Source organism: Thunnus maccoyii, chromosome 6 (genome assembly GCF_910596095.1).
Source record: "Thunnus maccoyii chromosome 6, fThuMac1.1, whole genome shotgun sequence".
In the NCBI taxonomy this organism is placed as follows: Eukaryota; Metazoa; Chordata; class Actinopteri; order Scombriformes; family Scombridae; genus Thunnus; species Thunnus maccoyii.
Genome location: NC_056538.1, coordinates 11,611,245 through 11,832,165, shown reverse-complemented (window position 1 = coordinate 11,832,165; position 220,921 = coordinate 11,611,245). Strand labels below are relative to the sequence as shown.

The 220,921-nt window shown below is 40.1% G+C and overlaps 6 protein-coding genes and 2 long non-coding RNA genes across 18 annotated transcripts; 4 read left to right on the top strand and 4 right to left on the bottom strand.

Annotated features, from left to right (window-relative positions):
* Positions 1-330: 330 nt before the first annotated feature.
* LOC121899121 (vacuole membrane protein 1-like) lies at positions 331-15,998 on the bottom strand. Of its 4 annotated transcripts, none has more exons than XM_042414742.1 (12): positions 15,712-15,998; positions 15,168-15,340; positions 14,671-14,803; positions 14,196-14,286; positions 13,641-13,751; positions 7,828-7,995; positions 7,392-7,523; positions 5,520-5,600; positions 5,300-5,416; positions 3,894-3,955; positions 2,086-2,185; positions 331-1,385 (listed from the first exon to the last, which is right to left on the bottom strand). In XM_042414742.1, exons 2-12 carry the CDS (start codon positions 15,232-15,234, stop codon positions 1,242-1,244), a joined length of 1,206 nt encoding a protein of 401 aa, XP_042270676.1. In that variant the 5' UTR covers positions 15,235-15,340; positions 15,712-15,998; the 3' UTR covers positions 331-1,241. The 4 variants fall into 4 exon arrangements, with proteins under 4 accessions (XP_042270676.1, XP_042270673.1, XP_042270674.1 ...); XM_042414739.1 differs by having other exon boundaries at positions 15,156-15,340; positions 15,712-15,995; XM_042414740.1 differs by having other exon boundaries at positions 15,156-15,337; positions 15,712-15,995.
* Positions 15,999-16,716: 718 nt separating this feature from the next.
* npat (nuclear protein, ataxia-telangiectasia locus) lies at positions 16,717-27,954 on the bottom strand. Of its 3 annotated transcripts, XM_042413378.1 has the most exons (18): positions 27,736-27,954; positions 26,842-26,960; positions 26,672-26,732; positions 26,493-26,565; positions 26,303-26,343; positions 25,499-25,741; positions 24,997-25,072; positions 24,000-24,111; positions 23,615-23,706; positions 23,393-23,474; positions 23,147-23,243; positions 22,903-23,016; positions 21,281-22,705; positions 20,268-20,368; positions 19,814-19,907; positions 18,274-19,652; positions 17,320-17,402; positions 16,717-17,250 (listed from the first exon to the last, which is right to left on the bottom strand). In XM_042413378.1, the coding sequence occupies exons 1-17, from the start codon at positions 27,770-27,772 to the stop codon at positions 17,322-17,324; spliced, it is 4,227 nt and encodes a 1,408-aa protein (XP_042269312.1). In that variant the 5' UTR covers positions 27,773-27,954; the 3' UTR covers positions 16,717-17,250; positions 17,320-17,321. The 3 variants fall into 3 exon arrangements, with proteins under 3 accessions (XP_042269312.1, XP_042269311.1, XP_042269313.1); XM_042413377.1 differs by having other exon boundaries at positions 16,717-17,402; XM_042413379.1 differs by having other exon boundaries at positions 16,717-17,402; positions 24,021-24,111.
* Positions 27,955-28,221: 267 nt separating this feature from the next.
* On the top strand, positions 28,222-54,268 carry atm (ATM serine/threonine kinase). Of its 2 annotated transcripts, none has more exons than XM_042413376.1 (63): positions 28,222-28,387; positions 28,683-28,811; positions 29,122-29,240; positions 29,720-29,865; positions 30,251-30,415; positions 30,597-30,762; positions 30,889-31,127; positions 31,839-32,008; positions 32,155-32,321; positions 32,514-32,885; positions 32,999-33,202; positions 33,448-33,549; positions 33,694-33,925; positions 34,018-34,149; positions 34,310-34,435; positions 34,614-34,694; positions 34,831-35,017; positions 35,362-35,555; positions 35,642-35,721; positions 35,928-36,083; positions 36,261-36,336; positions 36,509-36,651; positions 36,824-36,941; positions 37,077-37,247; positions 37,390-37,565; positions 37,749-37,992; positions 38,078-38,193; positions 38,393-38,519; positions 38,633-38,832; positions 38,986-39,160; positions 39,904-40,062; positions 40,146-40,278; positions 40,369-40,464; positions 40,590-40,761; positions 40,865-41,006; positions 41,184-41,360; positions 41,680-41,857; positions 41,997-42,102; positions 42,281-42,439; positions 42,811-42,919; positions 43,265-43,353; positions 43,461-43,563; positions 43,693-43,841; positions 43,983-44,087; positions 44,193-44,312; positions 44,413-44,647; positions 44,751-44,921; positions 45,114-45,233; positions 45,975-46,192; positions 46,316-46,523; positions 46,647-46,772; positions 46,979-47,119; positions 48,222-48,360; positions 48,647-48,729; positions 49,103-49,243; positions 50,067-50,183; positions 50,385-50,534; positions 50,786-50,951; positions 51,312-51,398; positions 51,557-51,671; positions 52,654-52,717; positions 52,881-53,023; positions 53,127-54,268. In XM_042413376.1, the coding sequence occupies exons 2-63, from the start codon at positions 28,740-28,742 to the stop codon at positions 53,305-53,307; spliced, it is 9,258 nt and encodes a 3,085-aa protein (XP_042269310.1). In that variant the 5' UTR covers positions 28,222-28,387; positions 28,683-28,739; the 3' UTR covers positions 53,308-54,268. The 2 variants fall into 2 exon arrangements, with proteins under 2 accessions (XP_042269310.1, XP_042269309.1); XM_042413375.1 differs by having other exon boundaries at positions 41,680-41,872.
* A 2,308-nt stretch (positions 54,269-56,576) lies between these two features.
* Positions 56,577-57,109, top strand: LOC121899306. The gene is made up of 3 exons (XR_006096676.1): positions 56,577-56,660; positions 56,760-56,803; positions 57,060-57,109. It is a non-coding gene; the product is annotated as an uncharacterized LOC121899306 (long non-coding RNA).
* A 966-nt stretch (positions 57,110-58,075) lies between these two features.
* Positions 58,076-62,045, top strand: LOC121898935 (transmembrane protease serine 2-like). The gene is made up of 8 exons (XM_042414467.1): positions 58,076-58,200; positions 58,300-58,343; positions 58,599-58,761; positions 58,851-59,023; positions 59,315-59,416; positions 59,758-59,900; positions 60,473-60,625; positions 61,356-62,045. The coding sequence occupies exons 1-8, from the start codon at positions 58,076-58,078 to the stop codon at positions 61,371-61,373; spliced, it is 921 nt and encodes a 306-aa protein (XP_042270401.1). The 3' UTR covers positions 61,374-62,045.
* A 774-nt stretch (positions 62,046-62,819) lies between these two features.
* Positions 62,820-75,613, bottom strand: bace2 (beta-secretase 2). Its single transcript, XM_042415028.1, has 9 exons — positions 75,022-75,613; positions 70,286-70,374; positions 69,591-69,807; positions 67,266-67,397; positions 66,478-66,612; positions 66,060-66,161; positions 65,493-65,642; positions 65,211-65,379; positions 62,820-63,737 (listed from the first exon to the last, which is right to left on the bottom strand). Exons 1-9 carry the CDS (start codon positions 75,307-75,309, stop codon positions 63,496-63,498), a joined length of 1,524 nt encoding a protein of 507 aa, XP_042270962.1. The 5' UTR covers positions 75,310-75,613; the 3' UTR covers positions 62,820-63,495.
* Positions 75,614-115,190: 39,577 nt separating this feature from the next.
* dscamb (Down syndrome cell adhesion molecule b) lies at positions 115,191-220,396 on the top strand. Of its 5 annotated transcripts, none has more exons than XM_042414626.1 (32): positions 115,193-115,317; positions 175,336-175,482; positions 176,246-176,524; positions 176,902-177,177; positions 178,618-178,914; positions 180,019-180,291; positions 181,878-182,156; positions 182,426-182,545; positions 185,434-185,613; positions 195,697-195,893; positions 196,417-196,513; positions 196,851-196,979; positions 197,071-197,238; positions 197,994-198,064; positions 199,364-199,607; positions 200,846-200,992; positions 202,012-202,167; positions 202,780-202,913; positions 203,154-203,307; positions 203,562-203,679; positions 203,801-203,967; positions 204,661-204,759; positions 205,539-205,727; positions 206,177-206,467; positions 208,195-208,371; positions 208,818-208,848; positions 209,088-209,203; positions 209,319-209,468; positions 211,635-211,835; positions 212,244-212,546; positions 218,685-218,762; positions 218,916-220,396. In XM_042414626.1, exons 1-32 carry the CDS (start codon positions 115,215-115,217, stop codon positions 219,236-219,238), a joined length of 5,694 nt encoding a protein of 1,897 aa, XP_042270560.1. In that variant the 5' UTR covers positions 115,193-115,214; the 3' UTR covers positions 219,239-220,396. The 5 variants fall into 5 exon arrangements, with proteins under 5 accessions (XP_042270558.1, XP_042270560.1, XP_042270561.1 ...); XM_042414627.1 differs by having other exon boundaries at positions 218,913-220,396; XM_042414624.1 differs by having other exon boundaries at positions 115,191-115,317; positions 202,780-202,919; positions 209,319-209,483; positions 218,685-220,396.
* LOC121899052 lies at positions 177,086-178,704 on the bottom strand. The gene is made up of 3 exons (XR_006096592.1): positions 178,565-178,704; positions 177,441-177,483; positions 177,086-177,170 (listed from the first exon to the last, which is right to left on the bottom strand). It is a non-coding gene; the product is annotated as an uncharacterized LOC121899052 (long non-coding RNA).
* Positions 220,397-220,921: the final 525 nt, after the last annotated feature.

Below are 220,921 nucleotides of genomic sequence, written 5' to 3'. Positions count from 1 at the left end.
TGGGGTGGGAAAGCAGTGTCCAGGTGTGACATGACATTTCAGGCAGGACTAATCCCCAAAAAAACAGGGAGGATCTTGGAGTCAGTTAATTTTTTTAGCTTTTAGCAAACTGAAACTTTACCTTGAGAGCCAAACTGTTCACTTACCTTAAAGATGATCATTTCTAAGAGGAAGTTATACATTAGCTTTGTCATGATGGTTAAACATTTCGTACAACAGTTTTTAAACATCACATGATCACAACAAGGTTTAGCAGAATCAACACATAGAAGTTGGTCTCGTCCTATAAGAGAATACAAAAAAATGACAGACTCAGACTTGGAAAAGTGCCACGATTGACATGTTTTATATATGATCCGATTCCAAGGTCCAACCTAAATGTACAGAATAGAAATGGGGACTATTTAGCTGAGAGTACAATGTCACTTTACAAATGATATCACTTTTTCTTTTTTTTGTTTTGGTTCAAGTTGACTCATGTCCACACAGACCATTAGAATAGAAATACATCTGAGCATACTGTCAAAAAGATATTAAGATATTTACACAATGTGCAAACCATCAATACCACATGTTTTAAGTTGATATTGCTTTTTTTTCTCTCCATCTTTTAAGTTCACAATTCCAGAAACAAAAAAAAGACTAATTGGTCTTATTGTCTAACAGGACGAAAACATGAGGGAAAAAAAAATCAAACCCTGAAAAGAAAGACCATCCGTAGCAGTTATCTTGGCAGCACGCTGTACAAACAAACCCAAATCCATTCATACATTAATGTTACAAAATTAAATAAAAATCAAGTCTATTAGTCAAGAACTATATTCAAGGGAAGTCAGGCCTTCCCATCTTGCATAAGGCATAGCATCTGATGGGCCCTGCCCGCACATAGCAGTCACCACCAAACCGCAGCTTTACTTCTGAGGTCAATGAATGGGTTAATTTAACAAAGTAAAGATCAGCAGTCGCACTACACACACCTAAGAGAGTGAGATGAGAGGAAGAACTACAAAACCTGAAGGAGGGACAAACAGTAAACAGCACATACATCCTCAAAAAGCACACACACCAACAAGTAGTGCCTGCTTTTTTTCTTTTTTTTTTTTTTTTGAGCGTTCAGCCTCGTTGAGAATGGATGAGGGTGAGGTTTGTTGTTAAGTTGTGAGTGGCTGGTGCTGAGTGGAGGGCTCTCAGCGGCAGCGGAGACTCAGTCACTTGGATGTTTGTACCGCTTTGTCTAGTCATCACTTGGTCTTCTCCTCCGAGTGCCTCTGCTGCTGCAGCCGCTTGACGTAGCTCTGAGCCATGGAGTTGACGATGGAAATGACAAAGTAGCACACCATGACCAGCACCACCTTCTCAAACACCCATGACAGCCAGTTCTCATCCTGGAAACCCACAGTGAAGGTGGATATGCTATTAATTACTGTCATACATTACAGTTCATGAGCACACAAATCCTGGTTTGACAGTAAAATGTTATGAATATTACATGCATCCTGCACTCATGACAGTAGTAAATGGTTGGGAGAAAATGGGATTCAAATATAAAGAGAAAATGTCCCAATTTGGGGAATTTAAGTGATGTGTTTTTCAGCAGACAAAGACTGATGTAAACTCAAACTTAGACTGATAAATCTGCATATTTGTCAGCTGATAAATAAATAAGAAACTGCAGTACAGAAATGCTAAACATGTTTGAGGTAATCTAGAAACAGTCGCTATTACACAGTTTGTCCACCAGAGGGCGCTGAAGTTCATCTTTCTAATGTAAAATGTAAAATGCTCAGTACATATAAATTGTTAATAAATGAGCTAAAGTGATGAAAATGTTTATTCTGTGTGCTTATGTAAAAATTAAAAGCCAGCCAATATTCTTTTTTTTAAATTCTGAAATATCGACATATGTACCAAAAAACTTCCCAACTCTGATGCTGCTGAGTGCTGCATTAACTTGTAGCGAATTGGGAACATTTCCAGTGCGTGATTTAAAGCACACATACATAACATATAGTTGTTAATCTTAACAGATAAATACATTAATAAAGCTACTACTTTGGAAATGGTAAAATAATGGATTGTTCTTACCGCTGGTGCACTGCTCCCAGCATGGTGCAGCTTGTTCCTCTGTGCTTCCAGGTACTGACTGAAGGGCTTCTGGAGTGATGGTCCTACTTTGGGCACAGACCTGACGTCGATCCCCACAGAGCAGCAAAGAAAAGAAGACATGAGAGAAAAAGAGGATGAACATTTTTTTCCACTTACCCTTTAAGCACCTTTCCTTAGACCGCAGCTTCAGACTCTAAATACTTTTTTCCCTATAAAGAAGCTCAGAGAGCAGTTCAGGAAGTCTTTTCTTTCCCTGAACACTACACAAAGGCTCCCACTTATCCACCAGTTAACCAGCATCCTTGTAAGAGCTGCTGAAGGCCCCATCCTACATGTGGATCCTATCTCAGAGTTTCTATCTCCTCCACTTGGTAAAGTGATCAGGAGCAGGCAGCAGAGAGGAATGAAGCAGCAACTCTTCAGCCCTCCTTTTATACTCCTTAGCTCTCTATAGGCACTTGTGTCAGCCCCTTCAATCAGGAAGTGAGTCGACATGATGTCACCACCTTTACCACCACTGCCTTCTGGGTGGAAGGACATCTAATCAGGGCGTGCTCATGTCCTTATTAGGCAGGGAGGATCAGCTCACAAGGGGGCCAATCATAATAGATACCATTTTATCAATTCACGTCATATAGAGGACGCGTTGGTACTGTAATTTTAGCAGCGGTACAGTTTAAACACTATCTCTAAAAAAGGTGCCAAACTTATCATTACTGTGACTGAAAAAAAATATACTGCAGGCTGTAGACATTCACACACCGTCTTCCAGCTGCATGGATTCAATTCTGTCCCTGGTCAGGACATAAACATGCTGTCTAGACTTAACTAGACTAAGCAAAATAAGAGATACAATTTACTAAACACACACCAAAAGGGAACTGGGTAATTGCTGATTTCAAATAAAATCTAACTAGTTCTGTCTGACTCATTCTTGTTATCTCGTGTGAACACATGAATAAAAAGACACACAGCATTTACAAAAAAAACATCCTGTGTTAGCATTGATGTACCATTTACACACATCATAGCGAGTCACCAAGAGCTGTCACAACATCGTGGGAAAGAACCTTCAGCTTTAGTTTAATAAGAAAGAGACAAGTATGACGATAGTCTGAGGTCCTGATCTTATCAATTATATACATGGAAGTAAGTTAAAACAGCAAATAGATCAATGAAAACTGAGCGACTAATCCCAAATCATGAAATAAGCATGAAGTCTGACTAAAATCTCTGGTTTTCTTGGCTCTTTGATTCATTAAATTTCATAACTTGACTCACAATAAATATTAGTGAGTGTTTTTAATAATTTCAATAGTTAATTTTAGCATCTAATATCTTTAGTTAATTAAAAGCAACATTTGAAATTTGAGCTCAAATGAGCCAAATCTGACATTAGTTAAAACGTTAGTCACAGTAACTTTTCTTTCTGCTTTGTCTGTGATCGTGTTTCCCGCCTCAATGGGGCAACTGTGTCTCAGTCAAAGCTGAACTTGGTGAGTCAGATCAACATGTTGTGGATGGGACCTCACACGCCTGACCACCGGTGCTGCTGCAGAGATGGATTGTATGCATGTGCGTGTGTGTGGGTGGGTGAGGGGACTATTTTTTTGTGGAAAATTGCAAAAAGCATGCACATACACCCCCACAGGGAAAGCATTTATTCAGACACGATCCCCGCATCGGTGGTCAAAATGGATCTGAAAATGTTTACAAATGTGCTGCTAACCACAAAAACCAGGGGAAAGACGATCACTGTTCACACACATCGAGACAAACACACTTACCCAATGAGTAACACCATTTGTTCCACTATGTGCTTGCTGAAGGTAATGATAACAAATAGTTTCTGTTGGAAGCGAGAGAGAGTGAAACATATTAGCGATTTTAAAATACAGAACATACAATCACGCTTATATCAACATAATTTATAGACAACTTTAGGAACTTTTAGAAAAGTGTTCTACAGGACAAACATTTAAACAAAAACAGTGATACAAAATAAGGAACAAAAGAGTTTAAAAAAACTTAAGAATAACGTCAAAGATGGATAGATATGATAGTTATTATGATTCTTATTTTTAGGGGTACAGCTGTGATAAATTGAGGCCACATCTGCCAGTATCCACAAACACACTCATTATAAAACCTAAACATGGCAATATGCTAGATTCTGGGCAGCAAGGGGCTTTGTGTGGTTTGCAAAGCGCCAAAGCGGGGGGCAAAACCACAATATTCTTCTCCGGTCCTGAAACTGATCAGCTTTAAAACAGCATGACACATGGCCCCCTGGACAAATTCAGACAGGATATGACACGTGAGGTCCAAGGGGTTTAAGGTACAAAAACAACAAAAAAAAGATAAAAAGACCACCCCCCCCCCCCCCAGGCGTTTACCGTCTGCCTTATTTCCTTCTCTTGTGTCTACCTTCTCATGTCCGATCTCCATCCTCCCTACATAACCGCCACTGCCCGACGGGCCCCTTTGTCTGAAAGGTCTCAGAGTGAGATCACTGGCTGGTACCACCAAGAGATGGAGAGGTTCACCTCAAGGTTTGTCAGGACACGCAGCGACTCACGCACAGACAGCCTCTCACTGTCTAGGCTTATATTAGTCAGTGGTTTGGCAGACTCAACAATAAACTCCTTAATTAACTATTAAGTTTTTTGATCTAGTGCATTTTTAAAAATCCTAACTCTTGTTAAAGACTTCTTTAAAAAAGTCTCCTTCCTTTCATCTGCAGCCCGTGTATATGGTTTGGATGCATCCCAAAGCTTCAATCAGAATAAGGAATGCAGAGCACAGTCAGAAAGAGTTAATCAGAAGTGCACAATTAAGAGTTTCTCACAGTCACCAACTCACGATCTAGGCACTAGGTTTGATCTTATCTCTCCCACACATCTTGAGGTTGTGAGAATTGTTTGAAATGAATCAGTCAGCAAGGTATATAATTTTTTCTTTACTGTGGATTTTTTTCACATACATTATCACACTGCTGGCAGCAGGTAGGGCAGCAATGTGATGATATAAAACAAAAGATGAGTCATATTCGAAGCCTAAATGCTGCCTGTATGTGGTATGTGCTTGTATGGTTTGTGTTAAAAAATGGAAAAAACCTGGTGTAATTTGCGGTGAAGTGACTCTTTGCTAGTTTCTATCCACTTCTGACAAACCTTTTAGTTGAGTTACTGACCTGTATATGCATCTTAATGATGGCTTTCCCAATTAAAGTTGCTCCAAAGAAGGTCCAGAAGGGAACCAGGAAATGTCCGCAGGTTATTCCAGCCAGGTCAAAAAGAGGATTAGGGATCTGAAGCACACGCATTAAACAACGTTCATAGTCTGATAAATTTCCACAGTTACAAAGTTTGATTATGCATGTGGTGCATAAGGTGATGCAAATTTCAACTTACTGAGGCACAAGCCAAGATCCCAAAGAATCCCACTTTCTGCACCATACGCTGGACTCCCAGTTTTGCTCTTGTGACAAAATCCTACAAAAAAAGATGACAGGAAACAATTTGAAAACACACATTGCAGTTGCAGCGCAACTTTTAAACATACATTGATGTCTCTGAACACATAATCACCCTTTACTTCTTTTCTTAAAATAACTATGCAATACTTCTAAACCATTCTAAACCAGACATCAGTGCTGTCTGCGATGTTATTACAAGAAATGAGTGGTGGTGAGAGAAGTGTGGTAAAAAAAACCTGCTATTTCTGTGCACTGTGAGATTTTTTCTTTTGGTTTTGGTGGAATGGCAATCAAAAACCGTTTGGTAAAGAAGTGCCAAGTAACATTTGATCCTATCTGCACCCCTGTGGGCGTGGAATGTGTGTGGTTACATGGTGAGGATAACGGCCGATGCAGGAGGGAGATTAGAGGCATCTCACCAATGTCAAACTTGGCAGCAATTTACATTGACATGTCTTGCTTATTGTTTTGTTGGAATTGTTTTCCTCATGTACGTACATATCACAAACCATCCTAATACAAAGATGCAGCATTGAGGTTTAACAATGACAAGTGTTTTCATGTTTCTACGCATCTTGTCTCTTGCCAGTGATGCCAAGGTATTTTAGTCAATATGTAGTCTATGCTACTAAAAATGACTTTAACAATTCATCCATGGTTATTCTTAAAATGCAATCAAATCAATCTCAGCACATTTTTTTTGGCTTTCAGTGAGGACTTAGTTAGTAAGCGCTCTCTCCTTTTATGTGTGCTTTAAATCCTGTTGGTCTACATCACTTTCTTGCTTTCGTGATTTGAGACTGCTGACTAGGCTTTTTGTGGTTGATAAAACAATGCAGGTTTTTAAGCTTTGGATTCCTCTTTTAACATACTTTGTGTGGTAATAATTTCAATGAATCATGTGTTCTGCATGTTGTCATGAAACAAAATAATGGTCACTAAGTGCTTCTGACTGGTTCCGTGAGATTGTTGCTTCAGATGATCTATGACAAATGCATATGTGGATACATCCTGAATACTTTGTCGTGATGAAAGACATGTGATGTGAGGCCTCCTCGGCCTATTCGGCTGAAAGTGAGAATAGGTGATGGAGAGTGAGACAATGTACACAGGTTTGTCTGATTTCTGTTCTGTTGACTCAGCATCTGATCTCAGCAGTCTCCAGTCATGTGAACCTGGTTCCTCACAGAAGTGTCTGTCATTCAAATTAGAGGCCGGTGAAAAGAGAGAAGGAGGGAGGCAGAGAAAGCGAAGCCTGAAGGATGATTTAAGGGAGAGCTGTGCTCAGGGTGACTCACCCAAGAACAGACAGATTTACTGGAAGTGGAAGGAGGAGCTTCACTGAAGTCACATGGCACTTTGGGACCAATCACTGTTCAGTGGCTCCATGGTCAGTTGTGAATTATGAAGATGAGGCCGAATCAGATAAATTAATATCAAATTGAGTGGGTGGATTAAGTGTAAACAACTATGCTAAAAGTGAAACAAATAGAGGGATATATATACTTTCATTTTCAGTGTATTTATGTGATTTTTTATTCATTTTAATTCTTGTTGTTTTTATTTCAGTGACCATGTGTTTTCAGTGGAAGGGGGGTCATTGAGTTTACTCGGGTTCTTTTGAAATTCATCACGAGATGATACACCGTTCATAGAATCACATCAAATTAAAAGCTCATCTTCTTTAATCTTTATACAAAATGTTATTTGAATTTATGTAATATGATATACTAAAAGAGGAGTAAATATTGAAAATGACCAAGCCAATGGCTCTCATAACAGATGTGTATATGCTTGCAACTCTGACCTGAGCGCTCTCAGCCTGCTCCAGCATCTCCTCAAACTCCTCATAGTCTTCATCATCCGGGTCAGCGCCTGACTGACGAGCTGCTCTGGCCATGAAATATGGAGGTAGCTCTCCAATGGCAGTGCCTGCACCCTAAAAACACACACAAACAAATGTTCCACATCAGGATTTGCTTATTCATGTCACACATGAGAGACTATGCATTGGCATCAAGAACTATTTCAATTTTGATACATGCAACTGTTTTCTGAAGAACCTTACATACCTTTGGATGTTTGCCAAAGCGTGTTGAAATTGTTTAATATGATGAAACCTTAATCCTTGCACATGTTGCCAGCTATTACACTGTGACCTGCTGCTAGCACTGCTTGCTCTTTTTTCCCCCGCTTTTCATTGTAGAACACAGGCTTTGCTCTTCATGAACACTACTACTCACCCACATGCAGGCCTCCAGGCGGACCTTGGACATGATTGAAAAGAGGGAGATGCTTCCCTCCAACCCCTCAACTTCAGGACACACAATTTGGTCTGGGTACGGAGGCTCTGGAAAATCTGTGGAGCCGCACTCGTATGCTGCCAGGGTCACTGATGCTATGTGAGGACCCTGAGAGAAAGAGGGGTGACAAATGAAGACAACAAACTGCTTTAATAGACGGGAAACTACTGGGGCACAAACAAAGGCTCAACGTCTAGATTTTGCTGCATGATCATCAATCTCATATCTTCAGCGCACATTTTAAATGGTGAAAGGTTTTAGAGATGCTAGTAATGTAAGTCCATATTTACTCATTGTATTTACCAACTGCGTAAAGTTAAACAGAGATGTATGATTGTACTGCACATCCTTACAAGTGTATTAACGTTGAATGAAACACATGATTGAATAGTTAGACACTAATAGAGTCATCCACCCACAGCTACAGACACACCAACAGTAGCTGAGTCACACAGTCCTTGACAGGTTGGTATGTCTTCATTTATCATTGTAAAGACGTATGGTTAGGCCGAGCCACCTGGCCTCAAAAACATAAGAGGCCCACCTGTAACTACAACACAGCAACTCCATTATGCCTCCTTACTGTCTGATACAAGCAACACTGACAGCTGATGGACAGCACACAATTACTCTGCGCTGACTGATCCTCGACGGCAACTCTCCACCCCACTCAGAGTATGAGCACTATAGGGGCTTCTTTAGTTTACACAACACTGTTTCTTTTAACCCAAACAGGACTTCTCGCAACGACATTTCGTCATGTCGTGACAAGTGCTTACAAGACAAAACTAAGCAGTGATTCAAACTTTTGAAACCAAACTCTGATACAGTCATCAGGCAGGCGATGCAGCGGCCCTGCAGTGAGTTTCTTTGTTCGCACAAGTCGGCAGAGCAAAACTCTTCACATAGCGGGCAGATGAAACACTTCTTTGCTCTGTAACTGTTCAGCGATGGGTTTCATCATGAACCCATAAAATGTACCTTTATACTAATCATGCTGATTTAAGAACAAGACTACTTGGCAAAAGCACTACTAGTGGACCCTTGAAGCTGTAAAGTTCATTATAACCCAAAATACCAAATGGTTGGATGCAACAAACAATATACTGACACATTTTCACTTCTTAGAAACTTACAAGTAGTAGTTAAGTGTGTTATGGATGCATGAATGAGCTCAGCCAAATTCATGGCTGTGACACGTTGACCTGTAGCTGGTGAAAACAGGAAATTCTTGGGTGTGGTTCTTGTATGTGTCAAAAAAAAAAACCCCAATCCTCTGTCGATCATGACAAAACAGTCAATTTCAAGGAAATCCAAACATTAGTTTTTGAGATACCTTGAGTTGGATAAAAGAGTTGGTAGAGATTAAATTATGACTGGATTGTGATGACAAAAGGTGAGGGAGTCGCCAAAAGTAGGAATCATCCTCTAGATGTCTGCACCAAATGTTATGAGAATCTGGCCAGTTGTATCTCGTTCTCGACCAAAGCAACAGATCAACATCACAATCTTCAGGCTCCATCATTAAATGAGGAAGAACTGAAACAAGCTTTAACTGCTGGTTAATGATCTGATCGATTGGCTGGTGGAGTAGACAAATCTACAGGTTCATGCAACCATCTACCCACACACCTCTGTTCTTAGTTGAACCACAATACTATAACTAGAGTTCAGCACTAGAGTTCAACTCAAAAACATGATGATTAATGGTAAGATCATGCTGGCCAGTGAATCCCCTTTCCCATGAGCATAATGATCTAATCGTCTCTGTGGGGCTATCTATTAATGCTTCGGGCTTGAGGTGAATTCAGTGTTACTAAGCTGATGGGACGTGTTTTTCCCCTTCAAAATGAACGTCAGGAGTTTCCTGGCCATGGCTAATATCAACATTGAGTAGGCAGTAGTGATAGGAGCTGTTGCGCTGTGAACATGAGCTAAGTTTTAGTGAACAGAGAAACAGGAAATAGTCTTCTTATGAGCAGACAGCTTACATCATGTGGGCCCCGATGTAAGGAAATGTTTTTTCTTTTCTATGAAAATTTTGAGGATGGTGGTCAAAGGACTTTTAGGGGTGTTCTGGATGCAAACTGATTGGGATATAGAGTGAGTCAAAAAAGTGAGGACACCGATAGCTCAACATAATGTGCCACTCCATATATCAACTTTTGTGTGGGTGACGTTCTCACCAAACAGGTATGTTGATTCCCAACTAACACACCTTAGATTAACAGCAACCACAAGGCTCTTCTGAATAAGAAACGTGCTTTTATGACATGGAGGGGTTTAAAAGGGAATAGGGGGATCTAAAATGGAAGCTAAGAGAAACTGGAGACTCCAACAACAGACAAATGAAATGTAAATATCAAGAGGAATAAGATAAAGGACACCTGTATTTGTGTGAGAGAGTCAAGTCAAGTCAAGTCAAGTCAATTTTATTTATATAGCCCAAAATCACAAATCTGCCTCAGAGGGCTTTACAGTCTGCACGGCAAAACAATACATCCTCTGTCCTTAGACCCTCAATTCAAATAAGGAAAAAAACCCTAAAAAAAACCCTTTAACGGGGAAAAAAAGAAAGAGGGAAGAATCCTCAGGAAGAGCAACAGAGGAGGGATCCCTCTCTCAGAACAGACAGATGTGCAATAGATGTTGTGTGTACAGAGAGAGCACTGGCTTGGTGCAGAAGACAGGTGATACTGAGAAAAAGGGTGAATGAACTTTTAAGTTCCCCCTCCCGCCCCCCCAGACAGGTTTGACTCGGGGTCCTCAACCTCTTCACAGGCCTTCCGCATACACAGTATCGTTAGTTTTTGTGTACACTGTAATAATGTGCTTTGTATATTGTTTTAAGTGTATACATGGAATTTCAGATCATGTTTGTATCCTACGTAATTCACTGTTTTGTGTCTTAAATCAAAATGAGAGTAGTCCCTTGAATGGCCGCTACTTCAACCGTAGAAAAATTAACACAGTTGTTGTGAGGTGTGAATGAATATATACACCAACAACAAGAAAGAAACTAACAATGAATTATACACAGATGATATCTAAGGGGCTAAGTGGTCTAACAGTAAATAAATGTTCTTTTCTCATTTCAAGTGAAATAAGGGCTGCATTTAAAAATATAATAATGTGCATCCTCAAAAAAAGTAGATTTATCATATTGGGCTCTTAGGTTGCTCCTATTTTCTGTGCCTTCAGTTCAGATTTGAGTGGGTATGTTTGCTCCAAAGACTTGTGCTCTGTAGTGGTGCTTCGCGATTGCCACAGTCTCAGAACATATGAGACAAACTCCTTTTGAACTGTCCATGAAAGTATCTGCTCCGTTTTATGCACGTAACAACAGTCACTGTGTATTAGGCTCTGAGCGTTTCCAAAACGCGGGTGATCTACGCTCAACAATGTACCTGAACACTTCCTGTGTAGACACAACTGTTCACTCACTGCTGCTGCTGATCTGATAAACGTGCTGTGCTACGCTTTCTGTCCAGACACGGGATAAGAGTGTCCATTCTTGGTTAAAAGCTCTGTTTTCGCTGTCTACTTCTCTCTCTTTCGAGCACTTTTCTCTGGTCTCTCTCTGACATGCTGGAGTCAGTTGGCAGAGCCCTGAAGCTCCATCCAGACACTGCACAGAGCGGAGCAGCTCATTGATCTCTGGTTTATTCAAAGTTTGTTAATATTAAACGTATCACTTGTCCAAATTGCACCAATTTCGACACTGCACTCCCTTGGGTCCCCAGCCGTACACCTGCCAAGTGTGGAGTTAATCTAGTGAACAGTTCAAGAGATACGCAAAGGACATACATACAGACAGAGATTCCTTCCTTTAGTAGATAGATTTGTATGCATGAAAATACAGGCTGGTCAAGATAATAAAAATCATTATGCATCACTTAATAGTGTAAAAAATCTTTCAAAGTAGATCTTTACCCCCCACAATCTAGCTGCCCTGAGCCTTTCCACCACCACCACTGACAAAATGTGACATTGCCAAAACAGTATAATCTTGCTAAACTGGGATGAAAACAGCACAATGGATTAGAACTGTGGGAAAACTGGTTTCCCATTCTGTGCCTACATCGATTGATTTAACTGAGACTTTAATAACTGTCCATGATTTTCAGGTCTATTGTTAAATGTGGGATTGAATGAGTGACATAATGTACTGTATGCACATTAATATCCTACGTCATCAAATATTATGCACTGCAAAGGGAAACTGTTATCAAGAAGTGGCTTTTAAAATATCTCTCTGACAGGTCCTGAATTGTGCTAGTAATGGAAATTATGATTATATTTAAAGATATATAAATTAAAATGAATGAGAAAAACTGTTTTGATAGGAGGCCAGGTTGTTCCATACAGGGGAGATGATGATGCCTACTCTTTGAAACAGTAGGCATCATTCCCTCTCCCTCCTCACACAGAGAGGGGGAAGGGAATTAGGTCACCTACTCAAGATGATTCACGGAGACACAAACAATATAAGAACCATGCTACTATTGCTTTGCAGCTAGACACAGTATATGAAGGAACAGAGCACTACTAGACAGTAGAGGAACAGAAGAACAGATGGTGAGTTACGGAGTATTACTGTGAGACATCGGCTTTAAAAAAAAACAGGAAGGTCACAGTCACATCATTCCCCATTATTTCATTATAATGGAAATAACTGACTCAGTTGGCCCACATCTGCACAAGTTCTACAGAACAGAAGCCACATCATCATCATCCTCTCTTTCACTTTGATAGATTCTCCTTTTGACCACAACCAAGACAAATGACACACATTTTGTTGACTCAGTCGTACAGTCATTCTGTGACTGCCTGTCAGTTGACACTTAACTCTTGGCTGGCCTTAGACAGATAGATGACAGTTTAGACTACAGTTTGATGTGGTAGAAGACGATGAATATGGGGTGTGACACCATCCACTGGCAACTGCTGGAATAGACACACGTGGACTTTGCAGAAATGTGATAACCTAAGGTAAGAGTTTTATGTCTTTTTGTGTGTGAGTATATTTCAAGAAGGACATAGCTCGTGGCGGACTCGATCTTCACCATGAGCTAAACTACTGAAAAACAGCCTGAATACTGTAGATACACATAGAACATCCCGAACCATGCTCAGCACAGCCGACCAGATAATGCTGGTTACCAGTTGCTCTTTACCGCCATCATCGCTACGCAGTGTTTTGACTGTTGAGATAGCGGCCAGATGTGGGCCAACTGAGCCAGCTTTTCCAGGAAATATGTAAAATAGTACTAGGTATCATCATGACTGTCCAACGAAAACATATAGATCATTAGATCTGAAAGTGGTTTGAGTAGAAATTTAAATATATTTATTGTGTCTGTTACATAGCTCCACTATCTTATGTGCTCCTACAGAGAATGAGAATTTATACTTTATTTTCACATGTGAAAATATCTGTTGTCTATGCGTTTAAAAGGACCCCCCTCCCCTGATGTAGCTATATAAGGCTCATTCTAAGGTAATAAAAACACAATGATTCTTATTTTCAGGTGATTATACACTAATTAAAACATTCTTATGAATAATATATTCCCTTTCTAACAAGTCCATTCCGTTAGATGCCACTAAATTCAACACGCTTCACCTTTAAAACTTGTTTATTCCGACACGTATATACTGTTGGTGAGCATGTCTGTCTTTCTGTCTTCAGTACAAACCCATGTCAAGAAATGATGTGTGTACACATTTCCATACCATTATTGTTCTCTTACCAGATAGAGAAGAAATGTGTGCAGGCCAGTCCCAAGGCCTACTGAGGACAGGATCCCAAGGCCTACCCAGTAGGCACACCATAAGAACTTCTTCTCCAGGTACCGGACATACTACAGTGAAAGAAAGTGAAGAAAGAAAACCAAACAAATAATTTGGGGGGGAGGGCGAATGGTATGATTATGATCAAATTCATAATTTATAAAATGTTTTAGAGGCAAACGTCTTTTCATCTTTTTTGTGCCATTTTTTTAGTTTAAATTTGCTAATTACCTGTAGGTTATATATTAGTTCATCATTATAAGCGAGTTATCTAAGACGATTCTATATTAAAACTTGGTGGCCCTTTAAGTGTGACAGACCACCGCAGAGAGGAATTTGTAAACAGAATATTCAACCCACTACCTGTATGATCAAGGGTTACTTGACAACAGTACATACCTCATTAACATGAGCTTTTTCAAGAGTGACTTATCATTAACCTTTAAACAGGCTGGTGACAGAGCAATGGTGTTGATTATTAACATCTCTGAGAAAACAAATCAGCAAAGCCTTACTTCTTGGTGTGCCCCCTCAGTGTAGTAGGCAATGGAGAAGAGTGAAAATAACACCAAAACTAAGAACACTGTGCCTCGTCGCTGCCAAAGCCTGAACAAAAATGTGAAACAAAAAAGGTAAATAAGTTCAAAACATATCAAGTGAAACAATTCTGAAATGTATTTTTTTTCTTATCTCAGTTTAAAGGTTGCCTGACATCACAGAAGCCCTATGTCCGGCTACTGACCGCTACTTTTCACCCCATAAATGTTAATGTTTTTGATCCATCTACTGTCCAAAACACAGTTTTTCAGGGAGTCAGAGAAATACATTTTTATGTTTTTAGGGATGTAGGTATGCTATAGCAATTAGTGAGAAGTAGAGAGTCACAAGAATAACAAATAGGACAAAAGGTCAGAAGCATCTGTGTGCATAGACATCTGGGCCAAAGTAATTCAAAACAACTGCTCTAGAAGAACCTGTTTAACTTCTTACTTAAACGTCAGTTCCTTTAGCTTGATGAGGGTCTCTTGGAGGAAGTAATGTAGTGTGGTAACAGGTCTCCTCCATAACACCAGAGATAAGCGCTCCTCCTTATCTTTCTGTCGCCTTTCTCTTATTAACGCGTCTGGAAAACAAACAGAATTGCAATCACCCTGATGTACTATAATACTTGCATCTACTGGAATTACTGCATCCTGCTGAATTGGCACTTCTAAATGCATGCTACATGTAGATAGCTACAAGACTGTCTGGTTCTGCTTTTGCTCTGTCGTGTTAACCTTTGAAAACTGAAAGTAATCTCAAATGAAATCAGCCTCAAGGTTTTTGTTTATGACTTGTACAACCCATGACGTGACAGTTATCATTCTATGCCATCAGAGATTGCACAACCTGAACTTTCCAACGCATCCACTTTGGAGAGGATGCGTTGCCCTTTCTACTGTACGTTTTAAATCATGAAGATCAGCAAAACTAACCTGAAGACTTGCCGTTTTGTTTTTCTTTAGCTCCTGCACGTTTCTGAGGCTGTTCGCAGCTTGCTCCATTGGCTGCCATGTCAATCAACGTTTAGCAGCTCAGGTAGTCTGGGGACGAAAGAGGGGGGAAACGACAAGTTGGTGTTTCGTTCAACAGAGTCCTCCCACTGTTGTTTCTTTGCCTGCTGAGAAAGATAACATGACATACTCTGTTATAGTCAGACCAGTGCAATAAAATATCGATCTCAATATCAATCTGCCAATGCGAACATTTCGCCAACACGCCGGCTGACATTCAAATAACATCGTGATTATAAGGAGAGACTGACAGACAAAGCAATGAGGCGAGGTGACGTGTTACCGACAGTACCGTGTACAGTTAACGGAAATAACCGCTGTTCTGTAGGTCAGTGTGAAGTTAAAATGTGATGCTAATTACAAGTAAATCATCATCCACACGCTAACCGGTTAGCCGACATGCTAATGGCTCAGCTAGGGACGTTGGCAGTAGCTACATCAAAATAAAGATTTTAAAATCGATTACAAATCGTCTTACTTGTGGGGAGATATGGAAAAACCGTTCCTCGCTCCCGAGATTTTACAATTATACAAAAACATACGCTGTTTAACAGGAAAATAGAGCGGTGTTTGTTAAAAGTTGAATGACAGCCGTTCCTCTTTCCTGTCCTTTTGACCCGGAAACAAACGTCTGACGCTTCAAAATTAAAACTGCGCTGCTGTTCAGCCGTCAACAATTACCCTAACGAGTTTGCAGTTAATTTGATGTGGTGAATTAAAGAAGTGTATAAATGTACAAGTGAATTACACAAATGACATTTTCCCCTCGCCTTCAAACTGAACCCATAACCTTCAGCTCATTAAGGAGACACTTTTATTGTGGAAGTGATGTGAAGACGTAGTTCCGTGAGCTGTGGTCCAATCAGAGGTTGCCAAATTTTCCAACAAAGTATGACAGTTGAAACAAAAACCACATACTTAAAATACAAATGTAATTTATCAGATAGTAATGAAATAATACATTTCAGATTCCACTTTCCATTAAAATACTGAAGGAGGAGAAAACAGGATGTTTAAAGGTAAAAAGGCAATGAGCTTAAGTAATGTATAGCCTAAAACTAGATATGAATGTTAAATCTTACATGTAAATTCCCAAAATTTGCTAAACAAAGGATTGTTGCTCAGTCTATCTGTCTCCATTTGTGCTCTAGACTGTGTAAAAGGCAAGTGCTTGATGGATTTCTCACACGTCTGCATTGTGGCAGACTGTATATAGGCCATATACTATATTCAGACAGTGAGCAATGGACACTAATTTAATTGAGCTACATATGAAATAAAAGCCTTTCATTTTCCTGGCCTCAGAAATCACTCTACCTCCAAGTGTTGTCTCACTCCATATACAACATATTGGGCTCAAACATCCTCCACCATTCACACATTTTTGGAGAGCGCATGTGATGCTAAATAAAGCCTCTGTAGGTTCAGATTTTTACACTGGAACTGGGCCAATGTGTGTAAACTGAGGAAAAAAACACTCAAGACTGTTTCTTTGTTTTATTACAACATTGAATGAAGCCTGTGTAGGCAAATTTGAACAGTTACAGCCATTTTCACGCTGAGTATGTCTGATTCTACCAAAACAAAACAACAAGAAGTGAAACTATACACGTTTCTGCCTAAAATACAATATTGAGAGCTCTTAATTCAGTTACTAAAATTACAGTTAGCTGGATTCATCAAAGTGGAGTCAAATATTGACCAAGGAAATGCTTTGAGTCACCCATTTTATCAACATCCACCCGTTATGTCAAAGTGCTCAAATACAAATCTGTACTAAATTTGTTGTAGTACAAAACAATGATTAAAACAGAAGTGAGCATGAGGATGAAAAAGGAAGAAATTGCCATGGTTGTCCTACTGCTGCTGCATCCAACAGGATTTTATCCGTATCACCCACACTGTAAACTAGTCAGACGAATCAAAGTCCCTCATTGGCTGAAGGAGATATTAGAGCTTATAAGGGCTCAGACTAGGTTACTAATAGGAATCATAGGCACCGGTTTAGCAGATGGCTTGTTTTTATTCCTGGATAGTAACTTAAGCAGGTAGTGATATGGTAATCCTTTCCTGTTGGTGTGTCCGGTTTTACTCATCGTAGTGAAGTGAAGAGAGGAACTTATCCACGTCCAAGTCATGGGGAAAGCAATCTATAAGTTTCTTCTTTTCCTGCAGAATTTAAACAAAGAATCAGAATTACATGCAGAAAAAAAGCAAAAAGACATCAAATTTTCCTTTTCATTTAATTGAATTGTTCATTAGACATGCATAACAACTTCATTAACAAGTTGAATGAATTGGACTGATAGCAAAAGGCTGATCAAATTCCCACATACATGACAAACTATACAGCTATTCTAGCGCCCCCATCTGGTTATAATGCTAATTGTTCAACAGAACACAAAACTGAATGGATGTAAATTAGAGGTCACCGCCACTATTCCGAGTTCCTTACTATAATTAGACAAGTGTGAGGTTTGGCCTGAGGGTGGCGCCAAAAGAAAAGCAATGTGACCTAAATCATTCATTCTCTAAACTGCTGATTCTCTATTGAGGGGGGGACTGGGCTGTTAGGTTGTCTATTGGCTAACACAGGCACACAGACACACCTACAGGCAATTTAGTCTTTCCAATCACTGACTCAGCTCAATGTTCCGTCTGAGCTGCATTTGTCAGGTTACAACATAGATGAAATTCAGTTAAACTTAGCCAGGTTCAGCTGTCCTTTGTAGGCTTTAGCTGCTATATCAGCTAAGCAATGGCTGTGCTTTAGCCTTAGAACATTACCATGTTCACATGCCATGATATCAAACTAAAGTACTAAAGACATCAAGAGTTAGAGCATGTTGGTAGTCTTTGTAGAGTTGTGGGAGTTAGTAATGTTTGCTGATGATGTCAGCTAGACCGGCAAGTAATCTTAGAGACGAAGTGCATCTGAAAAAAGCCTGCAGTTGAAGCAGTGCCATTCAAAACAGGGACCTTTTAAGAAACCTTTAAAGCATTTTAAACACATCTAATGAATAGCAAATACCTGACTCACCCGGTCTTTCTTCTTGCCAGGGGACTGTTTTGAGTCCTTCTTTGAAGGAGGGCTGGCTGTGGGAGAAGACTGCTTGCGCTTCTTAGAGTTCTTTAAGCTTGTGGGAGACTTTTCACCTACTCCCTCCTGACGCAAACTGTCCTTTAGTGGAGTGCCTGTCCTGGCAATGGCAGCACGTGAGAGGATCATTAGTGTGTGAGCAGCCATATTAATGCAGTTTTCACTGCCAGCCTCACTGGCAGGGCTGCAGCTGGGGACATCTGGGGTGTTGGGAGGCATGGTATTCTTGGGTGTTCCCTCTCCATCTTTACCCATTTTCTGTCGGGAAGGAGTCCTGGAACAGTCAATGGACTCCTCCTGGTTCCGGCCTGTCGCCGGGGTCCGAGGAAGAGTAAGGTCTGTACCACTGACTCCTGGTCTCTTAACTGGGGTTGAAGGAGAGTTGAGCCCCTGAATGCCCTGCAGCATCTCGGCTGCCTGTTTGGCCAGAGAGCTGGTCTTTGAGGGAGCTTTTGCAGCCTTAGACTGGGGATTGGATGCAGTCTGGGTGACAGCTGAAGGGCTAAAGTCTCTTGGTGCTGAGGAGGAAGGTGTTGACTGTTGTTGCTCTTGTAAGCTACCCTTCATTTCATTTTCCTTGTTAGCCATCACATTTGGCATCTCCTGAGAGGGAGTCCTCTTCTCTGTACGCCCCTCACGTGATTTAGCAGGACCTTTTTCTGCAGGTTCTTTCCTGCTGCTCTCATCTTTGTCTTTACTACTTCCTGATTTCAGTGCAGAATCAGAGGACGATGACCTAGAGCTATGAGAATCCTTAGATTTTGCTTCATCATTATTCTTATCATGATTGTGTTTCCTGTCGATAGATTTTGATCTCCTTCCTGATTCTGACTTTTTCAAAGACTCAGGCTTTGAGGCATCAACCCTGCTGGTTGTTGCAGTATCAGGTTCTTGGTTATGGATGTTATGATCTTGTTTGCAAGAGTTCTTTTTCGTAGGATCTTTGTGTTGCTGTTGTGGAAGCATGGACTTTTCTGTCTCTTTTACCAACCCTACTCCAGTCTGAGGATCTGCTGAGCATCGGACAGTCTGGACCCTCCTTTTGGGCTTGTTACCACCCAGGATAGTAGGCTTTGTTCTAGGGCCCGTCTCTGAAGTATCTTTTTCAGTCTGTGTGACAGATTGTGATGTGGATGTATTTACAGCTGGGGGTGTGGTGTTCCTTGTTGTTTTAGCAGCCTGTAGTTGAACTTCTGCAGAAGACTCAAAACATAAAATTCTCCTATGACTAGGACTGGCGCCCCTTAGCAAAGTCTGCTGGCCTGTGTTTTCTGCCGACAAGGGTTGAATCACCTTACCAACAAGATTTTGCTCAGCACCTGGAATTAAGAGAAATTAAGTCAGAGAAATAACTATTAAATAGAGTAACACTTAGAAACCATTTGGTAACATAAGTCAAGGATACGTTTGAGGAGGTTTCAGCCATTTTAAGCATCAAATACCTCTAGCAGGCAGGGAGCATTGCTCAAAGTTAACTTACCACCAGCTGTAGACTGTTTGACCGCCACTGTGGAAGGTTTGGGCTTGACAGTTTCAGGCTGCTGTACCGACACTGGTTTTGGTATTGCAACAAGCTGTAAATACAACAATATTTATTAGTGCTTTGGGAACCAAAATTCATAAAGGTGACAATTTGAACTGAGGGTGGCCATAGAAGCAAGCTCACAAAGTAGTCCAAAAACAGAAATTGGGTTATCCTTAAGAGAGCATGAACGTGAGTAAAATTAATTGAAAGCAGCCTGTTAGACTCCAAGATACAAAAATACAAAAAAAAAAAAATGTTGGTCAAAGAGATATTTCCTCCAAGGGGCAGAATGGTGGATAAAAGGTTGGAGGGTCACCAGAATGATTAGGGATGATTGTTCTATTCTCCTGCTGACAATGGCGATACCTTTTGACTCCCAATTTACGAACTGCAGATTAAGTTATGTTACCTGATTGGACACCATTTGGACCTTCGACAGAGTGTTCTGCCCCATAACAGACACAGGAAGCATCATGGGCTTAATGGGTGATGGTAAGATGAGTGGTGACCCTGCAAGTAAAGAACACCACATTTGTTTTTGTAATAATACCAATATTATTAAAGATAGAAGTAATAGGCTTGACAGATTGTAGGCAACGGACAAGAAAGACAGGGACAACACACGATAGGGGAAGTACGCAGCTCCAAAGTGCATCACGTATAAACCTGGTGGGCATCTGTTGCCCAAAGGTAATGTTTTTTGCTAATGTTAAAATGTGTTTGAATGTTATTGCCTTCAACATTTTACATTTATTTATTTAGAATTGATAAAGTAGCACTGTCTGTAAGTAAAGGGAAATACATGCACTACTTCCACTCTTGAAAATGTCATTGTTCAGTCTTGCAAATACAAAATAAATAGATTTAGTGTTTCTGTAATTTGTCAACAGAAATGCAACAATGGAGATGCAATAAAAATGTCCTTGAAATGTTAGTTTGGGGAGGTCGAATGAAATTTTCATTTACCTCAATACATTGTATTGTACCAGTTGCAAGAGATAAACCATAAAGAATTATTCATTTTGTCTATCGATATAACCTGACCTGACTGGTCAATGTCAGGCAATAATGACTAAAAGGTTTCAATATTTAGATTTTTTTCCCCACTGCAAACCGCAAAACTACATGTTCATGTCAACACACATGGTGGACAACTTCAAGGTAGAGTACTTCGGATTATCACCTGTTTACAATTGGGGCAAAAGCAGCACTTTGTATTTTATCAAGCCTATATTGCATGAAGGGGAAAAACGGCCCCTCGACAGTGAGTTTAGAGCAAAGTGAGCTTAAGAACACCACAAACCCATACAAAAATAACAAAATTTACATCAACAGTCACAGTTACAATAGCACAGCCAGTGATACTAGAGTGAGATCAATGTCTATTACAATGACCCACTGTTGTCGCCTGTTGTCTCTTACCAGTGGGGTAGCCTTTAGAGCGATTCGGTGTGGTCACACCATACTGGCTGCTTGTGTGAAAAGGCTGTCCCTTTGAGACACCAGCAGGCACTAGCACCTGTCTGGCTTGAGCATCATTAGTCGGGGGTTCAGTCACAAGGAAATAGCTGGCAGTGGCTCCTTGGAGGGTAGGGTTAGTGGCGTCCAGGGGTAGTTGAATTATGTAGCTTTGCTGGGCTTGTGAAGTCCCTGTCAATGGAGACGCAACTACTGCCCCAGCCTTACTGCTGCTGAGAGGATTAGCCTGTGCCTCAGAGCTTTGTAAGCCACTAACTGCCTGTGCAGTCTCGTCCAAGTTGGCTTTTGGTGTGCCAGGGCATCTGGGGGATTTAGCTGGAGAGGAAAGGTAGATCGTAGGTATCTTGTCCCCAGAAATACTAGAAACTGCCTGATTCAAGGCTGTGTCAGTGGCAGAATTTTCATCCTGGTTATCACTAATGATGATCTTTAAAGAAACTATATTACTGGAATCACCTGCAGCCTTGCTTGGAGCACTATGGTTGGTGATCACTGGATCAGATGCTGCAGTGACTGGGGCACAGGAGGAGGAGGATGGAGGTGAAGTATGTGTGGATGAGGCAGGTGTTGCTGTAAGAGTTGTAGAGGTACAAGCAGATGTGGGTATACCAAGTGTTGCTGCAAAAGGTGCAGCAGTGGAAGCTGATGAGGGCAAGTTAAATGCAGCTGTAACTGTGGCACCTGTAAATGTGGAGGAGGCAAATTCAGGTGTTAAAGAGAGAATAGATACTGGTTGAGTTTCTCCTCCACTGCTTGAAACAGACATATGAGGCAGGTCAGCAGTCATTGTTGGAGTGTTGTTTGGTTCAACTTGTACAGAAGACACAAAAGTAGGCTGACTACTCAGAACTGAAGACAGGGCTGTAGCAGGTCCCTCTTTCGATCCTTGTGCTTGTTTACTGTCCTGTCTTTTGTTTCCATTAGAGGTTGATGCTGTATCTGTTGCAGCAGTAGCTCTCGATGAGGGATCTGTGGTTGATACACTGAGTGCTGTTGAGGTGGGGAAACTGTCTTTTGTGGCAGGCTCGAGTACCTCCTGAGGGGCCATGCTGTCTGACGGAGGGGGCGGCGTATTCAACGGTTCATCGATATCCATTGGTGTTACTCCAACACTGCTATCGAAGAGTGAGCCTTTTTCTTTTCTGTTCAAGCCCGCTGCACCAGATAAGACACCTCGGTGCTCTGCATGACTCACTAATAATTTGGCCGAACTTTTCTCGATTCTGGATGCTCTACCGCTGGGGCCAAGAACTGTTTTCTTTAACAAGATGGGCGCGGTTGATTTTCTGGTCTTGCGCTCTTGTACACCTCTCGTCTTCGCTGTGATGGGTGTCGTATCTGAAGCATTAGCATCTCTGTGTGTAGTACCTGCAAAATAACATTAAAGATTCGATGATTTCTCTGTCTCTACTTGTGTATTTCAGAAAGCTCTGTCTTCAGTGAGGGTGTAACAATTTTGACTTTGTCACAAATCCACACAATGAACAATCTAAATCTAACTCTAAGTGTACCCAAACTATTGTCAATGTATTTAAAGGAGAGCCCACTTTAAATTGAATAAATACCTGGATCACTCTGAAGGGGTATGACTGTAGATGACGGTCCAGCAGTATCACTCTCCTCTGGGCTACTGCTAATATCTCCATCTCCTGGTTCTCCATCAGTGAATTTGGTTTTATCTGCAAACACACATAAAAAAACTGTTCAACTATGCCATCACACATGGTAGACCGAAAAGAACTGTGATAGATTAAGAAGAATTCTGCACAACAGTGACTGCTTTTTAAAAACACTGTAAGTAATAGTTACTGTAATCGAAGAGGTCAAAGAGGGCCTGGAAAGCTGGGTCAGACTCTGTTTGCTCCAAAATGTCATGGATGGCATCGTCACTCATATGTATTTCCCCCTGTGTAAGAGGACATGGGTCAGGAAAACATATAACACACAGGAAAATAGGTTAAGTGTGAAAAAGTGCTTATGACAAATGTTAATGACAAATATTTTTAAAGAAAGACTATAAATTTATAGATATTCAGTAGTTAAGTATATCAGCACCTGTAATCCTAGGATTTCATCTATAGACTGGTCTGCTTCCACTGTGCTTGACGGGGCCTTTGATGTTTGGGGGGTTGGCTCACTGAGATTAAAGATGAAACAGGGAAGAAGTCCAGCTATGTTATAATGCTGCAACTTTTAATACCACTGACAAAATCAGAAGTCACCAATCTCAACAAACCTAACATAAAAGCAATGAGGGAGTTTCAATGCAACACTTACTTGGCAAGGATTTTGTTTATGTTTTCAGCAAGCTTCTCTTGTAATGATCTGTCTCCCAAAATCTTGTCACGTGCATTTTGTATAACAAGTTGCTGTGAAGACACACATTTAATGTGAAAAAAATATACAACTCATGAATCTAAAAAAGATGAATACTAATTTCTTTTACCCCTCCAAAATCAGAGCTGAAAACAAGTTTAAATACTTTTAAAGTCCTGTCTAACAGCTTTATTGCTCTTTGTGTGTAGCATTATAACATTCTGAACTCAAACTAAAACATCTACTTAAGATGCCCAACAAATGTTACAAAAGTTACCAATGTTAAGGAGAACCAAACAAAGAGACATTAATGATTACTTAATCACTTAATTTGAGATTTATTTACAGGGAAGTTCTCATCAATGACCTCTTCAGGCTGCGGTTCTGCGCCGAGGTTACTGACAGTCACGGAGGATCTGCCAGGTCCACTGGACCCACTCGGAGCACCAGTCCTCTTCCTGGTAGTGTCCCCAAAGGCAGCAGAAAAGATTATTAAGTTGGACACAGCAATAAAAACACCTCTCATAACGTGAAACAAAACAAAACATTAAGATTCACAAGTTTATTTTTTATTAATTTACAAACTGTAAGGTGATAATAACATAAGTCTTTTTCACAGAAGATATTTTGACATGTCACAGTATGAAAAGAATAAACTTAATGGCTGAATTCTGTTGCTGCTTTTTGTGCATGCAGTCACACTGTCACAACTTACTGGGACACGTAAATAAAACTGAGCCATCTTTACTTTAAGATTATTAGTAACACCTGTGCTTGTAACAAGTCAAAATGTCTGCTTTTATCTGGATTTTTTAAACCAGGCCAGGTTAAACAGTGATTGCAGTAAAATCACAGGTGCAACTAAATACAACAATTATGACTCCTTTTCATTTAGGTGTGCCATTTCCACAAATCTCTTATTATGCATGCTGACTAACTGTCATGGCATTGGCACACCTGAATTAAACAGTCATCATTAATATTATTTATGTGCTTTTCCTGCAATTACACATCAAAATGTCTGTCCTGAAAAAGGACTACACTTAAATGACATCCAGAAATTGTAATTGTTTTTGGTTACACCTGTGTTTCAAAATGTGCATCATGGTCGAAAGCTGAATAGCAACAACATCTCTAATCATGTGAATTTACCATTTTTTTGTGTATTATTTTTGTGTTTTATGATATTCCAACATACAACACTACCCATAGCTTTGCACTTCTTAGCTAGTGACCCAAAAAAGTTATTTTTCCAATGTTGTGGGTTACTAGGACATTCTTCAGTGCTGTCTGAATAATGTGCAGGTATCAATGACTGTAACTGTAACAACAGTCATCCTTACCATTTCCGTCGTCCAGGAGACATCGGGCCTGGATTTATCCGATGTTCTGAAACTATTATCTGCATGGGTGAATCCCCTGTAAAGGACACATTATTTCACACATTATACAAAAGCTTTTGTTTTGGTTCATGACCTCTTGTGATGCAAAAATACAATAAACTGATACAAGGAAAATCTCTCAAGTCATCAACCTATAAATGATTAGCTGCTTGGATTGTTAATCTGTGTTCATAAAACAGACCTTTAGTCAAAGAAAATATCAATATTTCTACTGTGTTAAATCAGCAATGTTACATCATCACAGTAGGGAAATGACTACTGCTAAGAACATCAAACAAAAGTGAATATTTATTTAGAGAAATAATTTAACCCTTTATAGAAGAGCAACTAAAAACTAAGGACAATCACCACAACCTACAAAACTGCCACCTCAACTACATTATAAATGTGTGTGTGTGTGTGTGTATATATATATATCTACAGTATGTTTTATGATACTGACTGGGCGAATTTAGTATTCGGCTGCCATCATGGATCTGCGGGTGTGTGCCACTGCCAAGAAGTACTCTGGTGTGCGGACCAGTGAAGCTCACAGGAGTAGAGTGGCCAAGCATGCTGTGTGAGGTGTGCACAGGGCTGATGATGGAGCCTGTTTCAGAGACTGTGGAGCAGACGACACTGCCAGATGAAGGCAGGGTCAAGATCCGTTGTCTAGCCATGTTTGCCACTCCAATGCGTGAACGAGCTGTAAAGGACATAAGTTGGTAAATTAAAGACAGCCTAAATATATAAACCCTCAGCAAACACAGAAATCAGACAATCCAAGTGATATTTCAAACTTATATTTCTGGTTATATCTACAATCATTTTTTGACTACTGTGTCAAGAATGGATGAAGCTAAATGTATTAACCACATATTGAGAATTTACTTGTGTTGGTTGGAGTTTATATGCTGATGCTAAATGCCACAATATTCAATGCTTTATTCAACAGCCCCATAATCACTATAAGCTTCTGAAGAGGGAAGCCATTTTTCAGCTAGTCTGATTTTTTTCCAATATGTACAGCTGAACATCAATACATCATCCTAACAGACTCTACAAGTACTTGATACTTTCAGCTGCATTGCCATACAAACAGTTGTAAGAAAAAAAATATTATTCAAAAGTACAAAATATTCATGGGTGGGGGCAAATCTTTCAGCATTTGGCAGTTAAAAGACAAAGGATTTGAGTGCATGGAAGCAATAAAATATTTATACTTGAAAACCCCTTTTCTAACTGAATAAACTTGTAACAGACTTACTACTTTGACATGCTGATATAGCTGGCGAATTCTGCAATGACCTGATGAGAGATACAAAACATAAAAAGTAATGTAACAGTGATCTGTGATGAAGAGTTGACTGAAAGCTAGCTTTGCATAAAAAAGCAGTCACTGTCAGGTTTAATTTAAACCAGTTTGAGTAATTTTAATTAAATATGAAGCTAATTACTTGATTTGGTTGAGTGTAAAATCCAGCTTTTTCCACAGCGAGGTCATCATGGCGGGTACTTCATGACAAGACTCTGTTGAAAATAATGAGAAAATATCAACAACGCAAACATGACACATGAACATGTGTATATTATAAATGGTAAATTTAGTGATGAGGACGATGTCAGGTTATCTCACCTTTTGTTTTGGCAGCCACATACTCATTTAAGATAGTTGTTAGGCCCTTCCCAAAGACAGACTGCAACAGTGTGGGGAGAAAAAAACAATAAATCATACATGCAATGTGTACCTTTAAGCACATAACATTCACTGAACAGTGTTTAATAGGGCTTCTCACAGGAACTTACAAAAACACAAGCAGGAATCGTCCCATCTCCTGTGGTGTGCTCAGCATACTCTTTCAGGTTTGGGCTCTCATGAATGAATGCTTGGCTTGTGTCAGACAGTCCCTCTTCTTGGAGATACCCTGGTGAAGGACATTAAATGATAGTCTGTTGTCTTAAAGCAACAATCAAGTATCCACTGAATGAGGTTTTCTTTGATGTAATCATTCCTCCTGCTCATACTGGCTGTTAAAAGATCCCCTTCAAATGTGCTTTCAATATAAATGATGGGGGACAAAATCAACAGTGTGTCCACGCAGTCATTTTGTGCAAAAATGCATTTAAAAGTTGATCTGAAGCTTATATGAGGCTTCAGCAGTCTGAGTAAGTCATATCAAGTTCTGCCACGTTTACAGCCTTTGTATCATCAAAATCCCACTTTGTGTTTCCCTGCTGAGCTGTGGTGGAAAAATAGTGACAAAAAGAGGAACTTTGGCGCTAAAAAGACTGTAAAATTGAACGATTATCTACTTGATTTGACTCATTTGGGCTCAAGCTTCATATTAGCCTCAGGTAAACTTGTATACATCTTTGCACATAAGCAAGCTGTGGATTTTGTCCCCCATCACTTGCATTATAAGTGCATTAAGAAGGGATCCTCTTATGGTCAGTATGAACAGCAGGAATGATTACAGCAAAAAAAGAAAATCTCTTTCAGTTTTCATTTGGGCTCCTGACTGTTGTATTAAGACAGACTTGAAAAATTGTGAATCTATACTGTTAGCTGGAAAAGGTTTATCGCAGACTGATGTCTATCTAACAGTTAAGGACTGTAAGCTTTAAGCCGCCGTGTTTACAGTTTATTGTTGGCTAATGCTACAGCTAACTCACAGCTTTGCCACGACCGACCTGACTTACCCAAAACAAGCCGAGCGACGTCGGACGGCAGCAACATGACGGCCTGTCGGTTAATTTGAAGGGTATATTAGTGAGTAGTTAGCTACATGTTCAGATAAAGTCTCTCAGAAAACCGTTATACAGCGTCAAATTAACAAACGTCAGTGATATTGTTGTTAAGGCGACGTCCCGAGGACACTGCTGCATACTCAAAAGGCGGGGAACTCAAGCACGTATAACACGGAAGTTACAAACAACTGTGCCGTTTGGAGTTCTGGTAGTTGTAGTCCTGTCCGAAATGTCTAACTACAATATAGCTTAAAAGCTACTATATACGAATATAACAGGTATAATTTATCGAATACGGATCTACAGGGAATCTCAAACTTTCATAACATCGCATCAAATAAAAGATTAAATTTATTTTCGTGTTGTCACTAAAGTTAACGGACACACTCGGCTCCAGCGACGACCCGGAAGTGATGTGCCTTATGGCGACGCTGCCGGGGCGGGAATTTCCTGCGTGGTCTGCGTGAGTGGGAGTGCGTGCGTGTGTCTCTGTTCACAACACGTCAAAATTGCAAAGTTGTCATGAGGAGTACAGCAGGCTCTCTCAGCACTGTAACACCTGCATGTGTGTCACCTCTAACTACAGTCAACACAGTCATCAGAGGTCGGTGAACAAGCAGTGGTCGTTTGTATTAATGAATGGAAGTCCGTGCATCAAGTTCAAGCAATGTTATGTTGCTAAAGTAGCTCGTCGTTAAGGCTAAGCTAAATATAAAGTGGTGTGCAGTAGTTATTTGACTGGTAGCTAATTAAGCTGTCATTTTATGTAATAGCAATAATAATAGTTTGACAGTAACGTTAGTGCTTTGGAGGAAAGAGGTGATACTGACTAGCTGCAGTGTAGGCAATATTTGGAACAATACACAACAACCTCTTTTGTCAACATCCTGTCCTGGCAGGTAGAATAATCTGCTCTACTTGGATGAAAGCTGGGTCTGTATCCACTGTGTGGCACCATGAGTCTGGCTCTTCATGATCTGCTGATGTGCTGCAAGGGGCTGGAGAGTGACAAATCCACAGAGAGGAAGGTAATCACACCTGCATATAAACAATTAAATGAGATACATATATATATACCGCATATGGCACCAAGCTTTTGTCAACATTACTGCAGCCAAGTTTAATAAGTGATTATTGTAAAAATGCAGATTATATATATGTTAAGTTTTTTGTTTTGACTCTTAAAAAAGCAATTTCCACATCTGATCCATTATAGCTGTGCTGCAATCGCCACATCTTTCATTTTTTTCAGCAAGTGAAATACTGAATATGAAGTTAAATTAAAGGCTGTCATGTGTCTTCAGCTTTAATACTTGTGTCCTCTCTTCATGCCTTCAGAAAGAATCTGAGCACTTCAGACGGCTCCTTCGAACTCCAGAGATCGTGCAGGAGTTGGATCGCACCTCAGGACCTAAAGCTAAAGGCTCCAAGCAACTCACGTGGGATGCTGTTTTCAGGTAATCTGCCTCTGGATATTTGCATTTTTATACATGTGCAATAAAATGGATATAAAGTCATTATACAGGTCATTTTTTGTAATTCATGCACACTTCTTCCAAAGCTTTACGTGAGTTTGCAACATTGGTGTTCATTACTTTAAACTTGCATGCTCAGACAATGTGCCTTGTTTGTTTTCAACATATCAATTTAGTTTCATTTTCGTTTCCTCATTTCTTCATACTGGCTGATTGCGAAGATCTTACTGTGGCCTATAAGGAAATGGAAATTTGGCATACTGTATAATACAGTAAATCTGCTGGCTTTTTTTTTTTTTGGCTTTTTATCTCTAGAATTGCTGTTTTATTTTCAAGTTGGTTTACAAGAAGCTGTAAACCAAATCTTTTAGTTGTATTAACTTCAATTATCTGCCAGATGAAATATCCTTGATAAGTAAATATGTTCTGCACTGTTTTGCCTAGTGTCTTTTTTTTTTCAGGTTTCTGCAGCGTTATGTCCAGAAGGAGACAGAAAACATTAAATCAAGTAAATCCAACGTCACAGCATCGACGATGGCCATGCGCCAGAAGAAGATGGCTGATATGTGCAGTTTGATCAAATATTTCGTCCGCCACGCAAACAAACGTGAGGACACTGTCTTTGTACAAAGTAGAAGTAGAAAAAAGGCCTAAAAACCTTTTGATTCAGGAAGATTTAACTCTTATTATTTTCTTTATATTGTGTGTTGTATGTTTTTAATGCTGTAGCACTTTGAGATTCACTACGAATGAAAAGTGCGGTACAAATTAAATGTGTTATTATTATTATTATTATTATTATTATTATTATTAGTTGGTTACAATTTAGTGCACACATGCACAAGACAAATTTAGACACCATTATTTATATCAAATGGCAGTGACATTGAATATTGTAATCGTCTTTCATTACTGCACCTTACTCATTCATCTGAGTAGCAATCTGTTTAAATGTATCGTAATGACTGCAGTTATAATGTGTCTCTTTGCAGGCGGGCCACGTCTAAAGTGCAGTGAGCTGCTGAAACATGTGATGGAGGGGCTGCAGAATTCATTTAGCTGTTCAGCCTACGGAGAACATTACAGCAGCCTCCTAGTAAAGGACATCCTCTCTGTCCGCAAGTACTGGTGTGACATCACTCCACAGCAGTGGCACAGTCAGTGGGCTACTTCTCTAAATAATGAAAACATCATGTATTTGATCATTGTACATGTTAACACACTGATAAAGATCATGCTGTATTTGTACTTACCAGTGTATTACGTAGTGTTGCTTTTCCCAGTTAGTTACATGTTGTTAATCACTAAATCCTCCCTGTCTATTTTTATGATCCACAGGTCTTTTGAACTTGTACTGTGACCTGTATAACTCTTCATCCAAGTCCATCAACCGTGTCTTGGTGAGCAGAATCATCCACACGGCGGTGCAGGGCTGCTGTATGCAGAGCGATGGATTCGACAACACTCTGTTCAGCTTCTTCTCCAAAGCATTGCTTAACGCCAGGTGAAGACTTTTAAAAATTCATCCTGATCTGCTGTTACTTATTGAGACAAGAACATTAGTTACACGTATTAATGTAAACGTGATGAACTTATTGGTTTCTTTTATGGGCTGTTATGATCCTGTCAGGCAGGAGAAACACTTGACTGTTTTGGAGCACCTTGTCTCGGCTCTCAACATCTTCTTGAGATCCGCGGCTATGAACTGTCGGATGAGGGTGTGTCAGCTGGGAGAGGAGCTTCTGCCTTCTTTACTGTATGTCTGGGCGGATATGAGGCCCAGTGCTGTTCTCAAAGAGGAGACTGTGAAGTTCTGCAACCTGCAGATTTGTGTCCATCACCCTAAAGGAGCCAAGACTCAGGACACAGGTAGATTCTGTCTTGTTGTTATTTTGAAAAATGTTAATGGTGTTTTATTATTTCTATCTGGAAAAGGTTTGGACTGATTACACATATAAAACTTTTTTTTTCCAAGAGTGCACGTAAACATTCAGCTTATAAAGAGATATTATAAAGGATTTATTCCCAGAGACCTGTGATGTTTTAAGAATAAATAAATAAATTAATTAATTAATTAAGATGATTAATTAATAAGGAAAAATGTACAAAAAAACAAGGAAAGGCCTTTTGTGACAGATTGTCTATCTTAGCAAGTCTTGTACTGTATTAAAATTAGTAAATGGTTGCTGGTTGATGATTTAGGGCTGCAACGGTTATTTTAATCATTGATTACTCTGTTGAATATTTTCTCAATTAATCGATCAATTGTTTGGTAAATATAATGTCCAAAAATTCAGTCACTGTTTCCCAAAACCTAAGGAATCAGAGAATTTGGAATTTTCCTCTTAAAAAATGACCCAAAATGATTGATCGATTATCAAATTAGTCGGTGATTAATTTTCTGTCGATCAACTAATCGATTAAGGGACTATTCGTTGCAGCTCTAAAATTATTCTAGCTTGCTTTGGGAAATGGTTGGCAACAATGGTTTAAAAATAATAGATTAAAACATGCAAAAGCATTGATATAGTCCCATAATAAACCGACAGAAAGCCCGCTGTCCCTCATCTCATATTTTAGGTGCTCATGCTGAAGACTGGACGAAGTGGCGCAGTCTGCTGTACAACCTGTACGATGCTTTAGTCAGAGAAATCAGTCATATAGGCAGCAGAGGGAAGTACGTCACAGGCACAAGACACATAGCCGTCAAAGACAATCTCATCGAGCTCACAGCTGACATCTGTCACCAGGTAAGAGACAACATCTCACTTAACTTTCATATCTATCACAGGAACGCTCAGAGAAAATCACAATTTAGCTTGAATTAAAAGTTACTGCAGTTATATAAATCATATGAATTAAGGGTCCTTAATCTTGTGTTTGCTGCATGTTGTAGCTGTTCAGTGACGACAGTGACATCCAGATCTTGGAGGTGACGCAGGCCTCCATCAGAGCCACCCAGATGGGCAGTCCCACCAGCAAGCGACGGCGCATCGAACTGGGCTGGGAGGTCCTCCGGGACCATCTGCAGTCTCAGCAGAGCGACTTTGATATCATACCATGGTACGAAAATCACAACACAATGAATAAGAAAACATTTTGATGATAAAAAATAATGCTGTGTACAATTTTATCTTATTTTGTGGTAGATGTGTATATATGAAGTATAATATAACCTGAGATCCTGTTGTTTCTCTGACTGTAACCACTTGATTGATCATGTAAAGATATTTAAGTTTTATTTTTGCCTCTCAGGCTGCAGATCACTGCAGTGCTCACCTCTAAGTACCCGTCTATGGTGCCCGGCCGGGAGCTGGTCCCACTACTGTCAGTGTTGTACCAGCTCCTGGCAGAGCAGCAGAGAGGAGAGAGGGGGCCATACGTGCTGCGCTGTGTGAGGGAGGTGGCCCGATGCCAGGCCCGCTACCCGGAGAGGGCCCAGGTCTACAAGGCAGAGCTGGGCAGGCTGTGGGGTCGAGTGTGGGCCCTGGCGCTGCGAGGCGTCAGTTCACCCCAGACAGAGGCCCTCAGCCTGGACCTGCTGGCCTCCATTGTCCACGGTGGACTGATCAATATGGACAGAGAGTTCTGGAAGCTCTTCTCTGGATCAGCGTGTAAACCGTCCCAGTGAGTCTCTGCCTTTTCTCATTGTGCAACATTAAATATGTCATTATATTAAATGTGTCTCTGCATGTGTGTTCATGTGTTTCTTGACTTTCTCTTTTTCTCCATATGCACAGGAGTGCTGCGCTCTGTCTAGCCCAGGCCCTGCTGAAGTGTCCGGTCCCTAAGAGTCTCATCTTGAGCTCAGGCTGGGACTTTGCAGGGGTCACAGAGGGATCTGGGTCACTCAACCTGAAGGAGACCCTCATAGGCTGGCTTCTGATGACAGATCAGAGCGATGAGATGGAGGATAGCTCCAGACCTCACCCCATCGTCTGCAGGTTGGTACTGTGTTTTTCTTCCACCACATATTGCTGACTGTGGAATTGTCTGTCAAGTTTTATTCTGGTTTCATGCTAATTTGTAATATCTTAAGATGATCTGCTTTCATTTTTAAAGAAGGGTAAGCTTCAGTGAGCTCAAGATGAATTACTTTCTTGTTTTCTTTCATTTCTCTGTTAAAGTAACACTGTTACACAATACTGCCTTTGTCTAAACTGTTGATTTGTTGTGGTCGTCTGTGCAGAGATTTTCCTCACAATCTAATCGCGAACATCCTGGTCTCCCTGACTTTGAAAGACACCAGAGCTGGCCTGAAGTTTCTGCTGGGTGCTGACGGAGTAGAGAGGTGAGGGAACAGATCAGTGAGTGAGCAGGATACTGGAAACACTTGTATGATATTAACTTTCACAATCCATGTCTCAGTAGTTTCCTGGCATCATCATGTTGTTTGGAATAAAAATAAATCAGTTTTACTTCATTTTTTTTAAAGTGCCTTTTTTCAAGAGCAATCGCATGATACCAGAGACAACCTGGAGGAGATTGAGAGGCTGCACCTGCAGTTCAGCTTCAACACACTGCCCTCAGATATCCGAGGGGGCGACGAGACGGTGAAAAGGACATCGACTGACGGCCAGTTCACTGCTCTCCCTGGCCTCAAAAACAAGTTGGAGCAGTCTGTGCTTTGTGTGGCTGACAACCTGCTCAACTGCTACTCGCCTGATGTGAGTGGAGGTTAATATGTCTGTATTCATGTGTCCTATGTGTCTGTCGTCACAGTAACAAAGTGGATTTTTTTCTGCTTCACCCTCCGCAGTCTCAGTCCACCCCTCCAGAGTGTCTGGTGCGCTGTTTTAGTCTGCTGACTGGTGTTCTAGCAGGTTACGTCTCCACTGGGTTTCTGACTGAGGAGGAAGCTTGCCGCTCACAGCTCTTCACTAAAGCTAAGGTACACATTCAGACTCGACTGCAGTAGATGTGTCACTCTATCTGATAAATGCATATAATAATATCAGCTAGATGTTTTGAATATTTCCCCTAGTCCATGGTAATGGGCAGTTTTATGTCATAAATTGTAAATTATAAAGGTTGTGTGTTGTTGTTAACAGGCCCTGGCTCAGGACTTCAGCGGCTTTATTTCGAGTGTGAAAGTGAAGATGACAGAAGAAGGGACCATGACCACGCTTAGGTCTGTCATGAAGCTCTGCACACTGTCAGCCACAAGAAGAAACAAGGTGAAACAGGCCTTCATGTTTTTGTCATCAACATGAAAAATACAACATACAACATTTTTATATTGATATCATCAATATAAGTAGAATCCAGCCATTAAGTGTGAGCTCCTCCACTCTTGCTGCAGGCATGTCTGTTTAGATTTTAAGAGTGTTTTATCTTTTATTTTCTCTTCTGCAGGACGATATCTCCTCCTGTCTGTTCATAATGATTCTGCCGTCCAGTCTCCTCAGTGACATGGCAGAGATCTGCAAACTCTTGGTAAGTGGCAGATGTAGTGCTGTATGAAGCAGATTCAAGATGTTTTTTTTGTTGTTGTTGTTTAAAAAGTGAAAATCTTAATTTCAAGAGCAGCAAGCCTGTTCACTAAATTAGCCTTACATCCTTGTCTCCTCAGGTTAGCAGTGTTTCTAAGAGAGTTAGTGTTGTGGATGAAGACGATCATACGGATGATGACTGGGACATGACCAGAACTCAACAAGGGGACGACATTGACCTGTTTGATGATGATGAAGAGTCTCACAGCAGCACCAACGGGAACCACAGACAGAAGGGAGATAACACTGATACTTCCTGCGGGCCAGGTAAAGAGGGATTAATAGTGCTTTGCTTTAGATTAGAAATACAGAAAAAATACTATACAGTTTTTAGTAAAAAAATATTTAACCATTTCATCAATTAGAGGATGTTCAAGATTAAATTGTATCATGTATCGCTGGATTTGGGGAAACCGGATGCCAAACAACAGACTAATGAAGCCTCATGCTATCTTCAGCTGAACTTGAGAATATATTTTGCAATGTTAGAGGACTGTGTGTATATACTGTATATGGCATGTGGCTGTTGTTTTAAGATAGGATACATACACATTTTTTCAAGTCTAACAGCTGATTTCAGGTAGATGAATCACGGTTCTGTCCTTCTACAGGTGCAAAAAGCCTGTTAGCAGACGATCTTCTGGCCCACCAGGACCTGGCTCTCCTTGCAATCCTGGAGTTCCTGTGTGAGTGCGGCTCTGTCCAGCCCGTCCACGGCCAACTTTTCAAACCACAGGAGGTGCGGCGCCGGCTGCTGCTGCTGGTGGAGCAGATCGACTTCAGCAAAGCCCTGCATCTCAACATGGTGGGTAGCAGCTGGTGTGAAGAGACGTGGTAGCAGAGGCAATGATGAGCTAAGCTGCTGAACACAAATGTCTGGTTCTCTTGCAGTATCTCGTCCTGTTGAAGAAGCTTCCTGCTGAGGACACGCTCTCTCCAGAGGAGTTTGACTCGCTGCTCCGTCCTCTGGCGTAAGGAAATCTTTCTGCTACACAAATTCATTTTGTTGCTGATATAGCAGTTGTTGATAATATCTGTGTTGTGTTCAGAGCAACATAAAATACACTGATGACAACATTAAAACTTTAATGTTTTCTTTTACAATGCAGCAATTTTTGTCTTAAAATCTAATAATGTTTTCATGTATTTAACCTAATTTGTTGTGCTGTGTCTACAGGGACCTGTGTTCTCTTTACCGTCAGGACCAAGAGATCTGTGCTGCTGTGCTTCTGGGTTTGTTGCCCTCCATCAGGAGCCTTGGGAGGACCCAACACACACCAGAGGAGATGAGACATGTGCAGGGATCCCTGCTACAAGTGGTGTCTGGGTTCTGGTTAGTAGTATACTCTATTTTTACACCTTTAACACTTATTGTAGGAGCCTTCAATCCTCAATAAATGAAGAAGATCTTAATTATTTCAAATCACAATTTTAACAGACAGAAAACATTAGGTTTATATGTTTGTGATTCAGTTTCTGACACTATCTCAACCACTGTGCTGTGATTTAGTATCCTGAGCCAAACAGGAAAATGCATGGCTACTGTACGAGCTGCTTTAGTGCAATGTCTGGTCACCCTGCTGGAGGTAAGCTCTTAAGTTTTCTTGACAGTTTATGACAATTTATCAAACTTTGAGGAATGAAATTATGTTAAATATTGACAAATGTCTCTTGGGCACCGCTTATTGCTAACATATTAAAAGAAAGTCTCACCCTCTTGTCAACTTTTCTGCATATTCTCTTTCTCCTCTGTGTCAGTCTGACCCTTGTTGTAAGTGGGCAGTCCTGAGTCTCAGAGGGCCTGACAGAGACGAGGACCGTCCAGTGTCCGTCATCCTTCCGTCTCACCTCGCAGATGCCCATCACCAAGTCCGTATGCTTGTAGCCATGTCAGCAGAGAGGTATGTTTTATCTGGGAACTGACTTATAACTAATGATAACTAACTGATAGTGTATCAGAATACATTTCCTTTACAGATGTGCATTACATATTAAATCTAAACATGATTAAAATGTGATTGGAACACTACATTTAATAATTTTAGTGTTTTCATTATTCTGCTTTGTGTCCAGGTTGTTTCTAGAGATGAAACATGAACATCCAGATAGGAGGAAGATGCTGCCATTAAAACACCAGCAGGCAGCTTTTGAGAACGTTTACCTGAAAGCTCAGGAGGGAATGAAGCTCCCGGTAAGATCACTGAGTCTTGACACACCCATCAGTTAATTGTGTGTTTGTGTGCGTTTCCACATCTCTTTGACTTTTTGCATGTTTTAGGTTGTTTTTTTTTTCATGTGTTATTTGTGTCTTAATGATCGTATGCAGAAAAGCAGCTCCTCTGACGACCAGCAGGATGAGATGTTCAACCGCCAGGCCACCCTTTTGAAGAGTTTGTCTGTTGTGCTGTGTTGTAGTCCAGTCTGTGAAAAACAGTCCCTGTTTGCCCTCTTCCAGTCCTATAAGGAAAACAGTATAGAGGAACAGCTCATTAAAAAGGTAAAGCATCTCATATAGCATCTTGTATATTTCAGTTTGAGCTTAAATGTTCATTCATGTATCAAAAGGTTTCTCTTTAAAGCAATAAACTATAGAAAGAACAGAGTGAGATGATGTGTTTTTGTCCTTCTTTTCTTTACAGATGTTGTGCAGTGTATCCAGAACGCTGGGCTACAGGAGTGTGAAAACATTTGTCAGCTCTCACCTGTACTACTTGGTAGCTGAGTGGCTCTCACAGAGACAGTCTGACGACCGCTACACTCTTGGATCTTTCCCCTACACACTCCTAGACCACGACACAGTCAAAGATTTCTATAAGTAAGGAAATAAATTTGTCCTTCCCTTTTGTTTCCTCTCCTTTCAGTGTTATACAGTGATCCTACACTGAGTGAAGAGTTTGGAAAGTACACAAAATGTCTCAAAGTAGTTTCTGACAATATAGACATTGTTTAATGATGAATGAGCACTTGGTTATAATATCCTTGTTGTGCCCTCTTATAGCTCCTCTTATCAGGTGCTGATCCCCCACTTGGTCTTCCTGGATGACTTTGAGCAGGTGAAGTCTATCGGCAGGTATCTTGAGAAGGACTGGAAAGAGCTGTTGGCCGACTGCTTCCCCAAGATCATGGTCAACATCCTGCCATACTTCGCCTTGTCTGGCCAAGATGCACAGGTCGCGGAGCAGAGAGAGAAGGCCCACAAGGTGTACGACCTGCTCAAAGATGCCAACTGTCTGGGCAAACAGGTAAAAACTGCTGTGTAACTTTGAGCCTACATTTAGATCTGGCAGATCTACTTGACTGTACTACATGTTTGGCATGTTTCTGCAGCAAATCGACAGCCTGATCCACAGCAACCTGGCGGACATAGTAGTAGAACTGCTGATGACTCTGTATGAAGGAAGTGGAGCTGAAGGAGACAGAGAGGACCTGAAACGCTTTACAGGGTAATGATAATTTGATATTTAATATTTTTAATTAATTTTATTTGTTTGTTAGTTTATTCATTAAATAATTTGTTTGATTCTTTTTACAACAACGACGCCGTTTCATTCTGGGCATTAATATTTAGTTTTTCTGTCCGTCTTGTGAAAATTAAAAAGAAAAAGAAAATGTATGTTCTAAACAAGTGTTTAACCTCTTCAGGGAACTGGACCCTGTACCAAACCCGCCATACTTCAGCTCCTATGTCATCAAAGCTACACTGGACTACCTCAGCAAGTGTCACAGTGCCAACCACAAGTCACTGGTGGCCATTCTGTCAAAAACCCCAGTAAGATGTTTGAGTTATGTGGTTTTTTTCGGTCTTTTAACTGTTACAACCAGCCCAACTGTTTCTGTTCTTTATGATTTTCTCACAGTTGTCCTCCCTTTTTCTTATCATAGATATCTATTCAGAAGATTCTGCTGGCAGTGTGTGAAAGGGCAGATGAGACGACCAATAGCTACGAACGCCACCGCATCCTCCTGATGTATCACCTTTTTGTCAACCTGCTGCTCCGAGAGGTGAAGGATGGTCTAGGAGGAGCCTGGGCCTTTGTCCTCAGGGACATCATCTACACACTCATCCACCATATCAACAGCAGGTTGGTGCATGCGAATACTCACAGGTGAATTAATACATGCACACTGTACATACAGTAGAGTATCACACAGACTGTACGTATGTACTGTACTGTACTCATCCGTCTCATCTTCCTCGACAAAGTCAAGCCAGTTTGTGTTTCTCTCACACACAGACCAGCTCAGTGTGATGAGGTCTCTAACCGAAGCCTGTCTCTGTGCTGCGACCTGCTGACCTCTGTGTGTCAGGCAGCGCTGCAGTTCTGCGATGACGCTCTAGACTGCCACCTACAGGTCATTGTTGGGACTCTCACAGCTCAGGTGACGAGCCGGCCCGCGATCTCACAACAGGTAAGTGACGGGTAGAAAATTAATGATTTTTCTGTTTGGCATTCAGGTTTTATATATTATGATATGGTATAAGTACACATTCTATGTAGTCTGTATAAAATGCAGAAGAACGCTACAAAACTATGCATGCATGTGAGCATCTGTTTCCCAAATTTGCCACTAGAGTCCACTAAAATTGTTGCTGGACAGAAGCACCAACTTTTGACCAAACTGACTGATGAAAAAATGTCTGTTAGCGTTTATTATTTTTTGTGAACACAGAGGGGGGAAAAAAATTGGCACAAACACAGTACATCCATAATAATAACAACAGTAACCACAGTTAAATTAAATTAATAATTTAATTAATAAATGAATTAAATTAAATACAAAGCAGTTTTTTGTCAGCACTATCTAAGGTTGTCAAATCTGAGAAGCACGTGATTCAGCTGCGCATTGCACGGAGAACCCCTTTTTACAAACATTTTTCTTAATTTGTGGTCATTTAAGAGACTTTGCATCTATAGAATTTGAGGCCTTTGTACACAAACAAGAATGGACTAGTTGCTACTTACCTGATAAAGCTGTGCACCAATTTCAGTATAATATCCGTCATTTCTTTTAAAATAAAGGATCCAAATTAACCAACTCATACACAGATTTGTCCTTTAATAAGTGCCTTTAAAGAAATTTTTGTGAATTGTTTTTTTTCTCCCTCTTTTCAGCAACATATTTTCATTATTTACTTCTGTCTGGCCCTCTAGGTGCTCAGTCTGTTGCAGTTTCTCGTGATAGAGAATCAGCAGAAGTTGAAGGGAGCCATCTGCAGGTTGGAGGCTTTTCCTGACCTCCCTGAATTCAAAGAGCTGCGGTCTGTACAGCACATGCTCAAATATAACAACGGGACTTTTACACTCAGACAGGTAACAGCAACAAAAACAAACAGTTTTAGAAACAAATCTATATTTTACTACTAAACCTTACCCTCCTTGTTCCACTTCTACAGGAGATATCCCACTTCCTGTCAGTGACATCCTGTGACTCCTTACCTCTGACCAGACTGGAGGGGCTAAAGGAGCTGACCAGACAGCTGCACGACAACAAGGGACAGATCAGAGAGCTGCTCAAAGAGTGCCATGGTTTGCTGATAGATGGAGATGATTGTATATGTATAAAAACGTATGTTAAATGTGTAATGTCTTCTAAATCCTGTCCTCTGTCCTCCTCAGCCGACCCTACTGAAAGTGTGCTTGTGAAACTGGTTCTCAGTCTGCTGCAGCTCTGTAAGCTGGCAGCCAACCACCCGGGGGGAGCTGATATTCTCGGTATACTTTCAATAGTTAAAAGTACTTTCTACGGCTACAGTACGCTGTGTTCTCAGCCACATCAGGATAGTTTTTATCATTTTTTGAAAAATTCTACAAGCACAAACACACATCTTTTCTTCCAGAGGCAGCAGGGAGCTGTCTGGGAGAACTAGGTCCAGTAGATTTATCCACCATCGCCCTGCTCCACGGCAGAGACCCCCTCTATGAGAAGGCTGTGTCTCTCTTCACCTCCACTGAGTCACAGTGTGTTTACATCATCCTCAACTGCATGAACGACGCGCTTACTCATCAACGGTACGGTGAATCTTAAACCTCAGTAATCAAAATCAGTGACTGTGGAAGGAGCAAGCTCTTTGCATCAATTATCGCTGTACTCTGTGTTTTCGTTGTGTGACAGTATTGAGGTGAGGAAGGCAGCAGCTCAGTGTGTGAAGAACATCCTCGCCACCCAGTCTGGAGTCGACTTCTGGGAGCAACACAAAGACAACAGAGACCCCATGCTTGCTTACCTAAACCCCTTTAGAAAGGCCAAGAAGAAGGTGGGTCAGGGGTGTGTTTGTGCCCACTATATGTGTGTACCATTAACAAAACATACCAAAAGTGAACAGTTTATCATGACTAAAAACCTTTCAAACACAGCTGTATTTCATTTTGAGTGTGTACACAATGAAATATCTGTGTCTGTCCGATTATTACTGACTCTTGCCTCTGATCAGGTGGCAGCTGTGAGTGCCGAGGAGAGTTTGGACGCCAAGGAGAAGCTGGAGAGCCAGGAGTTTTGGATTCCTCAGGCGGGTGGCCACAAGGTCTGGCTGAAGGCTCTGTGCACCGCCCTGCTGGACAGCGGAGGAGTCAGGACCGAGGCTCTGCTACTGTCACGACCACTGTGTCTGGTGAGCACAGAAAGAACATTATCAGACTGCTTACATCAGCCGCATCATGTATTTCTGTGTCTGTACCTATAAGAGCTCTGTGGATGAAATAGAATATTGCAGAAAAAAACTATCAACATTTCCAGTAACAATAAGGGGAGTTAAATCTGCATTCATGGTCTTAAAATATCTATATCTTGGGTTGTGTTTGCATTACATATATCTAGTTAGCTCTGGTTCAAGGCAAAAAGCAGCTATAGTAGAATTGAGTCTTCGTGTCAGTCTCTAATCCAGAGCTCCAGATCTAACCAAACCTGTCTTCCCCCCCGCCTACCTCCAGGTGAGAGTGGACTGCTGTCAGAGGTTGCTGCCCCTCATCATCCACTCCATCCTGCTGAACGATTCAGATGGCTCATGGAGAGAGTTGCTCTCCTCTCACATCCAGGACTTCTTCAGTTTTTGTTCCAGAAGTGCTCAGGCCTCCAGCCGCTCTGCCACACCCTTCAACTCCGACTCTGGTAAACAAAGTTCAGGTAGAAAAGATATTTAATAATCATCATTTATTGTTCTCTTCACCTTCTTAGTTCAGCATTCATTTGATTCAGTCTTTATGTTTTTTGTGCACTATTTGTGATCAGTGTCTATTATTCCTTACAGAGTCGGACAGTGCCAGCCAGGGCTTGTATGACAAGGCCTCTCTGCGTACCATGCTGGCAGTTATCGACTATCTGAGACACCAGCAGAGACCACTGGAGTCTGATAGGTTTGTATTTTTTATTGTAATCAAATATGTTTTCATATAAAAGTAAATGTGTGTGACTCTTGATGTCTTTTCTTCATGTGATTTGCATGAAATGTGTTTCAATATAAGACTAATGTGTCTGCACTACTGTGAGACATGCAATGTGTGGAGGAAATAAACTCCTGCATCTATCTTCCAGCACCTCCTGCGGCACAGTGTGTGACTCAAACTTCTGGCTGGAGCTGAACTACCTGGAGGTGGCCAAAGCTGCTCAGTCCTGCTCGGCTCACTTCACCGCTCTGCTCTACACTGAGATCTATGTCGACAAAATCAAAGCTAACACGGAGGAAAGTCGCAGGTATGCACGCATGCATGAGTTTAGTTATCGTTTAATTGTCTGTCTTGTTTTTTTCTATGAACCCTGCTGAGGTCAGTGGATTAAACCACAGACAGGTGATTGTGTGAATTTTAACCAAACTTTTTGTTTTCATAACACATTAAATGTTAAAACTGCACTTCATAAATGCATTTTTCAATGAATTGCAAAATTATTTTAAATTATTTTGTAGTTATAATGTGTCTTTTCTTTTTTTTTAGAAAGGTAAACAAAATAGGGAGTATGTCTTAAGCTGCTACGTTAAACATCTTTAAAAAAAAAGTTGTTTCCTATGATTTTCTTTAATCTTTCTTTATCTTTTTCTGGTCAATGTATTTCTGTCTAATCTATAGAACCAAGTCCAGAGCAACACGCAAGATCAATTTTGAGGAGAACAGCCAGAACTTCACCATCTCCAGCCTGATTGAGAAGAGCATGGAAGACACTAATATCAGTCTGCAGGTCAGACCTTCATGTCAGATATGTGTTGTTTATCATCTCTCCTTTCCATCATAATATTTTATATCATAAGTTGTCTCACAAAATAAATAATTTCTAAGATATTTGATAATGCCAGCAGAAAAAAACAGTTCCAGTTGGATTTCTTACTACCCAGTGTGATGATAATTAACAGGACATTGTGATTTTTACATACCTAAACATGTATTCTGACTTCTGATTATCATGCAATCCAATACAAAGTCATTATATTCGTCTTTCAGTCATTTGTATTATATAATTTTTTAATTCTAATTTTTTTCCCCACTCATTTGTTCCTGTTTTTCTCACTCTCTTACATGTTTGTAGGAGCTGTTGATTGAAGTCTATCGGAGCATCGGAGAGCCTGATAGTCTTTATGGCTGTGGAGGAGAGACGATGACAAGTCCACTGACAAGGTAATCAATAATCTAGTGATTAGACCTGCAGACATTATCACTTATTTTCTCCAGTGCTGAATAATCATCAGAATCACAGACTTTATTTATTTATACTTTATTTATAGGATTCGAACTTATGAGCATGAGGCCATGTGGGGGAAAGCTCTGACCTCATACGACCTTCACTCTACTCTGCCGGAGGTCACTCGCCAAGTGGGGATCGTGGAGGTAAGTTAGTGAAAGATGCACTGGGCAAGATGTGCAAACAAACAACAGATGAAATGGCTCCAATATAAAATAGTCTAATACAATCTCTTTAATATTAATTTCCTCTCTTTCTCACTATTGTGCCAACAGGGCCTCCAGAACTTTGGTCTGAGCAGCATCCTCACTACCTATCTGAGGGGTCTGGAGAGTGAAGGGATGGAGTGGGGAGCTGAGCTGAGAGAGCTACGCTTCCAGGCCGCCTGGAGGAACACCCAGTGGGACTGCGACCTGTCAGAGAGGTGAGGGGAGGAGAGTGGAGGGAGGCATAAACAAAAACTGCACAAAAAGCAAGTATAAGCTATCATAGGATTAGAAGAAATCTCACTTGATGGCTTTTTCATGTCTTTTTTATTCTCTCCAAATCAAATTTGATACATCAGGAGTGAAAAATCCAAACCTGGCTTCCATGAATCAGTGTTTTGTGGCCTGCAAGCGTTAAGGGACAAAGAATTCTCCGTACTTGAAGAAACTCTGAAACAGGCCAGGTATGGCAGACATTTAGACACTCAGTTTTACCTCCAATATAAGGTAATTAGGTCTCTGTTGTGGCAAAATTATTTGACCATCTATGAGCTCGTGTGTTTCCACAGGGGTGCAGAAGTGGAGGAGCTGTGCAGAGGCAGTCTAGAGGCCGTGTCTTCTCTGTACCCGGCCCTCAGGAACCTGCAGAGCATCAGGGAGCTGGAGAGCGTCAAACAGCTCTTCTCTAGGTGATGCCAGAAGTCAAACATCAGCAACAATATACAACAGAGAATATGTGGATTTATGAATCCTAACTAATGTTTATGTTTTATTCACTTTATGTATCAGGCGCTTCTCAGATGTTGCTCTGAGGGACGTTTGCAGCCAGTGGCGGCAGCATTCCCAGCTGCTCACCGACAGTGACTTTGCATTGGTGGAGCCCATTCTGGCCGTTCGCTCTGTCGCCCAGAACACGCTGATGTCCAAGGTGGGAGACGCCGATGGCACCCATTACCTCACCTCTGTGCTCACTGAACACCTGATGGAGCTCTGCCGGCTGGCTCGTAATGCTGGGAACACGCAGGTAGCATCCGAACATGTGTGTGGTCGGATGTAAGGAAACGTTTACTTTTATTTCAACTACCAGACACTCACTCTGTTGTAATCTGTGTATCCACTGTGTCCAGCTGGCAGAGCGGGCAGTGTTCGAGATGAAGCAGCATGGCGGTAGAGGGTCCTGGGCGTCATCACCTGTATTGTCATGGCAACTGGAGGAGGCCCAGGTGTTCTGGGCAAAGGGAGAGGAAGGTCTAGCTCTGGGCCTGCTGAGACAGATGATAAACAACCTCGAGGAAAAGGTCAGACACAAACACACAGACTCAAATCAAACCATTTTATTGTAATAAAAAACATACTTTAATTATAGAACATCCCAATGTTATAATGATATCCACTAATACACAAATACATCAGATTAATTCAAATACGCATTAGCCAAAATGTCAAGATTCTTCCTTTAATTATTCTTTGTTTTCTTACATGTTGACCAGGTGGATTTAAACCCTGCTCTGGCCCCGGTCTACACTGAGTGCCTCAGGCTGTGTGGTAACTGGCTGGCTGAGACCTGCCTGGAAAGTCCTGGAATCATACTTGAGAAGTACCTGGAGAGGGTAAGAAGAAGCTAATAGTATCCTGATAACCTGGTTCAAGCCTTGTTGTTGTTGACAGTATTTCGATGAATATTTGCTCAGGAAACAGCAAATCTAATCTTTTTCTTACAAACTGAGGTGTCCACAGTTCCTGGAAATAATTGTCACAAATGAATTGGACCACATGTCTTGCACAGATTTAAGAAAAAAGGGAACTGTTTTCTGGAAGGAGCAGTTCTTTTATGTGCATATGAGTGGAAAAATATCTAGAAGGCAAACAGGCTTCTTAAAGGTCTCAAAATTTCTTACATACGTTACTTGATGAAACTCTCTAACACCCTGAAGTACACACACATTTGTTAACACACATGTAGCATGCCTTCCTCAGAGAAATGAATGAGTTATTTCCCAGCAGCTAGGCAGTGTCCCGCAGCTACCCGCACTCACTGTGACCACACAGCAGAAACACTGTGAGAGCAACACACACAGCCCAACATATATGAATAATTTATTTATGTCCAAACCTCTGCAAACTCATAGTTTATGTCCTTGGGCTATGGCAGATTTCTATGGACAAAATTAAATAATTCATATGTTTTTGTGTGCGTGTATGCCTCTATACATCGCCATCCAATTCCAGGATTTTTTTTGTAGCCACTGCTGCTGCTGAACTATCAGGACGATTTTGACTGTAACTTCCTTTTGTGAGAGAAGCTGGTAGCTTTCCAGATTAGTAAAAGTCTGTCTGTGATGTTCTCTCAGGCGGTGGAGGTGATTGAGGGTGAGTCAGGAGTGCAGGACTCCAGGCTGCAGAGTCAGCGGACTGAGGCCTTCCTGTCGCTGGCCCGCTTCTCGGACGCCCAGTACCAGAGTATCGACAAATACATGAACTCCTCTGAGTTTGAGAACAAGCAGGCCCTGCTGGAGAAGGCCAAAGAGGAAGTGGACTTGATGAAGGAACGTAAAGTAACGTCCAACAGGTCTGCGCTCTAAGAAAAAAAAGTCTGTTTTACACATTTAAATTTCCTGCTTGACTAGCCCTGATTGCAGCTCGAAGAAACCATGAAGCGTTTAATCTACTGGCTCTTCGTCTGAATTCACAGGTACACAATAAAGGTGCAAAGAGAGCTGGAGCTGGATGAGAAGGCCCTGTCCAACCTGCAGGCAGACAGACAGCGCTTCCTGTGTAAGGCGGTGGAGAATTACATCCAGTGTCTGGAGCAAGGCGAGGAGCACGACACCTGGGTGTTCCGCCTGGCGTCGCTCTGGCTGGAAAATGCCGACGTTAAGGCCGTCAACGACATGATGAAGGTTAGCCAGAGACACCTGAATTGATTATTTTTGTTAACTGGTATTTTTCTGGGGCAAAATTGAAGACACAAGCTGTTCAGATTAAAGATCAAAGGCTTTAATCTTCATTATTTTGTGTTTCAGAAAGGAGTGAAGAAGATCCCCTCCTATAAGTTTCTGCCTCTCATGTATCAGCTGGCTGCTCGCATGGGAACCAAGATGGCAACTGGCATCACAGAGGATGTGGGCTTCCATGATGTCCTCAGTGACGTAATGCATCATTTTGTTTATACACAATAGCACATTACCTTTTTAATGACTTTCATCGTCCAAAACCTGTATAGCTCTATTCCTCAAATATCCAAATTCATAGAAAATACAAGAATTTTATTGATGTATAACAGTCTACAGTTCAGGATTGGGAAAATACAGGATTTTGCTTCTACTTCTGCTTCAGTTGTTTTCTCTCCTCACAGCTGATCTGCCGTTCATCTCTCGAACACCCCCATCACACGCTCTTCATCATCTTCGCCTTGGTGAACGCCAACAAAGACGAGAACTTTTGCAAAACCCGGCTGTCAAAGAGCGCTCCGCGGCAGCCATCACCATTTGACCTGGTGGGACTTTTGTCAAATGATGCTCACTGACTTTTTACTGACATTTATGTACTAATCAGATTCTCATTAGAACATGATTCTGTCTTTCACACATGGCTTGAACATGACAAATATTCATGATGTAGAAATACAGTACAGTATGGCCTCATGATTTAGACAAAATCAAATATCCCAATGTTTTATCAATAAAACAGTTGCTAAGGCAACTCTCTCTATATATAGAGAGAGCTAAATATATATATATATATACATACATTTTTTTAGGATGAGAACTAGCTGTGATGTGGATAGTAGCAGCAGTCATTGCTCATTCTTTCAACAATGAAAACAGGTTGGCCGTCAGCTCTCACTACTTATTTAAGTTCAAATATCCACAACTGTTAATTATAGACAACCGTCATTGAATTCTTGGTTGAAATTATTAATCTTGTACATTTATTCTTAGGTCAGGTATCTCCTGACAACATTGAACACCACTGCAAAAAAAGGGTTTGGTAGGGAAAGGTTTCTACTTACCCTTGCTATTATGTGAAATAGCAAAGTAAAGAGATGTGATGAGCAAAAAAAATGTTAATGTCAAGTTTCCTTTCCTTTTATTGATGTGAGTAAATTTTCCAACTCTGCACAAAATACACTGAAATCACTTGTGTGCTTGTGCCTGAAGTTTAAAGCACTTTGATAAATGAGAACTTGAGTTTGCTTTTTAGTTTGCAGCCGTCTGAATGTGCAGATGTGTCCTATACTGAGGACAGTGAGGAGAGGTTTCTGATTGCCAAAGATCTTATTTGCCACTTTCATAATAGTCTTTAATCAAGTATTGATTAGTTGCATCATTTTACAAATGAAACAAAGACAACATAGTTCTGTTATTAGTCAATACATCTTTTGACATTTTATACAAATGGTAATGATTTTGTTTTTTATAGCCATTAGTTTTATTCTACAGCAGTTCTATTTTAATACCAGTGTTGTACACTTTGAAGTAGAAAACGCATCATCATCATCAGACAAACCACTTCAGTCACCTTTTTAAATTAATTCTCTGCACAGCTCTTTAAAAACCCTTAGCTCTGTTTTACAAGTGAAGTTTTTCCTCACACAGGAGCGTTCAGATGTGGCCCGCAAGATCATTAGTGCGATCAGGAAAAAGAGAGGCCAGATGATCCGGGGGATCGAGTGTCTCTGTGATGCCTACATCACTCTGGCTTATATGGACGCCAGCAAGCACAAGACTGAGAAGAGTGAGTAATCAGAACAGTGCTGCACGCACTGCTTTTTTTGTGGATGACATTTATCCAGATGTAATGCTCCTCAGCACTTGTAATGTTCCTTTTTTGGTATAAAAATCCTCTGATCGTTACACCTGTTCATTGTCCTACATGGACAGTGAACAGATTTTGTAGATGGTAACTACAGTATTTATTTTTGTTTGATTAGGGAAAGTTGTGTCTCTCTTTTCCTTTTTCTAAATGTGTGTATCATCTGTCCAGCTATTTGTCATCCTTCGTATCCTTGTTTTAAATATAGGGGCTATTCCGATCCCTGCTGATCAGCCCATCATGCAAATCAAGGACCTGGACGAGGTTGCTATCCCCACAATGGAGATCAAGGTGAAAAAAAATGATGGAGCTTCTCAACTTGCAGTATAACCAGAGAGTGACGAGTTGTAGTTCGACTTTTGTGTATGATGGAAGATCAGCAGGAGATTTACTTGGTTTGATTGACCCATTTAATTTCAATTGGCTGCTTGTTGAATGTCATATGAAAATAATATAGATTTCAACTCAAAAACAGATTTCATGATGATTTATTTGATTTCTGTGACAATTGTTGCCATTAAATAGCACAAAGTTCAGAAAGAACCCTATTTTTTGTGACGTATAATCATGATTTTTCATATTTCTGTTACTGTCACGCTTGTTAAACAACAGTGCAACACAAACAGTTGTAATGATAACAAGAATTATTCAATTGTGTGAATAGGTTGATCCATCTGGTCGCTATGACAACTTGGTGACTGTCAGATCCTTCTTGCCCCACTATCATCTGGCCGGAGGAGTCAACCTGCCCAAAATCATCGACTGTGTCGGCTCTGACGGCAAGAGCAGGAGACAGCTGGTCAAGGTAAATGTGTGTGTGTGTGTGTGTGTGTGTGTGTGTGTGTGTGTGTGTGTGTGTGTGTGTGTGTGTGTGTGTGTTTGTGTGTGTGTGTGTCTCTCATCTCTCAGTTTGCATCTTATGTATGTCTGAAAGTGTTCTAAGTCTGCCTTTGATGCACTGTGTAAGTTAAGTAGGTTAAGTGTGTGTTACAAACATGTACAAAGACATCTTTTTTTCCTCTTGTATGTGTGTTAGTTCTTCAAATCTCTGCTCTTTGAAGCTAAAGCTGCTGTCAGGTCTGATTAAAGTCTGACCAGCTGCACAGCTTTTAACTGTGACCTCAGTTCTTTTCCATTTCAGCTCAGCTCTTGGTAATTATTAATCCTGTTTTTTGTGCTGGAACAAATAAAAAAGTTTGTTGGATTACAAACATGCTTTCACACCTCTGTAATGAGGACATTCTTTAGGGGACAGCGGGTGTGTGTGAGCACATGTTTGTGTTTACAGAAACACTCGTTATCCACTTAAAGGCTAATAATTTACTATTGGGAGAGTCATGGTGAAATGACAGTTTTTCTAATCTTTAACCTCTTTGAATTGTATTTATACATCAACATGCTGTTAATGTGACTTGTTAATGTATTGTTTATGTGGCATAGTGGGAAAAAATGTGAATTTGAATAAAATGCCTAAATATTACAATTATAGGAATCACATGTAAGACTTTCCAGGCCTGGAAAATGCACGGAACAGCTCTTTGCTTCATTAAAATGAGGTTTAAAATGAGCCTCTCAATGGTCCCTGGCTGCTATATGTTCTCTGACCTTTGCCCTCTCTGTGTTAACAGGGCCAGGACGACCTGCGGCAGGATGCAGTGATGCAGCAGGTCTTCAGCATGTGCTCCATGCTGCTGCAGCGCAACACGGACACTCGCAAGAGGAAGCTCAACATCAGACGATACAAGGTTATACACTTTATTAACTCGCCTGTCTTTTTCACTTAAAGAGAATAATAAATCAAGGCTCTGTTGCTCTGTTGCATATTTTCTTTGATCTTTATGTTTTGAACTTGTAATTCTCCTTGTTTTCTTAAAATAAAGCAGCACAGCTGTTGAAAATGCGGTTAACTGCTGTGATATGAGAGACTCTCTTGTACTTCATCCCAGGTGGTGCCTTTCTCGCAGCGTAGCGGCGTGTTAGAGTGGTGCTCCGGCACGGTGCCCATCGGAGAGTTCCTGGTGGATCCCAGTAAAGGAGCCCACAAACGCTTCCGACCTCAAGACTGGACTAACATGGCCTGCCGCAAGAAGATGATGGTACTGCTCAGGCTTACTCTGTTCAGCACTGTGATGTTAAATGAAAGAGAAACAGTAAACTCAAACATTTGTTTCTAACAGACAACTTGCTCATTGTGTTTATCATGGTTTCATTTGTTTCTGAGTCTTGTTCTTTTTAGATAAACTGAAAATGTATGTCAGATTTGTTTCATTGTCTGTAGAACTGCATTCACACACACAAAAAAAGACAAAAAAATCTGCCCTGTTAATCTGTTGTGCTGTCATCGTAGGAGGCACAGAGGTTCGCATTTGATGAGAAGCTTCAGGTCTACAGCGAGGTGTGCAGGAACTTCAGGCCAGTCTTCAGGTATTTCTGCATGGAGCGATTCCTGGACCCCGCGGTGTGGATGGAGAAACGGCTGGCTTACACCCGCAGCGTGGCCACCTCCTCTATAGGTAAACACTCACGGAAAAACAGTATTGTATATTGATACACACACACAACAGCACAACATCGAGTCTCAGTCGTGTTTTGATACATGTGGGTTGAAATTAAATCTTTGGGCTGATGTTGTTTATTCAAGCAGGTTGTTTGTCTGACCAAAACAAATATGGAGGCAGGTCTGCACCAGGCTGCTGCTTAGGCCACAATTTCAAATTATGGAGAATTTGCTAATTATTAGTTCACATTATTAGAGACATTTTTCTTTATGTCAGTAACAAATCTTTGTGTTGACTTGTTGACTACATTTGTGGAAAATCTGCTTTTGACGCAGACGCTGGATGCCTTACCAACACTCTGTTTTGTACCCGCAGTTGGCTACATCGTCGGCCTCGGCGACCGACACATCCAGAACATCCTGATTGATGAGCAGACTGCTGAACTGGTGCACATCGATTTAGGTAAAATCATTTGATTCATTTATATAAACAGAAAAGTTCAGAGGCACAGTGGTTGTTATCAAGCAACATGAAAGCAACCTTGTGTAAGAGCACTGATGGTATAGCAGCATCATTACCAGTCACTCTTTCTGTTTCCTTTTGATGCTTTTGGTCTTCAGGTGTGGCCTTTGAGCAGGGGAAGATCCTCCCCACCCCCGAGACCGTCCCCTTCAGGCTGTCCAGAGACATCGTGGACGGGATGGGCATCACTGGAGTGGAGGGAGTTTTCAGGAGGTGAAGAGGAAATTATGACTGTGCTCTGATATTGTTGTCCCATAACATTTCCAATGGCACTGTATGTTGTAGTTGTTTGTTCTCATGTTGATTTATGTATCTGAACTTGTAGAAACCCGACTGCTTTGTTGTTTCACAGGGTGTTTCTTTACATGAGTTATTTTGTGTGTTTCATCCCATTAACGTCAAAAACACTGCTGACGATTTTTCCAAAGCATACTTAAGTTTTAATGAATGATTTCATTATTTCACTGCAGTATAAAAATTCATTTGCAGAGACATGAAACTTGCTGAGATGGCTATTCACAACATTCAGTTAATTATATCTTTTCACAGTCTCTATCTATAAGTATTAGGGCTGGGTACCGTTTAAATAATTACAACACCAGAACCAATACCAGTACCCTTAAAGTGATACCGATACCAATAGAGTACCTCATACCTATATATACCTATACCTTCTATACCTTTTCTTTTCTACTTAATTTGATACTCATCATGTGAATGGAAGCATTAGGCTGCATAAAATGCTACCACTCCTCCCCATCCAAATGATTTTACACAAGTACATTTTGAAAGTGTTCAAATTATTGAAATATTTATTAAATCACTACAAAACTGTACAATGAAGTATGACCACAGACTGTATGGGTTGTAGCTGCTGTGGTAGTGGGCCAATCACACGTCGCATTAAATCACTTGCAGTGATTGGCTGCAGGCAAAACCATACAAATAGTCTTTTTTTTCTGATCCAGGTATTATATAGTTTTGATACTACTTGGTACTGGGTTATTTCGGTAGATACCTTAAAGGTATCAAGTACTGATACCCAGCCCTAATAACTATATAGGTTCCCTGCAGGGCAGGTTTTTAAAACATTTTTTGGTGCATTTTAAAGACACTTTGATTAATAAAGAGAATACTATTTTTTTAAAGAAAGAAAAACTACTTATCTCAAATTCCACCTGTTTTCTTTGGTCAGGTGTTGTGAGAAGACCATGGAGGTGATGAGGAGCTCTCAAGAAGCTCTGCTGACTATTGTAGAGGTATGTAGAGTACATACCGAACCTCATCCACACAAACACACACACTCACTGCCACTTCTTGGGTCCGTAATCAGCCTTTTTCATGTTGTTTTTTTTGACTTCATGTTAAGCAACACTTTCGTGTGTATCAATGTGTTTGTGTGCCGGTTTGCGTGCTATACAGGTGCTGCTTTACGACCCCTTGTTTGACTGGACCATGAACCCCCTGAAGGCCTTTTACCTGCAGCATGACGAGCAGCAGGAGCTCAACGCAACGCTCAGCTCCGTGATAGGAGGAGACGACTTAGACAACCACCGTAAATCCAGGTGCTACAGTAGAGGAGGCTGACAGGGTTGTACATGCAGTTTATGAAAAATGTGTTTTATAATGTCCTGTCTTCGTCATCGTCTTATGCTCTTCCTCCTGCAGTGACAGTCAGAGCTTCAACAAGGTGGCAGAGCGGGTGTTGCTGCGGCTGCAGGAGAAGCTGAAGGGGGTGGAGGAGGGCACGGTGCTCAGCGAGGGGGGACAGGTCAACCTGCTCATCCAACAGGCCATGGACCCCAAAAACCTCAGCAGACTCTTCCCGGGCTGGCAGGCCTGGGTGTAGAGGAGGAAAACTGAGGAAGAGTACACTTGGTCTGGTGAAGTTCCTCCTTCAAGCAACAAGTGTATAAGTGATGTTTTCATTTCCTCCTTTATATTATAGATAGAGACAGCTTGTCAGTCTTTGCTTGTACCAGTCAAGTCATTTTCAAAATTGCCACAGATGTCACCGCCCCAAAAATAATGCTGCTTTTCTGAATCATTGAAGGCATGATACTGTATCACCACATAGAGAGAAAAAAGTGGAGAGACACTATGCAAATGAGCTTCAGTGGGTCAAACTTAAAACATGTTCCCGAATTAGTTATTTATTCCTCTTTTAATTCTGTGAATAAATGAAAGTTATGTAGCTTTTAATAGATTAAGGCCACAGTTTTTATAAACTTGTATGTTAATAGCAAAAAAACATCAGATAAACACCATATTGTCATTTTGATCATTTTCTGACACCCTTTGCACTCAAACAGAATATGAAGTCCATTTTAGAAATTACATGCAGTCAACTGTTGTTTTGTAGCAGTAAGCTGAAAATTGCAAAATCCTGAAGTGTATTTAAAGAGAGCAATGAACTGTGTGTGGCTGTGATGAGTTCGGTTTAGGCAACGACATGTTTGCTGTAACAGTTGTGAACATTTTCATACCAATTATCATCTCATGATCAGTTATCATTAATGAATACCCAAGAAGACTTTTACATAGATACACAATACAATACAATCCTTATGAATGAGCAACACACATTTGAAATAAATAAACTGTACTTGAAATGTCATTGACTAACTCCTTATCAGCAGCTGCTTATTAAAACTTCTATGCTTTTTATATTATATACAAAGTTTTTACCTGTTCAGCTTTATACTTCTTTGTATTGCTTCCTTGTTCTGTAAAAAGAAAACATGCTGCTCTTGAACATGATTCCTGTGTCATTAAATAAATAAATAAAATAAACACCAGTAAAGAATGAAGTCAATTTGTTGAAAATTGTTTTGTGGTTTTCCTCAGAGTTGTACTTTGGCTGAATTAGTAGTGTTTAGTATGTGTTGTGTGCATTTTCTGTTGCTCATTGACTCAAGTTTTGAAGCTTTATGTGTTTGCCTGTCTATACAGCGTTAGTGTGTAGTACCTTTCCATTGTGTACTCAGTGTAGCAGTACTCAATCACCACACTGACAGTTCAGCAGATAACACTTGTCAGTCTCTATTGTGCTTGTTGTGAGCTCAGGAGTGAAACTTCAAACCGATGAAGAGGAGGGACCACACGATCACACAAACTCCACCTGGTCACTGTGATGTGAGGATTCAGTGAAAGCAGAACAAGGCAGATGTGAGAGGAGACGCCAGAGGGGCTGAATTTTATCTTTTGAGAGAGTAGAGCGGTAAAAACATTAAAAGGCATTTTTTCCCACTGCATCCATTAATAATGACCACCAATCCGGTAAGTTTTGCTTTTAAAATGATCTTTGTGTTTTCTTAGAGAACTTCTTAAAGTAATAATATACATATAATTAGAGTAATTCCTATCAATATTGTACCAATAATAGAGTTTAGAAATGTAAGTGAATAAAATGTGTAATATTTTGTATTTGAAATGCAGGACAATCTCATTTCAATCATCAATCATTAAGTTTTATTCTGACTTTATACACTTTACCTTCAGTATCTGGATTCAGGTGTTTCTTTCATTCATGAGGACGGTGAGAGGAGGAAACTTCCTCCACTCAGCAGACCAGATGTCAAGCCTCAGTATGTTCACCATCAGGCCCCGAAGCCTCCACCTGAGATCACACACTCCATACCCAAACACAAAGGTACCCCAGTCTCCTTTTTATTATCATAGCAAAATACTAACAAACCAAGAGGTTTAATTAATTACAGTTATAGTAAGATTATACAGTATATTTTTATGTTTATATAGATGTACCAGATGAAAATTGACCATTTTGTTTGGGTTAAAAAAAACAACAAACTCATAACTAAATGTCGGTAGGTATAGAACTTTTTAGATAAATTAACAACAGATAATCCAAATATAATCAAATATACAGTAAAAATGTGGATAAACTTTCCATATTAAGGACGGCCATTGTTCTATATACTGTATGATTATATATCCATAGTATTGTATGTATTTTAATGTAATTGTTAGTGTAATACTGCAGTATACAATAAAAGCCAAAAATACAGATGTTTTTATATAATTAGAATAAGATTTAAACGGTGCAATTTAAACACATTTTAAAAGTGTGTAAGCTGAGTCTAATCAGGTCTACAGTCACAGTGTGTGTGTGTGTGTTGTCCTCTCAGGTGTAAAACAGAGGTGTGTGAAGTTCACTGTGGCCGCTGTGATCTGCCTGCTGCTCCTCTTGCTGCTGGCTGGAATCCTCCTCGGTTATTACTGTGAGCGCAGGATTTATTCCTACTGAACCTCGAACACAAACATATAGACTTAACTATATATATATATTTACACCCAGGTCCTCTCTTATCTCTCAGTTTCCTCGTCCTGTATACACGGGCTGCAGTGTGGCGATGGGGGCTGTGTGTGGGAGTCCCAGTGGTGTGACGGGGTGACGGATTGTCCAGCAGGCCAGGATGAAGCTAACTGTGGTAAACAGCCTCATTCAGGGCCAAAGTACATGACAAAACACATCTGAAAATCCTGAAGTCTCATCATCCACTTTCATGAAGCACAGTCTTTTACAGCTAAATGTAACACATTGATATAATATGACTTTACTCTCAGAAATCTAAAATTGAAGGATATTACATAAACATTGTTCTGTTCAATCATTACACACACAGCTGTTCATGGCTACCTTGTAGTTCCACATAATGTAAATGTGAAGTGTTAGTTTCATGTTTGTTATAAAAAATGGTTGGAGTTTGTGAAAAAAGATGTGTTGTCAGTTATTTGTGTTACTTGACATGTCTTTGCACCAGTTGCCCACCGACTTCACCTACTTTCCACATGTAGCAAAATGTCAAGTGATCGTCTGCGTTTGCTTTGTCAGTGAGGCTTCATGGTTCCAGTTTCCTGCTCCAGATTTACACGTCTCAGACTAAAACCTGGAGGAATGTTTGTTCTCACAGCTGGACGGACCAGAAGGGGAAAGCAAGCTGCCAGCACATTGGATACAGCAGGTAAGATGTTCAGCTGTTTCACTGGATCAAACACAGACTGTGTGTCCTCTGCTTGTGTGAATGATTTATGTGTTTAAATTGTGTTTTCAATCATGTGGTTTGACAGGAGCACATATTTTAAATCAGGCCAGCAGGAGGCTGATTCTAGTGATGGATTCTTGATGGTGAAGTCTGATTTCAACCCTGAGGCTCCCATATTGCAACAAGTGATCCTCAGGTTAGTGAACTGGTAATACTGAGCCAGCAGAAATGACTCTAATATTAAATGAATATGAACCTAATCCCATCTCAAATGTCTTCTTTTCGCTGTCTGCAGTAAAACCTGCCCCAACAACAGAGTGGTGACATTGCGATGTACTGGTATGTCATTATGTAATCTGAAAATAATACGTTTATGTTTTATTTTATGTATTTTAGCTGTTCCCCCCCCCCCCAAACAAATCAGATATTAGTATAAATGGACACATTGTGTTATTCACAATGTATCATTTTGTTGTCTGTCAAGAACAAAAAGGTCACATTAGTGTACAGATGCCATTTCAACACGGCAACACTTTGACATCTGCTTGTGAAAACTCACTAGCTGTGAAATCTCTAACAGCAATCTTCTTCACAGATTGTGGAAGTGGGGTGAACTCCAGCAGGGCCTCCAGGGGCCAGCTGGCCTACAGTCACAGTGTGTGTGTGTGTGTTGTCCTCTCAGGTGTAAAACAGAGGTGTGTGAAGTTCACTGTGGCCGCTGTGATCTGCCTGCTGCTCCTCTTGCTGCTGGCTGGAATCCTCCTCGGTTATTACTGTGAGCGCAGGATTTATTCCTACTGAACCTCGAACACAAACATATAGACTTAACTATATATATATATTTACACCCAGGTCCTCTCTTATCTCTCAGTTTCCTCGTCCTGTATACACGGGCTGCAGTGTGGCGATGGGGGCTGTGTGTGGGAGTCCCAGTGGTGTGACGGGGTGACGGATTGTCCAGCAGGCCAGGATGAAGCTAACTGTGGTAAACAGCCTCATTCAGGGCCAAAGTACATGACAAAACACATCTGAAAATCCTGAAGTCTCATCATCCACTTTCATGAAGCACAGTCTTTTACAGCTAAATGTAACACATTGATATAATATGACTTTACTCTCAGAAATCTAAAATTGAAGGATATTACATAAACATTGTTCTGTTCAATCATTACACACACAGCTGTTCATGGCTACCTTGTAGTTCCACATAATGTAAATGTGAAGTGTTAGTTTCATGTTTGTTATAAAAAATGGTTGGAGTTTGTGAAAAAAGATGTGTTGTCAGTTATTTGTGTTACTTGACATGTCTTTGCACCAGTTGCCCACCGACTTCACCTACTTTCCACATGTAGCAAAATGTCAAGTGATCGTCTGCGTTTGCTTTGTCAGTGAGGCTTCATGGTTCCAGTTTCCTGCTCCAGATTTACACGTCTCAGACTAAAACCTGGAGGAATGTTTGTTCTCACAGCTGGACGGACCAGAAGGGGAAAGCAAGCTGCCAGCACATTGGATACAGCAGGTAAGATGTTCAGCTGTTTCACTGGATCAAACACAGACTGTGTGTCCTCTGCTTGTGTGAATGATTTATGTGTTTAAATTGTGTTTTCAATCATGTGGTTTGACAGGAGCACATATTTTAAATCAGGCCAGCAGGAGGCTGATTCTAGTGATGGATTCTTGATGGTGAAGTCTGATTTCAACCCTGAGGCTCCCATATTGCAACAAGTGATCCTCAGGTTAGTGAACTGGTAATACTGAGCCAGCAGAAATGACTCTAATATTAAATGAATATGAACCTAATCCCATCTCAAATGTCTTCTTTTCGCTGTCTGCAGTAAAACCTGCCCCAACAACAGAGTGGTGACATTGCGATGTACTGGTATGTCATTATGTAATCTGAAAATAATACGTTTATGTTTTATTTTATGTATTTTAGCTGTTCCCCCCCCCCCAAACAAATCAGATATTAGTATAAATGGACACATTGTGTTATTCACAATGTATCATTTTGTTGTCTGTCAAGAACAAAAAGGTCACATTAGTGTACAGATGCCATTTCAACACGGCAACACTTTGACATCTGCTTGTGAAAACTCACTAGCTGTGAAATCTCTAACAGCAATCTTCTTCACAGATTGTGGAAGTGGGGTGAACTCCAGCAGGGCCTCCAGGGGCCAGCTGGCCTCCCCCGGGGCCTGGCCGTGGCAGGTCAGCCTGCAGGTTGCGGGCTCCCACCACTGTGGAGGAGCAATCATTTCCCCCCACTGGATAGTCACTGCAGCGCACTGTGTGGCCAAGTCAGTGTTTGTTTACTGCACTTCTCAAAGCAGTGGTTACAGTCTGAGCTCTGCCTGAATCTACTCTCTGCTGTGTCTCTTCTCTGCAGGGCCTCCAGCCCCGGAGACTGGGCAGTGTATGCTGGGATTGTGGATCCATTGGACACTCTGTTTAACCCTGCTTACTCTGTGAGCCACATTATAGCCCACGAAGGATACAATGGCCTCACTCGAAGGAATGACATTGCTCTGATGAGGCTCTCCAAACCTGTGGACAAGACAGGTGCACATAAAAAGATTTCCCAGAAGAAGAGCAGCATGTCAACACATCCACACTCAGCAATACAGCACTCAAATCAAGTCTCTTAGTGACAAAGAATCTAGATAAACACGGTTGTCCTTAGTATTTTTGTGTAATACAAAACACAACACTTTTCCTCATTAATCTCTTACTCTGTGGAAACCAGCTGATAAATGTCTGCTTCAGTGTCCACAGAGCACAGTGAAACATTTTAGTTGATCAAATGTTCCTTTTGTAGATTTATAACAACAGTCATTTTCTTTTCTTTACCAGCCTCCAGTAATAGTGGACCAGTGTGCCTCCCAAATGTTGGTCTAAACATCACCGCTCCTCAAAAGTGCTGGATATCACGATTTGGTCGCACGGTGAATGGAGGTGAGACACTTATGGTTACAAGTGGTTATGTGGTGTGAACACAACTTTAACATTCTGCTTCATCAGTGGAAAACGCACAAAACACAAGTGAATAACAGAAACTGAACTGGAATAGGTGTTTAAAAGACGAAGTGTCTTTTGTAAAAGTAACACTGGGGGGCGCCATGGTTGAGGCTTTAAATCCTGCTTTATAGTTTGCCTGATATAATTTGAAATGCATGTGAACAAATACTTGCATTAAAGAGATGTTTAATTGTAAAAGAGCATGTGGGAATTTACATGACTTTTTGAAAATGTCTTGAAGTAGTGACATTCCCATCTGCTGCGCCTCTCTCTGACAGATTCTGGCTCTCCACACCTGATGGAGGCTCAGGTCTCACTCATAGATACTTCAGACTGCAACAGCTCCATCGCCTACAATGGCAGGATATCACAGGACATGCTCTGCACCAGAGAGATGGGGGCAGGATCAGACACATGCCACGTACGACTGGTGACACGATAAAAAACTCTTTTTAACTGATATCATAAAACACAAAGTGCAGTTTATTTTATCATGTAGTGAGCACCAGTGTGACTGCCTTCAGGGTTAATGTGTTGCTGTATTTGCTTTAAATACAGACTCAACTGATCACAATGTACACAAAGACTTGTTGGTCTTTACATAAGTAGTAACAAATGGTCTTTATAATAACAGATATTTTCTGGTGACAGAAATAGTTTCTGTTCTTGAAAGAATTCAAAGCATGTCCAAGCTCTTATGCAACTTACTTTGATGTTTATTCAAACAAGACCTGCACTATGTTTCATTTGATGACTTATAACAAACCATTTATACAGTCAATGAATGTAAAGTAATGGCGCTGAGGAGGCAGCTGACTAAGTATACAAGGGTTTTTATGGACCTTTAAAGACCTTAAATGTCTCTTAAACTGAATAAATATTGTTAGTTTTTCAATTTCACCTCAAAATTACTGTAAAGCTCTTAATCACGAGTATGTATCATGTACAATGTGTAGCTCACCAACATTCAATCTGTGCTGAACTGTTTTTCAGACTGACAGTGGCAGCCCTCTGGTGTCCCTGAAGGATGGAGTATGGTGGCTTGTTGGGGACAGTATTTGGGGAGAACACTGTGCTGAGCAGAACAAACCAGGTGTTTATGGCAACGTCACCCATTTCTTGGACTGGATCCACCGTCAGATGAAGGTAAAAACTCAGAACAGCAAAATCAACAGCTAACATACGGTAATGTTGGACTTGTAAAGGCAGTTAAACTAAATCAGACTCCAATCTACACTAAGAATTTCTATGTATTGTATGAGCAAATAATTTGTAGCATTTGATTTAATCTGCTTGGAGGAGCAGATGCAATAAGAAGTTAATACTTCTTGACTTGATGTGATAATACTTACTGTATGGTTTACAGTCTTGATACAAGTTGATATTTTAATATTGTAGTTTGTGCTTGCTATTTATTTACTTGTGTGACAACTCAAAGGTAATCAAAGTATTGACATTATGATGAGGTGGTCTTTGTCATGTCCAGTGGACTTTACAAGGCATTGCTCGGTTTCATTCTGAAGTAAAATAATACTGTAATCCTGTACAGAAATGATTAATCAATTAGCTAATCTGCAGGAAGTTGATTATCATTTTTAACATTTTAAGAAATTGAAAAATAATCATCAGCAACTACAGCTGTAATATAACTATTAATAAAAAGTATTCTGATTTTGTTCAAGTTTAGCTTTTAATTATAAAACATGGCAGTTTGCATGACAATTTATCAAAGTTTAGCCTTGATTATGATATTTATATTTATGATATTTGATTATGATGTTTCCAAAAGCACAAATTGTGTAGAATAATGTTCAGACACAAAATGTGATGCAGGCGTTCACAGGAAACAATGAAAAAAATGTTTGTGTGTTTGCAGAAACATCAAGATGAGTGATGACGGGACCAAAGATGAAATGTCTGAGATGTTGGTGTTTACAATTTTTTGTAGCATGCAGATACTTTTTTTATATCACTGTCTCAATATTATACTGTATGTATCACTAACATAACTTATTTCATAAATACTTTTCTATGTATTACAGTTTTATTTTTGTGTATTTGAGATACAGAAGGTCTTTAATTAGCCTGAATAATTTTGACTGAAAATGTCCATTTAATTAAAAGTTATAAAATGAACCATTAAATGGAGTTGTGCCATGTCTCAACACAAGATGTCACTCACAAACCACATCAAGCTTGAAGCACAACAATTTCACAGGATGTTTCGGTCCTGAGTAACCATTATATCTTTGATTTGGTCACAAGTTATTTTATTTACAACACAAGTACAATTTTGGAACAGAAAAATACACTTTTAAATAAGTGAACATTCAAAGATTCAAGTGTACCTTCAATTTGACGACTTAAAATTTTGGCAGGTTGAGATATTAGTGCAGTTTGAGTTGTATCACAAGAACAGAATCAAACAGCACACATTTCTCCTTCAGACTGTGCAGCACAGCCTCAGCAGAGGACCATGCTTCACGCACTGTATCATTGACTTTTACATATAAAGCTGTCGCTCGTCTCAAGAGACAGTAAAATGGCATTTAGCACATTTTTATTGCTGACAGGTCAATCAGCTTTGCTAAAAAGCTAACTAGTCCACATGTACCCAGATGATGCATGTTTCAATATGTCCTTTGGCTTCTACTTCAGTGTTTGATTTGTATAAAATGTGCAGTATAAATATTTACCCTCGCAAATCTAGTGTCATAACTGCATCTAAAAAGCAAATACTTGGAATAATAATACAATCACATTCATTCAAAAGTTGGACATAAACAGAATTAGTAAAATTACATTAATTACAACAAATTGCATAACTGTTATTTACTCCAACAGATTGAGAAATATTGATCTTTAGCTTTATATTACACTTTTGATCAATTTTAGAAACAAAGTGCAATTCAGCAGAGTAAGTCTCACACTGCTGATACTGTATATCAATATGTGTTTGCAGTGAACTGAGACTTAAAGGCACTAGAGGCACTGTAAACATGTGTGTAACCTCGAATATTCTTCCTATTAACTGTAATTGTTTCAGCAGCTTTTCCCCTTAACTTCAATATACACAGGCACACATTGTACTACAAATGCAGACTGGAGGTCAACTTTAAAGTATAAGAAGGCACTTGAGACATTCCTTCACTGATCACAGAGTTGGCTTTCATATCTTTAAAGAAGCTAAAAGATCTGCTGGTGGCAGATGATCAACTGTAAAGGCACTTTTTAAGAGATTGTGAGCCCTTGAGAAATTAATAATACACAATTTGCCTGGAAGTCAAATCTCCAACTATTAAATTATTAAAGAATAGCTGTGCATGTACTGCTTATGTCTTCCTCACCTGCTGTTGTGTGATTGTCTGTAAGGAAGTAACTCCACCCTTTGATATCACTGCTGTGTGATGGTTAGTGTGCGTCACAAGATGTTTTATAAAGTGTTTCATAGTTTGGTTCACCCTTTTGTTTGTGTTAGCGATGTCCTACATTTCCAAGAATACCTTTTGACAGTCCTAAACAGCTTGAACTTGATTTTAGTGCTCTCCTTTTTTTGGGTGTAAAACAATGCTTGTAAGTTATCAAGCAATGCTGGATAACTTACGAGGCTTTCCAGTTAAAGAGAAGTAAGTCATAACCATTACAAAAAACTGTTCTTTTAAGCTGGATGTGTTTTTTGTCACAGTGTCTACATATGTTGACCAATTATCAGTGAAAATAAGACAACCAAACAAAGAAATTGGAACCATAAATGCATTATGCATCACCAACAGATGTTTTTAAATGTATAGAAGTGTTTTTTAGGGTGGATTTTCCCTTTAAGAGGCAGGTGATCTGTCTGTGTCTACCTCCACGGGCCAAGCTGATGAGTGCAGTCTAGAGTCTGTCAGACATTCAGAGCTGAGTATTGTTGGTCGGTGTAGGCCGAGCCTCACCCCTTTCTCCACCACTTCGGATGGGCTCTGTGCGCTGGTCCCCTGCCCGTTCACCCTGTTCGCCCGTCCGTTTCCTCTCAGTCACTTGATGCGGTGGCGGACCAGCGAGGACTCATCGGTTATCTCCCCTGAGCGGTCTCTGCGTCTGCATGGCAGGACCAGCAAGAGCAGCAGGATGATGAGGACCACGGCGCAGACCGCCATCAACGCGTAGGAGATCACCCACAGAAGAGGCTCCTTCAGAGCCCCGCTGGAGCAGTCGGCCGCCACGTCCGCCGCGGAGAAGGGTCCCGCGATCTCTGACAGAGCCACTCCGCCATTCACTGCAGAGAAATATAAGACAGATAGTTGCAAAACTCTGTTCTGATCAGCTGAATCACACCTGAAGTAAAAACGTCAAGTGTCTGAAAATCAACAGGGCAAAATAAAACACTCATAAACCTTGAAAAAGTAGAATATCTCAAATACTTTTGCATACTAAAAATGTTTGATCACTGCTGGATAAAAACAGCAAGCCTAATGTTTCAGACATGTGAAGATTAGATTGAGACAAACACTTGATGATGAACAATTGCTTGTTACAGATATAAAATGACAACTACATTACTATCAAGCTGTCTATTCACTTGTTGTCTTTGACTGACAGCTACTAAGCAGCATCATCAGAGCAATTAGAGATTTTTTGCTTCACTAGTTGAGAGCTTTCTGTGTCCAGATTTTACCATCCAACTCTGGATATCAGCTCTGGCTACCCCACTGTCACAAGCCTGCATCCTTAACCTTCAGCCTACATCTGCTCCAAGTCTGTTGCTTATTACAGAACAAAAGTCATCATTGTACTTTAAGATAAGAGCAGGGAGGCCCTGCCCAGGTTCATATTTACACGAAACTTCAGGGAAGTGCTGCTTTTTAAGGTTTAACCTTTGCCATTAAGGTGATGATGAATGGGATTGTCTGGTGGTCTTGGTCAGTGAACCTATGAAATGAAATATACACAAGTAGTATAGTAGCACACTAGTATATTTCATAGTTTGCTTTGTTGTAAGTTATCGATTTATCTAAATTAAATGCCCAGACTGTATTTTCTCTTTTTCTGTTTAAAATCTTGCAGTGTTGAAGCAATACGTTTGCTAAAGATAAATGTCATTTCTTGACATTTTGTTGATCTCTATTATCAGTTGAAACCATATGATAGAAATTAAACCTATTGGCCATTAATGAAAGCACTTATATTAGCTGCTCTTGAGGAGTTCCCTCTTTCCTTTGGTTGTTTTATTTCTTTACACACGCACCATAACAGTCAATAAATAAATACAAGTTTGGAAGAAACAGTTGAAGTAGTATTTATTGCTACTTCATACTTCCTGTATGTATTCCTTCCTGTGTTTGAGTCATTACAATATTAAGTGTACTGAGTGTGAGTAAGCTTTCTTGTGCAAACATCAGTTTTTCTGATGTGAATTACTTCAGCACGACTTCAGCACTTCGTACTAACACACACAATAAATATAGTACATTGAGATAAATATAGTACATTGAGATTGGGAAATAAAATTACCAAAAAAAAAAAAGCAACACGCATTTCAAGCCGTGTACAAAAATGCAGCTGATGATACAAACCAGTGTTTTAAGATACACAGTGAACTGCTTTGTTTGGAGGTTGTATCTGTACATGTTGAGTTGTACATACATTTCTGTCTTTGTAATGGTCACAGGCATAAAGACAAACTCCTACCATTGTTAGTGAGTTAGCAGTACTCCACAAACACCTTGATTGGCCAGGTATGTTCCCTCACCTGCACAGTTGCTGAGCGCGAAGCCCAGTCTCCGCTGAGCACGATCGAACACCACGTAGAAACCTTCCATAACGGTAGCGCCGATCACCAGGCCGTTAGCAGAGGAAGACACTCCGAAACGGAAGCAGTCCAGCGTGCCGTCCACATCTGTGATTGGCTGGATGTACAGCTGCAGCACAAGAGAGAATGAACAGAGGAGAACGATGACTGCTAAGAGTTTATGTCTCTCAGCTGGATGGAGGAGCTCTTCAGGGATGTTTTTGTGTTTATGTGTTTATGTACCTGAGGCAGGATGGTGATGCGGAAGGACTGGCTGGTGTTTGTGGCCCTTAGATAGATGGACAGCTTGGGGAAAAACCTCCAGGGGGTCTCTCCCTTCATCCAACATGCAAGCTTGGTGCCATCCCAGAACCCTGAGGAAAAGTCCTGGATCTGAACCAAGGAGACAAATACATGGAGGAGGAGACGAAGGGAAACAGAAGGTCAGTGCAGCAAAAACAGGCTTTGCTGTTCTCTTTCATTTTCCTTTACTGAGTTGAAACCTCACCCGCTTGGGATTAATCTGCAAGGATGTTGGTACATTAATTGAAAATGTTGCTTCCAGGTTCAAATTAACCTTGAATTCTGTTTGTGTACAGTTGTAAAAAGGTGGAAAACGTGTAACATAGAGTAGAAAAAAAAAACCCAAACAAAACCACAGGCACACACATATTTTTATAGAAGAAAAATTCCTGATGCTTCTTCTCAAAGCTACTATGTCCTTGAACAGTGTGTGTGTCCTATCCTCCCCTGCATCTCTTTACTCTGACAACACGTTTCATCATTGTCTGTGGAGAGACGGCAGCGTACCAGAGAGCTGCGTGTGATGGCTTCTACCACCGCGTTGAAGACATTGACAGGAAGTCGCAGCAGTGTCGTCCCACTGTCGACTATAGCTTTATCCATGTTGTACTGAAAAGAAAGAGAGAAAGAGTGAAGTGCAGTAAGGTTTCTCTCAGTTCAACGGGGCTCCTACTGAAGACCTTGAGCAAACAAAAGAATAGAAAATGAGGAAATTCTTTCATGAGCAGACAAACTGGATTCATTTCCGTGTTGTAACCTTCAAATAAGCAGCTCATCATGCAAGAATATCAACCAGAAAATGTCTGTTATCTGACCAGCACTGCTCTCTGCTTATGATTTACTCCCATTTAATGAACCTCATTGCATGGTGTTGGGTAGTGTTTAGCAGTTTCAGATATCATAGAAGATATGATGATAAGTTTACCTCTCTGCAGTCCAGGTCCAGATTCTGGTTTCCGACCTCCAGCTTCAAAACCTCCACTTGGTAGTACCACTCCTCTATTATAGGGGTGTACCACATTGACCCCCGATACAGAGTTGGTTCAGCCCCTCCCATGATCTGAGGAAGAAACAAAAAAAAAAACCCCAAAACACTCATTATATCATCATTCATCACTGGGTCATCTGTGAACACAACAACACAGTAAAAATCCAACAAGGGTACGCTGTAATAAAAGCTTTATCCCTCCCAATTTTGGCAAAGTACATAAACACACACACACACACACAAGCACCCTGCCATCTTCTCCATCTGTCTATATCAGTGGGTCACATGATGGAGATGCAGCGAGCGAGGCATCGAGGCCGTTCGTATAACAGCGACAGACCTGCTCTCAGCAGGATACTATCTTAGCTTAATTAGCTACACTCTAACTAGACTGGGCCTGCGATGGGGAAACCGCAGTGACGAGGAGGATGCCAGCTATTATGTCTCCAAAATGCTCCTCTGTCTGACCCACTAGTGAGGGATTTGATTTAGTGTGAGAAGAAGAGAGTGCTCAACCACATCCCAGGACTGTCCTAGTGAAGTACGTAATGGATACTACAAATGTTACACACATACTGCATCACAAAAGTTAGATGCAGAACATATAAGAAGTGTCCAAAGATGAAAAAAACCCTCTTTGCCTTTAAGCAAACTCTACAACCAAACATTTTTCATATGTTCATTTTATCAAAGTCCTCCCTGAGCAGCCCCTCCTGACTACTCACAAGACTGCCTCCCGCAGGGTCCGCTGTGCTGCTGGCTGACAGTCCAGCACCGCACATCTGGAGGGAGAAGATATCAGGAATTCCCAGCTGATCCACCACAGAGTTGAAGAAGGGCTCCACAGACGAGTCCGGCTGATTGAGAGACAGAAAGTGTGTCATCATTCATTCGTGTTAATTGATTTGAGCTTTTGCATTTGAAGTTTTTATTTTGTATGAATATGCAAGTTTATTTCATTTTCAGCTTATGCAAAAAACCAAAATAATCCAATATAAGTTCAGGAAAAATATTTAAGGAATGAAAGATCTCATTCCAAAAATGCTTTGTGTAAATTCTGGAAAAAAATCAACTGACTAAAAAAAAAAAAACCTCATTGTGTGATGGATCCTGTATCTCAACACTGACTACATGGGATAACTTGGGTCTCTAAGAAAAATTTATTTTATTCTGGGAGTTTATAAGACTTGGGGAGTAAGAAGGAGAACAAAAGATACACCAGTCAATTGTAGAACTAAGATTTGTTCGAGGATATGACTTAAATTGCAAAAAGCAGAAAAATTGTTTCTGGGGAAGCAGCTCTCCTGTACACATTAAAATGCTTACACTTAAACACGAGATATATGCAAAGTTAACTGCTGGCGGGCTGATGGACTTACTCCTGATACTGTTAGTTTATGTTTAATTATTTAAATGTTACAATAGACAACTGATTTTCTTTACTGACTTCAAAACAGATAAAAAAGTGTTTTGAAAGATTGAAACAATGTTCAGTACGGTACGAGACCGTGGTATGACCTTTGAAAGGATGTTCTCTCTCCTCTCTTTCTCAGACAGGTGTTATCATGATGTCACGAATGACAAAACGTCCCTCAGGCGAGTTGAATCTGAACGCTCAGGAGACACCAGCAGCACAAAGTGGTCAGTGTGAGCCTATCTGCCCTTCAATCACTGCCATTAGATCCCAAAGGTTGCTGTAGTCAGCACAGAATGAAGGAATGTATTGTGCCTTTTTAAGCTGACGTCATTCTTTAACATGATAATTCACCAAATTATCATGTTAAAGTCATGTTAAAGACAGCTGACATTGGGCGACTGTCACACTCCGCACTTAAGAATGTTCTTCTGGCTCCTGAAAATGAATTAAAATCGACTAACTGTGCTTCTTCTACACTGAAAGATTTTAGATTTATTTAATCAGGAGAACAGATAATCATATTCAGTTGTATCCAATTAAAAGGGCTGCTCCAGCTCCATTAATAAACATGACGATAAAAGTAATTTACTGAAATAGTACACTATGTTGGGTAATACTTTTGTCATTCTTGCCTGATATTCAGTGTGGAAAAAAAAGAAAAGAAATGAGATGAGCATTACACAGGAGCTTCCCACCCTTGGCTTCCGAAAATAAAATCATAGACACGAAACTTTTCTGTTGTCATGTGAAATGTCCGTGACTACACACAGATAAGATCTCAGTTTCAAATGTTTTTCAGTGCTGTAAAAAAAAAAAAAAAAAAAAAAAAAGATGTGGGGCAGTAGGAAGTTATGCAGTGCTGCTTGATTAACTTGTTTAAACCTGATATCATCGAATGTCTTATTTTTCCTCTCTGTGCAGCCTGCGCTTTCTACAGAAGTTTTGCTTCCTTAAGTCTCATTTGCCGGTTACATGTATCGAAAAGCTTGGGGCTTTGTGGAAAGGTTATATAATAAATGTAATTTAAATGTACCGCTCCTTGAATTACCTAATTACTTTTTGACATATTCCACAGTGATCAATAAACAAACTCAGGACTGAAAAACGTACACATGTTTGTAAAAATACTGTTTCATTTATTTTAGGTCTTTTTCTCTAAACATGTACGACCAACTTCAGGTGCAGGTGTAAAATATATGAGCCCTAAAACATCAGAGCTAGAGAGAGATAAAAGTATTTTTTTAATTGCTTAATAAACAAAGGAGGCTGTGGAATTAAAATAGTCCCATTGATTTCTTCAATGTTGGATTTTTTTAATTACTAAGAAACAATAAACAAAAAAAATCTATAATCATCCATGAGCAGTAATCAGATATCACTACTGTCATAAATATACCCCAAAATAAAGAAGAAAAGTGCTGTTTCACAATTGATTACCCCTTTTTCTGATTTCTACATTTCACTTCTACACTATTATCGATGATACCTGAATATTCCTGGCCATGGAAATATTTTGTTTCATTATATTTCAGGTGTAGATCTGCTGCTTTGATACTTAACATTACACTCATTTACCAGTAAAATCTGTGAGACAGTAATTTCAGATTTTTAAGAGCATGTTTGTGTGTCTCACCCGTGCCAGCATGGGATAGGCCAGTCCCAGGATGCCCTGCCAGTTCACCCCAGGAAGGAAGAAGCCGTCAGACGACAGGATGGCAGCTATGTTGATGGTGATGGTCCCGTTGGGGCCTTTAGGGATGGAGACATGGTCGATACCCAGTTCACCTTCCCAGTTGCCCTGAGTGTACCTGACACTCACAGTGCGGCCAGTTGACTTGTAGGTACTGGAGCTAAAACACAGAGGAAGAAGCTTGATTAAGACATGACTGAGGTACACACTGAGAACGCTTATAAAGCCTTGTGGCACTGTGGTGAGATAAAAAGCTAAATCAGTGCTAATTAGATTTAGGGCTAAAATAAAGGGGCTACGGCAAAAAAATAAGCATAAGGCAAGAAACAATTATGACAGGACAAATTCACCACTTTAGTTAAACCTTTTATGACACACATGTAAATGAATAAAATAGCAAAGATTAAGTGATCCATGATATTTTACAAAATATACTAAATATAGAAACATTATCTGTTAAAAACCTTTGATTTCTGATAGTATGTCATCAATAAATCCTACGTCAGCTATAAGAGACTGTGGATGATGGAGATCAGGTAATAGTAAAAATTAGAACTAAAAGTTGTAACACAATAGTAACAAGATATTTGCAGTCCGAGCGTGTGCGTCGGATTACATCAAGTGTTTGGGCCACTCACAGTGCAGTGTTGAAGTAGTGAGTAATAAATGGGTGTGGAGCCGCAGCCACGGCAAAGTTACTGCTGCCTGTATCCACCAGGATGTTCAGCTGAAAAACACAAGGAAGCATTTGCTTTAACAACGGCACACCAACCCCACCCTGACTCACAGAGCTCCAGAGTTACACAGTGAAAAAATAAGAGACAGGTGCAGCACAGCGTTAATACATTAAGAAGTAGACTTTTAGCTTTTAAAATTGAATCAACACATTAAAATGTGTGTTTGTAGTAATAATAATAATAATTAGGAGATGAAAAGCTGTTGCAGATGAGGGAGAAGAGCAGGAAAAACTACATTCCTTACAAATCATAAAAACAAACAAAAAAAAAGCAAACAAATTAAACTGGAAACACTGACGAGGGAACAAAAGATGGTACACACACACACACACACACACACACACACACACACACACACAAAACAGACAAAACAGAAGGATATCTTTCTTTCTTAGGGACTCTCTGATCCATATTCAGCCTGATGGAGGAATATTTAATTAACTGGAATGCCTGTTGTCAAATATGTGACATAAATGGAAATTATCCACGACTTAGCAATGTTGCATGTGTGCAAGTTAACAAGCGGCTATTAAATATCTGCCGTGTGAAGTTATTTAACTGGAAAATGACAGTGACAGCCACTCTCTGCTCTGTGCTTTGTTTTGAGCCAATAACAGTCACTTTTTGGTCAGTGTTTTGTAATTATTTTTTTCTTAATGCGGAGCTTTCCACTGTCACACAGAACTATTACAGATGATCTCTGGGTGTAAAGAGCTTTACCATTGGGCAAACACTGCTATGCATCTCTGATATAATTACTCTCTAAAGTGTGATCTGTGAGTTGAACATGATAGCCTCTAGCTACTGACATGACCCACTCCAGCTGTCCTGGTATGTGTCATGTGCACAGTGGGGACCAGCTAACAGCGGCTGAGATAATGTTGCCTTCAAGGCATCAATTATATCCTGAAGAATATCTCAGCAGCTTTTTTTTTTTTTTTTTAAATATGGATATTATATTTATATATTTAGCTAGTTTGAACTCTTTTCTATTTTTAATTACTGTTTCTATTATATTCTATCAAGTCAACAAGCAGGGACTAATTAGCCACAAGATTTCTGTCACCTCCACTACTGAGCAGTGGCCACATTAGCACTTTCAAGCAAGCGTTCCTCACCACGACGGGGGGCATAAACCTAATACCCCACATTCACCTGATGACTTAAAGAGGTCTATACGGTGGATCGTCACCGATGTCGCACTGTCTATACTAAGTATTTCTTCAGCATACTCATGAACGCTGACTGGAACAATCAATCCATCATCACTCCTCTGCAGCTGCCACTGTTTAAGAAAGACCAGACCAGCAGGAAGTTGTTTATTTACAATGCAAATGAATTGGACAGCCAAACAAGTCATTCCATGCATAACAAGAAGACATTTACTTCCTCAAGCCCTTCAGCCAAAAGCTAAACGGTAACTAGAGTCTGTTTATCATTATACATACTGTATTTGCTGAGAAACCAGAAGTATCATAAATTATTCCTCAAAGCCAACATCCCACTGTCACGCTCAGGTGGGCATGAAGTCATTATGAAACAATTCTGTAATTATCAACCATGTGTTACAGACTGGTTCAGGCACGGGAAGCCCCTGTTGGCCTGTCCACAGGAGACAGGCTTATCAGTTCCTCCTCATTGGACTGGCCCTGGTCCCATCACTGTGACTGTGCCATCTAAAACCCCACTGCTGCCTGGCAGATGGCATCAGTCCACTCACACAAGGCCGGAACCTGCCAAACAGGCCAGATTGGAAAATACTGGAACCTCGAGGTGGAGGAGGGGGAGCAGGGGCATTTCCTTATCCCCACGCCACCTATCATTTCTAGTCACACTCCTCTCTGAGCTCGGCTGTTGAGCCTCGGGCAAATCTCTTCCCCCCGCTGCTGAGGCAGCCTGCAGTCGCCCGCAGTTGAGCGCTCGCTGTCTAATTGGCGGTGGCTCCGTGGCAACAACATGCATCTGCTACCTGTTTGTACCAATTAGCAGATGTGAGGCTCTCCAGCCGACACCTCAGCCTGGCTGTGCCACATGCTAACAGATGCGGCAATTAGTGGCTCATTTGAATAGTGCCTCATTTAACACCACGGCCCTGTAATCACATCATCATTTAGTTAGAAAAATATTGAGAGTATTACTCAACAGTATCGGGTTACAGGACATTTTGGCACTGCATAACCAATCTGAACCAAAGTGGATTGAGCTCTGCTGATGTGAGAAACTGATATGAAGCTTTCAATGTATGCACAGACTACAAGACTGTAAAGGCTGTAATGTTAGAGGAATGTTAAGAGGTGTAACGGTCTTCTCTATCTATACATTACACTCTCCCTCCTCTATTATAATTCAGCTCATTCCTGAGCCATTAAAAAAGTTGTAATATACATACAATTCTGATGACACCCTGTCTTTCTGTACATCTCACATCTACAGCGTTTACATGCTAGAAATTAAGTAAATTACCTTTTGAGACAATCATTGCAAACATAGACTGCAACATATTTCCCATTGACTATGAGTGCAACATTCAAAGTAATCTGAGATTAATAGTCTTATCATAATGTCATTCCTCTTGAGCTTCCTTAGGCTGTATGGAGAGCCAGTGCCACACTTGCCTTCAGTACATAAACACCAAATTATGTCATTTTACATGGCAGATATTTAGACATGTCATTGCAGCAAACAAACACAGGTATGACCAGTAACATTAATACCTACTGCCTTACCTTGACTATGCAGCTTTGAAAGAGGAAATAACATATTCTTCCTGTTACAAGTAAAAAAATCGAACTTTTAAGCAACAAAATGCACCATTGCTCAACTCAGTACACTCAAAGGTTTTGCTGCTAAAGCCTTATTTGGTCTTTTAAGACCAGTAGCTAATGGTGGCTATCATGTTGTATAACATATCTCTACAAATGAATGGCTGGCCTGTTGACAATTCTTATACTATGTTGTGAAAGCTACTAATCCCACACAGGCTACTGTTCAACAAAAGTTATAGTCTTGATTGTGGGCGAACTGGTCTCAGGGCTCTGATATTGTGCTTTCTGGCTCACTGGACTGACTGGGACACATCACTACGTTACACCTGTGCTTTCCCTGCTATGGCAAGTCAAAATGGCAAAACTGGTGAGGCTCCCTTGGCAATCTTATTGTTCGTTTTATAAAAAGGTAATCAGAGAGGTTGTACAAACACAAAATAATAATACCTATAAATCAATAAAAGTTCCAACAGTAGGAAAACTTAGCTATAGATAGACACAAAGTGTTTATATATGACTCTTTATCAAACAGCTGAAGCATCGTTAAGACTAATTGGGAGCCACACCTGTTGTCTGTTGCGTAGGTAAGCATAGTTACTATTTACTCTTTATGCAGCATGAGGAAGGTTGAATAGGAATGAAATGTTGCAGTGAATACATGGTTATCTAACCAAATATTAAGTTTGGGAAATGGCCTCATTTGGGCAACACCTTTATCTTTGGTATGTCCTTAAAACTACAGATGTTAAGCCCATTTTTCATGAGAACAACTTTGATCTGGTTGTAAAGTTGTGTGGGAAGTGTACACTGGCATTATCCATCTTTATTATCCTCTCATAGGTTGACACAGGGCAGTGACATGGCAGGCAGTGCTGATAAGCCTCTGTGAGCCTGAGAAACTGAGCTGTGCCACCCAAGAGTCTTAAAAGCTCTGATCTGTTTAACTTGAGAGGCCAAAGAACACCAAGTCAATTTACTAATGAGATAATTCACCTTTAGTTTAAGCCCTATTTCAAACGCATCTACTTACAACACAATGGCGAAGCGTAGCCTTAAACCTCCAACACCCTTAAAGCATCATGTATTTTTAATAGTGACGGGGAAGAATCCTTCTTCCAACCCTTCCGGGACCATTTAGTCCTACTTAATCATTAATATGATCTCGTTAAGCACTTTACATAACCAGCAGTATGAAAGGATAACAATAAATTACACACACATCTTTCCGTGCAACCAGAGGAAAATAAGCAGCAAATATGCCTGAGCCAGGGCTATTGGCTGTTTTGTACAACTCTGGGGCTGCTCTTTGCTCCTTGGGAGCCTCATAATCCCTGTCAGCTGCCTGCTAAGAAACAGTGGTCCTCACAGGCAGCATCATGTGAGGGCATGTGAGCGGGGGTTTAGTCTACCTACAGACCCCAAGGCTGCAAGAGACTTGAGCCAGCTGCTGCACCCCACAGCCATGATACTATCCTGCCATGACGGTCCCAGGCAAGCAGGCAGGCTTTGGGAGAATAAACAGCTGATTTTATTGTATAAAGGACAGTGATATTATAATATGCTGCTGGGGTCATATCAAACAGTCGTGACATATATTTAAATATCAAATAGATAGTTCTGGTGTCTCAGACAGAGCCTTGGGGATGCGACAAACACAATCTTCAGTGGATCACATGGTGGACAGACCCGGCCCCTCTTCACACAACAGACCTGCCATCAGTGACTGAATGTAAACACATGATCCGGTGACTCAGAAGGAAAGTAGAGAAACGAAAGAAGGGAAAGGAAAGGCACCTTTAATATTTATCCTGTTCATAATGAAACCAACACAACAGACATGAACACACAGCAACGAGGTTTATGATACATTACCTTTTGGCCAGGAGTACCAACTGACATTTCTATGTAGTAGCCTCTTCCAGAGTCCCCTTGCAAGTTGTTTACCATGTCCAGAAAGTTGACTTTACCGGTTGGGTCAGAGGCCAGAGAGAGGCTGTTTCCATCAGACGTTAAAGCTCCCAGACGAAGAGGAGTCAGATCCACGTCGGAGGATAAGTTGTATTTCCCTGTGTATATTTTAAGCGGAATAGAAAAGTAACAGTTGGTCACGCCGAAGCATAAACTGAAAGCAAATGCCCAGACGGAGACAGAGTGCGCCATGGTGCTGCTGGTTCACGTTAGACAGGGAAAGTCTGGGAGAAGACTCCTCGTTACAAACTTTGCTCCTCAAGTTTTCAGTTTAGCCATGATGGACCGCGACGACCGCCATCGTCATCTTCATCATCTTCATCATCACAGAACAGTTGCCTCTTCAACCGTCAAAAAGAAACTTGACATACTGACGAGTTGACCCTTTAACTGACGCTGAAAACTGTTAGTTTGACTGCCGTCGGGACACTTCCACAGGATGTCTCTCGTCCAATCAACGCCAACGGCTTCAAGCTGGCCGAAGTAGGAAATGCTACTTCCGGTTGTTTCCTTCAAATTAAAGGTAACGGGTAGCCAGAGTATGGAAGCCGAGTGCGGCCATGCTTGCAATTATTTTTTAAAAAAATGATATTACCTCGAGATCTCGAGTAAAATATCAATAATCACTGCATGTAATACCTCTATTCATTGTCCATTATGTTGAACCAATGCTACATCTCTAACAGTGCATTCATAATAGCAGTGGTGGAAAGTAATTAAACATTTACTCAAGTACTGTACTTAAGTACAATTTTTGATGTACTTGTACTTTACTTGAGTATTTCCATTTCATGCTACTTCGTACTTTTTACTCCACTACATTTATTCGACACTTATAGTTACTTTTCAGATTAAGATTTTATATAAAATAATATATTTTAATATTCTAATTGTTGTTTAAATTGTATGCGCTTATCTTTTTTAAATGTGTTTGTGCTAAATAAATAACATGTATTATTATTATTATTATTATTATTATTATTATTATTTTATTTTATTTTTTTAAACATATGATACACATATAATATGATGCAGAACCATTACTATTAATCTACCTAAAGTATCTAAAATTGGCTCCACACTGATAAACTACAACAGTAAAATAAATACTTTTACATGTATTTTTTTAGTGACAATATAATATACTATAATATTATAATACTTGAAAGAAGCCACTTTTACTTTTGATACTTTTGATGAGTTGCTGATAATACTTCTGTACTTTTGCTTTGTAATGGAGCATTTTTAGACTACAATATTTCTACTTTTACTTAAGTAAAGGATGTGAATATTTCTTCCTCCATTGCACAATAGTTATTACACAATTGCAGTCACAAAAGAACACTCCTGGAAGATGTTTGAAAAGATATGCACTCAGCAGTGGCACATCTCACTAACTACATTGTCCTATAGCCAGAGGTCAGACTACACAGCAGAATCTCTGATACTAACAAAATACACTAATGTGTGTCTCCATGACTAACTAATATGCATTCTTATATTTTGATCAAGTTTATTATTATTATTGATATGATAAAAGTATCTAAATTGTTAGTGGTGTAAACTGAACCATCATGATACGAGCCGGATAGGGTGCTGCCGCTCAGCTTTGCAGCCAATTTTTCCCAGAGGCCACTCACAGTATTGCAGCGAAAAATCACCCTGCAGCCCAAAAGGCATTTTCCTCATAGACCACCAGTGTAAAAGAGATGCCTGTAAAACTGTTGACAGGACACCTTGAACTACAAACAAGGTCAATCATGACCCTTTGATCCATGGGGTATTATATTTGTAAAACCTTCCTCGATCCGAGAAAAGTGATTTAAAAATCCGTGACGTCACCACAATGTAAAGTCTATCCATTGCCAAGCGGGAACTCATCAGAGGGGCCAGCAGGAGAAACACTTCTGCGCATATTCAGTGGGCCGCATATCCCCGGAAGTAAACCCAAAAGCTAGAAACTTTTTTGGCATAAGCACCACATGGATGTATTATAAGAGCTGGATACCGGACTAAAAATGGCGCCCATTCAGTCCTATAGGAATTGCTTGGCTGGTGCATATACCAAAAAAAGTTTCTAGCTTCTGGGTTTGCTTCTGCGTTGTGTTGCCCACTGAATATGCGCAGTAGTGTTTCCCCCACTGGCTCCGTCTGCGAGTTCCCGCTCGGCCCATAGACTTAACATTGTGGTAAAGTCACAGATTTTTAAATCGCTTTTCTCAGCTGGAGGAAAGTTTTACAAATATAAAACCTCCATGGTTCAAAAGTTCATAACAGAAAGAGTCATAATTGACGTTGTTTGAATTCCAAGGTGTCCTGTCAACAGTTTTACAGACGTCTCTTTTACAGTGGTGGTCTATGGGGAAAATGCTTTTTGGGCCACGGGGGGATTTTTCGTTGCAATACCGTGAGTGACCACTGGGAAAAATTGGCTGCAAGGCTGAGTGGCAGCGCCCTATCCAGCTCTTGTTATACATCCATGATGCACCATGGATGTATTGAGCTGGATACCGGACCCAAAATGGTGTCCATTCAGTCCAATAAGAATTGCTCATCTGGCACATGTGCCCAAAAAAAGTGACTAGCTTCCTGGTTTGCTTCCATGTTGTACAGCCCACTGAACATGCGCAGTAGTGTTTCTCCTGCTTGCCCCACCCACGAGTTCTCACTTGGCCCATAGACTTAGGGAAAATGCTTTTTGGGCCGCAGGGGGATTTTTCGCTGTTATAGGCCTACCACTGGGAAAAATTGGCTGCATGGCTGAGTGGCGGAGTCCTGTTCAGCTCTTATAATACAGCCATGATTACATATTACGTTTTAATATGAGCCACATACAGCACAGAAAAATACAGCAAGCACAGCCACAGACAATATAAAATGGGCCAAAGAGGATAAGTTGGCTTATAAGCCTCCAACAATGGAATCCCTCATCAGTGCTAACTACATAGCCCACTACAGGCTATAAGTTCTGTTACATTAATATTTTAATATTTTAATTTTACTGAGTTGAGTGATATCAACTGAACGTAATTTTTAGTTTCTGTTTATGATTCAACCACCCCCTAATTGTCTTTTATTTTGAAGGTATACTTGACGCTGCTGATTTCACCACTTCCTGTGTGCATGGTGACAGGTTTTTAACAAAGTATGCAATTGAACGACCTCCCACCACAATTTAGACTGATGTGAACATGCCGGACAGACAAGACAAGGGGCGTGTGTGTGTGTGTGTGTGTGTGTGTGTGTTCTTTGAAGAGTGTAACAAAAAGTCCACATTGTTTCACAGTTCTTTCTTCCCTTAATGTTTCCGCATTTACAGTTCAAATCCAATTCTCTATACTTTGTGCATAGCCTTTGGTTGTCTTGTTATGGTAGTCTAGTATTTTAAATTTGTTCAGTCACAGCAAAAAAAGAAAAAAAAGAAAAAAGAAAATCCCCCATGCTTACATATATCAGCACATATGTTAGTCTCCTAAAGTTATAAAACATATTCAACTAAAAGGTTAGGTGGGATATTAATTTCTTTGTATAGATTCTTTATACTTAATTTAATTTGTGTTTAATGAGATATATCTGAAAAAATGACACTTTTATCTTTAAAAATCACGGTGGCATCAAAAGTGTGTCACTCCTACATTTTTGATGCCACCAAGACCATTGATTTATCAAATTGTGCGTAATTCTTTGTAGACGGGTGATATGAATTTTCTTACTGAGAACTGGTTTATTTTTTGAGTTAATAAGTTTGAAAGGCAATCCTCATAGACACTGTATTTAATATCTGAGCCACAACCTACATATATTCATTATGATTATTTGTACAGTTTATGAGTTATTTTATGTAAATATAATGCAATACAATCCATAGAGGCACATTATAGCACACCACCTGTATACAAACTCCTTTAAAGTCTCAAAATGCTCAGTGTTGCACACTGATTGACAGTGCGTAAGCTCATTATGGTGACATGCACACTGCTATGTGTTAAAGCCCAATGCTGAAGTCTTTTAAAGCCCCATTCACTCCCATAGGATCAACAACTCAGCTAATACCATAAAGTCAGTGACTTTTCATATGATTACATCATCCAAATACCATGCCAATTACCGTCAATATGGACAGGATTCACACTTTATCTTCACAAAATGTCATTCTGTACCCAAGCACCGACTGCTGGTCAGTATAATTGGTCTCCAGTGCAATATGTAAAGATTGTGGTATATAGAAAAGACACATTTAAACTTCCAAGTTAGAAACTCAGACGTTTTTGTTCTGTGCATGTTCCAGCCAAGACTGTTTCATTTGCTGCACTGCATAGTGCAAGGAAGGAGGAAGAAGATCCAGTGGTAAGGCGAGATCAATGTCACAGGCCTTCTCCACGCTCCCTGTTTCACACAGAGACAACCACTGTCTCGCTCTGAATTCCTCATGAGTCCACAGTTACACTGTCACATGTTCACCCCGTCTCCGTCTCCCCCCCCTCTCTCTCCCTCTCTCTCTGTCTCACTCTCTCACTGAAGTTAATCACTATAGTTACAATAACCCTAATAATGTGGGGACAGGCTGTGACCACAAAAATTCATCTTTCCGGTATTGCTTGTCATGCACTGGGTCTTGTGAATGACCCATTTAAGCATAGTTCCTGCTTCTTCTTCTTCCCTGTGACTTTGAGATACTTCCTTGGCCCCAGAGTATAAAAACTGGGGGAAGCCGGAATGCATCGTTTACTTGTCTGTTACTACCCATGACACATTGTGAATCCGGTGGTTGATCATGTGTGTCATACCTCTTTGGGTTAGAGGGTTTCCCAACTTTTTATGGCTCATGACCTAATTTTTAGGGACCAATGAAATTCTTATTAATCCAATCCAGCAATTAGAGGCTTGTGAAGTTGTCATAAAAAAGCTGATTATGACACACACAATTGTTTTTTTTTTCTAGAGTTGCACATTTATTACAAACAGTAATAGATGTCCAACCAATTTAATTCAAATTATGAGATAAATCAAACACTGTTAGAACGGTCTGTTAGAAGTTAACTCATTTACAGCATTTAATTTGTAATGATCGATTGAAAAATGTCTCAGATGCTCCTGTGTGACTTTCATTTACTCTCAGTTTTGTTTTGATTATGTTCCTGTGTTTTATCCGTCGATTAAGTTTTTCTCATGGGGCCATGCAGCTTCCTCCTGCAGTCCCACATCTGGCCACAGCAAGGCACTCTACACCATTCTTGTGCCAGGTTTAAATCCAATCTGAAGGCGCTGCAGCATCATCTGTGGATGAGCAAATTAGGCAGATTAGGAGAGCCACTGGTCCTACATTTGTCAGTGCAAAGCTCCTTTACTGGGACATTGGTACTTAATCCTCACAGCTCTGATCATTATAGCTGATCAGAGGAGGACATTATCTCATATGCACTCACTCCCCGTAAACAACACAGCCACATCTTCACCTAATCACAGATGTAAACCATCTATAGGCTTTTTTTTGCTTTAAGGTCAGTCATTATTACAATTATGGATCAAAATTGGTTTGTGTAATTCAGCATCAGCAGTATGAGCTGATTTTGAAGCTGCTAAATGAGTTTCTAGTATCTGTGTGTTTTTACACACAGCTATATAAAGTCATGTCAACTAGTTAACACAATATGTCACCCTGATGTATTTAATTGTTAAAGTGAGACATGTGTCAGTTGTTATTTTGCCCAAAAGAGAACAGGAAAAAAGATGGCACTCCAGCGGTAATGAAAAAGTCACCTCATACTCTATCTTGATTATTTTTTGAGAATTCTGTTTACAACTAAGTGTAAAAATGACAAGTTTTGGTTTGTCAACGCTGGACAGAGCCAGGCTAGCTGTTTTCTTGTCTTTTTGCTAAGCTAACTGGTTGCTGGCAGTACCTGAGTGCAAATTACTTCCCAAAGTATCAACCTATTCTTTTGAAGTGAGAACCAAAAGAAAAAAAAAATCATTTGAATCACCAGATATGTTTATATTCATTGCCATCATATCTTCAGTTTTTTTTATTTTACATTACAATGTCCCTCATTACATGAAAGAGTTTTTCCATTTCAAACAAAAGTTTCAACATATAAATTGTGTTATGAAGTCCTTAATTGGCAGTATTGCCTGTTCAGTGACCCCAGCCTTCTGCCTTTTTTAGCCTCATGCAGGTCTGTGATAAGCAGCTCCCCAGACAACCCAAAGTCTATAACGCTTATCTGAGATTTGCTGAATCTGTTAGCATTTCCCCGTGATATCAGATGCAGTGTAATTACAGCACAGGGATGACAGAGCTGGATGAGCGGCAAATGGGGATTTACAGTGTGGCAGGTTATAATGATCAGGCCTCCTCCTTTCTGAGGCAAATCTCATTTTGATAGTAACTGGGGTCAATTAGCTTTTAGCTCAGTACATTCAAATATTAAAAATGGGTCTTTCTTTATTAAAGATAAGTTATATGAAAATTTTAAAGATGTTTTTGTATCTTAAAGACAATCTCTTGTTTATTCTCTGTCTGTTTTTGTGTTTCCTCTCTCTGCAAAGCAGGGATTGACATATAGTTAGCCTGTTCTTCATAACAAGCTACTCTTCTGCCTCTCCCTCTGCCAGAACTGTCAGCCTCCTAACAAGGTGTACATATTCACAGCTGCCACTGCAGGAGAGCAGCCCAAATGAGGAGAGCCTGGATGAGATGAGAGGGACGAGCCAGACAACAGGTGCATGGGTACCTCACTGCTCATCTACTGGCACCACACTGCATGTTTCCAGCTATATAAAAGACAGCTGGTTTTGATTTATTTTTGTTTTTTTAGATCAATTACTTGTAACTGTATGGCAACTCTGTGCTCAGACAGGCGGGAGTATGACTAAGGATGGCTCATGCTAGTCTCACAGGCTATTCACACTTACACTTCCCCCTGTGGTGGTAGCGTTGCCTTTCTGCAGTGTATCTGTATCTGTCCATTCATAGGGAAAGCATTAGTGACACGTAGATGAGTCACAGAGGCTAGCGTCTAAACAGGCCACAGTGGGAGTCAGGAACCCTGCCACCCTTCTGCTCCTCGCCTCAAGGCACTACTCATACCCTCACCAGTGTCCCTAGTTACTCTAACGCTTACACACACACACATATGCCGCCTGTGTTTGTTCAGATACCACAGATCCCACCTGATGCGTTGGGTGCCTCAGAGCAGATGTTGCTGTAATCGTGGGCAGGGGAGCCATGGCGTGGCGGGTTGTGGCTGTCCTCATTATTGAGTTGCTGCTTGTCAACAAAGTTAGGGCACTGTGCTGTAGTAGGACTTGTTTACTGCAGTGGTTGTTATAATTATTCACTCCAAGACCCACATGAAAACTGCCAAAATCTATCTGAATCTATTGTGGAGCTCTTGCAGGTGAGACATTCCACTTGTGGACTGTTTCTCCAGTTTTTCATCATAAAAAATAGACAGATTTTCACTTGGGCGGCAAGATGAGATTTAGATTTTTCTGAAACCTAGAGAGGGAAGATCAGGATACAGTTTTTTTTTTTTTTTTTTTTTTTACATCAAAGTCACCTATTGGTTTGACATATAAATAGCTTTGTGGCTCTATTTCTGAGTTGAATAAATGTGAAGGAGTCAAATTGCAGATCTTTGTGTTGACTTTGCTGTGAGAATCCGGACATCATCATTATGGCCTGACAGTGTTTATTGTAGAGCAGACAGATGGAGCAGGGGTGTGTGTGTATGTGTCATAGTCCCTCTGTGAATCCCAGAGGTTATATCAGGTGCAACACCTGGAGTTTGTTATCTCATTAGGGTGGGGGTCTCCAAGGTGAAGGCCAATTAGAAAAGCTGAACCTGGCTCTTAGGACTCATGAGTGGATAGAGATCAGATGCATCTCATCTCTCACAAGCAAATTGCTTTCACAAATACAGCACATTTGTGAAGCTCATCGCAAAGGGAAGCCTACTGTATTTCTGTTGTTTTCTCATACAAACAAGCACATTCTCTCACACTCTGCCATGTTTCCTTTCTCCCACAGTGGGCAGAACAGAAATTCCACTCTCAAGTAATATTCTCATGAAGGCTGGTGCACCGACTCACCTTGCGGTTTTGGTATTGAGTCTCCTTTGCGCTTGACTGTGTCCCTCTGTTCTTACAGCTATCTATCGGTTTCATAGCATGCAATCTGCATCCTTCCTGCCTCCCACTACCCGCCCACCAGTGCTGTATCTGTTGGGTTCTGCATGCATGTAGTGTGCACATACAGCGCATACAGGCGCATTGTGTTTTTGCAAAAGGCTCAAGTGTGTACATGTTTCCCGACCCCCCCTCTGTAATAAAGAGAGGGGAGCTCCTAGGCAGATAACACCTACCGCAGAGCTGCCCTGGCAGGGGTAGGAGAGCATGGAGGGTGCTTGCCCCCTGGCTAGATGCTACTCAGAGAGGGGGAGATAAGGGCTGTGAGGGTGGTAGTATGGTTATAGGAAGGACTAAACAGAGGCAGGCAGGGAGGAGGTTGGAAGGCAAGGAGATGGGGGGGGCTTCTTCATACATTTTTATGACCACATAGATAAGGTCAGTAGTGTGCCATCGTTACTAGGCAACACTGCGACCCTGAGTTGGATTGAGTTGTGAAGCTGAGAAGTCAGATATTCTTATTACAACAGCCCTGCTTTAGTTCTGCTGTGTGCATTTGTTAACAAGCAGCCTGTCTCCATGTGCCATTCTGAGAGTCAAGGCTGAAAGACTGCTTTAACTGGACGATTAACTGAGGCACTGAAATAATTAGAAGGCCATTGATTGGATTATTACATTGTTACAGCCATGTTGGTGATATACTGATATCAGCGCGCGTTCAGAAACGAGATCATGGTAATAGTGATGAAAAATGACGGTGGGGTGTTTGATTATATATTTTTAATGATCCAGTGCATGTGGGGATACACTAGACTGTGGGTGTATTGATTTTTCCAGTTTTCAAGCAGAGAATGGAGGAGATGGAGACCAGGTGCATATGCAGCCAGAGTACAAATCACCAAAACCCACCCTGTTCTCTCTCTCCTTTTACTTATACTCGCCACCTTCACTCCCTTCCCTCTCCACTGCTTCCCTCTGTATCCCCTCTTTTCCATCACCCTCTCAGCTCTCCATCCTCACTTCCTTATTTCTGCCACTCCTCCAGCAGCCTTTCATTACGTTTTTTTCCTTCTCTCTCTCCTCCTTTCGCTCACTCCCCTGCCTCTCCTCCTCTCTCCTCCCATTTCTGTCCCCTTCAGCGTCCTAGTTTAGCACGTCAAGGTTGGCTACAGATATGCTCCTCTGTGCCTTGGGGCTAACCAATGGGAAACTGGCTGGGGTTGCTGTAGCAGGCTGGGGTGTTGGTATCATGAATTGAGAGGGAGATGGGAAAAGGTTACTGTAGTGCATGTTCTGTGGTCCATTCTGCAAAGTGTGCGGTTTATAGGTTAATCTACAGGAAATCTGGAGTTCTGTGACAGAAATGTCTCACCTCTTAGATCCTGTCATATCTGTTGAGCAGCTGTGGTCAATTTAGTAAAGTTTAAATTACAATTAGCAATTTAAAGCATGAATCTAACAGATAAACTTAGAAATTTACAAAAAAAAAAAAAAACAGTATATAATCTTGGATGGTTCTGCTGCCATGAATTAAGATTTTAAAGCTGCTAATGTAATTAATATTGTTAGATTAACAAAGCATCACATAATCCATTATTACTCTTATGTATTTGGGGTCCCTTGTAGTCATGATCCTACTTGGAATACTGTTTACCTCAGCTCTACAAAGATTTAAAGCATCTTTCAGCTCTCTGTTTTGGTTTTCCTGCTGGCAACCTTAAGCTAATATTATGGTTCACTTGCACTGGTCTCATCAGCATCATTTTTGGCTGCAAAACGCAGCTGTTTTCCCTGCACATTACCTGCCCAGCACCAAATGACAGACAGACAAAGTCAGCAACTAGCTGGTGAACATAGTAAAGCATTTAACTGCTAAATAGCCAAATAATTTCTCAGAGGTTGGTAGAGATCAAAATAGAGCTAAAAGGAAAGTGAATATTTGACTTTCATCCACTGCATGGCCAGAAACTCGACTTCAAATGAATGCTAATACTCCTCCATGTCTGCTGGATGTGTAAATAAGCAACTGTACGCTAACAAGTTTACCATATGAGTGAATAAGGCAAAAATATGTCAGTGTTATGTCTGCTGCTGGTTTCCGCTGTCCGCAAGTGGCCAGAAAAACAATTAGTGCATGTTTAATGGTTTGGTCCGTTCAAGTTGGAGGTCAAAAATTTCCATGATGAAAATTCCACAAAATGATGCTAAATGCAAACAATCAACATAGCTGACCGCGACAAAATCTATATCTAGCTAGCTAGCAATAGCTCTCCATATAGCTAGTTAACTAGCTTGCAACATTTATAATTAATTTTGACACTTCATCACTCTACATAGAGAGTTTGTCTTATTTTATTTACAGCCTGTCTCTTTTCAGACAGGAGAAATGACTATATGGCCTTAAGTTGACCTCTATATTTGCGGTCAGAGCATCTGCTTCTTGGTGAAATCAGGGTGCATGAAAGTGTTCTGAGTTTCACAGTTAGAGCTTAAAGAGCTGTTCCATCATACTTTTTCGAGAAGGAATTCGGAAATTTTTGAGTTCTGAGTTGTCTGGAACGCAGCATAAAATCAAATTATCAAGTAAAGATCATGAAACATCTAAAATAGTGCATGCCTTTATCCAAGCCATCAAGCAGTGCCACTGTGGGTGGCGCTCCAAAGAAAGTAGTGAAACCTCTAACCCTCACACCCTTGCTCTTTCCATTGACCTCTGCAGCACATCTCCTCTTCAGTATTTTCAATATTTATCATTACCCATTCTGATGTGTTAACTTCTTAAACCTTGATGTCTTTGTCACAGTTGGCACATTCTCAAGTTAGTGCCCACCCCTCACGTATAGCAGTCTTAATTTAAAGAGTGTGCATGTGTCTTGATGCTGATTGACCTGCAGGTGTCTTTTCATCCCACTGGGACCAGCAGAGGGTAAGAGTACACCACCCTGAACTCTGTTTAGGAGCCACATCACTCCTGCCCTGGCTACATGTAACCTTATACACACTTCTATCAGGAGCCACGAGTGCAGCTTGTCTCTTATCAATGTCATTGTCTTAGCAAACAAAGGGGATCATTATACTGGTGCTGAGAATGTTTCTATTCTGAGTTAATGGGTCGCATAGTGTAAAGGCAACCTGATCCTCCTTTGGGTGACTAAGGAGTGAGCCGGGGGCTGACATTTTGCTGATGATAGGCCAGTCTATGTTTTGTTGTAAGAGACACTGGGCTTCACAGGAGTTGTCAAAACAAGAGGCCCCATCCTGAGGGATTACCTAGCCTGTCTGCACACACGCCAGGGACAGGGTCGGCCAGAGGGATAGGGAGGGGCTGGGGGGACTCTGAGTGTGTGTATGAACATGTGTGGCGTGTGAGTGCCCTGCAGAGATGAAGGTGTGGCATAGCTAAAGGAAAATGTGCTCTATCTGTCTTGCTATCATTGTTAATATCTTGCAGTGACAATGGTTATTAATGAGTTTACATGCAGGCTTGACCACAGCAGTATTGTAGTATGTTTCAATAAATCACAAGAAACACTTGATTTGATTTAGCTTATGATGTAATTAGTATGACCACTGAAGCGCACTCTGCATTGTTACCTATCTGGTCTCAATTCATTAGCTAGGCATGATAGTGTGTATATTGTGTGTAGTAGAGTTAATTTGGTAGCAGTGTTTTAAGAATTTTCTCTGATGTAAAATCTACATGAATACCCAATGAACACTTAAAGTGCACTTCCAGTCTTTGTCACCCTGAGACTTATTCTCATATTTTTGTTACTTACCAACTTAGCTGTAGAGATTTGGTAGCAAGAGTATTGTCGAAGGAGGCAAGGAGGTCAAGGCTTCTGCAGCTTTTTGAAAATCTTGCAGGAATTATCTACAACATTTGTTTTCCAGTCCGACCCAATGTAAACACTGAAAGTAGTCCCCTGGAAATCCCTGTAGCTGTTTGAAGCAGAGATAGTAAGTAAATGGTTATGACCAGTTGTCTTTATATACATAAATATGAGAATAGGAGCCAGGCTGACAAAAATACTGGCATTTTCCTTTAATATTAACCTTTAACCCTATTTATGTCTGATTATGTCTCTTTTTTGTGCTATTGTTTGATCATTTTTTGTAGTGAATAAATGCTTTAGCTAAACTAAATGAGGTAAGGTACAATAATAGAGCGGAGCAAATACAATCATATCCATAAATTGTACATCTGATAGAATACTGATACACATAATACACGTTAAATTGCTCCAAAAGTCTTTAATCTAAATCAGTGATAGATGCAGTCTTTTTCCTTGGATTCATAAATATATTTTAAGAGAAGTCTCCCTAATATTTTTGTATATTGAGTTTACTCTCTTACAGACATCAGCAGTCTTTACTTTAGAGTGATTTAACAATTCAGACAACACAGTTCTCACATCCATGTGTAGGATCGATTAAAATAATGCAACTTCTACTACTGCTGCTATGGCTGCTACTACAACTCTGATTAATATCTTTTTAATCTTATTTGATCATCCATGATGAAGTTGGCAGTAAAACAAAGGGCACCAAGCACAGATCCCATGCCGTTATGAGTTTTACAGTATGAGGAGTCACGACCCTGGGTGTTCAATGTTCATGAATTGTCTCATATGTGCTCCACTTCCTTCCTTGTATCCATGCTCAGACATGGTAACACATACAAACTCACACACACACACATGCATGGCCACACAGCAGGGCTAAGAACGTCTGCAGCAGCCTACGGCCCTCATTGTCACATTCACTTACCACGGTTTAGGCATCATACTGGGGGGCTAAAATGAACTACACCCTCCTCCTCCCTCTACCCACACAGTAAACTCTAAACCACCAAAAATCAAGCTCATATTCAAAACATTTCTGCAAAGAGAAACTGAATTACGTTACTTCATGTTTCTTCATGCTCATATCATGTTAGCGTGTATCTTCTTAACTGTGCAGGAATAAGATCAGTGCATGTAAAACAGAAAGATTTTATGTGGAAGCTGAAATCTGTTATTATAACTGATGAAGATGGTCAACATTTAGTATTGTAGTAGAAAAGTATGGAGAATGTCAATGTACAGATTCACCACACTCCACCAAACAGATGGATGTAATAATGAAATATGAATAAAAAAGCATTATGGGTTTCAGATTTACATTCTGTATGTAATTGAAAATAATGTACATTATAAAGCCTCACCAAGGACATACGTATTGCTTTTGCAGTTAGAAAACATGTGTGCCTCTTCTGCATGCCTGAATATAATCTAATAGGAGTCACCACTGAATACCTCAACCCCGCTGGTCACAAGGTCAACGCTCTTGTCTTCAGAGTGAAAATTCAAGGTATTGTCTTTCACATCGCAAGTAGTCTGTTCAGTTGTACAGCTGTCCTCCTGGTGTAAATGACAAACACCAGCACCTGTTTTCTATGAGTATGGGAGAACCAGTGTGCCGCTATGGGAAACATTTGATATGTATCACTACGGTCAGTTAAATTTGATCTTTGTATCGCCAAAAATGACAACTGAGCTTTCTCTTTCTCTACATTTGTGTGTTGGAGATTATATTATAGCACAGTGCGTGTGGTATTACTGGAAAAGCTTCTCTCAGAGTTGTATATTTCTGAATACAGAAAAAGAGGAATTTATTTTCTAATTATGGTTTTTAAGGTGAAATGGCAATTAAACCCCCCTAATCAAATGTTAGACACTGGGATCAAATGGCCCATATTCTTGATATTTCTCAACCTATGATGTCACAACATTGCCCTGATGAGTGCGAGAGAAACTGTCACACACACCTGCTGTCATTTGGTCGTTATAAGGTCATTTCGTCATTAACAGTGTTGATGTTACTCTGTGTTTGTTTGCTGTCAAACACACATTGTGAAACGGTGCTTATACCGGGCAACTCCCACATATGGAGTGTGTGTACAGTGGTGTGAGTGTGTATATACTGTACACACCCTACAGCAGGGGTTCTCAAACTTTTTGGGGCCAGGGACCCCTTACAGGGGAGAAATTTTTCCAAGGACCCCCTCATAATTGTAACACTTCACATTGTAGCATATGCTTACTACCATTTTTACTCTTACATGCGATTGGAACTATTTGTATTCTAAAATCTTTCAACCTAAATGCTTCAGACCTGTTTCAATTTGAATCATGTTAATACCACTTATATACTTTTAAACAGAGGGTCACTTTATTCAAATTTCATTTGGACTTGACAGCATTCATACTCACCTGTTGTCCTCCCAGGCACCTCCTTGCAGAACAGAAAGTCCTCCAAAATGTTCCCTTCCCATGGATGGTGAAAGAAAACAATCAACTGAACCACCCTGGCAACGTCTGTTGATTTGTCCAACTGAATAGAAAATTGCTCACAGGAACACAATCTATCCAGTAGCTGTGACTGAATTTCAACTGAGAGTTCTTCAGTTCTCCTCCTCACGGTGTCATTTTAGAGCAGAACAGCTTTCAGTATATTAGCTGCCTCTGTCCCAAGCATAACTAGACTAAGCATAACACATTTCAAACGGTGCTGGAAGTATGGGTTCTAGTGCAATTGTGTGTGGCTTCTTACTTTTAGCAATCCATTGAGCCATCAAACAAGAAGACTTCTGTGCTTTCTCTGAAGTTGTGGCCAGGTTCACCATCCGTGTTTTCTGGCGGGTGTATTCCTTGCTCTTTTGATGGAAAAATTCTTTTTTTTTGCCCCCATGTTCCGGGTGCTTTGAAATCAGATGTCACTTGGGCTTGGCTGGCTCCATGGCTTTGTTCGCTAGCACCAGCGTTGCCAGATGGGAAATGTTAAAGTATTGTACCAGAGGCTTAAAATGATCGTATTTTGAGGAAAGTCATCGTACGTGAGTCATAACCAAGAGAACAAATAGGCATAAATGTGTAATTTCATAAAACACATTTGCTGAGACGAACGACTTTTTGACACCACCTACAAATCTAGCCACATTGTTTGCAAATAATTTGAAAATTTGTTGACGTAGTAATATGATGCATGGAAGGTGTTAGTCTTTCAGAACTCATCAAATAAAAATGTCCCAACATCGAAAACAAAAGCATAGCTCTTCAATAAATTAAGGGCTATAATAGTAAACTATAACAACATGAGTTGTAGCCTCTTCAGCATCTACATAGAAATTAAATAAATAACATACCCACCATATCAGCTCAACTTCCACATAGCCCACCGTTCCGCAATCTTCACATAGGTTACTCTATGTGTCCAGACTGGCAGGAAAGACGTCACGTGGGAAGAGATGCGTAAACACAGATGTAGGACCCATATTTTACTATCCTGATCATGTTGGGAAATGAATTGAAATGAGATATCCTAGACTGACTACAACTAATACTAAGTGTCACAAAATGATCAAATGATCGTACATTACAGGATTTTTGGCATTATTGATTGTACATTGGGCAAAATTATCGTACAAATATGATAATTATCTGGCAACACTGGCTAGCACTTGAAGACACATGACGCATGACCCATCGCTGTTCTCAATAAAACCAAACTTGATATAACTGTCGTCATATTTTTTCAATTCAGCTAGTTTGGGCTTAGTGTCACTTGATGTCGTGGACTGACTCAAATATTTCTCCATGTTGCCAGCTAGCTAGTTGGCTAATAAACCAAGCTAAGCAGCAGCAGGAAACGGTTCGTTGCACCCTGAGTGAAGTGAGTGATTGATGACAGATTGACGTGATGTGTCACAGTCACATCTGAGTTTCTATTGGCCCAATGCTAAAGTGGATGGGAGTAATGGACACAGTGTTGGTTACGTACCATAATCCCAGTTTCTATGAGTATAGGTGTACTTGTTTTATTGCACAGCTTGGTGTAAGTAACTTATAGCAAATTATTTACCTCCTGGCTATGGGGTCTGCAGGCCCCACTGTGAGAACCACTGCTCTGCAGTACGTAGCCCCCCCCCTGCACGTTACCCTGTGCGCTGGGGTGAAAAGAGCAGTCGAAACCAAGCTTGATTGTTCCATCTGTGTGTTAGTGTTGGTTTTCACATCCCACACAAACAAGTATAACCTTTTGATTTGCATTTCTTTATTTATTACATTTCCTTTTTTTACATTTTTTTAATTTCAGCTTCTCATGAAATCCTGTTTACTGAGCTAGATTATAGTAATGCCTCATTTCCTCTAAAATGTCAGATGGCACCCTCTAATTCCACGGATCCCCTCTCCCGATCCCTTGAACCCACAGCCAAATCTTTCTTCTTCTGTCTTTGAGTTTTATTTGTCTTTCCAGGCTATTAATGTCACCTTCAGTGTCAAAAAAAAAATCTTCTACCATTTAACACTGCTGAGGGCTGAAGAAAGGAAAAGTACATGTATTACTGGTCTGGTTGGTTACCTGCAGGGCATGAGTATGCTTTGTGGCATCATACACCCTTTTTTGAACAAGACACTTAACTTTCTCTTTACCCTTGTGAAATTGCTTAGTGGTGAGTCTTGTGAGGAAAAAACTCCCATAAATGTTTAGTCACGTGGTATTGCATCCTTGGTCTTCAGTGATCATATCCCTACAGCCTGTCACTCCTAATGAACTTACTTGCTCGTCCATGCCAAAAATCCAGTGCTGAAACACTAGGACAGTGCTCCTAATCCACTTTAAATGACAGGCAGGATCTCTGACCCACTGCCCTGATTCGCCTGTGCTTTCTTCTCAGCGCTACAGGGACTTCAACTTGTTTGGGTTTATCTTACAGCTTAGGACATAGAGTAAACACTAGGTAAGTAAACATGTAAAACGAGCCCTTAATTTTTGGTGTGACAGTGGTTCAAAATTAGGAAATCTGTGATGAAAAAACAATTTAATTTGGGCCGCTGCTGAATAGATCAAACAGAAGTCCAAAAAAGAGGGAACCGTACCGTTTTTAAGGCAAGCTAGAACAGTGTGCTCTGGTACAGACTTCAGTACGTGCAGAACAGTGCACTGGAATGAGCACTGTAAGAGAGGCCGTTAGACAAGTGGACACAGACTGCAGACTAACATATATTATACTGCACTTAGAACCAGGAAAAGGTCAAATCCTGCTACAAAATTGTGCCTCCATCATTCTCAAATGAACACACAGAGATTAGACTAATTAGCTCTTTTAGACAAACACACTCACCATAAATAAAATGACAGACAGTGCTGTGTATCTGTTCACAGGAGTATTTATTATTTTCCTTTGTACACATTCAGAATTGTAAAGACTCTCTCGTCAGCCCTGATATAAGGACAGAAAAATGAGTATCCTGCGGTAAATAAACAGGATTTCACTTTCAGTATATTCTGTCATGTGGAATAGAGAATGAGATGCAGACTGCCCTGCTGGTTATATCACATTCAGTGTAGCCCTGCTCTGTGGACAGGCCCACAGGCTTCCACAGCCTACTATAGCTACACCCTTGACTTCAAGGCAGGCATTAAAATGGAGGGGTGGTGGTGTTGCTGGATTATGGGGTTTGAGGGAGGCGGTGTGTGTGTGTGTGTGTGTGCCTTTGGGGTGGGGGATGCTTTAGTTTAACCCTGTATTTTCTGCAACCACTGCCACTTTTCTTTCTATTTTCTTGTTGCAGAATTCTTAAACCACTTTAATCAATTTAAAAGTGTTATTCAATTAAGCACTTTTATTATTTTTCCTCCTTAATGCACAAAATATGCGTCATTGGATATCCTTGTATAATTTCATTCCTAAAGGGAACTCCTCTCTGTCCTTATCCATATGAGAAACACCCTTATTGAGTAAATTAAGGACAAATCTGACATGTAACTCCGTATGCTGAGTGCACCTGCACGCCCGCAGACAGCGCTTTCTGTTTGTGCCGGTACATCGCCGTGCGTAAAAACGTTATGCTCGGTGGCTCAGTGCGTCAGGTGCAGCTCATTTCCTTAATGCAAATGCCCCACACACGCACTGCGCGCTCTCACACTCACCTCCAGTAGTACCTTGCCCTCAGGATCGACCGGTATCCGCCTCTGCTCCTTTAAGGCAATGAGGAATTAAAGCGTCTGCAGGGGCAGGGGAGAGGGTTATTCTGTGTAATGCTCAGAGAGTCAGTGTGGTGCGATTAGAGAGCGGCAGCGGGGAAGATGCGCTTGCTCGCCTCTTGCTGGACGCACAGAGGCGATGAAGATGATCTGACTTTGGAGTCTCTGATAAAAACCTGTTTTCATTCTTATTCTACCACCCTCTCCCCCTTGTTTGCTTCTTTGCTATTTTACTTGTTTTAATTTTCTAACATTTTTATTTTTTCCCCCCAAGGATGATCCGTCAGTCAGTTTATTTAGGATATCGGAGCTTCTGACATTTTTGTTTTTTTTATTTAAAGATTTAGTTTAGCCAGTTTTGGCATTCATTTTTGTTTCAGGATTCGCTCGTACCCGGCTCTGACTCAGCATCACACACACCTGGGGTTCACCCCTTCAGCATCCTTTTGAATAACAGGGAGAAGCAGCAAGACGCGGAGCAGAGGAGGAGAGTCTGAGCACAGCTCTCCCCAAGACAATCACTGAGGCTCATTTATGTTCCAAGCGCAAAGAGAGGGCTCAGAAAAAACACATCAGAGTGAAACGGAAAAAGTAGGAAGGAGATATTAAAAGTAGAGACTTGGACCGGCTTGCTTGAAGACAGTGGCAAATGTTTAACCTTACCCCAAGCGCACAGGAGAGAAACCCAGGGAGGCACCGGTCGGAGGAAGAAGAGAAAGCATAGCTTGGGGGGGATTGAACGGAGCAGGGCATGTGGATATTGGCTTTTATCTTTTTCCAGAGCATCTTGAATGGTAAGTTTCGGCTCGTCTTTTTTTTTAATTTTTTTTTTTTTTTTTTTTATATATATATATTAGTGCTCATTCCCTGATGCAGAAGGCAAATCACTGGTAGACAGCTAAGTGACTGGAGAGGGAGGATGGAGGTCACCTGTGACCCACATGAAATGGATTTTATATGGTTGTCAAAAGGCTGACACCCTTGATAGAGGGAGAGAGACAGGGCGAGGCATGAATTACCTTTTAAATCCTTCAAGCTCTCCTACAAACCAGCAGACACATCTCTGGCCTCCAGATATATATCCTGAGCTAAATGAAATAAAACATACAATTTATGTTTGTTTCTCCCTCTATTTAATTGATTAATTGGATATGTTTGGTTAGATGTAATTTTATAAGTTTTAATTGTGCTCATTCGCATCCAGTGAATGTGATTTGTTTGTTTTTATTTGATGCCTGATGATACTTATTCTGTCACAACCTTGTTCCACTGTGGCCCTTAGTAATAAGTGACGTATTTGATATAATGGACATTTGGTTTAACCCTTTCCCCCTCCCCCCCAGTGAGCATATTTTTCAAGTTCAAAGTGGCCTAAATTAATGTAATACATGACAAGGGTCAAATCATACACATATATATGAGACAGTAATTCCAATTTTCATTTTAAACACATTTGAAATAAAATATTCAAATATATTTATGGCTCTATCAGAATGTATTTTTGAACACAGCTTTATATTATTTACCTTGAAATGCAGTTTGTAGGAAGAAATTAGCACCATATTGTTTATGTTAATAATTAAAAAACAACAAAGTGCAACGTTGTGGATGAGACACATTCCACCGAGGTCACATTTTTCAGGAAATGCAAAGATAGTTCAAAATACACACACACACACACACACAAAATGTGAAATACATTTTCCATTCAAATAGTTGAAAGCCTCATTCTACATTCAAATACTGTATTCAAAACCCGGATTTGGATGTGTGTCTTGTCTGTGTTTTCTTGCACACATGTGTGTTTGCGTGAGTGCATGTGCACCAGTGCACACATGCATGCGGCTGAGGTTGTGCACGCATATTCGTGTGCTCATATAGTGTATCTATAATCAATAGCAGAAAATTGATACAGTTTATTGCATTCACTTATTGGCCAGAGCCCCTTCTACAGGGAGGGATTATGGCTGACTGGGTGTGTACGAAAACAGGGGGAAGAAAAAGGGAGAGTCGTTGAAGGAGAGGGAGGAGGAAAGAAAATGGAAACATGTCTGTGAGAAAATATATCGGGGTGAGAAGATGGGGATTGTTCACATATTTAAACAACATCAAACCCGCAGTTGGCTGCGTTTGTATCACAGGGTCAAGAAAAGCTGAATTCACAAAGCAAAAATTTGGGGAAGTGGGGATTTACAGGTATGAATACATTTCAACCACATCGAGGGGCAGCGATGTGATACGGTGTGTCCCCGAAATGGATTTTCCCTTCTGGCCGGGATGATAAAATAAGGCTTCGAAATGGATTTTTGTTTCTGTGTCATGTCTTTTTCAGTGCTGAGGCAACCCTCAGTCGGTAGCGTTTATTGACATTGACTCCATGTAAAATGGTATCTCCCTCAGTCCAGCTTGTGCAGAAACTCATAAAGGAACAATAAGGAATCCTCATTAATCATAATCATCTGACTCTGACATTAGATCAACTGCTATGCAAGACTGTGTCCGTTTATTGCATAAGGGATTATTGAGGAGGCCTGTGGCAAACAATTGATAGGGATTAAGCAGTAGACGGCGTTGAGTGCAGACATTACACTTTTTGTGTCAGTCATTTGCAGTGCAATCGTTTTTTTTCTTTTTTCTTTTTTTAAAGAACGGGTTTTTGCTGTTTGCGTTGTCATTTTATTTGATTTCTCCGTCGCTGTACAGGAGCCTTGCTATATGACTTTGTCCTCTGTGGATGGATGTTTTGTTGATTATCATGAAAATGAGGTGTTCATCGGCTGAGCAGGCGTTGTCAGAATGAATGAATGACCTTGTAGATAGAAGCCAGCACAGCGATTGGATTCCAGACAGTTCTTGCTGTTTCAGAGTTAGGCCTATCACATGCTCACTGGCCTGTCTCTATGGTAACCTCCTTAATGGGTGTCAGGGGCTGAGTCCGAAAACGTTCACTCATTCACTATACGGGGTATTCTATGTAGAAAACTATATAGTGTGTTGTTGTCTGGTGGCAAAAAAAGATATCAGACATTCAAGTCTTGAGCATGAGGGTTGTTGGTTAGTGTCTTATGCTTGTTTACTACTTTCTGCATTGCATTGTGGGATCATTTTTGTCCATTGTATAGGGTGAAATAATTCATCCAAGACGACTCCGCAGCACTACAAAATGGCAGACCCTCTCACTATATAGTGGACTGTATGAGGTGACCTGGAAGTACTTGTTGAGGAGCTAATAACATCCTGTCATATCAGCGCATCCATAAGTGATAAGTGGCATACAGGTGGCTGCCTAGTTTTTCTTTTTCCTCACTGCATTGTGTTAATTTCACTGCACTTATATCAGCTCAGTGAACATAGCAACCGATTAAAAAAACACCCATGTTTGCTAAAAATGTCAAATTTGAATCACGTTCAAGTCCTGTCAAAAGGAAGCAAAATCACAGTCTGATAGATCATTCTTCTGTCATGTTCCAGACATTCAAAACATATTCAAAAATGTTTAATCTGTTCAACAGGCACATGTATTTCTTGTATTCTATCTAAGATCTTAGGCTTTTGCTGTTTTCTGTCTATCAAAGTACAATCTATAAATTCAGTCATCAGTACAGGATAGGAAACATATTAAATATCTCTCCCTGAAAGCTGCCTCTAGGCAAAACCACAGCAAGCTAAACTGGCCTATTCAAATTTTCATTGCAAAGATATAACGAGAGAAGGCTCCTCGCACAGTCCCCGTGAAGACTGCGATGATTTGTAGACATGCACACATGACTTAACCTGATACTCACGACTTAAAAGGACTTAATCTTGTATGTGTTCAATAAATGAGCATTTACACAAAGGTCAGGGGATCACGCAATCAAATTTTGATCTCAATTAGCTCTGACCTTTCTTGGAGTAAAAGCAGATTCACTTCGGAATAAGGAGGCTCCTCCAGAGCATCTAACCCAGTGTAGCTTACAGTACAGAAAATAGCTGCCAACATCAGTTAGCCTACCAATTTTACATGACCTCACATTATTAGCAACCTGAAACAGTGGATGAAAATGCTATGGGGACTGGAGTGGATAGATAGATTGAACTTGGCTGCGAGTGGAAAAGGGGGAACCGGAGTTTGCATGGTAATAAATCTACATGAAGGCAGTGAAGGCAGTGCACTGATGAGAGCCACATTTGTTGGAAGGGTGAGGTGCTCCTCAAGTGTGTGTAAAGTCGTGTGTAGCGTCCAAAGATCAGTGGCCTCCCAATTGGCCAAAGTGGCCCTGCACAGACTTCATAAAGGAAAGAAGTGAAATCTGACTGGCTTTATATCTGCGCTCACAGCCATCAGTCTGTTTACTAATTACCAATTAGGGTTTGGTTGCAGAAGCGGTATCACAGCTCATGAAATTAAATTACACCTTGAAAACATGTAGCATACGGTCAAGTGATAGATCATCTTGTGCAGTATTACTCTGATATAAATATCTAATGGGCTAAATTAAGTTTACAAACCCACTTAACTCTTGCTCACTTGTGTGAGTTATAAGAGGGTTTGTTGGGTTACATTCTGAACTCTGTGTGTGATTGCAGTTGAAAGGGCTGCTAATGTTGGGTAATGGATACCCTGATGTGTGATCATAATAGATATCCCCTAGTTCATACATCCTAGCTGTATAATGAGGGCTACTCTACTGTACCGTACCTCCTCGAGCATGTTTAGCTCTCTAATTAGGAGCCAGCTTTGGCGACTAGTGTGTGTGTGTGTGTGTGTGTGTGTGTGTATGTGCGCTGCATTTCACGCAATGTAAAATCTAATTACCGATCACACTGTGTCTGTCTGGATTCCACTGAATCAGAGGTGTAATTGCGCAAGCCCACGTGTAAATGTCTCTTGCATTAAAATGTTAACGATATCATTTAGCATCTGCAGGGAAGAGCAGAAAAGCCCTCAGCACCCAGATGTAGGTGTTTGATCATGCGTGCAAAGTGAGGTTGTAGTACATCTGGCGGGGGTTTCCCTCTCAGACGGGTTCTCAGTAGAGAGGATGTTTTTAATTCACTCAGCACCTGTCAAAGTGACATGTCATATTACTGTGCTGCACTGCACAGGTACTGTAGTGGAGGAGTTGGTGTAAAAGCTTTATCTGACAGTTTAAAACAGGCTAAGTCAAGAAAGAGCCACATTTGCTCTCATGTGCAAAAGTGCTTCTATCTCGATTTAGTTTCAAAGAAAAGAATTCAAGAAGAAGGGTGTAGAAATTTAGAAAAAAGAGCCATCCTAAGACGTGAGCGATCTTTCTGCAAAACCCTCCATCAACTTAGTCTTGTAATGCCAAGATTTCCAGCCTGGTGCTGATACACTGCAGAAAAATAACAGACTAACCTGGCATGCAAAACTTTCTTGATTTACTTTCAAAAACTAATTTGTGCTTTATACTTCTTGGTTTTTCAACTTGCTATGAACCAAAGACTGTTTTTACTGAAAAATGTCATTTCTTTATCATTGGTGGATTGAACAGCACATTGCTTGTCTCCCATGGAAACCAACTCAAACACTTGAGTTATCTTTATCATAATCCAAAACACTGCAACACAAAGGTTGGTCTTGCTAGGTGGAAGGTGAATGCAGGCCAAATCATCTGCACCTAAACTGCAGGAGCAGCAGTAAACTAACCATCAGAGATATGACCAACATACACAGAATGTAAGAGGCTGTTAAATGTAGCTAATGGACAAGTAAACTAATATGATGGTCTTTTGTGGTAACATTTGAAGTGTTGATAAATTCACTTCAAAGTTAATGTCATTCACTTTATTTTGTCTACATTCTAAACAATAAATGAATATTTTAGGTTGTAATGCTGCATGAGCTTAAGTGCTGACAACATATAAAGTGGTCTACAGTTTATACAAGTCACAATAACATTTAATACAATAATATAATAACATTTTGATATTTCCTTTCTGTCCTGTTTACCTCATATTAACCCTGTCTCGTAGAAATTATGTTTTTATATCCAGAAGGGCTGCATAATATATCATGACATACATTTATATACCACTATAGAAATGCAATGGAACTTAGATTACCTTTTTTATTAACCAAGTCAAATATTTTTTATACTGAACGTATCTGTAAACTGAGATATTTCATTTTTTCCCGCAACAATATCCACTTATAGTAACTAAATCATGATTTATAGTTATTTTTAGGTGTTCATATCACCTGGTTAGTAGAGAAAGATAGCGGTCTTAGTTAGATATTGGAGACAGGGCTCCTGCTCAGTATGTCAGTTGTACATCTGTCCACTAATATCCAGACAAATCTGTATAAATATATATTTACCCCGCAATTACTATAATATTGTCTGAAATTTCAATTTCTGGATAGACTTTTCTAACAGTACACAAGTGTCTGCAGTAAAAGCAGTGAACCCTCTGCTGAGTGAGTGTGCTGCACACTGTGCACTAGGCCCATAGTCTTTGTAGTGAGTGCCCCAACAGAGCTTTTGTTCATTGTAGAAGACAGGTGGCGGAGGTGTGATGAGTTTGCTATCCATCACCCACCAAGACAAACATTCATGCTGGACCTCATAAATACTGCCTCTTAATCCAGTCCTCCACATAGCAGAGCCAGGCTTTGAACTCAACACACTCTGAGGCCCAAGGCTGAATTGATCCCCGCGACTGGCCTGGGCATGATGCATGTGCCTGATGTATTGTGGCTCACTAACATGTCTACCATTCTGTCTCTTTCTCTCCCTTGCTGCCTTTGAGCTTGGCTTTCTCCTCTCATATTTCATGGACTTCTCCTGTAGATGCTAACCCTTTTTATAAAAAATAGTCGCGCCCCATGTCTCTTTGACCTCTTTGCAGTCTTCCACCCGTCGTATCTTTGCTGTAGATTTCTGTGTCTCAGTCTGATTTTATTCAAGACTGCATATCCAGGGGATATTTCACCCGTGTGTCTGATGCTCCACAGTCCGAATATTAAAGTAGGCTAAGGGATAACGGAGGAGGCAAAGCTGGATAGACAGAGTGACAGAAAGACAAATGGGTCCAGCTTGGTTTCTCGACACTGCTCTTTATTTTTAAACCTGGCACACATACTAAGATTTAAGACCAAGTTAGTGGCGGTTATTTTTAGCCGGCCATTTTTAAAGCGATGTCATCTTGTTGGAGTTGAGGTAAGGTGTGAGAGTGTGTGTGCATGTGTGTGTTAGAGATGTCTATAGTGGGTGCTTTATTGTGTGTGTTGCTGATGTTGATGTGCATGTGCAAGTACCTATATGTGCTTCTTGTGTGCATCGTGTGTACTTGCCCGTATGTGTGTGTGTTTAACTGGGGAGCTGGGTGGGTGGGTTAGGGCGTGACATGAAGTGCAGCCACAGGAGTCTGATTTATGTCCTTCCAGCCACTCATCGATCCCCCGGCCTGGTGTGAGACTGAGTGCATTGTCAATAATCTTAGCACTTTGTGGTATTCCTAGAATTCCCAGACCTCCTCTGCTCAGACCAAGGTGTGATGCTGCAGTAAGCCATCTTGTCCAAGATCAAATAAGAGGGCACAGGGCCTGGCAGCAGTGCATTTGATTGTAGGGTAGTCTAGCAGTGAATAGATCATTTTGCAGTGGAAGCACTGTTGTTGGATATGGAGAATTGGATGTATTGTTTGCACAAAGGGACGTAATTTGGACAGAGCCCTGCATGGGTCCCTAGAAGCATGTAGCTGTTTACAGGTTGCTAAGTGTCCCCATAGACTGTTGCCAGGATGAGGTCTATTATGTGTTGCTCTGTGTCTCTCTATCTAGACCATCCATCCCCACAAGTGATTATGCTAATTAGTGTTTGATCAGATGATTAAATTAAAACTCGATTCATCCAAAGTACTAAATGCTCAGAATACATTTGTGTCTGCTTGGCTGCCTGGCTTCACACGGCACGAGTCCCCCGGTGCTGCTGCCACTGGAGGAAAGGATGACTGGAGAGGAGAGGAGAGAAGAGGAGAGGATAAGAGGGGAAGAATAGTGCAAAACAATCTCTCCTTTTTTTTAAGGCAGTGGCACATAGAGAAAGAGAGTTGTAATAAAACAAGCTGGAGGGGGAGGCTGAGGGAGAGAGGAGGAGCAGAGATGGAGAGAAACGAGGCAAAGGAGAAAATAAGGATGTGTGTGTGTGTGTGTACGGTGGGGGCGGGGTAGAGGGGGAGTACTGAAAGGAGCCGTGCTGTGGTCCCCTAAGTGTTGAATAAACATGCTTGGTTTAGGGAAATGGCTGCGATAAATGTTTAATATGATAAGTCCATAAAGACGGTCAAATGAGTCTGGAGTATTAAAATGAGCATGGCACGCAGCAGCAGTAGCAGCAGCTTTAAAGGAGGAGGAGAAGGAGGGGGGAGGTGGGGGGGGGGGGTGGTTGATAATGGCAGGCAGAGCTAACAGGATGAGGGCAGCCAGCTGCTGTGACATCAACATTAACACACTCCACCAGCTGCTGGTCACAGACGTTTCTTGGGCTAAACAGGGACAGTGGAACATCTTCAAAGGCCCACCATGGCCTGATAATGACATTATTACCTGTATGATATTAGTAACAAGCGCAGCATATTTATGTAGCACTTTTCAAAATCAACTTCAAAAGTGCTGCAAAAAAGGTAGAAAAAAACAACAACAATCAGCTGGAGTGAAGGGAAGACTTGCAGTAGTGGCGCAATTCAAGCCAATAGCTCGTTAAATAGAAAATACAAAAGGAAAAATTGAATGCAAGAAAAAGAAAATAGGGATTTACAGCACATACAACAAGCAGCATTATACATATTAACAAAATTACTGGGAAAAGATCATAAAGATTCAAGTAGAAAAGCGAACACGAGTTTAGAATTAAATCTAATAGCAACCCGGTCTCCTACAAACACATTTACAGTTTGTAACAGCAAATACATTTTGTGAGAAATGTGACGCCTTCTGAAATATGCTTTTAATCAGCATAATGAATTTATAATAACCTTTTTGATGGACAAATTCACAAAATGTTGATATTGAATGTATGTGCAAATTGTTCAATGACAACGTATTTCATTTATTTTTCATACTCGCTCCTACAGTACAATATCCGCTCATAGCAACTAAGGCATAATATATAAAAAAACAACTTCATGCTTATGTTTTGGCACTCGCTGCACAAGGTTAAGATTAGGGAGATATTGTTTATGGTCTTGGTTCAATACAGAAAAAGTCCACTTGACGCACGCAGCAGGATGTATTTACTTCATTAATAATTAGAGTGAGAGAGATTAATCTAGTTGATTAATGGATTAGTCAATCAACAGAAAAATAATCGCCAACTATTTTGATAATGCATTAATTATTTTCAGTCTTTTTATAAGAAAAAAAAAAGACAAAATTCTTGGGTTGCAGCTTCTTAAATCTTCAGTCCTCTATGATAGTAAACTGAATATCTTTGGGTAGTGGATTATTGGTCAGAACAAAACAAGACATCTTACATTGCATCATGGGCTTTAGGAAACAGTGACTGACAGTTTTCTTCATTTTCTGACATTTTATGGTCCAAACAACTGATCAATTCATTGAGAAAATTAAAGTCATTCATTTAAATTGAGGGATGAAATTCAGCATGTGGTCACTAATTGAGCTGAATCACCACCTCATAATTTAGAATATAAAAGCAGGACAGACAGTTAAGAAAGTTAGTTTTGTCACCATTTCAGAAAAGTCCATAACAGTTTCAGGTGAAACAAGTGAAATAAGATCCTTGAGGGTCAAAGGCCATCAGTGTCAGGTCATTCTTTTCATGTCGCAGCTCGTGTACAATGAAGCTTCTCTGGACAGTAAAACCTCCACTGACATTGTGTGTTACCTTAGCTGGCATGCAGGTGGACAGCGGTCATGTTAACCCACCATCAACAGCAACTCCTTTGAGGGCCCTTAACCTTAATGTTTGGTGACATAATAAGGTTGGTTGTCCACTATGTGCCATATCTGCTTGACTAACTGAGGTAAGGCTTCTGCCAACAGCAATCTGCACAATGAGAACGCTGCTGCTTAATCGTGTTATCAAGAGAGACGGTGTATGCTGACCATTAGATTAGTTTCGAAGCGATTCGATTACATCCACTCAAGTCTCAATCAGACATGTTTGAGTATCATAGTAAATTACAAAGAGGATCTCAAAGGATAGAAGTTTCTGAGGCTCACCGTTCATAGTGATGATGCACCAACTGAACTTTTACTCATCATCAAAAATATGACCAAAGCTAAAGTTGAATCGTAGCCTAAATGCAGCAGTGGTTTATTTGGTGCATAAACATGTTTTGACATATGTGTAGTTGTCAAGAGAGATGTTAAATCATTAACAGGCAGTAGATATATTTGTTGAAAAGGGTTTTTTCTGCATGTGTGAGAGAGAGCCAATTGTAAATATTTAACAAATCTCTATTCATGATTATCAGATTATATTTCTGTTCACCTCTGCTCATGTTCAACAATATCACACATGAATGTATTGGTTTCAGTAATACTGGATATTTTCTTTTAGTAAAATCATATTGAAATGTATGACAGTTGTATTTCCTTACAGTTTTCTATTTGAAAACTCAAACCAAAACGATATGAACGTTATGAAATATAATTTTAAACTTTAATTAGGCAACAAACTTAATATCACATATGCAGTTTGGTACACTTCCATTTAATTATTAAATGTGATTTTTAAGAATATAGTCCTACACTACCGCACTCAAGTGTCAGTGTGATACCTCCTGGCAAACCACCATGCTGCAACTCAGTAGACTGAATAAACCATAAAATATATTTATAAATATATTCACACAAGCCTAATCCACTGTCACATGGATTAGCATTAGCTTTCTATAAATACAGTTTTTATTCTTGTTAATTAGGTTGAGAAGCGGCAGCAACACAGTACTGCTCTCCCCAGTTTCTTGGTAAAATTAGAAAATGATTTTAATTAACGGGTAAGATTGCAGGTGTTGAAATTCAAAATAATCTGAATCAAGTTTAATTGGAAAGGCTGCGATACAGTAGATCAGAACAGTTTTCTAGATTCACATGGTGACAGCCAACTCAGACAGACAGTCAACCTGTGCATCACTTTTTATGTAGTCTTTGTTTTATTTACTTTATTACAGACATGGATTTCCCTCCACTTGTTACATCACAGAGCAATATTAAATTTATACTAGCAGTAGTTTTTATTCATCATCAGCAGCAGCAGAGGGAGCTGCTATAGTTTGCTACAGTATAATCCCTCATCAGATCCTCTCTCATGCACTCATCATCATCAGCAGCAGCAGCATAATTTAGATATCAATGTCTTTATCGTTCAGATTTGCTAACTGAGAAACAGTCCAGGGTCTCTGGCTTCCCTTGATGAGACAGGCAGCCACTCTGGCCCATTTAAGACATGAAAATAGACCGGGGAGGAGGAGGCTCATCTGCTGTGGGGGCCTCGTTTTAGCGTTGCCCGCCCCTCCTAGACATCAGAGGACAGATCTGTCGGTGTGGATCAGCAGCTTGCATACAGCCAACCCTTTCTACTGTCACAGCACTGCTTAATATTCATGAGAGCAAATTGGAAGACAGTCATTTAACTTCCGTGCATGGTGTATTGCCTCTGGGCAGATCAGATCAGTGGGAATGCTTATTCACACTGGACTGTCTGGCCCCGACTGGTTGTTATCTGCCTGTCTCAGGACTTCTAGCTACTTTACGTTATTTTCAGGTTCAAGATCTTGTATATATGGTTAAATTTACTTTGGTGAAGCATGATTTCCAACATTTTTAATCAGATTAAACAAAAAAGACCTGTACTGATTTTTAAAAAAAAATTGGGTCAAAGCTGCTGTGTAAATTCAGCCAGTGAATACAGCTTGATCACATGCTTTAGTACAGCATGCATCATACCAGTGCTGCTATCCATAAATCCACAGAGTGGAAACAGGAATTTGTTAAGGTGGAAAATTGCTCTTTGGCTACTGTGAGTCTTGAATGTCAGCGAGCCAGGTATGATCTCCACGTCCCAGGCAGACTTGCCCTGAGGGCACAGAGCAGAGAGCTGCTTTAATTACCCAGGGTTCCTGCTGTCACATTGTCACTGTGAAGCACCCGGTGCCACGCTGCCGTGCCGTGCTGAGTCCCCCTGCCGTAGCGGCGATGACAACTCAGACAATGGCTCTACTCGCTCAACAGATGCAACACGAGTGCCCTCTGAAATATGGGAAGCTGAATCAATCCCACTGTCTCTCTGATTCTCTCTTTGCCTCTCCTTGTTTGCTCTCTGCTGTTCTCTCTTCTTCCATGTCAGAGACTGTTCATGAAAAGAGCCAGCAGCTGCATGAAAGGAGAGAATATGTATCCACACAACTATGAAATAAGATTTAATAGGTTGTCACCAGCTTCCCATGTGGCACTGGGACCATTCACATAACACTGCAGGTACATGAGAGGATGAAAATCACTGCACCTCTATGTGACTTTTACATGCTTTGATCAAGTGTCCGATCAGCCGTTTCCCTAAAAATAGATGAGCTGTGAATTCAAGATTAGAAATGTGGCAACTTCTCCCTTTTAGTGATTCAGCAAAGAGCCAGTTAGTGAATTCAGTTACCTGCTGTTTGCTCCCAGCGTCATTGATTGCACGTTTACTTAAATGAAGCGCCCCAGCGGCTCTGAAAGCACATGTCATGGTTGGTTACACCCTGTCAACTGATCAGCTCTATTGTGTGAAGGATCACAGTCCTGTGATGATACCAAACCATAGCTGTTGTTTGTTATATTGTACAGTCACTCTGTGGGAACATTACGGCTGCTGCTTCCCCAATTCACATTTTAAATATTAAATCATCAGAGAGTAAATACAGTGAAGAACAGTTCAATACAGTAAACATAAATCATGAATACCTAGCAGTTACAGTATTACAGTACTGTACAGTTATGTAACGCAGCAGGCAGTTCAGATTATGTAAAACTTGAGGTTGCATTGCTGATGAGCCTGATTGTTGTCTGAGAAAAAGAGTGCTAGCATCAACTAAAGTCAGATATATTTATGGCTTTCACATGCTAAAATATCAAGTTTGAAATGACACATTTAATCTAAGACCCCGTAGCTTCAAGCCATGTCATGTTCATTAGTGAAATTCCGCCTTCAAGATGTAAACACACACTGTACAGATACAGTTCATGTAACATGTATAGTTTTTGTCTGTGAATGCAAGCAGTGGCAGCCTAAAAACTGCAGATGCAGCTTTGTGAATAGATGGTTGCTGGTTTGAACAGAATAAAAGTGTAAATTTTAAGATACAGCAAGGCTCCATCTTCTTCAGTATCTGCTTGAACTGGTCAACACTGAGCTGTCCTACAGTATAAATATGTAGCATACATGCACATCAAAAATTCAATCAATTAATGCTCAAAGGTAGTGCCAAACTGATATGTTCCATGTAGACTGACATGGATTTTACATTACTTTTAAAACGAAATAATTAACTTTGCCCTAATTGATATTTTTATATTAACAGTGGATCAAATGACTATGTGTAATGTGAGGTTGCTTGCAGTGATGAACTCATAATTTAGAAACTAGCTGGTGAAGACAGTGAAGAATTTAGCAGCTAAAGATATTTCCCTCTGGAGTTGGTGGAGACCAAAACAGAGCCGAAAGGAGAGTGAATATTGGATTTATCAGGTGGCAAGAAACAAGACTCAAAATGAAAATGAATGCTAATGTTGTTTTATGTGTGTTCAATGTTTAAATTTTGCTATTTGCTATTTGTTAACCATATCAACTTAGGATATGTCAGTGTTGTGTTTACAGGTTGCTGCACTGTCCCCAAGCAGTGAAAAAGGCTATTCATACTAGGAAATTGCTGCCATGATATAAATAAATTAATAATTTTGAATCTCAACAATGATGGTACAGTACATGCTACTCTACACCATTTGCACTCACCAAAGCTATGACAACAAGAACCAGCTTTCAAACAACAGTATATATCTTAAAAAGAATAAATGGAAAAAGTAATATATTAAACTACTTGTTCCAACATGTCTCAGAATAATGCGTTCTCCCTGCTACTGTTTGGTATTATTGTTTGGTTTATTATCTCTTCCGCTGTATCCAGAACAGAAAGGTTTAAATGAAACAGCTTTTTTTCTCTCTCCCCTCTTCTCCCTGAAGATATCCCGTCAGAAAAAAAAAATCATAGTCAATTATAGATGCATATAATCCATTATTGAACAGTGTCATTTATTTCACCTTTACGGTTGGACTCATGAAAAATTATGCCAATTACTGATTTCCTCTCGGGCAATGTAGTAAGTGGTCGGGCCCTGAGGCCGTTTGTTGGGGCATGACATGGTGCTCTTTGTGAGGTCTGAGGAGGCGATGTACCTGCGTCACCGGACCATTTGTGGTCTGGCTCCTGAGCTTAGTCAATTAGGAAAACGAGTAGCGCAGTGATATGCACCCTTCCACCGGAGTCCATTTCTTTTTTTAATTAAATCAATCTCGCTATCACTCAGCCAGTCGAAATTGAGTTGCTCTCACATACTTTTCATATGTGAAATAGACGAATATCGAAACAGCCACAGCATAAATCCTAATCCAATTTCTCCGATGCTTGCACAGAATTGAAGCTTTCCTAGCAACCGCACACTTCTTTGATCTGCTTCTCTCCAGCCATTTGCTATTATAGCGCTGTAACATTCAAAGTATCAATTAACTAAGTACCCAAATTGTATTTGCTTAAAGTTTGATGGGTGCCAGTTGTATCAGTTGCTGGATTTTTTAAATGAAGAAAATACTGTTTTGCTTTTTATTTGTGCATATTATTTTTGAAATACAGTCTCGTTTTCTTCACTTACTTCACAAAATCCCCTCTGTACGATATCATCAAAGCAGGATCTCAGAGTGTTTTGCTGACATATTACAACACTAATACGAAAGCCAAATTTACAAAAGTCTTGTATATTCACCTACACATTTTGTATTTCACACACATGTAAATTTCCTGCTGATCAACAAAGACTGTTTGTTTTTAAAGTATAGACACAAGTGATCTCAAAGTGTCCTCTCCTTCTCATTAACCTTGAGCACCGTCCATGAACAGGTGGGTTTTGATCCCCAACCCCCTCATGGCTCCAGTCTGTATTATCAACAGAGCGCTGAAAAGATTGATACTCCCTGTGCCAGTGGAAAAAAAGAGAATGAATCAGAATTTAATATGACTTTGATGTATTATTTTCATCTTGGCCGGTGCCACAGACCCACTGAGAACCCAGCACACTATCCCGCCGCATTTTAAAAGATTCAAATTGACTAAAAATGTTTGATGTAAGAGACTCTACAGGAGTGTTTACAAAAGTTTCTCTGTTTGGAGCATATAGTCACCCCTAAAATGACACACAGTCACAGCACAAATTTTATTCTAATGAAAAATGACTTGAATATGGACAGAGCATATAAATATTTCTCATTAATTTAGGATTAATGTAAACCAATTCAGGAGTAAAAACATTTGTTTATATAAAAGTTAAACTAAAATATTAGTGAAAGAATGCTATATTATCTAAATACAAGACAGATTAGGATAACACCAGAATTATTTGCAAATGCTTTTTGGCACAATTTTTTTTTTTAGTAAAATGTTTATCAGTGATTCATTCATATAAGAAAATGTCTTGTTTTCCTTTTCTTTGTATTGTATTGCAACTGAAACTTATAAATCTGTAATAAACAGACCGATAGTGAAAAGTAAAGGCGTCTGTGCAGCCATGCTTCGTGGTTTTCATTCATAGATACATTAAATAATAATATACTGAATTTGACTCGTCAGTGTGCATTGCTGCCTATTCCATTTTCCCTGGTAAGGATGGGAAGACATGTATAGAAATGCACCCAGATTTGCTAATAAGCATAGCGAGTTGTTCACAGTATCATATCTAGAGACCTAGAGACTGAACCTCCAACATATGCACAGAAATATGTGCAGAGCCAGAGGTAGATTGTTAGTCATCACCCTGTACAGTTCACAGATGGAAGTAACAAATAGTGCATCATTAGCATTTACAGATGGAAACATACAGAGACAGACAGGAGGCAGAGTGACTCATGGGCAGATAAATTAAGAGATGGATTCAGTCATCAGATTGTCCTGCTACATTTGCTACTTGCAAGCGACCTTATAGTCACAACTCGCATGTTGAAGAAGATGGTTATAGTCACTACCAAAGTCTGTAAAAACAATTCTGTGATTGCTTTGTAATTATTCAACTTAAATAAAGCAATGGGCTTACAAAAGGTGCATAATTGTCAGCAAACATCCTCCTGTCACTCCTTGGGAACTAATGCCACATACCAGTGTTTATAGCCTAAGATAGTTTGCATAAAACTCAACAATAAAAGACATAATATGCGAACTATGCACAGTCCAATAATACATACACTATACATACTGCACCTTAAAGCACAAAATACAAAACCTTGATGCAAGTTGCACTGCAGTTGCTGTCCATGGTGTCTACAGGTTGTAATCCACAAACAGGTGAATGTAAAATCACTGGCTGTAAATTTTAACATTTGTATCACAATCAAAATGTGATCTTGTTACAGGGAGACTTGATGGGCAACTAAAATCACTGACATGAGTAAATACATTACAGTGCACAATGTTCCAAAATTGTTGAATGGAATCAGTCATTTAAGTGTTCAGTTTTATGTTAAATTTAATAACTACTTCATCATTGTATTTTGAAAAGCTGACAAAGTGCAGACAGTAAACAGTCAGTTTAACAGTCAGTTAAACGTCATTCCTTTAAGAGACCTACAGGTCAGCTGCTCCTTCACACTAATGTGATATAAATCAGACACACATGTGATGCTACCGTCACTAAAATGTATACTCTATTCCTGTCTTTGACCTATAGCTTATCTGCCCAGTGTTAACGTTAATGTTAGCTAGTTAGATAGTTATTGTAGGATTAAAATGTGTGCTAAAAAGGTAAGATACTACTAGGTTAAACCTACTAGGTTAAACTAACATTAGCCAAAAGGGCGACAATTTATATTTCCAACATCTAAAAACCACATTGCTTGAAAATACGGAAGCCGAGAACGGCCATGCTTGCAATTATTTTTTTTATTACCGTTATCTCGAGATCACAAGTTAATTATGTTGTTATCTCAGGAAAACGAGCTTTGTTATGTTGAGAAAAAGAGATAATTGACCAGTTATCATGAGAAAACAAAAGGTCTGACCTTTCTACTGTTTGGACTACCAGGCTGAGAGGTCATATTTTCTTGGATGTCTAACACTATGTATTTTATATTTTCAAGCCATATCCATACATGGATATGTTATGTCTACTTAACAACAGAAGTGAGAATGAATGAATGAGTCATCCATTTCATGTGAGCAATAATTCAAAACCTCAGGATATTAAATAAATAAACATAACCCTAACCATTTACTGCATAATGTACTCCATTGGCTATAATGATGGCTCAGTTTACACCACTAACAATTTAGATGCTTTTATCATATCAATAATGATAAACCTAATGAAAATATAACAATGCATATTATTTAGTCATGGAGACACACATTAGTCTAAGTGTTTTGATAGTATCAGAGATTCTGCTGTTTAGTCTGACTTCTGGCTATAGGACAGTGTAGTTAGTTAGATGTACCACTGCTGAGTGCATATCTCTTCAAACATCTTCCATGAGTGTGACTATTACGAGTGCACTATTGTAGATATAGCACTGGGTCAACATAATGGACAATGCATGGAGGAATGACATGCATTGATTATCTTGTTATCTCAAGATAACAAAGCTCGTTTTCTTGAGATAACGAAATAATTAACTCATGATCTCTAGATAACAGTATTAAAAAAAAAATGCAAGCACGGCTGTTCTCGGCTTCCGTAGGAAAAACAACAAAAGTGAGTTACCTTCTCTACATGTGAATTAATGGGACATTGTCCTCGCCTTCTCTTTGCCACATCACATGTTAACCGACACCTGTTGGCTCTAATGTTAGGCATTGTTAACAGGAAAAATAGTGAAAAATGACCACAAATTGCCAAGCATGAACTATGAACCGCCTCAATACTGAAACTGTGTAAACATCATATCATTGACAGCACAATAATGCTATATCAGACATTCAGAACTCATAATCTTAGATGCCTGCAACATAGACGTGCAAAATATCACTCATATTTATGTGAAATTATTTTTGGTATTATTACTCAGTAATATAAAAAAAATCCAAATCCTTAACTGTATCAACTTAAATCTTTTAGCCCTAATGTTAAACACCACTGTACATCCATGCAGGTGTTTTTACTTATTGTGGCTGATTAGTGACTGTTAGTTTTGTTGCATTTTTCAAGGCAGGATAACTTGTGTCTTGAACGTTTCTATTAAGACTTGGAGTTTGGGGACCTCAGGAAATTCACACTGAAGAGTTGAACATAGAGACACCACTGATAATCATAAGAATGTGAATACATTTTGTTTGTTTTTATAGCTGTCAGCGAAGTCTTCACAATAAATCCACAATATAATAATGCATGTGGCCTGACATCAATTATTGGACATGGCCCTGTCTTCTTTCCACTTTTGAAACTCCCCACAGTCAGTCCACTTTATCTAAATAGGTTTACCAATGCATATGCCAGTTTCTGTAAGAATATAGAGTTGGTTTGATTCACTGAAATAGTGCAAATGTCCATATCTCCAATATGTCAGCTAATAGTTGTAGGACAAAAATGCTGCAGTAGACTATTGATTGTTTGTGCGCTAATAATCTTGAAAGGGTATTCCTAATTTGTAGCAACAAATGAGTGTTGTGTGGATGTGCGTGTGTACATGAGCAAGTCATTGGAGTGTCTCATTGCTGGTTTAGAGCTACTGGAGCAGAGAAAAGGATGAAAACGTCTGCAATTTGAAACCTTGTTAGGAATTTATGAAGTGCTAAAATGTTTTCTCCCCAGGGAGAATCCAAGCCAGCTGCCACTGCCACTGTAAGCCATTTAGTGCAGAGCCTCTGGGCTCGTCACCAGCCTGAGCTGGCAAGCTAGATACACATATACAAATATTTCTGCATGAAAAACAAAAATACAGATTCTCTCTCAAACATAGCACCTCAGACTGTAAACAGACATCTGCTGAATTTATCTCCCAGAAATTAAACAGCTACTAAGGAGCTAACTGGACCAATGTTGACATTTATTACCCTCTTCTCCTCTGGATAAAGCCCCTGCACAAACTGCTCTTAACGTTGTTCTCTTCACTGTGATGTTGGCTTAAATTAAAGCATGAACATGATCAAGGCGGCTGACCTTATTTTATAATTGATAGTATGTTAATTTAATGTTACAGAGGTCCTAAGAATAGAAATACATTGATGAATCTAAAACTACGGATCATGCTCCATAAATAGAAACACTTACAGAACAAAACTACAGTAAATGCCTTTAAAGGAATACTAATTTGTAACTGTAATCTGTAATTTGTAATAACTAACTTTATTTGATTTTTGACGTTTTAAATGGACATTTTCATATTCAAATATAAGAATGCAACTATTATTTTCATTATTGATTACCTGTAGATAATTTTCTTGATTAACTGATTTTTTTTTTTGTCTATAAAATGTTCGAAAAAGGGGAAAAATGCCTGGTCCACGGTGATGTCATCAAATTTGTCGATTTGTAGAATCAGCAGCCCAAAATCCAAATATATTCAGTTTTCTATCATGTATGATATCTGAGAAGCTGCAACCAGCAAAAGTTTGGCATTTTTCCTTAAAAAAAAGACTAAAATGATTGTTCAATTATCAAAATAGTTGCTTATTAATTTTCTATCAATTAACTAATCAATTAATCGACTCATTGTTTTAACTCAACGCAAATACCAAACAATCTAAATACAAAAAAGAACACTTTTTTTGCAAAATTAAATATTTATCATTCCAGGATCTCTGGTCCAAACTTCATTTGAGAATTTATTTCAGCCTTTGCAAACTTTATTTACAGTAAAACACAGTTGAGACATGATCCATATACAGTGAAATCCAATAAACAAATGCGGAACAACAGAGGGTTGAAAACTACCACCTAATCAAAATGGTAACAACAAACATCCTGTGTTTCCTCTCTTGCAGTTTTCAGTGAGGACTTACATTCCAGCCTATACTTTGTCAATGCATCTCTGCAAGAGGTAGTATTTGCCAGCACCACAGGGACCTCGGTGCCCTGTCCTGCTGGGGGTGCGCCGCCTGCCTCGCTGCGCTGGTATCTGGCTACCGGCGAGGAGATCTACGATGTCCCTGGCATCCGCCATGTCCACCCCAATGGAACCCTCCAGATCTTCAACTTCCTGCCATCCAGCTTCAGCAAGCTGATCCACGACAACACGTACTACTGCACTGCCGAGAACCCCTCTGGCAAGATCAGGAGTCAGGATGTCCACATCAAAGCAGGTGAGTCCACAGAGGAACAATCAGGGTAGCAGGAGTACTTTTAATAGTAGTATGTAGTAGTAGTTAGTGGTAGAAGCAGGGATGAAAGACATCATCCTAGTAGCTGTAGAAGTAGTTGTTAGCTGTTAGCAGTAGCAACAGCTCTAGTAGTGGAGCTATTTGTAGAAGTCAAACTAGCAGTGAAACACTTGGGAGACCAACTAATATGAGTGTATAAAACTTAATTCAAGTGAGGTTTTCCATAATAATAACCTTTTCTTCTACCTTTGGAAAAAAACGCTCAAAGCGTTTTGAACATGATCTAAATTACTGACGCAATGGTGAAAGAAGTACTGAGATCTTTTATTCAGTAAAAATAGAAAAACCACAATGAAATAATTACTCCATTTCAAGTACAAGTTTTGGTTTTAAAATCTTTCTTAGGTAAAAATACATAAGTATTAGCAGCAATACTGACTCACTGATGAGTACATGTAAGCAGCATTTTATTGCTGTGAAGGCAGAGCTAATTTTAGAAACTTATACTGTTGTGTAGTCTAATGCTGTTTTATACTTATTTTACAAAGTCATCATACTGTATGTTTTACATATAAAATATTGATCTGAAAAGTAGCTAGTAACTATAGATGTGAAATAAATAAAGTGGAGTAAAAAGTACAAGTACAAGTAAAATTCACTGTGAAATGTAGCTGACTATAATTGTAACGTAGCTCAAGTATTCAAGTAAAGTACAAGTACTTCAAAATTGTACTGAAGTATAGCACTTGAGTTAATGTACTTAGTTACATTCAACCACTGCTGAACCAAGTCTGATTGATGGATGTCTTGAACCAGAAACTGTAAGTGACTGTAAAGTGACTGTAAACATCATCTGAGCTTTGTGAGAGCATGTGCATTAAAAATATCAAAAGGCAAATGCAGGCAATTTTTTTTTACTTTTAAAAATATGTCAGAGATGATATAATATTGTTATATACTGTAGATCCGTCATCTGTTTGTCTATTACCTTGTTAATGTTTTTGAAAGCTTATCAAATATAATTTCATAAACCAGCATGTAAGAATTATACAGATTATTTTTGCTTATTTTCTTTAAAAAAAATATTGAAACACAAATATCCAATAGTAGTAATACTGGAGTCAACTACCTGTGGCCCCCTGACACTGGTAGGTTCAATTTGCTCAAGGACACTTCATCAGGTTTGAAGTTTTGCTAGATGAGGGCTTTATCCTGATCCCTCTGGTTCAAGGATGTGGTAGTGCTGTAGTCTGCAAAAGCAATGTGGCCACCCACTATCTCCCCTAAAACAGAAAAGCACACAATAAAGTTAGTGGTCTCTTATATATGAAACCTGTCATGTATTTAGTGACTGTTTTTCCTCCTACTTAGTTTCACGGGAACCCTACACAGTCAGAGTGGCTGACCAGAAGGCTATGAGAGGCAGTGTAGCCGTCTTCAAGTGCATTATCCCTGCTTCTGTTGAGGCCTACGTCACTGTTGTATCCTGGGAGAAAGACACTGTTTCACTCAGCTCAGGTAAGACAATGATAATCATATTTGGTATGTATGCAACTGAGTGTTTCAGTATGGAGCTTTAGAGCTTCAATTCAGGGGAACAACCTGTTAAAATCAGGCCTCATGTCTGTGATATGTGAAGATAAAAGGCCCGTGTTCATGTTAAAACGACTGACCACATTTGTGACTTTATATAAAAAAAACACAAAGTGAAGCTTTTTTGTGCCCACTTTGATTACAACAAAAACAACGAGATTAAATGTTTGTTGGTGAGAGAGGCGTTTTGCCTTTTTTCGGCTGTTTTTCTCAGTCCCCTCCCTGCTCTGCTACGCTCCGTGCTCTTTGGACACTCTGTTCTGTTTCACTGTGAGTCATCTCCTTACCTGTTTACTGTTGTAGTCTGCCATTACTGGGGCTTTGCAGCTCCATACAGCCCTGTCCTCTCACTAGCCAGAGGATGTTGATAACTGTCACATTGAATCACCGAGCTTCTTCCTCCTATGCACACTCCACCTCAGCCACCTCCATTTTGAGTCCAGCAAGGGGTAAAGTGGAACAGTTTACATAGCATCATTGATCTAGTTACCCTCCTTGTTTAAATCCAGTGGCACAGCGTGATAACGCGAGATGCCAGAACGTTCTGCGGGGTTGGATTTTTTACTCAAGTTAAATGGGATGCTTATCTCTTTGATTGCTCCATGTACTGCCCGCTGGCTGATTTCGCTTCATACTGGGGCATTCAGGGACCTGTAAGTGAGCACTTGATGTCATTTGACTGAGGGCAGAATCTGGGACGGTGTTTTGGTGGCATTTTAAATGTGTCTGCTCAAGCATGAAGATGTATCTTCTGATCCATGCCAGCGACTTATTTACTCGAGGTTACTAGAGTTACTCGCTGCAAGCTGTTGGTTTGAAGACACTGCCTAATGTCATGGAGAGCAGGCAAATATGCAGCATGCAGATGTGATTACACTCTTGTAAATGAAATGAATCATGTAGACAAGACTCAGAGGTGATGTTTTTCTCAGCTGTGGTTAAAAAAATGTCCGTGATCAGGATAAAATGCTGTAACATATCACCTCTACCTCACAAAAACATAGAAAAAGGTGACATGTGTGTGCAAAAACCATCTCTTCATGTATGAACTGTGAATGTACTACAGGTGTGTTCTTTATATTAAAAAAAACAATCATTGCTAATCATTTTTAAATCAGCTCTTATTGTACTGTCTACAATGCCATCTTTCCATTTTTAAAGCAGGTCTGACAGCCCATAGAATATGCAGTGAAGTTTTGATGGATTATATTGTATGCCTGGTGTTCTTTTGAGTTCTTTCGCAAGCGTTCAAAAGAACAACGATATTGGATCCGTGTTTACTCCAATAAGTATTGCAGCAGGCGAGTGCTGTCAAAAGCATGAGCACACGGTCAAAATCACTGCTGCTCCGTGATAAATATTTGATGGTAGATTCTGATGCATGAGCGGATTCACCTCGCACTGTTATGGAGAGGGTATGTTTACTCTAGGAGCGAGGGTTTGAGGGATGTGTGCGCGAATGTGTTTGTGCGCGAGCGGAAAGCGCGCGCAAGAGAGAGCGGGACCATGCCGACAGGGCTTGACAATGGCAACCGAGTGCAGTTTGACCCAGCCTAGTTTTCCGACTCCTTCTCCAGCCCCTCTTTTCTTCTCTTTTTTTCAATTTTTCATGAAAGAAGATTTGGTCTCAGTGGACACAAAATAACAGCCGCACTGAATTATTAATCTCAGGTTTTTGTTGGGAACGGTAACATCAAGTGCACTTCCCTTCTCTTGCATTGTGCATCAGAACGTGAGCAAGAACAGTCAATACTTGAGATATTTCTCTTACTACAGACATAAAATAACATAATAGCAGAGTGAGCTCTGCTGTGAAACACAGTGAGAAATTTAGGCTGGAGATGTCACTTGATTATTAAGCTAATGTTGATGAACATCCACAGTTTAAATACACTTTGATGACTGCTTGTTTAATAGTCAGGTGCTTTTTAAGATCACTAACTTGCATGTACAGAGGAAACTGGCTTAAATCACGGCTGCTGAAATCTTTGAATATCCAGTGATTCATATTAGGGTCAAAAATAGATGCATAATTACAGACTAGGGCCTGTCTTAATTAATCAGCTGTGATTGAAAAGTTAATTACAATATGAATTACCTCTCAGAATGAGGACTGCTTAGTAGTCATTTGAAGCGGCCTGTTTTCAATGTGAATGAGCATGACGCAAGCTCACTGGGTCCTAATGTTGCCACTAACATACCATTAACCCGTCATGAATTTTAAAATGGATCTCGCAGCACGAGCTTTCAATTGCCCGGCTCCAATCGCCTCCTCGCTGCTTTTGATAAACAATTGACAGAGCTAATAGAGAGATGAAAGAGGCAAAAAAAAAGAAGAGAAAGTAAACCGGGGAGGGGACGAGTTGAGCTGTTCTACTTTGCTGCTGCCAGGATTTTATATAGTGGACCTTTATTTTAATGCATGCGTGTGTTGGTGTTGCCACATGCACCTTTGTGTATTAGTGTGTACACATTTGATGTGTGTGTGTGTGTGTGTTTTTTTTTTTCACGTGCTGCTGTGTGTTTGTGTGTCAAGTGGCCATGCTTTTGAAAAAGGGATGGTGTGTGTTTTTGTGTTTTTCCATCTACCTACCTTTTGTCTCTCATCATTCATAATATTAGCCAGCGTAATGAGCTGGGTGGCCTTGGTTGAAGAGAAACGCTTCAACAAAACCAATGCTTGGATATTTAATGAGCTTCAAACAACATGTCGTCACTGAGACCTTGCACTCTTCTTCAAGATTCGTGCAATTAGAATTTAACTATTTGCATTCACATTTCGGCTGTTTTAACGTGTTAGTCGTGACCCATCAGCTCACAGCTTTTACTCTGTATCTCGCATGTATGATCGTGTGTGTACGTCTCCTACACAGTGACTTCCTATTGACTTTTCTTGCGGATGTAGAAGCAACATTAGCGTAGAGTCAGTATAATCTCTGTAGCAAATGATACACACAGTGCCTCATTCAGAGCTTTTCATGCATGTATCATTTGCATCCATTTAAACCTTGCGCTGTACTGTAAATGTAAGCATCTTGCAAATTTGGACAACAATACCAATCCAGTCAAAATGGATTATGTTGGGAATACCATAAATTAGATTTTGTGACAATAGCAAAATCTGAATGTTAAACTGTTCGTCATAAAACATGTTCAGTGTTAGGATTAGGTTAGTAAGCTCACTCTGGTTTACTGTAGGTTCTGTTAATAAAGGGTGAAGTGTTGGTCATACTAAACACTTTTTCTTAAATTTGAACATAATTCTCATTAAAACCTCTGATTTATATTTTATTTTTGATGTCAAATTACTGTTTCTAGTCATGTGATCCATTCATGGTTGGAAAACATGTTTGTCATTTGTGGATTAATATGTCAGTTGAATTGAACTATTTTGATGATCAATTAAGTCATTTATTTCAGCAAAATTGCAAAAACTGGCAAAACAAGACATTTTAAGATGACATCAGTGGCTCCAGGAACATGTGAGAATTGGTTAATAACTTGTTAATGGAAATTGGTTGCAGCCCTACACTTTTCATCCAAATGGAAACTGAGTTCCTTCATCTAGTCACTCATCCAGATGGAAGCCTGACTCAACCATGGATAGATAGACAGGCAGCCTGTATAATGCCCCTGGAGAGGACAAGAAAAAAGGGAAAAGGTGAGGAGAGGTGAGGTAAGAAGAGAGTGAATGAAGGCAGACAGTTCTTCTCTGGTGTGGAGAGATATGTAGGGTTTCCTCTTTGGAACAAACATGCAGACCTTTCATCTTTTCAGGCTGGAGATTAGGATAGAGATGGAGGACAGGAAAGCTTTATTCTGTATTAAGACGTAGGCTTAGTGCGAGGCCGGTGAAGAGGGATGACTCCATAAGCCATTCCTACCTCCCAGATGTGTGTCTGTCTTCTCTCCTCTTAATTGTACTAGAGCTACAATGATTAGTCAATCGATTAGTTGATTGACAGAAAATGAATTGTCAACTATTTTGATAACTGATAAATCGTGTTGGTCATTTAAGCAAAAATGGCCAAATATTTGCTAGTTTCAACTCCTCAAATGTGATGATTTAATGCTTTTCTTAGTCGTACGTGACAGTAAAGTGAATATAATTGTGTTTTTGACTGTGTTGTTGGACAAAATAAGACATTTAAAGACATAACCTTTGATTTTGGGAAATAATTAATGGCTTTTTTCACAATTTTCTGATATTTTATGGACAAAATGAATAATCATGATAATAATCTGTAGATTAATCGATGATGAGAACAATATACACCAACCATACTAACCATTTATTCCTTGTTTCTCTTTTAAGACTATTTATATCGCGGTAGCTACAGCGTCATGTTAATGTCTGTTTGTTTAAGGCCATTTTGTATTTTGTCTGGTATTTTATTTGCTTGATAAGCCAAAAACAGACTCTTTCTCCCTTGTTTTACAGAAAATTAAAATTACATATAGCCTATCGTGATAGAGGACTTTTTCCATATTGCTCACACCTAGTTGGACTTCAGTGACACTAATTGTAGAGAAAGGGGCTTTACAGTGTTCTATGTACACAGAATATTTGTTTTTTAATATTGAATATGCCACTTACTAACAATATCAGATACTGACATTATTTATGTTGCATTCATATTGGGAAAACATACAGAGTGACAGTCAGGCAGATCAGTAAATTCTCTCTTTCCCTTCTGTCCTTTTGCTTTGTTCTCTTCTTTTGTTTCCTTTAATTTTTCCTTCCTTTCTCTTCTCCATCCTCCACTCCTCTCCATCCTCCTCCGCTGGCCTTCGCTGTCGGCCTTCTCCCCTCTGCTTCTCATCTCATTGCATAACCTGCTTGGCACAGCGCCCCAGTCAATTTCCTCCTGTGTGGAAAATGTTGTTTTTTTATTTGCTTTATGCAAATAAGTCCATTCAATACTCAGGGCATCAGAAAAAAATAAATCTCCAGTTACATTTTTCAGTCACATTCACGCCGGCCGCTTCCCAACTGTGCGTTTAGCATTTAAGCGATGGAAGTGCCTGCGCACTCTCGCATTCTGCTCACTCTTCTCTCATGGGTTCTTGTGAGTGCTTATAGAGGCTAATTAAACAGTTTGCTTGCTAATAGAATCACAGTCTTAACCAGCCACCAGCTCAGTCGCAAGAATGTTAAGGATGTCTTCAAAGAGGCTACTGTAGGTGTTTGGTTTACAGGATCACTGCTCAGCAGGAATTTATCATGCCAGTGATGTGCCACCGCCTCCATTTTTCACTGAGATTGACAGTGAGGGCACTGAGAGGCAGGCGGAGATGGGGCTGTAAATTCAACACGCCCAAAGTCAGGCCAACCTTGAAAGGAGGGCACAGCGATAGAAATGAGCTCGTGAGAAATGAAGATGCAAGGAAATGTAGAGGAAGAGAGGGCAGATTAGAAGAAAGGAAGTGAGAGGAGAGTTGAGGAAACAAGAGAATAAGAAGGAGGAGATCTGAGAGGTAGAGAGGAGGAGAGTGGGCGAGGCTTTTTTTTCCCTGGTAAACAAGGGACTGCGTCACGTTAGCCACAAGATCTTCTTCCTCTTTTCCTCTCCCTTCTCACTTTCCTTCCTCACTCACTGTTCTCTCTCTCCACCCCCCCCCCCCCCCCCCCCCCCCTCATTCTTATTCTCCATCTCTCTCCAGATTTCTGTCTCTCCTCCTCGCACAAACATGGTTTGTTGATCTTGTTGTTAGGGGGGCTGGAAAATGGGTCATGGCTCAAGCAGGAGTGCGTGATCCTTGCATGTAACCACATAGCAATCGAGAGGAAGACATAGATATTACTGTGTACGTCTGCATGTACATGCATGCAAATATACCGTACATGTATGTGTTTCCTGAGTGTGTGTGTACGTGGATGTGTTTTGTGCGTGCTACTCCACCCATCCTGCAGCGAAACCCTCTGAAAACAACACAGCCTATCATTTTTGCTCCCCCCCCCCCACACACACATCAGCAGTTAGTGAAATGCTGACCCTTGTCTTTCACTGCACCCCTTTTCCCAGTCCACTCACACACAGCTGCCTGAAAGCTGAGGGAGATGGGGGTGCTTATTGTTTGTACAGTGAGAGTGTGTGTGTTTGTAAAGGTGCTGTAATTGTGTGTGCATTTTCATTTAAATGTATGTTCATTGTCTGTACATGTGAGTGACAGTGTGTGATGTGTGACACTGTCAAATAGGAAATGTTTGGGGCGGGGGGCGGGGGGCACTCTCCTGAAAGAAATAAAAAGAAAAAAAGCAAAGAAAAAAAATCAATAGTTGTGTGCATTAATCACGCTGCTGCCACAGAGAATTATGGGCACATGAGCTGAAGGATGCATTTTGTGCATTTGCAACATATGAGTGCTATGTGAAGGGGAGTTTGGGGAATTGGAAGAGGACAAGACAAGACCCTTTTAGTAAGAAGCGAGGTTAGACCAGAGATAGTTTAAGGGTGTTTTCTTTACACATTGTGTGTCTCACTGTTGCCTTTTGTAGAAGATTAAACCCACTGTCTTTTGTAAAGCTCGCTTTAGGACAGCGTACACAACATGTTGTTTTGAAAGCTTTGATGCTACAGCTTTTAAAATAGCTGAGATTACATTTTTATTTTCAAGCTTTTTATAATATGTAATGGTTTTGGGGATGTTGTGGCACACATTTTTAGTCTTTTCACATTCTCACATCTTCCCTTTGCTATGAGGTTTGCCATTTGGAAAGAAAAGAAACCTAGCACTCCTTTGACTTTCTGTTTGAGCTGTTGCCGTTTGAAGTCTCCATCTTAGCTGTGGTGAAGGCTTGAGGATGTGATACATATTTGATAAGGATCGATAGAAGGGTTACTGAGACAGAGATGGAGGGAAATCGATCTTGGACTGGGCTTCCCAAAAGCATCTTAAACCTAAGGTCATCTTTGGAACGTCCTTCTGGCTCAGCGGCTGAGGCACAGACTTGTAATTTGTGCCAAAACACAATGAACATTTTTATTCCTTCCTTGCTATCACATTCTCTTCTATAATACATCAGCAGAATAATTCAGAAAAATACCAGGAGAAGGGCTGCTCTCAGCTCTCAAGTTTGCTTTATGTTGTATCTAAGGTTTATGCTTTATATTAAGCCATCTACTGACATCCTAATCACTATGCACATAAAACAATAAAGCAATCTGTTTAGTGACGGGAGACTGAACAGCAGACAACATTCTGGCACGGTGGCTGCGATTCCCAGCTGATACTCCATACGGATAGACAAAATCAACAACTGTTGAAGCGGGCACTCTTCCATCAGTGTTTACTAATAAACAGTAGCAATATGGCAGCCATTAGGCTGTTTAGGCAGGGAATGATTAGGGTGGTGATGGCTGGGCGCGTTGGGAGACTGAACATGCTCTCATCTTTAATAGGCAATTTGGCTTTCTGTGATGGGGATGCCCCTTTGTTTTTCGACTTGGATTGAAGACAGAAGCTTAAATAAGCACTGTGTGCAGGAATCTAGTTTACTGTAATGGCCTGAATTTATTTTATTTACTGTCTTGGGGTGTCTGTGCATGACACATGCCTATGAAACCAATTCAAACAAAGTGCAGAATATCAATACGATTTTCATTTTAACTATCTGTAAATCTGAAGTGGAACAGTTTGTTATGGAGACGGCACTTTACCAGAGTGAAAGTAGGATTATATAGACAACACTGTGCAATTTTAGCTCTCATTCAATATTAATAAGAACTTAATAAAATGACTCATTCATAGAAAAGTTAGAAATATGGGTTTATAGTTGAGTGCAGCTCAGTTAGTGGAACGGGTCCATCCTGCCAGAGCTTATGGATTACTGTAGAGCAACACTGCTGAAAATGGACTGGAGCCGGGCCAGAACTAGCCTGGCGTCAGGCCAAGACACAGATTAGTAATAAGCATGGTGGGAGCTAATTACAGCCGAAACAAGCAAGTAATTTCTGTTTATAAACTCTCCTGGATGTGGGCTGTTGGATGACTGTGGCTGTGTAGGTCAAATTTCCCTGCGTTTGCTGCTGGTTCGTGTGTGCGTGCGTCTGCGTGTGTCAGTGACAGGTGGCGTGTTTCATGCTGGAACCTTCCCATATGCTCCCAGCTGAAGCGCTGGGGGAAATGGAGACAAACTGGTGCACTCAATCACATCCCATAATGCAACAGTGTCTGATCCCATCTTAAAAGTGACTGATTAGAGTAAAAAAAGGCACTTAATAACTCAAATCACTCTGCCGACCTAATAGGGATTTTTCACTCCACTTTTTTTCTCTCTTTCTCGTCTTCCATCCAATCAAGGATTAATACATGGTCTTATTCTGCTCACAGGGTGGTAAATCTGGAAAAATACAGTAAATCACGTTGAGCCTCTTTAAACTTTCACACAAAGCCTTGGTGGTTGTGGCCCCACGCTGGGCATCTGTAACACTGATTAGACATGATCATGGTTTTAGAGCACCTGCTGGACACCAATCAGAAGGAGAGATCTTATTGGAGTGTTTTTGTAATCACAGGACCGAAAATCTGTCTCAGAACAGTTCATCTGAAATGTACTAGTTCAAGATTTAGAATAAAACTTATAATACCTAAATATTTTGGAAGCAAAAGATACAGGAACTTCAATAATACTTCAGAGTGAACCTGAAGATCAAATTTTTAAAGCTTCACAAATCAATATTTTTATTGCAAAACAATTGATTAATTTAATATGTGTAATGTTAAAGATGTGACTCTTAATGACAAATTTATTTTCACTATCAATTAATCTATCAATAATTTTCTCGGTCAATTGTTTAGTCTATGAAATGTTAAAAAATAGTGAAAAAAGTCCAAAGATATTAAATTCACTGTCGTATATGACAGAGAAAAACAGCAACGCATCACATATAAGAAGCTGGAACCAGGAAATGTTTGGCATTTTTGCTTGAAAAATAACTGAAAACGATTATTCGATTATCAAAATAGTTTCTGATTAATTTTCTGAAATTAACCGATTAATCATTGCAGCTCCACACCCAACTGTGCAGTTGCCCTCAGCTCTGCGAAGTGAGTATTTTGCAGCTTATTGTTTTGATTTTACAGCCAATGTTACTGTTGTTATTGTTGGTTCATTCTCACCGCTCTTATCAGCAACTTATCCAGGGCAACATTAAACAGCAGATGGGCAAAGTCAGTGACTAGTTGGTGAACATAATACATTTAGCAGCTAAAGAGCGATATTTCCATCAGGAGTTGGGTGTGGAGACCAAAATAGAGCTAAAAACAGAGTAAATAATAGATTTAAAATCATCAGGTGGCCAGAACATCACTCGTGATGATGGCTAATGTTGCTCCGGGTCTGCTGGATGTGTAAATAGGCAACAGTTTGCTAACACGTTTGCCACATAAGGTGATAATATATTAATTTTGTGCTTACAAGTTGGTCCTTGAACAGTAAAAAACAAACAAACAATTGTTACTCCTGTAAAATGAATCATTTAAGCAAAAACATTTAAACTTTTTTGTCGAGCAGAAGAAAAAGAAAAACCTACAAATTTTTGAAACCAAATATTTTGAGCCCATTAATAATAATAAGTGGTGGCTGTAATATCTGCAACATGAATGAATGCATAGAATTAGTTGAACAAACAAGAGACGTCATATATTGTAAGTTACGTTTGCAGATGTTTGTTAGACTTTTTAATGCCACCGTTATTGTACATGACAGTAGAATATACTTGACTACATTATACATATATAGGCTTTCAAGTTTGATTTCTATGGTTCTATATTTATGCTCAAATTCCTTGCAAAGCACAGGGCTGGGCAAGATGATAGAAATCAATATCACAATATTAATAAGAATGTTTTTCAGATACTGATATATATCATGATAAATGTATACATAATCACATATAAAATAATAAAAAAAATATTAAATTACTGCACAGTCCTACTGCATGATATCAGTTTCCGTTGACTTCACCTGTGATTTCGACAAATCGTTCTCCAGATTGACTCCCTCGGTAGCAAATGACCAGCTGACTTCACTGCAAGGTGACCCTCTATCTTTTTCTTGATGTATGAGGCATCAAGCATCATTATTTTTCTTCAAGGCTCGTTTTCTCTCCTCTTGCCTCTTTTCTGGCATGCGCCTTGAGAACTCACTCTGACACACACACACACACACACACACACACACTGAGTATACTTGCAGCCTGTCTTTGACCTCACCTTGCCATTGTACAGCCAACGACTAAGATCCAAACAACACCCAAACTCCCTGCAGGCTGCTGCTAAGTGGCTGTGGTGAAAACAAGGGGACTGGATGGGCCACAGGCAGTCAGTTTCTGTCATAACCTTAGATGATCAGAGCTGTGTATATGTGTGTGTGTGGGTGTTTAAAGGCAGCTCAAGCTATGAATGTGTTTGATGCATTCACAATTATCTTATCATGATGTTATTACAGTGAACACATAATTTAAATATATGTCCCTCACCTTGTTTTAAATGTAAGAGGATGCGTCACACAGAAACATTAAAAGTGGAATGATGTAAATCTCATTCTTTGTGCTGCGAGTACGGCCAGTCAAACTGTCATTTGCGGCAGTGACGTCACGAGGTGACAACCACAAGCAGAGTGGCCTTTTGACAGACGCAGCCTGCAATCTTCACATCAGCGTAGGAGTTGAGCCAGCCAATCAGAGCCGAGCGCCCATCGCTGCACACGCTTATCACCTGCATACAGCTGCTGCTGCCCCTCCGAGGGAGCGAGTGAAGAGGATGGAGAGAAAGGAAAGAAAGAGCAAGAACGAATGGTGCGCCCGAGACAGAGGGTGATTTGTGTTGTGTGTCGTAGCACATTCATGCCCGCATCTTTCTTTCATTTCAGAGGTTTTGCGTATTTTTCTGGCTACTGTAATCCACATTTGTCATTTTAGGGGAATGAATAGGAAAACAGTTGTGTTTGTTGTGATTAGTGCTGCATCAGCCCAGCAATAGTTAAAATGTGATTCAGAGTGGAAACGTACTTTGTAGCCCTTGTGAAATGAGACGGGAGCAAGAGAGAGAGGGAGAGATAAGCTCAATCTGAATTGATTTTCCTGTTACTTTCTGCTGTACTTGAGTTTCCATAGCAACGTGGCCAGGTTCCCTCGGCCTCCTAGGGCAAGTGTAATTGTTGTCTGTTTCTCCCAGCCAAACTCTCCATTTCTCTCTCTTTCTCTCCTTTTCTTCCTCTGTCTGTTTTCTCTCCACAATGGAAAATGGTGTAGATGAGATTCTTTTTGGACTTTTTTTTAGTCCAGTTTCACCAACCAGCCACATCTAAAGGTATAAAAAGTCCTTTATATTTAATGAATATGAGCTTTGCATATATAACATAAAGTTTATGTTTATTCAGCCAAAATGGCTGAAAAATGTGGCTTGATTAAAATTTTTATTCAATAAATTTAGGGCAGCAACTAACAATTGTTTTCATTACCAATTAATCTGCCTAATATTTCATGATTAATCAATAATTGTACTGATAAAAAGAATGTCAGAAAGTAGTGTAAATTATTATAAAATGCCCATTAATGTCCCAGAGCCCAAAGTGACCCAAAACCCAAAGATATTTACTTTACTATATATTATTACTAACAGCAAATCCCCACATGTAACTACAAAATGTTTGGTATTTTTGCTTTACTAAATGATTAATCAAAAAATCAAAATAGCTGAGAAATCATTTTCTATCCACAAATATAATCTGCAAATCAGTTCAGCTCTAAATAGGTTAAATCAGAAGGTAAATGTATTTGATTTCACAGTTTAATTTGTCTGGGTTTCAATTGTTTTATGAGTCTGGTGATTTATCACTGTGTCTACAGTGATAGTTATTGCATTACAGTGTTGGCCATATGCTAAAAAAGTATTTGCATTTATAAAATAAAATGCTGCCGCTGTCCCTGGCTGATTATCACAGCACAAGATTTGCTGAATCACATGAAACTGTCACGCTCTCACACACTGTAGTGCCATGCACATACTGGCTCAGCAGAAACCAAACCTAAATAAGGAAATGTGCAGAATAATGAGGAACAATATTCAGTTCAGGATTTGTGAAATGTTCTTGTGACTTTATACCCGACTCCCCCACATGATCATTTCAGAAGTCAAATATCAGATCAAGGATAATGATACAGCAGAAATCTGATTTACTTTAAATAAAACTGTATTGGAGAAGTTTGGAGATAATCAATGAAAACTGCTGTGCCACAGCTTTTGCAGGAATGTGATCATAAGCACAAAATTTTGTGTGGAAGAACAGATTTTGAATGCGGCTGAAAAAGCGACAGAGACAAGAAGGAGGCTAAAATAATCCTAAATTGAGTTTGACGCACATACAAAGATGTCTGGTGGACCCCTTTTTATCTGAATTAGATATTACCAGCTCTCTCTCTGACTCCACTGGTACACTGCTGTGTGCATAACAAGGCATTCACAGCTGTTTGGAGCCTAATGGCTCAAAGAGGCCTTGCCTGCTCAGCAAGAAGAGATGGAATGCATCTTGGGTCTGCGATTAGGACTGCTGATCTAGAAACATTTACATTATGGCTTTCAGGTCATTACAGAAGAAAAATGGTCAAAAAGGTCCAGGTGAGAGAGCCTAGATCAGCACTATGACCCTGAGTAATCTACAGTGTATAAGAAACAAAGAACTCAGCAAAACAGACACAAGTTTCACGCCTACTCTTCAAAACATACTTGTTGATATCAAATTAAAACTGGAACATATGAGAAGTGGACAGAATTCCTCATTTGTAAAGCAAATACGGCAACAAATCGTTCTGCTGTTGCACACATGGTACTCTGCTGTGTTTCCGGCTGTCAGTTAGCTGCCTAAAATGTAAAATGTAAATGTATTCTGTGCTGTATTTCAAGTAAGCTCCTGTATCTGTGATAGCCTTGGACCTGTCCCAATCTGCTCTGTGTTTTCTTGCTCCAGATCAATGCTAATTAATACACATCTCCCTCAGGGACAGCAGGGAGGCCATGCAGAGAATCAGAAATCGCCGTCATAGCCGAAGCTTGATCTGGACGCTACATGGGAGGGAAACCTTCAGAAATATTTGCACGCAGGAAGTAGCTTAAGGCTCACCTTGCGTGTTTCCCCGCAGCACTGCCGCTGTGAGGCAGCAGTGATAAACTAAAGCACACTCACGGACGCTCCGTGGACGATGAGCGCTCGTTCAGTGGCATTCTTACATGATAATTAGTTTGTTAGGTGTCTAACCATGTGCTTTGATGCAAATCAAGTTCAATTTCTTCGTTTAGTAGCATTGTCATGTGTTTTCTCAACACCTGAATGCAGAGCTAAGGAAAGATGCAAAGTTGTCCTCGCCTCTGCATTCAGTTGGACGATACAGATGGGTGAGCCTTTACATAGACCACAGTATTAGTGTGAGACCTGCTGGTTTTGTGCTTGTTTGGTTTACTCTCCCGTTCTATTTCTCTTTCTGCTCTTTCCTCTCCATCTCCCTTCTGAAACGCGCTGTTAAAACAAGTAAGAAAAAATGAAATTGGGCGACATGTTTTTGTGCATGCCTGGCGGACAGATAGGCGCTGCATAACTAGCAGTTTCCTCTGAAGTAGGGAGAAATCTATTTGCTTGTAGAAGCTGCTTGCATAATCCTTTAGTTACACTTGCCAGCTGTGAGCAAAGATACGGCGCTGTGGGATTTGGCATGAATATCATTGGGAGGACAAAGAAATGAAACTGATAAGTGTTTGTGCACAGGGTCCTTTGCATAATCCAGGATAACCCATAATCTGAGTTCTTTAAAATCATGCCCAAATAGATGCGGTGAGAAACCATTAATAAGAGAGCATACTGTTTGGAAATTTTGTTTGTCCAAAAATAACTGGAGCATTTGAGCTCCTTTGAAATCAGATTTTTTTGATTTTTTTGATGTTTTTTTTTTTACTTAGATTTTGTATCAGAGAGTTTCTGCTGAGTGACTGATGGTGAATTTAATTTTAGAGAAAAGTCTTATTACTGTCAAATGTACTGTAGGTATTCTCATGGCCATGCTTGGCACATCACATTTCCATACATACAGTACAGTCTGGCCTTGTTTTGGCTTACACCCATATGAAAGGATTTTATTCTTACAGAAACACACCTCACCTCTCTCTCTCTCTCTCTCTCTCTCTCTCTCTCTCTCTCTCTCTCTCTCTCTCTTACATATCCCTCTTCCCCTCTCTCTCAGTCAACAGTGTGCACAGCAATAAAGAAAAAACACATCACTCAACAGCTTTCAATACATCTGTCCTTTCCCTCCCCACCTCTCAGTGTGTTTGTTTGCTCAGCCTCCTCTACCCTGGCGCCTGCATTTTATTCCTCTCTCAATGTGTTATCGGACGGTAATAGACAGCTGCTGAAAGCTAGCATGAAATACCAGCATGCTACATGCTACGTGTGTGGACCTCTTGTTGAATAATACAGAGGGCTCTCTCTTCCACAGTCACAAAGTATGCATCTAAACAATCTCAGCAAGTATGAGATGTTCATTAAAACACATTATTAAATTTTTTGCATTTTTTCTCCTTGCTGCATGGTTTGTTCAAATAATTTGATGAGTACATAATTCAGATCCATCATGGCTTTTTATAGGTCAGTATAATAATAAATAAGGAATGTATCAGGAGGTAAATAAAGAACATTTTTATCTGTGAAAAGCTCATTTGTAATTGCTATTTATCTAACTAAATTTCAAGACTTTTTAAGTACAATACAAAGTACCTTCACTTTGTATAGATGTTTAAAAATGTATTAAAAGTAAAGCAGATTTAAAGGATATCCTTATTTTTTTTCTTATTTTTAAAAAAATCCCACGAAAAGTCCAAAACCAGTTAGAGTGTCGCTCAGTACCTTCTGACTTCCATGCCTGTGGCTCTGAGCCCAAACTCATTTGTTCCCGCTGAGGATGTAAAATTAAAAAAAAAAAAAAAAAAAAAAACAGGTCACAAATATACTGTGTAATTTGTTAAAATGCCTATTAATATCCTAAAACAGCTGGGCACTGGAGTTTGTTGTAAAATACAGTGTGTGGGACTCAAAATAAATTACCATGCCCATGTTCATTGTGAAGCAGATGTATTTTTACTAGTGTTATGAAACAATGGAGGTCTATGGCACAGAGGAATAAGCTATATCAGGCTTTGGCTACACAGACAATACTGGTTAATAAAACCAGTTCACTGTTGGTTTTGGTCTTTTCATGGACTTTGTTGACAATAAGAAAAATATCCTTAAATTCAAACAGTGTTTGAAAACTGCTCAGCCCAGTAACTTGTTACTGTAACTCTAATTGTTCCCACTCTGTGTGACTATTAAGAAAGTGTCCACTTGAATGAAGTGTGTCCAGATCAAAGTGACTCTCAAGCGGTGATGTTTTTGCTCTAAGAGGATCTACCCATGCAGATGGCCTCAGTTTCCTTGATTTTTGCAACATGGCCGGCATGGTTGTCTTTGACCTGTGTTTACAGCATGTCTCTCATTCCCACATAACATTAACATTTCATTATGCAGTGGAAACAATAGAAATGTACAAAAAAAGAGGGGGAAGTCTCTGCATCAGGAGGCCTAAAATATTGATGCGATTGTGAGGTAAATGGCTCCAAAATCTGAGCGAGAGGGTGAAAATGGGAGCTATGAGGAGAGTGAGCATGGCGAAGAGGGGAAGACATCACTTGTAAAGCTGGGCTCTGAGGGGCTTGGGTGCATAATCAATGAAGTGAAGTGTGTGTTGTATCTGTGGCGTCGAGTCAGCTTCACAGAAGCCAATCCTATTTTTACAGGGAAGACAGGTCTGTTGCTATGCTCTTTGAGAAGGTCTCCTGCAGCTCGAAAAAGTCAAGAAGCATCCACTCAGGGGTCGTATCACACCTCCAGAGTGGACAGAAGAAAAAAGAGCAGTTGAAATGAGGGGAGCTGCATCTGCTAGGTGACAGATTCAATTGATTATTGATGATTTGATCCATTACACACTCAAAGGAACATGTTGACACCAGCAGAAATAGACTCTGTACTTATTCATGTCTTTTTAGGCAGAGGTGTGAATGCAGTGAGACACAAGCTGTCTGGCAAAAGAAGAGGTGCATATGAGGAGTGGGTTTTAAGTATTTATTATGTATTTCATTATTTACAGTTTAATTGTTGATTTCCCAAATTCAAAATCTCAAACTAAAACTAAAAAGTTATTTAATCAAAAACCTAAATATTGGACCATCACTGCGATGGGTGCTTGTCAGCTTTGTCTCAAAGGAAAATAACATGTTTCTAGTTATTTAGCGATAAACACAGATAAATTCATGCTTATGTGAACAAAGTTACTGTACGGACAAGATAATCATTCCCAAACAAGTCAATCAGATTGTCCGCGGGCTGTGTTTTTTTATGTTGTCTCGTCCAGATGTCGTCTATTAGACATCAGATTAGGAAGAGTGGTGTTGGATTAGCCAATCCAGAGCCAGAATCATCTTAGATTAGATTATAGTATATGGACATCTGGGTCGCTGCGATGGCTCTGCTCAAGCAAAATAACATTAAGTCAGTGTTACACAGCTAGACAGTACACAGACTGTAATCAGCAGCCAGGCAGAAGGAGGATGACAGCATTAGGACGTAGATGGATGAGAAATCCTTCGGTTTTTACAACTTCCCAATTACAGTATGGCAACAGACTGTACAACAAAAGCAGTGGTGCTCCTAACTGTCCGTATAAAGTCAAAATTACAAGGCAAAATAGGAGTTGTGTGTGTCATGTCACTGTACAAAGCGTATGTGTGTGTGTGTGTGTGTGTGTGTGTGTTTGTGTGTAAAGAAGGTGATCAGGCCTCCAGTGCAGACAGCTCTGTCTGCTAATAATAATGGTTATTTTCTCCTCCTCTCCCTCTCTCTCTCTCTCTTTGCTCAGCGTTTGTGCCCAGGCCTCCTGGCAGATAGATGTGCAGAGATTACACCTTCTAATTGGTGCCAGCGGCTGTGGGCCGGTGGAGTTCAATGTAGTTTAGTGCTGTGTAGACTGGTTTTTATGTGATGTGGATTTGTAATCACAATGATAATGACTTTAGAATAGTACGTCTGTAGTACAGTTAAATGTGGTAAAGCATGTGAACTATGAGTACATGTGGTCGGGTGAACTAAGCAGAAAAAACACATTGTACTCATTGATATGTTCCCATGAAATCTGACTACTGATGCACCAAAACTACACTTTGAAATGTTTGTTAGTCATGATGACTTCTGCCTAATTGGTCATATCTTTTGCCAGAGGACGCACACCAGGACAACCTATTTAACTTATCAACATATATATTATGAGTGCAGATAGGAAGAAGCAACAAAGAAGAAGGTACACTATTGTCCAGCAAACCAGTTTTTAGTGGGTTTAGTCAGTTAAGGCCCTGAAAACCTTTTTTTTCCAATCAATCAATTTCCAATCTCAGTATTAGCAGTTGGGGTCCAACATGAAGATTATTGTTTCTGTATTTTTTCACATGATATTTTTGTATTTGTGATTTGGTCTCTGCTTTTCCCTACTGGTTTGAAGTTGGTGGGGCTCAGTTGGAGAAAGGTGATGTGACACATAATCACAATTTAGAAATATTTGAATCAAAATATACCCTTTTTTCAATATCCAACTCTGAGAAACATCAACATATTATACAAAACACCCCCCCCCCCCCCCCCCCCCAAATTAACAAAAGAAACCAAACTTCATAAATGTTTAATGTTCCCTAAACTCAAGCAGCTAGACAACAGCTTTGACTAAATGATGTACTGTCTAAAATTGGCAACATTTTGCTTGAAATCAGAAACTCTTTTATCAAAGAACAAGTAAACAAGATTATCAGTCTTACCAAACATTCAATACCAACTTTCAGTACTTGACAGTTTTCTTTACTCAGTGCTAAAGACATACTTCTGTTGGTACCAAAATGTATTGAGGTTTGATACATAGCCCAAAATAACACACACACACTGGATATAAACACATTTTTTTAGAGCTTCAGTAGTTGTATACTTTGCATATGAATGAATCAAGCCGAACAAATACCTGACACAACCCATATGATGAATGATGTTGTTAATGTGTGACATTATTGGAGGTGACAGTGTGATGTGGTCTCTGGATGATGATGCAGTGGGGCCAGCTAAAGGAAAGCATCTCTATCTCAGCCGTTTGCATCAGTGCCTTTTCTGTCTCTCCGACAGTCTGTAGAGAGCGAAAGAAAATGATCTGAAAATGAAATATGACGTGTCATTTTTTTGTATTTGCTGCACATTTTGCAAAGGGTCCCGTGATGCCCGTCTGCAGGAAAATGACGCCTTCACACACACACACATCTGCACACAGTGTGTCTGCTGTATGTCATTTGTGCATACAGTATGTGTGTGACAGTCGGCTTCCCCCTGTGAAAGTATATCTATGCGAGTGTGTGATTCTAGTTGCATTTGTCACCCTTTTTCCTGGGGTGTGTGTGTGTGTCATGTCTGATTAAAGTTAACCCCTGTGCGGCGGCTGGTGCACCCCTCCTCTGTATCCCCCATCCCCCCCCGCTCTATTTCTCCTTCCCCTCTCCCTCCACTCCTCCACCCTTCTATCACTCCATCCCTGTTCTCCTTCCTCCTGGCACTCTGACAGCACAGGAGAATATGCTCCCTCAAGGTCTCACCCTCCCTTTCTGGCTCCCGCGGGTGGCGTTTCCTTGGAAACAGTGTCAGAGTTGACTGGGTGGGTGCAGATAGATGGCTGCCCTTTATCAGACTACACCACTGGTCCATTAAAAGCAACCATACTGGACCTGTGTGCACACTCACACCCCTCTGTTCTCACCCCAAATGGACCGTTCCACCTGACACGCGTGAATATTAGCTCGACCCAGGCTGTGGATGTGTGGATGTGTGTGTGTGTGTGTGTGTGTGTGCTCTTTTTTCTGTGTGTACTTTGAATGTCTATGTTTATTACTGCTTATGCACAGTGGGTGCAAATGTATGTGTGACTGATCAGCAATATCTCTCATTGAATTGGACATATTTGGGGAGAAATACTGTGCAAGTGTCTTCCTTCCTCTGTGTCCTTGGGAGAGAAACAAAATGGAGACTGGTCTTTTCTCTGCTTTGTCTCCCTCCTCTCAAAATGATGGAGCAAAGATCCCTCTACAGCAAGCTCTAGTGAAAGTGAATTTGATCTATCATTTTAAACAACTGTATTACACTCCTAGATATATGACTACAGTGATTGGCTGTTAAATAATTTAAATGCAAACAGTTGCATTTGGTGTTGAGGCCACACATCAGCAGGGAGCAACATGAACAAACCAAACCTGATGCACAGTTTCCTAATTTAAAGAGGGGCTGTTGCAAACACCTTATTGCTGGATGTGGCTGTAATTGCCTGCAATATTAAAGCAATCTACCATACAGTAGATATTGAAGAATACATATTGCATGAGCTCATTTGAGTGTGAACACAGTGTTGTTACATGATTTAACACAATCTGAAGACTAAACACATTCAGAGACGGTACATACTGTATGTTTAGGTGGGGAAACACTTGTGGGGTGTGACTACTAAGAATTTTAACTTTTAATTTTCGTCCGTGATGTGTGAAACTGTGTTTTAGATGTGATGACAATAGTTGTATAACTACTGGAAAACATAGTTTGATGTCGACTTCACAGGCTTTTCTAGTTGTGAAGCTTTAATGAGTCTCTTATCTGCCAAAATGTGTATGAAAGCTTGTCAGTAAAAACTGGAAAAAGAAAGAACAAAAAGAACAAAACATTCATGTTTCCCATCTGGTGCTTGTTCTTCCATTAGCGTTAATGCTTTGTCAGAAATTACCCAAATTAATCACTGACCCGCAGTGGGAACAAGGTCAATGATGGTGTCAAACAGTGAATTTTTACTACCTGATGGTATTTATTATAGCACTTTTTGCATATTTCCTACTATCATTATATCGTTGTGTTTTATGTGGGTGGCTCTCTCTAAATTGAAAGTTAATGTTCTCAGGTTGCAGATTCTCTCAGATAGGACATGTAGAGAACTGTTTTTTTTTGTTTTTTTTTTTACTATTTTGTTCTTGCTTATGTATAGAATTTATACACAGGTTTCAGGTCCATAGCCTGGCCTAAATTTGTACCTACTTATGGACAGTTTGATGTTCTCTACTTGAAAATTCTAGCATTTTTAAAGCAATCTTTTTTCTGCATTTGTTTTAATGACATTTCTATGCATCTGATACTGTGTAAAGTCTGAGTCAGTCTTTACTGTGTATTTTCCTTCATCATGCGTGGAACTCCTCTGCAGTCAAGTGTCTTTAACTTGAAATGGTGTTGCAAGCCCACATAATTGGAAACTTTATGGTAAAGTATGGAGCTACCTTCCAAAAGAGGTCACATTTGTGAGTCACATCTTTTTGATAACTGTGACAAAAATGATTTAAAAATTATTGTGCTTAAGCATATAATTACCAAATTCATAAGTTCCTACGGTCAAAACATGGCTTATGTATAGTAGTCATGAGTAAACATCTGTTTACTCATGACAGCTTTACTATTCACTAAAAAAGTCTATATTTGAAAATGTTTTTTTTGCCATTTGATACTATCATATATCAGAAAGTGGTGACAGGATATGCGTTATTTTTCAGGGTAAACAAACCTAACCAGCAAGATTTTATTTCTTTATCATCTACACAGTAATGTTGGCCTCTGCTCGCAAAGTAGTGCACAGCAGGACTGCAACTGTCGAGACAACCTCTTGCTTAAATATCAATACAGTGGGCCACAGTCTGTCAGCAGTGCACATGCGCATGCACACACACACGCACACACACAGTATTATGTATTTAAAGTAATTACCTCAGGCCTGATCCATACTGAGTTTAGTAGCATGTGATAATCCATGTAGGCAGCATATGGGAGGAGGGGAATTAGAAGTCCAGAAGAAAATTAAGAAATTAAAGTGTCCTGGTGGCTGTCTGCAGATCTGCAGGAGGGAACATTAAACTTCTCTATGACACCCAAAAAGGGGGTGGGGGTGTTAGGAGTGTGTGTGTGTGTGTGTGTGTGTGCGTTTGAAGGTTTTCTGCATGCATGCATGTGGTCAGCCGTAAGGATTGAGGAGGTGGTAAAGAATGATTTTGTATGCCAAATGGATGATTATCAGACAGATGGTGTAATTAATGACATCACTGGATACAGAGTGTATTGCCTTATGCTGTATAAAGGGTCATCGTAATATCATCAGAGGAAAACTCAGCTGCTGGATAACGAGAGGGGAAAAAAAACAGCTCCATATTGTCAGAATCACATACTAATTTGGATAACCTCCCCCACAGAGACTTTGTAAATTGATTGAACTGCCGCAGAGCCTGTACTTTCAACAAATTCTCATCCAATTTCACCTCCTGTTTTTTTTGGCACCAGGGTATCTTTTCCTGGTTGATTTGCATCAATAAACCTCAGTAAGCAAGGCATTGTAATGCCTAATTGGGCGGTAATGAGCTGTCGCATTATGCAGAGTGCTGAGGTTCAAGCTTATTAGTTGCTTGGTTGCCCATAACATTTTCCTGTCTTCCCTCTGCTACTGTACTTCAGCGTTGCACGATTGTCAGTGCAATCTCCCTCTCGCTCTCTCACCTCATGTTCTCCCTCTCTGCTTCATCCCTATTCTTCTCAGCCATTTCTCTCAATCTCTCTCCCCCTTTCCCCTCTCTATCTGTCTCTCTCTGCTGTTCTAAAAATAGTCTCCTATTATCCAGGAGGCCGGGGCCATGTACAGTGAGGCAGCAATCAGCATGGCGGCCGTGCACATCAAGATTCACAATAGCTGTCATTCTGCTAACGCTGGCTAATATAATTCTCTCTACATTACTCAGAGCCCTCCTGGACTGAATAGAGGGTTATATTCCAGGCTAATCTAAATTAAAGGTCCCATATTATACTCTTTTTTTCTTAACAAGTTCATACAATTCCCCGGAGTCTAAAAAAAGTCTGTTAAGTGTTTAGCAGAAAATACCTTGCAAATCCTGCATTTGTGGTTTCTGTCTAGTCCTTTTGTCTATCCCTCAGAGATGGCTGTTTTCAGTGCCTGTTGCTTTAAATGCAGATGTGACAAAGCTCACCACGCCTTCCCTCGAGGGGAGTATAGAGAGGCAATGGACACTGTGCTCTCCCTGATTTACTTTGAATACACCCATAATATATAGCTGCTAATGCAAAATACTTAACATCTTACTGTGGCACTTATATGCTAAGGATCAGCAAGTTAGCACCATTTGCTGATCCTTATGACCTACAGGCCTCCTAGTAATATTATACACAGGTCAGCAGGTGACATTGTCTCCTCAGGGTCTGAGCAAAGTGGTGACCTGATAGTAACCAGATGTTGCAGTCTCCTAGGAACAGCGTTACCTGGTGCTCAAATCAAAAACAGCATAATGCAAGGGGCTTTGTCAGTGAGGGCTTGTTGCAAGTAAGCTACCCGGAATTTGATTGGCCAAGGCAATGCATTGCCCGACTGGGTTTGCGCTAAAAGTTGAGCGACGTTCAATTTCTTGCTGGATTACCCTTCATATTTTGGTAGAGCTCTATGTGTTGGCAAACAGATAGGGTAGTGCCAACTCTCCCATCTGTGGCCTTATTGAAATGAATGAGAGGGCTGCATTTTTTCATGCACTGCAGACATGCAGCCTTAGAGGTGAAATAATTGCTCATAGTAAAACCATATACCTACCGCAGGAAGCTCTTGGTGAACATGGAACTACTGTCATGTTAGCTGCAATCAAGCTTGTCCTTGGAAAAGTGCTAGGGGCTCGAAATCCAAACCGCTTGTTGAATCACTTGTTACAGAAAACAAATCAAAGATTTTCCTTTTTTCATTTTCAGGGTTGGTAGGTATTGGTGACCCACATTTATGTGCACAGGGAGAAACAATTCCACAATATAGTACCTTTACAGAACATAAGGTAAATTAACAGTTTCTCATAATTTTTGTGGATGGCATGGCAATCATAAATGTTACTTGATTTCATGGGAACAAACATATTTCAAATACATTTTAGCCACAAGTCATTTTTGCTGACAGTCAATTATTTCCATTTCTAGTATGAACAGTGAATGCTGCACTCTAAGCTCCAGCTCTGTACTGTGCTGCAAACCAAACTAGACCTTTTAATTTACTATATATTTAACTATATACAGTATATATTTTTTCTGCAGCTCTTTTCCAGAGGAAAGGTTAAATACAACTCAGGACTAATGCTCCTCAACCCGATGATGTTGGCAGAAAAATAGTCGAATTAGCTGGAGCTCGATGCTCGTTAGTCAATCATTTCTTCACCCAGAAGACACCAGCCAATAGATCAGACAGGTCTCCCAGGGCCCCATCCTGCTGCTTGGTGGGGCCTGCAATTAGCACTGAAGGGAGGAGGAGGGTGTTGGTGTTTTAGGGTGGCAGTGGAAGGTGGAGGGGGGTAAGAGGTGGTGGGACTGTGTGAAACATTTTCATCTTCCAATCTGAACACAGTAAGGAAGGAAAACATGCCCTGAGGCAACTGTTGACATTGCGTTCAGAGCTACTCTGCACTCAGCTCCTGTGCAGTATTGTTATAATGTATTTATATAACGCTGCTAAATGGCGAGACCTGTTCCACATTCATCTACATAAAGCAGGGCCGTATTGCCTAGGGGTGGAAATAGACATTTACACACACACACATACACACGTGAACATACACACATACTCAGATGAGATCGTTAAGCAAAGCCCTCCCATTGCTACCCCCAACCCCTTAACACACCCTGTGTTCACTGTTGATTCCCTGCTCACTTGTCACTTGTGATTGCCAAAAAGCAAGGCACCATATGTCATTCTGTTTGTAAGTGAGACCACCCCCTGTGTTGTCTTAAATACACACACACATGCACAGGAACGCTCAGACACTGACACATACACCTAAACTTGTGAGCACCCATATGCACACACACACACACACTACACACACACACACACACACACTATAGACACAATTTTCCTGTCACAGTCAAAGACAACGACAAAGTGCAATTCCCCTCAGCAAACGACTCTCAGATGATGAAAGTGAACGTTTTCTGCCTGTGATTTTTGATGTGCAGCATGGATGTGATCAGAGGCCTCACATTGCCACTCTTCTCTCTCTCTCTCTCTCTTTCTCAGCATTATGCAGTCTGTTTCTATCCCCCCCTGCTGTAAAGGGAAACACTCACAGTAGACATGAACAAACAGTTTCCAGCTGCTTGCTAATTCTCTTTTTGTTAGTCTGGCTAGCAGGTGTTTTCCAAGCAAATGACGACTTTTACCTCTAGTGTCAATAGAGGGTCAAGCCTAGATTTGTCCCCCATCCTTTCAATGTAAATCTCATGTGCTGTATAGGTGAAATATAAAAGATTATCGAAGAAATATCGTAAGCCTTTCCAGCTTTATTCCCAGTTGACGGTTTCGGTGGGATGAATCTTTTCACATGTTGTCACATTCTAAAACAAGCTATAAAGAAACATCTGGCTGTGCAAGACTGACTGTCATTATCCCTCATGAACTGGTGGTTCATCATTATCGCACTGACTGGCTGACTGACAGCAGTCACTGAGTAACATATTGACTCTAATTGACTGTCTGGCTGGCCATCTAAATGACTGACTTAAGTGGAGACTTACCGACTGGCTGGCTGACCGGCTTACTAACACAGCCACATGGCCCGTTCACTGACTTACTAATTAACTGACTGACCCACTAAATTCTCAACTCTCTGCTGACTGACTGATTGACTTGCTGTCTACGGACTGACCAGCTGACAGTCGCACTGACTCATCTGTCACTGGATGTGTTTTCATCACGGTGGAAAGGGAACCCTCGCTCCTGATATCAGCAGTACGGCTGTCTGAATGATAGGCACATTTCCATTTTTTCCCATTAACTCTGATATGGCAAGAAATGGGAAGAAATGATGAGATATGAAAAGAGCCTGGGAAGAAAGAGACTGGTGGCCATGTGTGTTTGTGTGTGTGTGTGTTTATTCAAATGGAAGAGACCAACCATCCAGCTTGTTTCATCCTTATTGACTAAGTTCTATCTATCTTGTTGCATTTGTCTATAATGTGCAATCAGTGTAGAAAGGATTTGGAACAAGTTGCTGATATCGAGCTGCTGCCTGATTTGCACATTCAATTTCTTACTCGCATCCGGGCTCCAAATTCTTTTTTTCTCAGCTTCGTCTCTCCTTCATCAATGTCTATCCTTCGTGACTGAAATGCACGTAATCTGTGAAATCAATAAGTGATCAGAGATTTCACCTGACATTCATTAGGTCAGACAGTTTAATACAAAGAGCAGCTGTTCCTAACATTTTATCATGATCTGTGCATCCCTGTTACATAGATCCATGCGTTTTTTAACCACCTGTCCTCTTCAGGGTTGTGGGAGGCAGAAGCCCTTCCCAGCATGCACCTTTGAGGATGTGGTCTCATACCAGTCCCAAACAAACTCTGGAGCGGTTCATTTGTGGTGGGAATGTGATCTCACATTTACCCAACAAGTGAAATTGCTAGCAACTAGCCACTGAATTAATTGAGGTCCAATCTGGACTAGCACAACAAAGAGTGCTGCATTTAGCCAGGGGTCCTTCTTCAGGACCTTTCTCCTGTTTTTTTTTTATGTTCTTGCTCCCACCCCAGACACATCTGACCAATAAGTGGTATGAACATTCTCCCGTGGCTTGTAGTGATGCAGCTTGGTTTGTTTGGATTTTTGTCTGTGTGAAAAGAAACCGAATCAAGTGGAAAACACACTAACTCGTCCACTGATTCAGACAAACTATAGGTTTGAAAACGCTCTTACTCCCACTGGTGACATTTGCTTCCAGCACATTAAGTAATGTGTGGAGGTTGAGGAGGAGATGAAAGTGTTCACCCTCAACACCTGTGGCCAGGGTTTATCTTAAACAAGTCAATATGAACATTTTTTATATTCATTTAGCAATATTTATATTTATTCACGACTTTAATCCATCTCTGTCTTTGGGGTTTTAGCTGCCTAAACATACCTTAGTCATGCTGTAGTTGTGGATATTGTTGTTTATGTTTACATTCACAGTGACCTGTCTGCAAAAAAAAAAAAATGCTTGCGGTTTCAATTCATTTACTCATTTTCGTATATGTGAATGTGTAAGTGTGTTTGTATTGTATTGTATTGGATGTGTGCCTGTGCCTGTGTGCCTGTATTTGTGTGTGAACGTAACCATGTGTGTGTTTGTGTGTGTGGTGACTCATAAACCACAGCAATGAAGGCCGCCTGTGACAGCTGCTATATAATCAGATTACTACTGCTTCAATTTGGGCATGTTGTGTGTGTGTGTGTGTGTGTGTTAATGTTTGGTCATTTGGACTGGGCCCAGCTTTGTTAGTATTGGTGGCCCTATCAGCATATGTGGCCAGAACACATTCATTCACTCTGATCCTTTTACCACCTCTGTGCTGTAGATGGTCCAAACACAGGGTCAGTGTGTGTGTGTCTGGGAATATTGAACTGTACACATATGTGTACAGTACATGTTTGTGGCTGCAGGTTGGTTCACAGAAGGTATCTGAACCAGAGCAGGAGAGCTTAAAAGGAAACAAAGCATGTCAGTGTGTCACACAAGCTGTGCTTTTACATATTCTGCTCCATTTAATGCAGGCACACCAGGCTTCTCATCTGTTCCTTTCATCTTTTCATTTTCCACATTCTTCCTCTCACTCTCCAACTCTTGTTGAATTCTCGGAAGCTAATTAATGTTGAAAAGGACATTTTTTTTTTTAGCAAAGTCCTGCAAATGCTTTTTGGCTTTCCCTTGGGGCCATCTTATCACATCCTTCGTTCTAATTTTTTACGCATTAATTTAGATCTTTTTTAAAGTTCTGTCCTTTCAGTAACATAATTTCTTTTTTACTGTTCAGAGAGTTCGCAGAGTTCAGTATGTATGTATCCAGACTTACTTTACATACATGGGGGTAAGATTCAATTCCTGTCAAGGTAAAAATCTGTTACTGTTACAGCAGAAAATTACATTTTTACACAGAGCCATCATATTGATGATTGATCGATGTAACAACTTTCTCTGAGTTTCTTTTAAAAATTGAGAACACAAGGTCATCAGCATTGCCTAAAGAGGATTAGTGGCTCAGTACCTTTCTTCAAAGCACCTCGGCATTGCTGCAGGGCACCGCAGATCTAATGCCAGCTTCCTTCCAGCTGCCATGTATGACCTGGAATAGACCCTGCTGTCGGAAACGGAAATTGAACCAGTGACCTCAGTCAAAGTATATTTCTAGGCCAGCTGGTTGCCCCTGTGTGTGTTTTACCCCTGTGTATGTCTCCAGTGTGGGTATTGTGTCCACCACAAGGGCATTTTGTCACCTCCCAGCTGGTCTTATCAGAGTCTTGCAGAGCTACGTGGCGCTGGAAAGGTCATCCACACCACAGGAGGCAGCATCCACACTGCAGGCTCCCTACAGCGCTATTTGCTCTGTCTCTTCGACTCCTCATAAAGGCCTCTAAAGATGTTGTGGACCCTATTTCTTTGGTTTTTCTTTTTTTTGGAGTGAGCGTCACAAGTGAAGACTCAATCGAGGTCAGAGGTCAATGTCACAGACACAGCGTTGCAAAGACAGTTCTTCCTCCTCATTTCAATCACCAAGCAAGAAGCAGAGAGAGAGAGAAAGACAGAGAGAGAGAGAGAGAGAGAGAAAGTGAGACAGACAAAGAGGAAGGATTGCACAGAATGTCCTCAACTTCCTCATTATCTCCTTGGCTGCTTATGCCCTCATGTAGAGCTGGCTCACTGCGCTTCATTACTGTAAGGAGACTATCTTAAGGGAGGAATGGCAGGCTTCCAGTTGGCTCTATCAACCTGTCAATCACTCTGGTCTAATCTTAGCTCTGCCCCTCAGTGCTGCCCATCATTTCCTGGCACTGTGGAGCAGTGAGCAGATTCTGTGTGCCTAATTCCCCTAAAATAGATAAGGCCTTTAATGGATGGCCTACTCAATTATGCAATGATGTTTTGTTGTCTCGTATCTTGTTGTTTGCTGTGGTGTTCCATACTGCGCCACTCTGGTCTGTCCTGTTATGTTTGTTCTGTTTTTTTTTTTATTATTTCCTGGCATTTTTTTCTTCTTCTCTTCTCTTCTCTTCTCTTCTCTTCTCTTCTCTTCTCTTCTCTTCTCTTCTCTTCTCTTCTCTTCTCTTCTCTTCTGCAAACATACATCAGCTTGAATGCTTCGGTGTATTTTTCTAGTCAAAATAAGTGGTATTCACCACTGAGCTACAGTCGACTTCCAAGACTTTATTGTTCACTGAAAAGCTGCATAAAATAGCCACCTTCAGGGACACATACAATACACATATAATGACTGCTGTAGAATATCGTCTTGTACTCGCACACATACACATCTGCACACACACACACACACACACTGCTCTCTGCCACTCTGCCCGTCATTCTCTGCTGTTGTCACAGTAACCATCTCACCTTCCCTTCACAGTCCCGCCCTAATGAGACCACTGGAGGACAGAGAGAGAGTGCGAGGGAGAGTAGCAAGGGGGTGGAAGAGAGATGCAGACACAGAGAAAAGGAGAGATATATCACAGGGAAGATAGGCAGAATGGAGGCAGAATTGCCATTGTCTTGTATCTCCTCTTTGCACACAAGAAACCTCCCTCTCCCCTGTCAACTGGCCAGGATCCTTCTAGAAACAAAAGCCACTGCCCTGCCAGCAACATCCGCTGATTACATTGTCTCCTCATGACCACACCACAAGTTCAGTTTGCTGCCCTGGCATTTCCATATAAATCCAATAACATTATCGTTAATAGATAATTACCCCGCACTGCATGATTTGTAACCGCAAACACAGATTAAAATTCAATTAAAGGTAAAAGTGTGCGCGGGTGCTGCCTGTTCTGCTTTGCTGAGTGGCTCCATTTAAACCCAATAAATCACGTTCAGTGATTATATCTAATGTGCGTGCATGTAATAAGACAGAAAATGTGCATTCAGTTGATGGAGGCCAAATTAGAATAAAACTGAGTTTTAATATTCTGATAATATTATATAACAATGTGAACCTAGCCTCACATCATAAACAAATTGATACAGCATGTAGATATAATGAAAGAAACGCAGAGATTTGAAATGAGGCAGAGCAGAGCAGCAGTGTGATGTTAACATCTGTTCCTTTATGTACTTTTAAAGTCTCTCCGTCTGCTGCGCCACCATCAATGGCCTAAACGAAGTGAACGAGGCCTCTGGGCTCGGCACAGATTGGCTATTATACACCTCAACATTTGAGGAGACCTTTAGTGGTCCAGCCCTGGGTATTTCATCTGCACACACATCTGCCAAATGTTAATAGGCGGGCCTCTTGGACTGGATTTTGAGTGTTGCAACAGGTGTTAAGAGGCTCTTGGTTGAATGCATACATATGTGCACTTGGCAGGTGACAAATGGATACATACAGTATGTGAATAATCTTGTTGAGTAGAAGTGTGTAATAAATGTGTGTGTTTGATGTTGCAGGGCTCACTTGGCACCACCTGTACATTTGTATTGGTGTTTTATAGGTTGTTATTGGCGATTAGCCCAGGTTTAATTGAGACCCTTTTACATGGAACACTAATTGTTTGTGTCATTAGCTAGCATCTCAGTGGGACGGTCATTAATAGAGTTTCTAAAATAGTTAGATGGTCTCACATTTAACAGTGTTTCTGGGCTCCAGTCCCACACACACTATTTTTTGCCTTCTCAGGACTGTGTGTATGTGTACAAACTGAGCTTGATTGACATTTATCTCACTTGTTTGTTACACCTGTTAGGGTGAGACAACTTACATGGTATACCCAACATCAGCCTGAGCAGAGGTCTAATCAGTCGCAATAACTGAATAACTGAAAACACCTGTGCCTCTAAAAGGGTTGGGGTTAATTTTGGGGTCACTTGTTTAATGTTTTTCAAAGCTGGTTCCACTTTCTAAAGGCCTGGTCACACCACAAAATGTGGCACAGCAGAGTTCCTCCGTATGTCCTCATAGATGGTGTCAGAAACTTGATTTCATAATGATTACTCACAGGACAAGATGGCAAATTGCTGTAGCTGGTGAGCTAACTGCTAACACGCTAGGTAGTTGGGAGCATGCTAGCGCTAGCCAGTCCCAGTCGCTCCCCTGGCAACTGCCAGTTAGAAGGGTAGTTAGCTTTGTCGCCTGGTCACTAACAGAATAAATAGTTTATGCAGGAGATGGTAATTAAATTCAATTAATCAATAATTACATTGCAGTCTCAGTTTTCACACCCACACATACAGTACAGTATAAAAACATGTGATCTTACACTCTCATGTTACACATGGTTGTGCTTGTCTTAATTAAATCATTTGTCTCTTCACATTCATGGTGACAGAGTGATTTGCACCTGCACACCATAGTACACAAACACATACAGCAGACCTACGACACAACACACACCAATACATGCACTCACATCATCTGCATGATGAATGATGAATACCCTGACATTGCTCCAGACCTAACAGTCCTCACCCTGTGATACCATTCACTCCCAGTCAACTTCCCCTGTCAATATTTACTATCGTCTGCCTTTGCCGTTCCATCAGCCGCCTCTGCCGTGCTCGCGTCTCTCACCATCAACCTAATTAGTCACATCTCTCGGTTTAATTACATCAAGTGGAAGGAAGTTGCAATCTCAAGTAGATCAAATTAAGCCCTATGCAAATCCTGGAGTGTCTCGTTCTCGGTCTCTGTGGCAATAATGTCTCTATCTCCCTTATTTCTGTGGGGAGGAGTCACATGAGGCTTGTCATCAGTTGCTAAATGAAATCTTACACTGGAAATCACCCCTCTTAGGCTGGTTAAGTGGTTGACTGTCTGTTTAAGTTCCCAGTGAGAAGTGACTAATCTCAGTGTGTCTGTGTGTGTGTGTGTGTGTGTGTGTGTGTGTGTGTGTGTGTGTGTGTGTGAGAGAGAGAGAGAGAGAGAGAGAGAGAGAGAGAGAGAGAGACTAAGAATGAATCAGCTTGAATTTGTGGGGCACTTAATTTGGATAAATCTAACGTTGAACCTGCAGTATATGGTGATGATTAACTTTATCATCATGATGCACTGGCAAGTACCCTGATTTACAGGCTACTCTCATAATAAATTTGGTTGGTATTTGAGACTTGAAGCAGGTAGAGGTTTAGAGTTAGGCTAATTAAAATAAGCAAGTGATTATTCACTTTTTACTCATGTGCTTGAGCTTTTACGCTGACAAACTCAAACTACTACAACAATAATTGATGTTTTTTGTCACTTGGGGGCAGCACAACAAGCTATAAACACAATAATAGCAAATGTGTTAACAAACTGCCTATTTATACACTCAGCAGGCATGTAGCAATATTAGCATTGATTTGAAGTCATGTTTTTGGCCACCCAGTGAATGTAAGTCCAATATTCACTCTCTTTTTAGCTCTGTTTTGGTCTCCACCAACTCCTGAAAAAAATATCTATTAGTTTCTCAATGCTTTGCCATGTTCACCAGCTAGCCACTAACTTTGTCTTTATGCTGTTTGGCACTCAGGAGGCAGTGAGCCAGGTTATCACGGCTTTTTCATGGCAAACAGCTGCCTGCTGTGTCTTGAGACTGAAACAAAAGAGTAAAGTTATAGGCTGTAAAAGCAAAACAGTGACAACAGTGCAGAGACTAGTGATAATACCCTGTGGGCTTATCACTATGAGCGACCCCTTTCATATTACACCGGCACTATCACACAAATTCAGGTCAGTCATAACACACCTGTAAACTTATGACTTAAACTCAGGACAGTATTAACATAATATTTTTCTATAAATCGCCATTCTTCATACGTGATGTTCTCTGAGAAAATTTATTTTACATTACATGTACTTGAAAAGTGTTCTATAAATAAAATATATTATTATTATTAACAGGTAGAATTTACCTACAAATGTTTCATGATCCCCATTTTGTATTCAGAATATATATCATCAGGCCACTCTTCATTGTTAGCAATCAGCTGATGGATTGGTCAAAATCTGTACTTGTTTAATGACATATTGATATAGATAAAAGCGAATGTCCAATACAACTAGACATCCTGTAATACTGTTATTTGCTTTTTTCACCAGTTTTTTTTCCGATTGTGCACTCAAACTCCAACAACTCAACAAACTCCTGAATTTGTCACATAACTTTTCATCCCAAAGTGTGAAATTGTGACAGGAGCGAGACGTGACCTTTGATTCTTGTACACCATCCCAGAAAGCAGTGTTAATTAATATGCCTTGCTGAATGAAAACTCTGACCTTGTGGCATGTGAATTTCTCACACCAGTTTCTTCTTCTTTCACTCCATCATTAAAATTCCAGCCTGGGTCTTCTATCTACCTCATGAGCCCCTGCCCTTTTCCCTCCATCTCTCTTCCCGTCCCGTTCTTCTGTCATCTCTCCACACACACACACCAGATGCATAAACCATGTGATATCGGGAGAGAGCACACAAAGGCTCGCCTGACAGTTATGAGAGGATAAAAGTGAATTTGGAAAGGGCAGTTGCTGTGAGGATCATTCCTAGCCATCATCCACACCTTACTGTGCTGCATCTTACATGTTTGATGAAATGACAATGATAGGGTGAAGATGGTATTTTGAACTGTTCTTTTAAATCACACAATATCTAACCCTTATTTGTTTCTGTTTTGCAAAACATTCATTGCACACTTACAGATGAGCATCCATATAAGGCAAATTAACTTCTTAACTTCTTATGTTCCTCTGGCTGTTTGCACAAATAAAGACAAGCGCAACATTTACAGGTAAAACCCCAAATATAAAGAATTTAAATCCAAACAAATCCAAAGAGACACCAAGTAGCTTCTGTGCAGCAATTATACTGGATTACATTTAATTTACTTTGCGCACATAGGACTACAGTGTGCCATATAAGGGATTTGTAAACTTATACATCATGTATGGGGCTTTAATCTACTACACATGCTTTGCATTAACAGGGAGATTTTCATCTATTCCTTATTCATTTTTTGAGGCTGTTGTTTTGTCTGTCGGTGGACATGTGGTCCTCCCTTTAATCCAATCCCACAAAACAACTGGCCATTGTTCAGTAGTAACCCAGATGATCCCCAAACATTAAATAATACATTATCAGGCCAGCTGAACAAAACACCTCAGGGGGGGCCATAGTGTTTCTGTGTACCACACAGCAGCTAGAGATGCAGCGGCTAAACTCACTTTACCTTTTAATATATAAATTGGGTCAATCAAAATAACAGTGATCGAAATAATAATCGTAATGAGAATCCAAATGAGCACAATCATAGTCATCATTTACATGGAATTTTCTTAAACAGGGTTCACAATAGATATTATTATATAATGGCTAAATATAACAAAACAAAGCATTTTGATTAAACAAGATATAGTCTAAATATGTAAGATCAAACAGAGACAATACACTCACAGTGACCAGTGAAATGGAAGCTTTTGTAAAATATGATGTAATTTATTTAAATACTACTGTCTTATATTTAATGTTTTGTTCCAGGATTTATGTAAATTAGGTAAAATATATACCTTTCTGTACATCTATATAGTAGTGCACCAAAAAAATGAATGTAAGGATGAGTTGACAGCCAGTGTTGCAAAAAAACTGAGATCATGAGTCCTGCATGCTGTTTTTGGTCAGAAAAATGAATAATAAGCAGGCTTTTTTTCTATTAAATTGTTTCCACACATATTTTTTAAGAATTCGTTACATTTGTTACAGAGCTATTGTAGTGGATTGCATCACATTGTGCACAGGTCTCTGACTGTTTAGCACTCTACATATATTTTTAGATTGTTATAATTTGCACATCAATTTACATTAAACATGTTAGTAATGCAGGTGAAAATTGGATCATATCCAGCTGTTTCCCTCAGGTTCCTTTTATGCCTTTATGTCAGTAGTAGAAATTCATTAATGAAAACTACGATCACTATGAGCTTGTACATAAAATCTTTGGTCTTTCTATGGGATTACAGTGTAGACAGAAGTAAAGTCCTATTCTTCTTATGTAGTAGTGAGGCTGTGGTTGACACTAAATGGCTTCCATTAACGATCAAAAAGAGGTAATTTGTGTCACAATCTGACATCAGTGACGGGCTGCATCTGGCTGCACCCAATCTGTGTGTTTAGATGAGCCAGGAGAAACAGAGGGAGGGTAGTGAAGGAAGGAGGAAGGGAGGCAGACAGAGGAAGAGGACAGAGAGAGAGAAGAGAGAGAGAGAGAGAGAGAGTGCAGCTTTTTTTCAGACAGCTGGTGATGTGCAGCTGTCTAGGAGGTTGGATTACTCCCTAAAGTCTGGCCTCTGAGAGAGAGGCGAGAGGGAGAAGAAAAGAGAAATAAATAGAAATGGAGACTGAAATGGGGACAGAGAAGGAAAGGGATGAAGACTGTGAAACAAAGGGGATTTGGGCAGGCAAAGACGAGGAAAGCAGTGCAGAACAAAAAAGGAACAGATGTAAGTTATTGAGATGGAGGAGGAGATTGAGAGAGACATGAGAGAGGGAGAATGATCATCTGAGATAAACAGCATACAGAGGAGAGATCAGAACTCATCAAACCAACCCTGCAAATGATGATACTTTCAGCCTTTTTCATTTAATTGGTTTGAAGTTTTATTTCATTGAGGTTATGCTGTGTTACATGGATTTTATGTGCACTTAAATCAGTGTTCTTCTTGTTATTGATATTACAAAGTTATTACTTCTGTAATACCATGCTGTTACGAGATATTAGCCCTTATTACCTTGTTATTACTGAGTTGTAATGTAAAGAACTATCTCTGTTACTTTAATTCCAGTTTTGAAGATATTTGAAATATCACACACCATTTCTCTGGCATATGCTAACCTTTACAGGTACTAGTATGATACAATACAGTAGGTGCATTTGAGATTCTTGACCTTGGAAACAACAGTTGTTAAAAACAACCTCACCACAAGGTCCACTCAGTAGATGCTCTGGAGTGTTCGATCATATTGCAAGGTCTTCTTCAGCAGTTGTCCTGTAAATGTAGACGTTGAAATTTCCATTTTTCTGTGCACTTTAGGCACTTAACATTTAAAGTTGAGATTGAAAGCTCATCCTTGACCTTGGAAATAGCAGCTGACAAAAATAAGGTCCACTCAGTAGCTGTTCTGGAGCTTTTTGTTCGTATCACACCGTCTTCCTCAGCATATTGATATAGCAAAGTTAAACAGTACAAAACAGTATCCATTTTGCACACTTAATGCTAAAATATATATGTATTTTAAAAGCCTACCTAGGGACAGGCATTGTGAACTGGCTTAGGTTATAAATGCTGTGGTATGTGGCAAGTTCATGCTATATACTTTTCCCTATACAAATAAACATTAATAGATAAATTTTAAAGCACTGTTTTTCAATCTCCCTTTCTGACATTATTTTTAGATTCACATTGTGTTTTCAGATATATGACTCATGGTCCTAGGTCCATAGTTCCACGATGTAAATATGTCGGTTTATGCTTATAGTATTTAGTATTTAGTAGTCTCTCTGTTCTGTATGAAAGGTTGTGTGTTCTTTGAACCTTGCATGTCAGTAACTCAGGGAAAATCTCCTCCCCAGAAACACCAATTGAAACATTGCTCTACATGAAGTCTGATTCTGAATATTACTTTGAACCATGTCACCGGGAAAATTTCCTGTGCCTTTGTTGTCGGTTAAAGTGATCTTGATTCTGATCAAAGTGAACATGATATCCTCTCTAGCTCAGAATATAATAGAGGAGCATGCAAGGCCAGAACCGGCTGGAGATCAGTAGCAGATGCTGCCAAAGAAACAGGAACTGTAGCTGGCTGGCTAGCAGGCTCGTATAATAATAAGAGACTGTCTCCTGCCCATGTGTTCCCCTCAGACTGAACTAATATAGTTTTTGCTAGGTAAAGATACCGAGACGCAAGCTCACATTCTCCCGTAATTGATCCTGCCGGCTACTGCCACACACTAACGAGCTAAACGAGGAGGAAAACCCTCCTAGCAACTAGAGGGTGAGAGAGGTAGAGAAACACATAGGGAGGAGGAGAGAGAGGACGGATGGTTTAGCCAAGCAAATAAATGTATGTCAAGTCAAGTCAATTTTATTTATATAGCGCCAAATCATAACAGAGGTTATCTCAGAGCACTTTTCATATAGAGCAGGTCTAGACCGTACTCTTTACAATATTATTTACAGAGACCCAACAACCCCATGAGCAAGCACTTGGCGACAGTGGCAAGGAAAAACTCCCCTTTAATGGGAAGGAACCTTGAACAGAGCTGGGCTCTGGGTGGGCGGCCATCTGCCTTGACCGGTTGGGTTGAGAGAGTGAGAGGGGGAGGGAGGAGAGAGCAAGTGAGGGGGGGGGCATAGCACAATGCAAGTTCCACGCAGAGATGTATAGCAATAGTAATAATAATAATATTAACAATAATAATAATAATAATAATTGTAGCAGTGGGTGTTGAGCAGGATCACAGGGGCAATGGGTGTTGCAATCACAGATCCAGATTCTACAGCAGAAATACCTGCAGAAAGCAACAGGAGGAAAGATATGAGAAAGCACAAAATTACTGGAGAGAGATGTCAAGTTAGTAACATGCATTAATGGGACATGAATGTGTACAGATGGAGAAGGAGAGGAGGAGAGAGGAGCTCAGTGCATCATGGGAAGTCCCCCAGCAGGCCTGAAGCAGCCTATCTAGGGGCTAGTCCAAGGCAAGCCTGGGTCGGCCCTAACTATAAGCTTTATCAAAAAAGAAAATTTTAAGCTTGCCCTTAAATGTAGAGAGGATGTCTGCCTCCTGGACCAAGACTGGAAGATGGTTCCATAGGAGAGGAGCCTGATAGCTGAAGGCTCTGCCTTCTCTTTTCCTAGTTTTTGTCCGTACATGTGCAGCTGCATTCTAGACCAGCAGGAGAGTCTTTAGAGACTTGTTGGGGCAGTCTGATAATAAGGAATTGCAATAATCCAGCATGGAATTAACAAATGTGTAGATTAGATTTTCTGCATCTTTTTGAGATAGGATGTGCCTGATTTTTGCAATTAAAAGGCAGTTCTTGAAATTAATTTGGTTTCATTGATAAATATAATTGGGTATCATCTGCATAACAATGAAAGTTTATGGAGTGTTTCCTAATAATATTACCTAAAGGAAGCATATATAAGGTGAATAGTGTTGGTCCAAGCACAGAACCTTGTGGAACTCTGTGTCTAACTTTTGCGTGCATGGAGGATTCATTGTTAACGCGTACAAACTGAAATCAATCTGATAAATAGGACTTAAACCAGCTTAATGCAGTCCCTTTAATGCCAATTAAATGTTCCAGTCTCTGTAATAGGATGTGATGGTCAATGGTGTCAAACGCAGCATTAAGATCTGACAAGACAAGCACAGAAAGAAGTCCTTTGTCTGATGCAATTAGGAGGTCATTTGTAACTTTCACCAGTGCTGTCTCTGTGCTATGATGCGCTTTAAATCCTGACTGAAAATCCTCAAATAAACTATTGTTATGTAGAAAATCACACAACTGATTGGCGACTGCTATCTATAGTTATCTAAAATGCCTCAATTACAGCTACTTTAAAGAACTGTTGTACATAGCCTGTTACTAAAGACAGATTGATCATATTAAGTAAATAAGTGCTAACTAAGGGTAAGACTTCCTTAAGCAGCCTAGTTGGGATGGGGTCTAAGAGACAGGCTGATGGTTGAAGTTAGTTCAGGAAGGTACTGATAAATATATATCAGATTTTACAGCTGTTTCTAAGGTTCTTGTGTTTGGGGATAAATTGTTGCCTGTTGAGGGCAGGAAGGGATGAATAATAGTTAGAATTTTATCATTTAAGAAGCTCATGAAGTCGTCACCACTGAGAGCTATAGGAATACATGGATCAATAGAATTATGACTCTTTGTCAGCCTGGCCAAACTGCTGAAAAGGAACCTAGGGCTGTTTTTATTCTCCTCTATCAATGATGAGTAATAGGCAGCTCTGGTATTACAGAGGGCCTTTCTATATGTTTTAAGACTATCTTGCCAGACTAAGCGAGATTCTTCCAGTTTGGTGGAACGCCAAATCCTTTGTGTGTTTGCAATGTTTGCTTTAATTTGTGGGTTTGGGAGTTATACCATGGAGCTAACCTTTTATGTTTTATTATCTTCTTTTTTAAAGGGGCGGTGGAGTTGAGTGTCATTTGCAATGAGCCTGTGGCACTATCAACAAGATTATCAATTTGGGAGGGACTAAAGTTAGCAGAAGAGTCATCTGTTGTATTGAGACATGGCACTGAATTCAATAATGATGGAATCACTTCCTTAAATTTAGCCACAGCACTTTCAGATAGACATCTCGTGAAGACATTTTTGTCTAATGGTGTGTAGTCTAGTAATAGGAATATAAAAGTTATTAAATACTGGTCTGATGAAAGAGGATTCTGTGGAAAGACTTTTAAATGTTCAATTTCAATGTCATATATCAAAACAAGGTCAAGGGTGTGGTTAAGACAGTGAGTGGGTTTATTTACACTCTGAGAGAAGCCAATTGAGTCTAATAATGAGATAAACGCAGTGCTAAAGCTATCATTATCAACATCCACATGAATATTAAAATCACCTTCTATAATTACTTTATCTGAACTAAGGACTAAACTTAAATAAAAATTCGGTGTATGGGCCAAGAGGACGGTATACTATAACAAATAAGAAACTGGCCATAAAGTTTTCCAGGTTGGGTGTGAAAGACTAAGAACAAGGATTTCAACTGAGTTATGATTGAGTTTAGGTCTAGGGTTGATTATTAGGCCTGAGTTCAAAATGGCATCAGCCAGGTTTTGGTAAGACAAAATAAATCAAAATGATAATGCGAGATTAGATCACTTATTAATACAGCTTTAGATGACAGAGATCTAATGTTTAAGAGTCCACATTTAATTCTCCTATTTTGTTGTACTATTGCAGTGGTGGTGTTGTTTTGTATTGGGTTATCAGTGTTTCCCCTATAATTGTACAGGCCTGGCAGAGTCCCCATCAGGCCAAAAAAATCTTTTTTTTAATGCCAAAAATAATGCCAAATATCCATTTATTCAGAAACCAATAGTGTTTGGAGGCCTCGCTGTGCAGCGCTGTTCCGAAACTTGAGTCAACCTCTGTGTTGTTGCCTGGGAAACTCTTGGAATAGGGTAATGCGTACTGTGTGTGCCTAGTGAGTGTGTGGTTGAGCCAGTGTGAGAGAGTGAGCGGCAGAAAAGTGACAATGAATGCGAGCGGAACAGAAGAAAAGGTTAGCAGTAAGTTGTCAATCTGGCAGTAAATGTACAGTATAGAATATAATGTTTCAGTTAATAAATGCTGCAGCTTCTTGAGACCAAGAAAAGTCTCGCCTGTCTCCCCAACTGCTGGAAAAGTGAAGGGGGCTAGCCCCGAAGTTAGCAACAATGGGTTAGCCTAACCTGACGATGCTAAACAGCTCAGCACTCTTTTTTTACCATATTTATGCTTATCCTTAGCCAGCAGTTTGAAATAGGATTCTACGTCGCCTGCTCTGGCCCCAGGAATATATTTGACTATGGTTGCTGGTGTCACTAACTTCGCGTTTCTCATGATAGAGATGCCAATAATCAGAGTTGGTTTCTCCGCGTGTGTGTCACTAGAGCCTGTTAGAAACATGATGCTTGTGAGTCAAACTACGGTAAAAGAAGGAGAAAAGCTAATACAGAGACACTGAGATTGAGATCTGTTACTATGACGGCGGCATGCTGTAAGGAGATCAAAGCAGGTAGTGTAAAATGGTTGAAGAGTGCAGGAGCTGCTTGAGTATTCACTTTCTTTTTTCTCTCTATTCCAGAGAGAATGAGCAGAGAGAGAAAGAGAGAGCAGTGCGGACAGAGCACCAGTGCACACTACCTCTTTCATCTTTGACAACATTCACGGGGGATTGGGCTATTGTGAATTTGGAGTGAAATATTTCAAAGGGGTGTTGGAGTAGGGCTGGGGCTGGGCTTCTTGGTTGGGTTCAGGCTGTGTTTCAGAGAGATGAAACACACCTGGTTCCCAGCCTCTCCTCTGATTAAACAAGGTTTTGTAGCCGATGCCACAGGCACTCACTGATTAATAAGGTCTTGATTTAATGACTGACTGATAGTAACAGATAATATTCTTCAAGCACCTTTGTATCTGGCAAAGCCATCAAAGGCAGACCTTTTGTTTTTAAATGAACTTGTCTTTGTTAACCTTTTTGATTTCATATTTATTCATATTTATTGTTTTCAGATGCACTGATGAATAATTTGTTCTCAGTCAAATTGATCTCAGTCAAAGGTTGCATTCTTTGGATCTAACTTAATTGGTGTTGATAGGTTTTCAGCACATGATAACAATGTTTTTCAGCTGAAAATTACAAGATCGATATACCTTTATATACAATATGCATATACTGTACATCATTACACACTAAACATGGCTGTGTTGTATTCTGATAGTCAAGCACAAATCTAAACCTTTCTCCTTTTTTCTGTTTCATGCTTTCCCCATTTCTCTCTTGGATACAGGTAAGTCCTATTGATATTCTAAAGTGAAAAATGTTGATTTGGTGTCCACAGAATGGGCTAATATCTGCACATTGTGAGAACCGCACTGGTGGTTCTTCCTTGGCTTTTAATCAATACCTCTCAGATATACACTGCTCATACTGTAGCAAATGAGGGGAAAGAGACAAACGAGCTAAACTCAGCAAAGCGTAAACAATGCCCGTTTTGAAAGAGTGGGTGCAAAAGAAAGGCACTGACTGTGTGTATGTGTGTGTGTGTGTGTTTATGTATTTGTGTGTTTTTCTCTCCCTGCATCTGCGTGTGTGCAAGCAATTGCGTGCACGCGCCTACTGTTGTCTGCCGAAACGGAGATGGGGGCTGCTGAATATTCATGGTGTCTGTGCTCGGTTGGGGCCGAGAGATAAGACGTTTATGTTCTGGCAGCCGGAGAAGGAGAGAGTGTGTGTTTGTGTGTGTGTGTGTGTGTGTGTGTGTGTGTGTGTGTGTGTGTGAGTGTGTGTGTGTGTGTATGGGGGTAAGGGGGGAGGCCAATGGGCGTGGCGGAGATGTGTCGACATCAGTGGTTTAATGGTTTGAATCTAACTTGGGCCAATTAAAAGGCATGCCGCGTGCACCAGGGTGGGCTCCCATTCATTTCGGGGGAAATTGAGGTTGAAATGAGCCATTGTCGGGCCACGTGGCCACTGTGCATACTAAGCGGCGGGCCTTCAGTAGCTCTCCAAAACGGCAGATAGAAGACAGAGGAGAGTCTTTGTCCAAAGGGGGAGGCTGTGGACAAGGATAGGCAGTGTTCGCTTTGAGAAGCAGAGGAAGGAGAGAGGAAGGGATGCGCACGGAGAGACAGGAGAGAGGGATGGAGACAGATGCAGAGAGATAGAGGGAGAGAGGAAGAAGTAGGGAGAGAATGACAAGAGGCCAGAGAGCACAGAAAGAATGACAAGTATGTAAGAAAATGAGAGAAACAAACAAAGAAAGTAGAGGTTGAAGCAGGAAGAAGCAGAAGTGATGAAACAGGAGGGAGGGATAAGAGATGAAAAGAACAAAATGAGCTGATATCAAAAGAAGAGAGAGCAGAAAGAGAGGGCCATATGGATGCATAGATCCAGAGCTTTCACTGGGCTGTGGATGGGGGTTGCCTGGCTGCCTGGTACAGTAGCTCCTGCCCTCCTGACGTCAGCTGGACAAGCTGTGGAAGTGCTGACTGAGCCCTAGACACACACACACACACACACACACACACACACACACACACACACAGAAAATGCCTGCCAAGTCGATGCCTGAAAATTGTACATCACAGCATATCAGGCAAATGGGTGTGCGCATGTGTTTGTGTGTGTCATAGACGAGGAGCTCCAAAATAACAGATGCCCTATCAGATCCCATACCCAGATAGCACAATTCCTGTCCATGCCGTCACTTTCTATCTTCAGCGGTTTACAACATCATTCCCTCATCACGTTCCTAGGTGAGCGCATGTTTCTGACTGCTAACAAGCCCGCTTGTCAAACAAAACAACCTAACATTTCTCATCATCATGAGTCCTCAGCGTCCAAATCCAGATTTGAGCAGCCAGAGGCGATTATGTCACAACACTGTCCAATCGAGAAACAGATCCACAGTGCTCAGAGTGTATCACTTCCTGTTTGGCTCCCCCCACCATCCGTCTGCATGATTGGATGGTAGCACGTATCCCTCTGAGGCTCGGAGCCATGGCGGCTGTGGAAGGAGTCTACATGCGACCTTTGGTTAATGTCAGACGTCACAGGCTTTTATGTCACCCTCGGATGACAACGTGACATGACAGGAATCTTTAGTGACTTTTTTTTCCCGGAGTGAGGTCTCCTTCACAGAGGAATGCAGGCCCTCATCAAGGATATTTCAGAGCACCAATGCAACATTAATTATCCTTGTGAGTGGTTGTGATGGAAGAAGGGCAGTTGTACACAGGCAGCATTGGCTATGTGTGTGTGTGTGTGTGTGTGTGTGTGAGAGACCCTGAGGTCTACCCTAGAAAGTCCTGACAGAGGACAGAGGTGGTATCTGGGGTGATTTCATCTCTACTGCCAGACAAACATCAGAGCAACTTTCTGCATCTCAGAGGACTTAGTTTCCTTTTTTTGATATGCATCTCTTTGATGCAAGCCTGAGTCTACCAAATACAAAGCACTTTACTCAAAACACAAAGAGCAGCCCTCCATTATTGCAATAGCACAGCTTCCATGAACAAAATGGGCACAGTGACGTCTACTGAAGTTCACAAAAGACAGCATCAATATTTCAAACCTGAAAACTTTGGGAGGAGAGCCTGGGAGCAGGAGGAGGAGATGTGACACAAGGGCGAGTGAAAAAAGGTGGATATGATATTAAAACTGAACATAACTCAGGAATTCCTTTATGTTATTATAACAGTTGTCAAGGAGAAAGATGGATGACCAAGCTAACTGATCCACTATTATCTTTGTATAATAGAACATTTTCTCTTTCAAACAACTTTAGATCTTTAATGAAAACTTTTGCAGTCTCACTACCAATTTCTGCTCTTGCATTTCTGCATTTAGCTTGCTGTCAGTGAAGTAAAAAACATTTCCAATTTTAAGTGTAACTATTTATTATTGACTTGTCCCTTACTGTGATGGTGGCATCTGTAGGTTTGTCGACTATCTAATCAGGCAGCACAGACATTATTCTGTCTGAATCTCCTGCCATGAGAAAAGGCAAGTCCAGCCCCCATGAACAAAAAAACATTTAATATATGAATATATTGCACAGTATGTATGTATCTGCTTTACTATCATTCTGTGGTGGACTATTGTCAATTTTGTACTGCGAAGATTTATTACCATTCTCTCTTAACTAGAAGGAAAAAAGTAAAAGAAAGGCTAACTTCTGCTTAATAACATGTTAGCGTCTTGTACAAGTAACTCTTCTTATAGTGTGTCTGTTTTTGTTTCCTTCATACTTGCTTTAACAGCAAAGACATTATATAGATGTATAGTTTAGAGACATCCAATAAGATTTGAATCCAAGTTTTCTGGCCCCAATCCGAATCCTTTAATATCTATTGTCTGCCAAGACTGATTCTGATCCAGTATTTATATTTAACTAAATGGCCCAGCTGCCTAATGCACACTGAACCTACAACTTGAAAATGAGACAAGATAGAACTTAATTCAGCTCAGTATACATAGTAAAAAGACATATATCAGCAGAAGATATTCAATGCTGATTAAATATGTATCCTGCACATAATAGCTGTAGCCTACATAATTTAGTGCACCTTATTTATCACATGTCCTGGAACAAATATATGAAGTTAAACAGCTTAAATTATTAACATGAAACTCCAAAAACACTCTTTATTGTACAATGTGGTTACAGTGTGGAGCTTCTACCCTCACAAATGATGTTTAGCCCAGTTAACACCAGCTTTTCAGAGAGCACTTAAACCAGGATGACTTTTTTGACATTTGTTCTTTTAACCAAGGAAAGTGTCAGCGCTGGCTAAAAATGAGAAGCTGCTAGCTGAATGTTGTGCACACTGCTGCTTTTTGTTAATAAGACTGATTTGTTTTGTGCCAGAGCTTAATGAATCCATGTGTTTTGCTAGTCCAGGTGCAAATAATGTTTCACATTCACACCTCTCTAATTTTTCACATGTGGGGCCAAATGCTGCACTGTAGAGTCTGGCTGTCGAGAGCTGTTTTGCAAAACTAGCAGGCTACTGTAAAGAAAGGATCAGCGTTTGATTGGGTTAACTTTAGCCAATACTGACTCATTAAAAGTGCCTCAATACAATCCCTAGGATCAGCTTGGGAGATCTCTAGTTTTCACTTATTTTGCCTGGTAACACCTTGACTGAGGAGCCTGCGAGAGAGCCAGCATCCACGCTACCAGGACTGTGTCCAAAACCACTCCCATGTTAACTCATTCACTACTCCCTTTCCAGTAGACACTCAGTTTACTCAATAGTGAGCTGTCAATTGAGATTTTGGACACATTCAGATAAAATGATGGAGGATGATGTATAAAACGTTTGTTTGAATTGTTTACATGGAAATGTGTTTGCTCACTTTCCTGCTAAGCTCCGCCTTCCATGTGTACTGTATATCTGCGAAAGGAGGCTGAATCTTACTACAACAACATGCCTCAAGCTACAGGTTGTGTTGCTAGAGTAAAAACATGCACGTTGTGTGTCAATCTGTTTCCTGGAGCTTTGATACTCTCGCTCCTCTCTTCTATTCCCTGTCCTCCTTTCTGACTTGCTCTCTCCCTTTTTCTTTGTTGTCTTCCCCTTTCTGCAAACACTGACTTTTATGAACACCTGCATTGACAGAAACAACACACACACACACACACACACACACACACACACAGTCTTAAACAGTCGTTCCCGCCATGTCTCCCTCTCCCCATCATCCCTGTGACCTGCTCTCTCAGGTAAATTGGGGCCTGAGGCGAGTGTGTAATGCAGAGTAAGTTTCTGACCCTTTTACACGCTTCATTGAGTCATTTCCCATAGAGAACAACAGGGCTGCATTGTGAAATGGATTTTATTGTTGCCCTCGTTGCTTAATATAAAGCACAGACATGATAATTTTGCTAGAAGCCATATCTGTCAGAAGTGTGATATGCAGTTATGTGGGTTATTTTAAGTTGCTATGTACTGTAGGCCAGGCTAAGCCTAGATTCATATTTCTTGTTTCACTCTATTATTGTTCTGTTATTGCTCAGTTGAGTCTGGAGAGAAAAAAAAGTATTGAAGCAAGCAGTTTTGTGTAGTTTTATTGTTTTGAGCAGTAATGTGAAGTAAAGTTTGTACATCTTCTGTTCAGAAAATCTAAATCTTGTGTTTTTTTTAGCCAAATGGCTAAAGATTAAATTATATTTTTCCAGTTTTTTGTTGCGGGTATAGTATGTTGTGGTCTTAACAGGATTGTATATATGCTGACCTTTTTCAAAAGCCATGCCGTCAATACTTTTGATAGCATATTTTCTCAGTAAAACAATCAATATAGATTTAGTATATCCTGTTCTTCATGGCACTTAGGCAAAGATGTAACATAACAAGTAAATGTTATAAAGAAACTATATATAAGCACATACAGTCATTGATGTGTGATTATGTTTTGGTTTGCTGCTTGTTTGTCTTGTGGTCACCAGTGATTGGTTTTCATATTTTATCCACCCATGAACTGCAGATCTCAAACAGGGACAGCATCCCACTCACTAAGGAGTCGAGCCATTTGTCATTAATGTCTTTTGTTGACATGGATTTGAAAATAATGGAAGATTGTTGCAGATTGTGTTGTGTATGGCAAGCGACTGACCCACAGCTTGGTACCGGATATATTTGAGTGTGGATGGATCGATGTTGTAGCTTTGGGCAGAATTGCTGGATCTGACAGTGCATAGATCTGACAGTGCATGTGAATGCCTCCACACCAAGATTTCTGCATGCAGTATCCTTCCTGTGTTTACAGACAGGTGGGCTTAATGGATGTATTCTTGTGAAGTCTGAGGCTGAGTCTGAGACTTCCAGGAATTCTGCATTACCAGACAACGTACATATGGGGTTACCCTCAGAAAATTCATAGCAATAAGATGTGAGAGTATAAAAGACATGGAACTGGTAGTAATGGTATTAATAATAATCTAAGAATGGATCTTCCAGTATGTGTTAAATACACTAAATGTATGGCGATATATTAGTTTTCATTGCTACTTGCGTCACTTGCGGAGTTAACCTTTCTTGCATAGGATTCAAGTTGTGCACCACACACTTGGGATTCTCAGAGACCACTGTGTGCACATACTAATGTGAAAAACAGTATTCAATTTGGAGTTCAGTGGACATTGGACTTTATTAAAGTGTGACACGATGAACTTTTCAAATCACTGTTTGGCAGCATTGTAAACACATGAGTTGCTCTTCTTCTGTTACTAAACGTGGCTAGAGGCACATTTGCTGCAGTTTTAAGAAAGGATCAAAATCAGTGCAGCAGAAGCAGGGACATCTTCTTTTTTATTCCACTCATTCTTCTTCCTTGTCAAAACCTGGCGCCTACATTACCCAAAATGAAATTCAATTACCGATAGTTCGGTAGGAGATTAAGGTGTGTTATGCAAAGTGGCTATTCTAACCACACACTGCTAGCTTCAAGCAGAGATCTGGTAACCTCACTTCGTCCGAATCCCAAGTGACATCACTTGAGGCAATTTATCAGACTTTGCCTGCTCTGGAGCCACAAAAGGCTTTAAACAACTTTTACTTACGTATGCAGTAGTACTCCCCAAGACCTGTAAACAGAAAAGTTTTTGTAGTTAGATGATGTTGCACATGTACAGTACCAGTCAAAAGTTTGGATACACTTTCTCATTCAAGTGAATGGGAAGGTGTGTCCAAACTTTTGACTGGAACTGTAAATAATACGCCTAAAACTGCAAGATCTGAGAAACAATTGTTTTCATCCAGTTAAGAGAAACTTCTGACCACTATGGTGTGAAGGACAAGTGAGATGCACACAGCTTAGGGTTGCACAGTGTTACAAACATTAATACACTAAAAATACAGTTGTGATCAGAAGCCAAGATCTCCCTTAAGCAGTTTAGCCTACTCTGCACAGCTACACCTTGTGTAAAATGCTAATGTGGATTCCTTTCAGAAAAATGCTCAATGAGATGGATTAGAGGGTCAAGATCTTGGCATTGGTTGTCTCCCCAGCAACACATGAGGCCTGTAGTCCTGTCTCATTAATGCATTTTTTACCCTTGCTACTCTGCACCTTTTCAGACTTGATGTACTGACGATGAGATATTCAGTTGTGTCACTGTAGACTGAGATTTGTGAGAGTCCGATAGTCCACATCTCAGTGTTGGAGCTGAAGGCAGCTGGCAGCAGATCTCAGTCCTAACATTAATGGTGTATCTGCTGGACAGAACACACATTTCTCTCTGTGCTTGTTGCTGAGTTTGTGAGTGTGTGCGTATTTCTGTATGTATCTGTGTGGTGTGTTTATGTGTGTCAGTCTCAAATGCTGCAGCACATCCAGGTGCAGTATATCTTTATTATACTGTATCTGTATATCATTATGTCACAGTATGTAGTGTGCTTTTGCCTGTGCAGAGCAACCCAAGGAATCGATTATTGAGGGGGCCTGACAGCTCTGCTCGCCGGATGCAGCAGAATACATACTGTAGCAAGGGAGCGCCATCAGTTGCCCTGACAACACCAGCGCCTGTCAACACCTCCGTCTTAATAGTGACAAATTGTACTTATTACATCAGCGTTAATTCCCCCCGATCTCCCTCAGATGAAGATACTTAGCTCCGCGCTGATCAAATTGTGTCAGCATAATTACTGGGAACAGAACCCTATTAAAAACCAGGGCCTCAGACGCACTGTCCAGACTCATCCACAGGCCTATCACTCAACATGCATCTCTGCGTAGGAAGTAAGGGAGGGAGGGTAGAGGGTAGAGGAAGGCAGGGAGATGGGGAAATGAGGGGGGATGAGGATGGAGGAAGGGAGAATGTTATTCTGAGGCAGTTGTATGCACATAGATGTAACTGCTGGAGTCGTCCACCGCTAACATTTTTTGACTGGTGCTGAATTCTCACGAGCAGCTGCTACAAAAATCCTGCAGTAGTGATGCGGGGTGATTGAGGAATCTTGTAAAAACTTTTAAAAACTTTTTAAAAACCAAAATAGAGGTGAAGATTGGATATGGCCTTACATCAGCAAAAAAGTATCATACTTAATTGCAAAGTGGCAAACGTTGTAATTGGACATTTGTAAGTTAGTTGTTAATTAATTATAAATAATCATGGTCATTATAGATATACCATCAGATTATCTAGCTCTAGAAGGCTATACACTTAGGCGTATGAATATTACCAAAAAGGGATTCTCCTTTTCCCCTGGAGTGAGAGGAAATCATTGTTCGATAGAGCAATTTCATTTTTCTTAGGGAGCTGTTGGGGAGAGGCGTTTTATGGGGAAGTCAGATGAGGAAACATGGGGTCCCTGGGGGAGCAGTCAGTAAATGTGGACTATACAAAAAACAAATGATTAAAATTTGAAATTTCATTAAAGCTTCAGCCTAGTTTTACAATAACTGCAATTACCATAAGCAATTTTCACAGCTCTATAGATATGGATTTAGCATTGCCAGTTGCCAGTAGCTCAACAGTGAATTAAGTCTCTCTCTCTCTCTCTCTCTCTCTCTCTCTCTCTCTCTCTCTCTCTCTTTCTGTCTCTCTCTCTCCGTGTTGGTCCTGAATGGTGCTGGAATGGAATTCACAAATTAGTGTCGTCTGATGGAAATGTGCTAATTGCTGTTGTTAAGCTGCTGCAATAATTAGGTTATGATGGCAGACTGCTACACATGTTGCACACACACACGCACGCACACACACACACACACACACACACAACTCAGCAGCCCAAAGCCAACATCCTCTCTCCAGTATGGTGGAAATAGAAGGCTAGATTTAATTACTCATTTTACTATCCATCTGTGAGTATAATTTTCCAGACACAGAGTCAAACACAGAGTGCAACAGTTGACTACAGTTTCTCCTGCTGTGGGTTAGAGAGATGTTTTTTTAATTACAGTAGTACACTGTAATGTAGTAACGCTAAGTAAATGATTAGATTAGTTAGCCGGCCATTTGGCTGTGGAAATGTGCATAGCAAGATGACAGAGACAAAGCACAGAGGCAGGTCGGTGTAGCATTAGCTGGGATCTCCTTCTGGGCTTAAGACTTTTCCTCTCAACAGATAAATACTTCAATAGTAGGTGATGTTTTGCAGCAACGTAGTCATAGTGATGGTACTGGGCATCCCATTTGAGTGGCATGGCATCCTGCTCCAGTATCACCTCGCTCCAAACACTTTGTTGTATTTAAGTATAGCTCCAACAGTTTCCTCTTTCTATACATACTGCTGTCTCATCAGGCCGACACTCTTCTTCCTCAATGTACTGCTTAAAGCTGACAACATGCTAAACAAGCAACAGTGAGCTATTAAAACAGGGAAAATATGCAAATATGCAAAGTCCTAAACACAGTCCATACATAAAGCATTGTAGAGACAATGAACTCATATTGCTCATCATTCATCATCTAAAAATTGTTGTTATAGTATGCGATTTCAACATGTTATAGCAGTGGACACAAAAAAATAAGTAGCCATGTTAAATGGGAGAGAAATAGTATTGAGGCTGCCACTGTGTTGACTGCTTAACACTTAACATGAACATCTTTGAGGAAAAAAACATGTGGAAGCAGGTCAGAGTACATAACATTTTGGGGGGGCAGTGAACTGAATATGTCTGGTTTGGACTAGTGGTTGTTGTTTTTGTGACCTGATAACATCACATCTATCCAAGTTGCCTTACTAAAAAAAAAATCGCTCTGTACTGTGTGTAGTTGTTGTTTCGATGCTGCTGTCCTGACGTTCTTCAATGCACAGACCTGCTTAGCAACATGCTATTTAATGGCTCTGGGCTTCAGCAGAGATTACTGGATTGCTAACCTCATCAAAGACATCAGCTACCCCCAGACTCTTTAACCTTGGAGACCTGACACTCCTTTTCTGCAGTTTTTGTGATATATGTGTGTGTGTGTGTGTGTGTGTGTGTGCCTGCAGCCAGACTCAGCAAGCTACTATACATTTATGTAAAATGAATCTTCTCGCCTTGCGCTCTTGTATAAGGGTGCTCTCCCATCACGACATAAACCTTCTCCACACACAGGTGCAGTGCTTCTCTTCCTTCAACTCCATCATTGTAACATATTGTTGTTTCACATCCCTGAAAAACAAAAGAAAACCTCTATGTTGCCCGTTGCTGTGTACTCCATGTCGACGTAGTGTTGTTATTGGCAACATGCATTGCAGGGCTGTCTTCTGAGTCATCCCTCAGTTTACTTTCCTTTCACAAATTTTAATGTTCAGTCGTGTGGGAAAATATTTACAAAAACTATTCAGAATGCTTCAAATTATGTTACAATTCCTGCAGTAATATCCAATTTCTGTTACATCACAGTGCATTTATTTAAAACTAATCCATTCAGCAGTGTCCCAAAATATGTTTATTCAACTTCTAATAGACATAAAACGTAACAGTAATGTACCAAATCAATATTTTTAATGTTTTAGCTGTCATCACACATGACTAAATGTATTTACATTTCCCAAATCTGCTGTCAGTCCTGTTACTCTAATGTAGCAAATCTGACCAGTACCAGGAGCAAGCAAATACCGTGAAATAGGGGGGTCCCATGATTTATTAAGAAGACATCCTTCACTTGTTCAGTTGTTTATTAAATATGAATTGTTCATCTCATGGCAGTTGGACATTTTTTGCATGGATTACAACGCACAAATTATTTATGATAAATGAAAACCCATTTTTAATTTAAAACTGTGGTGATATAACACGACCAGTCACTGCATTTCACTCTGTCTGCCTTTCTCATAGCGGATTACTGTTCAGAAATGCAGTTGAAAAAAAAAATTAAAGAAAAATATTTAATTGCCTAACTGGCATTTGAATGTTATTTTAACAGATTAAGTGATGGATCCAAAGATTTAACGCCTTAGGTGATGTTTTCTTGTAGCTGTAAAACCAGAAAATGTTGTGAAGCAACGACAACACATCATCACACTTTAATTCACATTCATTGTTGACTCTCCAGTGACTCTTAGTCATCAGATGAGTGAATGGTTAGTTTATGGAAGTCAAACACACTTAAAACACACAAGCATGATTTAAGGGAAATATAAAACACAATGAAAACAGTCTTTTATTCTCTCTTATCGATCTAAAGAGCCTTCAATATTTGCATTTCCCTGTCCCTAGAATCCAAAGCGTATCTTTACATACAGAAGATGCAAGTTATTGGTATTGGTTTTATTCACCCATCCCTTTTATCTTTGTCTTTTTTGACATGTGTAATTCCTTTGCTCATTGAAGCCTTATTTTTTATTGCTATGAGATTATTTTAAATGATTTTTGTCTGTTTTCCCCCTAAATTGAATTCATTATGCGGTATGACATCTAGTAATTTCAATATTCAAAAGGCTTTTATGGTATTCAACCAAGTGTTTATCAAAGGTGAAATACAGCTTTGGGATGAACTTGTAGGTAAAGGAAGGTGTTTACTGGATGTGGGCGTTTGACACTGCAGGATTTCATTGCAGTGTTCTGACAGAGCCAACCACTGTTTAAGCATTCAGGACACAGAGAGAGACGGAGAGAGAGAGAGAGAAAGCGAGCAGGAGAGAGAGATGAAGCAGGAGAGGAAGTAGAATGAGCCAAACAGGAACACAGAGGTTTTTGAGGGTGAATAAGAGACAGAGAGTCTCTTAGCATTCCAGCTCTGATGCCAAAACTTTCACTGAACCAAAGATGCCTTCTTCACTGGGGCTTCAATGGCAGCTCTGTCATTTACTTGTATTCCTAAAATCTATTCATACAGCAGGTGCATTGAGAGAAAGAGATTTTTATAGGTGACTTTTACAGGTGCTGAAAGCTTTTTGAATTGACTCGGTTTTAATAGCATTAGCTTGGAGTTTTTGCAAGCAAATCTGCGATATTTATGTTCCAATCTTAGTCTTCACTGCGCTGTTTTGGTTGGGATTTTTCCTTTTCTGTCTCAAAACAATCTGGAGCTCAAAAACACAACCAGAATTTGATAGTTTTGGGTCATCACTCTTAAAAATAAAACCTTGAAGGCTAGTTAATGGCACTAAAAAACAACTTTATTTTAATTCCTTACTCATAAGCTATATGATGTAGAAGTATTATTTTTTTCTTCTGATTCCTGCCTCAAGACACTGCACACATGGTTTTTCATGATTATTTTATATCATTATTTTATATTTTATATATATTGTTTTATAAATTGTTTGGCTGTGATGCAAACAAAGCTGGCGAAGGCATGCAAATAAATGACCCATACCTACATGTGTGGGATTAAATGCATCAATTTTGGAAGCCCTGAAGTGGTGCACTCCTATACAGTTTTATATTTTACACTGCAAATTCATGAAGAAATTCAAGAAGAACAAAGAACAGCACTGAGGACATACTATTTCATTTTACAAGAAGATTCAATCATGAACGGATTTCTTGATCCTGTTGACGTTGGTCTAATACTACTTACATTTAACACTTTTCTAAGGGTGCACTACTACACACTGCATCTCCAGAGTCCTAATTCATTTCTTCTACTGCAGTGGGCAACTCAGCAGCCCACTCCTGATCTACCACATTATGCTGCTGTAGTGAACTAGCTAACCAATGCTGTAATTTACCTACTTGATAGTCAAAAAGCTCATTTGGCATCCCATCTTCTCATGGTCAATGTCTCAGATGTGTTATGCAGTAGTCAGAATAGGAGAGCAGTCAAAAAATAATGTGATGCATTCAGAAAGTTGTTTTTGAACTTTCAAATATGTGGCACAAACATGAAGTATGACACAGAGAGGAGCCAGCAGCAAACCTACAGTACATGTTAGTGTTGCAGATTACTGTAACAACACAAGATTACATTCAAGATTGACTTAAATACATGTATTTCCATATAAAGAGTGTTGCAGTAGTTTGAGAATTAGCATGTATTTTATAGATTTCAGAGTCATCATTTTAATTAAATACATCCAGGAGAGAGACAGTGTCTGCATTCACCCCATGGTCTACAGCAAGACACTTACAGTTCACTGTCAGGCTTAAGCTTCAGTTATGTGTAATATATTTTAACAGTGCATGAATGCAGTTATGATTATATATGGTAATGTAGATAGAAAGTTACAGTAGATCAGCAATAGATATTTCTTGGTTTGGTCCGCAGAATAGTCATAGTACTCATTTCAATTTCTCTGCATGTAGCCATGCAGCACTGAGGAGCCCTGCGGTGGAGAGTTCAGTCCTGCGATCTGACCTCAATCAGCTCAGATTAGAGCTGTGATCCAACGTGAGGCCCCCCGTGCCCTGTTTCACGATGCAACGTACCCCCGACTCTGAGCATGCAGAAATTAGTCTGAGAACACACTGTTCACTCCTCTGACATTACCACCACAGGAGTCAAGGCAGTGCTTCCTCTTAAAAAATTTTTTTGCAGCAGCATAGGATTGTATTGCAATCTCTGCAATGTTAAAAACAGTAAATGCTGAATTCATCCAGGTTAACAGCACACCTACAGTATCATTTTAATCGTTTTTTAGCTGAAAAACATTTGGATAGGTGGTTCATTTTCTCAACAGATGCAGTGTACAGAAGACCTATGATAGCAGCTATCTGTTTTTAATTTCAATATAATAACTGAACTGACTCAGGAGAGTTGAAGTGGGCCAGAGAAGTTACCACACAGACCTAGAACATTCATAAGCCCATTTATCATCTCTCTGTCTCCGCTGACCTGACTAGAACTGGGTCCCTCTTCACTGTCTGACTCACAGTGCACTGTAGATGCAGTCCCACCAACCTCTTTAAGCAATAACAACACTGACTCACCGACTCACCCTTTATAGAAGAGACTACAGTCTATACATAACATTTTTACCCTATTACATTCAAAGTGTACTGACATATAGTGTTGCATACTGTTTTTAGTGCAAGCTGCAACCTCCAAGGCTGAAAAATGAAGCCAACATGGAAGTAACAAAAACTGCAGTTCCTCAAATGGCCACTTGAGGCTGGCTCTAAAGGTGATTCAATCATCATAGACCCCCATGTTAAAATGCCCAACGTATAGCAGAAATAAACATGTTTACAGCCTGGTACAAAATGGTTTTGGTCTCGATAGCTAATTTCCCCTTTCATGACAACTGTGTGGGAGATGAATTTTTTTTTTTTATATATATAACTCACCTGTTTAAATTTTTATTAAGGCTTAAAACATACATAATTAAGGGCATGGCTGCTTTGAGTGACAGGTGCTAACACAGCAACAACGTTGGTTAGGGAACGTAACCATGACGTAACCCCAGATTCACAGAGTATAGGTGTAGCCATAACTTTTGCTTATTTAGTGTGTATGGTCACCTAAAAAAGTCTTGTTCAGTGTTTGGTTGCACTAAAAGACTCTCTAAGGATTCGAATGTTCAATTTTTCCAGTAAGTACATTTTGTTTTAATGGTTTTAAGCCCGTTTTTCGCTAGCGAAAATTAGCATTAGCATTATCACAGCTAACCATGGACTGTAAATGCACCATGTTAACCAAGCTAGCAGCTGGCGTTAGGAGCAGCTCCACCCTCTTGTCCAAATATGGTCACTTCTGGCTCCAAAAATCCAAGATGGCAACAGTCAAAATGCAAACTTGAGGCTTCAAAATGGGAGTCCACAAACCAAAGGGTGACGTCATGATGGCTACGTCCAATATTTTTTACAGTCTATGGTTTATTGTGTAATATTGAGGTTGCTTCCCGTGATAAATGGATAAACTGACCACTTAAACAGAGTGAGAACCCATCACAAACAGAAACTAAGCATTAACAGAATACACTTTTCCTTGTTCCACTTTCACATTTTCAATATTGTAAATTAATAAAGACAGGACCTACTTCATTAGTAAATATCCCAGATAAATTATTCTTTGTACAATGACTAAATGTACATTACCACTCAGTTTGGACACACCTTCCCATTCTCTTGAATGAGAAAGTGTGTCAAAACCTTTCACTGATAATGTATATGTGATATTAGCATGTTGACTACAAATTTTGTTTTAATTTTAAGAAAATCAAGAGCTTAACAGGTTTGGTACATCACTAGTTCTAAGCATATTTTAATTTCTATAATATACACGTTTTTAAAGAATTTTCTGAACCATTTTCAGATTCATTATGTTGAAAAAGCTGAATGCCACAAAGTCATCTTTTTCAGGTAGCTTATGATGCTAAAAAATAAGTTTAGTTGTTTAGTTGTGTTAGTTAAGTTTAATCTATGACATTTGTTTGTCAGGGGCCATGTACAGAAAAAAACCTTGATCTCACATACAGAGAAGAGTACCAGATTTAGCCACTAGCTAATTTCCATCTCCAAATGAAGTATAAATAATAATAACATAAGTATTATATTTGTGAGAAATGTGAAGCACTTGCAGCCGCGCTGTACTGCAGATGTTGATTTTACATGGCAGATTGGAATGAAGATGTTGGCATTTTATCACTAATTCATTCTAGTCACTGAGTTGCAAATTGTCAGCTAAGATGTGACCAACTGGGCTCCCATTTAAATCACAGTGACTTCAGTGCATCTGTTGGCAGTGAGGATGCTGTGACACTAGCTCATCTGTACGTCGAGGCTTATTTAGCCTGCTGAGAGTGAGAGCCCGCTGTTCGTATTAGATTCTGTCTCTGGCAAAGTGGGGATGATTAGATAAAGTGTGTCTGGTGGAGTGGAGCACTTTTTCACTTTACAGTAGCAGCGCCTGTGAATGAACAGAGAGAAGGGCTCCACTTTCTGACAATAACACAGAAATCTCTGTCCAGAGGATTTCAATACATCTGGCAACTGAGGCCTCAATTACTGCTGTAATTAATCCATAGCAGTTTATATACTGGACTGGACTACACTACACGTTTACAGTCCTTTCACATTTAGTGTATTTAAAGGGGCGTAATTTTTCACTTCACATACTGGCTTTGTGAACGGGAATTACTCCTAAATGCTGATGCAGTGAGCGAGTTAAAGACAAAGCAGTGGAATTAAAGGGAGCGGATCGCGAAAGAAGAAATACAATACAATACAGTACAATAGCTCTCATTTTGAATCCCCTTGCTACTGTAGCGTCCCCTCTGCCTGCACTTCATTCTGTCATAACACAATAACTGAGCTCTGACGTCTTAAAAGGCATTGCAGGAGCATAGAGGTGCTTGAAGAGAAAATTGCAGCAGCTCACAGCGGCTGGAGTGAAATACCATTTTGTCTCACTCAAGATGGATTCCACAGTGAGATTTCAGAGGACCAGTACAGAATCAAAATGGAGAAGCCAGAAGGGAGGAGAGAAAAAAGGGAAAGCGGCAGTGTGTGGAGTGGACAGCTACAGAATAGATATCTGAATTTTTTGATTGCTGCTACTGTACATGTTAATATATAGTTTTCAGAGTTTTCACTTTTTTTGCTGTTTATTGGCTAAATGTTTCTTGATTCCCCCCCCCCCCCCTTCTTTTTTGTAACTGATCACGGCCATATGGTACAGTGTTAACAATGTGAGAGGCATTTATAGAATTACTTAAATACAAAAAAATAAAATGAAATGTTGAAATTACTTCTGCCTCTGCTGTGTACAGAATGAAAATGTAGCTAAAAAGCAAAGGCAATGATAGCAAACATCAGTAATGCAATTTTTTTTTTTTTTGCATCTGGCCTCCTCAACCTCTTGAGAAGATTTCCTCCCACCAATCGTCTCACACACTGACATGCATGCATGGCTGCCGGCATCTCCACACACACACACACACACACACACACACACACACACACACACACACACACACACACACACACGCACACACACTCCCTCCCTCTCTTTATAGATTCCACTTGCTGGTTGCCCATCTAACAGCCCTGTATGTAAACCAGCGAAACCCCTTCAGGACATCAAATCCATGGAATCTGTTGTCGGTTCTATCTAGGTCAATGCTTACAATAGCTGTGCAAAATTTTTTTTTTTTTTTTTTTTTTTTTTTGCTTCTCCCGCCCCGCTCTGTATTCCCCCTGCTTGCTTAACCCCACAAGGTCTATTTTCTTTTGCATGTATAAACCTCAAAAATGCATATAAAATGTAAGCATATTAAGCGTGCTTTGCTTCTTTCATACATATTAGTCTCAAGTGGAATATTAAAACATGTAGTGGTTTGATGTTAACATTAGTCTAGAATTGAATGTTTGACAAAAAAAATACATTTAGGGTATTTCTCGTTAGCATTTTTTCAGCTAATTGGTTTGAACTGTGCCATTATTCATACAACTCTGTCTGGTAGCACTGAACCTTCACACAGCACTGGAGCATACTGTAGCACTGCAACATGAAATGTAGAGGCTACACTACAATTATAGTGTGACATACAGTTTCTGCTCTGATCTGTAGGGGATGGTGTTACGTGACCTAAGGGAGGTGGCTTTTAATTTGTTAACCCATATAGAAAGGAGAAACCTCTGCACCTGCTTGCCCATGAATTTTTCATACAATCTTGAATTGTCTGTTTGGAAGGCCAGTTTGATTTTCACAACAATAAATATTAAAACAGCACCAGTTGAATATAAATATCCTAACTCTGTAGTACTTTTGCAAATTTTGGCTGAAAAAAAAGAGCAGGCAGTCTTTTTACAGATTAGCTATTTGTTATCATGAACATAAAATCACATCATACATGTTTACGGTTCAATTCAATGGGCTTTATCGGCATGAAGGCTTCAAGAACAACGTTGCCAAAGCATCAAAATACAATTTGTCCAAATATTTGGACAGTACACAAAAAAAATATGAACATTAACACAACAGTAAGATTAATATATATTAATTATATATATACTGTATGTCTTATGCATGTATTTGTGTGTGTGTGTGTGTGTGTGTGTGTGTGTGTGTGTGTGTGTGTGTGTGTGAATGCATATGTGTGCTGTTGTGGCCTGTACATAATGGGCAGCAAGATATGCCCTGTCTCTTTCTCCTATGAGTGCTTTTAATTTTGAGAGGTCAATAAGCTCTTTGAAATCTGAAGTTATAGAGTTGAGCTTGTTAAAGTAAATGTTCTTTATCTCATTGAATGTTTTACATTGTAGGAGGAAGTGCATCTCTGTCTCAACCTCACCTGTCGAACAGAGACCACATATTCTGTTTTCTTTTGGTTGTTTCTCTTTTGTTTTAATAAAAAAAAGGAAAAATCTGAAGAAAACCCTCTGCTCCCCTTGTTCAACTTAAATGAATTACCCACTGCTAATCTGCTTTAGGGGCTCCCACACAGCCTCAGTTCGTTCTGTTGGATAAATCGCTGATATCACTGCCTTCAGACACGGAGTGCAATCAAAATCAAATATGCAGAGAAAATTTCTGCTAATCTTAGCAGTCAAAAATAGCAGGGAATTAAACTTTTGTCAGTATTGTTTTTTGTGCTACTTATCCAGGTCTCTCTTCTACTAAATATTCTTCTATTAGGTGTCTGCATATACTCTGAGTAGTTGCATGTACAGTTTTATTTTTAGACGTCCATTTGTTGCTCATTTTTGTACAGTATGAAAAACAACTTTCCACGGACATGAATAACCTGAACCTGATAAGCCATAACAATAAACACAAATCCTTAATTTGTTTTTGTCTAAGTTGTTTTTGGCCTTTTTTTTAGTAGCTTGCTAGTTGCTCCTCTTTACATTTTTGTATTTATGCACCATATAAGTAAGGGAGACATGTTTAGTAGATGTGGACTTGTAACCTTGTCACACTGGTGTATGATATTTTTCCATCAACATCACCTATACCTGTGGCTGTTACCAGGCTGTCCCTCCTCCTGTCTTAGCATGTCCACCACTGCACAAAGAAGACAATCATCAAATTGCTTTTTCAATCAGCTTTGACATCAATCTGCTACCATGGGAATGTAGACATCCATGGGATGGGAAGGTTTCTTTCCTCATGGATGTTGACAACCCCACTCAGCCTGGTTTGATCTGCAGAATTAACATAATATACATACTAAACTGGCTGTGACAGCCAAAGAGGGATTGGCTTTCTATAGGAGACACTGGCGCCACTGAGGACAAGACAATAAGATCTGTTAGAGATCAAAGATTTGATACGCAGCTCTGAATTTAGAAATACAATTTGTGTATGTTTGACATTATGAATATATTTTGTGATCTGTTACATGGGTGATACAGATATTTACCTCAGTAAAGTTCAAATATTTGTGAGTTTAGTCTCACTACACACCAAATCTCTTGTAGTTATTGTTTATTTATATGAGATAAGTGAAATTATTTTTCACTTCGCTCCAATATGCTTTCTTATCTCATGTAAAAATAGAGAAAAACTTTGAACTTCTACAGATTTGCCCCACACCAGCACCCTATGGAGAAAGAAATCCTTCAGTTGTACTGGAGTGAATAAATTGTTTATGCTGTGAAAGTTGTTTTGATGCTATGTAACAAATGTTGGCTTCTATGTGTTTCCACTCTCTCTTCTTATCTGCTCCAGGACAAAGATATCTCATCACATCCACGGGAGCCTTGTATATTCTGGACGTCCTGCCTGAGGATGGGCTGAATAACTATCGCTGCACTACACGCCACCGCTACACCGGTGAGACTCGCCAGAGCAACAGTGCGCGTCTCATCGTGTCAGGTCAGTACTGCATTCAAACTGGAGTCAATTTAATTGCCAATACCAAAAAAAAATGTTTTTGGCACCATTTACAGTTAATACTATCACCGATGGAACAAATAGTACAGTAAATAATAAATAATTGTATTGGAAATAATGCTGTAGATCATCCTTACATATTCTTACACTTTTCAGTTGGTAAAACTGAATAAGACAGAAGAATGTGCTCTCTACATTATGAATTACACCAGCTAAAATTATATCAACCATAAAAATGTTGTCCCTTATGAATTATGGGTGAATTATAGAACTTTGATTGATTTGCAAGGTTGCATAAGTAAGACCAGAGAATGGCATGTTGAGGGTTAGGATCAAGTTTACAGTCTATCCAATCCTGTCATGCAGAACGATCCGCTCTACGGTCAACTACATGTACTGTATGAATTATGCAGTCCTTCTTTGTGCCAGTCAGGAACAAGTAAACAAACACTGCTATGTAGGCTGTTCTATATTGTGAGTAGTGTGATAAATGATCATCATTTATCATATAATGGGCAGGTGGATATAAAAGACCAATCCATGGCGCCTTCTCTGATTTGGTTGTGAGGGACATTAAAAAATGAAATGATAGAAAGACAGTCTGTTTCTCTCTTCTCTCCCTCACATAGCAAAATATACTGTATATAGGACTGAATCTTGACCCTAAGAATCAATATTGGATTATACTGTCAAGTGCCTGGCAACGCTCACCACTAATTAACACTAAATTCTCTGCTCCTTCCAGACCCCACCAATGCTGAGCCAAGCATCTTGGATGGCTTTGACCACCGAGAGGTGATGATTAATCATCGGGTGGAGCTGCCCTGTAAGGCTTCAGGCTACCCAATGCCCAAATACCGCTGGCTCAAGGACAACAGCCCTTTGGAGCCCGACAGTCGCTTCCGCCAGACCATCACAGGGTTGCTGATAGAGAACATGCAGCCTAGTGACTCTGGGACTTACGTTTGTGAAGTGTGGAACAGTTATGGCAATGATGAGGTCATGGGGCGCCTGTATGTCAAACGTAAGTCTTTTATCAAAAGGAGGGGATCCTCTGTATTATCTGTCTGGTCATTCACACCTCATGCTGTGGTAAATTGTAACTACTATATGTAAACCATGGTGCTGTTTTTTTTTGGCATTTTTAGTCACAAAATGACTATTTAATAACTATAAATGATCAATTTTGCAGATTTTTTTGCTAACCAACTAATCCATTAATGGATGACTAACTTCAGCTCTAACCCGGAGATCCTATGTAGCCATGTTAGTAAAATCACACCTGAACTTTCTTTTGTATCACTCGTACTCTGTCTTCCTCTCAGCCTTACTGTCATCAAAACAAAGAAACTATGACTGTTTCTTATATACAGCATTTGTCTGATTTTTCTGTGTCCTCAGAGCCCTTGAAGGTGGTGGTCAGCCCTCGGAAGGTGAAAGGCAGCGTGGGTAGCAAGGTGTCTCTGTCCTGTAGCGTGAGCGGCTCAGACGAATATGAGCTGTCATGGTACCGCAACGGAGAGATCATCTACCCTGGCAACAATGTCCGTTTCACTGGGCTCAACCGGGAGAACCTCATCATGGAGGGAATGTCAAAGAGTGACGGCGGAGCCTACCAGTGCTTCGCCAGGAAGGGAAAGATGTCTGCACAGGACTTTGTGCAAGTCATCCTTGAAGGTAAAGTAGGTGGATGTGATTTGCAGCAGTGCAGCACACAGGTATCCATGTACATAAATGCTGACAAAAAGCCACACTATAGCACTATACATAATCAGTTATCAGAAACAGATTCAGGCCTCGTGGATCAATACAGGGCTTATGTGTTAATGACATCCTGCTGTGACTCTCTGCTATAGGCCGCCATTAGTATGATCATCCCAGACTTCACAAACACATACAAAAGAATACATGCACACACACTCTTGATTCCAACAGCTTACCTTGGCAGCGTTGCTCAGGCAACTGTCTCCTGTGGCCAAGGAGCTGTAAAAAGAAGATATTGATCATCTATAATCATGTGGAACAGCCCTAGATTATCAGAGAGCAGCAGCAGGCAGACACAGACATTTCAAAAGCCAACCACTCTCTCAGTCTGGGAGGAAAGCTCCTGGATCACTGTTCATAATGAAACCTATAGAAGTATAGTGGGTCTGCCTCACAATGTACAAATACACAATGAAACATATACGCACAGAATGACAAAGTCTTCACACAAACCCAAGATTTATCCTTTGCTTTCGCTGGGTTGAGACTTCATTATTATATTACAAAAAAGGCTTTTAAGACAAGATTTCTCCCTGACAGCAAATGAACCAATTGTGATTACATAATATGCTTTTTCAGTAGAAACTTTGTGATCTGACCTCCGGTCTCACTGTTATATGCACTGTGTTTTTCCATTTTTCTGACCTCAAGAAATATCTACTTAATATACATTATTAGTTCAATGATGACCAGTAGCAGCTCCCATAAAGGAAGAAAACATTTAGTGTTTCTCTGAAACCACGAACATCCCCAACCACAATTCATGAGAAACAAGAAAAGAGTGTTTTAATCATCCTGCTATATAAGAACTCATAGTGCACACTGTTTATCTGCAGAATAGAGAGGAGCACTTCTCCAACAATAAGTTGTGGGAGGTTTGAAAGAAACCAAAAACAAAGAGCAGACAGATTTTTGCAAGTTCAGAATAAAACAATCCACTGGACAAGACAATTTCATCATTTATTCAAATGACTTTCTAGCTCTAATCATAGGTGGGAAATCCTTCTCATTCATCCTGTGGAGATGACACTGCCGCATGCAGTTTCTGGCCTGGAAATTGTTTTCAGTTTGGCTTTTCTCCGTGTCTCTGACTGAGATGATTCAACCTGTTCACACTGCCCTAACTGCCAAAGTCACAGACACTTCACAGTTTTTATATTTCTGTCATTCAGAGTATATAAAGATATATTTAGCAGTTGGTGTTTGGTCTCTATACCTATAATATACTTTAAAACTTACTGTGAGTGAGTTGTTTTCTGAAACATACAATATGATGATAATCACTGACGTGTTTGCTTACTGTTGCATTCACCACTGCATTCCTGTCTCCTACCACTTTGTCCCCCACCACAGACGGTACTCCAAAGATCCTGTCCTCCTTCAGCGAGAAGGTGGTGAACCCCAACGAGCCCGTCTTCCTGGTCTGCAACGTCAAGGGCACGCCACCTCCCAGGTGCACCTGGTCGCTGGACGATGACCCCGTCATCAAAGACAGCCACCACCACCTGGGCCACTACGAGACCCACGAGGGCCATGTGGTCAGCCAGCTCAATGTCACGCACACGCAGGTGCAGGACGGCGGGGTCTACCGGTGCACGTGCAGCAACTCGGCAGGGGTCGTGTACCACCAGGCTCGAATAAACGTAAGAGGTGCTTGTCAAATCAGCTCCTCCAAGAACAACAATACACATACCTGTCTGTCTGTTTGTGTGTCTGTCTCTGTCTCTCTGTCCAGCTGGCTGTCTGGCATTTGCAGTACACAAGCGCTAATTGTTGTTGGGATCTGAAAATTAGCCGCATAATGTTTTTTTTTAGGATTTTGTTGCTTTTTCGTGTGCTTTCATGATTTGTTTTCTAATGTTTTGTTTTTCTCTGCCATTTTTGCTCAGTAATTTCTAGATCTAATATTAAATCTTTAATCACGTTTATATTAACTTTTAGGTTGTTCTCCTTTGATTGATTTTGCCTCCATTTTTGTGTTCTTAAGTGTGTTTTCTTTTTCACTACGCCTTGTATAATTTTTAATATTGTAGCCTCGTCTTTTTTCTCTCCAAATTATTGCTCTGCTTTTCCTACATGCCTGTATTTTTAGGTCAAATGAATTATCCTGGTTTGCGGCACATAAGCGTATCTGGATATTGGGTTCCAAAATGGGCTGGTTTGTAAATAGCCAGAAGAAAATATATTTCTTCTGTTTGCATGAATAAATTTATCTGTGGTTTGCTTGTGTGTGAGTGAGTGTTCATGTGTGTCTGCGCGTGTTTACTCAAGCAGCCAATTCAACTCTTCACGATCAGATGTTAAAGTGATTACTCTGTTTCCATTTTATGAGATACAGACTGTATTACTATTATGTGGGTGAGCAGCAAGAGCCGAGTTGTAAGCATCAGTAGCGCAGTGTTATTTAAACACTGTTTTCCTTTAGATGGTTAGCACACTTTAATCTGCTCGTCATTTCACCGCCTTCTACTTAGAGTTAAGCTGAAGATCCTGTGGTAAAACAAACAACAAAAAGCTTTAAACAACAGTTTCTATGCATATCTAAGTATTTTGGTGGCAGGTACCACATGTGAAGCTGTGAAGAGAAATGTTCTCTGTTTTATTAGCTGTTAACCTTGCCCTGTTTAAATCCTAATGCGTCTAAAATGTATCGTTTTATTCACAAAAACAGCAAAATTCAAGCACTGCACTTGTGATTTGATGTTAGTTCCAATATTCGTGAAATGTCCTTTCTCAATCTCTGTCACTTTTTAGGCCGTGCCAGCATCCGTCCAATGAAAAACATCACAGCGATTGCCGGACGGGATGCCTTTGTTCACTGCCGTGTGATCGGCTATCCTTACTACTCCATAAAGTGGTACAAGAACTCTGCACTGCTCCCATTCAACCATCGACAGCGAGCCTTCGAGAACAATGGCACACTGAAGCTCAGCAACGTGCAGCAGTCGGACGCTGGCGAGTACAACTGCAAGGTGATGGTCCAGCCCAACAAGATGGACTCCCAGAGTGTCCATGTTCGTGTGAGAGGTAAGGCCCATCGTGTTGCCATGCAGCTGGTCAAAAATGAATACATATGTGATATTGTTCTCTTTGATTATGTTCTGCAGATGATCGGTGCACCTTTATACATTAGGACAATACACTCAAAAGCTCAATTTCGTTCTTTAAAACAAAACTTTTCTTTATTTTTGATTTGAGATCAAACAATTCACCACAAGTTTTCATTAAAATGTGACACAGTGCTGTTCTTAGACAATATTTCTAGACAATATTCAGACAATACAAGTATTTTGTTTTTATCATCACATCTGCTTGTTTTCGTTAAAGTCACAGCTTGTTTAAGTGGTGATGAAAAAAGCCATTCTAAATGGATTAAGCACAACTCAGTTATTGAATTTTAAAGTTACATATTTCATGCATTATTTATGGTAAGAAATATGAGGCCTTCCTAACTTGTGCACCTCAAAATGGCATCACTGAGAAATCCATCACTAGATAAGTAAAATAAATAAATAGACACACTCACACAAAGAGGCAGACAGCTATATGAATACATCTCACCAGACTTAAAAGTTAATCTTCCTGAAATTCCTCAGTTCATCGGGGTAACTAATGACAACTGATATAACTGACCTCAGTGACTGATCTCCGCTGAGATCTTACAACCTGTAACAGGAAATACTAAGAAGGGCTTCCCATTACGCTCCATTTCCTTCCTTCTGTACTATGTGAAGATGTTGTCACCACCACAATACACTTTCCCACGGAGCGACGGAAACAAAGAGGGAGCATCAGGGAGAGAAGAAAGTGAGAACTAAAGAGAGAGCAATGATATAAAGCAACACTTCCCAGTGGTGCTATAGTGAGCGAGTGCATTTGTTAATTTACTCTGCTCACGCTTAAAATGCGGAAGTGTCTTTGGGGATCCCTAGAGGCCATTATCTCCACTTTGTTGTGAATTAAATAAGCTGCTAAAGTGCTGCTTATTTCTGTGTTATTTGAACTCACTGGACACTCAATCACTTGTGTGATGGCTGGAGATTTCCCATAGAATAGAGAGCAGGCAATTTGAATAGATCTTATTTTATAACTGTGATTATATTACGCAGCCAGATTCACTTTTTACCCTTGTTTTTTCTGAATATGTGCTATTTCTGTAATCAGCGTTTATAGTAGTGGATAAAATGGTTGATTGTAGTAGCCAGGCTAGCAGATATGTACTATGTAGGTTAGTAGATCAATAGATGATTATCAATAGACTGAGAGACAATGTTCAGTTTGACTTAGATTTCTTTTTCCAAACAACCTGAATGAGTCACCTCAAAGTTATTTTGTTCTGTTTCTGTGTGCTCTTGTAGCTTCTTGTGCTCAAAGGACAAAATGTTCCAGTCTGAGAATGACAGGGAATTATTTCAGAATTCTTTGCTGTTCGGGTCTTTTATGTTCCTTCAGTGACCTCTTTAAAGCATGATAGTGAGAAAATTGTAGGATTACTCTGAAAAAATGACATGGTACCTGCCACAGAATCCAGGTAATTAAGATGTTCTTTGAGACGCAAGGCTGAAATCACATTTGATCTTTGTGTTTCCCTCCTTCCCTCCTCCTGTCTGCAGTCCCTCCCTACATTCAGCCCTTTGAGTTCCAGCGCTTCACCATCGGTCAGCGTGTCTTCATCCCCTGTGTGGTCATGTCAGGTGACCGGCCGCTGGATATCACCTGGCAGAAGGACGGACGGCCAATCCCTGCCAGCCTGGGTGTGACTGTGGACAACATTGACTTCACCAGCTCACTGCGAATCTCCAACCTGACGCCCGACCACAACGGCAACTACACCTGCATCGCCCGCAACGAGGCTGCCGCTGTGGAGCACCAGAGTCAGCTCATAGTTCGAGGTGAGACAGCACAGAGGAATGTATTTTATATCTGATGGCACCTATGGACTACTACAATCTGTATAGGTGCGGGTTTTCATTTTAACCCATCCCTGCAGCTTCAGACTCATCTTATTAGTTCCTTTTTTTTCTGGCTGAAGGTAAACTAATGTAATTTTTGGTAGAATGGAATCCTTCTTAAATAAACACTTTATAATAAAGACACCAAAGAAATGTCATGTATCAATGTCAACTGTTACGTGTATGTGTGTGTGTGTGTGTGTTTACAGTTCCTCCTCAGTTTGTGGTTCAGCCTGAGGACCAAGATGGGATCTATGGGAAAACTGTGACTCTCAACTGCTCCGCTGAAGGCTACCCACCACCCACCATTGTATGGGAACACTCCAAAGGTACATTAAGCACAGCATGTGTCACTATGCCAGCTGAAAGGGAACCGTCATGTAGAAAGAAAGTAAAACAATTTGAATTCAAACTCACAGAATTACAAAGCAAACTTTGGTCTAATGAGTCATCAGGATGCTCTTAGGCTCAGAACTTAAGTGACCATTAATAGCACAACTCACTGCAACAATAAACCTAAAAGATGACAACTAGAGTACTGCAATAGATAGTAATATGTATCCAAGTTCAGTGCATCTATATTATTGTTTTATTTTGAGACTTATATACAAGGGGGAACCCAAAAATTCCCAGATAGCATGTGAGAAAGGTGTGGTTATCGGATTTAGTAGTTTTTTAGTAGTAGTAGATTTCAGTACTTTGAAAGGTTTCACTGACAGATATATAATGACAATCCCGTGAATTTTAGGGTTCCCCCTCATACAGTATTTCCTTTGTTTTTAATAATTAAAAGTCAAATCAAGTGCGTATGTTGCCCTAAATCACAAATCACAAGTTTGACTCTAAGGGCTACACAATCCGTGCAACATACGACACCCTCGATTTGGAGCACTCAGAATTGAGAAAACACCTCAGAAACCTCAGTAAGAGCAAAAGCAACAGAGTTCTGTACACAGCTGATGTGTTTTTACAGGTGAGTGGGTTCCATTTGCTTTACCCGCAGCGAATGCATATGGGTTCATGCACAGATATATAAACACACTCAGCCATCTGCACTAGAAACATGGGCTGGGGGTTTGCAGTGTTTCCTCCTGCATCATAAGAGAATCACCAGAGAGAGAGAGACACCAATATAGATAAACAGGCCAAAACAGACAGGCAGAGAGACAGAGACACAGAGAAAGACAGAAGAAGACAGACAGACAGACAGGAAGGCAGCAGGTGAGTTCAGCCACTTGAGCAGGGCAGATGAAGAGGGGGCCCCAGGTGTTTGCTCCATCATCCATATAACCAGGGATGAAAGCTTCACCAACAGAAGGACATCAACCAATGAGGAGTGGTGCGTGTGAGTGTGTGTGTGTGTGTGTGTGTTTGTGTGTGTGTTTGCTAGGTCCCATGATCAAAGGAATGAAAAAATCAGATCTGTCTTTCACCCTTTGATGGGATGTGTGTGTGTGTGTGTTGGGGGGGGGGGGGGGGGGGGGGCACGGATGTGTATGTGGCTGTGAGACAAGCAGGCCTCATGCCTGATTAGCACCATCTGACCAGTCCTGATCTGTGCAGAGGGATCAGGCTGAGCAGTATGTGTGTGTATGTGTGTGTGTGTATCTACTCAGCCGTAATGTTAGAAACAAGCTATCCCGAGTAAAGCACCACATGGCACCTTTTTTTTTTTTTTTTTTACCTGTTTTTCACATTTTTCCTGATGTTCTCTAATACATTTTTGAACAGGATATCAGTCATAGCAAAGAGGCAATGAAAATAACCACAGAAAAAAATGTATCCAGGGAAGGTGGCTTGGGAAGCTATCGTCTAATTTGTTGTAAGCCAGAGTGCAGTTTGTCTAGAGAATGGCTGTCTAGCATGCTTTTACTGCAAAAGAAGTAGCTAAGAGCCAGATGAGTGTCTCTGGGAGATATGGAACAGTAAGTAAAGGTCAACTGCTATTAGCATAACGACTAGCACTATTTGGATATGCAAAATCCATAATTCAAGGAAGAACACATCTCCCCCGCTCTCCTTTCCTCTCTCTCTCAGAGCCAGGGGAGCAGGAACAAAGTCACCACTTGACCCTTTGCTAGCCACAGCCACTTGACTGCATTTTAATTAAAAAGCAAAAACCCACAGCTCACTAAATGGCCTAATCTCTACACGCTAACTTTAACACGAGCTAATGCAGCATCTGGCTCAGTTCACACGTGTTTAATACTACATGAGCAAGGTGGAATACAGTGCTTTCATCATTATAAGAGCAGAGCACGCACGGTTGCTAAAGACGTTATCCTTATAATTCAGTGTCAGTGACATATCCTACAGATTTAAGGCTGCTATTAGAGATGAGACACTGCATTGTTTAACAATAGAACAAGAGCAATTATATCATTTTCTATTAAAAAGATAGATATTAATTACACGCAGGCAGCAAGCCAGAATGTGTCAAAGTTGCCAAGTCCAATTATTTCAATGATCCTTCAATGATGGATTTTAAACGTCAGTCTGATTGGACTTTTGACTCCACTTATTCTCAAACCAGACAAATCCATGCCTTTAGGATTCCTCTATGCTCAGCTGAGATTACATCAATTTATATTTTAAGGTCATTAACATAGTTGTTGTGAATATATCCTCCGGATCCATTATCTCAGCAAACATAAATGCACAGAATAAATCCAGAGAGTTGACCATTCACACACAGGAATATTAAGTCAGAGGAAATCCTCGTCTAACTACAGTAAACATCTTCGAATCTCTCTGGCAACACCCCGATGCTGAAGGCTAGCAAGGCCTCTCTGGTCTCCCTCTGCCTGTTGTTCCTCTGCACCAATCTGCTGTCTTGTTGAACACGAGTATTATGTCTGTTCTGATTGCATCACACCGGCAGCTCGGCCCGCTACACTGCACTCAGCAGCTGTTTGGCGGTTTAAGGATTTAGGCCTGTGTTAAGAAACATGTTTACAATCCTCCCTAAATCTGACAGGCTTTGTCATCAAATCTGTAAACACAGATGCATGGTCAGATGAATACACACATACACACACACATGCACACACTGGTCAGCTTACTGTATTGTATGCCATGTTAGCATTATACATCTATTTCTCTACTGAACATTTTAGGGCAAAATGTGGGCTTGTGTGCACATTTATATGTATATATATGAGGAGTCAGATATTATATCTTGTCATTATTTACACCATTGTTTCTTTTCGTGCTGCAGGCGCAGGCGTCCCCCAGTTTCAGCCCATCCTTCTGAACAGCGGCTCTCGCATCCAGCTGCTGAGCAACGGCTCTCTGCTGATCAAACACGTGCTGGAGGATGACAACGGCTTTTACCTGTGTAAGGTCAGCAACGACGTGGGAGCTGATGTCAGCAAGTCCATGTACCTCACCGTCAAAAGTAAGGGCCTTTATCTGATCAATATCAGCTGATGGGCAGCAATCAATGTGTATTTTAATATCTGGGTTGGCGTGGCAATAGCCAGCTGCAGGATTTTCCAGATAGCTCTTCTTTAAAGACATTAATTTAGCAGATAAACAGAAGGAAGTGAGAGGCAGATTTACACGCCGTGCAAATGATTAACAAACTGAGTCTTTCAGATTCTGGTCATAACACATCTAAAACTCTTCACTGGCCCAAATATCCTGTAATACGGTTATAAAATTTTGATTTTATAAGCTTAAGGGGTTATAAGGGGTTAATTTGTTGACTTGACATGATATAAATTTGAAGACAGATTTGTTTCAAAACATTATTACTTGGGAAGATGAAAAAAGTCGACCCTTATTCACATTAGCACTTTGTTGAAACAGTGAAGGCTAATATCCAGTGACACTAAGGGAAAATTTGCCTGCACATATTTATTTATCTGCATGCAGACAACTTATCTTGCTGTTTCCTATTCTGACTGTATGTAAGCATGTGTCTTTTTGTGTGTGAGTGTTTGTTTTCACTGCTCTCTTCAGTGGTCGGTATGTTAATGTCCCCCTGCTACAGCTCTCCTGCCTCCAGTGAGCATTAGCATGTAGCTCCCCTATAGTGCAAGGAGTGGCTCCTCATATCCATGGGGCTTAGATGCGAGTGGGTCTTATTTTCTCTTTGCTGCTGTTATCAAACTGGAGCATGAGGAGCCCCGCTGACGGGCAGCCCTCTCTCTATCTCTTCTTCTTCGCTCTCTCTCTCTCCTCACCAGCCAACAGTCTGATTTATAAAACACAAGTACTGTATGCAAAACATGTAAGTGTATGTGTGTGGTTGCATCTTTACCTATTACAAGGAGCACATATTGAACTTCATTAATTCAAGTAAGCCTGATGGGATGGAGATGGTCAATTGTTCAAAATGTTCTATAACTGACCCTGACCCCTGACCTCTTTGTAGAAGAAATGCCAAAGAAAATAATTTGTGTAACAATATCCTGCTGGATAAATCAGGGGTTTTTTTATCAGTAATATCAACTGGCATGTTATGGATATTCATGTGTCACTGTAATTAAGCCTCGCAGTGTACAAGGTTGAGAGCTGCCACTGTGCGAAGCTGTCAGCACTACAGCAGCAGGCTCAGAGACAAACATGCTCTCTGTGTTTTCATAGGTCAGTTTCCTGACTGTAGCACCCAGTTGCTATGCAGCAAGTTGACCTATAGCTGTACTAACCCTTTTTCTTCCATTTTCTACCAGCCACAGAACAACCACTGTGGCTGCAGCTACTCTAACTCAACTCAGCTCTCAGTTTTTTTCATGCGTTAAACCTGTTTTCACATTTGGTTTTACACTGAATGTTTTTGTAAGAATATGAAAATATGAAAAATGCAGATAATAAATTGGAACTGCATTCATTCATGAGGTGCTTGTACTGTATCTGCTGGACTCTGTTATGCCAATTTGAGTCATTCAGAGTCGAAGACAAGACTCACTATAAGAGAGATGATACAGCTCAGTAATCAGTGCTGATTTACTCCTCTTTTCTCTTCTCTGACCTTTGTTTTTTTATTTTTGAGGCCATCTTGCTGTAACAGCATTCTACTGAGAAAATATGCAGGAGCAAGCAGGGCATAAGAGTCGTTTGTGGTGTGATCCCACTCAACTTTTTGAGATATTTGATGTTTTGAGTTATGCTATGCACACATTTTACAACAAAATAGAGAAGAGAAAGAACACTGGTATGTGTGTGTGTAGTCTTGCTGGTGTGTGTGCATCTTGTAGTGATGTGGGGAGTGTGAGAAGTAAACTGAGATTGCATGCATAGTTTCAGTTTCATCGATTTTTATAGTCGTATTATCTTCCATATTGGAGGAGAGAGAGAGAAAGAGATCAAGAGTTGACCCACCGAACTCACTCTACTGTTGCTCTAGGCTTCAGTTTCATGCTGTACTCTGCACTATCAAAGGGAATTTTGACAACTTCACTGCTGAATAATGTAGACTTACTTCTCATAAAGGACCAGTAGTTTCATTAAGATGAACTGCAACGGTAACATTATTTACAGCTTTTATTATTTATATCAAAAACATGTTCTTCCCTGAAAGATAAATTTACATTTTGTACAGTAATTTGATTAAAATAAATGAGTTATCATTTTTATTGATATTAATCAACAGATTATGTTTTGTTCACAAGTTGACAGCAGTTGTGTGTACGCACAAAGTACAAAAGTTTTTTTTTTCAGTTTGTAACTATAGTTACAGTGCTAGTCACTTAATTCTTATTAGAAATGTACCCAGTGGCTGCTTACAGAATGTATTCTTACTGCTAAAAATCAAATTAACAATTATTCAACTGTTATGTATTTTTGCAGCACCTGCAAACAGCCATCTGACCTTTATGCAATTGCAATAATCAATACCAACTCAACCAATCTGAGCAGTTTTACCAAGTTCTTATAGTTCTTGCAATACATAAAAATGTTTGTACATTTCACCAATCACATTACTTTCCACACATAAAATTATTTGATTCAAAACCACTGTTATCTGATTTAATTTAATCAACGCCATGTACATTTTATTAATACTGCATCTAATCAATAATCATGCTAACACACTTCAAAATGCCTCCATGACGTTATCAGAGTATGTCATCATCAGTAACACTGTAAAAGTGAGTTGTCCTCACTCGTTTAATCAATATTCACTTTGTCCATTTACTTTTGAATTACATTTCTTTTGCAGTGTCATTTAAAACCTCCCAAGTAATTTATGATTCAGTTAGCATTGACATGTCATCTTCATGGCTAGAATAATTCACATTACAGGAAACAGCTGTAAGGGTTTTTAGGCCTATGATAATATTCTGTGCTGTCGTACCTCCGCTGCCATTGGCTGCTCTGTCATTACATGCTGGCTCAGTCGCGTGCTTGTCACTCATCAACAGATCACATTTCATGCCCTTTAAACCCTAAACTGTACTCGTACACTCAAGATGCTTTCTCTAAAAGTGTACTTACTCGCATGAGTGGTTTTGAAAAAGGGAGACCATTACTGTGCTCGTATTCACCAACACCATCATGTCCATTTCCCAGTGTTTGTGTGTGTGTGTGTGTGTGTGTGTGTGTGTGTGTGTGTGTGTGTGTGTGTTTGAGGACAATTACACACTTCTCTTTATTTTTTAACCTTACAGTCTGTTATCATATATACTGCATGTTACTGCTTACATGTGTCTTTACCATTTCATATCTGTTTTCATTTTCATTCATTTATCCATGCCTGCTGCATTGTGTGTGTGTGTGTGTGTGTGTTTGTGTGTTTGTTAGGAGACGCTGGAGTGCATTTCTGCCTCATTTAAATCCGTCAATACTTCAATTAGAAGCCGACAAGGGGCTCAAGGGAAAAGCAGTCCGCATGTTTCTCTGCTTTATTTGCACTCTCTGGCTGTCTTTGTTTCTTACATTTCCAGCAACGAGAGAAAGATTAAAAAGATAAATAACACGTTATTCGTTTCATTTTATACCCTTGTTCATTTGCTGGCAGCTGTGTGTGTCTCCAAGTGTCTAAATCCCCCATTGCACACAACAAACCATACATTTACTCACCATTTACAGATCATTTTTTAGCTTTATTGAATCAATCTGCTAACAAAATAGTTTTATTCCCAGATGAATATTAGAGTAATACATCATATATTTAAATCATTATACATTAATCTGCACTGCTCTTCTCTGTGTGTGTGTGTGTGTGTGTGTGTGTGTGTCTGTGCATGTTTTGGTGTTAGTCTTCTTTCTAAATTATAGTGTCAACATAGTGATTCTTGTAAAGTGACAAATGTGCTTGTACAATAGCAGAAGTCTTTTGACTCTGTAAATAACCTAGAATATTTTTAATATATAAAATCTTACATAGCTAATGAATTCTAAAAACCCTTTTATACAGTGTATGATAAGGTGTTCCTCGTTCTAATTATCCTATTTTAATATCCATGTTGTGAATTCAAGCATGGTTTGTAAATTGTCAGTAACTGACTGGTTCCATCTAGGCCTGCAACCGCTGATTATTGATTAGTTTTCTGATTTTTTTCTTGATTTGTACTAAAAGTACTGAAAAAATGTCAATATGCTCAGAGCCTGAGGGTACAGTATGTCATCAAATGTCTTGTTTTATCCAGCCAACAGTCCAAAACACAAAGATATTGAATTTACTATCATATATGACAAAGAGAAGCAGCAAATTGCCTCGTAGCGAATGTTTGTCATTATTGCTTGAAAAATAAGTGGAATGATTGATGAAGTAGCTGCCAATTCATTTTTTCTTGATCAATGATTCATCGTTTAAGATCTTGTTCCATCTACAAATGTTAAGACCGCTTCACCACCAAGATAATTGGTAACTTGGGGTCAAGATGTGCCACTGACAGCATGGGCTAGAGAAACAAAAAAGCGTCCACCTCTCTACATTTCTTATCCCTCTTCACCTCCCTCTCTTCCTGTCTGCACCTTTCTGTTTTGCCCCCCCCTTTCCCTCCATCTCCATCCCCTCTGCTTTCTCTCTCTCCCTTGTCTCCCCTCTTCCCACTCACACTTTCTCCTCTACCCGCCTGTGTTTTATTACCAGGCCCCTGTAATATCGCTGGATATTAAAAAATATACATCAACCGAGCAATTATGGGCTATCAAAAAGAATAGGTTTAGCCCGGGGCCCTGCGAGTGCTGCACAGTAGATGCGTAGAGATGAGATGAGGAGGAAGCGAGTGAGTAGCCTCACCTCAGCTCGGGCCACTGAAGCACAACCAAGACTGGTGAAGATTGTAGAACATGTGAGATACTGCAGCCTACTTCACATGGTAGAGATCTTGAATACATGAACATTTAGCATGTTTCATTCACATATATGCATACACATCATGAAACAAAACTAAATGCACACAGATGTATTCATACATGCATATTCATATACAGGAGGGAACATACACACACCTAAACCGAGAAGCATGTGCTCATACATACAAACATAAACAAATATTCTTTTAAACACACACACACACACACACACACACACACACACACACACACAGAGCCTTGCGTACTGTCATTGTGTGCCCTTTCTTGAGTTCTTTCAATGAGCAAACATGAGCCTCGTCAGTGTTAACTTGCACTGCCAAGGCCTCAGATTTAGAAGGAGAAAATAACCCCTGTTAAGAAGCAATAACATTTAGAGAAGGGGCTGAGGAGACTCTTTTAATAGGACTCACTTAAAATTCATAGTTGCTATGCAAAATAAATCAGCGATTTCCTGCGCGGGGGCAGTGGGAAAGGGGATGATGGTGTGGGGAGCGAGGGAGAGGGAGGGGCTGCGAGTGAATAAGAGATGAGGTTTAAACGTTGGCAGTCCCAAGTCTGACACATTCCATCATGTCGGGGGTGGGTGGGGGTTGAGGGTGCACGTACGCACACACTTGTGAGCACACATGCCTACATGCACAGTCGTACATGCACAGAAACACAAGCAGCATACCCTTTTAATTTTTGTTCGCTGCTTCAAAGAAGGAAATGTACTGTGGAGAAAAAAGAAGGAGAAACTGTGTGTATGGGAGATTTGTGTTTGTGTGCTCTTTAACTCTCTGGATTTGAATTCACAGTATACAAATTAGAGCTTGAACAAAACATTGGCCGAATCTAGCTTATCACAAATATACAGTATCAGTATTGACATATGTGTCACCTTATAAGTGACAAGAAATCGCAGAAAAGAAATGCCGAAGATACGTTTGAAGTAATTTACAAACAGTGTTGCCATTACATAGTTTGTCCACCAGAGAGCACTGACAAGTTTATTTTTCAGTTGTAAAATGTCGAGCTTGGTACATGTCTGTATCCGTCCTCACTACAAAAACGACAGCATAGGTCTAAAATTCAGGCCAGCAAAAATGACCTATAGTTACGTTTACGCCATCTAGCAGCTGTGGTAATTATTACCCGGGGAATTGACACAGTTCAGATGGCGTAAGTATAAGATGACTTGATAAGATTATTTTTGCCTAACCATGGTCTCTCGCTAACCCTAACCAAGTGGTTTTTGTGCCTAAACCTAACCAGACCTCAACCACAGTGTTGTTATACCATAAAACATCATTATTTTTTAAGTGTTTGGTAATGGTTTTGGAAAGTGGCATATATGTGGTCTAGTCCCCATCCGTCCTGTGGAGGGCGTCAAAAACACTCATATTGTTTTTGGGACTGCAAATTTCTATTTCTACACCTATTCTGTTGTTTCGGTATGACAATGTGTTGATTTCTCACAATTCTTTAATCCTAATGTGTTTAGACCTGCAGTGCAGAACTTTTACATATAAATGAACGTCCGTTACATTAAAAACCTTGCCAAATGAGTTCAGCTATTGCTGATTAAGCTTATCACCACCAGATAAATCTCTCTGTATTTCACAGCATACCAGAGTTTTTAATCTGGTGTTGGGTTTGACATTACCACATTGGCCAGATGAATGCATGAATAATGCAGACTTCCTCTGGCCAATCAGCTAACTTCCAGTTAGCTCTTTAACTTGAAATTCTGATAGTGAAATGAATCATTTCGCGGGGGTTGTGTGCCGCTCAAAATAATTTATCTATCGTTTTACAGCCGCAACAGTAGTAATGGAGTAGGCTATGCCAGAGCCTATGACATAAGCACGTGTCGACAGTTTGTCAACATTGTTTTTGTAATTACTCTCACTGCCAGAGGGGGGAGACAAAAGTCCCGCACTCCAGCTTTAAGCCTTGAAAATCCAGAACTGGCAAGCACATACAAGTAGCTACATTTTTACATGTAGTACTGAAATAGTAAATAACAATGGAGCAAAAATAATCTGCAGTGGTATTGAGCCTCTACACACTACAGGATAGGTTAGGTTTAACACATCGGGGACATTCAAACACTGTCAGGCAAATTGCCATTCACAAGTACAGTTTAATAGATGATTCATTATAATTTCAAGTACTTTAATTGACTTGTGATTGTCTAACCTTCCTGGCACTCCTTCTACAAGCAGACGGTACCAGACTGGTGCCTGTGAAAGGCCAAAACAAATGATTACAAAATTATCTACAAACACAATTTGACCCATGGGAATACGGTATGTGTGGGGAGCCATGTGTGCATTTCTAAACTGTGTGTTTCGTTGTTTGTGCTTCTGTTTTGGTTTGCGTCTATTTGTGCATGTGCATCACCTCTATTTTTTATCTTGTCATGGTGCAGACATTCATACTGTACATGTTTGCAAGGCCAGTTTCTGTTTCTGTTTGTTTTATTTGTGTATTACTGAAAGTGCAAGGGTGTGTGTCTCTGTCTTTATCCGTGCATGTCTGTATATGTTCAAATGTGTGTGTCTGTGTGAGACAACAGCACGGCCAGCGGACTTGTCTGCTGTGTATGAATAATCAAAGTGGTCTCTCTCATCATTAAATCATCGCTATCCTGGTGGGAGCCTGAGGAGGGAGATGGAGTGAGAGAGCGAGGCAGAGGGAGAGGGATCATAGTTAGCGCTGCAGGGGTCATGCTCTCTCTCTCTTCTCCATCGTGTAGTGTGGCTGAGATGTGTCATGAGCACAAGTCTTTTCTGCTCTCTGTGCTCGCCCACTTAGCTCCCCCAGACACAGCCGCTCTTATCCACTCTTATTCATACATATGCACATGCAGTGTAACACTCACACACATGCACACAGACACATTATTCAGGAGTGTACAGACATTCACACTCTGGCTCAAACACACATATTGCATTTCTCTTGGAGGAGAAGGCCTCCAACCACTGCTATAGCAGTATCTGCCACTACTGTCCTTTTCAATGACATGGTACTGAATTCACTGCAGAACATGTTTACCTCACAGATACTAGAAATCTTTAAATTAACACTTGAATGTGTAATGTAAATAAAAATGATCATAAAGTCACTCACAACAAAATGCACAAAATAATTCAGATAATTGAAAGCTCCTCTAATCAGTATTTCAGTAACAACTGATCAATCAACTTGTAGAAACAAACCCACAGAGAATCACTTGAATCTGCTGTTCTATGGAGCTTTATAGCATCTTTAAGCTAATGGTTTTGTTTCAAGGCCACAACTTTACTGTTGTGGTTCAATCTCACCGCTCCGAATGCAGCAGGAAGCAGTTCTCTGTGAAAAAGCTTTAAAAACCCGAAGGGTGAACATGGTGAAGCATTTAGTACCTAATGAGCCTGATATTTCCCTCTGGAGTTGGTGGAGACCAAAACAGAGCTAAAGGGTGATTAAATATTGGACTTACATTAGTCAGGTGGTCAGAGACACGATTCCCAATGAATGATTATGTTGCTCTGTATCTGCTTGCTTGTTTAAACAGTTCCCAAATTTTATAGTGATAATAATTCAATTTTGTGCCCACAGCTTGTTTCTGCTGCCCCCAAGTGGCCAAAAAATCAATTAAGGCAGATGTAAGGAATGTATCAAGCAAACCAGCAGCAACTGTTGGTCAGACAAAAAAATACAATTTGAAGAGTCTCCCTTATCTCTTTGAAATTATGATGGGCTATTTTGCTGTACTCTGATATTTATAGACCAAATGATTAAGTGCTTAATCAAGAAAAATAATCAACAAATTAAAAGATAAAGACAATCTTTTAATGCAGTGTTTTCAGAGATTGCCTGCTAACAAATCAAAACATAATTGCACTTTATTCTACATTGTATGGAAGACATTTGAGGTGTTAATGCTGAAATATGTCCTATTTGTGCCTTCCAGTTAAGTTTCTACTTTGTTAGTTGTCTGCCCATGCAGGTTTTTTCCCCCCCGACTATCTGAAATGACAACTATTGAATGTCTCTCTCTTCCTTGTTCATTTTTGAAGTGGTTGTTGTACACTCATGAATGGCATTCTGTCTAAAATAATAGAATAACAGAAGTGGAGCGTTGTTTTTGACACTACATTAACAGTTTAAAGGTTTCCAGTCATTTCCTTTTTTGCGTGTAGCTTTGAATGGATTCCTGTGCTTGATTCCTTTTAAAGAGATTCTCATAAGCCATCAAGCCGCTGGCAGCAATGTTATCAAATAGTTTAAATTATTTTACCTGCATTGTGATGTCTATAATAATAATTAGGGTGACGTCCATAATGTCCACACTGATAAAGATTAGCATATTCATTCTCTCTGCTCAGAGCTTCAGAACTAATATGGTGTAATCCAATTCAGGAGCTTCACACTTTAGAGATCATTATACTGTGAATAGCACCTGAAAGTCTCTGTGAGGGTTATAATCGGGAGACAGCCTCATGCAAGTAGGGAGAAAAAGACAGAATGAAAGAAAGTGTGAGTATGAGAATAGTGTGAGTACAGACTGTGAGTAGTCTGGGTGAGAGACATTCACAACACACACACACACAGGCTAGATGTGTTGCTAATGAGGCTGGCGTGCAGTTACGGCGTAGAGCCAGACCGGCTCCATGCTTAGACCGATGGGAGTTCAGTCAGGAGTCACCTCTTTCTTCTCCGTTCCTCCGCCTCATCCCCTGAAAGCGGCATGTTACCGTTCGCTGTCGTTATCAAAGCAGGCGCATTCTTACCTGAGGAGCTTTCAATCTCCAAGTATTACTGGAGACAGGTAGACTCAAACATGACTTCATGATGGTCCCTTGTGTGTTTAAATGGTTGTCATAATTGTCAAAGAAAAAGAGAAAAGGAAGCCTTCTAGACAAGAAATACAGTAGAGTTAGAGAATGCATATGTGCCTTTTTGCAGAATGAGATTCTTTCTTCTCTTTTTCTTTTGATGAACACATGGCACTATGAAAGCAATTATTTCCAAAATGGTCCTTGGGGGAAGGAAGTACGTACTCTGTTGAGAAAGGTGATTTTGATATGACTCTAATGACGTCTTCAACAACAGCATGAAATGGCCAAAATCTAGATATTTTAACTGATATATATCAATGACTATTCTCCTTTCTTCATCTCCTTCCTCCCCATCCTCATTCTCCCTGCTCCCCTCCACTGCCTTTTCTGTCACCTTCATCCAGTCCCAGCCATGATCACCTCCTACCCCAACACCACGCTGGCCACGCAGGGCGAGGAGAAGAGGATGAGCTGCATAGCTCATGGGGAGAAGCCCATTATGGTGCGCTGGGAGAAAGAAGAACGCATCATCAACCCCGAGACCAGCCGATACGTGGTCACCGTCAAGGAGGTGGCTGACGAAGTCATCTCCACACTGGTGGTGGGTGCCATGAATTCAGTTTTCACACATTTTTCAGATCTAATTTTTGGGGAGCGAACCAGCTTTCAGTCATTTTTATCTTTTCAGACAGATGGAAAGCAGAGAGGGAGGCATGGCAGAGAGAATTCAGGCTGGAATACATTCACATAATCTTAAAATCTACAAGTAGAGTATGAAATATTAAAGAGCTACCTTCTAGTTCAATTTGATGGTTATTAAAACACAGTATGAACGAGAACATGTGTATTGCAATACTGTAAAACTACGGGGAACACTGTGTTGTATGTGACTTGAGATAATTGAGTAGTTAAGTATCCCACATGGTTTAGGATGAAATCCTACCAGAAGTTTGTCTCCTTCTCTTCTTTAATTATAAGTAAAGGATACAAATATTGAAGGTGAGTACACTGCCCATCCTCCATTTTGAAAAATCAAATGGGACAAAACATAATTTTAGATTGTTAAAGGATAGTCCGAGTCTCCACCCACCTGAATGCCTTGAATGATCTGTGTCTCTCTGTAGATTATGCCTACTGTTCGTGAGGACTCTGGGTTCTTCTCCTGTCATGCCATCAACTCCTTCGGTGAAGACCGAGGCATCATTCAGCTGACAGTGCAAGGTAAGCTCCCCCTCGCCTCAGACTCAGCTCTGCTCACAGTAGGAGCTTTTTTTTCAGTTGGTTTGTTTGGAAGAAGACAAAATTCCCTCAGGGGTAGTAAAGTTTTCAGTCATTTATTACTTAATTCGTTCATGTATTAATTTAATTGCTGCACGGTGTGACTCCTGCTCTTTGCAGCTCCCCCTAATCTTTCACGAGGAAATCAATCGAGTAAAACTGATACATCTATCTTGTCTGTCTGCCATCCAGTTTTATTTCAAGACTCCAGAGTTTTCTCTCTCTCTCACTATCTCTGTCTCTATGTCTCACACACTGTTGTGTTCACACTTTTCCCCAGAGCCCCCTGACCCTCCAGAGGTGGAGATCCGGGAGGTCAAAGATCGGACCATAGCTCTCCGCTGGACCATGGGTTTCGATGGCAACAGCCCCATCACAGGATATGACATTGAGTGCAAGAACAAATCAGGTAGACGTGACTGAACTGCAGTGAAGCGTGTGTGGAAAATGGCACGTGTGAACAGTGACACATCACCTTCTCTCTCCCTGTATTCGTTTAGCTTCATGGCTATCAGCCCAGGTAACCAAAGATGTGTCACCCCAGCTCAACCAGGCAACTATCATTGACCTCCACCCTTCTTCCACTTACAACATCCGCATGGTTGCCAAGAACATCATCGGCAACAGCAACCCTAGCAACGAGCTCACCATCACCACGGATGAAGCAGGTTAGTGAGCTTCTCACAAGGACTTTTACAGTAAGGAGTAAGTTATCAGTCTAGGGTACAGCTGAAATAATATTAAACTACACTATCACCAATTCACACTCTTCAAACGTGTCCATTTGGATATTATTAACTTTACACTGTCGCTATAATTTATTTTAATACTTTAACTTTGGTCCTTAGATGACTAACGTGCTGCCAAAATGCTAGTTTGGAAAGAGACCTATTCAGATAAAGTGTCCATTTCCTCCTGGCCCTCAAACCTGTTGAGTCACCTAGAACATTTATTTTATGGTTGTTTTAAATGGAGGCTATCATCTTTTATATCTGGGGAAACAGATCAGTTCACTGTTGCTTTTAGTCAGCTCAATCAGTGTTCACTTATCTTCTATTGCTTGTAATGGTCCCCCCACAGGCATGACAGCACATTAAAACGGCACATATTACTGGATTCATTGCAAAAAATAAAGTCATGAACTTCAAATTAAATAAAACATGTATCATTTCTCACATTATTTCCAGAGGTTAAAGTTGATGATGTTACAAGTTTTTTTTAATGATTATTAAGCTGCAAGGTGCATGAATGAGCAAGAGCATGAATAGAATATATTCTCAACTCAACAGCACCATCTAGTGTAATTGAAAGGGATGAAGTAGGGTGAAGTAAAAGGGTGAAGTAAATTGTTCTTGATGGCGGATCATCTCTCCCATTTAAATACGAGAGTGCAGTAATGTTGAGTGATGTGTTTCATTTACAGCTCCTGACGGCCCTCCACAAGATGTCACTCTGGAGCCCACCTCCCCTCAGAGTATTAAAGTTTCCTGGAAGGTGCAGTCAAATTTTATGTGTCTTACTATGAGCCGACTGAAATACATACCAGCATGTAGAATATGTACTATAATGTACATCTTGTCAGTCATTACTGTATGAATTAAACATCAAATGGTAACATATGACAATATGTAAAAAGTTGTAAAACAGTGTCTGGGCTGCTTTTCATTTTTACCATTATTTTGCTGTTTGTTTTTATTTTTGTTATTTACTTTGGACTCCAGAAACACTAGCAATCACTTAATAATAAATAAATAGATATAGGCATCTAAATAAATAGAAAGATATATATATATTAAAATAGCCTAAACCAGGAGTTCCCAACCTTCTTCCTTAATGGATCTCCATTCTATCACTGAGTAAACTGATGACTCCTGATGAAATAAGATATTTTATGGATATTCTTATATTATATTCAATGCATAACAATAACAGCACAGAACAACTGATAAACTGTACAATTAACCCAAATAGTGAACACAATAACTGCAGGAAGTTTGTGTAAAACTTGCAATTTGGATGAATACCGAGCAGGTTATTTTCTGTGAATATTGCATCAGAGATGAGTTTTCTTTATATTTTTGAGAACTTTCTATACAATTCTCTGTCTGTATTATATATTTTTTATTTTTTTTTATCTAACATAAATACTTAATAGGCTTCTTTCATTCTGTGTTTTCTTCTCCCTGATGCTTGGCCATTGTTCTGTTAGCGCTTTGGTTGTTTTAACTTTGTACTTTTCTAATGCACAATGAGGCTATTTAGCAGAGAGTGGATCATTTATATCTTGAATAACAATCTAAACATTAAAATGAACAATTACATTTACTTGTTTTCTTCACAGAAATTAATGAAATGCAGAAATATACTGTATATTAAAAAAAGTTTTCTTACACCCCTTAAAATCAAGAAGGCCTCTCAACCCCCTGTGAAGCTTTAGTGACCCCTAGTGGGGGTCAGGACCCATAGGTTGCGAACCAGTGGCCTAAACTACATGGTTAAAGACAATAGGTAGCATTAGAAAGAGAAACAATGATTTTAGGCCTTAGGCAGTGTACAACTTCAATTCCAGGTTTATTTTACAACCTGGTACTATGGTGATGATAATTTGGTCATGATTGTTTATACATGTATGAAATTGACAGAAGATATAGTAAGTATAGTAGAGTAATGGTAGTTCATATGTAACGGATAAAGTTCAGGGGCATAACCTTGCAGAATCATCCAAAATTATTGTCCTATTTGCTGTAAAAGCTGTTTATGACTGTTATTCCTCTATTAATCCTCGTCTTGCAGCCTCCCCAGAAGCACCTGCAGAACGGTGTGATTCGCGGCTACCAGGTGGGCTACAGGGAGTACAGTCCTGGTGGGAGCCACCAGTTCACCATCATCAGTGTGGACACCACAGGAGACACCACAGAGAGCATCTTGCTGGACAATCTGAAGAAGTTCACTCAGTACAGCGTGGTGGTGCAGGCTGCTAACAGGGCAGGGACTGGGCCATCCTCACAGCAGGTGGTCACCAAAACCCTGGAGGATGGTAAGCAGGGGATGTAGGTTATATGAAGTGTTATATATGTGTTATATGTCCAAGGTTGGAGTCTATGTGTCACTGCTTAGGAATTTATTATTAATATTTAATAAACTATTATTTGGTTAATTAGGACATCACTTTAAGTAATTATATCCTGTTATTTTTATTATGTGCATTAGTTGCGGTTTTAGTTTTTATCTTGAACTGGATTAATGAGTTTTGAACCAGATTCCTCCAATTTTACACCAAGTCATTAAGATGCAATGAGTCTCAAATAAGCTCAAACTGATTTTTTGTAAAAGACTACCATCTACTGGACAATTTTTGAACAACATCAGACACGGTTCAGTTCATGGCTGTGATGGAGTGGGATGTGTACTTGGGTTTTATAAAATATAAACAGTTCCTTAATTTTTTTGAGAACCCTAACAATTTTCAATGAAACAATTCAACTTGAGGGTGGGAATAAATTAATTGATTTAATTATTATTATTTCTTCAACTTAAAGTTTCAAACAGGCTCACTAAGCACTGTTAGTATGTGTTTTACTGGCTGTAATAAAATCATTTCACACTTTTCTTTTACAACAATAAAAAAATCTATCTTTTTATATCTACATTTTCATACAGAATTTAAAAAAAAAAAAAAAAATGAGGATGCAATGGTAATTATGTGATAGAGATGGTATCTTGGCTTGATAGCTCCTTTAAGGACAGGGACTTTGATCACAGAGTGGGGCACAGAGAGTTCAATCCAAATTAACTTTAATGATCACTCGTTGAGTAAATACAGGTCATAGATGAGCACAAGGTATTGGTTTGGATGTTTTGGGGTAAATGTGGGTGTGTGTGTGTGTGAGCTAAAGAAAACTGAAGGAATAAAAATACAGTATTAATCTTCAATAACATACAGTTTGATATATACATGAATAACTTGTTAATATTATTCTTGAATAGTTAAATGAAATAGACTGGTTAAGTTAACTCTAAGCACTCTGGTTTATGCATGAAAGAAATTAGTGATATCTGTGTTATATATGTTACAATCACATTACTTTTGAGATATTGAAGAACTACAACATTTTAATCTATTTTAAACACTCCTTTTCACTGACTCTCATTTTGGGTAATGAATGTATTGCTTACATGAGGCTACTTCCAGATTACCACACTGATCCTATTACCACTTTTGAAGTGTCCATTAAGCCTCCTCACCGATATTTTTTCTTCTCTTGTCAATGTTAGTGCCGTCTCGGCCTCCTGAAAATGTCCTGGCTGTGGCCAAGTCTCCAGAGGTCATCTCTCTCTCCTGGATGCCGCTGCCCAGAGAGGCCCTTAATGGAAACCTGCAGGGCTACAGAGTCATCTACTGGGCCAACCTGCCTGATGGAGGTATTAACATGCATACACACAAACACTGATATAATTTATAGATCAATAAAGTTCACTTGCCAATCAAGTCTATATTCTATTCATCTGATCGAACATTAATGCTGTCTTCAGCATTGCTGTTGCTTGTTGTCACGGTTCATCCACTAGGGGAAGCTGTGGCATTATCATACTGTAATATACTGTTGTGTGTTGCAGACATGGTGTAACTTGAATAATTCAAACCGTGTGTGATGTTGTGTTTTCTAAAATTTCATACCATGTTTTGCGAAATTTTGAGATAAAAGCAGTTATTTTCAGATAGATAATAAATGATAATTACCTCAGTAAAGGACAAATGTGGCTCTCCATCTACTTTATATCTGATTATTTGAGGTTTATGTGTTATCTGTTAGCATTTTTGCACATTTTTCAACAACTTATTTGCACTAGTAGTAGCATTTGCACTACAGGTAGTGTTATCTCTCTTGTATATATCAGATGATTTACACACTTGATGAACAATATCAAATTTTTCAAACAATTTGTGCCACATAACAGTATGAGATGAATGTTTTTTGTAATGCTGATCAGCAATGGGCATACAAACTCTGCAGTGCACAGAGGGAATAGTTGTGGTTCTTGTGTTTTTCCCTTGATTGTATATTGCGCTGAATAGCAGTGATCCAACCTGCAGTCTGGCCAGTCTCCATCAATAATTCACAATGCAATAACTCACTGAGGCCCACTGCCTGAGTGACAGGACAAGAGGAGAAAAGGAGAGGAGAGCAGAGGAGAGCAGAGGAGAGGAGAGGAGAGGCGTTGTGAACTGTTAGAGCAAATGAAAATTAAAATCCCTTTATGGCTGTTAAATTGAAACTCTTCATTATGCAGTGAAGTGCTTAAAGTCCACAAGAACATTTAAAGTTGACTCCTCGATTACACTGGACCAAATGTCTAACCCATATTATCAGAGGAAAATAGTATTTGTGAACCATTTTTGATGCCCAGGCTTATTATTTTATCTCCTTCTCCTGTGTCAGAACTGGGAGAAATCAGGAACGTGACCACCAGTCAGCCGTCTCTGGAGCTGGATGGTTTGGAGAAGTACACTAACTACAGCATCCAGGTCTTAGCCTTCACCAACGCTGGAGATGGTGTCCGCAGTGAACAGATCTACGTGCGCACTAAAGAGGATGGTATGCCACAGTACTGGATATGAAAGAGACAACACATTCATGTTTATGTTCATCTTAAATCTTAGAAAATAGAGAAATTATCTGTAGAAACATTTGTTTTCTTCTGCTTTCAGTGTTTTCAGGTTCTGAAACAAATTCAACCAATTCAAGTTCTTACTTTAAGTCATGCAGGGATACAGTAGGTAGACAATGAAAATGTATTAAAATGTAAACATACAGTGATGATTGTAGTTATTTGAATATCATATGTTCTGACCAATTCAATGATACCTGGAATTTTTGTTCAGTTTTTTATGTCAAATACTGAAAATCCACTGACATTACCAGTTATGTATCAGAACAATTTACTTGATACTGAAAGACATTTTTGCACAATAACAGCACACACAAGTCAAGGATTATGGTGCTTTGTAGTGGTGGATAAGAACACTTACAACCCATATTCATCATGACCTGTTTCAAGATTATAAAACAAACTGGAGTTTTGGTCAGTTGAACCTCCATCACATACTTTAATGCATATACTGCTTATTCAATAGGATATATAGCAATACTCACTTAAACTACTGTACATATTCATGCATACTCTTACTCTGTTCTTTTCTTCCCTAGTTCCTGGTCCTCCAGCAGGAGTGAAGGCTGCAGCTTCCAGCAGCTCTGTGGTGTTTGTCTCCTGGCTGCCTCCACTCAAACTCAACGGCATCATCAGGAAATACATCGTCTTCTGCTCTAACCTGCATCCGATGGTAATAGTATTTGTATACCACAAGATTTTCATTGGTTTTGCTCCACTGTCCTACCCAGTCTTTACAGACAGGAATAGTGATCTTGAATGATAATAAATCATGGTACACTTCCACTTAATTATGATTAATATTGACTATGGTACCCGTGCTGCTACATAACGCTCTGAGCTACGCTTCTGCATTCTGAACGCTGCTGCTTCCCAATGATACATGAAACCTTTCCCTCTCTCCGGTTTGCAGGTGATGAGCGAATTTGAGGCGTCTCCAGATGCGTATTTCTACAGGATCCCAAATTTGGCTCGGAACAGACAGTACAGTATCTGGGTGGTGGCGGTGACTGCTGCTGGTCATGGCAACAACAGCGAGAAGATCACAGTGGAGCCTCTGGCCAAAGGTAAACCATATTAACTTAAAATACTTAACAATCTCCTGGAATATTGTTTAGATTCATACTATTTGATCATTTTTCCACAATTTGCTTGCTTGAAAATATGATAAATTCACTGGCATGTTTTTAGCTAGTGATGACTGACAACAAGGATTTGCCTCAATCATTGGTGCTTTAAAGATTTGCAGCATTTTAATGGATTTAAAAACTTGTGTGTTAGTTGCTACATGCATCAGGTTGTGTGTTTGTGTTGCTTTCAGCTCCAGCCAGAATTTTGACCTTCAATGGGACAGTGACCACCCCCTGGATGAAAGACATTGTTTTACCATGCAAGGCTGTTGGAGACCCTCCTCCCACCATCAAGTGGCTCAAGGGAAAGTAAGTTACACACAAACAATAATGTATTATGTATTATTATAATATTATCAAATATTATCAAAATTTTCATCATTATCCATATAGTAATAATATTCCTAACTTTGTTTCTGTCTTTCTCCAGCACCAATGGGACTCCTACCCCTGTCCTGGTGGATGGCCGTCGTAGTGTCCATAGCAACGGCAGCTTCATCATCCGCACAGTGAAAGCAGAGGATTCTGGGAACTACAGCTGTGTGGCCAGCAACAACTGGGGGTCAGATGAGATCACACTCAATCTGCAGGTCCAAGGCAAGTAGTGATTGTAGTAGTTTAACTACCTCACTGATCACAATGTTTTAATAAAGCGATACAGAACATGAAATCTTTTAATTTAGGAAAAGCTCCTCCATGGTAACAACATTGTAGAGAGTTAAAGAAGAAAGGCTGGCATTGTTTTGTCTTATCAAGAATAATATCCCTGAAGAGACCAAAACCAACAATTTATCCTGCTTCCAGGCATTTTATAAAAAGCCAAAACTTGATGTAGTTTCTGCCTCTATGCCACAGAACTCCATTGTTGTGGAATAACTATTAAACTCACATAAAAGAGCCATAATGTTGTGCTTGGTGACAACATTTTTTATAACAATGAACACAGCTTGGAATTGGAACAGCCCTTAGGTTATATAACATGTACTGTTGATGTATTTCATCACCAGATGCTGAATACGCTTTTTTGTGCATTTCTTATCCTATCAGACCTGTAAGCACAAGTTTATTTCTTACTGTTCCTGTAGCTGCAAAAAGTTCAAGTAAAAAGACAAAAAGATAGAGAACAAAATATCCCCAACAGCATGGGCTAGAAGTGTGGTCACAGCAACTCAACAGGGAGCATCATGTTGCTTTTAAAGAATGGGAACTGATTGGATAAGACAACGTGAGGCAATTTAATGTGAATACTAACAGTGCAATGAACTTTTTGTTTATCCTCATAATCCACAGTCCCTCCTGACCAGCCACGCCTCACAGTTACTAAGACTACCACCACATCAATCACGTTGTCATGGATACCTGGAGACAACGGAGGGAGCTCCATCAGAGGTGAGAGGCGACACACTGGCACATAGATACACAACAAATACATCTGAAACAACACAGTGGACAGTTTCGTTACAGCAGAATTTGATGTAAACAAACACAAATATGCTTCAACTACATACATTATCCTTCATGCAGAAACAATCACCTCCCTTCAGCTGCCTGTGATAACCAATATCACCTCCTCCTTCACTCTGTCCTAACATCCCTGTTCTTGTTTCTCATTATCTGGTGGTGGGGCTGAATACTTGAGCCCTCAAAGATAGATTAAAAAGCAGCAGAGAAGATTAGGTCTGTTTAAGTGAGAGATTAAAGCGCTCCATCTTAAAGAAAGCGCAATCACAGTAAGACTATATGTGGTAATTTATCATTGCTCCTAATCAGGGCGCTGCTGTCTTCAGAGTTGTAGTCGCTGTAAAAGCTGTCCATGATACCTTCTCTGTGATATTTGTTTTGCCTCCCCGCTCACAGCATCATCCATCACCGAAACACACACACCTAAGCTTACAATTGTCTATTTTTAGCCTTGCTTGTGGCGTGCTCTAGGGCTGGCGATGCTGGTTGGTCAGTGAGCCTGTTTTCAGTCTGTTATCCTAACACTTTTCTGTATAGTGGATTGCCATTAAATTAAATACAGATATTGAGGATCACTCAAAATGATGGTGGTGATCCCCTAATTTTCTATGTAGGGCCCCCATCAAACACTTTTCACACATCCAACACTTCAGTTCATGCTAAATATTATCATGTTTCATTCTAATTGTAGACATTTTCCTCTACAGGTTACATCCTGCAGTACTCAGAGGACAACAGTGAGCAGTGGGGCAGTTTTCCCATCAGCCCCAGTGAGCGCTCCTACCGTCTGGAGAACCTAAAGTGCGGCACCTGGTACAAATTCACCCTGACAGCCCAGAATGCAGTGGGTCCAGGGCGCATCAGTGAGATAATTGAAGCGAAGACCCATGGGAAAGGTGGGGAACTGGATTAGTTTTCTCTGATATATTGTGAGTTTTTGGTCTCAAGATTGTGAAAATGTAAAATACAGTGCTTTGATATCAACTAATCACATTGTCTGAGATGATTTAATGCAACTTCTTTTGGGATTTGTGTTCCCATACCTACTGTATACTGCATTGTTTTCTCTAATAAATGAATATATAGGTAAGGGAGTAGTGTCTTTTCTCAGCCATTGCAAGATGATGACATGATAAGATTTTATTTCCATTGATCCTAAAAACTCATAACTCAAAACTCCTCTAAAACCCACTGAATAGTGTCAAATTTTGGATATAAAATCTACTTACAGAATCTTCAATTAATTTTACTTGTATTCCCCTGTAAACGTAATCATGTTGGTTGACTTGCACTGTAACATGTTGATCATGTCCATAATCTGTTAACCCTTTTATCTTCTCTTCAGAACCCCAATTTGCCAAAGAACATGAACTCTTCACCAGCATCAACTCCACCAGGGCCAGACTCAACCTGGTTGGCTGGAACAACGGCGGCTGTCCTATCACCTCCTTCATTCTGGAGTACCGAGCCGTGGAGTCAGCCACCTGGACCACAGCCCAGCGCACATCGCTGACCAAGAGCTACATCCTGTACGACTTGCAGGAGGCGACCTGGTACGAACTGCAGATGAAGGTCACCAACAGCGCTGGCTCTGCAGAAAAGAGGATCACCTTTGCTACTCTCAGTGCTGACGGAAGTGAGTTTGGATTAAACAGACTGCCACAGAGTTGTGCAGATGCCGAGGAACAGGAGTATCCATAGCATCTGATACTGACGCTGATTGTTTGTGAACTTAATATATAGTCAAACGCCATTTTAAAAAGTTTCAGACAAGAATAGTATCACAATACTTGAATAACATAAACTAGCAATGATGCAAAAAAGACAAATAAATTGACAATTTGCAAGAATAAAACATCTTTTCTTCCCCCTAAACAACACAAGAGGAAAACAACAACAAGGATTCCTCTTGTGTTGTTTAAAGGCAGTGCTACGTTATGGTATTCTCAAACAAAGTTTTGCAGGAGACAATTATGTTTCACACTAATACACAATAAGTAGGAGGAGGTTTTTAGGTCAATGGAAAAGATAGGAGTAACTTGTTTTATAATAGTGTCATTACATCAATCATTAAAACAATGTTAAATTGCAGTTGTGAGGTGCCATTCTGCAGCTCTGCCTACAGTACAGTAGATGCTTTAAAATTACTTATGAATCAGACTGTTTTGTCAGCCTTTGACAGGTATTCTGAAGGCTCAGTTGAGTAGGAAAATGGGGACGGTCTTCAGATTCTCCACGGGCCACAGTGTAGCATTATTTGCCGCAGGCTACAGATCGTGTCAGTCACACACAAAGGAAGTGTATAAGCTTTAAAGAAGGATAGGAGGTGGTGAGAGCTCTCTGGTGCACTCCAGACTATTCATTAATTTCCTTTGAAGGGTTTTGCTGAGAAGTGTAAGCTGCCTGTCAGGATGTTATGTATGTGTGTGTGTGTGTGTGTGTGTGTGTGTGTGGGCAAGCATGTTTGTGTGGATGCTATTGTCAGTTTGTCAGTGGTTCTATAGCTCAGCTCAGCTGCCGCGCAGCAGCCCAGGAGACTAACAGCACATATTCGGTCTCATACAAACCTGGTGCCCCAGCCTCATTCAGCTACAGGCTATTCTACTCTGACTGAGGAGAAAATATATTTTTACGGTGAAATTAAGGAAAAGGAAGTCCTTAGGCATCTTTCCTGGCAACATAATAATCAATAAAGCATGAGTGGGTTTGAATCCACCCACTACTTTGTGGAGATAACAAGTTCTCCTTGTGTCTGAATGTGTTTTCTCCCACAGTTCCAAAGACATCCAGGTGGGTGAACTGGAAACTTTAAATTACCTGAAGAATATGTTTATGTGTCTATTAGTTATGTGTATGGCCTCTCTATGATGAACCCATAGGCTCCAGATCTCTGTGACCCTGTTTGAAAAATGGATGAATGTATGGATGGTAATACAAATATAACAATAAACAAAGCTCAAGTTAGAGGAAAATAAAGAACTTTAATTACTTTTCTAAAGTGCTTAGAACAGCTATAATTGCTTTTAAATTGTGTAGATCAACTGGAAGAAATGCAGCTTAAGGGATTCATAGCTTCCAAGTCTGCACATTAAAACTATGCATGTAGAAAATCTCTATTGGTTTCCTGTAATCTTTGACTGCGTTTAATCTTGTTTTTGGTGCATAAATGAGAAAATACAGCAAGTGTGATTTTTAACTAACGTTTCACACCAACAGCAAAAAACCAAGCTAAATATATAATATCATGTGGGAATACTCCGTAGAGCACACAAGTAATAAACCCTCTTTAATTCCAGATGAAGCTTCTTTGTGTTTGAGCATTAATTCCTCATTAAATGTTTAAATCTGTTTATTTCCTCCAAGGTACCATCCCTCCCCTGCTGAAAACAGGAGATCCCATCTCAGACAACATGTCAGGCAGCGGAGGTCTGAAGATGGTGGTGACCATCACGTCTATTCTTGTGGTAGCTGTCCTGGTATTTATCATGCTTATGGTGCTAAAGAGGAGAAGGAGGGAGCAGAGGCTCAAGAGACTCAGAGGTACATATCAGTCAAATCATGATTCATTTTGTATACATTTTTCTAACACATTTTGTATAGATACACGTTGAATACATACACACATCTAGTCTATGGTTGAGCATGGCTGTTTTGCATATATACTCACTCCAACACATGCATAAGCCCACAGACTAAAGGAAAGCAATACATTTGGTGTCATGGAATTAAAGTGTTAAGTGCATCTGAAGCAATTAAACTGAGCTAAACCAAAACTGAGGCTAAACTTCGCTTTTGTAATGAAGAAACTTTACTTTCTCTTCAGGTCAAACACCTTCAAGTTCATTTTTTCAACCCTTTAACATGCTTTTGCTGCCTTTTTGTGAGAGGAAATCGTCAGTCACAGTGTACAATATTTTTCACTGCTGTAGCTTATCAACTAGGACAGTACTGTTACGGTATTAACTACCTCTTTGCTGACTTCACAGATGCCAAAAGCCTGGCAGAAATGCTGATGAGGTATGTATGTTTAATTTTAATTTATGATCACTGCTTTCCTTTAAGCAGCGGATATAAATCACAATGTAGCCTGGAGTTACAGTACCTATCACTAAAAATCAAATATATTGCACACAGGATATGCTGTCCCTCTCTTACAGCTACTTATCAACTTAAATGAAATTGAATTAGCGTTTCTGCGATACAATGCGAAATCACGCAGCTGAAAAGTAATTAATTTTTCTCATTAATCTGCTCAGTAAGAACACACGGACACCAGACACAGTGAACAAGCAGCAGCAGACGCTAAGAATGCACATCGACATCCCCAGAGCCCAGCTCCTCATTGAGGAGAGGGACACCATGGAGACAATCGGTAAGACAGTCACCAGGCATTACGCTTATAACTGACTAAATTAATTATTGTTTCTCATTATCGTTTTCTTTTTTCTCTCTCTCTTTCCTTTCTTTCGTTTCTTCATATCTCCTAGATGACAGGTCCACCGTGCTGTTGACAGACAATGACTTTGGGGAGACGAATAAGCAGAAGTCCTCTACAGTGACCCATACAGTCCATTACCAGTCTCTGTCCCAGGCCACTGGACCGCTGGTGGACGTGTCCGATGCCAGGCCTGGAACCAGTGAGTCCCATCACCGTCAGTGCTCAACATTTATTTTCTTTACTACTAATCTTACTTCTATACTGCTCACATGTGTTACTAGTAATAATATGATACAGTTGGGTAGAAAAGTGTTTTATGGCTAAAGCAGGTATTTTGTTTTTTATTTGTTTCTTTGCAGCCATGAATCATGTGCTGCTAACTTTCCTCCTCAATCTTCTTTACATGGTTATATTCTCATAGATGGATGTCACTGTAAAAGAAAATTGCCTCACCACTAAAAAATACAAACTAATAATAACCTTTCATTGCACATTCATCTGAATTACATGCAAGAGAAAAATTTCCACCCTGTCCTTTTTTAACTGTAGACTGCACTCATACATTATGTGAGGCGTTTTTCAGCGGTGAGATTACAAAGACATAGCAGCTATGCAGCAGAGCATCCTCTGGGCTTCTGGTGTTTGAGCTCCACTGAAGCAGAACTGATGAAGAGTAGCGATCTCCCTGCCTCCTCTTGACACGTCCTCACCTGATTGCCCCGTTCCAACTGGCCAGTTCAGCCTGAGTGAACACAAGCACATACAGACACGGACACTCACGCTTAGATTAGTGATGCACTGAAATTATTTTGTGCAGATATATGATATTTTCACACTCATATTGGCCAGTACACATTCAGATACCACTACTGATATTCTGTTTTGTCATAGTTTTAGTACAAATACACATGCGTGTTACATTTATCAGACATGCTTATCTTTTGCTACTTAAATAGTTTTTAAAAAAAGACCATCATTCTTTTAATTCTTTCTAATGTCATGGTAAAGTTACACACTCTTAGAAGAAGAAACATGTCTGTGTGTCTAGTTTGAAGTTCGAACCAGGAGGTGTGATTAGCTTAGCTTAGCATAGAGACTGGAATATGGCTGAAACAGTTAGCCTGGCTTTTTCCAAAGCAAAAAAAAAAAACATCCACTAACTGTATCAGCATGTATAAGGCTCAACATGCACAAAAGCTTAAAACACAGAACAAGATGACAGCTCTGTGTTAACACTTGCACACACAAACTCAGACATAAACCCAGCAGACAGTCATGTGATTGGGTCGTTTAGCCTGGCCAGTGGGGCATGAACCCAGTTTGCTGACTCAGCCCTTTTTATTTCTCGCTGTGGGCAAACACCTCCATCATTTCATCCTTCTCTGCCCGCTGATAGAATTACTGTCTGACCTACTACAATTACTAGCACCATTGTTCTCTGCACAGATCTAATGCAGGCCTTTTCTAAAGGGTCTGATTCTGATTTGGCCCAGTGGTGCATAGAGCAGCAACCTGTCTGGGTCAGACTCAATATGATACTATTTGTATATGTCTGTATGGAGACAGCTGGAGTTTCAGATTGATGATAATGTCATTGCATGGAGCTGTGGGATGATCATGTTCACTGTTCACAGAGTAAACTGTGGATTTGTAGACAACACAAGAGGAAACATGCATTTTCCCCTTTGGAGGTTCCAGCTACAAATGATGTAACTGTAAATTACATAAACAGCAATTTAGATGAAGATTCGGGAATTTATTAACTAGTCTGTGTCTATGGAGGAATAGATCCCAGCTGCTGGAGGCAAATATATCCCTGGGGATTTGAATTATTATTTTTTTTATTTAATTGTTCATTTTCAGCTCTGTACAATGATGACAGAAATATTTTCTTTTAAATTCTATTCTTGACAGAAGTCTGAAGAAATTAAAAACTTAACACAGTTCTTATAATTTACTATGACTGAAAAATAAATGTGTTTTTTTCCCCCGAAAATATATACATACTGTATGCATAATATATACATATTTAATTATCCAAGTATATTTACTCATTCAGTAAACAAAAAAAATGGGTAATGATTTACTGTCTTATTCAAGATATCTATTTATCCACAGAACCGAAGCTCTCAAATCTGTGTTGAGATTCATTATGACAAGATAAATTCTTAATATGCTAAACTAAATCAAGTCAATAAAAATGAGTCAGAAAGAATTTCACAAAACTAAACCAAAACATATCAATCAGACTAAAAACCTGAAGATTCTTATGTCGGAGAACTTTGATTCATTAAAACAAAAAAAAAATGGAGTAGCCATTATTACGTCTGTCCACTGACAGATTTGCCCCCTCTCTCCTCATCAGATCCCACTGCCAGACGCACTGCCAAAGCTGGTCCTGCCGCGGCACGGAGCCGCTATGCCAGCCAGTGGACTCTGAACCGGCCACACCCCACCAGCTCCTCACACACCTTGACCACTGACTGGAGACTCCCCACGCCACGTGCCACTGGATCCGTGGACAAGGAAAGCGACAGCTACAGCGTCAGCCCCTCGCAGGATACAGGTAGGGTAGAGCAGGGTGGAGGGGGATCGGTACAGGTATTCACCAATGAAAGATGGATTCACAGCTGTTGTTTTGTAATTCAGATTGGAAAGTTGGGGGGGGTTCAATGGAAATCATGCTGCTTTTGTGACATTGTCTAGTGTGAAGGCAGTCTGCATGGCTCTCATGTTGGCTTCTGTGCAATCCAAATAATATTGGCAGTGCTTTTTTCATTTGCAAGTGCAACACTGGGACGTCCTCTTGGCTGAGGCTTTCAAGGTGTGAATCCACCAAACCTCACGCCATCAAATGATCCAAAAAAGCTGCAACATAAAGCCATATTTTGCCTGTATTTGAAAAATTGCTGCACTCTACAATCCCTATTATACATTTTTCTTACGTATATGATGTGTAACCTGTAATCATCAGATCGTGCTCGGAGCAGCATGGTATCAACAGAGAGTGCATCCTCCACCTATGAAGAGCTGGCCAGAGCCTACGAGCACGCTAAGATGGAAGAGCAGCTCCGCCATGCCAAGTTCACCATCACAGAGTGCTTCATCTCTGACACCTCATCTGAGCAGATGACAGCAGGGACCAACGACTACACTGACAGCCTGACCTCCAGTACGCCGTCTGAGTCAGGCATCTGCCGCTTTACCGCTTCGCCGCCCAAACCTCAGGATGTCAGCCGGGTCATGAACATGGCTGCGCCCAAGGCGCACAGACCTGGTGAGGAAGTGGAAGCATACACACAACTCACAACCTTTTGTTTCCTCTACAAACATTGAGCAGCTTCTCCGTCCCTTTTCCTTTCCAACAGTATATAATCAAAATCATGATCAAGCTTTCATGTTCACTTTCTATCAGTTTAAGGTCACTTCAGAGAGATTATAATAGCAAAAGAAAAATATACATAAAATATAGATACAAATATGTTGCAGAACCTCCTGAACAAGAAAAGCAGATATTTATCTGACAACATATCACTGTCCAAAGAGTAAGAAAACCTTAAAGTTACAGTGAAACAGGTTCAGAGTGTCTTTACCTTCAGTAATGTGATGTATTTCTGAATGAAACTAATATGTGGACAATGTACTGTACAGTTATGAGAGGAAATGAAATCCATTTTTTTTAGATTTGATGAGGCCACTCAACACTTTCTTAGCAAGTGTTTGCTCGCCCATAAAAGCCAAAACCTGGCCAGTTACTTTCCTCTGGCGCCGGGACTGTTCACTAGTCGTCCCAAATTGCATCTGATTGGATAATTTTATGCAGTTGCCCCCGAGTTCAGGATGAGGCATAAAAAACATTTTAACATTTAACAAGAAAAGAAAAGAAAAGAAAAGTTTTATGGAGGGTTGCCATATATTCAGCATATTAAAAAAGATAACAGAACAATTGACACAGGGACATATGGTACAATTAAAATTGTAACACTTTTGTTTGTAATTCATTAGCAGTCAATTATATTAGCCCTTTATTTTCTCTCCTGTCACCCATTTTGTATTAGACTAGATAACACTAGATAATATCATTTTTTATTAGTTTGTTGTCTGTGGAAGCCCCTCAGTTTGCTCTTAAAATGACATTTTTGATGGCCACCTTGGACCACTTGTATTACAAATCAACTTTGATCAGGTTTCAATCATGTTGTGCATTGCATTAGTCTTCAGACTACTGCAACATACAGTATAGTCTCATTAAACCATTTCTAGAGCCTTAACACAGTAAACAAGCCCATTACATATGATGAACAAGGATTGTGAGATGCAGTTTCTCCAATAGCCCCCCAGGGATAATCTTCATTGTAGGAAAACAGAAAACTTTTTTGCGAGTAATTGATCTTATTTTTTAAACCATATGGTGTTTCTGTTTCATATGCCTTTGACTGCATCTGCAGTTTGAGGATCGTGCTGCGCTGCGCTTTCCTCTCAGGTTGTAGTCTTACCTTACATGACCCTCAGCTCCTACCAGTAGCCCTGTGGATCAATTACGAGATCTGGCACAGCATGACGACGGGCTGCTGACTTCACTCAGAACCACAGTCATTAAGATAGACAGATACCCTTCTCCCTGACACGTGTTACACAGCTTGTCCATCAACCCATCTGCTGTCATTTTATAGTGTGTCTGGGGATAATTAGCGTTGTTGGAGGTGTCCCATCCATGGGAATGAAGGTCTGCGTTTGTGTGTGTGTGTGAGTGAGTGTGCGTAAGGGTACACTGTCCCTGAATCTTGAGTTTGACCAGGCAACAGTTGAGGAAATCAGATCTGCCTCTAAAGTTTCAGGCCTCATTATGTTTTGAACGTTTGTGCACAGGACAGCAGACTCATATCACCAGTTCACCAGGGAGAGAGGTCAACTAAAGGCTATCTGTCAAGATAATCTGAAACTATTGTCATTTAGTACAAAACACCACTTAACCGCCACTGCGGAGACCGCTCAGTGTAACACCAACCTTTTAGCCTTTCAGGCTGGTGGCAACGCTGAGTGCTAGAGTCTGGTGTCGGTTACATTGGGAGATACAGTTTATGCATAAGAATCGAGCTGTGTGGCCTCTACCATTTCCTTCTGAAGTGTACACTACATTTAATAAGATGTGTTTTGACATTGCACAAAAGTAGCAATGTGAATTTATATAGAAACTGGAGTTTTAGCAGGAAATTTGGAAGCGCCAGACCTAAATGTCTTTTACTGTACATATTTTCATTAGACGATTAGCTTTTTAGCTGTGTTAACCTTTATGTATTTCAGCTGACTCTACACGTAATGGACTGTAAAATGGTAAGGATATGGTTTTCTGAGAAGCATGCTAATAGCGACCTGCAACAACCCTGACAATTAATTACAGTAGTACCCAGATACAGCGAGGGACATGTTGGATTTACACATATTATTTTAATCACAGGATCTTAAGTCTGTCTTACAACCATAGAAGGTCTTAAAGGATAATAAGCATTTGTAAAGTGCTGCTTTGACCAATGTTCACCCTTATTCTAAGGATTTGTTTCCGCAACCAATCCAACCAACAACAGTTTTTGCATGGCCAAAAAATATCTTTATGTATATATCAACGTATACATGATTACGTTCCATATGCTGCATTCAAATGCTGTTACAACAACCTCCACTCTTCTGGGAAAGTTTCTAAAAGATTTTGGAGTTTTGGGATTTGCTCCCATTCAGTCACAAGAGCATTAACAAAGTTGGTCACTGATGTTGGGTGATAGGACCTGGCTCACAGTAGGCGTTTCAATTCATTCATCCCAAAGGTGTTGGAGGGTGTTGAGGTTAGGGTGTTGACTGTTCAGGACAGTCAAGTTGTTCCACTTTTCCAACTAGGAAAACCATTTATAGCCCTGGCTTTTTGCACAGGTGCCCTGTCAAATTGAAACAGGAAAGGACCTTCCTTAAAATGTTACAACAAAGTTGGAAGCACTCTATTGTCTAAAATATCATTGCATCCTGTAGCATTAAAGCAACATTAATTTATGTTTTTGGCCAAGTTGGGGCAGCAGAACGAGCTGTAAACACAACATTGACCTGTTATCACCTTATAACGTTGTTGTTAGCAGACAGAACAACATCAGCATTTATTTGAAGGCATGTCTCTGGCCATCCGATAAATCTACAATCTCCTCCAGGTTGATGGGAGCAGTGAAGCTAAACCAAAACAGTCGAGGTGCATAATGAGCTAAAAGACATGAAAATGATCCATAGAGCTGCAGAGTCAGGTGATAATTCTCTGTAGATTCATCATTACAAGGGAACCTTTTCACATTACATACAGTTGTTTGACCCAACGTTATACCAATATAAAAATATTTATCAGTACAGCATTAAGACTTCCCTTAAAGATTGTCTCAGCAACAGTGAAACACTTTCAGCTTCACAATCAGCTGTAAAAGTGGATAAATTCAAATTAGCGTGTATAACAGTATTAGTCTATTGAAATCTAGACCCAGTGTGGAGGCCAGTTTAACTGACAGCTAGTGGATGACCCCAGTTCAACCCCATCGCTGTCTCTATTACATCTGACTGACCTTAGTTGACTTCACCTGTCCATTGCAAAGGTTAAAGGCAGAGGGACAGCTGCTCACTCATCCCTCTCTCTTTCCCACTCTCATCTCATTTCATGTGACCTGCCTCACCTGACAGAGCTGTTATGAGAGTAACAGTTTATTTATTTGTGATTCTTCTTCTTCTTCAGTACCTTATAAGAGCAAATCCATTGGGCCTGTGTCCCATTAAAGCATGTCCCACAGCACTTTGCTCATAAACTTTTATACCAGTGCTGGTAATTACAGAGATACAGGCAGCAGTCAGCCTATGATAGGCCTGTAAATATGTTATGTGAGTGTGTGTCCCTGAATGACACACACAATATAGAAATACGGGTCAGATAATATTAAAACATTACCCTTCACAGCCGTGCAGACTGAGCTGAAGATGCAACAGACACTTAAACAGATTAATGGCTTGGCGGAGAGTTGCTGCTGTATTCTGGTTACACTTAGTGCCCTATTACTTTGCGATCCGCAGTTTACAGGCTGATGAATTTTCAAACTACATTTCTAATGAGCTCCCACAGAAACACTTAAATCTATATTTAATTCAATTAACACTCCTAGCCATTCATCATCTTTACTGGCACTAATAGGGCTTATTATAAAACACAGTAAATTATTCATTCTCTCTGTGAACCCAGACCATTCTTCAAGGTCACATGTTAGACTGAATCTATAGAGACAGCCTTGTCTGCTCTGACATTAACGCTAAGTAGCTGCCAGGGAGTGTGTGTGCGCACAGTATATACTTACATCTGTGCACGTGTGGGTCATGCACATGTGAGTGTGTCGGCATGTGTGGGAGAGAGAACATGTGTTGAAAAGTGTTTTAAGCAATGAATCGTGAACCTGCTTGTTGATCTCTGAAATATAAATGCGAACGTGAACTCTTCAGTGGTCATGAAACACTACAGACGGATCGTCCACTCATCATGTGCTGAAACTCCAGTGCAGTCCATTAGACCTGGAAACCCAACACCCCTTTGTGATGGGCTGATTCGTCTGTTAAATGTGTAATTTGATCAGTAAAAAGGGATACGCTTACAATAGCAGAAGAGGTGCTGTAAACTCACTGAACTGAATCAAAGTGTCTCTCGCTGTCGTTATCTCTTATCTCTTATCTAACACCTCAGAAAATGACTTAAAGATTGAAGTGACAGCTTTTAATCATAGTTTATCACTCGGTGAAGGTATTAAATCTGACCTGGTTTGTCTTGCTACAGGCATTACATGACAAGTTATTCTGGATCCTAATAAGAATCAGCTCTTCTTCTGCTTCAGTACAACTAAACCTCCAGCAGAGAGGTGGTTTCAGAGCTACCAAATGCGAGCACAAATTGAACATACTGTATATTGTGTGCAGGCAGGCAGGAAGATCCAGATTCACTAGTCAGCTTCATCACAGAAAAAATAACAAATCATCATGGCATATCATTCTCTGATAATGATAGAAAAAATTACATTGTAAAATTCAGCCTCTTATTTCATCATGTTCTGCACATTTTTCCTGATAGCGATGATTAAATCAGATAGATTCACACTTGGTGAAGATTGGTATTACATTAGAATAATAGTTATATGAATCATAATCCCAGAAATCCTTGAGGTGAACTAATATAACAATGTGAATGTGTGTTAAATAAGATTTTCAGCTCTCCATGCTGTTATTTTAAATAGAAGAAATGATAAAAATGGAGACTGGAAAAAAGTCAGAAGTGTAGAGAGCACACAATGTTCCCAGTGGGGATCCCAGGGAACCACTACACTATCTTTGGGGGTGAGTAGAGAGTCTCCTGATGATTACCATACGGCCAAGCTGGCACTGTTTGTAAAAAAGCAGCAGTGGGGGATAAGGCCTCTGCTGTCTGACTTTATGTCAGATCCTGCTGCAGATTTACTGGACATTTCTTACAGTCAGAATATGAGCTTATCTAATGATATTTTAAAAAACAGATCTCCATTTTTCATTTAAAATATCATAATTTAGTCATTTTTTAGAATAATTCTTTAAAAAGAGACAGGGGTTTTCAAAAGTATTAGTATCTTTATCACAAGGCAATGACACAATTCTTCCCAGTAGAAGTGATGCTCTTTTAAAACTAATTAAAGCAATGAGTAAGATTTTTTTAATATCATTATTTACATGCAGTCGACAGTGAATTAAAGCTCCACTAATACATTTTTTTAATAGAAACAATGGATCAAATGATTTATGTGTAATGTGAAATGTGTTGCTTGTAGTGATGAACCCAAAGAGAATTTTGACACATATCTGCAGTTTCCCTCAGCTCTACTGAGCATTTTATCATCTTTTAGCTCATTGTTTTGCTTTCATTGGTTTACTCTCACTGCTCCCATCACCTTCGTTTTAATCCGCAGCAGAAAGCTGCTTTCAGCAAAAAAAAGATGACAGTTACAGTAGAAACTAGCAGGTGAACATAGTGGAGCATTTAGCAGGGAAAGAGCTAGATTTTTTTTACCTACATTACATTGAATTTGATAGGCGGCCAGAAACACAATTTCAAATGAATGCTAATATAGCTCTGTATCTGCTGGGTGTGTAAATACTGTAGGCAATTGTTTACTAACATGTCAGCCAGAATAAGTTTATAAGTTGATAATATGTCTGTGTTATGTTTACAAATTGTTCTGCTGCCCCCCGAGTGTCCAAAAATTAAATAACGCTGCGTTAAGTGTTTACTTTAATATCAAACAACATGTCAGTGTATATAGAGACACACTGTTATTTAATTACATCTTACTTGTCATCTGTTCCTATCTTGTGTGTTGCCTCACAGGAGGAGAGCTGGTCCACTTGCCACCTTACCTCCGTATGGACTTCCTGTTGAACCGTGGTGTGCCACTGGCAGCCCGAGGTGGAGGTGTCAGCAGCAGCAGTGGCAGCAGCAGCAGTGGAGGAGGAGGAGGTGGAGGAGGTGGAGGAGGAGGAGGAGGTGGTGGAGGTGCAGGAGCGAGCGGAGGTGGTGCTGGTGCTACAGGTGAAACAAGAGGAGGAGGTGCAGGAGGAGGAGCCATGGGCCAGACCTGCCTGGAGCCCCAGAGGAGCCGTACCCTGAAGAGGCCCCCTCCCATGGAGCCCACCCCTATGGAAGTGCCCTCACCCAGGGAGGTGCAGCAGTGGCAGCCAGGAACTGCCTCCACCCTTCCCCACAGGGATGTCCGGGAGAGGGGAGAGGCTCGGGGTGAGGTCCGGGCGGAGGTCCCCTCCTCAGGAGACCTGGCCCAAGCACAGGCTGCCAAGCTCAGCACCTCCCAGGAGTCACTGCTGGACTCCAGAGGACACCTGAAACAGAGCAACAACCCCTATGCCAAGTCTTACACTCTGGTATAACACTGGGACACACACTGGACTGCTTCAGACTACGGGACTACTGCAGACACACTGCTGGAGGTTGGAGGAAGGACAAGAGACAGACGACAGGCACAGGATGGATAGTTTTCCACAACAGAAAATGTTGTATATAGAGCCGTTTCTGACATGCGTCTGAAGTGGATGCTTTTCTTTTGAGTCTGTCTTTCTTTCTTTCTCTCACTCTTTTCTTACTTTCCTCTGTCGCTCTTCTCTGTTGCTTTCACACTTTTCATTCTCTCACACCTCGCTCCTCTTCTGATGGATTTTCTCTCACAGTTTTTATTTTCTACTTGAGTATTCTTTTATTCTAAAGTGACAACATATGAGGATTGCCAAAATGATTTATTTAAAATTTGAAAAAGAGAAAAAATACTATTGAATTTATATCAAGGACAATTATAGTCATTATTATTATTACTATTATTATTATATAAAAAAAGAAAATATCTAAAAACAAGAAGGGTACGAGAGGAGGACTCTGGAGCACTGGAGAACATTGCTTTCTTAATTTATTTTTATTTTATTGTCGCAGTGTGATGAAATCTGTGATTGGGTAACCGATGGGGTTTTTTAGCACTACGAAGAGCCAATAGAGGAGAAGAAGTGACGCCAGACACGACCGCCAATGCTGACCAATCGTAATGTTTTTCAACCTTTGTGACGACTGCATGGCGACTGATCAAATGACAATTAATAGGAATGGCTGGAAATCCAAAAAAAAAAAAAAAAAAGAGATTTTTTTTGTCACACTATGAAATTATACAATGTGAATATATATAAAGAGATCACTTTTATTTGTGGATATTACGGGGAAAATGATTTGGTTAATAAAGTCCTTAGTCATGTTTGCACACATCTGACTTTGATTTATATGGCTCGAGTCCAACATCCCTTATTATTCATGACTGTTTCTCTCCTCCTCCTCCTCCTCCTTCTTCTTTCTGCTCTCTTTTGTTCCATTTTCTGTAGCCTACATTCCTCTCATACATCCCACTGAGACCTGTCATTTACAGAAAAACACAGTAGTTCTGCCAAGTTATTTGGTTCCCCATTAAGGTCTGAAAGGGACCATGTTCAAATCTTAGTATGATAATTATTTGTTAAACATCCCCTACAGATATGTTTTAAGAGATACAAAAATACTCTGCTTTGAATAATAGTTTTTTTTTCACATTTCAAAAGTTTAATTGCCGGACACAAGATGTCTCCTACTTCACAGTTGAGTCAATTCTCAGTGTTTGTGCAGTGGAGGCTTCAAGTTTTCACATCACACTTGTGTAAGTGGCATACTGGAGCATGATTGGCTCCAGATTAGTTTTGATGTCACAAATCCTGCTTGTAGGTATATGCCTTAAATCTGAGACTTAAAGTGAGCACAGAGAAACTTTCAGCAGATGATGTGAAAACAGCCTTCAGGTGTTAAACTCAAATGCATCATTCTGCACAGTGAAGCTCAAACATCCAACTGGAGAAAAGAAGAAAAACACTTTTTTTTTTTAGTGGAGGGGGACTTTAATTTATTCACCAGCAAGAATTTTGCTGAGATCTGGCTTTTGTTTTATTTCAAAACAACTTTGGTGAAGTACGGTTTCTGACTCTAATGAAAGCAGGTGATTAATTTTGAATGTCTTCCCTTTTTTCTCCTTTTCCACTATTCACCAG

What these genes read in the sequence shown, in the direction of transcription:
- LOC121899121 (XM_042414739.1), bottom strand. Translation starts at nt 15,234, where the DNA reads ATGGCAGCCAATGGAGCAAGCTGCGAACAGCCTCAGAAACGTGCAGGA. An exon ending in AGCAGGCTGAGAGCGCTCAG is followed by an intron (nt 5,601 to 7,391) that starts GTCAGAGTTGCA and finishes CTTTTTTTGTAG; the next exon opens with GATTTTGTCACAAGAGCAAA. An exon ending in GGATCTTGGCTTGTGCCTCA is followed by an intron (nt 5,417 to 5,519) that starts GTAAGTTGAAAT and finishes CGTGTGCTTCAG; the next exon opens with ATCCCTAATCCTCTTTTTGA.
- npat (XM_042413377.1), bottom strand. Translation starts at nt 27,772, where the DNA reads ATGTTGCTGCCGTCCGACGTCGCTCGGCTTGTTTTGG. An exon ending in ACCCCTTCAGAGTGATCCAG is followed by an intron (nt 22,706 to 22,902) that starts GTATTTATTCAA and finishes GTTATTTTGCAG; the next exon opens with GTACTACACACAGAGATGCT. An exon ending in TCCAAATGGTGTCCAATCAG is followed by an intron (nt 19,908 to 20,267) that starts GTAACATAACTT and finishes TTGTATTTACAG; the next exon opens with CTTGTTGCAATACCAAAACC.
- atm (XM_042413375.1), top strand. Translation starts at nt 28,740, where the DNA reads ATGAGTCTGGCTCTTCATGATCTGCTGATGTGCTGCAAGGGGCTGGAG. An exon ending in GGTGCTGACGGAGTAGAGAG is followed by an intron (nt 33,550 to 33,693) that starts GTGAGGGAACAG and finishes TTTTTTTTAAAG; the next exon opens with TGCCTTTTTTCAAGAGCAAT. An exon ending in TGATACTTCCTGCGGGCCAG is followed by an intron (nt 35,018 to 35,361) that starts GTAAAGAGGGAT and finishes GTCCTTCTACAG; the next exon opens with GTGCAAAAAGCCTGTTAGCA.
- LOC121898935 (XM_042414467.1), top strand. Translation starts at nt 58,076, where the DNA reads ATGTGGTTTGACAGGAGCACATATTTTAAATCAGGCCAGCAGGAGGCT. An exon ending in GGTGACATTGCGATGTACTG is followed by an intron (nt 58,344 to 58,598) that starts GTATGTCATTAT and finishes TCTTCTTCACAG; the next exon opens with ATTGTGGAAGTGGGGTGAAC. An exon ending in TGGTCGCACGGTGAATGGAG is followed by an intron (nt 59,417 to 59,757) that starts GTGAGACACTTA and finishes TCTCTCTGACAG; the next exon opens with ATTCTGGCTCTCCACACCTG.
- bace2 (XM_042415028.1), bottom strand. Translation starts at nt 75,309, where the DNA reads ATGGCGCACTCTGTCTCCGTCTGGGCATTTGCTTTCAGTTTATGCTTC. An exon ending in TGGACCTGGACTGCAGAGAG is followed by an intron (nt 66,162 to 66,477) that starts GTAAACTTATCA and finishes CTTTCTTTTCAG; the next exon opens with TACAACATGGATAAAGCTAT. An exon ending in CCATCACACGCAGCTCTCTG is followed by an intron (nt 65,643 to 66,059) that starts GTACGCTGCCGT and finishes TCCTTGGTTCAG; the next exon opens with ATCCAGGACTTTTCCTCAGG.
- dscamb (XM_042414624.1), top strand. Translation starts at nt 115,215, where the DNA reads ATGAGAGGCAGTGTAGCCGTCTTCAAGTGCATTATCCCTGCTTCTGTT. An exon ending in TGTCCATGTTCGTGTGAGAG is followed by an intron (nt 180,292 to 181,877) that starts GTAAGGCCCATC and finishes TCCTGTCTGCAG; the next exon opens with TCCCTCCCTACATTCAGCCC. An exon ending in TGAGTGCAAGAACAAATCAG is followed by an intron (nt 196,980 to 197,070) that starts GTAGACGTGACT and finishes GTATTCGTTTAG; the next exon opens with CTTCATGGCTATCAGCCCAG.